The sequence below is a fragment of the Zonotrichia leucophrys genome, chromosome 3 (genome assembly GCF_028769735.1).
Source record: "Zonotrichia leucophrys gambelii isolate GWCS_2022_RI chromosome 3, RI_Zleu_2.0, whole genome shotgun sequence".
Lineage (NCBI taxonomy): Eukaryota > Metazoa > Chordata > Aves > Passeriformes > Passerellidae > Zonotrichia > Zonotrichia leucophrys.
Window position 1 is genome coordinate 27,549,580 of NC_088172.1, and position 288,358 is coordinate 27,837,937.

A 288,358-nucleotide genomic window follows, 5' to 3' on the forward strand; every position below is an offset into this window, starting at 1 on the left:
CTTTTTTGGTACATTTATAGAAGCTGAAAAACAGTGTGCAGCTATGCTTATCCTGTTCTTACATCTTAATTTTTTTAAAAGGACCTGCCAATATCTAGACTGTTTTTTTGTTTAAGTGCAGGAAACTAAAAATTTTCATTTGTAGGGTGTACCTACACTGTTCTGATTTCGCAGTTGTACATGTGAAAAAGTAAAATCAGAACAACTCATGGCATAAGGATTGCAGATCATTCTGGGCAAATAATCAGACATCCTGCATTAGAGAACTTCCTCATTTATATATATATATATATATATGTATATGTATATGTATATGTATGTATATGTATATATGTATCTTTTTTTAAACATATGTATTGTAAACCAAATCTCTACCTTCAGCCAAAACCAGCTGTGCACTGTAGTGGCTCTCTTATGAGCATTGTCACAGGACAATAGCTTTGGAAACAGAGTGTTGTGTTGTCTGTGAGTGTAAAGATAGTGAAAATATGTGAATGGAAATCATGTGATTTCCTTGGAATGCTATATCAAACCTCTTGATTGACTCTCATAAATTGCTTTGCAATTACTGCACTAATTCTTTTCCCTAGTTAGAGATGAAACAATATATTTACTCAACAAGTTTTCTAACACTTAAAAATGTGTCAGAAGAAGTCTGAGCTGCCTTCATAATAACATATGTGCTTTGAAGCATATACTGGAATTTTTTACAAGTTTTTGCAGAATTTATTATTCTCCTACAGGACAAAACTAGATTGTAAACCCATAAATATCAAATTAGGTTGCTTGCAGTTTACACCAGAGTAGCCTCATTTCAGAGATGCTCAGAAACCACAGGAGGGAGTGGATTGCATCAGCTCTCAGGCCCGTGAAGGTACTTTCCATAACTTGCCATTCATGCAGGCAGCAATTGTGAAGCAAATCCTCTTCTCAGCTTACTTTGACCCATATGGACAGTCTGGTTCTGTGGAGCCAGATTTCCTTCCTGAGCTGCTACTTGGGATGCTAATGCAGAGGAATTAAGGGGCTGCCTTAAGGCTCCTTACATGCACACAGTAAGCAAGTGCCCTGCATCCAAGCACTACTGCATTTGAATTCTTAATGGCAAGTCAGTTATTGGTGTTTATTTTTTTGTTTCCTTCATACAATATTGTAAATGTTTATGTTAGCATAAAGGCAGGATTAAAAAAATTATTTTTAATCATCTCCTACACACCAAGCAACACGCTGGCATCTGATTTGTTTCACTTCATTGATAATATTCTCAGAGCCTTTTGTGCTGAGGCATGAAAAGTTAATTACTTGCAGCACAGGGTATTTATTACATATCCTTGGGTTCTAAGTGTTACTATTTTCTGGATGGACTATTTAAATGCATTTTTGAGGTAGCAATATTTTTTGTTATTGTTATTTTAATGCATGTCACAATTATGTAAATTTTTCATTCTATCTGGACTTTACCAAAGGATTGTTTTCTCTTTTTCCTTTATGTACTGATGACACATTCTTTTAGCCACTGAGAACTGTGTGCCCATTACTACTTTTCACTATATTTTAGATATTAGATAGTGACACCAAAAGAAAGACTGTCAGATACCTTAAAAGAAGTGAGTGTAACTCAGTTCAAGCACAAATAAAGCTGATGTAAAAGGACTGAGCTTTGTGGCATCCAAAAGTCTGTACATTTCTACTGAAGTTCGTCACTGTCTGCCACTAATCCCACAAAGCTCAGTAGGGATCAGCTGCTGATAACACCAATGAAAGGGGGTCTTTGTTACAGCACTCTGGGTTTTTGTACATATTGAAGACCTTGTGAGCCTCATTCAGATTGTCTGTTACTTAGCAAACATTAACAGTGTGTATAATGCAGTGCTTCAGACAAATCTGTATTTTCTCAGGCTTTTTGGTGTTATTTCCATTTATCACAAATGTTTTATATACAATTCATGCTTATGATTTAATTCTCTATCCAAAATAAATGCGTCATAAATAAACAGTTGATTTTTTTGGTCTTCTTTTCAGTGGCAAAATAATGATTGCATGGATAAAGTTCAAAGCTAGAATGTTTTGCCTGTGGTGGATTTATTATTACCATCATAAAAGTTGTCTTCAAAGAGTTAAAGCTGGTTAGTTAGTTATCCCAATTCTCCCTGTTTAATGAAATTATTTTGTTTCCTTAAACTGTGTTTAATAAGTAATAAGGAAGACTGGAAAATTAACACACATCTTGCTGTGTTGATTTAGGTTTAGTTCATTCTGTTTTCTCTCTGAAGTCTACAAGCCTTTAAGTGCTAGCTAATCTCTTCATTTCTGACATGCACATCTTTCTACTGCCTAAGCGCCTGTGCTGTTCTTGAAGCAGCCTCAGAGATTATTTAAATCCACATGCTTTTCTTTTTCACCTGCTCACCATTTCCCACATACTTTTCTTGTGTACTTAAAAACACTATAATTGTACTCTTAGAAACTCCATTGCCATATTAGGTCTAACTTAACACGACCACATTATCCAAGGACAGTCCCTACATCCATTGTCCTGCAACTGCAGGAATACTGCTAGATCTCCCCTCGAGTTCTGAAAGTGCCTGGCAGCAATTCCATACTCAGGACTGCATTTTAAAATGGATAGCTACTAGTGTTGGGGGGTAATGGCTCAGGTTGTGCATATACAGGTAAGATGCAAGCAAAGTTAAGACTATGGTAAGTATGATGAGAGCAGACTGCAGAGTTATTTTTAGATGGCAGTGCAGGAAATAAAATGATGTGCTTAAAACCCACAAAATGCTAAATTCAAACCTATAAAGTGCAGAGTCATTGTGACTGGAGCAGCCATAATTAGCAAAGTGAGGGACCAAGGCTGGTGTAAAGGCTGGAAGGCACGTCCTGCACAGAGTGGCTGAGGACACTGGCTTTGCCTAGTTTGGAGCAAAGGCAGCTGAGGGTGAAGCTTTAAAGCTTCCTGAGGAATGGACATGGGGGGAGAGGGAGGTGCTGAGCTCTTCTCCCCAGGATGCAGTGACAGGACATATGGGAATGGTTCCAAGCTGCACCAGGGGAGGTTCAGACAAGACATCATGAGCATTTCTGAGGTTGGTCAGACACTGGAACAGGCTTCCTTAAGAGACAGTGCTCTGCACCTGTTGGTGTTTAAGAGCTGCTTGGACACCAACCTTAACAACATCTAATATTGGTCAGCCCTGGAGCTCGGGCACTTGGGGAGATAGTCACCATGGGTCCCTTCCAGCTGAAACACTCAATTCCAGTCTATCCATATAGTCACAGTGCCATGCTATACAAACTGTGTCTTCTCAGTATAACTTCTGCACTGAATCCTTCTGCCTGAGCCTCCTTAGGCAGAGGTTGGCCCAAGCTGTACAGTCTGTGTAGCGCCTTTCCCTACCACTCAGAGCAGCTATGAACAGTTCCCACAGGAGGATGCAGGCCTTTTGTAAGCCTGGAATGCCAAGTAGCTAAGTACAAGTGTCAGTAGTTTCCATAGTCCAGAACACCTCTGGACTATGATCTTCAGGCAAAATTCAAGAGCAGAACCACCACTCTGAAAAGAGTTCCTTTCTGTACTGCCTATGACATGCCATGTCCCCTACCACCAAGAAATTGTCCCTCCAAACTAATTTCTTACCATTGCTATGGATTCCAGGTCATCATATGCAGGCAAGTGAAAAATGTAGCAAGGTATAGCCCCTGAAAGATATCCAAGTTTATATAATCATAGAATAGGTTTGGGCTGGAGAAGATGTTAAAGATCATCCAGTTGTGATTCCCCTGACAGGGGACACCTCCTACTAGAGCATGTTGCTTTAAGTTCATCACTGCCAGATATTCCCATTCAAGGCAGTTGATCTTGCATATTTTTGAATAAGTGAGGACTTTACCATACAAGGATAGAAGATGCCAGGCTTGCAGGCTTACTTTTGTTTCTAAATGTATTCTTCACTTTAAAGGTCATCATATTTTATTTAGCAGACATTCATAAAGTGCTTGATCTCATATGCTACAAGCCTGACTCTGGGAAAAAAAATAGATTTATGCTCTTTTGTTTAAATTCTACTTTGTTTTGAGCCATACCTTATTACAATGGGGAAACTTTGAATCGCTATGCTTTTTTTTTTCCATGTTCAAGCCAGGTGAACTTCAGTCTTAGTTGTCTTTTTTACTGAACTTTGTCTACTGAATTTAATTTCTTAGACTTTTGTAGTATTCTAAGTAGCTTTTTGAAGACAGGCCAATTTCAAGATTCTAAATTCCAGTGGGGCAATGGAGCGCTGCTGTCTTCTGAACTGAGTTTCAGGAATTGGTCCTTTACAGCAAATTTATGAGAGGAATAAAGGTGCTTTGTGTTTGACAACAATACAGGCTTTTCTTTCTTTCTAAAAATTCTTGAATCTGAGAACATTCCTCATCTTGCCCATTTTGTGCCCATGGGAATTAATGTCTCTTCATTCCCAAACACGATCCCGTTGTCTTCCATGTAAGTGCTGTCACCTGAAGCTTTGCTGATTCTGGCACGGAATTGTAATTCTTTAATTTCTCAGAAGAGAAATCACCTTATCTCAAGCTATATATCAGGGATGTGACACAACAGAGCAGCGCATTGAATATGGTCTGGTGAGTGCAAAAGTGGCCCACAGACTTCTGGCCTTGCCTATTTTCATTGGTGATCTGGAGCTGTAGGATCAGAATAAGATCAAAAGGCCATGTCTGTGTAGTCTTTAGACACAGCTGAGCTACTGACAGGAATGATGACAGATTCAACATGACCTGAGGCTTGAGAAGCGACCCTTCAGCATGTGCTTCTTGTGAACATTGTGACTGCAGAAGAATTTACAACTGCCTGGGTTCTAGAAAGACTGAGTTTCCTCTGTAGATGTTACTCTCCTCCCCTTGTGTCAACAGGCTGGTTTATGGCCCAGTGGAGACTCAATGGCTGTGGTGGCTTGGGATGGTGACACAGGGTGAGAGAGCAGCCCAGGGGAAACACAAGCTGTGCAGATGAACGTCAGAAGAACCTCTCTGGGACTCTAGCAAGGTAACTGCAGGAGTCAGCATCCCTGAGGGCTTCCCCTCTATGTGCATTCCTGAGGTAGCCCAGGGGCCTGAGGCTTCACCTTCAGCACAGCACAGCTCGAGGCTCTGCGAGAGGGGAGGCACTGCTCGAGGGCATCCTGGAAGGTAACACTCAGCAGGGCTCACATTCATCCAGGGCACACCTCACAAATACTGTGACCCTAAGATATTAATATTGAATTTAAATTAAAACATGTGGTGTAGCTCTGCCAAATCTCAGTAAGCAAAATTCTGGTTACACTGGAAGATGTTACAGAATCAGTCCTGCCCAGTTTTACCCTTGGAGTAGCATGGTCCCCCACTGCTGGTTTAAATAATATCTTTGGGGAACTTTGAGGGAAATAGAAAAAAATGCAACACTCTACTCCATGTTTTCCATCTTGCTTTCATCTACACACTACTATTTCAATTACAGGTGAAATTGTTACTATTAGTGCTAGGCAAAATAGATCTTTTGAAATTCTCCACAAAAGTCTGAGAGCAATGCAAAGATATATGATGTAAAATGTAGTAAGGGTGGGAAAAGCATACAATCACATGTGCTTAAACCAGATTTTCAAGTAGGCACTTCCAAATGCAAAAGGACCTGAAAAAAGCATACCTTTCTCAACTAACTTTTTTAATTTGCAGAGTTTGCACTAATTTGTAGAAATAAATCTCTGGAAATAGTCCTATGAGGCCAAATAAATTTTCAAATAGGAATTATTTTCAAGTTAATTCTAAAAGAGCAGACACATGCTATTCTAAAGCTGCTACATATTGTAATTGTTATCATTAAAACATGAGTTACATCTCCAAAATCATATCAAAGACTTTAAAATAACCAGGTATTTGCTCTTCTGGGGATTTATACATTTAGAAATCACAAGAACTCTTTCTCCTAAACTGTGGCAACAAATTTTCAAAAGTGGAAGCTGTTTTGAAAGTGTTTCTTTGAACAATCAACATCAGGGATTGATACTTCACGGGAAGAATGTAAGAATTGGGATGAAACAGCAGAATCCACTAATAAGGCTCACCACAAAGTGTTTTACTAAGCTGCTATGAATTATATATACGAGAGAAATTTCCTGAGTTTACCATCCACCTGCCTGAAAATTGTCACCCAGTAATTAGCAGCTGCCAGACTACATTCATTTGCATGCCTATTTTTAAAGTTCAAAGATAAGTGATGACGCTAGTGAGATTTTCTATGGACCATCTTCTTGTTGTGTTCCCTCAAAACACCCTTCATAGAATTAACAAATATACCTCAGAATCATTGTAAGTACTGAGTATACACAAAGAAGGCCAAGAAAAAGTATTTCCTCTAACTATCTAAAGCTACCAAAGAAAGGAATTCTGTGAAAAACCATTGACATAAAATAAAGATAGAGCAAACAGAAACAATCTGTCATGGAGATGGATAGTGGTTGGCAATAATGACACAACTGCTGTGGGTTAAAAAATAAAAGCCTTACACATTTTGGGTCCTATCCTAGGCACCCTGTGCTTGAGGGATCATCATATTCTAACCAGATCATCACGTTCTTTCCCTGCTATTCTCAAAAGTCCATTAGCATGTCCTCTCATTAAACAGACATTAATTTTTCCTCTGATCCATGACATTTACCTCTGACTCTGACATGTTAAATTTCAAGGACTCAAAGTCTTTTGTGCTTTCTTTCATGTTGACCCTTATTCTTGCAATAATTCCCCCTTAAACGCACCAATCTATCACATAATCCTTCTAGAAAATCCTACTCAAAATGTCTAAAGAAACATTTGGGCAACAGTGTGTGAAGATCACAGACTGTAATACAGACCAATAATGGTCCAGTATTTCCTTATATTAACTCAATTGCCTTTCATTAGCTAATTTTAGATATCAAGATCTCCAGAGGCTGCCTTATTGTTCTGTTTCTATAGCACCTGGTCCTCAGTTTGAGTTCTCACTAGCAGTGATGCAAATAAAGATTTTGACATAGAGATAAGATTTCTAAAGGCTCAAAACCAACCATACAAATAAACAAAAACATAAGAAAATCAGTTATTTTAAAATCTGTCTTACTATTTTGAAGATGACATGTTTTTAACAACACTGACTGATGTAACCATTAATGCTGTTTTGAAGTCAGTGGTGGGAGAAATGTTTGTACAAATCAAGTATTCTGTCTAATGGAGCTGTAGTTGGTGTGTATCCAGCAGATTAGAAGCTTTTCAGCAATGTGCAGAGCATGAATATTTGGAAAATATTTTTGTTTATTTCTCTTTAGTAGAAGACCTCTAACTGAGTGACTGGGTCAAAGAGGGTACTGGCATTCTATCGAGGGAGGGAGGGTTCAAAACCAGAACAGGAGGAGCCATGGTGAGGAAGCAATCAGGAAAACCTAGAGGAAAAGCAGTAGTACCCCATTCTGCACAAGCAAGCTTTGTTCACAGCTGTCTCCTTATCAAAGCATTCCAGTTCAGTACTTATTCACAGGTTCAAAGAATGGGGTGTTGAAATTAGGTATCACTCTTAAATACCTAAAGGCGGGACTATAGGGTTAGATGAGCCTGAGCACGACATTGGGACCAGAAAGTCTAATAATACTCTTGAATATAACAATGAAGAAGTAGAGAAGCAGGAAAATAATTTATTGAGGTGTTAGAACTGTAAAAATGATGGAAGGGCTGAGAAAACAGCCTTTCAGTGAGAGACACAGGACTTGCACACACTAATAAAAGTGTTACTGCAGAGTAATGAGGTGCCATGTGTCAGCTGACTCACAGTCACCACCTGGATACTCAGTCTGGGTTTGTGGCCAATGCAAAGCAATTCAAATTAACTCTCCCCTCTTTAAAAGAGGGGAATTGTTCAGTTTGGTTTATCAACAAATAAGCTGGGAAATTATTTCATGCCTGTGTACAAGAATGCTTACAAGTAGAAAAGCCTGAGTTCTTTAGAAAGCCTAACATTTCTTTAACTACTGAAAAATTGGAATAATAGCTGTAGATGCGATTATCTGATGTCCTAAAACATAACAGGGGCAGGGAATTCTCTGAACTGTTGAGCCTTGATGTCAAGTCTAAACAACTTCTAGAAGGTCTACCCAAGCACAAGTTTTTAGCTTCATAAAGAGAAGAGCTGAGGCAAATGCACAGTCTGTCAAGCAAAAAGGCCTTGCAGCTTCATTGAGATGGCAAATTTTTGAATCTATTTAAGTTAAAGAGAGAAGATCAGATACCACTGCAATCATGTAACCTAACCTGCTGTAAAAAAGAGAATCTGTAGAACTCAAAGACTCATTGCATGATGGTACTCTCTGTCCTGTTTTCCGCTGAGAGAGAGTTAATCTCCATCTTCACAGATGGCACAATTCTGTGTTTGGAATTTAGTATGAGAATAATGTTGATATCACACCAATCTAGTTGTTGCTAAGTAGTGCTTACTCTAATCGAACTTTCCATGTTCCCGTGCTCTGCCTGCAAGCAGGTGCACGAGAAGCCAGGAAGTGCATAACTGGGACAGCTGATGTGACCAGGCCAAGGGGACATTCTTGACCACTGAATGTTATATTCAGCACATAAACTGGGGTTGGCTGGGGGCATCAACCACTGCTCAGTGATGGGACAGGTACTGGCCAGTGGCTGGTGAGCATTGTCCCATGTATCGCTTGTTCCTCTTCAGTTTTACTCCTTTCTCTCACACCTTCCCAATAAAATTACTATTATAATCATTATCATAATATTTTGTTTCCATTATTAAACTGTTCTTACCTCGTCCTACAAGTGTTTCCTTTATTTTTTGATTCTCCTTTCCACTGGGCAGAGCAGCAGTCATCAATGTCTGTGTGTACTTTGTTGTTTTGTACTGGACTGGAGTTAAACCATGACACCATCTCAGTTGCATATACTCCAATATCAAACTGTGGATGCAACCACTAGAGGCTGCATTATTATGTTGCAGATTTGCACACTATATCTGACAGAACAGCTGCTTCAGAAAGTCAAAGTCTAGGAGTATTTGCCTTTCAGATCCCAAGTTTTTCACCCCCTTCAAAATATCAAAATAAATATGCTACACTGGAAGATATGGTAGGCAGTTTAAGAATGCTAGTGTTTACTAAGTTTGGGTAACAGTGTGGTAAGTGTTGCTTTAAAGGTACCACCATCAGATAATGCAAAAATGAAAATTTAAGATCACACATTTTTAGCAAGAATTAATATTTATACTCAACTATATTTATTTATTATGTGATGTACAAATACAGACAAGAAATTTAATGCATGCAGCAGAACAATGTATACCTTTATATGCTGTAGTAATCATACCTAAGTATTAACAAGGAGAGGAGCAATGAAGTTAAAAGCAAAATAACAGTGGTGACTTTCATTGGAGAAAATAAGGAATGATTAGGATAGAAAAACTACTAAGAGTTAAAAAACTGAAAGAACATGCAGATAGACCCTGCAATTCATTCATCTGATTTACTACAACCAGTAAAATAAATATGGCTGACAAGCTTTATTATTTATGCTAAAGGATCTAGCAAGGATTGCAAAGGGCAGTAACATCTGGGCAGGCTTACAGTTATTTATTTGGACATTTTACAAATGGCAGCAAAAGAGTACCTGCTTACTCATCTGAATTCCCCGAAGAGTTTTAAAACAGAGTAATAAAGAATCACTTATAGAAAGCTAATAACTATCACCAGAGGGGAGTGAAAGAGCCACAGGAGAATTTCTGGGCCAAAATACAGACTTCTGAAGCTTTCTGCAGGAATCAGCTAGAAGTCCCAAGGGCTTTGAGGCCAAAAGAAACCCCTGCCATGGATCACATCCCTGTATTCCCAATGCAAGCAACACCATGGTCGTTCAGTGACACCTTGCCAGTGTCCCTTCTGCTGCATCAGTCACAAATGCCACAGCTCCGGCTGAGTTTCACCCCTTTTTGCCTTGAGTGATCCTTGTGGCTTTATACTGAAGAACAAAGCACCTCCTCTGACAGCAACTTTTCCTTGAGTACAGAAAAAGCTTTTTAAGAATTTAGATTGAAACGTTACTTAGCCTAAAATTATTTTTGCACGGACCTCTTGGGAACGACAACATTTCTCTTTAGCTCCCTCTAAACCAGACAACGAATTCGTAAAACAGATTAAACTGTTGAAACATAAATTACGAGCCGTGAGGGAAGAGACTGTCTCTGCACCTGCGAGCAGACCCGGAGGGGACAGTACGGAGACCTGTCCTGTGGGCTTCAACCTGTTCCCCCTGCTGCCAGGCAGGCACGGCGCCTCACCTTCCCCTGCCCTTGGGTTTTTGTTGTTAAACACTATCCGAACCACACGGCTGGATTCGTCCTGCCTGTCGCTGGGATTACCCAGCCGGCGCCTGCCACCTCCTCTCCCCTCGGGGCTGGGGGAGGACGGACTGAGGGAGGGAAAGAGGGAGGGGGCCGCCATCTTCTCAGGGCGGGCGCCGGTGGCGGGTGCGCGGCGGCAGGTCCGCTCCGGGGGCTGCCGGTCCGCTCCGGGGGCTGCCGGGCGTCCGCGGCCGCGCCCCCGCCCCGCGAGCGTGTGAGGGAGCGAGGGAGGAGGAGGAAAGCGAGAGGGAAAAAGCGAACGGGAGGGCGGGGTGTGGAGGCAGCTCCCGCGGCTGGGCGTGTGCCCGGCCCCCGGTGCTGCGTGACCGCGCGGGAGGAGCAGGAGGAGGAGTGTGGGTGCGGGGAATTTCCTTGTGTGGCGGCGGAGGAACAACACCGCTCCAGACAGCGGGGCTGCGAGGAGGGCGCTGCCGCCGCCGCCGGTTGCCGAGCGATGTGAGGGGGAGCCCCCCCTCTACGCCCTCCCCTCCCTGCCCCTGGAGCCGCCTGCTTTCCCCCTCCCTCCCCTAGCTCATCCCCGCCCCGCCATGCCGGACCAGATCTCCGTGTCGGAATTCGTGTCCGAGACCAATGAGGATTACAAGTCACCCACCGCCTCCAACTTCACCACCCGGATGGCCCAGTGCAGGAACACGGTGGCGGCCATCGAGGAGGTGAGCCCGGGCGGGGGGCGCGGGGCGCGCAGCCCTCTCTGGCCTGGCTGCAGAGAACAAGGCGCTACCGGCGCTGGCTCCTGCCGCTCCCTCTCCCGCCCGGCCCCGAGCAGCGCCCTCGGCTGCCGCTTCGAGGAAATGGAAACGGGGCTCGCCCGAGTGGAGAGGGGAAAGAAAAGGAGGGGGGAAGGGCCGGGGCGCCGCTCCCCCGGCCCGCGGGGCTCACGCTCCGCCCGCCCCTCAGCGCACGGCGGGGCAGGGTGGTCCGCCGCCCTCAGATGGGGGAGCCCGAGCCGTCCCTTCTCGTTCCTCCAGACGCTCGAGGAGCCCCGATCTGGGCGGTTCCGGCCGCTTTCCTCGCAAATGGGGGTGGGGGAACTTGAACTCTGCAGTCTCCTCCGTCAGCCCCTTCCTTCACATCGCCACCTGAACCGCCTTGGTCTCTCCAGCTGCCGTGTGGGGCTTCGGCTCTCCCTGTTTGTCCTTTCCCTGAGTGTGTGTCTGCCTGCCTCCGGGCACAGGTGGGATTTAATCCGCTTTCCGTTTCCCGCACACAGAAATTTAAACGCGCTTCCCCCGGCCATACGGTTTAAGGCAGCTTTCCCTGGGGATCCGCTCCCTCAGGGCCGTGCCCGCTCTTGGGTGTCGGGATCCCGAGCTCCCTCTTCCCTGCCTCCTCCGGGACGGCCGGGCTGCTCGTGCCTGCCGTGAGCCGCTTTTGTCTCGCCCGGAGCCGGGTGTTTTTCTGTCTTTAAAGATACTCGGAACGTGCTGTTGGACCTGATGGTGAGAGCCCACCCTCCCTGCACGGGGGATGTCTGCCAGCGCTCGGGAAAGGGAGGCTCTTTTCCCTCCTGTTTCAAATCAGAGGGAAATCTGGGACAGGTCTGAACACAGTGAGAGCACATTCCACATCCCAGTCATACATGCACAATGAAATGAGAAGCGTCTGGGTATCTTGACTCCTTTAGCAGCTTTTCTGAAGTAACTTGTAGGAAGAAGGAATCTTACTTGTGCTGCAGATTAATTTGCTCCATCTACCTGTTACATCAGTTCTTACAGTGTGTGTTTAGTTGATTTGTTTTGCAGTAAGCATATATTTTAAAAAGAGCCTCTTCAGCAAAAAGAATCTTGTCAGTTGTTGGTGTCCCTTCTTTCAAAAGAACTGCCACTAGCAATGGATTATTAACTTGTCTTAAGTGAACAAAACCCAGGTTAGGTGTTTAAACACCCTTTTCAGGATTTTCCTGTTTTGCCAGTTCCCAAAACCACTAAAGCAAGGAGCTGAATTCAAAATAATCTTGCTCCTGAGGTAATTTTCTGCCCTGCAAGCTTGCACTTAAATGCCTGTATTTAATTATGCTTTATTAACCCGATAGTCTTAAGATCAACAATTCTGTAACAAAGACAACCTCTTTCTGAATATTTATAGTAATGAATAATTTTAATTGCAAGGTAGAAGTGCTTAATAATTGACTAATACAAGATCAAAGTTGGTATAAGAATTTGTGTCAAAAGCAGTTTTGTGAGATTTAGAGATTTTTATTGCAGTTCTTAAAAAAAATTGGTTTTTTCTCTAAGTTGAATTTAGTGGATTGGTGTTTGATTTTTAATGGAATTCAATCAGAACATTCAATCTTTCTTTGTATCTGCATATTTCTGGTATTTGATGCTGTCTGCTAGGTTAATACAAAATTATCTTTTGGAATAATGATGATAAACACTGAGCCTAGTAAAGTTTGCAAGGCAGGAGGTGAGAGATTGCAGAGACTGGCAGTAGTTGTTAATAGTATTGATCTATCTAACACTTCTGGCAAAATATCAGCAGTTCCTGCCTGTTTGTGCTGCTGTCTGAAAGCATGTGTGGAAACAACTACTTACTCTTTTTCTCTGTGATTTGTCAAGAGCAGCAAATATATTTTCATAGTTTCAAAATGGTGAAATATTTTTTCAGGCTTAGACTTTGGTTTGGAAATTCTCAGATCCTTTACCATGCCGTGCCTGGTTTTTCAGGTTAAATGTGATTCTTGGATAAAGAGCTGTCTGTAAGTTGTGTAATAGAGAAGTCAGGGCTCAGCACCTTTTCCCTGGGAGGCTGGGCAAGAAGTAGTTCATCAGCTTGTTATGAACTAAAGCTTATTAAAGAATGCAACTACAAATGTTCAGGGAATACAAAGAACCTGTGCATTTCCAGTGGCACTGGTGGTGTGAAGCATTGATTTGCAGAGCACACTGCTCTCTTGCAGCAGGCAGTGCAGTTCTGGGAACTAGGAAGTCTGGCTGTGCATGATTGAGGGAATGAGTTACTTTAAAGCAGTTAATAGGTAAGGTGAAACTGGCTGACTGCTGACTTTGTGTATGCCCTGCTTTGAACAAGCGACTGTAAGAGCTGGTTTATTAAGTGAAGACACGTTTTTGCTTCCCAGGATATTGTATACACTTATTAAATTAACAAATGAAGTGGTTAATACTGATACTTAGAGATGTCTCTTTACTGCTACTCCCAGAAAATATGGTTGTGGAATGGAGCATTCACCTGCCTGCATGGAGGCAGCTCTGGCTCCCAAGTCTGGCGCTCCCTTGGGAGCAGGGGAGGCCGGGCAGAAGCACAGGAGGGGGAGGCTGCTGTGACTTGTTAGCCTGAGCTCAGCTGCCCACAAACACAGATGTGTTTTCACATCCCATTAGGATGTCTTTTGTACTTAACATTGCTGGCTACTAGTTTTGTAATTCTGTCTTTGTTAATTAGTAGGTATCTAATAGTGTCTTAAAAGTTCAGTTAATGAAGTTTTCCATGGTGGTGTGGAAGAACCTCACTAAGTGAGGAATTCAATAAGATGTTGGACAATTAAGAGTGTATAATTTATCTGTGTATCTTTGTGGGTAGCGGTATTACCTTAAATCTGAGCTTGGATTGAGTGACCTCTGTCAGTTTCACAATATGGTTGATTCTTAGTTGAAAATACTTTCAGTTTTACTGTTTTCTGTGATTACATACCCTGATTACAGACCATGGATTGTGGCTTTTGAGATCACCAGAAACACCTGCATTGCAGTTTGGGAGCTGGTGCCTCTTCAAACACTTGCAGAAAGAGCATCTGATTCTTTGCTGAATCTGTTTATTTGCTCTCAGTAGTGGAAAAGGGATTAGGGAAGGCGTGCTTGTGGAACACAAAGTGATTTCAAAGGAAAAGGAATCATGTAATTCCTTCATTGTTCTCAGATTAGGATGTTGCTTAGCAAAACGTTGGGAATATTTAGCGTCTTCTGAAACAAAATTATTAGTGAGCAGTATGTCACAGGCCGTTACAGGTTACTGTTTAATCTTTAGCAGTGTGATAGTGACTAAGATTAAATAAGTTTTAATTGATAGAGTGCAGGACATGGTCACATGACTTGGGGGAGGGGTTGCTTGAAATCAGTAAACTGGTCTGAGGACTGCAGTCTTTTTAATTGTCTGTTTCTACTAAAGGTCACAGGATCTAAAACTTTATGGTGACTATTCTTAAACTAAATTGTGATGAAACCTGCAAAGGGGTTCTAATAACTGTGATCATTTTAAAGATTTTTGGACTTTAGTTTAAAGAGTAATTGAATGACTAGAATCTAATTGTGCCACTTTTTTTTTTTTTTTAAGCATGAGTTAAGTTTTACAGTAAAGAGTGGAAGTGAAGCCCATATTTCTGTTCTGACTGTTAATTGGGATCCAGTGCTGGAGCAAGTAATTAGGGTAGGGAGCAGTTTTGCAGACTAATATGTAAGCAGAGAGAGCAGACAGTCCCCGTGCTGAGGACATTTCCATCTACGTCAGGATTGAGGTATTTAGTACAAATTAGTACAAAATTTACTCACCTACTTAACTTCACTGCATGCACAGATTTCCCTATGAAGGGAGGAGAATGGAAATGCTGAGAGGAGTTTAATAGGTTACTGGAACAATCCACATCGCAGTGGCCCTTGCCACTGGAGTAAAGGTGTCCTAAAAAGTAGAGAGGACAAACGTGGGGGCAATATGAAAAGTGTACAACCAAAAGAAACAGTATAGTGGTACCAAAGGTGGTTTTAGTTCTCTGGATAGAAATAGATTTTAATTGTTTGCAGTCTATTTACAAACCACTCTCAAGGAATTTTTGTAAAAGCTGAGGAATTAATGTTAAAGACGTAACTTGTAATTTCAGGTCTCTACTTGCCTTTGTTTTGTAGGTCCCCTTCCATGATGATTATACCTCAATAATTCTGTTATTTTACACTTCCAAAGATTTTTTTTTCAATTACCACTCCCACAAATGTGGCATGTCATTTCTGTATCAAAAGCTTTTTTCCCTCACTGTCATTTATAATGCAATTTTCTATCAGAAATGGCAACATCTTCTTGCCACCTAAGGCAATCCACAGTTTTCAGCTTGGCTTGGTGTAAGGGATCAATGTTTATTGAATTTGATTCCCTCTTGTATGGTACAATTCTGTAGCATGCTCTTCTGCATTTTGGTTCTGCAAAGCTAACAAGGGGGAGATGTAATAAAGCTTGGTAGGGTGGGAGAGTGTGAGTCTGGATACATGGGTGCATCTGTATATTTGCTTTTTGCTTGCTACATTTATAGGCCTGGATTCTGTTTTCCTGTAGTTGATGATTGTGCCTTGCATTTCAAAGTTACATGAAGAGAGTGATTCTGTATAGTTTGAGAAGCAGTAGGAAGTGTCATATATTGTAGTTCATTTTGAGAAATTTGCTGTGATTTCTTGTATATTTCTTTTTAATAAAATACATCTTTATGCCCTTTAGTAGAACAGATTTGCTTTTTAGTAGAAACAGCATGCTCTTTAGTAGAACATATTTACACACTTTTCTTGCATCATTACTAAATACATTTCCACAAATACATGTTGTTTAAAATGTTTTTTGTGTTCCTTTCTGGAATCATGATTCTCTGTCATCAGCATCCAGAGGTTTCTGGAAAAGTCATTATAACACAAAAGGCATGATGATTTCAAAAGGAGTGTGGGAATTGTTTTCTTTTTGAGAGGAATATAGAGAACAAAAATTGCAGAAATACAGGAGCTAAACTATACGGCTTCAGCTGGAGCTTTGTGCATATTTTCAGGTAGCCAGTTTCAACTTTAAACTTTTAACATCAACATGCAGTCAGTTAAAACAATGTCAAACCACAAAAAAGATTTTTGTGCACCGTACCTTAGTGCATTTGGTGATGAATCTGCTTCACATCACCAAATGCTCCCATTCCTCCTAGGAACATGAATGAAAAAATACAGATTTAGAAAGAAAGATATGTATCTTTCTGAAGTATTTTACTAATTGGGGGGTTTGTGTTTTGAGTTTTCCATAATGTTGGTGTCTTTTTCAGAACCATCTTATTTGAATCTAGTGTACTTCATGCTGATGCTAGAAGATGGTAATGTAGAAAGTGGCTACTTCTGCTTAGGTTTAAGCCACCTTCACTTCCTCTTCATGTTGTTCTCTGTTTACCATAATATGCAGCAGTTTTAGGTAAAGGTGAATAAAGGTGAAGCCTTTATTCTGGAAGGCATGGGAAAGTCACAGGACAAAAGCCTAATCCCTGCTCCAGAGTTCTTACAGTCCACATGTCAAGTGGATCTGGCTGATGAATACAGATGCAGAAATGCAAGAAAACTTGGTGTACCTGACTAGTGTAGTGTGTTAGTAGCTGAACCACTGTGAAGTGCTTTCTTTTTATTCCTATGTGTTGGAATAGTGGTTATTAAACACTTAGTTCAGCTCCTAAATCTGTGATTGTTTTATAATTTTCACCTTCCATGTGTGTGAGTACGTGCATGCATTACATCCAGCCATTCCCTGCATAAACTCCAGCACTGCCCCTTCTGAGCCTCACTCTAGACAGCCCAGATGATCTGTTTGCTCCAGTTTCCAGAAACAACCTTTAAAGCTCCATCAAAGTTAGGTCTGCCCTTGTTTAGGCTGGCTCTTCCCTCTCTTGTCTTGGGTATCAAGCTTCCCTATGCTTTCAAAGTGTTTGCAGTCTCCTTATCTTTCTTAATGCCTTGAAGCTCCTTTGCTACAGCACTTATTGGTGCTTTGTGCCGTCTCTGTGGAGGTCCCTGCCTTGGCCCAGCCCTGTCCAAGGTACTGCAGCAATGGCTGCACCTCAGGTGGGCTTCATGCTAAGGTGAAATGACTCTCATGGGTGGGCTGATGGCAAGAGCCTTCACTTGTTCTCAGCCCTTGCTGTCTCCAAATAAATCTTATTTTCTTTGTGAAGTTGCTGGAGAGGGAAGAAGTCATGTTATAGTCAGGCACCTGTCGTGGCAAGCCAAGATGTTGACTTTTATATAAGGAAACAGATGCTGGATGGGCTAATGTGAGAGTTGCTGCTTTAAAGGAAGGAATCAAGTGTGGAAACAAGTGAAGTGTTTATTGAATAGTAGGGGCTGAATTCATTATGTACTAAAAGCAAAACAAAAATTAAAAGCAAAGCACACACACACACATAGGGAAAAAATCATTCAACTGAGAGCTGGTGAGGTTGATAGAACTAAAGAGCGCATGTACTAAAGCCCGAAAAATGTTCATTAAATATTCCTGGAAAGAGGAAAATTTTGGGAAAATCTACAGACTTAGAACACCCCAGGAAGAATGTCACAATTTATCTAAGCCTGTCAGACATGTGAAGAAAAAGCCAGACATTCAGAGAAAGGTTTTGTTTTAAAGAATATGTGTAAAGATATAAGACAAATTTGCAAAAGTCAAGTTTCTTTAGGAGTGACAGGAGGCAGTAAAGAAAACAAAAATACTTTTAAGCACATGGAATTGCAAGGAGAAAAAGAAGACATAATATGCAGTTAGAATGTAGTAGTATTAAAGATAATGTAGGTATTGCCAAATCTAAACAAGTGCTATGCTGCAATTTTTGAGCTCAAAGTCTAGGAGAAGGTAGAATGGATGGCAGGAATAGAGGTGCAAGTAAGCAAGGCAATAAACAAAATTGTGAGCTTAATGCACTCAGTTTGTTGGAGCTGGTTGACTTATTTCCCAGGATCCTGAAAGAACTAAGATGGTAACTAGCAAATATTTCTGACAAATCCTCTGAAGACTAGCTTGATATCTGATGTAGCACAGAGGGTTATAAAGGCAGGGATGGAAAGAAGAGGAGAAATATTTACAATTAAAAAAAAATCGCAATGAATGCAGAAATGCAGATCATGACTGTTACATTGAGGAGAGGTGTTCTTACTCAAAGATTGGAAGTGTTCCTGGACGAGTGGCACACAAGTACTGGTTCCCCTCCTGCTTCCAGAAATGCTTGAAAAACATTCTAAACATGCATTTACAGCAATTACCACTGCTATTCAATGGGATGGTGCTTTCACGTTTGTAGCATAGTCAAATGTGCAAGTGGTTCCCAATAGGAGAAATTGTGTGTCTCCTTATTTACCCTTTTAGCAGTGCTGGAAGCTGCTAATGGGAAATCAGAATTACTGAGGATCTTTCTTGTAAAGCTGTACAAAGTGGTTATACCCAGGTTTCATATAGCATTAAAATCTCTCCTTTGGTCCATTTTAACTGAGACAATTTTTTTTTTCTTTAACCCAGCTGGAAAATGTAGTTCTAGTTATGGGACAAGCAGAAGTTTGAAGTTTGTGCTATTAACTTTTTTGCAAATTAAGGGCAGGACTTCTCTTTTTTTTGGTAGCCTCTTCCCCACAGTCTCACGTTTGTTAGCACGAAGCTTAAACTGTTCTGCATGCAAAATGCTGACTGTTTGTGTAGCTGCTCTTAGTGAGGACAGAGGCATCAGCTCAAAGAGTTTTAGTATTAGAGATGAGATTTTCTGTGATTAAGGTGACCACAAGTTTCTTTTGTTTTGACTAAATCTAGATTTCTTTTCTGAAGTTGACATCAATCTGGGGATTAAGTGGTCAAGGAAATTTGGCTGGGAAGCAACAAAAAAATGGTAACGCAAGAAAGGGAAGACTCACAAAGTAATGGGCACCTGAAATGTTTGAGAGGTAAAATGGACACCAGTCAAATGTGAAGAACAAGAAAAGGAAATTGGAATTAAAAACTAATTGAGAGATTGAGAGAGTTATTCAGAAGCAGAAGTACTGCCATGGCTTATGAGGAATTGAAGGGTCAGGAATTGCCACTTGGGGAGAAGCATTAAGGAGGGGATAAGGAAGTGCATAAGAAGTCTGAGGAAATTCAGAGAAATTGGAATTGACGGGAACTGCAGAGGAAGAGGGAGTGTGGCAGTGTTCACACAGGAAGTAGGATGAAAACACAGGCCCTAGGAGGTGGGGGCAGGGCTAATGTGAAAAGGGTCAGTGTAGCAGGGAAGCAGGCAGGAATATAGGGAAGGGGTAGTGGTGGAGGACAGGGAATAATGGTGATCTCTTAGCTATATTCTACTGTGTAGTTTAGGAATGGAAGAAGAGTTCTGTAAGTTCCTCAGAACAATGGGATGTAATTAAGAATTATGCAGACTTTATGAGATATTATAAATATCTCAATTTTATTTGGAAAGAGAAAATAATTTACCTTACAGGGGAGGATTTATTGATGGAGGAACTGAGATACAGCATTGTAACTGAATAGGCTTTTTCTTATGAGCAATGAGGCTTTGCAGGAAATTAGCTTGGGTGGTGTGATTCACTACTTTTCATCTCAAGTAGTAGGCTTTGTTTTCAACTGAGTAGGTGTTGGACAGAATTTGAAAAATGTGCTTCTTTGTGTATGTGAACTCTGCTTCACAAAAATATTTACTATGTAAGTGACATACTGTGCAGTGCAGTGTATTTCTTTGGAGTATATTCTTTAAGAGGTGGCTGTAAAAGTTAACATGAAAGAAGCAATAGTATAAATTCTAGCATCTGACATGCTAAACCAAGAAGAAATAGAGAACTGAGAGAGAAGGTTGAAACTCTGCTCCTTGTTGTCTTGGAGCAGTGTGGTGTTCAGAACCATCTGCTGTTTGTGGACCCCTCAGCTAGCCCTGATTAAAGATCAGATTATCAATGTAGTTCTAGGCTGAAATCTATAATTCTGTCTAGGCATTATGCTAAGTATGTGTGTAGATACATCAAAACAGCTGAAGTGATTAGAGCTGAACAAACTACTTCCACATTGCTGAAAGCTTTGTGCTACATTTAAAAAGCACATAGGAAGGGAAAAATGGTAGTGAAGGGATGTGGATGTTCTTACAGATTATTTTCTCATATTTTATGATTTCTCTTCATTGTTAATGAAAGATTTCTTTCCTAGAATATGCAATTTCAAGGAATTTTAGGCTGTATTCTAGGGAAGTCAACTCAGAAACAAATGCATGAAGTAATCATTTTAAGCCCCTTCAATCAACCAGGATTAGTGTTTGGCTATTGCAATAGGAGTAGAAATTTCCCTAGCATTTGCAATCACAGAGCCCCTGCTCTGTAGTCACATGCAAAACATGCAGTATGGAGTTTTGCAAAGCACATGTTTTTAATTATTTGTTTATTTTCCAGCATTGTAGGTGTATGTTACACAACAATGGAAAAAATGCCAGCAGTGTCCTCCTACACTCTGAGCTCCATGTAGACTGGATGCTGATTGTGCTGATGAGAATAGCATTGAAGAAGCAACAAAGTAGTAAATCTTTCCTAAGCTGCTTTTTGTTTGGTTTCATTCATTCTTCTGCTTAGTTCACTCTCTTCTGTTGCTTATATGGTCTGGATATAGATGATAAGCTTTTCATATCAGTATTTCCAGCCCAGTCTGTTTTAGGGATGGAGTCATGTTTGCCTCTGCCTTCCCTGTGCCCCAGGCCATATGGATGTGGCACTGATGCAAGGACACACCGTGCTTGCTTACATATAGGTTCAGGCATTTGTCTCTTTTGCTTCAATCAGTTGATTCAGTAGCTCTTTTCTATTTCATTTCAGAACAACAGAGGTTCTGATAGGCCTGGACATGCTTCTCTGATCTAAATTACTGAAATGCAGAAATTCTTTTTCTTAGGTAGTGTTTTGTCTTAGGTAACAGTTTTGTATGAATTTACCTTCCTAATCTAAATTAATGATACAGGGAAGTACCGTCTGTTCCATTCTAGAGATACCTTCCATGACATGAACTCTCTCATTATTTTGGCAAAGTCCACCCTAGGGATAAAGCTTTTATTTTTGCATCAATGTTATGTAAATGAGTATTGTTTCTCTACTGTTTGGTGCACTAATAATTGCATCACTTAAGATTCACTTACACTTTGAGGCAGCTGTCTCTAGTGACATGAATGTCTGAACTGTTAATTTTAGTTATACTTAAAGCTGCTGAAATTCCAGTAGAATTTAAGATCATTGCTCTCAGGATTGTAATAGTGTCCTGTGATCTCTGTGTTGAGCACCTGAAATGAATGGCAGTTCAGATGCATTCTTTCATTTAAGTGTATTGATACTGAGACAATGCAGAGATTTTCAAAGCTGTAGTGAATTACAGAGAAGTTGGAAATTGATTTCAGCAAATCACAGGCTGAAGTCTGAAAGCCACTATAGAACAGAAATAATTTTATAATTATTCAAGAGAAAATAAATTATATCATTTGACACTGTTTATGTATAATGAAAATATAGCATTAGTATTATAGGTAGATGCTGTTAATAAATTTCTACCCTGATAATAGAGAGATGATGTCCAATGTGCTGGTTTACCTCTGATGAACCTCATCTTGACAGCTGGTTCTGTATGTCCCTAGGAATAGTTAGTTCATTTGAGGTGATTTGTCTTGCTCTCCTGAAGTCCCCTCTAGACACCCCTGCCATTCTTTGCTGTGGGAATATGGCACCCTCAGAGTTTCAGGTGTATCATAAGCTAGATAGAGTTTGTGTGCCTTCTGTTCCCTTTCAGAGTGGACACCTTGTATGTGTCTGCCAGAGATGTTTGTGACATCAATTTATTATTTATGTCTGTTAAGAAGCTCTCAGGGGCCTGGTAAGACTGAAGTTCAGTTTTGCTGTGTTGCTGTAGACTCTTCTCTTTTCTAGGCTAGTTGCTTGTCCCTAGAATTATTGGATACCTAAAGAAGAAAAAGTCAAAGGAGTGTTGGATGTGGAGGGATAGATCAGTTTATGGCATCCAGCTGATCTGTGTACACATTGCAAACGTTCTCATTTTTAGCATAAAGCACATCGTACATAGGGGCAAACGTAACTCTTTCCTTTTTCATTGTTTTATGGGGATTGTAACAGGAGTGTCTGCCTGGTTCAAGTAGAGGTTTGGAAGACTACAAATACCAAATTAGACCACTAATATGGGAACTTTTGAGTATCTGGAAAGTGTTTTGATTTGTTAATTGCTCACATAAATAACTAAAAATTCTCTTTTCAGAAGGCTTATCACATGCAGAATAAAATGGCATTATGTTCTGCAAAGATTAATTCTTGTTGCCTCTGATGATGTCTAAAAAGATTTAATACCAGGGAAAAGAGTTCCTGAATTAAAAGATCTGCAAAAGGGAAATCCCATCAGCCAGCTCATCATGATGCTGTTGAATGATACAGTGTGAGGATCAGCCTCTTCCAACAGCTGGACTCCAACCATGAACTGCTGACAGCAGACAGAAATGCAAAAATATGAAGCTAGAAAAAAGAATCTTGCAGGGTGAGGACCAGAGAATTTTGGCATGGGTAAAGGGTTGGTAAGTCTTAGTGGTCCATTTAAGACAATCATCATTGGAACTTTAATCCTGTTGCTTATGTTACTTTATTTTACATGGTGATATATCTTAGGATGTTGAAGCATGTAATATTAAATAAATGGAGATGGATATCAAGAATTGGCTACTGCAACTGAAAAAATAAACAACAATTAAATATTAAATAAGGGAGTTTATTTTACATCCCCTCTGTTTATAAATGAGCAACTGTGAAGGTTAAGTGCATCATCTATTACATTGCTTAGGAGATCTGTATTTAAAGTCCAGTCATCTTGTCTTTGAAAGCAGATAGCTGCAGTGTTGGGGAAGGAAAGTATATTTCTCTGTGTAAAAATTGGTTAATGCAGGAGATGGATGTGTTATGGAGAAATAGTTGGCATAAGCAGCTGCCATTCTTTCTCTAAGCATGAGATTTTATTTCACAAAAATGCTTGATGTCTGTTTCCTAGTTGAGTATCTGTTGCATTTCTAACTTTTTGTAGTGAGGGAAGCCTGTGGAAATCAATACACAGATACAACACCTGTTAGTGTGAAACAGTCTCATTTAGTGACTTGTATTATTGATGTAACATTTTGTATCCCTGAACTTCTGATTTAGGATTTCTCTTCTGACAGAAGTAGTCTGTTAGAGAATTCTGGTTTTTAGGCATCCCTTCTTTGTATTAATAAATGCACTGTACAAAGTCATCATGTTCAGGTCTGGTTTTATACACAGCATAGAGCAGTGCCAAATTCTGTCATTGTTTACCTTTGCAGCAGAATTACCTTGCACTTTCACGTATTCATTTCCCAAAGCACATTAGTGTTACTTTTTTCCACCGTGCATGTCCTTAGCTCAAGAGTTTACTACATTCTTCTGCCAAATACACCAGTGCTTGTTTAAACAGATTGCCTTGGCATTGGGCCCTCAAGAACCATGAACCCAGATGCTGGAGAAATAATGCTTTTGTGGAAAGGGGCCTTTCAGAGATGATTCTGCCATAAACTCTGTCCTTGTTTTTTTGCAGGTTTGTCTCTGAACCTTCAGTCTCTTTAGCTGACAGGTCTCGCAGCAAAGAGCTCATTTATACAAATTAACTGTCATAGCTGCTGCAGTTTTTCACATAGCTACTGCTCCAAGTAAAGTAATTGCCCCAAATTCAAGTGTTTTTAAATTACTGTTGTTCTAGGATCCATTCAGAAGCTACAATGCCTTGCCCCAGATTATGCCTGTGAGGGTTTTTTTCCACCCTTTTTATCAGTCCTTCTGTGAATGTGCAAGGTGATCAGTGGAAGGAAACTGAGGAGGGTTTAGAAAAGAAACTAATACATTGAAGGAGGAAAGACATAAGAGTAGGAGAATGGAAAGAGGATTCTGGAGAGGGATAACATGATTTAGGAAGTTTTTTACCACCCTCTGTAACAGAGAAGTGGATTGAAGCCATTGGTGTTGACAGTTAATTTCTAGTAGAAAAAACAACAAGCTGAGACAGAATGTCTGTGGATATCTCTGATCTTTTGAGTCAGCAAGGATTAATTACAGCAAATATCAGATTGCCTGTAAAGATAGAGGAGAAAAGCCAAACTATTGTGGTTCCTGGATACAAGTATAAAAAATTTGCTGTTGTTAATTCTTAAACAAGAGCAGTCCAGTGAGGCACGAGAACCCTGTCTTGTTCCTCTGTCTCTGCAATAACTACCTGATTGCCTCTCTTTTCCTCAACTGACCAAGTTTCTTCCTGTGCCCTTTTGTTTTTGGGAAGGATGTTGCTGTATGTGTTCAGCCTCTGCAGCAGCCTCTGGCATTATTACTTATTCTGAAATACTGGAATGGATGAAGTGCAGGATTTATGACTGTTAAGTAGACTAATGTTTTAAAGTAAATTGCTAAAATTAAGAGTGAGATCTGATTTTGTTTGAAAGAACTAGTGTTAAGATAACTGTGTATAATAAATCAAAAATCAGTGTGTTGATATTTTTTTTGTATATTTGTCAGTTAGATGCTCAGTATAGAGAGCATGTAGGTTCCTGACTCCAGGATAATTTTTCTAATGACACAAGATTTATTTCCCAAAATTTTGTTACTGCTTTAGCATTTGTTGTTCCAAGCATTTGTTGTTGTTGTTCCAATGGACTCTTTATTTTATGAAATGGTAATCCAGCTCTACTTTCAGCAAAACCCCATCCAAATAGCTGAAAATGTGAAATAGTTACTTTTACACTTTCCAAAAGGAAACTGCTGTGGCTAAATAGGAAAGAATGTGTTAGAGATTTTGAACTGTTTTAAATGCAAAATAAAGTAAAGGTGATGGCTGACTCCTTCCTCTTCCTCCGTCCCTATTTCCCATGGTTTAGTTTTTTCCTTTCCCTTGCCTGGAATGAGAAAATTTGGCTTCTTGTTTCTCTTGAGAATAGCCTGTTGGGCTATGTAGGGTTTATGGCTGAGAGTATATCAGTCTTTTGTTTTTAAACTCATTACTGGAAACTGGGAGATTATCCTGGGGAAGGATGTGTACGTGCTTTTCCTTGCTTGCTGCCCCGAACATCTGCTGTTGGCTGCTCCTGCTAGAGGATATCAGGTTAAATGCAGTGCTGATCTGATCCAGTATGGCTGTTTTTCTATTCCTTCACAAATAATTAATTATTTTCTGGGTCACAAAGAAAAAGACACTGGTGTGAGGACACTTGCATAAGATAAAGAGCCAGACTTCTGCTGGAAGTTTGGCACAAAAGATGTTTAATGAACCACTAGAGCGTGGGGACTCTCCACTTATGCTGCTCCTGCCCTGGTTTTCCCCGTACCCTTTGGCTCTGTAAAAGGTGCCAAAATCATCTCTGGGATGTTCAGTTTCTGAGTTTCTGTCTTCCTGCCTTTTTTGCTCCCTCAGTTAAATATGCTAATAATAGAACAGTTGTTTCTTCTCTCTCCACTGAAAAGGCAAATAAAACACTCATCTTTTATGTCAGCCATCTATATTGCACAGATCTATTTAGACAATATAGATTTGGGGATTGATACCAATCTTTTTATTTTCTAAGGTTTTTTTGGGGGGAAGCAGCACAAATAAATGTTTGAAAATTGCAAATCCTGGTAGGCTTAAATCTTTCTAGGCAATGTGAAACAGACTTAAGCAGAACTACTACTACTACTATTATTATTAATTAGAATGAAGCATACAGAGTAGAATGTAGAATAACATTTCATGATGTTGCAGTAATCTCAGACTGATTTCTTCATGGTAAGATGGATTTGGTTCTAATTAGTTGACACATTTTACTGTTCCAAGTAAAAACTTTTGAAGCGGTGAAAATGGAAATTGGCCTTTGGCAAGTGAAACTGGACCTTGTTCCTACATGTGGAAAAAAGCTTTGCTACTTATCCCTGGTAGCTTGAGTCCTCTGTGCTGTGTTCCTTTGAAAATCTACATTTGATTGTGATATGCTTGTTCCTCTCCCTAGTATACTTCTGACTGAAAAGTAATTTACCTTAAAAATGGTATCATCAGATTGCCATCAGAATCACATGAAAGTAAATGAACAAAAGACATAAATACTGTATTTGGAAAAAAGCTTGCACAGACAAGGACACACAAGAAGGTCACTGCGAGTTTGTGTTTCAGTTCACGTGCATAACACCACTTCCACAATAGTGTGACTTCTCTTATGTACTGTAGAGAATTCCCACCCCCCTTAAGTCAAAGCTATATTTACTGTTTTTAACAATAGAGCAGTCTGAGTGCTCATCAGTAGAAGCTGAGCAGGGCTATGAAAACTATTTATAGGCTTCATAGTCTCAGTTGTGCTGAAACAAATGCTAAAATAAGCAATCTTACCAGTCTTACAAAAGAGGTTTTTGAGGCAAAACTAGAAGCATTGCCTGAGAGGACAAACTGATCCCACCATGTGAAATACATGGTCACTTTTCTTCTTGTTCAGGAGTTTACTGGGCATTTTTAAGTGAATAAAAAGAAATGCTAGTATATGGAACATCCAAAGCCATTTAAAAATGTCCTGCTCATGAAACTACTGGGACTGCACCAAGAAGTTGAATTAGGGTGCATTTTGGTGCATGTGTGTGCATTGGTATAGTATGTGTATATTTATGAAACAAGCAGAAGTTTAGAAATGTGAACTGTAGTGAAGCTACTGAACTGATTTCTCAGTGCTAAGATGTGGACAAAGAAAAGAACAAGGAAATATGAAGAACAACGCTAAAGACAAGGAGCTGACATTTTCCAGTTTTATCCTGAAATTGCTGCTTTGAAACACTAGATGTGAATAAACACCAATACTGTTCAATTAAACAAAGGCAAAGTCTTCCTCTCTAGTTTTTGGTCTGCAATGAAGAGTGAAATACAGTATTAAAGATGCAAAGCTTTTCAGTATTTTGTCCATTCGTTGTAGGCGCACATAGGTGCTCTTAAATGTCACACACTATGAGAAGATTGCACCAGGAAAGGGAGCAGCAAGTTTAGTTATATTGCTACAGTTGGAAACATAGTAATTGTATTTAATAAATGTATCCAGGTCCCTCTTCAAAAGGCTAGATATTTGTTTTCCTTTGTTTCCCATTTGGAAAGCTTTTCAGACTGATTTTCTTCCCCCCCAATTTCTACTAGTGGTTTGTTAAAGTTCAGGTACAGCTTTGCACTGACACAGCTGAAAAGACAGGCAGGGAATGAAGAGAGGACCCAAGAAAGCCTGACAAGTACAGTTTCAACACATTAAGGTTTTAGGTTTTGCTTGTTATGTTATCCTTGGTACTGTCATGGGGTATTTTCCCCCTTATCCTTTGTTTTTAGTTTTTATGTGGACCAGCTGTCTGAAATGGGTTGATGCTTGAGTTGTCACTGGTGTATTAGGGACATTAGCTGCCATTTCTGTTGGACTCTGTTTGTGCTGTGCCTTGTGGATTTGTTCCTCTGCTGCCTGATCCTGGTGAAAGTGGAAGTTGGTTGAGAGACATTTCAAACTAAAATGATGACTTTAGTTAAGGAAGTGGATTTGAGGTTTTTTTCCTTGCTGGGAGTTTGTGCTTTCTCACTGAGGCAGTCTTGGGACAGAGGATTTTATGAATCCATAGATCTGTCTGGATCCCTGACCACAGTAATACAATTAATCCCATGCATGTATCCTTCTGACATTTCTCTTCCTTAAGAATTATCTCCCCCAAACTAAGGTGCAGAGATTTAAATTTTCTCAGCTGTACACACAAATCTAAGACATGGCTGAAAATTGATTATGTAAGTTTTAAGTCTCTGGCTGTCAGCCTTCTCTTTGGACTGTTGCTCATATTCCTTTAAGTTGGAGACATTCCTTTCACTTGTACTCCAAGAGGGTGACAGCTCTTTGATGCAGTCATCAGTGCAATAATTTCTCTGTATTCAGCTGATTGGAGGGTGCTTTTCTGAGGTTATTTTTAGAAATCACCAAATATACAATGAGGGAATTCACTTCATGTACTCCCATCCAAACAGATGACTAATCTACCCTTGGAGATCACACTAGATACAAACTTGTTGTACTAGATGGAATTCAAATTGCTGAAGAGGAATTCAAATTGCTGAACAGATCTGGCATGGCTTTTATGGGCTTGCTCAGATTATTTTATTTTCCCCTTCCTCTGTACTTCAGAATTCCAGGTGAAAAGGCCTGTGCACTTCTCCTGCTGACATGTTTCAGATGTGAACTGTGAAGATGCTGGAGGTAAAGCCTCCAATGGATAAAGCAGTACCATGATGCTGTGAACATTAATGTTAAGGCATGGGTGGAATTGCTTGTGTTCCACGGAATGCTGTGATGATTTTGTTCATCTATTTGTGGTCTAAATAGATTCAGTTTAAGAATACTCCCAGAATCAGGGGGCTTAATATTTCTTTGTGCATTCACTGTGTTAAAATAATTGGAACGACTCCTAAGGGTTGACTTTTCTGCATAAAACAATGGTAGGTCAGATGTGCAGCTGCTGCAATTCATTGAAATGTTTTGAGTGAAAACTGGAATTAATTTAGTGGGTTTTCTTTGCTCTATCATGTATCATGCCAAACAGCTCTTGGAATAATACAATTTGTAGTGTTCAGTATTGTTTTTCAGTGGGGTCTAGAGATACCCCATGTCTGGAACATATATTATCTTCAAGTTTCACAACTTTTTTAAAAAATTAATTTGCGTAACTGTAGTTCTGCTTCTCCCTTCTGGAACAATTCTACATTTTTGAGTCTGCTCATATTTCACTTCAGTAAGCAAAATGATTACCTGCTTTTACTTCTTTCTTTGAAACAAATTGATTATAAGTGTTTGAGCATTCTGGGCAAGATTTAAACTTGAATTTTATATAGTGTTGGAGAAAGCTTAGCCTAGTGTTAAACTGTGTGAAAGATATTTGAGAGATATGCAATTTATTTTGCTCAGCATAGCAGTTAGAAAGTTCATATAGTTGAGAAAGCAATTAACTGAATTATCCAGGAAAACTGAAATTAAATTCCATTTTCAATATTCTGCCTAAGGAAGTGATATAACTCATTTCTTCAGCAACATCAGAATATACAATAGGTGAAAACTGTTTTAAGCTTCTTTAATAATTTAGCATGGAAAGATGATACTGTGTAAATTGTTTCCTGCAGAGTTTAGATGATGCTGGTCCCCAGCCAAAGATGGAGGAAGTGTTTTTTCAGGCAAGGGGACAGAATAGGTTGTATGGGTGGGGGTGGAAGCAAATAGCAAGTAATTTATTAATTATGGAAATGAAGGTAACTATGTAATAGTTGTAAGTACAGCAGGTTTCCAGGGCAGGAGTTTGCCAAAGGACAATCCACTATTATGTTTTTCTCTTTTTTTAGGCTCTGGATGTTGACCGAACTGTTCTCTATAAAATGAAGAAATCTGTCAAAGCCATAAACTTATCTGGTCTGGGTAAGTACATAATTCCTATTAGTTTATGTTGGTGAAATTTGAAGATTTAAACAGTCAGATGCCGTACTGAATCAGAAAGAGTTGTAGGGGTAACTCTGGGAAGAGAAATATGTGCATTTGAAATGGCAGTCTTGAACTAGCTGTTTGATCATGACCTCAGTAAGGATGAGGTGTTGTGGGGCAGCTAAACCTCTCCTGCTGCCCTACTGGTACCACGTGGTGAAGCTGTGCTCTCCTCTTTCCTCTGGGTGTGGGCTCCCTGCTCCTTCTGTCACGCCTGCTGCTCTGCAGATCCCTGGATGAGTTTTTAAGCTGGTATAAAGCTGCATATGCAGTGAGATCAACTTAATTGGGATTAGATGAGCACCTGAAGTGGTAGGGCCATGTGTATGTATCATCAAGAGGGGAGGGTGTGGGGGGTGGAATTACTCTTTGGCAGCAATAAGGAGCTACATTGGCTCTACTTTGTGAAACCTCAGTCTCCCTGGTGGTTTCCACTTATGCATGTTGAGAATTTCATGACAAGAGGGAGCTGATGAGCTGCAACTTTTTATTGTCATCATGTAAAAAATCAGATATTTTTCATACAATGCTGTATAATATATAAAGAGCTATTGCTGCATGCATTTTTAAATGTATGCCATTCTCTTAGAATTGTGTATGTTTATCTTCTTTGAAAAAAATAACTGAAGCTTTTGTTTTTATGGATCAGCAGCATTTTGTGAATAAGAAACAGCATTTGTTTTTGTGGATAAGAAACGGCATTTGGTTGGCTTTTGTTCTCAGTGTGCTGTTCATAGCAATTAGAGCTAACAAAACCTATATTAAAAATGTAAAATAGATAGGCCTGTCAACCTTGGAAAGCCACCAATACCTGACAGAACTTGTGGCCGTGTTGGTGCTCAGACAAGGTTAGAACAAGAACTGCTGTTGTGGTGTAATTCATCTCCAGTAATTGAAAGGAAGTTCCTTGTCCAATGTAATAAAGCTGTTATCTTTGGATTGTGGAGGGTTCAGTTGAAGATTTATCAGGAGCTGTTTCATTGATTTGGCATCCTTTCTTCTTTCTCTTGCTTGGCTGGGTTTTTTTGGCTGTTGAGTTTTTTTAACATTTTATTCTAGAGTGCTAGGCTATGCCTCACAATCAGAGTACCTGTTAGAACATTGTAGCAAATCACTAGTCTTTGCATAAAATCAGTACCTTGCCCATGTTTTAAATTTGTGTTTCCCACCCAGTCTTGGCAAGAAAGGTTTAGAGCTTTTGTCTTCCACCGGCAGAAACATCACTAACCAAGCCACTTGTCAGCCCTTGGGGTTTCTTTTAACAGAACAAACCCCATGGTCCTACACTCAGAAAAGTGACTGGATTTTTACTGTAGGTTCCCTAAATAGTTAATAATGTTATAAGAAAATAATGTTTTGTCTTTCTTTTTTAATGTGAGTTTAGAAACCGTTATTAAGGATTACATAGTGACTCTCAATTTGTACATAGCTTGGGTTCTTACTTAAAGAAAGCCTCTAAACCCTCAAAACTGGATCAAGTTTCTTTTTTTGATTTCTTACCTTTTGTTTGTAGAGAAACTTTTAAAATTTGTCAGGAAAACACCATAGGACAGGTAGAATGTTTTGGAGGGTTCCATCAGAAAAGTAGATTTTTGTGTTCTTCAGAAGCACTTTGGGGGTAGTAGCTCAGTTAATAGTACTGCTGCAATAAACTACCATCAGCATTCTGGGCAATGTCTCAGAATCCAGAAGAGCAGCCCCCAGGATGCTGGGGAATAGAAGCCTCCTGGGGATGCCATGTGGAATGGGTGCCATGCTTGTTTCCTAGGTAAAAATTCAGCATGGCTCAGCTACTGATGGCACATCTAACCATAACACTTAATGGTAGCAGCCTTTTCACCTTGCTTTCATGCAGGGCTTTCTCTTTTTGCTGCAGGAAGTGTGGCCTGAGCTCTTCTCTCACCTGGGTTCATGTAAACTAAGCTGGGTGCAGGAAGCAGCAAAAATGCAGAAAGCAGTGTGGAAATAATTCACTTTACTGGGTAGATGTGAGATCTAAAGGAGCTGTGACCTGCCACATCCTCGTTTTTGCTGTCTGTGCCAGTTCTCTGAAAGCTTGTTCAGGTGTATATATGTCACACAATAGAATTAGTTGAACATCCTTACTTTATCCTGCAGCAAAAATTTTGCCAAGTGCTCAGCCCTTGCTGTTGATGCTGAGGAAAATAAGTAACTTTCAGTGCTAGCCCTCAGTTTTAAAATTTAATAGCTATCTGCAAACTATCTGTAACAGGCTGCAAATTTAAGTGCTCAAGTTAAAAACTTGCAGAATGAATGCTGTTTGTGTAATTCCCATTCTGCATGTACATGATGTCTGTCTTTAATTCCATAGTGTTATACCACTACTGCACAGGGTTTTAGTTTCATATACTGGAAATTAGAGAAAATTTGTAGCTGCTTGAGAAACAAATACCTTGAATGGCATTCCAGACAGGATGCATGAACAGAGGTTTGTTTTTAGTCTGGAGCATGATAATTGAAGAGGTTATATAACCAATTCACTGAAATTTGGGAAAGGACATTGTATCAAAAATACTTTGGATATTAAACATGTTTATGCGTAAAAATGGGCTTGAAATGAAACTGAATCATTGCTTGTTTAAACAGATTAATCCTCTCTAAATAATCTTCAGGGTTTATGCTAGTCTCATGTAATGACCAAGACAGTCTTTGTCCTTATTAATGCATAATTGTTTTCTAGGGTGGGGAGGTTTTTCTTTTCCCTGACTTGCTTTGAAGCTTTAGAAAATGTCTACAGCTAGAATAAGAAATAGGCAATGTTAGCTTTCTCAGGTGGCAACTTGGTGTGCTTTGTCCACATGCTCAAGCATGACATGGTCACTAAATTTGAGTTCAGAAAAACTTGTTTCTGTTTTATTCCATGGGTCAAGTTGACTTTTGACAAAGGGACTTTTTATGCCTCTCTATATAGGCAAGTAACCTGGTGACCTAGGAGTAAATCACTTGGGCAGAGTAGTTAAGACTCTCAGATTTCCTTTATATTAGAAATTATTTTATGCCTAGATTTCCTCTCATGCCCTGGGCTGAATAACCCCCCAACCTGTGCAGCTCAAAGCTTTCTGAACATTGATGTTAGATGTGTGCTGCATGAATTGTCCTGGTGTAGCCCAGGACCACTGGATAATTTCTAGGGCAGAGCTTCTGGTTTTGTTGTCTCAGAAAGAAGTCTGGTTGTCATGAAGCAGAACTGCTTTCAGAACTGAACTGGCCTGTGGTAAATGCAGATTTCTAGGCTTTGTTTCAAATCCCCACTGCTGCCCTGAATTGGAGAACTAACATAGATATTGTTTTGTCCTCATCTGTAACATGCTTTATAGTCCTTTTTCCTAGGATATATGACCCAAGGATATTTGATCTACTGCCTTCTGTTGTAGAGATCCAAGACTCTGCCAGCACACTTTAGCTCCTCTGCTTCTTTTTCTGCACACAGTAAAGCATAATAGCACACAATTAAAATAAGAAAGTGTTAATAAAAGACTAAAATCTGAAAGTTCATTATAGGAGTTGGGAGTTGTTATGAGGTCTGTGCTATAGTGCAGAAATATGGGTCATTCTAGGGTGTCAGATGTTTGTCTTGTCTTGGCACATTGTCATTTGTACATGTGGATAGGTACATGCAAACTGGAATTAGTGAGATATGTTATACTTCTGGCATATCAGTGTTAAAGTGTGAATAATGGCTGGTTTTTGTATCAAGTAAACATTTTTAGCAATAACTCTGGAAAGCTTTTTTTTTAAAAAAACCCCATAAATTGTGATTTCAATAACCTTTTATCTGCTGATGATATCTTCATGTTTTGCTCTTTTTGAAGCTCATGTGGAAAATGAAGAACAGTATACACAAGCACTGGAGAAGTTTGGTGGCAACTGTGTTTGCAGGGATGACCCAGATTTGGGAACAGCGTTTTTAAAATTTTCTGTGTTTACAAAGGAATTAACTGCACTCTTCAAAAATTTGGTAAGAATTACTTAAGAAAAACATGTTGGGATTTTAAAGCCAAAAGCTGTATTTTGGTATTATAACAGCTCTTCGTATTGAAGACAATTTGTGTTTTAGCAACCACTGTTCTTACAAAATTTTCAGCTTATGAAAATATCTCATGTCCTAGGTTTTCCCTTTGCAGAAGTCAAAACTCAACACAAACGAAAGAAACCAGAAAAGAAACCACCACAACATAAAAACACAACAAACCCCCCTCTTCCAACACTTCTCACATCTAAAAGCTTCCCACAATAAAGTAGTTATAACATGCATTATAAAACACACATCTCAATTTGCTTTAAAATGTGAAACCAGCAAAACTCAATTTGATTTACTGTGTGATCACGGTGTTTTACTTTACTTTTTCCCACTTTCCATTTGTATTTGTAAAGGGAGATTTTAGTGGCCCTGGAAGAGAGCATTTTTACTTCTCAGGGAAATGAGTCAGGGAAACAAAATCAAGCAAAATGCTAAAACAACAGTAGCATCCATTGGGGACCAATCCTACAGCTGAAGCCAGTAAGTCTTAAAAGCCTCTTTGGTGAGCCAAATGGGATGGAGCCAAATGGAAGAACAGGATTTTTCATTATAAATGGTGAATTTTCAGCCTCAATTTCACATTAATCAGAGGGTGCAAAAAGGGCAGATTCTGATTACATCCCAGGAGGTAGAGCTATCCCATATCTTAAGTACCAAATTTACTTGAATTCACAGAACTCTTATACCAGGGGCTAGGAAGGGGAAATGACCCAGATTCCCAGGAGCATTTAAAAGTCTGTGTCTGCTGAAATCAATGGCATGAAGGCACATCAAATGCTTTTGTGAGTCTAGACCAAATGTCTGTAGTTTGCAGCCAGCTGGTCATAATCACTTCTTTAGGGAATGTTTCCAGCTGATAGGATTTAGGGCAGTGCCATTCACTCCTGATGCTGTCCTGTCTTTTTATCCAATCATAGTATTGATGAATACAGCCACAAATGTATTTATCTGCCATGAAATGTATTGCATATTGGTTATATTGATTTGAACTCCTTTGGATGTACAAATACTATCTGAGATGATGTATCAGAAGAGGCATCCTGATTCAGTGGGAGTCAGTTATCCCAAGTCTCTCATACAGAGGCAGGCAGCTCCTATGGAAAGGAAAATTGAATGGACCTTCTAATTGATACCTTCTGTTGACTAAAATCCCCTCTCTATCATATATTAATTGCAGTATGATGAATTCATTAGGCAAATGGATCTGGGAAATGTGATATTGAAGTGGTTTTAAAAAGCAATCTGCTAAAAGCTACACCCCCTCCCCAGAAAAATCTTTCAATGTATTACATTTCAAGAATACTTCTGAAGGCTAGAAGGTGTTGTTTTTTTACCAAAAATCTTAGCTATTTGTTCTCTTAAGACCAGAAACTACTATCTTTGCAAAATGTTTCTGACAAGTATAAATTTTCTTCCATGCTTTGGAAAGGAAAAATAACCAAAATATGTATCTATGGGATGTTAGAATGGATGTTTTTGTTACCTTTTGTTATTTACCTATAAGTGTTTTGTGTGTCTTCTCCAAGGAATATTTGTAGTTCTTTTTGCTGTGTACTGTTTTTGTTAGTAACAGTTATGTCCTTTTGCTTCAGTTTGTGTGTATAAGAAGAGGCTATGTCATAAGAGAGTAGCTAAGTCTGTAGTTTTTCCTCAGTTTGTGGTTCTTATTTTCTCTGTTTTTGAAAGGAAGAGTAATTTTGCATAGGCATGAATATAATTTCTTTTTTTTAATGTTGCAGTAGCACAGGCACCTTCTCTCTTTATCACTGTCTGGTGAAGAGCAGATCTCTGTAAAGTTCTGCTCCTTCCTGATATGCCTCATATTGTTGGGGTTTGAAGCTTTTTGTTTTTTCTTGACTAGCAAAGGAGACCTAAAGGTCCTTGAATTTGGTGTCTCAATGAGCAAATAGTTTCCTCCAGAAAGAAATGCATATGAAAAAAAGATATGAACTTCATTATTGCTTGTAAATGCCATATTTATGAAAAAGAAATCTAGAATAATGAAAAATTATAGCCTTATATAGCTTTGCCTATTAGAAGTCAATGCCACTAGAAAAAATTTTTAGTAACTGATCACTTTGAAAATCTGTTCATAAATTCAGTGTTTGAGGTCTAGTTTTCTAGAAGGTTAAGAGGGTATTGACCAGTATAAAAATTTCTGTACAGGAATTGGAAATAATTTGGGGTGTATTTTGTTAAAGTCATAGCCATATGTGCATTCTCAAAATGAGGTGATGTATCCAACTCTGAATGCTTTCAAAATAATGATATTAAAAACAGTCCTCTCCTTTGGTGTTTCCTTGTAGCACTCCACATGTTTTGGTTGTAAATATTTTAATGAAAAATGTAGCTGGGGCCATGCAACCTGCTACTGTTGAAAAAACATTCTGAAAGGTACTTTTTAAATAGACCTAGCTCTGGGGCTTCACAGGGTGCTGAATTTCCACAGAAGATTTTAACTGAAGTGGATGGGGAATGTGCAAGGAAGTGAGAGGACATGTTCAGACTGGAACAGATGCCAAAGCTATTAACACTGGCAAAGCTTTAGGGCTACTGTCAAGTTTTGCTTTGTCATATATTTTACTTTTGTTTCTAGAAGCTGATGTGTTCTGTCAGCTCTTGGCCTGCATGGCATTTAGAGCTGTAGCTCTAAAGTCCTTCTGCATACAGATTTTCCTTAGACTTGTCCTTTATAAGGCAGAGGAAAGCTGTTATAAAGTTGTTCTGCTTTAACTGAAGTTTCAGGTGTTTGTTTTCTCTAATAATTTTTAAAGTTTCCCAAAAGACTTTGAAGTTTTTATGGCCTTATGAAGGCATCAGTGTTTTAAAGTTTTTCAATAACAGCTGAAGTGTTTTTGTTTTTAATCCTAAAACCTGTATACTTACTATTCAAGTTAAAGTTTAGGTCTTGAGGTTTTTATAAGTTTCCTATGCTGCTTTTATGTGTGCACTTTCAAATAGTGTATCAAATTAAAAAAACACCCCACCCCAGCCTTTGTAGTTTTTCTTCATTTCTGAAGGGATTTATAAATACATCTTCAAGAAATGAATTTATATTTACTGTGTACAAGATCCTTGTAACCACTCATTTTAGCCATTCTACTTGTTTGCATTATTTTGATCACTTTGTGATACATGCTGTGCAATTATTTTCTCTTGCCAAAGCTCTGATATCAGCTTAAATTTTTTTTTTCAACTTCTGTTTTTTAAGAAGATTGAGCAATCAGTTTGTCTTTTTGGTCCTGAAAGATCTGAAAGTACTAGAGGCCACTTTCAGAAGGAACACACTACATTGTGTGACAAGCACAATATTGCTGTTGATGGCAACCTTGTTACTAATTCCTGATAGACTGCAGCCCCCCGCTAGAGCAGGCAGTGCTCCCAGGTTGGTAAGGTCTGTATGGTACTTGCTTGTAGTGTCAATTATTATTCCTTCTTAAGTGTAGTGCCAAGGGATAAAGGTGTGAGTCTTAATAAAATGTTAGGACAAGGAAAGGCTTGTTGCATTATGTTTGCACTTTAAATATTTTCGCCTTTAAATCCTGTTAAATTTCTACACTGAGAAGAAATAAACTCTGGTTGTGCATTTTTGTCAACACTCCTTGAAAAGGGGTTTGATCTGTGAAGATAAAGTATCTATTTAACAAATACCATTTTCTGTATTTGTTGTTATATTTACTTTTTTCCTTTATTTTTCATTTATATAAATTTAAAGCTAATGAAACAGGCTGCATTGAGAGGAGTGGATCTGATATTTCCACTCTGTGGAAGATAGCTGGAACTAAGAGATTCTATTTTCTATTAATAATCCTTGGAGTTTTAGTTACAGAAAATGGAAGAACAGCAGTGGTATTTTTCTGACCATATGCTCTTGCTTTACTTACTTTTTTTAAATGTAAGAAGAAAGAAAATTTGCTTAACTGTAAAAGGTAACAGCAAAACTGAAGGAATTATCTTTTCTGTATTATGTACTGAACTTGAAAAATTTATGCCCAGAATTTTTTTGGTTTAGACCAAGGTGTTAAAACACAATGTTTGGTGCCTGAACCTTCACAAACATATTTTTGTTTAGAAGGACTCACTGAAGTCCATGAGAAAACCCTACAGGTATACATGTTTGAGATTGGAGTATTATATATGGAGCTTAATGATTTAAGTTGTGCCCTTTCAGTGTTTCACCAGTACACTTGAGGAAAACTTAGCTAAAAGTGTGAGTTAAAAAAGAGTACTCTGTGATTTATACTTGTAGAGATACAAACCAAGATGTAATAATTCCTCCCTAGAAGCATGGGTTCAGCTCAACCTGGAATCAAATCTTGATTTTTTTGCCAAAGGGTATTGATCCAACCAGAGGAAATTCAGAGGACAGTAATAAAACATGATTAGGGCTTCAATAGGTAGGTTTATGAAGGAAGTTTAAAAGAATGTTCACAGATAACTCTGATGGTGGAGGAGGACAATAATAAATTGTGTATAAATGGAATCTCACTCTGAAAATATAAGGTGAAGTGTCCCAGAGAAAGTGATAGAAGCCTACCACTTAGGCTTTTAACCTAGGTTAGAAAATGTGCACTCTGGAGTTCTCCACTGGTAAAGAAGAAGGGCTAGAATAACCCCAAGCCTCTTCCTTCCTTTTCTTTTGCAGTTCTTCATTTTATGCTTTTCAGATTTCCCATGAAGTACTTCCTAATAGAGAAGTTCCCAGTTTGTAGTTTGCATGTTGGTGCTGATTGTGAGGAGTCCATGGTGGCAACACTTGGTATCTTGTGTGAAGGCATTTTTGTAGGCAGCTCCATGTGGGCCCTTAGTGGTGCTCATTTTCCCTGTGGTGGTGGCTGATGTCCCAGCCCAGCCACACCTGTGCTGTGGGGAAAAGGGGGTGAGGACAGGGCAAGGGCAGCACTGTGTCCTTGTGTGTGAAGGGAAGGTACAGTGCAAAGGTGAAAATTTGTGCCACCAGTCTTTGTTACACATTTTTCTGAAGTCTTGGGGGTAGATGCTAAACCTTACAGTTTAGACAAACAATGTCTCATCTGTACCATGCTCATCAGAGCATCTGTGGATGCTCTGATTTCCACTTTCTCCCTGCTGTATTGATTGGCCTTGTCCTACTAAAGCTCATGTCACTAGGAAAATGATTGGAAACTATTAAATCCAATAGCACTTACCTTAAAAAATAGAAAATAACTAATGATTTGTCAGCAGACAGTACTGCCATCACCTGCACACACACAAGCTCACTGATGGTTGAGAAGCCCACAGCCAAGTACAGGGACTGCATCTAAGGTTTAGTAATGGCAATAGAAGACATATCATACTGCTCAGCTGCCTGAATTTTAGTTTAAACTGAAAAAGTTTTAAGTTCTGCATGTTAAGAAAAGTATTTAACTTCTGAAGTATACTGAAAAGGCTTCTTTTCCTTTTTGCTTGGATTTAGCAGACAAAATCTACAGAAGTACTGTGGACACCAGTATACAAAGCTCTTATGGAAAAGAGCATTACATTAAAGTAATCAGGAGGGCTGGCAAACAGTGAATTTAAATGTTTAACCATAGGATCTTCAACCACTTGAACGTCTTTCCCCGTTACAAATGCTGGCTTGCTTGTTGCCTCTACCAGCACTTCTGGCAGCTGTGTGTTTTGTTTATATGTTCTCTACCCTGCCATTTCATCTTCTCTGAGCCCTCTCCAGCTTAGGAAGTTTTAATTTTTTACACTGTCATCTTCTTGGAAACTGTCAGAGGAAAACTGCAAGTGCCAAAGCAGCAAAGTTGGAAGTGGAAACGAGGTCAACTATTTTTTTCCTTTCTTTGTTTTTTAACCATGTGCAATGTGCTAGTGTTCCTCTGAGACAGGATGACATTAATTTCTGTGAAGCTTTCTTGCACCTTTGTATTTTCTTAAAGCATATTTTAAAACATAAAGTAGTCAAAATGTAGAGTCCATTGCATATGTTCTAGCTCCTTGTACTCTGCACACAGAGTAGGAGCTGCACTTATTAGTGCTTCTGTATGCCAAAAATGGGTCTTTATTTTTAGATAGTTCAGCTTATGCTTCTCAATAAAGAAGAGGAAAACATGTAAGATCTTTCATCTGTGTACTGCTTGCTGACTTATAAATATGAGGGAGTATGATTCATCTAACTGGGTTAATAATGACAAGTTCATGCATTATGTATGTTTACTTTTGTTACAAGTAGAATAGGAGCATAGGGAATACAATAGACTGATGGTAATGTACAGGTGATAGCACACAGAAGGAATTAATTTGAATAGGCAAACAGTCTCTAAACTTTTAAAAAGAATGTAGTTTTTCTCTTGTTTTGGGGTTTTTTGTAAGTTGCTTTGGACTCAAGGCCTCATGCTGTGAAATTCTAGCAAATATCCATAACTATTTTGGAGTCTGATTGATGTTTACTCATGAGTATGTTTGGGATAATACTTCAGATGGTTTATTTTTTTATGACTTAAAGAAAAATCAGTTGAGTCTACTGTTGGGATGCTTTATTCTTTATTCCTGTCTACTGAATTTGAAGAGTAGTTGAATAGAGGCTATGAAAGTATTGATCCTTAAGTTAGACATTTGTCTACATCATACTCATAAAATAGACTAACAAAGTAGAAAACTTTGCATGGAAAGGTATCTTGAAAGGGACCTCTTCTCTTTTCCACCTGAATAACCATTCTGGATGTGCACTTGCAGCTTCTAGAAGTCTTGGGGTATTTTATTTAGGTGTTGTGCTGTTTAAACCTTTGCACTTTCCCCCTGTGACATATAATTTTATGACCTTTGGGAATGGTTGTCCTGGTATATGCATGTGGTAGTGCTGCTGAGGACTTAGGAAGTGGATGGTTTCCAGCCCTGCCAGCTAAGCATGTGTACATGTTGCTCATTCCATTTTTACAGGACCAACCCAAATACAGAGCTGAGATATAACTTGTTGATTCTGAAGGGCTGTGGTTGGGTCCTGCAGCTTACTGGGGAGGAGAAAAAGTAGGGTGGAGGAGGGGAAATATGATTTGTGTTAAGAGTTTGAAAGACCAGATTTTCTGTATTTCTTTAGCTTTTCCATGCAGAGACAATCTGTGTAACCTTTACAACTGATGGAGGTTCACTTTGGTGGGTGAGATTTCAAGCAAATGTAGTAAGGTCGTTTCTTTGAGGAGGAGAGGTGGGGACAGTGGGGCTTTGCTGGTTTGTTTTAACAAAAACTGTTACATATCACAGAGTCTGTTCTAGTGAGGCCACCAAGTAACTACAGGGTGATAATATTTTGTATTTTACAATTCTGGGGAGACTGAAGCATCCATAATTGGAATTATTTTTTCCTTGAAATTTTAGTATTCTTGAAGGGGACTTTGATGTCCCTGACATTATTCCTGAGGAAATAAAAGCATTTGTTTTGATACAAAGCTTTTTTCTGTAATTGGAACATTTGAAATCCATCTTCATGTAGGGATTTCAGAGCTTCTTGAAAAAAAAAATCACAATTTAAAAGAACACCATAAAATATCAAAAAAGATGTAACTCATCCAAGGGCAACTTTCATTGAACTGCTGCAAAAGTTATTCTGATTTTTTTTCTCTTTGTTTTATTCAAAAGTATTTTGGGTTTTGCTCTTCAGAGCAACCAATTCTTTTGAATAGTTACAGTTTAAACTCTCTGCCTAGATAATATGGTCCATACCTTGAATGTTTTCCCTGAATCATAAAGGAGTTGATATGCAATCTTTTCCTAGCTGTCTTATTCCTACAATCTTTGTTTTTTTTACTTACTTAAATATTATTATAGAGATATTTAACAAAAATCAATATTATTTTAGCACTGTCTTAATTTGCAATAATTTTTATCTTCTTTAAGAAGTTATTTTCTCTTGAATTACTTGCATACTGAAGCCCTCATTAAAATCCTATTTCAAAGGTTGCATGAGATAAATAAGGCAGATGTATTTCTTTTTAAAAACAAATGGAAAATACTGGAATGGTGGCTGTTTTACAGCATTCTTTGTCTTTATAACTTCTGTCAGAGTAAGATGCCATGTATTGGGAGAGTAGCAAATAGATTTTATGGAATAGGTCTGAGGAAGCTAGAAAGTAAACAAGGTTAATATAAAATATGCTCATGAACTTAAAATTATCTGTGCTAAAAAATTGTATGCTTCTGTTCATAGAATTTAAATGGGGAGATAAGGCAGTGTAAAAATGATTGTTCTTATTTTGCAGACACTGTTGGGTGAGGTATTTATAATCAGCAGTAATTCTGGAGGTTTCCTGCTGGTTTGGGTTATAGTGTTTCCAGAGTCAGTTTAATTAACTTGTGTTGCTTTCATCTTTGGTTACTGGCTGTGCTAATAAACATCTCCCTAAGGCAGGGACAGGAAAATAATATGTAAGATTTCCTTGTGAAACTTTCTGAAATGTGTGTATTAAGACAGTTTACATTCTGTGTCTAAATATATTAACTGATTTGGTGTCATTTTCTTGTTACAGATTCAGAATATGAACAACATCATCACTTTTCCATTGGACAGTTTGCTGAAGGGAGACCTGAAAGGAGTGAAAGGGGTATGGCTTTCCTCCTGTTAATATATAGGATTGTTGTTGGTGCAGTAGATGCATTTAGCAAGTGTATTAATCTTATGTGTTGGAAGGTGTAGGATACTCAAGTAATATATTAGCTCAATAAACTTTGGGGGTTTTGTTTGTTTTTGGGTTTTTTAATGAATCAAGTCATCCTTTCTGTTTGTGGATTCACATACCTCATGTTCTTGAGTGTGTATACAAAACAACATTTGAGAAGCTTTAAAAGCAGGCCTGAGATGCAGGAGATAAGCAGAGAAAGAGGTGTAAGATTCAGATATTTACTTAGTTGAGTTAAGGGTAGTACTATATATTTAAGGATTTTTAGCATTCTAAACTTACCTGGAACTATTAAGAAGCACACATTAGACTGTACGAGCATAGGATTTTTTAAAGAAGCTGAAATCTATTTGTTTATGGCCCAAGGACATTTCCTATTTATAAATAACAGCAACTTAAGACTCAAATGATGATATGTTTATGATAAATTTCAGAGCCTATGGCGAGCAAACTTACTTGGCTTTTGCTTTGTTCAGTGAGCAAACAGGAAGTGACTGGCAGCTATTGTTCTAGGACATGGAAGGAAGGAGAAAAATATGTACATAGACTAAAAATGGTTTCTGTAAATTACTGGAGCATAAATAGATTATTAAATAAGATAGACATTATCTTTGTGTTGTTTGCTTACCACATTTCACTCATATTTTTCTCTGTCAGAATAAATACATTTATTACAAGACAGTGTTTCCCCACTGTCTTGAGAATATAATCAAATGCTGCTTCAGTTAATTTAATAATTGTCTCAATAATTAATTAAAATGTAAGAATTAGTTCGTAATCTGTAGTTGCAAAGATTTTCCAGTGTCTGACAGTTGTAGTTGTCTGTCCTCTTGAACTTCATCAAAATTTCAGCTCTTGCATTTTTAGACATCAGTGAAATAACTTTACAACCTGTTAAGATCATTTTATCCAAATTACCTTATTTAGAGGAAAGAAGATAAAGGAATTTGGAATGTAAGTAATTCAGAATTCTCACAGAATTAGTTATGCTGAGCCATAAGGCCTATACTGTTCCCATTAAGTCTGGAAATTTGATTTTTTTAAACTTTAGTGTGATGAATTAAGTTCTTAGCCAAGGCTATACCACAGCCTGGGGACAGGGACTTTTTTCCAGTGCAGGCAGAGATTGAATGATGAGAAAGCAGTTACTTTGATTAATTGCATAGTGTGGTCTTGGCATAACATGTTGTTATACCTTTTAAGGAGTAAAATGGAACTGTGAAAATCATAGTAAACAGCATCCTACAGATGCTTTTAAAAACATGGGTGTATTAATTCTCTTTACAAAATTAGTTTTCCTTTGTGCAAGATTGCACAACCCTTAGAAGAGAGAGGGAAGTCCCTCATTCTAGTAGGCACTGCAAGGGGCTAAGGTGTGTCTTCATTGTTAGAGCCACAGTGTTTTTCATGTAAATAGCTGGCTGTTATTTTTTCTCTTTTCTTGACAGGACCTGAAAAAACCCTTTGATAAAGCTTGGAAGGACTATGAAACAAAAGTGTATGTATTTTTTAACTTTTATTTAAGAGAGAAATGTAACTGAAATCTGTGGAGGTTATTACCTAATGCTGAGGTTGAATGTTCTCAGCAGGTGCAGCATGTATTAGAAGTGGATGTACACCTATCTGAGGCTTGTGAGTTGTGTCTCATGTTGTGGATCTAACCCTACTTAGCATAAGCCACTTGTGTGAAGTTACCAGATACACTGTTTAAACAAACAGCTATAAAATAAGTTTATAAAAACTGGAATTTATATCTAGCTAAATAAATTGAATGAGTCAACAAAGCTCGACACCTAACATCAAACACAATTTATTCTGGTTCCTAGTAAATCTGAAGCGGTTCAGTGTCCTGCATCAGAGACAGCTGTTTCCAGGGTTGGCCAGGTCAATTGTATCACTGACATCATCATCTACTTCAGAGCTGACAGTCTCTGAAGTAGAATTTTTGTAGTGAGTTTTATTCCACATTACAGTATTTCCTAGACTGACTATCAGTTTTGTGTCACATGCCCAGTGTCTTTGTTCTTCTGAAATAATGCTGCCTTGCATCAGACCATCTCTGATGATACAGGTCCAGAAGAATCATGTATGATGACACTATTTAACATAAATAACTTGCAGATCCACAGCCAACTAGACTGGCTGAAAATCAAGCTCCATTTATGTATTTTTTTTAATTGCACAAAGTTATAGTGCAGTAGATATAGACTTAGTCTGTCTGAAGTCTTCAAAAATTATTCTTGTAGCTGGTTTACCCACAAAAGCAACCAGTTAGCTAAATTTCATTATTCCTTTTGTGAATTACAATGAGAATGGTCTAGTTATTGCTTTCTAGAATCAAATTGTGAGGAAGACCTGTGTGGCTTTTGGTTTTTGAAACTGCCTAGCTATAGGTGGATTTTCATAAAAGGACATTCTGAAATACTGAGATAACCCTCTGGTCTGATACCAAATCCACAGTGTTGGCTCCAGTGTTTTATGTTCCTGACACCTGTGAGCAGTCTCATTTGGTGCCATTCCAGTTATTGACTATTGAGATAATTAAGATTTCTAATCATTGCCTATGGCAGTAGTTGATCTCTGAGGATGGGCCTTAAAGAATAATCCTATGATTTAGTCAGCTGTTGTCTAGCACTGCTTGATTGCTGGATTTGAAAGCTTGTTTACTTGTGTGTGAGTATTCATACTGACAACCCACGAAGTTTATGTGCCGAATTTCAAATAAATTTGTGCACTGCTGGGACATACACCAAGAGCAATGTTACTACTGGACCAAGACCTCTAGTGCTTTTAGGATTTCTGATCTAATATTCACTAGGATGAATGTGTTGAAGTGATGTAAGGATTTGTGCTTGATCATCAGTTTGTTCAGAGCTGGCATTTCAGAGTCAGATATACCAGAAATATTTTCAGTTGTTATTTAATTTAATTAAGTAATTGCAAAGTAAGAAATACCCTTAGAAAATGTATTTGTGTATTTGAGGATTTTCATTTGAGGTTATGGACATGTTGGAAGTGTTATTTTGTGTGCTGTGTCATTCAGGATCTGAAAACGTGATGCTGACTGTGTGTTTTCTGTCTGTGGCATTGAATCCATTGCTGCTTGTGTGATATAATGAGATTTTTTTCTTTTTCTTTCAACTGGCAATCCTTTAGAAAACCTTTTTTATGGCTTTGCTTTCAAGTAAGACTCTTGGGTTTTGATCTGAAACAGGTTTCCTTTTTCCAGTTGCAGTTACCTCTACTTTCTGCAAGATTTTTTAACAAATGAAGCAGACCTACTTGACAATGCTCTTTTCTGAGCCATTTACATGTCAGGTTATTCAACATGCAGAAGTTGAAGGTAGCACACATTTATCAGAAATTTTTTTCAGATCCATGAACCAATTTTTGGTATTTCTAAGTGGTGGGCTGGTACAATTACTGAGTGCTGCATTTTTTAAAGTGGTCAGATGAAAGCTCCACATCAATATTTTGAAGTTTTAAGCTCTTAGTCCAGTCTGTTGGACTCCTTGACTTTGATATAGACCAAAGGATCATCAGCTTGAGGCTTAGGATAGAAAGCCTGAGAATTCTGTGTCAATTCTTTCAAATAATGGCCTGCATTTTTTTTTTTTTTTTCCTTTGGTAAGCTGTTCTACAACAGTGGAAATTACTTCTCATGGCATAAAGTTGGCAGTCAGGGAGTATTGTTTTTCAGTGCAAGCTATGTTGCTTATACCAAGGAGCAGACCAGTTTTCCATGATTTTGTTGAGTTAAAGTCAGTCTTGGAACTTCCCTGAGACCCCTGCCCATAGGACTGTGGGATTTGTCAGACCTCTTGTACATCAGATCAGTTCCCAGATAAATTGAGATGTTACGACCTGTCATTATGGAGCATTTGTCTTTAAAAACTAGAGATGGAAATTTAAATGATGTGATTTTCAACTTAGGATGAGAATATTAATTTGAGCTTGAATTTGTTCAGGTCATCTTTTTTCTCATGCTAATTTTTTTTCATAGAAAAACAGTGAGGTTTCTCTGGGTTGCTATTATACATGCTGCTGAGGTTTGTTAAGAAAAGAACTCTTTTCATTCTGTGGCCATCCTGAATGGATCTAGACTTCCTTATAGCTGCGTGTTTTGATTGTCTGTAGCAGTGGGTGGATGCAGAATCACCTCAAGAAGTCTTAATTGAAATTTTTGGGGGTTTTGTTGTGGTATCTTCATGCTCTCTGCTTTAATAAAAAGGACAAAGGAACCAGGAGAGGTAACCTCAGTCTCACCTCCAGCTTGTGTTGCCAGAGCTGAGTGGTAGATGTAGGTGCTGATAGCCAGAGGTTTGCTCAGCCCTCTTCAATCTGTTACTTTAGATAACTCCTTGTTTGGTTTGTGCCTAAAACCAATTCTAGGTGTGTGCTTCGTGAGCTGTCTTTTCCAGTGATATTTCTTCTAACACGTGAATAGCTCTTTTGAAAATTCTTCCCCTCCTTGTTTTTTCCTTTCCTTTTCCATTTTGGTTAACAAACTATTCAAGGCTGCTAGGCTGCTCTTTTTCTGCACATGCCTCTGTATCATATGCTTAACATCATATTGTTCATCTGCATTTCCTAGTCACAAGTTCAGACCTGTGAAGCTACGTGCCAGATAATGAAGTGGTATTTTTGTAGTCTGTTTAGAAGTGACAGTTTTCATATTGATTGCTGCCTTTATAAGGAAAAAATTTAAGCTTATTTATCACACTATCTCATCTCTCTTCCTTGCACCTTTGTGATAACCTTTTGGGTGCAAATATACCTAAGTGTGACATATTTGAAAAGAAAGAAAGTTAATTTAAAAATAGCATCTGCTTTGCTTTATTCCCGTAACAATTTTTGAGATTCAACCTCTCTATGTAATTAGGTGTGCTTAAAAATTCCTGTATATCTAGTTCTTGTTTGGGAGAGAGATGGTTAAGATCCATTCTGATGATCTTGGATCACCATCCATCATTGTTGATTACAATTTCCTCAGGATTGCCTTAGCTGAAGTACTGGAGGGAAGCTGGAGCCCTATTTCTCTGTACCCTGGGGCTGCTCTTGGGTAAGGTAGTATGAGGAGCAAGCAACCTATAACTTCATGCAAACCTACTCCAGTCAAAAACTGGGACTATCCTGAGGTGGCATTCATGAATAATTGATATTTTCTCACCACCAATCATTAACATGACTCAGTTGGAGCCATAAAGATTTTACAATGTTTCTAAAGCCTTAAAGCAGTGCATTTCTGATGGGACCTCAGTTGCAGTTGTTGTTTCCCACACAAGAGCTGGGAGATGCTGCCGGCCGCCAGAGCAGTGCAGCAGGACTGCTCTGTGTCCTTTGGGAGAGCTGTTTCACACTGGGCTCCTCTTGTTCCACAGTTGCTTTCCCCTGTGTACTCAAACACTAATGGCAGGCGTGCCCAGGGACCATATGGGGAAGGAGTACACATGTCATAAAAACTGCTCATTCTCCCAGCAGACAGATCGCACTGAGCAAGGCGCTGAGCCAGATATCACCCACACGCCTCAGTTTGATCGGTCCTGTTGTGGTACATTCTGAGGTAAAGACTATGTGTCAATTTTACACAGGAAATAGAAGCATAAACTTACTGAAGCATATAATTCACAATATTTTTTTTTTTTTGCTGAATATGTCTGTATTCTGGATATCAACCTGATATTCTTGAAAAGAAGAATATGATAATTTTTTAAATAGAGTTGCCTTATTTTGGGGCCTGTAAATGCCTATTATCTTCAGAAGTCTTCTTTAACAAGTGTTGTGCTCATGCTACGAAATGTAAAGGTTTAATGGAGACTAATGAGCTGTATCTGGGAAGGCTGATTACCTCTCCTTCTTTGCCATTGTCCTTTTAAAAACTGGGCATGAGGTCTCTTTTGCACAATTTAGTGAAGAGAACAAGTTGTTTGAATGTGCTTATGGCATTTTAAGATCCAGGCATTAACAATACATTACTGTGAAGAAATGCAAGTGTTCATATCTAGAAATAACTATTGATTTGTTTCTGAACTATTTGAAGTCAATGGAAAAATGAACAAAGTCAAATAAAGTAATCTGTTAAGATGTCTGCACAACTATTTAAGTGATGCTATTTCCAGTTTAGTAAACTCATGTTTTGCACAATATAAAACAAGTTTATCTGAAAATTCTGCAAGCATTTCTCAATTTACTTCTTCAGAGCTCTAACTTGACACAGAAGACCATTGATATTCATAGCTCCTAGGTATTTCTGCCATGTTTCCTTTTAATGCAGGTACATAAGACAAAGTGGAGGTCACAGCTTGTAAGTAGTGTTATAGAGTGAAAGTGCTAAACAAGGTTGCTTAAATATAAAATCATAGAATAGAATAATACAATGATTTAAGTTTGAAAATACCTTTAAGATGATCAAGTTCAACCATAAATCTAAGTCCACATCTAAAGCATGTCCCTAAGTGTTACATCTACACATCTAAATACCTGCAGGGATGGCTGCTCAACCACTCCCCTGGGCAGCCTGTTCCAATGCTTGGCAACCCTTTCCAGAAGAATTTTTTTCCTAATATCCAATAAAAACTTCCCCTGGTGTAACTTGAGGCGGTTTCTTTTTGTGCTATTGCTTGTTACCTGTGAGAGGAAACTGAAATTCCACTGCTAAAACCTCCTTTCAGGTAGTTGTAAAGAGGGATAAGGTCCCCTCAAACCTCATTTTCAACAGCCTAAAGAATCCCAGCTCCCTCATCAGACTTGTGCTTCAGACCCTTCACCAGCTCTGTTGCTCTTCTCTGGACTTGCTCCAGCACCTCAGTGTCTTTGAGGGGCCCAGAACTGGACACAGCACTTCTGTGGTGAGGTGTGGACTCCCTGGTGCAGAGTGGAGGGGGATGATCACTGCCCTGGTCCTGTTAACCACACTATTACTGCTACAGGCCAGAATGCCATTGGCCTCCTTGGCCAGCTGGGCACATGCTGGCTTGTGCCCAGCTGGTTTCTGACCAGAACTCCAGGCTCTTTTCTGACAGGCAGCTTTCCAGCCACTCTGTTCCCAGCCTGTAGCGCTGCTTGGGCTTGTTGTGATCCAGGTGTGAGACCTGGCACTTGGCCTTACTGAACTTCATACCACTGGCCCTTCCCAATCGATCCAGCCTGTCCAGATCCCTCAGCAGAGTCTTCCTACCCTCCAGCAGATCCACATATCCCCCCAGCTTAGTGTCATGTGAAGGCTTACTTGGAATGCACTCAGTCCCCTTTTCCAGGTGATTCATAGAGATATTAATCAGGACTGGCCCCAAAACCAAGCCTGGGGAATATTGCTAGTGACCAGTCACCAGCTGGAGTAACTCCATTCACCATCATTCTCCAGGCCTGGCTCTCCAGGCAGTTTTTTTGCCCAGTGAAGAGTGTGCCTGTTCAAGCCATGAGCAGCCAGTTTCTCCAGGAGAATCCTGTGGGAAAGGCTTAAAGTGTCAAAGGCATTTCTGAAGTGCAGGTAACCACTGGTATTATACTGTTTCAAGTCTAAGATTTCATATTAAGTATTTTTATTTTGAAATAGATTACCTATGAATTAAATGGAAAAGTCTTTGAATTAATCTGCAGATGTTATGGGTGAAACGATGAAAATATCCTAGCACATTTCGCTCCTTCTGTCCTCTTCCCCTTTATCATTCAGAGAAGGATGTATGGAAGGGAAAACCTTTCAAGCATTTCCAAAAGGAAAAGATGACTTCTTCATTGAGGACTTTAGTGTTAGGAGAGACATACTTTACTGTGAGCATTGACAGACAGTAGGGTGAAATGAAATGGAGGCTCCTTCACCAAAAAGCTGAAGGGCCCAAGCCTGGAGAATCAGAGTGAAAAGGAGGACTAGACAAAGAAAGGATATTTGAAATGAAAATGTCTAATATTATTTTGTCAAACGAAATAGCCTTCAGAATCACTACTTTTTCCAGAGAGCTACCAATTAAAGTGTGCTCCTTCCAGGTGCTATTCTCAGTCTCTGCACCTTCTCATGTATGTACCCAGACTCAGCCTGGCTGACTGCTGTATGAACAAGGAGAGGAAGAATGACAGAGTTGCTTCCCACCCAGCCAGTTCACTACTGCTGCATGTACACAGGGTGCTCTAATTTTTTTACCCTTACTGACTGACAGAAAATAAATACAAGTTTTTGGTGCTTATTTATACCACAATCTGTATGACAAAATTGATTTATTTGAAATGAAAATTGTAATTTCTATTGAAAGATGGTTTCTTTTCAAATTGAAGTGATAAAAATAGTCTTATATTGGAAAATGAATGGGTGAGACTATTCACTTTCTATCTCTTTGACTTTACTGTTGTAATTCTTCATCCTGTATTTCAGCTTTGCTTGTCTGTTACACACATCTGACCTCACTGTATATTAGTTATGTGCAGCTGTCTTGTAAATGGACTGACATGTGCTCACATTTTAATCTTAGTCAGCAAAGTGTATATATGAGATATGTGCTGCATGAGCTCCAAGAATAGCTGCATTACAAAACATTTGCTGCTTTCTTATTGCTTCTAGGGTATTTTTTAGAGTTTTCACAATTTTCTTAATAATTTGGGTTAATTGATTGGCCTGGAAAACCTAAATACCCTGCAACATTTGGAAATCTCACAGTGTAGTCTTACAGGAGTGTCTTTGCCAAAAGGATTTGGTTAATGTCACAATAGACTGACACTTGAAGCTGAGTTGCTCCTTGCATTTGGATAGGACACTCAGCTAGCCTTCAGCACTCAGAAGATTTGTGTGAAGAAGGGCTGCGAAGGATTTCTTTGTTTCCCTAGAAACAAAGTGTTCTGTAGTGTCAGTCAGATAGGAGGTAGCCTATAATTGTGGCAAAACAACAGGGTAAATTCTGAATTACAAAGATGAAGATGTAGTTAGTTATTAAAAGTAAAATAATGAGGAAATGTAAACATGAAATGCACGAGGCATGGATCTCTGATACTTGTCACTGAGAGGTGATTTGGAGTTTTTGGTAAAGTATCTTTTTGAGTTTTTGAAAACAGGTAACCTGAAGCTCCACCAAAGGGTTTCAAGGGTATCTTTGTCTGAATTGCTTGATAGAGGTCAGTATATTTTCATCTTGGTTTAACTATTTTTTTGCCTGTGGAGTATGATTTATCCTTTAAAGAGCAGAAAGCACTCTTTCACCCAAAATCTAGCTTTCTTTAAGAGGAGTATAATGGATGCTGTGGTATTGTGCCTAATGTTTGGCAGTGTTAGCTGTCTTTTGGTTTAACTAGCATTGAGAGATACCTTATGGCTTGCTAATAAGCTCCTAAGATTTTGGACTTGGTTTCATTTTCTTATGTTTGAGTATTGTTCTCTGTAAAAAATGAAAATACTATACAATGGTAATTGGTAGTTATTAGCCTTCTCACACCTGGTCACATGTTAGTGAGTTCTCTGGCCTCAAGAACTGTCAGGTTAATTTGGAAATTGAGAGAACAAAAACATCCTGGATCTTTCCTCTGAGGTTGACTGTTTTAGAACTATCAAATATGATGTAATGTAAACTCTTCTACAGTGTGTGCTAGAAATGAGCTGCATATTGATAATTTTCTGTGAATCCTTTTTCTAGTGGTTTATCTTTCTTGTTCAGGATTGTCTGTTTAATTCTTGTATCTGGACTCCTGTTTTCTGTAGCACCTTCAAAACAGCATAACTGGTAGTAATTGGATAAGAGTGAGGACTTATTCTTCATGAAAACAGAACATTCTGGAACTGAGATTTAATTCAGGCAACTGGAGGTTTTCAGAACATTTATTTCAAAGGAGAGGATCTTCATTCCAAACATCTGCTTCTGGCGGGATGTGATGGGCTGAGGGGGAGCACGGTGCTGGCTGGATGTGCTGGCTGCTGCAATACTGCACAGGGCTGCCTCTGCTGTGCCTGCCTGTGCTGAGAGCACAGTGGGGCTTCTGGAATTGCTGCTCAAAATGCTTCCCAGTGGGAATGCTGAAGGGAAGGATTCATGGAATTAATTCTTGTTTTCCCTTGCTGCTTGAGGTGTAATAGGAGGCAGTTCCTCATTTGTGAGAAATGTAAGTACAGAAGTTTTTTGTTGTCTGGAAGTCCTTCTAGACATTTTCCCATAAGCTGTTAGGGTAATGTTAACATCAGGTTAAGAGAGTACTTGAGACATGTCACCTTTTCAGAGAGAGAGCTAAGAGACACTTGACTACCCAAGAGGAGGTAGGACAGTTGTCTGTGTTATTTGTTCCTCTGATCTCCTTCCTGTATTCCTTGTTCAAAAACAGTATAGCATTTCCTCAGGAAGCTCTTTTCAGAATTTGAGGTTCTAAATGGTACGAGTGGCAAACTAAAAGTCTTCAAAAAGTAAACACCCTCATGTATCTTCTTTCCTTAATATATATATGTATTTATGTTAGACTTATCTAGCTGGGTTGTCAAATTATGCTCCTGCATTTAGGAATAATATGGAGAATAGCTTTAACAAATGCAGAAGTGAGTTTATGGGAATAGAACAGGCATTAGTTATTCATTTATATTCTGCAGGAGAACCTGTTTTATTCAGAGCTCTTGGAAAATGTTCATGGAAACTTTTAGGGAATTAGGACAGCTGGTCTAGCAGACTTTGAAGTCGGCAACACAGCCGGCTGGTCGGCATTCCCAGTGCCAGCTGGCTCAGCAGCAAGTAGAGACAGCAACTGTGATTTTGGCTTAGGAAACCCTGTATATATAGAAGATGACTTGATGACAGGCAAGACTCAATAAATCTGGTGACATAACTGAACTTTGTTAACCAGTGTTTGCTCTGTTGGGATTAAACATCCCCCTATGTTTTCAATTAAAACTCATTATTTTTTCCTGTATTTTCTTTCTTTGGAGCAGGAACTTAGTATGTACTTCTCGTTGACTGTCTTTTGGAATATTTGACAGAACATTACTTTAACAGATGATTAATTAGATTTCAGCTACTGTATGTCATTGCTGATCTTTAGTCATTGTCAAATTTCAAGTGAAATGTCATCTGGAAGTAAGTCATATGCAAAGCTACAGTAGTTTGGCTCTGAATCCATCAGTAGACTTTGTGAATAATCTGATTTCCTGAGAGGCTTTGGATTTCTCACTTCACTAGCTGATTCTTTTTGCCTTATAGTACAAAAATAGAGAAGGAGAAAAAAGAGCATGCTAAGCTTCATGGAATGATTCGTACAGAAATAAGTGGAGCTGAAATTGCAGAAGAGATGGAGAAAGAAAGAAGGTTCTTCCAGTTACAGATGTGTGAGGTAAGATTCAGTGTGAAATTATTATTATCATTAATATTATTGTTGTGCTGTTTGTAGGAAATTTTTGAAAAATGTAATTGTTTAAGAGTAGCTGTGATATTAAAGGGAAATGCCAAGTTATTTGTTGACTCCATTTGTGAAAAAAAGATTTTTTTTATTATCCTGATGGGCAAACTGCGCAGGAAATTTAGATATTTTCTAATTTCACTAAACAGCTAAATTAATGCAAATAAAACACTAAGAGATTATAATAAATCAGTCTTTACACCACTACTTCACTGTAAGTTATTTTAAGCCCTTGCTCATTCTCTGCATTGTTCCCTGTCCTGACAGCTGTTGCGTTATTAGGAGGAGAGACTCTAGTCTAGCACACTGCTGGGTTGGTACAGGAAAAAAGTGCTAGGGATGGGATCTAATTGTCTTTCAAGTTGTTTCAGAATGTTTCTACTTCAACATCTCTGTGATTTTGCAGTATGGTAAATCTGATGTGAATATTTTTGGTTCGAATCATTTAAGGATATGTCTGGTTCTGTGGTTGGGAATTCAAGTCGCTGTGTTCTTTTTTAGTACACATTAGCCCAAAAATACACCATGGGTGTTTCTACTGCCTTTCCTGTGATGATGGTAGCTAATTTGACTCTTATGCCAGCATAGCATAACTGCAGTTGTCCTGGATATTACTTTTAGTAACTATATGCACTCATACATAAGAGAAAAGCTTCACATTCCTATACAGAATCAGACTAAAATGTTCAAAACTGATTAAGAGATTTGAGTAACAAATAAACATATGGATGTTGTCAGCTAATTGCCTATTCTATATCTTTCCTAAGAAACAACTAGGAACACATGCTTCTCTCTTGCTGTGTCACAATAAAGGAAGAGTTCACTTCAGTCAGTTGTAGTGATAATGAAGGGTGATGTTTGTGAATTTGGATTAAATTACCATAAATGTGGAACAGCTGAAGTGTATCCTGTATTTCTTCTGATTTTGAGGAAAATAAGTTTATACTCGGTTACCTCTGAATAGTTGTGAAAGAGAACTTTGACTTTGTTTTGATAGTAAGTCAGAAGGGTGAACATATTGAAGTTTTATCATAAGTACAGACTAGTTCTCTATAAATTATGAAAGTGAACTAAATACCAAATGCTTAGAGATCCATTTTAAATTAACAGACAGCTTGAGAGGTGATTATTGTAATGAAATACTACATTTGTAATGCTCATGACTACGTTTAGGCTCATCATTTGTTCACCTGAACCAGCATAAGAAGCTGCAATATTGAAAGCTGGCACTTAGATGCTGCTTTACTTGAGCTGATTTAAAACATTTAGGGTGTATGGTGAGAAGGGGAAACCCAGATGCGTTAGAGCATCATTAAGACATTCACTCCTTCGCTTGGAGGTCACTGGCTAAGTTGGGGTTAAAATTTATTGTCTTTTAATGGACAGTTAAGGACTATGATATTTGATCAATCATACTTCTGCTTGCATGGCTGACATTTTATGTTATGATATTCAGGGGAGGAGCTGCCACTTAATGTGGACTTTGATTGTGCCTTATGCAAAAGGACAGTAATTACACTTCTTTTGCACTTGACATTAGATTCATTGAAAAATCTCTTGCTAAACTGTAATTTGTTGTAATTGCCACATATAAGGATTTGATAAAGACAACTACAAAATCAACGGGCAGATTTCAAAACTTGTTAAAATAATCCCTCACTTTTATTTTAGTGTCATGGTTTGACCAGGAAGGAGTGGGAATTCTGGGAAGCTGTGGTCAAACCAATGAAGGTTTTGGGTTTCATACTGACACCTGGTGTAGCCAGTGGGGTTTGGACACACCTCCGAGAATACACAGGGGTTAAAAGCAAGGCACTGCCCTGGCACTTCCTCTTTTGGACATCGTCGGGCGAAGAGTTCAGATCTCTCTCCCCCGCCCAGCCTGTTGCTGCTGGGCGGGGGAGGGGCCAGCCATGCGGTAGGCCTGGGGCCTGGACAGAGGTGGGGGTTGAGGGGGCTTTCAAGGATGGAAGGGTGGGGGAGCCCCAAGAGACATCGAGACATCGGGCAGCCCCCCCCCTCCCCCAGGAGAGCAGCCAGCCAGGAGGAGAAGGAGGGAGACTGCCCGGCCGGAGCGGCAGCGTGTGGGCAGCGTGCGTGGGAGTCGCTCCGGGACCGACAGCAGAGACTGAAAACTTTTAACCCTTTCTTGCATGATTGGGGCCTTGCAAAAATGCTAATCCTCCTCGAAGCTGAATAAGAAGGGAGATGAGAGATGAGATGAGATAAGGACTTTGGCCCGGAGATTGTGGAGATGATTGGATGGGGAGAGATGATTTGGAGTGGCCTTTTGGCTGGACTTTTTCTTGTAGCCATGGACTCAGTTGTTCCTGTGACACAGACTGCATTTAGGGGGAGGCAGTGCCTCAAAACCAGGAGGGTTCATTCGTGAGGACCCCCCGGCCCCAGGGGGTTGGAAAAATATGGGGGAGACAGTTGTCCCAAAAGCAGAGACTGTGCCTTTTTGGAGTGAGACAAGGCATCCTTGAAAGACAACCCTAAAAGCAGCTCTGGCCATGTCTCGGTGGTGAGAGCACTGAGCATGGAAGGAACATGTCACAAGCGGCAAAAGGACTTTTTTTTCCGGGCGGTGCCGAAGTGACAAAGAAGCACACAAGGTTTCAGTGTGTTTCCAGGAGAAGCCTATGGAACGAGAAGGACTCCTTTCCTCTTCATGAACTGCAGTTTGAGTATACTAAAGTGTCGTGCCGGGCTGGGCAGTTGGTGTTTTTGAGAGAATGTATTGGATTGGGAAAGTCAGGGAGTGGGGAGGAGGAAAAGTGGTTTTTGTAAGGTTTTCAATTTTTTTTTTCTTTTCCTTATAGTCTTTCCCTATTTTTTCCTGTAGTTTTAGGTAATAAAGTGTTCTTTATGTTTAAGTTGGAGCCTGTTTTGCTTATTCCTGGTCACATCTCACAGCAGACACCAGGGTGAGGCATTTTCATGGGGGCACTGGCTCTGTGCCAGGCTCAAACCATGACATTTAGCAAACTGCTTTCCTCCTTAATGACATCTGTTTGGTAATGAATTAACAACTAGTGAGATAAATTTTTAGATGTGCTGCTAGGTATAAGAATGGGTTCCTAAATGTACTCCACAAACTCTTTCATGTTTTTTTAAACACTGGCTTTCCTTAGGAGCCCCAAAGCATATTCTAACAATTTGAACAAATCATAATGAAATGTCCTCACAGGATATCAAAAGTCAGCAGTGACAAAACTTCTTTTTGTGTGACTTAAATCATGAAGCCACTTTTTGCTGCATTTTCTTTTAGGTTTTGTAAATCTTCAACTGTAAAAACTTGTTGAAAGAGAAATGAAAATAAAGTGGAAAAAAAACCCTGTAGCAGTAAAAAATAATTTGCTTTGTAACTTACTGTTTTGCAGTACCTGCTGAAAGTCAATGAAATCAAGATTAAAAAAGGAGTGGACTTGCTTCAGAACTTGATCAAGTATTTTCATGCCCAGTGCAAGTATGTTTTATTTTCATAATCTCTACACTAACTGGAGCAACATTTTGTTTTCAAATTTTTACATCATCATAACACTTTTCTAGAATTTTTAAAATCTTAAGTTTCAGCTCTTCTTGCTGATGTCTTTTGACAGATTGCTTTTGTCAGATTAGTTATAGGTATTACTATAACTAATCTGACAAAACTATGTTCTGAAACATGTAATGAGATTGACATTGTTACATTGAATATAATTGTATGTTCCAAAGGAATACTGAACAATCATTTGCCATGTTTATAAGCTACTCTTCAAACAGGGCTTTTAGTTTGATCTATTACTTTGAGTTTTGATGGACTTCTTTGAGTGTACCTAGCAATGATCTAAATGAATTATGCGCTCAAGAGAAATAAGTTGCATAAGCAGTGGAATAAAAATATATTGAAAGAGTCACTCTTTTTCTAGTTAATTGAAGGAGGACTCAGTAGTAAAACACAGAGTTCTCATTGGAATTTTGTGCTTTTGCTATGATACTGTTACAAATCTGTCATGTAGCAATGAAGTTACAGCTATAAACTTGAAAGAGCCACTGCTAGCCTGTTGAAATCAGTTAAGTTTTCATCTTAAAACACCAGTTTGCATCTATGCATTTTTTCCCTAATACCTTTTGCTTTTAAAATCAGCTTCACTTGTAGTGTGTCATTAATCTGCTCTATTTAATAATATTTTAGCAATGTAAGTGCTGTGTTGCACTGTCACTTTCATGACTGCTTCCCGGAGTGAAAATATTTTATGTTGCAAACAGTGCAGCAATATTTAATCAAATATGCATGTAACTGTGATTTCTTATAATTTATTTTTTAAATCTCAAATTATTTTTTTAAAGAACTGGAATACTTGGCATAGACAGCATTACTCTGCCAATTCAAAATGCACGTACTACAGAAAGATGTAGCAAATTCTAGAAGCTCACTTATGGAGCATAATTAATGCTTGGGAAACAGAAAGGTTTTCCTTTAGTAAAAAGATTGTGTCAGACATAAAATTATGTGGCTTCAAGAAATCACAGTTATTTTATATGGAGCTTTTGCTGTTCTTCAAGTGAATCTTACTTGTTCTGGGACTTCACAAAGTGCAATGAGAACTTGTATTTGAGGTGAGAATGAGGAAAATTTATGTGGCAATGGATTGTGGCAGTTCTGAATCTTAATTGGGGATTTTGCATGTTAGAATAAGCTATGATGGAAATAAAGAGGTGGATGAGTCAAAGATTAATTTTAAAAAGTTTACTATTTTGAAGTTTATGGCATGGCATAATAATATGCATGTCTTACTTTGGCAACTTTTAAAGCAGAAATTTCAAAGTAAAGTTTCATAACCAGCTGGCTTTTTGCTTTTCTTTTTAAGTTTCTTTCAGGATGGGTTAAAAGCAGTTGAAAGTCTCAAACCTTCAATTGAGATGCTCTCGACAGATCTTTATACAGTGAGTAGCAACATTTCATGTTTGTGTGGTAAATTTAGTTTTCTACAGTAGAAGCATTATCATTTTGGTTCAGGTTGCCTGGCTGCTTTAATAGTCAGCATTTAATGTAGAGAGTAGATTGTTGGTAAAATCTTGTTTTAATATGGCATTCAGAAGTCTTAGTTTCAGTTCAGGACCCCACTGCGTAAAATGTTATGAGAACAGCCTTTGCTCAAAAGCGTCTATTAAGTGGAAAATAACATGTGGTTTCAAGTGGAACACAAGGAAGCAAGAGCATTGTAAGGAAATATCAAAGTCTTAACCCAGCAATATCCTAACCATTATCAAGTTTTCTGAAAATACAAGGAAAAATAAACTGATCACCTTATCTTTTCACTTTCATTCTCACTGAATATTTCTCAAAAAATGAACCAATTAAGCAGCAAATTTGAAAGACCTGCATCAAAAGTTAAAAAAATATTATTTTTAACCTGTGTTTTTCTTCATTCGAGATTAAACAAGCACAAGACGAAGAACGAAGACAATTAACACAGCTCAGAGATATTTTAAAATCAGCACTCCAAGTTGATCAGAAAGAGGTAAGCATATAAGGTGGTTTAACTTTGGAATACCTATTCTAATTACTTGTAATGTCATGTTAATATCAAAATTAGGGTATTTTAACTTTTATCAGACATTTAATTCCTTTTGTTAATTTATTTTTGTTGCTCAAACTGAGAATGAAAAAACTTGGGCAGTATCAAGAAGACCATATAGAACCTTATCTCACAATATTATTCCAAACTCTATAATGATTATGTAAAACTGAACTTCAAATCCCCAAACACCTCTGTCATCATCTGCAAAAAATGACAATCAGGTTTGGTACTCAGCTGCAAAATGCCAGTGTTCAGATGTGCAAGAGGTGGGTCAGTTTGGCAATCCAATAAGTATTTTTTGAGTTCCAGTTATGATTGCCATTAGACTTTATGAATGCTGGAGTAGTCTCAAACTCTGATCTGGATGTAAGCATCTTTTGTATAATGTAATCCTAAATACCGGGTCTACTTTTGTTTCAGATTGCTAGTGCCTCCTCTTGATATAAATAAAAGCCAGCCAGCTTCCTTTGTGTGGGTGCTGGGCCATGAGTGAGTGATGAATGAGCCACCCCCCTGCTTTTCAGATTCTCTTTCTGAGTGGGATCACAATGAAATAGTTTAGTCTGCAGAGCTCACACTTCCTTGATCTTTTCCGGTCTTGCTTTGATCCTCCCTTGAAAGCTGTGGTGCCTCCTAGCTCTTACTGGTGACAGATGATGCTTGTTGAGCAGTGTAGCCTAGTGAAAGGTGTCCTTGCCCACAGCTGGGGGCTGGAATTGGCATTTAAAGGCCACTCCCAACCCAATCCATGGGATTCTGTGACTTGCAGACAGGCATTTGGGACTGTCTCAAACACTCCTCTCTTTGTCACCTTGGGAAGTTTGTGATAATGACCATTGTATACAAAGTCCCACAAGATCAGCAGGCACTTCCTTAGATTCTGCCTGGCATTCAGAACTCACTGATTTTCCAAAAACTTCCAAATTTGAGCTTGGTAGAATGAGACACTAGGGAACCTCGTGGAAGTGGTGACTGCTTTGGGTTAGCCATTGATTGCCTGCTCCCAAGAAGGAGCTTTTACTGTTTGGGGTGTGTTAGCAGGTGTCCTCTTTTAGTTGGGTCTGTGGCTTTCTTGGTTGCTGGGAATGTCTATCAGTAATACTGATATTAAATATATATGGAAGATGTGACAAGTACACATTTTTTCACATACTCAAAAATTAATAATACCCATACATTTATTATTTCTACTGAGTTTGTGACATTTAAAAATACAAGTATAAAAAGTGCTTTATGCTGTAGTCATTATTTAGTAATTTTTCAAATTTAGATATAGATGCTTACCTGCAGAGCATGAGAATTACTATAATTATTTTTAAAGCTTTTTGCAAACATCAATTAATCAGTGGGAAGCCAAAGAGTTCCAGTGGGATGCCAGAGTGTTCTTTTATAGTTTACTGTACAACCCACTAATATTATTCTTGTTGCACTGTAATTTTCTTTACTATAACTGATTTCTTTTTCCTTCCTGAAATGCATTTACATTTTGTGACCGAAGTCTAGGAGAGTAAGTGTTACTATGTTTTAATGAAAATAGTGGCATGATTTGCATTCAGATTTCAAGAAACTGGATTTTTCCTCTGAGCTTTTTTCTGTTGGCATGAAAAGACTGGTTCTTTCTCCTTTTTGGTGTATTTTATTACCCTCCCAAAAAAAAAAAAAAAGAAAAATATTATCAAAAAATTTATCAGACTCTTCTTGGGAAAGAAAATTGTTGTAAGACAAATTGGTGATTACCTTTGTACTTTCTTTTGGAAATTAAATCCAGTTGCTTGTTTAGATGTTCTTGCAAGATTTTTAAGATATATATATTTTTAATTAAAATGGACTTAATGTATGAAATGACAGAATGTTGACAAACATTGTTCCTGTTATGTTAAAGAAATTTAACACGCACAAGCACTCTTAGTGAACCTTTTTTTTTGTTGTGCCTATAGTTTTGTTGTGTATAGTTTCTTCCTGCACACAACTTCATCAAACCTAGTTTGTATGGAAACTTTATTTTTAAATGTTATTTTGTGTACACCTTCATAATTTTTAATTTTTAAACTTTTATTTTGCAAATGTAGAAGTTCTACAAGTTTCAGAGTCAACCTTAGAGTTGTATTGCCTTAACTGTTCTTGTTCCCATGACCTTGGGTGAGGTCACGTCCTGTGACTATAGTGTTTAGATTCATTTCTGCTTCTTTGTTAGAACCTGTAATCTATTTAGACCACTGCAAAATAGGATGAATGCTGTATTTCTTGACAAAAATTACAGTAGTTTTGCTATAAGAGAGGCTGCCTGCAGGGGGTTCTGATAGATATGTCTTTTGGAGACTTTGTGGGGCTGTAATAGGGGTAGGGATGGATCTCTGGAACATCCTCCTGGCAATTATCCTGCACATGTCAGAGAGGCTCAGGCTCTGGAAAAGCTATAAGAGCTTTTTTTGGCAGCTTTGCACGCAGGAATGATCTGAACAGTCTAAAATCCCATTCCCTGGGAGCTGTGGAATGGCTAGCCAAAACTTGTTGTGTATAGGTTGAAGCACCTTGTAGGAAAAGTTCTGTTATGTTCACATAGTGGAGCTGACAAATAGGATCTCAGAATATCTCTTATCAGTAGTCACAGACCATATTTAGAGAATACTGTTTTCACATTTCTTTTGTTTTTGGCTCTGTTGTTCAGCTTGACTTAAAAGTTAGTATATCTTCATAGACTTTGGAAGAAAGAATTTCAAACCTTTCTATGGTCAGTGAAGTGATTCACTAAGAACATGCTGCAAATTTTAAATGACTCACTTATTTTTATATGCCTATCTACATTTCAAAGTTGATAAAGTGGTCAAAGTTCAGTTCCTTAGGCTTGTGTACTTCAGCCTGTTCTGATTTTGTTATGTTAAGATATACTTAAAAGGACAATACTCTGCACTAGGTGTGTATCCTCTAGCCTGCAGGATTCCATTTCCTCCCACAGGTAATGTACATTGTTTCTGCTTCTCCAATGAGGCTGCTGGGTCTGACCCTGTTATCTGTGATTTCTATCTCTGCTTTGTGTAGTATGCAAACCAGAAATAAGGGGAGATCCTTGGAGTGCCTTCTTATGGAAAAGGCATGCTGAAAGGAAGGATATTAATTGTGGTGGCGATTTGTGGGGTGGCTACTGTCTCTTAGATGCTGGATCAAAATCATGAACTTCTTGTCAAACAGCTGTGGAAAACCATCATTTGGCAATCACATTGGACAGTATTGGTCTGGACATGACCTGAACTGAGAATTTAAAATGAACAATATGTTTATCCTTAAGATCTTTTAATGAAATAGTATTAAATTTTTTAGATCCTGTTCAGAGTCATGAATGTGTGGAAGTGCACGTCAGCTGCTGCAGCTTCCTCTCCTGCTGAAATGAGGCAGGAAGCTTGTATTATTGGTTTGCCAGTTTGGCCAAACACAGCAGCTGAGCATAAACAGATGAAGGGAGGTAGCTGAAATGAGGCAGAAAATGATGCACAAAAAGTAGCAGCACAGACTAATGGGAATGGTACTATGAGCAGGTGTTGGAGGTCATCAGTAATCTTTACATAATTGAGGATGGGGAGAACTGAAATTAATTTCCTGTCAGGCCTCTAATCTTGCGAATGGAGTTCCTTTACTGGCTAATGGGAGGCAGAGATCAAGGCATTGGTAGGGCACAATAGGCAGTGTCAGATCAGATTTTCTTCAAAAGTCAGTAAATGTATGCATGCAGCAGTTCTTAGTGAGTGACAGGAATATTTTAAAAATGTTGTTCTGGCTTTATGCTGTGCAGAGTGCAAAACCAAATAATTATATGTAAACCTAGTAGAAAGTAACGATAGACTGGTTTAAATCTAAAGAGATGCTTTGTCAGGTGCAGACTGCTAAGTGGTAGTTCTTTAGGCCTTTTAAAAGCTCAGATGGTGTTGGAGCTATGTGGTATGGCTTCCTGGATCACGTGCTGAGAGGCAGGGAGGGGGCACAGGTTGCTTTTTTGAAAAGGAGCACCAAGGAGTGCTGCAGCCTGTGCAGAGCTCAGCTCATGGCTCTCAGGACCACTGAGCTCCTGCAGTGTATTCAGGATGAGCCTGAAATCCTGCAGCTTGGAGGTGAGGACTCCTAACCACTCTGAACTGAAGTGTAGGTGGGAGCTCTGTCCCTACCATCATGTTTAGAATTGCTCATAGTCATATGAGTGAGCTGCTTTGTGTTTTTTTTCCTTACTGTACTTGCATTATATGCCACATATAGCACAAGAGTAATTATGTCCATAGAGCAATGACAGTAGAAAAGAAAAAAAACAAAAGAAAATCTGAAGTAATAGTCACTGTTACTGTGTGCATTTAAAAGTCCATTCTGTCACGTTACTGCTGTTAATATGGTGTGACACATCAGATTCCTCATTTTCAGGCTCTTATTTTTTAAGAAGTTGGACTCTTACAGCAGTGGATCCTACCTCTGGGTAATTCTGAGAGCAGTGAGAAGGGTTCAATTAATCCTTGTCTCTTCCTGTCTCAGAATTGTACTTTCTTCCAGATATTTTGCTTTAAATTATTCTTTTTTGGAAATGACTTTTCAGTTTTCCTGTATGACTCCTGAGCTACGTTTCCAGGAGGACTCTTCTGCTTTTCAAATTGATGTATGCAATTATCACTTCTTCAAATTGATGTATGTAATTATTTTTTCAGTGGAAGAGTACACTAGGAATTGCAGGTAATAATAGTCTTTAGTGTTTGTATCTTGCTCTGTTTACATGAGTTGGAAAGGCCACTGCTCAATTAAGTTTTGGGTTAAAACCCCTATATATTAAGGCCAAAAGTAAATATAAATAAAGGCAAGTAAAAAGATTTTGGCAGGTGCTGATAATGGATGCTTCTCAATTTTTTTTGTGCCCTCTGAAAAAATAAATGTATCTTGTTCTATTTCCTTGAGGAGGAAAATTGTGCTTCATTTGGCCTGTTGGATTAGAGCAGGAAGGAGAAGCTGTGAAACTCATTAATGGGGAAGTAGTTTGGTTGAAAGTGTGGAATGCATCACAAATTGCTGTTGATGATTTCAGGATTCTCAGATTCGCCAGAGCACAGCGTACAGTTTACATCAGCCTCAGGGAAACAAGGAGCATGGCACTGAGCGCAGTGGCAGTCTGTACAAGAAAAGTGATGGGTAAGTATTGCTGCAGTTTGCTGGGAGAAATATTAGGTCCTAAGAGCTCAAGAAATGTAATACAAAATATGTTTAAAACTGTCACCTTTCTTTTTTCTTTTTAAACTAGAATCAGAAAAGTGTGGCAGAAAAGGAAGTGCTCAGTTAAAAATGGTTTTCTTACAATTTCCCATGGTACAGTAAGTATTTGTTTACAGTATTTTATGTACATGGTTGCTAATACAGAAAGGCAAGCTATGCTGGTCTATATTTATGATTTGGAATTAGCTAGATTCCTGATGCAGTGTTTTGAATATGAAGAAAATATTTTTTAAGGCAGCCTTTTAGAAATATATCAAGACATACACAGTATCTAAAAATACAACTGTTTTAATGTTCATGACTGTTAATGGGGGAAAAAGGGCTTTTTTTAGTGACACAGTTCTTGTAAATGTACATATTTTATCAGGCTATCTAAAAATACAAAATCTAACTTTTTTTTTTTAAGGTATGGTTGGGCATTAAGCCATTTTTTAGATATGAATTAAACAACTTTTTATATTTGCAAGATAAACTGAGAGTATGCTGAACTGCATTTTTTTCCCAGATTTGCTGCTCTATGTTATAGCTCCTTAGGATCTTAGGAGTAGCTGTTGGGGAGAATCAAGTCGAAAAACAACTTCTTCCAGAATGACAAGAAATAGAGAATTACAAATTCATCTTTATTACTGCCACCAATATTTGAACATATTAGCTATAACTATTAAACATTCATTAAAATTTTAAAACTTTATGCTTTCATGGTTTGGACTTTTTGCACTTTGCCTTCAAGTTGGTTGTGCTTTCCTGTAGCATTTTTTATATTATTTTCTCTAAACTTTTAAGAAAGTTTCTTGAGGCAAAAAATAACTCAGTGTCAGTATTTCCCATTCTTGTTCTAATAAACAGCCCTGGAACTGTTCTGTTCTTCATCCTGTTATGCCTGTTGCTATGACTACAAGTTGACCCTGGCAGCAAAAATGAATCAATCTCTCATTTGTTCATCTAAGCACAAGCTGCTGCCTTCAGAATTGATAATCAGGAGTTAAGGAGAAGTGTAAAGTCAAGCCTGCAAAGCAGAGTCCTTACTGTGGCTTTGGAATTGTGCACTTGTTTATGCCTCTTCTCATTTGGGTGTGTAGGAGTGTGTCTTTCTCAGAGGGAAGCCTGTCAGTGTGTTCTGTGCTGGTGTCTCCATGTGCTGTGATTGTGCCTGATGTTGGACATGCTGTACTGGTACCAGTAGGAATGTAGCTGGGAGAGCTCAGAGCTGGCAGAGGCTACAAAATCCACTTGTGGAGCAGGATTTGAAAACTTTCACTTGCAAGTACAGTTACTGAGTCCATCAAGATACTGTTTTCTTTTTTTATAAGCTGTCTACTGGATGGTCTGACATTTTTAGAAGCAGTATGTTCCCACTGAAATCAGTACAGCTGTAGCTGAAAATCATTCCTAAGGGAAATATTCAAATGTGAATTTAGATAGGTGCTTTTCACAGGTTTGGTCTCAATGTTTTTCTATTACAACATTAGAAAAGTCTCTTCTTGTTTCAAAATATACTCCTAAAAGGTATTTTCACATATTTGCTCACTTCTGCCTTATATATTGATGACAGTTTTATGTAAAAAATTAATTCTTGTTTCACAGACACTGAAACAGGTAGAAGTCATTTTTGTTTGTTAAAATTTTTATAGGCTGCTCTGAATGTCTTCTGAGAATTTCCAAGCTTCTCAGGGTCAATATCTCCTAGTCTCTGAAATATGATGTATTGTTCTCTCATACCAGCAGTTCATCAAAATCTCAAAAATTCAGTTGTCAGTTTTGCTTTCTTTATCAAATACAACTTTGTAAATACTTCTCCTTTAAGGTCTAAGTATTCTTCATAGCTTTCTCTTCTTTGATCATGTAGCCTCTCTTTATGGGAGACTACTTTGGCAGTCTCTGGAACAGCTGTCTTCAAGCAATTGCAGGTTCTTAAACTGGCCTGTCAAGTGCTTTCCTGATGGATGGAGAGAATATGTTTGGTTCTCTGTCAGTCACCCAGCTGTGACCCTGTGTGTGCCTGCCTGCATTGGCATATGTGCAGAAATTATTACTTTTAGACAACTAAAAGCTTCAAAGAAGTCAGCATTTGTACATTTAACATACATGGATGAAAAAACAATGATAGAAGAAGATTGAAACATGTCTGAAGTCCTTTCCAGATCAAGAAGTCCCAAGGCAAAAAGATTTCAGAAACATCAGACTCCTCAAAGCTGGATTTGTGTTTAAAGAAGTTTTGCTAGTTGTTTGCAAAAGAAAGAATATAAGAGACTCCTTATCGAAATTTTTTTTTGGTCTTTCTTTACTGCTGAAAACCTTACCCTGATGATTAAAGGCAAATATGAAGGCAAAACAATCAGAGTTCATCTTTTTATTTTGAAGTTGATCACTGATATCCAGAAGAAATGCATGATGAAATCAGCCAGCCAGTCTGTTAGTGGACATATTTGCTCATGCCTTTTGTAAAATCAGCTCTATGTCTCCTGTATTGTTTCAGAGGCCTAATTTTTTGATTCCTTCACCTCTGTTTGTTGCTAGAACAGCTTATAAGTCAGTTTTGATGGATAAAGAGTTGCCATTTTTGCAGGAAGGAACATGAGTGATGTTCAGGTCTGTGTATGGCATGAAAGGTGGCAGCACTTTTCAGGGTGTTGGCATGTTAACATGGGTGTCCAAAAACTCAGCAGTAGTCTCAAGTCTCAAGTAGCGACTCAATCAGGAAAGTAAATCTCAGAAGTTTAAACAAGTAGTGTAATATGAGTTACATTTGCTAGTCTTTTCCATGTCTAGTGTCTCCCAATCCTGCCAAGTGTCTGAATCAGTGTGGCTAAGGAGCTCCCACTGCCTTACCTCCCTTTGTCTTTAAGCTTGAGCTTCTCCCCAGGCAGCACCTGCCATGTAATGGAAGTGTGGTGGGCACAGGCCAGGGAGGCTGCTGGAGAAAAACTGTTAGTCAGCTGCAGGATGGAAGCATGAACGAGGTGCTGTCAGCCACAGGCACAGGGGTTTTAATGCCCTTTGTTGATGCTGACTTCAGGTTAGGAGTTCTTCAGATAAAAGCTCGAGAATATGTATGGATTCCAAGATCAGCATATTTGCCCAGGATACGCTGTTGGTGTTGCAGCCATTTCTTTGGGTTGCCAGAACTGAGTTCTCCTGTCCCAAGGGACAAGTCCTGTGGGCATTGCTCCTTCAGACCCCTCTAAAGCATTTTACTGCATTCATTTACAGCTTCATAAGTTAGAGAAAACTAATTAGGTCCCAAATGCACTTCAGATACAAAGTCTTGGGGCAAGGGAATTTTCTCTTAAACGTGAATTGCATTTTTACATTCTGATAGAGCCTGTGAGAAAGGTATATATGAGTTGTCCAGTGTCTATATAATTAATAATTTAGAAATATTTTTATATATTTATATATAATTTATAACTAAATAATTAAAACTGTATGCAGTTTTACTACTAAAACGAAGGCTGGAATTGGAAAAACTATTTATTAGGCAGAGAATACAATGCAACTGTCAATAAATTGTCATCTTGCTGCCTCCAAAACCTCTCTTGGGTATAATTTGTTTTACATTGCCCAGCAAGTGACCTGCACATTTATTGTTTCAAAGCTTGCACGACTTTGTTTTGTCTGCTGCTTATGCTGGGCAAAGCATGAGTGTACTATTTTTCAAGGACACCATGCTTTTTTTTTTCCCTAACAGGAAAAAAAAACCTAAAAAAACCTAATTGTTTCCTTTTTTATGTTGGTCTATGCTTTTGATTTTTTTTTAAACTGGTCTGCAGATATAATGGTACTGTTCTTTTTTGGCGAGCTGTATTGTTTTATCAGATTGTTTCAAGGGAATCTGTAATCTTTTGACTTCTTGTTCCTTGTTTTTTTGACTTAAATGTTTTCATCAATAAATTTAGATGAGATTGTGAGAATATCTACATTTCTTATGATTCATTGCAAGTTAATAACATTATGTGATAGTAGTAGCTTCATTTGGTAATAGTTTTGTTTAGATATTTAAATCTTATTTTAGCAACTTAGTCTATAAATATTGTTAGAATGCCACAATGGGTGTGGTAATGAGTTTGTGAATATTGCTTTCCTTATAATAGTTCTTTCCTAATGGTTTAATGATGATTTAATGATTGTTTAGATATTATTGTCTAGAGCAAAGGTTGACTAGTTAAATCTGCTTTCTAATTTAATTATTCTAAAAGAAGAGTGAAACTAGTTATCAATTGTAGGGAGTGAAAGCCATTCCTCAAATCAAGGTTGCAAACAAATCTTTCTAGGTCCTACCCCAGGTCTGTAGCACAGGTAGGTTAAGGGAAAGAAGAGTGCAGAAGTGCTGTTGAAAAAGTTCTTTGTGGCCTTTATGAGCCTTTCAAAATGCAGGTTCCTTGTGAGTCTTGCTCTTAGTAGAACACTGTCACTTTCTGTTCAAAAAGAAACTGAAATAGCTGAGAGGAACTTGACTAGAAAATGTATGTCATTATAAAATATGCATTATTTCACTAGATTTTTTACTAATCAGCTAGCTCAGTTTACTTTTTTATGTTTGCTGCAAGACTCCTCTGTGAAAACTTACTTTCCTTCACTAAGTTCCCTTTAGTGACTTAAAAATTTGGCATTTGTTCCCCCCTTTAAGGGGGACCCCTTAAAGGCATTAGCAGAAGTCAAAATAATTAATTATTGAAAACTAAACAGGTAATTTTTTAAAACTTAATGTCTGAGTTTTAGGGGAATAAATATAAGGATGAACCTGTCTCTTTTTTGTACCCAGTTCCTTCAGGTAAGTTTTCCTGGTTAGTTGTAATTAAAGAGATTCTACCCTTTTTCCTTTCAAAATTCTAGTGTCTATCCAGCTACCAGTAAACAAAATCATCAAATAAAAGTCGCTTATGAACCATGATGTGGAAGAAAACATGAATGAAAACCTGGGGACCTTAAAAATTTAACAGCCATTTGTCAAGTCTTTTTGGCCAGTGGGACATTATCCTGTGCTTTCAATGTGCACCTTTCAGTCAGTGTGGGTGTACTAAAATGTGTATGTTTTATCTTCAAATAGGCTAACCGACCTCCAGCAAAGCTCAATCTGTTAACCTGCCAAGTGAAAACAAACCCTGAGGAGAAAAAGTGTTTTGACCTCATATCACGTAGGTTTGTTGTTCAGGTCTTTTTATTTGCAGCTCGTAGCAGAATTTTGTATTATTTCTGTAGATATGTCAGTAATCCACTAGAACATTTTTGCCATTGTAGAATGCTTCCCTTCATAAAATGCCCTTCCTATGACAATTTGACCTTTCAGTTATTTCAGCATAATGCAACTCACTGTGCCTGTTTCTTTGGAAAACCATTTGTACTTAAAAGCTGTCTTCACTTTTTTTTTTCTATTTAAGTTTTTGCTGTCTTACAGCACAGTAACTATTTTTTGCTATGACATCACTCTTCATACTAAAAATATCCTAGCTCATCATCTTGAAAAGTTAAAACTTGTGCATAAGATCAAAAGGTGCTTGTTAAACTTTTAAAATTTTAGTCTGGTGGTTGCTATGCAACTATGAGCAAAATACTAAACACATTTTTTTGGTTTTATTATTTCATAATAGATAGAAAGGTGAGATAAAGAATCTACATGTTAAACCCACAAAAACAGACTAATTTTTGGATCAGAATGGGATGATATGAAATTGTGTAGTAGAATGTTTCCTTTGTTTTCTAACTAGGATATTTCACTGAAATATGTATCTCAAATTAGCTGGGGAGAAGAATATAAATGTATTCCTCATTTTTTCCTTTATTGAAGCATAAAATTCTTCTGCATTTGGAAATGTAAGCTGTGCTGCTTATGTGCATGGACTCGAATGCTGTGTGTAACATACAGCTGATTCATTTCTGCTCAAGCAGCTGGGCTTCCCTGTTTGCTTTTGCACTTTCTTTCTTTGTTGATGACTGTGTCATGTTTTGCCCAGTGTCAGCTTACTGCAATGTTACCACACACTTGAAAAGGCATAACTGGCCTCTCAGACTTCTCCAGATTACTTGTTCACTTTGTTTTACTGTAGAGTAAAAAAAAATTCCTTGTTCTTTACAAAATGGAAATTGCTGTATCATGGCAAGATAAAAATCTGTTAATGTAGCACTTTCCTTTCTGTTCTTTCATATATCTTCACTGTTTTAATATTTTCCATGCTTGCAGCTATCTTTTAATGCCTTTTAGCCTGAATATTTTTTAAACCTTAGAAATTTTAATCTTAGAATATATTTGCCTGTAGCTCTGTTGTTCTCATCAATTATTCTCACTCCAGCTCAGTCATTAAACTGTATCATATCTTATTCTTCATAGACTTCCAATGTATTATGCTTTTTTCTTTAGTAGTTCACTATAATAACAATACTTAGAATTAGAAAAGTAGTAGTAAATTAAAAACTATGAGCTTGTTTAATTGAAACAGATTGGGGCTCATGCTGGTTGTAGTTTGGACTTTGTGTCTGGCTGATATTTTTTGAAGTTTGTGATTATTGGGTTTTAAGAGCTCATTTGAACTCTTTAAATCTTTCTTACATACACAAATGAACTCAAATAAGGACTCTATATTTTACTCCCCTCCCTCCCTCCCAGCAGAACTCTCTATTTGTGATGATGGAGGTTATATCCAGAACATGGAACATTTCCTTTGCTCTCCTGCTGCTTATGTGATAAAAACACAGGACTGAAGAAAGCAGCTTCTGTTTAAAATGCAGGAAGCCACCTTGTGTAAACACAGATATAATCATACAGGAACTGTAGGTAGTAAGGTGAAACTTCTTAAATGGACTTTTTGTCTGTCAACATACTCCAGTGATGAGAATACAGACCTTAGGAATCAATTCATTTTAGATTTCATTGAGAGATTTCTGCAAGAAGAGTTTTTCAATAACCTTTTTTAATCAGTATGTGAATTATTTATTGTGCAGACGACAGGACATACCACTTTCAAGCAGAGGATGAACAGGAATGTCAAATGTGAGTTACTTTGTTAATTTTATTGTTGACACTGGTGATCTACTGAGACTTACTTTGAACTTCAGAAGTGCCATAACACTTAATAGCAAAATATTGCTGCCATTTTAGATGGACATCTGTGCTACAAAACAGCAAAGAGGAAGCTTTAAATAATGCATTCAAAGGAGATGATAACACAGGAGAAAATAATATTGTCCAGGAACTGACAAAAGAAATTATATCTGAAGTCCAGAGGATGACTGGAAATGATGTTTGTTGTGACTGTGGAGCACAAGGTGACTCAATTAAGCATATTTCTAATTGGTAAAAATTCTTTGTCTCATGAGAATCTTTAGGCTAATGTTTTATACTTTCACTTTTACTCATTATTTCACAAAAATTATACACTTAGTAGAATATGCTAACAATTTAATGGAACTACTTTAGTAAGATTGATTTGCTATGTGCTTATTATCAGAGGGGAGAAAAGTTGCTAAGAAGCTTGTTTTTCTCCCATGTATTTTGCTAATTGTAGCTTTTGCTTACATAAATCAAATGAACTTACATAAAATATGGGTTAATAATGTAAGATTTAGGTAAAACTGAGCAGCCATAAGTTACTTGAACATTTTTAATACACCTTTTTTCTTTTTATTTTAATAATGTTTGACTAAGTGAGACAGGGAATATGTCTAAGGCTATACCCATTTTGAAAAGAATGCTCCTGCTGACTGTGGTTTGCAGTGTTGGTTTTCTTCATCAATGAATTTCTGCTTTAACCTTCTTCAAATTATTTTTAAGATGCTGCTGTTTCTTGTGTTCTTTTATGTTGCAGGGGCACTGCAGGACTTAGGGGTTTTTGATGTAGAAGTGTAGCTGCAAACATCTGCTGGGATGCTGTGTGCACTTGACAAATTGATAGTTATTCCAGCAATAACTACTGTATGGGGCTGTGGGAAGAGTCAGGCCTGCTGTCTTACAAAGGACAGTGTAAATGGCAACTAACAAACCTTTATCAAACAAATTAATTGCTAAGCTGTCTCAATCTTCAGAAATGAGTTATTTGGCTGGAAGATGAGGGAATGATGTAGTAAATGCAAAATACCAGGAGAAAAGACTTTCAAGGGCTATGAAAGGAGAGGGATGAGCCTTGATGTCTTTGAAGTAGTTGAGTGAGAATCTTGTAGTGTGGGCTGTGTGTGCACTTCTGAATCACTTCTGCTTCACGTGGTTGAAAGTCTATATTTGAAGTACAAAAGAACCCCAACCTGTAAATGTTGTTATTTCAGTTTAAACTGCACCTGTATTCCCAGTTGAGAGTATGACACCCTTATATTGGTGGTGGGAAAATGTAGTTCCTGAAAGTTGTTTGAAGAATGACAAACTGGAGTGGTTAATGGGCTCCCTTGGATAGCAATGTCTTTCACAAAATAAAAATTCTCCTCTTCACTTCTCTCAGCATTAAAAAAGGACCTGGATTTTTTCCTGGTAGAGTAAATGTAAAAACATAAATTAACAAAAAAAATTAATTTACAAGAATCTTATTTTACAGAATTTCATTAATGTATTCTACATTTTCTAGATAAATAATTGCATGAATAAATTTTAATTCTGTGGGTGCCTTCTGTTACAGATCCTACCTGGCTTTCAACAAATTTGGGAATTTTAACTTGCATTGAATGCTCAGGAATCCATAGAGAACTTGGTGTTCATTATTCCAGAATGCAGTCACTTACATTAGATGTGCTGGGAACATCTGAACTTCTGGTAATCAAATTGCTTTTATTAACTTAAAAATAGTAGAAGTAAAATACTTCTAACACAAGTATATTTTTTGTCACTTTAGCAAGCTGTTCTCATCCTGAAGTTGTCTCTGGATAAACACAATTTAAGAAATCTTAATTTTTTAAGTTTATTGGAACCTTGTGGAACATAGTGTCCTACTGTAAACTTTTTCTTATCTTAGAACTCAAATTAGTAGAGGCTTAATATTTTTTGTATTTTCAAATCTTTTTATCCTGAGTTGCTTTTTAGAAGAACACAGCTGTTTGGCATATTAATGTGCTTCAGATTAAAAATTGGAGGACTTCACAAATACTTAACCCATTAATTATTTAGCAGTATTTTAGAAGACCACTTTTAATCCCCAAAGGAAAAAAATGTATTTAGCTTTGCTGCACAAAGAAGTTACCACTTATCAGCTGCTCCGTGACAGTTTGTATGTGTGTTCTTACCCAGCACAGAGAATTTGCATTTATTGTAAGAACTGGTGTCTTAATGGATTATTCTGCAGTTATTTGTTCATGTACTAAATCCCAGTTGAAAATTCACATCTAAAAAAAGTCCCTAATCTGTTTGTTGTTGCTGACAAAGCAGCAGGCCAAGGAACCAGAAATAAGAGGTCCCAACTGCCATTTTCCCTTGTTCTCCCCTTGTTGTGGCTGTGGCTAATAACTGAACACATTTATTAATTGAACTGTGGGATTTTGTTTTTTAACAGCTTGCAAAGAATATTGGGAATGCTGGATTTAATGAGATTATGGAATTCTGTCTTCCAGCTGATGAGGTGGTCAAACCTAATCCAAGCAGTGATATGTAAGTAAAGAACCACTACTTCTGAGAAAGGCAGGCATTTAATTTAATATTGCTAACGGGCTGTGCCATTATGGTTTGCACTGGCAGGCCATGGAAGATGTGTAGTATCTTATTTATGGTTTTATAGCTGAGGAGTAAACCTTTCTTCTGATGTTTTGCATGTCTGTTTTATTGAGTTTTATCTGGCTGTAGCTACTCTAATAGTAAGGAATATCTTACCAACTCTTTGAATCATGGTTTGTGGGAAAGAAACAAATTAACTGTGACTTGTTGGCAACCTTAAAGTCATACAAGGATAGGGATAAAAACCAAAGCAATTCATTTTGTGCTATTTGAAAACAAAATAAATATTGTAAAGAAGTGCACATTTACTTGGAAGATACAGAACAGCATTTAGAAACTACACCTAGGACCGAAGTCCGTGTGGAATGGAGACAGAACATTTAACTGAATTCCTCGAAAGCGCTGAACAGGGATGGCAGAGATACAGCAAGGACAGCTGCCTACTTGGCTGGATACTACTCATCATGAAAGAGCCAGTAAACAATGCAGAAACAAACCCAGAAGAATTGGCTCTGGATGAAGCTAATTTTACATTAGGTGTATTTTTAGCATTCTGACAAAACCAGTGTTAAACAAGGCAGTTTAGAGAATTTTGGACTACTACTATCAATAATAATGCAGAGTATTAATATTAATAATTTAAATTACTAATAATTTTACCATATGCTGAATCTATATAATAAGAACACTTCTAAAAATTTGTATTTAAAAAGATAATTTCGTTTGATACCTCAAAAATTATCAAAATTTGGGCTATTTTAATGAAAGGAGAACCTGACTACTATCAAATGCTTTATGAACAAGAGTTATCCATTGATTCAATTTTTTTTTTTTTTTTACTTGTTGCCCATTACATAGTATCTAGATGATGTGGTATGACTTTGTCAATTGTCTTCTGTGCAATGCTGTGTTCATCCCACGAGCTGCTAAGAGCTGCCTTTGGGAGGCAAGCAAACTCCTGTCTTGGAGTGATGGGAAGAGGAGTAGATGTGTTACTGGGCATCAACAGCAGAAGTGATAACTGGTGCTGAGTCAGGTGGACTAAGTTTTTATCTTGGTTTAGAAATGTTGCTAAAAGTTCCAACACATCCTCCCTGTTACAGTTGTGGTGAAGAGTTTAAAAAACATACTCCTGTGAATTCAAATTCAAGGCCTGGATAGTGGTGTGCAGAGGTATAAAATAGATTTTTTTTTTTGGTATCCCATGCCTTCCATCCCTTTCCATCCCCTCCTTGTGTAGGAGTACCAAGTCAGGTAAACATAAACCTGCAAGGCAGCATAAACCAACGTTATGAAGCATTGATGGATCTTCTGTACATAGAGCTGGATAGTCTTGATCTCAACATCATTGCAGGGTTTGGAGGGAGAAATTCATGGTCCATCTTCATATTGGATATTTGATTCATTTTCTCTAACTACATTTCATACTTGAAATATGAGACTGCATGGTTTCATGCATATTTAAAAAGAAAAATTATCATAATGAAGGATTTCAAATGACTTGCATGTATTTATGGAAATGATAATATGTATCTTCAGCTGAAAGTTATAGAAGTAAATCACATTCAATTTCAGGAATGCAAGAAAAGATTACATTACTGCCAAGTATATTGAGAGAAAATATGCAAGGAAGAAGCATGCAGACAATGCAGCTAAATTGCACGCTCTTTGTGAAGCAGTGAAATCAAGAGACATTCTTGGGTTAGTTCAAGTGTATGCTGATGGGGTGGATCTCACAGAAAAAATTCCACTGGCCAATGGTCATGTAAGTGTTGTAAATTTTATTAGACAAGTTGTTGTAAGTGCAATATGCATTCATTAATTAAAAATTATTTGAAATAATATCTGAAACACTGTTCTGAATGTAAGTAATTTTAACGATGTAATTTAACAATAAAAAAAGAAGATATTAAACAGTTTAATCTAAAATTGTTTCCAAGTACTATCTTATTTTAAATTTATTAAAACATTAAATATTAAAGCATTCAATAATCCATTAGTTTTCAACTCATTTATTTATTTATTTACTTTAAAGGAACAAAAGGGACACAGTAAGTCTTCACAGATGTTTTAATGGTAGCCTGTTTGAGTATTTTGAAATTTCATGTTTAATTTGATTTAATTAATGTCTTACTAAAATTTCTTCTTCTTCAGAAGAAGAAACAAATATCATTTTTCATTTTATTCTTAGGAGCAAGATGAAACAGCACTGCACCTTGCTGTTAGATCAGTTGATCGAACATCCCTTCATATAGTTGACTTTTTAGTGCAGAACAGGTAAGTATGGAAAGCTAAATATTGACATTGCTTTTATGTAAAGTAATATAAATGCTAAATAAATACAATTACTAAAGTACTAAAGCTGTATTTGCAAATGTAATTTTATTCTTTGAAAATCTTCTAATGAGAGTAGCTTAATAATATAGATCAGGAAACTTATGTTTAATTACCTTTCTTCTTTCTTGTACTCCAAAAGTGGCAATCTAGATAAGCAAACCTGTAAAGGTAGCACAGCCCTGCATTACTGCTGTCTAACAGACAACGTTGAGTGCCTCAAACTGCTGCTGAGAGGGAAGGCTTCTATTGAAATAGGTAAAAGGGTAATGTGTACTTCAATTTCCTATTTGTCATTGCTTCAGAAAGGAAACAGTGAAGTTGGAATAAGTGCGTTTTCTCCTCCATTGTTTTTCATAATTCTGTAAATCTTCATTATCAGAGAATCAGTATTCACTGTTTATTTCAAGTTTGAAATTGACCTATATATTACACTTAGTTTTTAAACAGGTTTAGATTTTTAATTGCTGTTGTCAAGTTATATACTGCCATTTCATGGCTATCATTCATATATATATTTATGGCATCTTTAATTGCTACTGCTTGTCATGTTCTGAGGGTTGATATGAGCTGGACCTACCTATAAAGGAAAGAGATGAGTTTTCAAGTGTGTTGCTCTGGTACTTTATTATGCAGGTTTGTCTTTAGTAATGGACATGTTATAGTGACATCTCTCATCATGCATTTCTTTTTTTGCTGTAATATAGCAAATGAAGCAGGAGAGACACCACTTGATATAGCTAAACGTTTAAAACATACTCACTGTGAAGAATTGGTGAGTATTGTGTCATTCTGTGTGTGCATTTCATGTCTGATCATTTAACAGTTTGCAGCTGAATATTCAGTGAATCTATTCCAGATGCAATAGCGATGTAGTAGAAACAGTTATGTCCTCAGAAATGGTCATATGCTTATATAAAGTTATATGCTTTTAAGAAGAAAACAATATTTTTCTTCAGATGCAAGGGAGTGGTTGAGTCGCCTTTCTTCGAGGTATTCAGAAATGATGTAGATAGGGCTATGGTTTAGTGGTGGATGTGGCAGTTCTGGGTTCATGGCTGGATATTAAAGGTCTTTTCCAACGTAAATGATTCTATGGATTGAAGTGTCTGGCATCTCCTCTAATTACTAAAGTACTTTTTATGAGTGAAGGCTTTGATGAAGGTAATTATCTTGTTGCCCAGAGAAGTTGTGGATGCCCCATCGTATTAGGGGGATCAAAGCTTCTTAATAAGTCACTCGGATTCAAGGAAACTGCCACTGCAGTTAATTTCTTTGAATTGCAATTTCTAAATCAGAGCAAATACAGTGTGGTGCTTCTTATCACAAAATGGAGAATGGATCTACAATGGTTAATGAAATGTCTGGTTACTTTTGATTTATTTGTGTTGTATTTGGTAACACAGCATAATTTCAATTTACTTCAGTGCAATTCATTTTACTTTCCAGATTGCTGAAATCAAGATTCTTCCTATTTGTGGACTTTGTTTTCTTTTAAATATGTTGTTTAAATAAGTACTGCCCGTAATATAAGTGTCAACAGTCATCTTTTTTTTCCTTAGCTTACTCAAGCACTGTCTGGAAGATTTAATTCTCATGTTCATGTAGAATATGAATGGCGGTTACTTCATGAAGATTTGGATGAAAGTGATGATGATGTGGATGAAAAGCTACAGGTTTGTATCAATATTATTTTTCTGTACACATGCATGTGTAAGTGTGATGTTCATAATTATTTCAATAACTTAGCTTTTACTATAACTTTACTTTTACTATATGAAGACACTGTGAAATAAATCTCTGTAGTAAAATGCAGTAGCTTAAATTTTTGTTTCTGGAATTATAGTTGGTCTTCTTTTTCCTCTTAAAAAATGACCATATGGTCCCAAATTATTAGCCATGTGTTATATATTCTTTTCAACCAAGTTAATAGTTGGTTTCAATATATCAGGAATATTTAGATCTGCTGATTGTGAAGCAGATCCAACATGAACTGGGAAAATTGCCTTTACAATGGAAGGCACCTCACACTATCTCCTCATGTTTGTAAAATATCTCCAGTCAATGGCTCTAACTTTAAAACAGTTTATGCATTGTTTTGTCTTCAACTGAACCTGTGCATTAAATAAGTTGCATCCATTAACAGCAGGGTAGGGTCTTAATTCTGAATCTTCACGTATAAAATAATTTTTCATTTTCATGCTTTTCAAACCTGAAATGTCTAGTGGAGTTGTGGCACTTTTAGGTCCAGAATCACAGAATGGTTGGGGTTGGAAGTCTAACCTCCCTGTTACACCAGGATCACCTGGAGCCAGTTGCCCAGGACCATATCCAGATGGCTTGAATGATGGTCATATTGCAAAACATTTCAATAGCACAGAAACTTCATTGCATTTTCAAAATTTAATTTCTGAAATCTATGAGCTGCTAGATCCAGTTCTTCTGCATGAGCATACTCTATCCTCATATTTATGTACTCCTATATATTTTATCACCCTCCAGATAGTAACAATAGTAATGATGATCATTTTGATAAAACTAATTGAAACCTTTAGAGGTCTCATGTTTTCCAAGTGCAAAAGTTTTTGGTTCTTTACAAATGCTAATCCCTTTCTGGCATGATCTAGATTTGTTTTTTGATCTGTTCTTGTCCTTCACTTTCTTCATTGTTGCCAGTTGCCTTCTGCAGTAAGTGGGGGTTTTTTGACTAATCCCTGAGCTCCATCTCATATAGGAAGATATCTGCTACTCAACAGTGTGGCTAAAATTATGAAGCTCCTATTTCACTGCCCACTCTTAGTAAGTTTATACTCCAAGGACTTTTGAAAGGAGATTAAAGACTATTAATCACAGAGTCCCAGTGTCTGTGACTACATTGTTCACACGGGTGAATACTGTTGTTGCTTAGGATCACATCAGAGTTTTGTTTTTAAATGTCAAGCTATTGGATGTATTTTGCTGGTAAGACAACTGAATAGATTTTGTAATCTATGTCAGAAGAGGTCATGTCTGAAATTTAAGTTATTTTAGTCCAGAATATTTAATATATGAGAAACTCTAACCTAAAAGAAGGTTAAGATAATTCAACTGGTTTCTGCTGTTGTTGTACACCATGGCTGCCTGGTCCTGCCTCAGCTTTTGCCTCCACTCTGGCACACATTTGTCCCTTGTACTGAATTGCTTCAGTTTGGTGAGCCAGTGAAAAGCTGAATCATAAACATGAAAAAGAACTTCTGCTAGTTTAGAAAGCAGAAGAAGGTGTGGGCTGAAACAAGTCCCAGAACTAGGACAGTGGAGAGGTAAGGGAAGGGAGAGTGTCAGCCAACGAGGAGTGAGGCTGCTAAGCCAAAGCAAGGGTAGGGACTATAATGTACATAATTCTGATAAATCTTGGAGTTATAATGCTGTGCTATAACAGATCTAAAGGCCCTACATGATGAATCCAGAAGTAATCATTGAATGTATTCAGAGGAAAATCAATTGCTTGTTAGTGATACTGTTGATGTAAATCTTTATTCTGCCTAAATGCTATTACTATAAATTGTTATTTTAATTTCATACAGACAATATGTCAGTATGGCATGTTTATCTAGCATTATTTCTGAAGGTATATTTATGCTCTCTGGGCTGTGGATTGTTAAAGTCCATTGCTGTACTAGCCATTTGAATTTGTAACTCCAGCTATTTTAATTATCACTTGATAATAGTAATGACTATGCTTGCTGTTGAAACAGGAGGAATAGTGCTAAGTGCAGAGGATTGCTGTAAATCTCAAAACCAGCTAATCAGATAGAATTCGATAATGTGTGTAGGATGAGCAATGTTCCATCCCAGCTGCCAATTGAAGTAATCTCCCAAACTTACCCAGTAATACTAGTGAGATAAAAAGAGTTTAAGAGAAGTTTTGGCTACTCATTTGTTGTAGGCTGAGCTACAGGTAGAATACTTAGATGAAATCTTGTCTGGGTCATGGGATCATGATCATCCATTTGGGATTTAGCTCTGCTGAGCTTCAGATGAGGCTTAGGACCTACAGTTATTTATTTATTTTGAAAATACTGCTGGATATTTTGATGCAGGAAAACTTTATTTGATCCAGCCTGAAAATCTATTCTGGTTATCTGTAGAAGTATAGTCTTGTGTGTATAGGGATACAGTGGTATCCTGTAGCAGTGTACTACAGAAGAAATTAAAATATATTAATAGTTTTGAAGTGCAATTCACCTTAAATCTTTTGTTGTTGTTGTTAAGGTGCACAGTTTTTTTGCCTTGAAGAGGGCAGAATGTAGGTTTTAGGTTATGTATTAAAAGCAACAGAAATGCATTTTAGACACCATTTTTTCTTTCTAGAAACGAATAACTTTCTATTAACTAATACATAAAATAAATGCAAGTAATGTGATATCAAAGAGTACTTTTTTTATTGTGTTAAAGCAACCCAGTCCCAACCGGAGAGAGGACAGGCCTGTCAGCTTCTACCAGCTTGGATCAAACCAACTTCAGCCTAATGTAGCATCCTTGGCAAGAGATGCAGCAAACATTGCTAAGGACAAGCAAAGAGGATTTATGCCAAGTATATTACAGAATGAAACATATGGAGCAATACTCAGTGGCAGCCCACCTCCCATTCAGCCTGCAGTACCTGTTACAAGTAGTGCACCTCCTCTACCTCCAAGGAATATTGGCAAAGGTACTAGAAAATATAATTGTACATTAGAAGAATACCATCATAACTTTTATAAAAAGAGAAAAAAATAGGTTTTCTCTTATTTAGCACAGGTAAGTACTGGCCTCATTTTGCATCCTTGACGTGAATCTACATAATGTCTTCTGAGTTCGATTATTGGTATACCTGCAAGGCAGTACACAGTTGTGTTTGGGAAAACAATACCCAGATAACCTCACCAGAGTTAAACCATTTATTAAAAGGATGGCTGCAGTCAATGTAGCTCATCAATTTTTTTGTTATATTCAGTCTTTTCATACTTCTGTTTCTTGAAGGCATCATTGTCAGGGTTCACTGTAAAGATAAAATTTCAATAGCATTTGTCTGCCATGAAGCTTTGTTTCAGACCTCAGAACATGGAGACTGTATGCAGAGCATGAGATTTTAACCTTGAAAATTCTTCTCTTAATAAATACGTGCTTCAGGGTTGTTGAAATAAAAGTCTAAGTGTCATGATGTGGAAAACTGGATGATTTTAGCAACCTGATAGCTGACTGAAAACACAGCTGCCAATTACTGGTTGTCCCTAGATCATTAGAACAGTGTAAAAGTATGTGTCTCATCCTGATTCAGAGGATTGTGTGCTTGCAAAATCTACCATTAAAGCTGGTGCTGTGAACTTCATTCTTATCTTCACATGTAATCTGTTTGCATCACAGTAAAGAAACATAGAGAAATCTGAATAGGTCCTCTTAGTAGAGCTCATATTCAATGTGTTTCATTGTTGTAATACCTTTATTATCCACCATCTTTCATGGAGGCTAAATTTATGTATTCAATTCAAGAAAAGTTACTATTAAACAGATGGTATTTTATGGTGCTGTATTTGGACTCCCTAAGAGGAGATATGATCAAGAAATGTTCTGGGCACACATGGGTGACTTCTGCCTTTGGGAGCACTGTGCAGAGGTCAGAATGCAGGACTCCATGCACCAGTGATTGTGCCTGAGATGGCAAACGGATCTTCTGTGTAATATGAAAAGTCAGTTATGGAATGGCTGCATTAAATGGGCAGAAAAACTGAGAACAGAAAAGTCTGATTTTGGGTTACTTGGAAAGGGTAGGATGGGATTGGGGGAACTTTAGTTATATGTAAAACTTAACCAAGGCGGGATTACTTTGACATTTCACATGAAGTCTAAGCTTAATATCTAGACAACATTTTTTCACTTGGTGGAAAGTAATATTTTCCCTGCCAAACAGGAAAATTGACTCAAGGAGCTTGCCTGGTTTGTTTAACTGTTAGATTCTCTCTCTGAATTAGTAAAAAATTGAATAGTTAAAGAGACTGTTTTATCCTTTGATATTATTTTAATCATGGCCAACCATACAGTTTGCCCTTGATTAAATGACACATTTCAAGAAGTGTCATTTTAATTTCATTCCGAACCCCAAACTTCTTGGCATCACTGTAATACAACTCATGCCATGAAGACAATGCTGCCTGCCTATGATTATTAGCTCATATTCTTTACTCTAGCAATGTATTAGCCTATTAATTTATATACTTAGTTAAAAGCTATAATAGTATCATTTACCATAGCTTCTTGTCAATTGCTGATGTTGGTAATGTTTTACTTATGGTGTATTATTGCTCTTTTGTCCTCATGGCTTTAGGCTGTTTTCCAAATCTTCTGAGCCTTTTATGCTTTTCCCTGCAACCTAGTATTTGTTCATACCTTACTCTGTTTCATCTTTTCTTAATATGATACTCATGTGCTGAGTAGGGAGAAATGGCATAATATGTGCAAAATACTTGCTTTATAAAGAAAGCCTGTAGACTGTTTTATGAAAAGGAGGCAGCTCTTCAGAATGAAGTAATTTAAGAGGCTCTGAAGAAGTACTTTGTGACTGTTTCACAACTAGTTATTATAGCTTCTTGCTTGAGTGAAATTCAGGTTTACAGTTTTATTTCTAAGTCAAAACTGATGTTTCACTTTGAGTCAGCAATGTGCTCATGCTTGTGGAAGAGTGAGGTCCTTTTCTTGCAGTATCTGAGAAAATTACAGTTATCAGTCAGGGATTAAAGAAGATAGCAAGATGTGCCTTCTGCCTTCTTACTGAGAAGGTATTGATATATTTCAAGTATTGATGCACTTTAAAGTAATGACTGGAGACAAATTTTGTTTAGGTAAAGTGTTAGAAGTTTCTGGCTGATTTTTTCTGTAATTTTTAAAACCAGACTGATTTATGCTCTGACATTCCATCAGGATGCAGTGACTATAGTTGATGAATATAGTGTTGCTGAATATAGTGGTCTATCCACACCATTTCTGAAAGCACAGGTGTGAATATTAACACTTTGTGCTTAGGGTAAGTAATAATAATAATGCAGTATTTTCCTCTCTTTTTAGTTCAGCCTTCAGTTCTTGGCAGTGGTATTCAGACAATTTCTTCATCTAATGCAATGTGGAAGACAAATTCTTTAGGAGTGGAAAGTATAAGCAGGCAGAGGTCTTCATCAGATCCACCAGCTATTCATCCCCCTGTGCCGCCATTGCGTGTAACATCTACAAGTATGTTTCCACTTTCCTCTGTTCTCCCTTCTACTGTATCTAATCACAGTTGGCTTATTTTTCCATTTCCACAACTCATACTTCCTCTTTTGGTGACTGTAGCTTTGGCCTATCGTTCCCATCCAGTAACAAACTATCTTCTCTGATGCTCCAGTGAGTACTGTACGGTGTAGTGCAGGGTCAGCAGGAAACACCATCTATTACTACAGCTAGAGGGCTCATCATTTTATTTTTATATACTTATATGTATAGTTTTTGTGCTGTATTTCTCACTAGTTGTGAAGGTGAGTGTTACATGTAGGCTTGGGGCTGTGTCTCCACATTTTGCTTGATTCTTGCAGACCACTGGAATGCAAAAGGATGTTTTAATTCATTGCCAGCTGCTGTTTTGGTGGTTTTAAGAATTCAATAGCAATTTTAATTAATTGCTAAACCTAGTCTGCTGTTAGTTGTGAATCACAACAAGATTTTAAGAAAAGATGTTCCTCTAAATAAAATTTGTCAGATATTACTCACTTGGTTATTTTTCCATAAAACACAGACTGAAGGCATTGACTGGACAAATAATATTAGCACTTTAAAAAATGTATTCTGATTTGCTGTTTTCAAGAATGTGACTGACTTCAGTAATAATTTTCTTTGCTTGCACTTTAATGCTTGAATAAATTTAAGTGCTTGTGAGGTCTCCAGCTTTGACTAGGTGAAACAAAAGGTAAACCATTTTCCAGAGGTTCTCCTTTCATTACATGTAGTAAAGCATTTTTCTTACATACGTCCTGTAACAGGGGAACCTGTAATGAGAACCCAAGAAATGAAACGGTAAATAGAAATTTAATTCCATGTTTCTGTCTAACTTTCCTATATAGATGTACTTTCTCCAGCACCACCACCTCCAGTGGCAAAGACAGCCAGCATTATAGAAGCTCTGAACCAGCAGTCGAAACAGCAGCCAGCTCCTCCACAAAACAAGCCAACCCCACCACCACTGCCTCCACAACCTCCTAGCAGAATCTCTCAGAGAAAGCCTATTTCTGGGTAACTGATGTCATTTTAATCTTTAATATACTTCATTTTTAGTAACTTAATATATCTATAACATGCAATCATCAATAAAGCATGCATACTTTTGGCAATGATGTGTTCATGTGGGAATGAACAGAAGGCAGATGCTAAGGATGTAGATGAATACTACAGTTATCAAGGAATACTACAGTAAAAATAAGACAGCCTAGTGATTTAAGGTTATCTGAATATCTCCAGAACACCTAGCTATGATGGAGATAAAAAACCATAAAAGATATTCAATTCCTTATTCTCATCTAGTAACAAATAGGAGTTAATGGGACCTAATGTCTGATTGTGCCATTTACTGTTCACGTGCTTTGTATAAGTTCTGTTCCATTGAATCTTTCCATTTGTGGCAGAAGTAGAGAGACCTGGAAAAGAAAAAAAAAAAACTTTTAAATTTGCAGAAAAATAAGTTAGGAAGCTCATATGCACTGGAAAACAGAATCATATCCAAAACATCCTTGAGAAACTGAAGGAGTAGTCAAGGGAAAAGAAGGGTGTCATTCTTAGTAATTAAGAACAATCAACTAGAGGGATGAAGCATGGAGAACAGCAGAGTGTGAGTAAGCAAAAGTCCTCAGAAGAAGGATCTGTAAGGACATTGTAAGTAAGGCAGATGACCTAGTGCTGTTGTGGGAGAGTTAAAGAATGTAGTTTTACCTTAGCCTGCAAACGATAGGAATTAATTCTCTCAACTGTCTGACCACTAGTGGTGCCTCAGCAGGACTGCTGTGTTCAGTTTGGGGCATTGCAGTAAAATGAAATACTGAGGTGGGAACCAGGGGAGATCAATAAGGTAATGAGAAGTCTGGAAAATAGGGCCTTTGAGCAAATTTTGGAAGAAATAAGGTTCCATTTCCAAATTGGGACTGAAAGATAAAAGCAGCCTTGACCCTTAAGCTCCTTTCTAGCCCTTTTTGTGCATGTACCATACCTAAAAGGTAGACACAAATTGTTGAAGCTTTCTATAATGTACAGACTAATATGGATGCATAATTTTAAGAAAAAAATAAAATAACAGTGAAAGGAACTTCAAATCTCAGAAAAAGACATGAACTGCATTAACTAAACCTGTATTATTTTTCTGCCTTACTTTTTAAAAATTGGGTGCAACTTTCAATTCACTTAATCAGAAATACAGAAGAAAAGTAGTTCTTTTAAAAGCAAAATAGCTGGGACCAAAAAAGGCCAAGACTTTTATAATTTGGAAAGTACTCTGTATTATTGCTTTACACGTTCTTGTTTGTTTCTGAAACGGACCAATTTCTCACTTTCTGCATAGGACTGAGAAGTCATCTGGCTTAACAACCAAAGGGCAGACCAGAGGACTTGGTTCTCTACAACAACCTGGTAATTGTGGTTTAGAGATTTATTTTATTATAATTAAGCTGTCATAACAATCAAAGGGAGAGTGTGGGTTTGTTGAGGTTTTCTTTAATCTGTTAATTTACCTTACACATTTAAATATAATCACTGCCAACATTCTTCTTATTTCTCTTTGTGGTTGTGTAGGCCCTGATGCCTCAAGTTCTTTAGTGTGAGCAGAGCTATGGGCCACATAAAGTCAACAATGGGACCATGTAATAAATGTAATCACAGAATGGTTGGTGTTGGGAGGGGCCTCCACAGGGTATCAGGTCTAACCCCTTCCTCAAGAAGGGTCAGCAAGAGTGGATTGCCCAGGACTGTGCCCAGAGGATGGAGACTCCACAACCTCTCTGGACAGTGTGTCCCTGTGCTGTGTCACCCTCACACTGACAAAATGTTTCCTGATGTTCAGACAGAGGCTCCTGTGTTTCAGTTTGTGTCCACTGCCTCTGCTTCTGCTTTTTAGCCAGGTGGCCACCAACACATATTGTTGTGTGGCCTGCTTGTCCCCAGGTGCAGAACTTTGTACTTCATTGCTCCAGATTCTCTCCTGGTGTCTGGACCAGGTTTCCTGAAGACCTGTCTTGCTAATAAAGGCCAAGAAGGCATTCAGTAGCTCAGCCTTTGCCATGTACTTTGTAACCAGTATCTCATCTTGGTCAACAATAGGTCCACATATTCTCTAATTTTCCTTTTGCTACCTATGGATTTATAAAAGCCCTTCTTGTTATCTTTGAATTCCTTGCCAGATTCAATTCCAGCTAGGCTTTAGCTTTCCTAACCTTACCTTGAAACCCACTCAAACAAAGGATGCATTTTGAACATTTTTGTTTGCACTGTTGTTTGCATATGTCATAAACAAGGTGTCAGATACACATTTTAGAATAGGAAAATGTGTTTCTGCCTTGAAAATCCAGAGTTTATATAGTGCCACTTTTAATTATATTGCAAATTGGTATCGCTCTTTTCATGTTAATAAACAGAGTACATTATTCAGAGTTCATTATTCATTTTGTGGTTTTTGCTGTTAAAAGTAACTACTACTTTGGGACATGACAGTAATGCAATCTCCATAAAATCTCTACAGTGAAATTTGTGCAGATTCTGTGGTGGTTGTAGTAGAATTTCTCTTACCTTGTTTGCCCTTCTACTGTATATTTTATATTCATTTGTTATTACTATGATTCTCTTTCATTTTCTCTTGACATATCCCAGAGGAATTTGCTAATGGCTATCTGCCATCTGTGGCAGGAGTCTCCTGTGAAGGATACAGCACCCTGATAATGATGGTCTTTACTAGGAAGGAAAGGTTATAACAGCATGCAGTCTGTAGTGAAGGAAAGGAGGAACAGGTTATTTGGTTCTGCCCCCATCTATTTTATCTCTCTTAGCATATCTGCACTGTTTAATGTCTTAGGTAGTTGTCTTTGGGAAAAGTGGCCTTTTTGGTAAGGAAAAGGATAGAATTCTGTTCCATTATTTAGAAAGAACCAGTAAAAACTAAATACTCATGGGATATAAAATTATTTATATACTTTTAAGAATAATTGGTTTGGTTTCAATTGGTACCATCACTCTTCCTTTTTTTGGAAGCATGCCTAATATTTACTTGCTTTGTTTACCTTAGCAGGAGAGTCATCTTCTGTATGTGACATTCCAGGAACACAGACTGGTTCTACAGCAAATACTTTGGCACAAATCCAGCCACCAGCACCAATGCCAAGGAAATCACAAATAGTAAGTACAAAATGTGGCGTTTGATTTTATTCATCTGCATTCTATCAAACACACTGTAGACATGATAGTGTGTCCTGCCATGGTAAAAGTGTGAGAGCCATGAAACATAAAAGGCCTGTATCCTGTGTTAAAGTATCTGTGTGACTGGTACTAAATAGTCACAAAAACTTTTTTTCCTTGAATTTCCTATAGGATAGTATGTGATTTTAAGTTTAAAAAAGCAAACCAAACCAGTTGGATTCTTTGTTCATGTCCAGATGTGACCAACACAATCCACAGAATTATGGTTGACTTATTGGAGATAGATAAGCTTTAGGAGTTAGTGACTTGTAGATGAGCTTGGTGAGTCACTTGTAACATGTGGCTTCATTCCCAGTCTTCAGTGAAGTAAGTGATAAGGGAATTCTTGTGCCTTTATAATGGACAGTTGTTCATGTAGGTAGGTGAAATGACTTCAAACAAGACTAACAGGAGTCAAGCTCAAAACAAAAGTAACTGTTCCTTTGTGCTGTCAATTCTCAACATTCACCTGGTGACAGGAGAGAAATCTCTTGGTAAGCATTTCCCCAGCAGAAGGTGGTTAATTCTATATTTTTCTTCTCCATCCTCCCCCAGCCTTACAGTGACTATTAGAAAAGAGATACTGGATTTAGATGGACTCTTGATCTGATTGTGTGGCCTTTTTATACTCTTACTTTTTATTTTTAATCTAGGACCATGAATGGTAACACATAGTAGTGTCAGTACCTGTAATCTTATACTGGTGTAGATAAAGGGATGTATTTCCAGATGTCAGTGGAGCTGTACATTATGTGTAGTTAACTTGGTCTTTAGTTCTTGCTTCAATTTTATGTTGCTTTCTTGTGTGATAGATGTAAAAGATCCATATCCTTGATCCTGACAGGACATCTCTGCAGGAAGCAAATCACAATATGTAGAGCCCATACATTTCTGAGGTGCTGTGTGAGACTGGGTCTGGGCAGTGTCACACATTCTGTGCAGGAGTGTGCTTCAGTAGTAAATAATGAGCAGAGAGGTAGGAGATGTGCTGTTCCAGGCTCTGTAATGGTCTTATTACTGGCTTGTAATGAAAACACCTGCTTCCTTCATTCCCTGGTGTCTCTCCCTTCAACCATTTTTCCTTAACCATGTCCACTGAAATAGCAGCTCTCCAGGACAGAGTTGGGTGTGTCTGTGTGCATAGCCTGGCCATTGGTCTTGAGCACACAGAGCCCCTGTTACCTGTTTCTCATCTGATAATGATGAGAAGCCTCAGAGGCATCACCTTGCATTAGTTGGGAGTATAAAATTTTCTGGTTTCTTGCTTCCCCCACTCTTGTTCAACTAAGTTACTGTCTGCTGTCTGTCTTGCATTAAAATAACTTCCATTTTTTAGACCACAAAAAATTAAATGGTCTAAGGAGTGTAAATTTCTTATGTTGTCATATTAACTTTGTGAAGCTACTGGACTCTGATCTTAATTTCTGTTGTGTGTGCTGGGATTCAAGGGTAAGCACTGGTTACATCCTTCCAGCACATCTGAAACAGCTCCTAACTTGACTTTCTGTATAAATTGAAGTTGTAGCTTTTTTTTCTTTTTTTTTTTTTTTTTTAATAGGACAGATTGATTTAGCTATGAAAGAATGGGCTGTGCTGGCTAGTTTTGGGGTCAGTGTCTTCAATGTTTAATATTAATTGCACATAATATGAAGAACATATCTGACTCTCCAGCTCTCTCTAGGTCTTCATTAAGGTGGATTCTGTCACTGAGCAAATCATCTAGGTGAATTTCTTCTGTCATAGGACTGAGAATGAAGGGAAAACCTGGCTCAGGAGTGTGTGCTAGTTAATATGCTTTAGCTAAATTAATCTAGCTAAAGCATCTTAGCTGAGATTTAGTCAAGGGCCCCTCAGCTAAAGAGCTTTAGCTGGATCAGTCTAGCTAAAGTTCTTTGGCTAAATTGCTCCATTTAGCCTTATACTCCTGGCTTTTTTGCTATGTCTTTACCCTGCCAGGGAATCCAGAGGCCAGCCCAAGTTTAGAAAACGAATGCAGAAATGCTCCTTGAGTAAAGAAAGGACAGGTCTAGTTGTACATGCACATTTAGCCAGTGGCTTATCTCCTACACAGTGCATTTACCCAATAGCCTGTTTATCAGGTGGAAATTCCTGATTCACCTTTTGATTTCTTTTTTTCCCTCAATGTGATGTTTAGATTTTTGAAACCATTTTGTAGATACATGGGAAATTTCCCTAGAAGATTTTATTCCTCTGGGAATGAGATCTATATTAATTCCCTTGCCTTTTAAAGAACAAGAAATACCTGTAATTTCTGCATTTTGAAGTTAGTAATTATATCACTGTTGTACTGATGTGAAGCTTTTCCCTTTTGACCTAAAAGGTGGTTGTGGTGCAGACTGTCATTTGTCTGAGAGGGAGCGTCTGGAAAAATTGCAGTGCTGCAGTGCCAGGCTGGCAGCTCCCAGGGATGAGAGAGCCTCAGGCTGTGTCTGCCCTGGGCAGGCCACAGCTTTATTTCTATTAGAATTTATACTAGACAATTTATACTAGAATGCAAATGAATGCTTCTAGAGGAACATAAAAATCATGCTGCCTCCATCCTTCCCCATCCACATTCCCTCTTTTCTCTGCGTGGTGCTCAGCTCTAGCACAATGGCACAGTAAGAGACTGTTGGGCAGTTCTGTCCTCAGCAGAGCATTTTGCTGATGGAGAAAATGAGAGTTGTAAATGAGGTCTCTTGTTCCTTTTCATCTGTCTGCTCCATGGCTGACCTAAGTAGAGACTGGGACCAGGCACTGAGGGAGCTCTCCAGTGTGGTGATGAGGCCATGTATTCCTGATGCCATGTGGAACTTGTGTCCCTAACAGACGCTGCATTAGCAGCCATCTCTGACCTAAATGGCACTCACCCCTCTGCTCTGACACTTTGGAGTAGAAAGGGGAGATTTTTGTTCCCTGTGGCTGAGAAAAGGGTGGGCTCATGGTGGAAAGCTTTACACTCTGCCTCCAGCCCTTGAGCCTCTTCACTTGTTGGGTTGTTCTGCACAGAAACGCTGTGTAGGCAGCATTATTGTTGGTCTGCAACAGAGAATGGGGAGGCTGAAAAGAAATGCAGCAGCAGACTGGCTTGCACTGGGAAAGGTGTGAGATGAAGAAAACCAGAGTGAAACAATTTTGATATCACTTTGCTCAGAACATAGCTAGGACTGAGTCCCACTGCCATACTGGAATATTGCCTCTCCTTACTAAACTCTGCCTTTGAAAGAGCTGCCAAAATACTCTGTGGCTGGCAGTCCTCAGAGCACTGCTGGGAGGCAGAGTATATTTTGGTGGGTTCTTACACTACTGAAATGGGTTTAACAAATTAAGAAGGAACATATTGGCAGGTGGCTCAGGCCTCCCTCTGATAATGCTGCTGCTGTTACAATTGCACAGATTTTGATCACTGCGTCTTCTGAACAAAATCATGCTCACTGCAGTGATGTAGAGCTCTGAGGACAGAGGGTGACTCCTCTGTAGGTTTGGGTGAGCCAAAATGGAGAATTTCTTAGGGAAACATGGCCTGTGTTATTGGCACAGTGGTTCCAAAAAGCTTTGGGTGGTGCCAGATTCAGCCTGAAGCATAAGCACCCAGCATAAAAGGTATAGCTGAACTCTAACCTATGAAAACCAGCAGTTGGAAGCAGTTCTGAAACATTCTTTAAAAAACTCCAAGTCTACTCTGTCTATTTTGTGCTGTATTATTTACCTTCAGGGTTGTTTTTTTTTCATTTCAGTCAAAAACTAAACCCAAGAGAGTAAAAGCAATTTACAACTGTGTAGCAGATAACCCAGATGAGCTGACTTTTGCAGAGGGAGATATTATTGTAGTTGATGGTGAAGAAGATCAGGAGTGGTGGGTGAGTATTTTGCATTTTTTGTCAACACACTTTGAAAGCAAGAAATTAAATCTTAGAGGTTGATACTCACTTCAGAAGATCCCCTGCTGGGTTTCCAAATAATGAGAATAGTTTCATCTCATGGAAACTGGAGATGAAATTTCAAAAGCCAAACTTCAGACAAGCTTTTAGCTTTTCTCATTCACGGAAGAAAAAAAAAGGAATCTGATTAGTAGGGCTCACAATACACTGGGGACATGGTCTTCGTGATCCAGAAAATTTTTGGCAGAGTTCCAGAAATTTAAGAGTCTGCTATTGGAGGTGCTGTCTAGTGGGTTTCTGTCCTGGTTTGGGACAAACTTGGAAGGGAACTTCCAAAGGGATATTCCCTAAAGGGCAGAATTCAGTGGCCCTTCCCCCCACCTGTTTGGGAGCTAAACCTCCTTCAAGAAAAGTGGAAAAACCTGTTTATTTAACAAGCAAAGTACTCACAGACATGAAAAAATGAGTAATATTAAACAATGGAACCTCTCATTGTTTTGAAGAGGGAAATTCAGGGTCCTTTTTGTGGGGTGTGACTCTGCTCACTCAGTCTCTCATCAGTCCCTCCTGCACTGTAAATGCAGCATCCCAGGCCCCAGTGGGCCACAGGTGTGAGCTCCCCATGTTTTTCTGGGTTTTTGGTCTGAAGCAGGGCTGAACAGTTCCAAGAAAAAGAAAAGCCACAGTCCAGGGAACTGGTCTTCCTCAGCTAGCTAAAAAGTAACTACAAGCAAAGGAGAGCTCTGTGCTGCAAACAACACGCACTGAGAGAGAGCTGAAGCTCTTATCTCTGTGTTTTGAATACAGTCTCCTTTGACATTCCACCAGTTCTTCTTCTGCCTCCCTTAGCGCTCAGATCTAGTTTTAAAGGTGCAGAACTTAATTCTGGGCTAAACAGATGGATGGGGGTACAAATACAATACAGCATCCTAAAGTCACCCCAGGACAGCATCAGAGGAGAGCTTTGTATTGTCCTCAGTCTTCAGATGACTAGGACTGAGTCTGTTTGAGCTGGGAAACCATCTCAAGTTTTTACATTGCAGAGTCTTATTGGCTCAAGCAAAATCTTGGAAAATTATTGTGCATGAAAACACTTGCCTTAATCTGTTAGCTAGTGAAGAACAGAGCTTCAGATTGCATCTAAATTGACAACAATGCTGTATAAACAGAAATAGGTTAATTTAAAACCTGAAACTGTTGAAGCTTGATTCATCCTTTTGCCTCACAGTGATGGTTAGAGGAGCAACACAACAGAGGCCAAACGTGGGCTGCCAGGCATTACAGATCGCACTGGAATTATGCAGCAGTGGTACTGCAGTAAGATGTTGTATATTCAAAGAACTGGATAAAACTTGCATTTAACAAAAACCCAATGTACAGCTGAAAAACAGGCACTCTGTAGGACTGAATTTTCCTATTGGCAGAAGAAAACTAGCACTACTGCAGAAAAGATTTGGTGGGAGGCTTATGCTACAGGGCAGGAAAGTCACTGGTATTCATTTTGGTGATACTGAAATGTCATTTTGAGATTTAACTTGAAAAATATCTGGACTCTTTCAGATTGGTCATATTGATGGAGATCCCAGTCGGAAAGGAGCTTTCCCTGTATCATTTGTGCACTTTATTGTTGACTAGATTGCTACTGATAAGTGGAGACATTTCTCATTTCCAGCAGTCACAGAAATAAGTTTTGTTGTATTTCATTTCACCTACCTATCCGCAGCCACCTTGCCAGAGCACTGCCCAAGTCCTAGGTACTGTAGCTTACTTTTTTATTGCCATTGTTCTGGTTTGGGGACTTTTAAACTTTTTTCTACGTGAAAATTTCTCATAAGCAGTTTACACTTTTAAATAAAAACAATTCTTCCTGTATTTTTCAAGGTGAACTGAAAAGCTTTAACAATCAAAATCCACGTGTCTGAATATCACAACATTATGAATGTTCTTATCGATCAATTCACTGTAATTTTAATCTCCCTTTTGTAACATGACAGTACAACAGTTCAGTGTTGCTTCCCCAGTTAAAGAAATTGTGTGTGCATCTACCAGGGCAGTGAACTTAGCTAGTTCTTGACACCATTTGAAGTGCTGGAACCAAAACATGCAAGCTGCTCTGTAGTTCTGAAATGGACTCATTTAGTAGTTTGCCATACTGGCTGTCATCAAGGATGCCAACAGTTGCAGAAGAAATTGTTTAAATTATGTGTCTTTGGCCAGGTGAAAGTGAAAAAGTACTTCAGTTTACCACAGGAGAAACTTCTTTCTTTCAGAATGGATGTAGATATTTGCTTAAAGTTATCTGAAATCTGTGTTAGTCGTTGAACTTTCTAGTTCTAATTTTGTGAGCTTTAGACTGTTTTGTTTTTCTATGCTGCATGTGTGTAGAACCTGTTTTTTGAATGTTCTTTATGTATGTTACATCCATTTTGGTCATTTAATGTGACTACTGCTGGTTAACTAAACTATGGCAATATTAATGAGTTACTACATTAACTCAAGGATTTGAAAACTGCACTTCCTGAAATGTACTTAACTATGATGATGGATTGCAGAACATTTCTTACACTTGTCTCATTATAGCATTAAGACTTTTTTTTTAAATTCTTGAATTTTCTTTAAATCATCCAGCAATGTGTTCACAGAGAGAACATATTTGGTGGAACATGTAGGTAATTATCCTTGGTCAATAAGATGCCTGACACCTCACGAGTTCACTATGTTATGTTCTGGTTTATGAAATTTGCGTGCCACTACCTTGCAAACAATGATAGTTTGCCAACTCACTCTGTATTTATATAGAATACCCACATATATGGTAGCTACACTGTTGTTAAACTTGTTTTGCTGATTTGTGAACATCAAAAAAAGCTAGGCCATGGATAGTTCCCAGGTGGTTGATGGATTTTAAAACACCAATACAGATCTGACATCATTTTGATGTTTGTGTATTGTGAAATTGTACCAGGTTTTGCTTATGCTACAGGAAACAACTGAGGCATAGGATACAGAAAATCAATGTCTAGGTCACATTGGCTTTGATCACATTATGTGAGCATTGTATCTCTAGATTTATCAAGAGAGCTTTGAATTTCTGGTAAATGGTGCTTAAATTGGCCATTTCATATTGGAAGGAATGGAAAACAGGCCACCACCACATCTGTGCTTATTTGGATGAGAACCACTTTGCAGAAATGCTGGAAGAGCAACACTGATCTCAGCCTGTATCACCCTTCCTGAATGGTACCGTTGGTTGATGCCTCGGGCGCGTGGGTACAGCCACGTCGATGTGTAACTTTCACTTCCTAGATGCTGTTGCTGCAGTATAAATGGGGAACAAACTGGAATGTTTCAAGATATTTTTATTGCAAGTTGAAGCAAATTAGTCTGTATTTTCAAAGTTCCCAGTAAAATGATAGAGTAATAGTTTAGCACTACAGTTTTATTCACTTACTGATGCGTTCAGTTTGCAACACTATTTTGTATGTTTCTATCCCTGATAGAGTCTAGAGAGTAAATGGGCATATTATTTTGCACAGATCTCCTAATGTACAGTATTTTTAACACAGAATCTTATAGTGTATGTAACAATTCGTAACATTAAAAATGATACAAATTTCCCTTGAGTTCTGCTAGAAGAGGAATAGAGTAAAATGTCACAACTTTGTTCATCGGTCACTTAAAGACCAGGAAACTTGTAGACTACAATTTAATAGCACTAACAGTGCAGACAGGTAAAATCCCAAGGACCAATAAAGAGCAGCTAAGCAAAATTTATCCCTTGATTTTCTGAGTTTCTCAAAAGGTTTTCTCCTCTGGCAGAGAAAAATGAAATTCTAGAGCCTGTAGATATCTATTTATAATATAAAATTAAGAATTTTAAGTCCAAAATGTTGGCATATTTCATACAACTTTTCAAATCTGATTCAAAAAATCTGTTAATAGACAGACTATTAGGTTGCTGTGTTAACTGTTTAAAAAGGAGCAAGTGACACTTAAAATGCAGCTTAGAATGCTATGAGATGTATAATATTCAATTCAGTTGTTTTTATTTTGTTTAGTTGCAGAGCAACTGTATATATTGTATAACCTAAAATCAACTCTTATTTTCAATGTCCTGGATGCAGTGATTTATAATTAGAGCATGATTAATAAATTTTACTCTTGTTAACCAGTCAAATGTCTGGAAAAATAAAACTACTTTTAAAATCACTTTTTCTGCTTCTCTTCTGTTCCTTTATATTGCTTATGCAATATTGTTCTTTTTAATTTACAAAAATGACAAATACAAACAAGTATCACTTGAGGAAAAAATGTATTTCTTATGAACTTTAGTTGAACAGAAAAACTGTAGATGGCACACCTGAGATTAAATTAGAGGGGTAAAGCACCAAGTAATTCCATTTTACCATTTTGCTTTTCTTCTAGTACCTGGGTTAAGCAGAATCAGTCTATATTAACAAATTATTTCTCAGACAATGAGGTAGAAGCAAGTGTCAGTTTTATTTTACATTTCTGCAATATTGACATTAACATACAAAACATGATTTAGGAAAAAGAGAAATTGTGTTAAATATAAAATTCTGTAATGTCCTGGACACTGAAGATGGACTCTTCAAGTGATGTTTGGGGAATGCCAAGTACCATGTGCAAGGGTGTGAGGGTCTCCTTTGCACAGTCAGTCTCTCCTAGGCCGGTGTGTGGCTCCAAGCTGTCCCTGGTGTCCCAAGGAGCCCGGCGCCTCCCGCACCAACGCCGCTGCCAAAGGAAATCAGGACTTCTCCGACATTAAAACCGAGTCAAAGGCTGTAGACAACACTTTGCAAATGGCTTGTGCTTGTTCCTAAAAAACCCAAACACTCACGTTAACGCCTTCTGAAGAACTTCTAAACTTCTCAAAACTCATTTAAAGCAGTGTCCTTCATTTTGCTCTGTGAGACCCACAAAACACCTGTCTGGCCTGCAATGACACGTAGGAGCTGTCTTACACGAGCTCTTTTGAACCAAGTCAGCATTGCTGGCTGTCAGCATAGCACAGCACCAACATTCACAACTTCATTTTTTGTGTTCCCCCAGCACTGCCAGCCAAGGGTTGGTGTCATCAGAGCATCCTGACAATGAATTCTCCTACTCATAAAGAGGGATCACCTCCCTTGCTTACAAATATGGTTGCATGCTCTATTACCAGAATTGTTACTCCATCACTTCCTGCTCCAGATTTTTGTTTTGTTTGGAAATAGAAGTGCAGATTGTCCATAGGTGCTGCCATAGCACTCTTTGGACTGGACAGAGCTTTCTCAGGTGAGTACACTCACTGGCAATTTTAGGGAATGTAGGCAGCAGGGCTGTTTTCCCCTCCTCAGCCAACAGAAATTTATACCTTTTTTTTAAATTAAGCAATCCTCCTTCTGCCAAAAAGCCTTCACAAGGGCCTTCGGTTTTAGAATCTCCCTTTACTGGAATCAGAATTCCAATACCTAATTTAAACACTGAAAGCATAAACTCTTACCAAACTACTGCACTGATAGACCCAGAGGCTGCATTCTTCAGAGGCTGCATCTGTTGTCTTCAAAGCCAGTAAACTTTTTCCTGCTCCCAGACCATCGTCATAGCACACCATCCTTACAATCAAATAGAGAGCATGCCTATGTAACACATCCTGAAAGCACATGGCAAATAAAAGTTACTCTGGAACAGCAAGAGATATTTCAGTTTTCCATGTTTTTATTCTTACTTACAAAAGAATACTTTAGATTTATTTAAAGGAGAAAAGTTTTCCTTGGGAATTTTTTTTTTTTTTTACTTGAGAGTTTAGTCAAGATTTTAAAAAGTGGTGGTTAAGCACAAGTTTAGCTTTAACTTTTGCTTCTACTTTAGAAGTGCATTCCCATGTGGACTATGAAGATAAACTGACAGAGTTGTTCAGCCGGGAGTAAAGTTCCTGGGGAGACTTTGGGGCACCTCCCAGTACATGAAGGGGGTCTGCAAGAGAGCAGGAAAGGGACTTCTTACAGGGGTATGTAGTGACTAAAAGGGGATTTGAATCACTTTAAACTGAAAGAGCATGTTTATAGTAAGTTACTGAATTTAAGGTAAGAAATTCTTTACGTGGGAGTGCTGAGGCACTGGAACATGTTGCTCAGAGAAGGTGTGGCTGTCCAGTCCCTGCAAGTGTTCAAGGTTAGAGGGGGCTTTGAGCAGCCTGGTGTAGTGGGAGGTGTCCCTGCCCATGGCAGGGGAGGTGGAACTAGAGGATCTTTCAGATCCCTTCCAACTCACCCCCTCCCATGATTCTATGGAGACATTCCTGGCCATAATCTGAAAGTGCACATTCACTTCCTCACTCAGCCTCTGTGACAGGTGGGACACTCTGTCCTTCTGGCATAGAGGTAATTTAAAACAACTTCTTACTTTCCCAGTATTTTCCCCCTGTCCAGTCTTGGGAAGGATATGCACAAGAAACTGTTCCCAGAAAAGAGCAAAGACAAGGCCAGCTGCTCTGGGGGGCAGTAGCCATGTGGCTTAGCCAGGCTATTGGTGACCTAAACCACAGGATGTGTCCTGACTCTTCCATGAATCTCATCTGGGAGAAATCTACTCTCCATCAGAGCTGCAGGATTTCCACCATAGTCCCAATACTTCTGATTTTGGCCATTCCAGAGAGGGATTGGTAGAAGACATTCAGTACAAGGTCTCTGCAGCTGCACCCTACACAAGCCTTTCTTCTCCAGCCATCCTGCCCTCTGATCATACTCATCTGGTCTATTCCAGTCATACCATCTCCAGGGTCTTAGGAATTCTAGACAGCTTTGTTTCAGTGTTCATGGTATCAAACAGCTGTCTCTGTCAGCTGAAGGGTCTAAGGCAATGCCCACTTTGATAGAGAAGCTGTAAAAAGGGGCAGTGAGCTTGCTGCCTGCCTTGGAATCCTGGAGGGAGAGACCTCCACCAGAGCCCTAAGGTCACCTGGCTGAAAAACATCTCCATCCTGAAGCTCCTCAGCTCATTGCTCACATTGCTGTCACCATCAGCAATATCCCACCATGCTCAGGGCAGCTGGAGCCTGCCTGGAGCTTCCTGCATCCACCCTCCCATCTCTGTAAGAAAGATGCCAGGGCTGCTCACCAAATTCCTACTAACTCTCAAGGGTTGCTTGCTTGGCACTTGCTACAGTACTAATGTGTATGTAGATTATCACTCAAAGAGGGATGATAGAATTCTTTTGAGCACAGCCTCCTTGTAAATTAATTTCTTCCCATCCTTTCAGTATCTTGGAACTCTGTGAATAGAATTTGGTGAACTAACACACTGAAGGACAAATTAAATGCCTACAGTGACACATATGCAAAAAGCCAGAATTTGAGGAACAATGCAACGCAACAAATTGTCAGTGCAAGCTAGCTTAACCACAAAAGGCTTTATCTGCTTGTGCAAGCTTGCAATTTGAAGACAGAAAAGTGATGGATGAAAGTCTTAAATTAGCTATTTGATCTTTATCAAAGCACAAAGGAATTTAAATAATAGTGTAACCTGTGTTCTCAATGAGAATTAAGAATTTAGGAGAGCAAAAGAATTCAAAGTCTGAATAACAAGTACTACCCTTCCTCCCAGGCACTAGAAACAAGTGTTTGATTTTCTGAAGGGACCAAAGGAAACTTTTTGGCTCTCTTCAGAGCATTCAACCATTAAGCAATGCCATTCTCCATGCTCATACTTGAGGCTTTCATGAACAGGCATCGCTGGGTTGTTGATGGGTCAAGGCTTCCTAAGGCCAAGTATTTCTGGCATCTGGGGCTCTGAGGGCAACCAGAAGGAAACCACATGGCTGCAACACAAAGCTACACAAAGGCAACTGGAGGGCCCTGGGGAAGAGACCGGATTTTTATTTTTAGCAAAGAAGCTACTTGAAGTGCACTAAAGGAAAAGAAACTACATGTAGGAAATGATGCAAACAAAAAGTAGGCTTGATCAATAAAGTGGAATCATGAGGTTTTAATGCTGGAGTGAACTATACTTCTTGGATTAAGAGTGCAGGATGGAACTTAAAAGAGCTGGCAACTTGGGTATTCTTAGAAAAACCCCATCCTTTGTTTTTCCCTCTTCACAGAAACACCTAGAGGAACTGCCTTGCTAACTTGGGCTGAGGAACCTACGGTCTTGGCCACCACTGTCACACTACTTTCCCCCTAGAAATAATGATGCCCAAAGAGTGTTACCAAAGACTTGCTTGCCTTTTGTGTGGTGCTCTATCTCAAAAGGAACAGCTTTTTGTCATAAATCCAGGAAAACACAGCCTGTGGAAATATGACATGAAGCAGTGCTGCTGGGAGAGCTTGTTTGTTTTGCTTTTGCTTAAAGCCAGAAATGACATTTTGGTCACACAGATCATCTACCAGAGAAATAAATGAAAGCACTGATCAACTCTCATCAGAAAGACAAGTTGGGTGAAGCACTTACATACTGATCAGATGTGGAAACTTTAATGCCATACTTGGAAACTCCCATAATAAACTCCTCTTCACCTGGAACAAAAGGTAACTTTCCATCTTGCTTTGGAGGGAAACAAACAAAATCCTTTAGTGCAGACAGAAGAACATGAACAAGGAAGATACATAACAGAAAACTTATTTATGTGTACTTGGGTCCACTGGGTCAGCACCAGCACAAACCCTGCTCAGATCCTGCTCTGTGGGACTGCCCAGGTGTCTTAAGGTTATGTGAAATACATTCAGGGAAGACTGGACATTAGGAGGCATTTCTTTACTGAAAGGGTGATCAGACACTTGAACAGGCTTCCTAGAAAGGTGGCTGATGCCCCAAACCTGTCAAGTGTTTAAGAGGCACTTAGACAATGCCCTTTACAACACATTTAACTTTTGTCAGCCCCAAAGTGGTCAGGCAGTTTGGACTGGTGGTCACCGTGGGTCCCTTCCAGCAGGAACACTCTATTCCATTCTGCTCTATTCTACTCTAAATATCACATGGTTCCAGAAAGGAATTTGTCATCTCAGGGGAGAGTTTGGCCCTGTGGTCAAATCAGGTTGGCTGAAAAATCCTGCATGGCCTATCATGCTGACCCAAGGTGATCCATGTTCCACTGGCAGCACTTGCACTGTCTGGCTGCAAAAACAATTTTAGCAAATATTCAGAAATGACAAGTTGCTGCACAATAAACAGATATTCTGTGCTTTTAAATATATATAATCAGCCACCTAATGAGAACAAGCAATTATGGCTTTCGACCCAAATATTCAGGTTCTTTGGTCACAGGTTCATGAGTGATGAAACTTGCAGAAACTTGACATCCTCATCTATGGGAAAACTTTTACAATACTAAAGAATCTGGGGAGATATTCCTTCCTGGTTACTAATCCTAATCAATCTGGAGGCAATGTAACAACTTTCAGCTGGGACTTGATCAATAAGGGCTCATGAAAAGGGCCTTGGTTCTCTGGGTGCACCTTCTCCAGTCACCTAAAATTACACAACTGTGATGGCTTTTGAGATTCATAGGTTAATAGTTAAGTATGCCACTTTCTTCAAGTAAGTCTAAAACTTACAGATTTTAATAAATAAAAAAGAGGGGGAGATATAATAAATATAAATATGCAGGGATAACTAAAAAAACCCCACACCTAAGTTTACGATGTTTTGACTTTGTTGGTATTGCCTTTTGTAACCCACTTACCTGTGCAACATCTATGTAATTTATCAAGTCCAGTGGCCCTTCAAGGCTTTTGCTCTCATTGTATTTCAATTTTTCAATGGCACCAACATATTTAACTCTGAATTCTGCACATGTATCAGAATTACTATTGCTTTGTCCTGCAACAAAGTAAAACAAAGCCATTCTGAAGACTTCCAGAACTGTAATGCTATTCTAATTGCCATTGACAGGGCTAACATAATAAATTCCCTAATTCTGCAGACTTTCATCAAACACTTATCACAGTACATTAACTCCTCTTTAATGAATTGTACTGGATTGATTTAGAACAGACCCTTGGTGAAGGCAACAATTTTGTATGCATACATGATATTGGTATAAACAGCACTGTTTATGCCAATTCAAATTTGGAGTTAACAACCTTGAATCAGAAAACATAAAAAAGCTGGTTCTACTTCTTGAGGTCTACTTGTTTCAAATTAATTGTTTGGTCCAACAGTGATACACTGGTGACTAAAAACAAGTAGAATCAAATCTTATTTCCATTATTTTGGTGCAAATGTAAACTTAGAAAAGCAGAAAACAGCAATCCAAAAAGCTGTACAAGATTTGTGCTGGTAACAGACTGGTAGCACAGCTAAGTTTTTCTTCCTCAGACACTTTACTTTGAAAACAGTGACTCAATCCTAGATGAATTGTAAATAATAGAAGCCTAGGGCTGTGCCTCCAACAGTCACAAGGCTACCTAACAGATTCACTCAGTATTACTGAAAATACCTAATACTTTTCCATTTTCTGCTGTCTTGTATAAAGACAGAAAGTTAATCCTGCTCCATCCATACCTGCTCAAGCTCTGATTACATACCTGAACTTTTTGTGGAGTCTGTATCGAGGCTGGCCACAGTACTAGACCTGGAAAGTCCCCCAAGACTGGAATCTACAGACTAAAAAAAAATCATCATCAGAAAGTTACTGAGATTGTGTTAACAATTCAGTTCTAGATGTCCTGCCTCAAGTGTTAAAAAAAAAAAAAAAAACAAAAACAAAAACCTAAAGTTTATGTTCTATTTACTTCAGCAGCACTGGAAAATGAGGAGGAAAAAACAGTACCACCTGTTTCTTTCCTGAAGTTATCTTTCTGCCTCAGTGCAGACTGGACTGATAAAAGTTCATCAGGAACCTTTGAGAAGTCCACAGATATTTTGAAAGAAGGAAGAAATGACAGAAGAAGAGAAAATGAACCTTAAGGTTATGTCCAGAGAAAAAGGAAAAATAAACCTTAGTGTTATGACCAAATTTTTCTGGTGCTGCAATTTTACCTGAAGAAATTGACAACTACATGCTTGTCACCAATACTTAACATAGCAGTGCAGGGGAAAACAAACAGCACCTTGGAAAACCCAGAATATTCAAGTGATCATTCTAAAAATGATCAGACAAAATGAACACATTATTCAAAATTAAGAATACTTTTAGAGATACTGAGAAATCAAGAAGTACTGAAGAATGAACTCATTCGTGGTACCTAGCAGCAGGCACTGTCCTTAAAGGAAAAAAATAGAACAAATGTAGTAATTTTTTCTTCAAACCTTTCTATGTGCTGTGAGAAAATCTTGTTTGTGCAACTCAGTGTGGAAGTGACTGAGTACTCATCTCAGAATACATGGGCTTTATGACTAATACGTATTTTTAACTCTCATAACACAATCTGAGGAATGGAAGTAGAAAGTTCTCTTTGTGGAACATGAAATTTTATGGAAATCACATCCTACCATCAGTGCAAGTGAACCACTGAACTGTTAATTTGGAGCAAACCCAAGTGCTCCGCAAAGAGAATAAACACCACATCCAGCTTACCTTGCTTTTAGTGCTGATTTCACTGCTTTGTGAGCTGCTGCTGCTGTGTCGCTTTTTTCCTTTTCTAAACATCTTTTCATAATTGGATCAAAGAAGATCTTCTAAGCAGAAAAAGTTAAAATTAAAGCCTGTCATATCAAGGGAAGGAGGTCCGGGCAAATACCAGTGACTGTGTTCAAAGTGGACCAAAACTGGAAATTTGCTCAGGGCTCTGTGAATGGAGGTAGGCATTTTACTCTGGTGCTTTTCATGTGTGACTGGGGAAAGTTCCTCAAGCTCTCTGCTAAAACTTCCCTATTCTTCTGAATTGCCAAAAAAGGCTACTACTTGGTTTACAGAGTATTGCAAAGGTCAGTTGCTAATGCATAGATAGAGTTAGAAACAAGGCAAAATTTAAAATTTATTCCCACCTAAACATTAGGTGATTTTTACTTGTGAGTACTACCTAAGTGCCCTATAAAGTGCACAGAACACATTCCCTGCTCCTATTACAGTGTTTCCAGTAAAACAAAACAAAACAAGCAAAATCTAACCCCCCCCCACCATCTGACTAAACACCTCCCTACAACAACAAAAAAACCACAAAAAACAAAAACCAACCCCAACCTATTTCTGAAGAACTACTGACTGGAATACTCCTAGGAGCAGCCACTACCACTTCACATATTCCTGAAAATGAAGCAAAATGCGTGGTACATTTACTGCATTAGAACTGAGCTCCTGGGAGTTCTGAGAGGATTCCAGAACCCTGTTTCCTATGTGCCTGCCCTACCAACACCTTGCTTCACTTCAACTTTGGCTGGCCAGTGTCAAGCAACAGGATGCTGGCTCCCTGTTTCTCTGAAACCCTATTTCTCAGCTTCAGAGACGAATTACTGTCATTACAAAACTTCAGAAACTTTGAGCAGGCGGAAGAAAGAGGACAATGGATGATGACAACCTACGGAAGACGGCTCACACTGCAGAAAATAATGAAAGAAGCCCAAGGCGGAGCTTGGATGTGCGACGCCGGGATGGGTCACAGTCCCCAGGCCGCCGCTGAGCAAACACTGGGTGCCTGGCGGACTAAGCAAGAGCCACTGAGGGCAAGCAGCGGTGTGGGAGCAGGGCGGTGTCCAGCACACCCCGAGCCCCGCTTCCAGCGCGGGTGTGCCGGCGGCTCCGCACAGCCCTGCGGCCGCTCCAGAGGCGCCTCTGCCGCTCCGCAGCGGCCTCCGAGGCCCTCAGCGGTTCCCGGGCGGTCCGGGTGCATCCACGGGCCCGCAGCAGCTCCCGGGCTTTCCGCGGAGCATCCCTGCCCCAGCGGGAGCAGGGGGCGGCCCGGGAAGCCGGGCAGGGCAGCACCGCATCCCGCCTTTGCTTCTCCCCCCGTTCTTCCCTCCGTCCCCGGCCGATAACCCGAAAAGGGACAGAGCGATGCGGCCGCTGCTCACCGGGCCCCGCTGGCTCCCGCTGCCGATCCCGATCCCGATCCCGTTCCCGATCCCGATGCCGCCGCCGCTGCCAATGCCGTTCCGGGTCGCGCGGGGCGGCGCAGGCGCGGCGGAAGGCGGAAGGCGGCGGGAGGAGCGCGGTGCGATGGCGGCCAAGCGCAAAGCCGAGGCGCTGATCCCGGCCGAGGAGAGCGACCAGCTGCTCATCCGGCCCCTGTGAGCGCCCGGGGCAGCCGCGGGGCGCGGGGGGCCGGGCCGGGCCGGGGCAGCGCCGCTGGGGCCGCCTCTTGCCCTGCTGAAGGGGCCGCTGCCGGCTGGCGGGGTTTGTGGTGGCGTTCCCACGAGCGTTGGTTTGGGGACAGCTTGAGGATGCTACTCCAGGCTTATTGGGCCCGATTTGTTACTTAGGTGAACTTAATTATACGTGTCAATAGTTTGAGAGTCGAGTGCTCAGTAAAAAAAAAAAAAAGGCCAAAATAATTTCCTCAAATGGGTTGTTTTTATTTCTGCCGCGTTAGGTAGGGCCTCATTTCCTTTGGGATAAATCCAGCTGCTCAGGTACTTTGGATGGCTGGGCTTAGAAGGGCCGTGCAGTTGTTATCTCTGCACAGAAAAATAACCGCGGTAAAGGCATCCAGTGTAGTTACATCTGTGCGGTGTGCGTTGTTCCAGTCCTCATGACTTTCATATCCCTTTGCAGAGGTGCTGGCCAAGAAGTAGGAAGGTCATGTATCATTCTGGAGTTTAAAGGAAGAAAAATAATGGTAATTATTGCATGGATATCTTTGTATGCTCTCTCAGTGTGCTGCTTCAGATCACTGAAATGATCTGAAATGCTGCAGGTTAAATTCAGCCTCTGCTCTGCAGTCAGACACAGTGCTGGAAAAGGCACATTGTGTAGCCTTCTGGAGCAGTATAGCACGTATGGCATTAGGCATCACAGAGGCTGTGTTGTAAAATAAAACCCTCTCCCCATATAGAATGTATGTGCTTCCAACCCAAACTGTTCTTCTTGAAATCCAATGCTAAAAGTAATGTTTAATGAAGAAAACCTTTTTTGTGTGATGCTAAAAGTTACCAGTCACTAATAACTATGTCATAGACCAAGATGGAACAGGGGGTTTTATACCTTCTGCTGGAAGCTTTAACTTTGTTTCATTTTTCAGCTTGATTGTGGAATCCATCCTGGGCTGGAAGGAATGGATGCTCTTCCTTACATTGATTTGATAGATCCAGCTGAGATTGATCTCCTCCTTATTAGTCAGTAAGTGGCACCTAAAAGCACAAATAACTTGACGTCGTGGTCTGAGCTGTTTTCACTTGTAGGTTATTAAGAGAGGCTGAAAAATAGGTGTTATTTAGATGGTAGGGAAAAATTCTAGTTTCTGGGTTTTAAAAAAAGTTTGAAGGATCTCCATTTAGAATTAAGGACTGAATATTGAGGATGCTCATCCACTTTTGACATTACAGCTCTTCTCTGAGGTCACTCTGATTTGTGACTGTTTTACAGCCTGGTCTGCTTTAACACCATTGTGAGAGCTTGTGGAGTGAGTTTTCTACACAAAGACTCCAGAAGAATATTGGTTGTGTTTTTTGCTTTGTTGGCTTTGAATTAAAAAGGTTCTTGGAGACTTATACAAGCTTTGAATGTGGTTTATATATTGCTTAGTGGCTGAGAGACAAGGAGAGCCATTTCTAAGTGATGTAACCTGTAATAAAAAGTTCTCCATAAAATTCTGAGCTTTTGTAGTATGTGTTTGTTCTACATGTATTTCAAATGTAGTTTCTTAAGATGGGTCAAACTAGAAGTGTGAACAAACAATTTAATTTTCAGAGATCATGTTTTATTCTTTAGTGTGCAACTTGCAAAATTAGGATTGTGTTTTTAGCTGTCATGTATCTTTGATGTTTAATGTCCCTGGTTCCTGTTCCTTTTCTCCCTCTAAATTTATATGGAAATTACAAAAAAGAAGGTAACTCTAATACTATACATGTAAAACCTTGGCAGTTAATGGAGAATTTCCTGTATTAGTTTTACCTTTTCTTGGTCATGTTTTTGGTCACTAGTCTGCAGAATGTAGACCAGCACCGTTAACAACAAGGTTGAAAATTCTGTTTCTGGATTTGCATGACACCATGTTAGTCCAGTGAAGTAGTGAATTATGGATGTTATATATTAGTGTTGTGTAATATGAATGTATTAATTGGATTTGTGTGTCTGTTTTAAGCTTCCATTTAGATCACTGTGGGGCTTTGCCATGGTTTTTACAGAAAACAAGTTTTAAGGGAAGGACATTTATGACTCATGCCACAAAAGCTATTTACAGATGGCTTCTTTCAGACTATGTTAAAGTCAGGTAAGCTAACCTGTGGGCTGTCTCTTCCTGAATTATTTTACCTATTATTTCCCTTTCCATAGGGAAACTTAAGGTGAAGCTACCAAAAGTAGCTGGATGAACCTGGATGTTATCTTAAGTAGCAACATTACATATAACCAGATTAGAAGTAATGAATCATTTTACTACCTCATGGATAGTTTGTAGTGAATTTTAAGCTCCTAAAGTTACAATTCACTCTTCAGGACAAGGACAGATCAAATAATAAATATACCAAGAGGCTCTGTTACTTACATGTTGGGGTATTTTTCTCTTATTTTTTTTTTTTCTTGTCTTTCATGCCTTGACGCATTATTTCCATGTGACAGCAACGGTCCTGAGTGTATCCCAGCTCAGCTGTTTAGAGCTTGGATCAGAACAGTCCTCTTTTAACTTGTTTGTTCTGGGCTGGTAGGAAGAGCATGGATCCATGGGGTTTTTGAGGACTCTTACATGCTAAGTGGCAGATCTCTGCCTGGGGCTGGGAACCTTTTGAGAAACACAGAGCAGATTTTAACTGAAAAGACTCTTCTAGCATGGCTTTTCAAAAGAACAGTACTTTAACTCTCCTTAAGGAGCTCCATTAGAGTAGCTGGCCTTGATTTCTAACATGGGAGACATGGGTGTTACTGGATGGAAATCTGTCAGTGGGGAAAAGCCAGGAAGTTTTTTCCAGCTGTTCAGGTGAGCTGATGTTTAGCCATTTCACTTGTATGCAGTAACATCTCAGCAGATGACATGCTGTACACAGAAACAGACCTGGAAGAAAGCATGGACAAGATTGAGACCATCAACTTCCATGAAGTGAAAGAGGTGGCAGGAATCAAATTCTGGTGCTACCACGCAGGCCACGTTCTGGGAGCAGCCATGTTTATGATTGAAATAGCTGGTGTGAAGGTATTTTCTCTTTCTTACAAGTTGAAATCAAGTCTGAGTACTAATGTAGTCATTAATTATTACTGTCTCTTATGCCCCACCACTGTGGCTGGAGCTGTCCAATAGACTTGGACTCAGGTCAGGGGCAGAGGACATGAATTTTCTCATTGATTAACACTGGCAAGTGATACAAATCAGGTAAGATGTGTGATTTGTATGGGAGTCTGAGACATGACTCAGATTTAGAACCACTAAACTTGTAGTTTCCCTTGCTGGGCTCATCAGAGGCAGGTGGTAGCTGAGGCAGTTTGTGGAAACTGCATTTTATTAAATCTGTGAGCAGATGTTTGTTTCTGTAATTCTGACGTCTCTGCCTGTCTCAAGTTCTTATGTGGCATTTGTCAGTGTATGTGAGTTACATTTTTATCATAACACTCCTGTGCCAAAGTACCTAAAGAAATAAGATTATTATTAATTTTAGGCACAGAGGGATTAAGTAAATCATATAATCAAAGGCAGCACTGTGCCAAAACCAGATACTTGAAACACATCTCATGAATTAGAGTTCAGTAGCATACTTCAGCAGTGAACATTCCTTCACTGTCCAAGGAAAGTTTCACGCAGCCCAGAAGAGGGAAGAGAAGGTGGTTCTGAGGCTTGCTGCCCAGGAGGAGTTTGTTCATGATTTATAATGATTGGCAAGTGCAAGAGTTTTAACTTTAAGAAAATCCTAGAAATAGAACTGAGTTTACAATGATCACAATAAAATTTAGGTCTCTTAGTGTTGCTTTTTTGGGTTTTTTTCTGATTGAGGCATGATGAAGAGGATTTCCCCCTTACTATGCATGACTCAAATAGATTGGGTTTTAATATCATTATTTTCATTAATTGCCTGTGATAGTAGGTTACTTGGCAGACCAGGTGTCTGCTGTCACTGACTGTATGTTATTTATTATTCACATTTTCATCAATGGAATTATTGTTAAATCAAAAAATGTCAGTTTTGAAACCATCAATTTTGGTGCAGAGAGTTGCATTCCACCCTGCAGTTAAGAATCCATTAAAAATAAATAACAATTAAAAATTACTTCTTGGTGTATTGGGGAAAGTGATTATTCTATTTGGAAAATTAATGAGATAACAGGCTTTATCAGTATAAAAAATATTAGAAGAACTTTTAATAAATAATTTTATTGTATTATTCGTTATATTTGCATTCTGGTATGTAAATACACTTTGATCTTTGATTTACTTCCTTGTAGGAGTTGCTGTGTTTTATGTTATGTCTATTTTTACTTCTTTGTGGTCAATGCAAGTATGCAGAAAGCTGAAAATGGTACCTTGATATCTGAAATGAAAAATAAGAGCCTAATATTTGTTTACCTGGTTTTGTTGGAATGATGTTACTGCTTGAAAAACCTTTACTATTGAAATTTAAATACTTGTAGTGCTGTTGACCTAAAATTGTAAGCACTGCTCACGTAAGAAGGGTCTTATTTAAAGTCCAGCTGACCTTTTTATCAGGAATTCATTCAAACCATCTTTGCACAGCCCTTTAAAGGCTGCTGACTGGTAGAAGCTGTAACCAGAGCAGTGCTTCTCTTTGTCTCCAACAGCTGTTATACACAGGTGATTTCTCAAGGCAGGAGGACAGACACCTGATGGCAGCTGAGATTCCCAATATTAAACCCGACATTCTTATAATTGTAAGTTTTGCAAAATGATTTCTTTCTGCTAGTGATTAATTATGGACTAGGGGTATGAATTGACTAAAGCCTAAACAGAATGACAAAGACAGTGGAGATTTAGAGGGAGGGATTTGTGTTAAATATATTTGTGTGAAATACTTGGGTGCTCAGAACCCTGACATTGCTTCCCATTGTGTTGAAAAGTCTAATTACTATTTTATAATTCTGATGAAGCTCCTTAAGACTCTAGACAGACCTTTCTGAGATGGGAGATTTATTTGATTTTGACTTGCGTTACACCAACCTAAATTTAACCAGACGTCTCTTTTAGTGGATCCTAACCTAGTTCCAGATATGTTAAGAATTTGTCCTCAGTGGTGGGGCTCTGAGTGTTATTCCATAGTTTTGTTTTGTTTTCTGAGTGAAATTATTTTATTCTGAACCCATGTTTGGAAAACAGCAGCTCAAGGGAAATTTTGTAAGTAACAGTTTTAGTTTGGAAACAAACGCTAGGAACTTATAGAATTATTTAATTTACTGTGTCCCTTCTGGCTGTTCTCTGTAACTGATAATCTAATTTCAAGTCACATCAAAATCTTGTGTAATTCCTATATTTGAAGTCTGATGTTAAACCATGGCACATGTACCATTGTAGGCCCTATCAGTGTGGTCATCAAAGCTCTGGCAGCATTTGCAGTTAGGAAAATAAGTGTGTTACATTTGAAACCTCTTAAAAGAAGCATTGAAATTAATAGCTCTAACTTCTTTAGTGCCAACAGGATCTGTTTGTCTTAATTGTTTGGAGAGATTTGGGAACAGGGAAGTTTTGGTTGTTTTCTTGGTGGGGTGGTTTTGGGAACTTGGGGGAACTTTTCCCTCTCTCTGACCTCTCCTTCCTCTCCCCAGCGTGTTAACACCGGTATGTTTGTCTGCTTTTTTTGGCTGGGTTCAGAGAAGATGAGGAATGAGTCTGTGTGTCAGCCCTTTCAGTGCTGTGTCTGTCCGTCTGCAGGAATCCACCTATGGCACGCACATCCACGAGAAGAGGGAGGAGCGGGAGGCGCGGTTCTGCAACACCGTGCACGACATCGTCAACAGAGGGGGCCGAGGCCTCATCCCCGTGTTTGCCCTGGGCCGAGCTCAGGAGCTGCTCCTCATCCTAGGTATGCACCTTCCCAGCTGCACACAAAGGGATTTAGAATGTTTTCTGCTATCATAATTCTTTGAACAACTCTTCAGCCATTTTACAGCGTGTTGTTTACCTGATAATTTAATATATAAGGCATGTTTGTTCAAATGCAAAAGGTCCAGTAAACCAACCAGCAGTTCTGCTTTGTGTGGTAGGATGGGAGATCTAGAAAGGAGATGATGGTGTGATGATATGTGCTTGGCTTTTCAATCTTTTTGAATCAGATTTCAGCAATTAGGGACAATTATTACAAACAGAAAAATAACAACAAGTTGCAACAGCAACTGTTTTACCTAAACTGTTCTGCTAAAAAAAGGGGTATGATTTCTTCTGAAGTTCTGCTATTTTTGCACTTTTAATTTACAAACCTGAATGAAAAGCTCTTTATAGGAAAAGCTTAGAAGACACTTATAACACTTCTGAAGTCCTAATAATAATGAAAAGTAAATTAGGCTTTTGAACAAAAGTGAGAACTACCCATGAACACAACAAGCTACTTCACATAAAATGTATAGCTAGTTACAAGGTACTTAAGCAAAAACAGCTTTTAAGTAAATTATTCCCAGGCCTCTCTTCTTCCTTTTAGCACATTTAATTTGTACTATGTTAGGTGATTTTTTTCACTAGTCTTTCTGCTCATTCAAAGGCTGGCAAGATCAAAAGAAAACTATCTCAAGCTTAAAATGCTTATATTTAGGGGTGTTGAATATGAAGTGATCCCTAAACTACTTGAAATCTTTCTCACTTTTCATTTCAGTTTAGCTCAGTATTAGAAGCTAGTTTGTTTTCAAAATGTCTTACTAGTCTATTCGAATGTAAACTAGAAATCCAGATCTAGGCATGGGGTAGTATTTGATGTTGTAGAATTATTTACTACTTGTCATTGATTGAAGGCTTTTTTTAATTTATAGAGAACATAACATAAAAACTGAACATTTTCAACCTTGTGTGGCCATTAGGCTGTAATTTGTTTGCCTCTCTTTGCTGTATGTAGATATATTAAACTGAGTTTCTAAAGATAAGCTTGAAAATATATCTAGGAAAGCTAGACATGCAATTGGATGCTTAATTAGGTAGAAAATGCAATTGCATCTCACATGCCTATGCAGCTGAGCCTGTAGGCTTCTGTGTTTATTTCTCTTCTTTCTGTAACTGTATGACAAAAATAAAATACTGGGTTATGGTGTAGAAAATTATGATGATGAATTCAGTTTGTGACTGGTTATCTTTCACTGGCTCTTTCCACATTACACCTGAGCTTGTTAAGGTAGCCATGGCAGTGAGCCTCTCTGAAATCTTGTGAGAAGCTTTGCCTGCAAATCAGAAATGTCAGCTAAAAGCACATTATAATGTCATTGTAAATGCACAAATACAGGCAAAAGAGTGTACCTCTATTTTTGGACTATCATGTCTCAGTTGTGCAATAAGTATCATTCAGACTAGCAGAAATGTATCCAACTGGGAGAGCACAGCTGCATTCAGATCTCTGTGTTTGGGGAAGGTCAAGGCTGCTGTCATCAATGATAAAATAAGTTGTGGTTAACGGAGGCTCTTCTCTTGTTTTTGTTCCAGTTGGGCTGTAAAGTGTAACTGTTGGTGCTGTGCATAAAGCCAGGCTTGATAATGGAGTGATTCCTTCTCACCTTGAACCCCATGGGTTTATTTCACAGGATGTTCATACAGTGAATTCTCACAAACAAATCTGTGTGCAGATGTCCCTGGCTCTTAGATGTGGAATTTGTATTTGACAGGGACATAAAGCTTTATTTTATTGTCACCAACATAGACTTATTGCAGTGTAGTCTCATGTATACTTTATAGCTTGTAGCTGAAGGTGGTGGTTGAAATTTGACCTGCTGAAAGGATTTGAAGTTCACCTTTGTTGTGCTTGTTTGCATGATTGTTTGTACTGGTTGTATATAGTTCTAGCTGGTGACTGTTTTAGAAAAGCAGATGAAAGCAAAGAGGCTGTGATGGTGATTTTCTGTACTAAAAATGAAAAAGCCCACTGGTAAATCTGTTTTACAAGAATTACTGATGCTTTTGAGAAGCACACACTTTATAAATAATCCTGTGGATGGAATTTTATGTTTTGTTGTTTGGTGGCTGGGGTTTTTTTTTTTTTTTTTTATTTTGTTTGTTTTGTGGTTTTAGATGAATACTGGCAGAATCATCCTGAACTGCATGATATCCCCATATACTATGCCTCCTCTTTGGCCAAGAAGTGTATGGCAGTTTATCAGACCTACGTCAATGCCATGAATGACAAAATCCGCAAGCAAATTAACATCAACAATCCTTTTGTTTTCAAGCATATTAGTAATCTGAAGGTAAGGCTTGAGATTCTCACAAAAAGAGTTCATATTTGCCCAATAGTTTGCATGTTTAATATCCTGATACCAGAGAATATCCTGAGTTGGAAGGTTACACAGGGATCATGGAGTCCAGCTCTGAAGTGAGTGGCCCCTCCAGGGGTTGAACCCACAGCCTTGGTGTGCTTTAGCACCAATCAGCTGAGCCAATCAATATCCTTAATATCCTAATAGATTGATTAGATGCTGGTTTATATCTGAGTTATCTGCTGTCCCAGTGCTCAGAGGGCTGTTTGAGGGAATCTTATGCCCCAGCATTTTTTCCACTTCAGATCCCTGTGCTTGCAGTGGGTATCAGTAAGAGGAATTTTCCTGCAAAGGACACTTTTCATGAGGATGGGGTATAATCTGTGAAGACAGGGCCCTTCTTGTATGTTGTATAAGGGTGCAGCTGAGTTGTGCTTTGTGTAAGTGAGCTGTGGTAACTGATATTCCCATTGTGTCTTTCTAGAGTATGGATCACTTCGATGACATTGGCCCCAGTGTTGTGATGGCTTCCCCAGGTATGATGCAGAGTGGCTTATCCAGGGAGTTGTTTGAGAGCTGGTGCACAGATAAGAGGAATGGAGTCATTATCGCAGGGTACTGCGTTGAAGGAACTCTTGCTAAGGTGAGTTGCTAATGCACCACAACCTCTTAATTACAGATAGCATTCGTGGTAGCTTTTGAAAGAATTGGTCAATAGGAAGTGTCTTTATGTGATTTACTGAGATTGTTGGTGGGTATGTATGAGTATGTAGTCAAAACTGGTTGCTTTTGGCTAATACTAATGAAAAGTACAGATGGTTTGCATATGGCCATTTCCAGTGATGTTATATAGAATAATCATTTCTAGGGGCAAGATATGAGAAGGAATAGACCTCTCCACTGCTTAATTTTTCAAGAAGTGAGCCCTAATCCTAGTTCTAGAGAAGTTGATATTAAGTCTAACACTACTTATGTGTCAGAGACCAGACTGCCTTGTGCACCTTGTGCCACTGACCATCTGTAGGGAATGAAATCCTTCCAAATTCAAGCAGGTAAGGGCAACCACAGCATCTAATTTTGCCTTTAGAGATAGAAATCACACACTTGTTACTGTTTTGATACAAGTCAGAGAGGTTTATCTGGAAGAAGCATGAGCCCCCAGAACAGCTGAGGATGCACAAGATGAAATGGTATGTTGTGCATGTGTTTTTCATGTCTGAGTGTGTGTTCTGGGAAATTTGAGAGATTTTTTTCACTGCTTCACGTTTAACATGGCTGCCACTATTATTTCATTGATTTTTGAAATGTAAAGCATTAGTTATACTGTATATATAGGAGGCTTTTTTTAATTAAGTTGCTTTTTATTTTCTAGCACATCATGTCTGAACCTGAAGAGATCACAACTATGTCAGGGCAAAAACTCCCACTGAAGATGTCTGTGGATTACATTTCTTTCTCTGCTCACACAGATTATCAACAAACCAGTGAATTTATCCGGGCCCTGAAACCTCCACATGTGGTCAGTATCCATGCTGCCCTTTTCTCCAGAGTGGGATTCATCAAAGCAGCTGACAGCCTTAAGACAGGGACTGGTGTCTAGCAGTAGCCAGCATCCCTGTGCTTTGAGTAATTGAAGGTGGAGATTTTGATAATTTTTGTCAAGTTATCTTAGCAAAGTAAAAATCAACTTGTTCTTGAGTGTGTGCATGTGGGATCTCTGGGGATGACTTTGCAGACAATGGTGTAGGCCACAATCTGTTTCAGCAGTGTTTTGGGAAGTAAGATGCAGTATGGAAGTTGGGGATGCTGGTATTGGAATAATTCACTGGAATTGGCCCTGAAATAAATAAGAAGACATCAATTTAAGATATGTGCAGACAGCAAAAGACAGAGGCAGCACTTGGAGGGAAAAGCATGAGCAAATCCAGGGAAGAAGAAGGTGTGAAGGACCAGAATGTGAAAATAGCAACTAGGATCTGAAACTAGTGGTGAAACAGTGTGCAAACACAGATAAGAAAGAAAAAAATCACAGGAGAGAATTAACTTGGCAAAGAAAATTGTGAACTCTGAAGCATCCTCTTTGAATTGCATGTTTATTATATCTACACACAGACGCAAAAATATAAAGCTAAGTGACTTCTGTTGAACTTAAATTAATACTTCCCTTTTGTGATACAACAATATATTTGTGTGTGAAAGCTTAAATAGGATCTCTGTAATGCACTCTGCTTGGTAGCATGGATTTTTCAGCTAATACTCAAGGCTGTGAAGTCCCACCCTTCAAATAATGCAGAGAATTCACAGACACAACTGTAATTGAGCTCATGTTTCCTACACTGTGACCTCATGGAATTGCATTTTTATAAAGATGAGATAGAATATGGCAATTTTTGTAATAACTTGCTTACTAAACATGTCTGGTTGCACAAATAATTTCTGCTAAGAGGAAAACTGTCTTTTTTATAGATTTTAGTTCATGGTGAGCAGAATGAAATGGCCAGATTGAAAGCAGCATTGATACGGGAGTATGAGGATAATGATGAAGTTCATATAGAAGTTCATAATCCTAGGAATACTGAAGCTGTGACATTAAACTTCAGAGGAGAAAAACTTGCCAAGGTATGAAATCAATGTTTTCTTATATGTAGAACAGTATTTTCTTCTGGAGTGAAAACTGTACATTATCTTTGTAGCCTCTGTTTTTAATTGATTTCAAATTGCATGTTGTCCAGAGTCTCAAAGCATGGGAATATTTTGAGTTTAGTTGTATTTGGGGTTTGGTTCAGGGGTTTTTATTTTGAGGTTGTTTTTTTGTTGTTTCGGGGTTTTTTTTGGTTCTTCACTCTTACAAACTTTTCTTGTGTTATGTCTCAGAAAGTTTTTAGGTTACTCCTTTTGTTTTCAGAGTTAATTTTATACTCTGATTTTTCTGAGAGAACGATATTTCATCTCCATAATTACTTGAAGCTGTGAATGCTTCAGATTGCTTTGATGCACTCTCTGTGTTTTTTCTCTCCAGGTGATGGGATCTTTAGCAGATAAGAAACCAGAGCAAGGACAGAGAATTTCTGGAATCCTTGTTAAAAGAAATTTTAACTATCACATCCTTTCTCCATGTGACCTCTCCAGTAAGTACAGACAGTTGTGTGATCAGTGGGTAATTGAAACTTACTGTGTCATTAAAACATTTATAATTCTGGGGTTTTTCCTGCAGTTTTGTGTTTCATAAGCATTAGTGAACATCTTAGTTTTATTTCTTATTTGCTATAAGTTCTGAACTGTCGTAGTGAGACGAAATGCGTTTAACTCGTTCACTCAAACTTAAAATCTTTCTTTCTCTAACAGAAAAGAAGCAAAATTCCATTTCCCTTCTGGTTACTTAAAACCTTTTCCTTTGAAAGAATATGCATAAAACATTCCAGTGAGAACCAAAAAACACTTCAATCAATAGTCCTACCATTTTCTAAAATGTCATTAGTTGTTAGTGTAAAAAGCTACAGAACACAAAAAATATTTGTGTAGTCCTCCTATGCTTTTTTATTACTCAGGGAATTGATCTGTTCTCAGAATAGAAGAGGAATTAAATCTGAGGTCAGAAGAGATTGGGGGAAAGCAGTTCTGCTGCCCTAGTTCATTGTTTGTCTCTAATAGGCAGGATAATAAAACAAGCTGGTTTCTTAACCACAAATACATTATTTATGTTATAACAGGTGTTCCACCCTGCTCTTTACAAATTATCCTTTTCAGCCCCCTTGTCTTAAATGTATCAAAGCTATTATTTATCTGTAATGACAATTCTGTTTATTAGACAGTCAATTCAGAGGGATAGTTTGTAACATGCACTCTCTCAAATGGTTTCAGGTTACACGGACTTGGCCATGAGCACGGTGACCCAGACGCAGGCCATCCCCTACACGGGCCCTTTCAATCTGCTCTCGTTCCAGCTGCAGAAACTCACCGGTGCGTGCTGGGCAGCACACGGCCAGCACTCACCCTGGCCAGCCTTTGCAGCAGCTTCCAGTCATCTTCTGAGTGGAGATGTCTTTGTGTTTTACAGCTTACATTAGACTGTGCAGCTTCTGCCAGAGGCAGTTCATGAGTGTGGCAGCTTTGGGGGGATTCTACTGCATTCATATTACAAAGTGATGAGCATATAGCAATGTAGAGCATAGCTGATTTCTGTCTCTGTCAGCCCCAAAGTGAGCGCTCTGGCCACTCTGATGGAAACTTTTATTAATTGGTCTTGTATCTCTAGCCCCAAATGAAATGGCTAATGCCATCCAGTTAATCAAAACAAGAGCCCTGCCCTCCTTTGGGACAGACAGCCTCGTCTGTGCCTCCCCAAGAGGCACAAATTGGCTTTTCCTGGATGAGAAGCCATTTAAACCTGACACTGGGATGATCCCCTGTGCCTCTCTCTGGCTTTCTTAAGGGAAAGGCAGCTCCTATGCTAGATACACACATCTTGCAGATTCCTTTCCCAGATTTAAAGCTCAGAATTTTTTTAATTCTCTAGTGTCAGAATCTAATTCATGTCACTAGTGAAGAGAGCACCTATATTCATTTGGGGTTCAGGTCTCATAACCTGAGTGCTAGCAGGCACAAGTGCTTTTCATTTAAGCTCTGTGCTTGTGTGAGCAATGGATTATCCTTTAAGGGGAAAGAGCTGGTTACTTCTGCAAATGGAGCAGAATTAACTAAATTCCTCATGTCTTTTCTTTTTTGTTGGTGTACTCACTCAGTGTACTAAGCTAGTCAAATAAAAGAATTCAAACCAAGTAAAGTGGCCAAAATTACCTAATAAAAAAACCCTAAACAATCCAGAACAATGAATATTGTCAGGTAAGAAAAGAGAGTATGGGCTTCCATTTTGTGAGCTACTCTGAGCAGCTGTGATAACAGACAGCCCCTCTTATTCTTAAACTGACTTATTTTCTTAGGCAAATCAAGTAAGTCTTGCTTCCAATATAATTTCATTATTGCTAACCATTTGTTGTCACTTCTTAGGTGATGTAGAAGAAATAGAAATCCAGCAAAAACCAGCCCTGAAGGTTTTCAAAAATATTACTGTGATCCAGGAACCAGGCATGGTAGTCCTTGAGGTGGGCATTGGTGAGGGAGAAAGAAGTATTTTGTTCTCCAGTTTCTTCAAAATAATACCATAGAGAAGCTATGCAGAATTCAATGTTTTAAGTTTTCTGTTGTATGACAAGTACAGCAAAGGCTAGAACAAAGTTCCCCTTGAGCTGTGGTTCTGTGTGCATGTGTGTTATTTGATTTATCCAGTGCCTGTTGGGGTTTTTTTTTGCTGTATCTCATGAGTATAATGGCAGATTTGGTGCCCTTTTTTCATTTGGCAGATAGTAATTGTAAATAACATCAAATGGTGTTTCTTCCTCCCCCAAAGAGTTGTGGTAATTAATTATTTTGTAAAATATGCTCAGAAACATTCAAAAGCTTGAATTTTTCATGGGAAGTTACTGGAGTACACCCAGTTAAAAGTAGTTGATTTGGTGTGGAATGTATGACAGTCATTTGAAGCTGGAATTCAGAGAAAAGCAAAAAGGAGAATGCAATTAATGTTACATTGTCTCTATGCTGCATTATTCACTCAGTCTAAATCATGAATTTTTTTTTTTTTGTCTTCTAGTGGGTGGCAAATCCTGCTAATGATATGTATGCAGACACTGTGACAACAGTGATACTGGAAGTTCAGTCAAACCCCAAAATACAGAAAGGTATAAAGTTTAGTGTATGCTTATTTAACTGAGGCATTTCTTCCTATATTTCTTTTTACATCAAGCTTAGAGGGAAATAATACCTTCCAATAGATTGCAATCTCCTTATTGTATTTCCTTGCCTTATGGAACTCACTAGGAAGTAAAATTTGCTACCTAAAACAGAATTACAGGTTGGTCTTCATTATTTGTGCCATATTCATTTGTTGAAACTTTCTCTTACATGGCAACCAATGACTGCCTGTGGAAAACATGGCCTTATTTAAAATAAGTTTGAAACCTTGTACAAAACACCTGAAGTGATTAAGTGTTGTATGGCCCAGTCCAGGCCATTTTTTGATTCTATGATTTGATATGGACAGATATTTTCACTGGATTATTTTCACTGGATTACCCCTCTTGTCTTTTATTATATATTTTAATAATTTTGTATAATAGCAGTCAGTGCTCCTTAGGGGTTTAGTCCCATACCTGACTCAACACATTTGTTAAAATCCTTTCACCTGAGTTTATAGATTCCCATAACAGTTCTTACTTTGTTTGGGGGTAAAGATTTTCCAGTCACCTTGACCTTGACCAGAGTGTAATGTTCTGATCTTGGTTGTGTTAATTTTCTCTATATAAGTCCTTCTGGCCATGTCCTCATGTTCTGCTCTATGAGACTAACCAAAAATAGAAATTTTATTTTTGAATGATACTTTGACCTCCTCTTTTTTTCCCTTTTTTATACAGATGGAAAAAAACATTTTACTGTTTTGCCAGATTTTTAAAATTTCTTATTGTAGTATCTGTCTTATCTTGTTTTTTCATAGTCCACACTTTCTCTGTACAATTTGTTAGTGACAGTATCTAGATTCTCCATCTTCCACCACCCTGAAATTAATTCTTCATATTTTTATGGGCCTTTTAGCATCAGCTCTCATGTTGTTTTATGGTGCTGATTTTGTCTGCTAATCTCAGGTGTGGCTTCTTTCAGTTGTTTTATTTTTGGTGGGTTTTTTTGTTTGTTTTGGTTTTTTTTGTTTTTTTGTTCTTATTTGGGGTAAAAACATTTGAAAGAGTTCTTGCAGTTGTGTATTTTAGGGTATATACACAGGATCAAAAGAGATCAAATTAAAATATCTTAAGTTATTGTTGCTTAGCTGACCATGTACCTGGCTCTTTAACAATCAAATACTTAAATAATTATATTCAAAAGAAAAATCACTTGTCTTACACTACTTCTTAATTTTGAAACCAGGTCTAAAAAAAGGTATTGTTTTTATTTCAACTTCTCTATGCTGAAATATATTCCAGGAATATCTGTGCTTATTACTACTGCTCACATTCAGTATCAAACAAAACAAAACTGTCCAGTTTTATTTTATTTTATTTTGTTTTATTTTGTTTTATTTTATTTTGTTTTATTTTGTTTTATTTTATTTTATTTTATTTTATTTTATTTTATTTTATTTTATTTTATTTTATGTTATTTTATTTTATTTTATTTTATGTTATTTTGTGTTATTTCATGTTATTTTATTTTATTTTATTTTATTCTCTGCATGCTCCCAGCCTCCATGATGTGGTAGTTTTGTGTAATAAGAGAAAATGGAGGGATTATAAACAACTGACAAAAGCAAATTATTTTCTCTATTAAGTAAAGGATATGTGAGATGTAATGAGTGTTAGTAATAAGCAGGAGCAGTAAAAAGTCAGATTGTGAATTGTGAAATTTTTGACTTTAAAATATGATGAGAACAGGCATATGTAATGCAAATGTATGCATTTCCTTCAGTCTCATTTTTTTAAATACATTTTTTAATAAATTGTTTAAACATACTTTTTTTTTGATTGTTTTTTAGGAAAGTCAGTTCATGAATAGTATCTATCAATTAGCCATTTTTCCCTCCCAGTAAATGTCTGTGAAAGTAATTTTTCTTTTTCTTTTCAGCTGCAGTAAATAAGATTTCCAAAAAAATAGATATGGATGTATATAGGAAGAGAATGGAGATCATGCTTCAGTAAGTTGATGTGTATTTTTCTAAAGCAAAATGAGCAATGTTAACCACATAAATAGAATAGCCTTAGTATAAAAGGGTTTAAAGATAGTTATGTAAAAATACTTCATGCAAATTTACTTCAGTCTAATTTCTGTGAAGGCCAGGAATTAAGTAAAGAAAGAGGTACAGTAAAAAGTTCTCAGCACCATTAGAATTTTGAATACAGGGCCCAGTTATGTCTTCCAGAAGCAGATTTTTAAGTTGCCTCTGAAAGTTATGCTACAAATGGTTAAAGAAGACAACTTTGGATCACATCTCTTTTAAAACTTACTCTGAGTGTATTCTTTTATTTATGTAGAAATCTTGCCTCTTTTGAAACCGAAGGAAAGCTTCCCTTTGTTTATGACGAGATTATTTTGGTAAAATTCTCACTGTTATTTGATACCCACTGTCATAATAAAGATTGATCATCTTAATTCCATCACAGTGAGTTAAATAATTGTTGCTGCAAGGTGATACTCACCTGCCCAAGTGACCCCAGGGTTAATAGAAAAACCTAAGTTTGCTGTTTGACCACACCTGACACTGCTGGGTGTTTGCTTTAGGGATATGTTTGGAGAGGACTGTGTGAGTTCCAAAGATGAGTCTGTGCTGTGCATCACAGTGGATGGAAAGACTGCCAACATTTCCCTGGACACTCGGGTATGTAAAGCAAAGCCCTTCTGTGTGTGCTGTGCTCAGCAGTCTCCTGCTGGCACCCAGTGCTGCCTACACTGCCAGCTACTCACTTGCTAAGGAAATGTAGCAAAACAGAGCATTCTTAACTGAAAAATGCTAGCCATGTTTATGCAACAAATGCAGTACATTCAGAAAAAAACCCAGTATTTTTCAGCAGCTCAGTTGTATAAAAAAAAAAATAATAAAGATTGTAGAAGAGAAACTGAATTAACCCACAATTTGGTTTTAATGCTTTTAAAGCATGGCTCTGGTCTGAATAACTGAACAGTTACAGGCTAGGAATGTTGTTAATAAATTTTTGTGTCATCTTGATCCTTTTGGAGCTGAATTGAAAGCCTGAAATACAAAAATAAATACTTTATTAATTTAATAGCTTACAGAATTGGATGTCATGCATGTTAGAAGGGTGCTTTAAGATGCTGTCACACCTAGTAATTTGAATAATTTAAAACTCTAAAGAATGGTTAAAGCCATGTCCTTCATGTTTTTAAGCATTTTAACATACTGACTTTAAACATTTTAACATATGTTTAATATGTCATTACTAATAACATATTAAACATAGCTTGTGTACTGCCTCTATTCATAGCAATAATATAATGAAAATTGATTCTATGGAGCACCTCTCACATGCTCTCCTTAAGGGGTCACAACAAATGTTTTAAGTGTTCTACAAACCCAGAAGAAAAGGTTGGCCCCTGCCAAAAATTTGTTACCTATTGAAACAAAACAAATGAATGTTAATTATCTTTAGAAAATAGTGAATTACAGATGGTGCCATCTCTTTTCAATTCTTTAACAAAAAATCCTACATTTCAGTTAGTACATAGTACAAAAAAATACAGGACTGGTGAAAGAACTCTTGAAATAAAGAAAAAAAGTAACTAGACTGGAAAAGAAGGCAACTACTTAATCAAGGAGTTTGATTTCGTTTTTGTAATACGTCATTTATGTTCAAAGATTTGAGTACTGACAGAAAGGCCAGTGGCAGTTCAGTTCCAGCAGGGTGTGTCTTTGCAGTACTTACTGTGCAGTCTGTGTTGGCAATGGCAAGCTTGTGCCATTGGGAACCAGATTTGACAAGGCAGACCTGTCTTTCTTCACGTGTGTATGTATCTTATAAAACTTTATTTGCTTTAATATAAAAAGCTGTTTAGTGTAGATCTGACTGGTGGGACACATGGATTTTTCCCCATGTTAATACATAGCTAGATAACGTTAAATCCATGTTTGCTGTTTTAAGTGCCCTTTTTCCTCCCCCCAAACCTTTATGGTTGGAAAAATCAGAAGAGTAACAAATTAATACTGAATTAAAGGAGGTGTAGTCTTAGAGTTTAGAAAGGCCACAGGACCAAGAACAGTATTACTACTCAAATGCTGTCCTTTGTTTCTGAGGTAGAGCAGTCAGGAATGTAGATCAACTTTCATGTTTGGGGTGGGCATCTTTCTCTAGGAAAATTTGTTTCAGTAAAAAATTAATTTACTTGGATTATTTTTGTGTAAATGTAATCATGTGTGTGGGAACATCTGTGTGGTGCCTGTACCTCTAGTGACTGCATGTGTTTTGCATTGTTAACATAATAACAGTGTGAGTGAATTCACAGATAAAACAAAATCTCCAGGAACTGAATCTTGTGTGATTTTATTTGATTTCAAATCCAATCTAATCCACAAAATTTAGTGCATTTTACACAGCAGTTTTGAGCATAAAACTCGCTTGAGTCTTGTTTGAACTCCTCTACATGGTGGCTGCTGCTCTTGATAATTTCATGGCTGCTTTTTGTTTCCCCTTGGGAGCATTCTGTGGGTGCTGAGAGGGAGCATGGAGTGCCCACTGTTGTAACATCCTTCTCTTTCTGTTCCCAGACAGTTGACTGTGAGCCAGGGAGTGAAGATGACGAATCCCTTCGTGAAATGGTGGAACTGGCAGCACAGAGGCTTTATGATGCCCTCAGCCCTGTATACTGACCTCTGTAGATACTTAGGATGCCTAAAATTTTCAATTTATTTGAGCTATTTTTTACAAGTAAATAGATTTTTTTTCCTTGAATAAGTCAAATGTTTTAATGCTGTGAATGTGAAAGTGCTGAGTTATTTTACATAGTGGATCAGCAACCTCATAACAACGGTATTTGTGCATATAGATGCAATTAAATCAGGCAAAGTGTGCATATGTTCTCTTATGTGCACATAATTCTTAACCTGATACAGAATTTTAAAAAATAAATGGAGTTTTGTATTTTTGAATATTAAAACTGGTTGGAGGATAAATTGTTTGTATTGAGTTTGCATATATAGTTTTGTTTCTGTTGAGCAAGTGATTGTCTGCATGCTTGTATCTACTTGAACTCAAAAGAGTCTTGAACACAACTGAAAATGGAATCCATGTTTGCATGGTGGGATTAGTTGGAGCTTTAAAACTCCACCACCTGCAAGAGAAGAGAGCACTTATGATCTGTCACAGCCTTGGTGCCCCAAGTCGGTGACCACCCCGGCCTGGGAGAAGGGACACGGAGTATCAGTCACTGCGGGACACAGCAGATTTCCAAATACAGCATGGTTGATGCTCTGAGGTAGCTGCAGTTGTTGTCAAACGATGATCTTCATAGTAGTAGTAGTGTTAGACGATTAGCAGAATTAACGACACTTTCCTCCTCAAATTGTGTCGTTAGCAGGCTAAACAGCATGAAGCCTTTTAAATGAGGTAATTGCATTTTGCTAAGAAGGAAGTCTCTCTTTGAAACAGATGAAGAGCATGAAGCTGCGCGCGTTCTGTCGGGAGCGCTCGCAGCCGGCACGGGGGTGTGTGAGGGGAGGGGCTGCGGCTGCCCCGGGCGTGCCCTCCTGGCGCCGCTGAGCCTTTTAAAGGGGCCGTAAAAGATTGAGTGGGGCTGGAACCTGAGCCCGGTTTGTAACCGGGGCCTTCCACCGGTCCGCCCCGTTTCCCGCTGCAGAGGAAGCGGCGAGGCCGCCGCTCCCGGCGGATGTCCGGCCGCGGCCATGGCGCTGGCAGAAGCGGGAGCCCGCGGGCGGCTCCTGCGCTGGCCCCGCGTCCTGCTCTTCGGAGACTCCATCACTGAGGTAATGCTCCTGCCCGCGCCTGGCCCCGCAGTTCCCGTGCGGAGCTCCCAGGCCAGCCCGGCTCCCCGCACCGGGGCCGGCGGCCCAGCAGCCTGCCGGCGTTGGTCTGGGCTGCGGTGCCCAGCGGCGGGAAGGGGACGGTCCGGCTGCCCAGCCGGGAGCGCACTCGGGGCCCCGGTTATAGTCCCGGACCCGCCGTGAGGCTGCGCCGGGGCCTGCGGCCTGGTGGCGAACGTGGGATTCGGGGCCACCTCACAGAAATTCTAGAGGCGCGAAGGTGAAGGGGTAGCTGGGATGTTGCGGTGTCAGGGGCATTTTCCATGCGGGGGCCCAGCGTGCTGCCCGTGCCGCCTGCAGGGACCTGTACCTGCCCTCCCGGCTCCTGGGGCAGCCCTGCTCCCCGTGTATCGCTCCCTGCTCCCCGTGTCTGGCTCACCCAGGCCGGACACAGCTCCTCACTGAGGTGGCTGCCCCTGGTGAACATCTCTGAGGCAGCAGCAGCTTTTTTGCGTTGATTTTGGGTCCCTGCCTTCTGCGGCATGGGTTGTGTGGTATGTCATGGAGCTGCTCTGATAAAAAACTAACCAGAGACCAGTTTTATCTTTAATGGGAGATCGGTGTCTAAGCCGACTCGCTGCAGAATTGTGGCAGAGAGGATGGTGCAGCAGTGGGAATAAGGTGAAGGAATTAGTTTTTCTGTTTCTGGAAGAGGTAGGTATTAAACTGAGCTCTATGAAGAGGGAGGATTTTTGAGAGATGCTCTTCAGAATGAAAGGCTCTTAGAAATGAAATAGAAAAATATTCCAAACACAGCAAACCCTCACTGACCAAGATGAAACTACAGTCCAACAGCAGTCAGTTTGGATTTGAAGGGACCGCAGGGTCCATCCCTCCAGAGGTACCAGCGCTGTGTGGCCTCAGAGGCCAGCGGTGTGCCTGGACAAAACCAGGAGTGTTTAACCTCAGAGGGACAGGGCAGGCAGGGAGGAGATGCACCAGCAGCAGTGCCCGAGGCCAGGCACAAAAGCTTTTCAGGTGGGAAGGTGCCAGTGCTGGGGCTGAGCTCTGGGGAACAGCTCCTTCCAGTGAGGATCTAACCATTTTCCTTGTTTTCAGTACTCCTTCCAGGAACATGGCTGGGGGGCATACCTTGCTGAGAGACTGGTCAGGTAAGAGCTTACATTTCAGACATAAGTTCTAGCTTGCAGAAAGTCATGGAGCTTTTCTAAATGAAAACCAACAGTGGTTAATACTTAATACATGTTTATTTATTGACATTTATTTATTTAGTGAAGTGGAACTACCTTCTGGGCAGCGTGCCTAGAACTGGTGAAAATATTCATTGGGTGTTTCCACTCAAAGCTTGAGTGGAAATTAAAAATCCCTTAGTGATTGTCAAGATTGTTGTCCTGGTTCCATGGTGTAACAGGAAAACAGTACATGTGCAGCCTGTGTGTGCACTTTCAAAGCATGATCCCATTGAAAACTCATGTGACATCTCATTTTTCCTGAGAGGGATGGAGGCAGATGGCCTGACAGAACAGGTCAAACCTTCCAAAGTTTTGTTTTGGTGGGCAGAGATGTTCTTTTTGATACATGTCTTTGTTTCAGAAAATGTGATGTTGTGAACCGTGGGATGTCGGGGTACAACACCAGATGGGCTAAGTTGATTCTTCCAAGATTGATCACTGAAAGTACTGGTGCTGACAGTATTGCTGCAGTTACTATTTTCTTTGGAGCTAATGACAGTGCTTTGAAAGGTAGAGTAGCTTGCTTTCTGTCTTTTTTTTTTCCTGTGACCTGTTCTCTTAAAACAGTTTTACAGTTTAGCAGAATAGGCAGAACATTTCAGAATAGGCTTTTCCTGCTACTTCTCTAGGAACTGATTACTCTCTTTCCATTTATACAGAGATTTGTTTTCTGTCATTTGTATTTAAACCATGCAGTGCCTTCCATTTCCCTCCCTATCACCAAGTTTTAATACTAGAAAAATAAATGTCAGGGTGCTCAAGACTTAGTTGCCTAAAGAAGGAGCTGGGCATCCAGTTGTTTCTTCTGTCTTTAAAGGAGACTGATGAGTTCTCAGCAGATCCTCAGGGCTGAGGAAAGGAGGGAAGGCAGCATTTGAATTCTCTTTCAGATGAGCATAGCAGGATGCAGAGTCTAATCAAAATGGTACCATCAGTGCCTGAAGGACTGACTGTATGTCCATGGGACTTTCCAGAATTTTCTCTGCACCCAAGAATATTGGAAATCCTGGGTTTTGGTTCAGGCAAGGTTTGAGGTGATTATATTTTCTGATACTAAGATACAAAGTTGTGAGAAAAGCATCTTAAAAAACCCCAGCTGTTGGGGTTTTTTTTCCCTGTGCATTATTTGCCTGTTGGAAATGCTGTGTTTAAACTCTTGGTTTGCCTGCTTTGGGTAATGAGGAGCAGAATTTTCCTACCGCAGCTCCTGAATCCGTGACTGGGGGGAGCTGCATGCTGGGTGTGAGTGTCCATGGCCATGTGAAAGTGCTGCAGTGCTGTGCAGGGATCCTGCAGGGAGCTCAGCCCCCCTGATGCCTGTGCTCACCCCTGCAGAGCTGAACCCCAAGCAGCACGTTCCTCTGGAGGAGTACGCCGCCAACCTGAAGGCCATGGTGCAGTACCTGAAGTCAGTAGACATCACTGCAGACAAGATCATTTTGATAACACCCCCACCTCTTCAGGAATCAGCTTGGGAAAAGGCATGTCTTGCCAAAGGTAAAGGAGTGATGGGGATGGGTGGAATTCCTGCATTTTACCAGTGGAGTGTGAGTGACAGATCCCAGGTTGTCAGGTGGTTTCCTTCATGTGTGTGCCAGATTGCAGTCGTGTTTATGACTTGTTGGAAAAGAGCTGCTGTTTTGCTGAACAACTTCTGGATAAGCTCATGGAGTAACTACCAAGTAATTACAAGCATCTTTTCCAAAGTGTTGATTGATGTGTTAATGCATAGAACTGACAGAAGTGGCTGCCCTCTAAGAACATGGGGTTTGTCAGCATGTCCTAGGCAGATTCCATCCTGTACCTGCAGCTTCCAGAATAATACAAATAATGGAAGAAATGTTGGCATTGTGGGCCTTAGAAAAGTTTTTACTGGGTACAGCAGATTTCACATCTGTTTGGATAAGCAGTAATATTCCAGCCAGGTTTATTTTAAGGTTAAAAAAAACAATACCAGAGAATATCATATTCTAAGGATGCTAATAAAAGTGCCTGAAAAAGAAGAAGGGGGTAGTTAAATTATTTCCCATTATGTTATTTAAGCTAATTCTAAAATTAGAGACATAATAGCACCACTTACTCATGTTACTGAACTGGTGGAAATTGCCACAATCCCATTGACTCCAGCAGTGACAGATTTTAGTTCCTGAGAGCATGTGCTTTTTCCTGTTGGGACACCTTGTCCAGTTCTTGCATATTTATAAAAAACTTCTGAGTTATGTCAGGTACAAATACATAGTACATAGATATACTGAGCTGGTACCTTCGTGGCACAGTTTTCTATGATTTAAGTGGTGTTGCATATCCTGAGTCATGTTTTCAATCAAGGTAGTAAAACTTTGAAGATGACCCTAAGTTTAAACTGCATTAAATTAGACAACATTATTGTATGATTTTGCATGAGGAGGCTTTGATGTGATGTCATGTAAGCACACCTCAAATGCTGCTTATGTGGCTCCCAGCTGTCAAGGAGCACTTGTAATGTTAACCCATTTTCCTCTAAAACTGTCCTTTTTATGGGGTAGGGATGGAGGAAACTTGAATTTACAGCATTGAATCTGCCAGCTTGTGTCTAAAAGAGAGTACTGTCTAGGGATGGAACCAAAGACAGGCTGATCTCAGACCATGGACCACAAATGAAGTGTTGTGGGCACAATAAGCAGCAATACCAGACCATCTGCCCTCCAGAATCAAGAACTTTTCTGCCTGTTTGTGGTTTTGTCAGATAGCAGAGCAAAGGAGAGATGGGAAGCAGGAGGATGGTGATGTTCACAGGAACATTCATCCAGGTATGAAAAGTAGCAAGAGGGCTGCTGCAAGGAGCAGCTGCATGTGGAGTCAGACAAAAAGCAGAAGGCAACTTGTAAATACATTTCCATTTACTTAACTCTGTTTTACCTGCCTTAGCCAGGTGTATGAAGAGTTTAAATCTAAGCACTGCTTTCACCTGAAGCTTGCCAGAAGGTGAGAGCTGTGAGCAGCAGAATTACACTGTGTGCTTGTTGCTGTTGCTTCTCTCTCAAGCTGATGCATTTCTTCAAAAGAGACATTTTCAGGTGACTCAGAACCAAAGGGTGCCCTGAAAAAAGACCACACAAGCTGCATCTTCCAGCCACTTACATTGCTGTGGATTTAGTTTGTGATTGGTTGTGGCTGCTGGTTTGACACCTGATGCAGCTGGTGTGTGCCACAGCAGACTGAGATCGTGCTCATCGGTGCGGGTGCTGGATGTTGTCCCGTTTGTGCCTGGCAGGTGACAAACTGAACCGCTGCAATGCCACCACGGGGCAGTACGCCCAGGCCTGCGTCCAGGTGGCCAAGGAGTGCGGCACGGACGTGCTCGACCTCTGGAGCCTCATGCAGAAGAACCAGGTACGGTGGAATCAGGAATACCTGAAACTGCCCCGAGTTGTGAAATGCATCACTTAGCACAGAGGAACCGCTGGTGCTGCGTTATCGCTGAAATGCTGCAAAATACATCCAAATTACACTTTAGGGAAGGAAGGAAATAATCCAGAGTGCTTCAGAGTTGGCAATGAGAAATAAAGCTGTATGTAACCTGGCCATGGTGCTCGGTTAGCACATATCCCGAGTACATCATATCTAAATGGCCTTTTCCTTGAACTGGAGCCATGGAATAGGTTGGAAGGGGCCTCTGGAGGTTTCTTGTCCAACCCACTGTGCAGTGTTGGGCTAATTTCAAGGTCAGATCTGGCTGCACAAGGGTGTTGTTGATGATTCTGACCAAATACCCAAACTCATCCATGGGAGACTGCAGACTTTTCCTGTGAGCAGATAACTCTAGTTTGGACCCTGAACATTTTCTCTGCTCTCCCTGAAGCAGTTGACTTTTGATTGCATCACTTAATCCTATGATCTTTTACTGATAAAGAGCAGCAATTTTGGCCATCAGAACATTCTCTTAACATTTTAACAAAAACAGTGAAAAATAAAACCAGTTTACCAGCTGGCTTTGAAGAATTACTAAAGGCACTTTGCAGCTAGCAAATCCACTAATACCTGGTTTTAACCTCACTTGTAGGATTTCTCCTCCTATTTGTCTGATGGCCTTCATTTATCAGCGAAAGGCAACAGCTTTGTAGCAGCTCAGCTTTGGTCACGCCTGGAAAACAAACTGTCTGCCCTTCCTTCTCTGCTTCCTTACTGGCGTGACGTGGACCACACGAACCCCGAGGCCAGTCTGCTGTGACAGCCCTGCAGGGGGAGGCGGGGCAGCCACTCCAGGCGGAGCCGGCCCATTGTGCTGCAGACTGTGTTGTGTCCTCAGGGAACGCGGCACGGGGAGGCCCCAGCAACGCTCTGCTCTGTCCCCTGCTCTTGGGCTGTGGGAGAATAAAGGTGAGACCACTTGGGTGTGTCCTGAGCTGGTTTTTCTTCATGCTGCTGTTGCCAGGATAGCTGTGGGGATGAGTAGCTCTTTCCTTGGAGGACTCAGAGGAAAATGAGTCTCAGCTGTTCTGTGGCCAAGGGCTAGAGGCTGCCCTGAGCAGTTCCTGGCCTTGCTGAGCTTTGGGGACTGCACTATGATTAATACCATCTCCTTGCTTTGAACACAGAGGAGCTTGTAGGAGGCAGTAGGCTCTTGGAGTTTGCCAAGAGCCATTAGTGTCAGTCCAAATTCATTTATTTGGATGTAATACAGCAGGAGCAGCAGTTCCCTAAGTTTTACTGTGGCTTTGATACTGATAGAGAGTAGTTTAGAGCAGGGCTTTTAAAATTTAACTTACTGTGGCACCAGCAGCAGCTACTTTATACCCAGCTCTTCTGTATAGACACAGGTTTCAGAGCAGTGCATGTTTTTGGGCAGTATAAAACTGTTGATATATGACCTTGGAGAAACTACCAGAGGTCTGCATCTCTTCTGACAAAGCTGCATCCTATGTCATCTGCCATCAAGTTAAGATGACCTTTTAAGTGAGTTGTTAAAATAATTTTACAACTCATCTGATACGTAAATACTGCAGACTATGCAGGTTTTGGCCAAGAGAACACAAACTACAACACTGCCTTTACAAACAAAAAAAAACCCCATTGTCTGCAACCTAAATGAAATTCAACAAGTATGGAAAAAAATTGTGTGGGAAATGATTGAGTAGTAAGCCAGATAGCAGCAAAAATGAGGATACATCTAATGTGCATAAAAATCAAATGGTGCATCACTGGAAATGTAACCCCTCCATAGTTCTGGGCTGTGTTAACAGTTCAGTTGACATGGAGCAGGTGTGCTTATTATGTGAGGGGTGAGAGAGTAATGAGAGGCTCTCATGCTGTCCTGCACTGTCAGTGCATTAGACTGCTTTTGCTTTATTTAATAATCAAGACAAGCTGGCCAAGACCTGTCAGCTACTATGGAACAGTGTTATAAACTGAACCATAAGTATTTTTCATGTGCCTGGGGCCAGAGCAGAAGCAAGTTTGATACATAAATATTTATGAGTATTAAACTGGACTATCCTTTCTGTAATAAATGCTTACAGTAAATACTGGCTGAACAGAGAAAGGGTTCCTAGTGGGAAGCTGTGGCTCTTCCTGCCTTAGATGTGACAAACAAACCATGCAAGTACTGCTTTCAGTTTCTGGACTACAGCTCAGGCTGGGGCATGGATTCAGTGATTTCCAAGGCCTGCTCCAAATCTCTGTTTCCATGCTCCCAAGCACCTGCCACTGCATGGTTTTCACCTGGGATGTAAAGACCTTTGTGCTGAGAACATGTGCTCACAGACTTGGTAGCTGGACAGGCATTTGAGCACACCCCCATCCCTCAGGCATTTACTGTCACCATCTGAACTGATGACAATCTGCAGGACACATGGCATTCCAGCTCCAGGGAGCAGGCAGCCCTCACAGTGCAGGTCTGCACCCTCATAGTCCAGGTCTGGCCTCTGCAGCTTCTGAGCTCAGAAAGGAGCAGTCAGAAATCCCAGCTCCTGCCTGGCTGCATGCCAGACTTTTAACCCAGGCTTTGACAACCAGAGAATGGAGATCTTTTATAAAAGGGCTGCATAGAAACAACTCTTGTTTAACTGATTTTTTTTAATATAAAAAGCTTTTATTTTATTGGGAATTAAATTAACTCCTCACATGTGTACTTTGCACTGAATCAAAAAAAGAAAACCTGAACAAAACACAAACAACCCCAAACAAAGTTCAAAACCAGCATATAAAACATAATGGCTAGTCAGATAGGAATACCATAAGGCACACATTCAAGTAACTAGTGTAACAAGTATCCTTGGGTGTGAGGAGAGGGAGCACTCACACAACTCTGCAGCACAGGTCCTGTTCCTTTCCCTCACATTTAAAAACATGGGCCCACCACAGCCCCACATCCCTGTGTCTGAGTCCCGGCTTGGAAGAGTTAAATGGTTCTGCCTTTGGCCATGTTCTGTCAGTTTAATCAACAGATTATTGTGGGAGAAAACAGCTGCAGAACGAAGGTGCTGCTGTACTACCAGGCCAGTTGCTCTGTGACTCTGCTGTGTCAGTCCCCCTGCTACTAGGCTAAAACAATGCTCGTGTGCCAGTCTGAGCTCACCTGACAGATCTCCAGGTGTACAGAAGACACCATCCAATTATCAGCTTTTTACATCATGTTTTACTACCTGTGTGAGTATCTGTATTCACAAAATCTCCTCCTTATACTTACCCTGCAAGTTTTAACAAAGGTTTATTTCTTTATTAAATTCACAATTGTTTTTAAACAAATGCCTCCCCTGCAATAGAGTATTTTTTTTCCTGTCATTCATGCAGTAGGAGCTTCCAAAGGCAACAGAGACCACAGAAAACTGAGCTCAGCAATTTGAAAATTTTAACAATAGTGTTGCCTATTTTAAAATATCTTTTGGAGAAACATTTCTGTACCAAAACTGCTGTAAACAGCATCTGCATGAATGATTTCTTCCTTTACGCTTCTTTCTCCAAGCAGACACCTGCAGCACACAAACCTCAGTGCAGAGAGGGAAGCTCCCAACAAAAGCCACCAAGACAAGACTGCAACCTAAATGAAATTCAACCTCACCACTGAGGCAGAAGAGATTCATGCTAGAGGAGCATTTCTCATGCACTGTGTACAGTGTAACAGCCTCTGGGATCCTTTGATTTACACAGAAGCTGGGCATTTTAAGTTTCTTTATTCTGAATGCTGCGAGACTCTATTTTTACCTGTTTCATTACTCTTTCTGTTCTCAAGGCATTTGCTCAGGCTTTTGGTTACATGTACCTTAAACTGCTAAATTATCTACTCTATTATGGGACATACTGCAGAGTTCATTTTGGTTTTAAAAGCCCCTTAATTTTATCTATCAGTGCTGTCAGACTACAAAATATTAAATTATAAAAAAAGGCCGATATACACAATCCAATATCCATCAGGACATTTGGTTTTGCACCACAGGTCGAAGGAAATGTTAAAGGTCAAGGAAGTAGAAAAACAAATCCAAAAAGCTTCAAAAACAAGCCAGTTCTAGTTTGGATTTTCCTTTGTAAAAGATATAATGCTCTAATAAATGTAGTTTAAGGAAGGTCATACACATGACCAGCATCTGCAGTAGGTCACTTCCTTATTCTCCCACTCCCTCACAAAAATATATATACATATATTTATATTTATAGAAATGAAATGGTTTCAGATCCTTGTTTTGCAGACGGAGTCACACCCTGAGAAGGCAGCAGGACACTAGCACTCAGTTTCTTTGCTGTCCACGCGGTTCTGGCGCTGCAGTTTGAAGGACGAGGCTTTCTCGCTCCTGATGACGGGGTGCTCTGTCAAGTCCTCGAAGGATTTGGCCGCGGAGCTGCTGTTTGGGAAGGGGTCCTTCTCGAAGGCGTCCTCGTCGATGTGCGAGTCGGTGCTGGGGTCCTCCTGGATGGTGTCCATGCGCTGGTGCTCCTGCTTGGGCGGCGCGGGCGCGGCGGGCGCGGGCGCCAGCGGCTGCAGCGGCTGGTGGCGGCTGGCGGCCGGCGCCGCGGGGAACGGCTTGATGATGCGCACGGAGGCCGAGTCCAGGCTGCTGAGCATCTCCACGTTCTGCAAGACACAAGGGGCCGCGTCACCGGCAAAGCAACCGGCACCTAGCCCAGGCTTGGGTTTCTGCAGCGTTTCTCAGTTCTGAGGAGCAGCTGCACTCCTGTGAGAACAGCCTAAAGGCTGCCATGTCCTCTGTGCCACTCCCTAAAGGCAGAAACGCTTTTCTGTCTCTGCTTCCTCCTCCTCTGTGTAAAGCACCACAGGTGACAGCCTCACTGGGAAGAGCTGATGAGTCCGCCCTTCCTTCTGGCCCCAAACTGCTTTGGCAAAGCCTAGCACTGGGTCAAACCACACAGCACAGAGCTCAGTGTAGGGAAACAGTCCAAGGTACAGCTTATTCCAGTCCTCCAACTTGGAGAGTTCATGGTTTCATGTACAAGAAATGCACTGAACATAGGGTCAAACACTGCAGTGATCAGTGTCATCATAACTCAACCCAGATTAAGTTCAAGTCCATTGATGTCTGCAACTATTTCAGCATGGTTTGGAAAATATCCAGATATCTCTAAGCATAAAAATTCCCCAAGGACCTCAGCAAATGCTAATACTGGGAAGGAGATATTTACCTGCTACCGTTTCCCAACTCTCCATCCTCACAGGTTCAAAAGACATAAAATCTGTTTATTAAACTGTTGCTGGTGCAAGGAGGCCATTGGCTATTCCTGTGCTCTCTCTCCTGCCTCTGGGATTTTCTCAATTGAATGCAGGTAAGAAGCACTAAGATAACTTTTCTCATGTCACAGCTATGGGGCACTCAAACTAAGATCACCCTCAGCCACAGTAGATGACAGAGGCACTCTGCCTCAGTAGTCTCTGACTTAAGTATGCTTCTTCCAATGGTTGCACAAGGAAGAGCTCCACAAGGCTTTTTTTCTCCTCCCCTAACAGAACAACTTTTCCTTAACTGAATATTTTAGTTCCTAATAGGAACTGGATTGTCAAAGCACAGGAAAGGATACCCAAACCTCAATGCCACAAGGTGCCCCGTGCTGGACTATAATTAAAATTTATCTTGGCACTATTTTGCTCTTCCCCTCTCCCAGCTCATTATCTGCAAGCTGAGAAGTGCTGCTGATGTGATCCTTGAGCAACTGGAAAGCTGTAGCACATCTGGCTGCTAGAAGCCACCTCCTGCAAACAGCCATTCTGCAGCAAAGACACTGCATTTTGCAGAGATTTTCGAGCCTCATGCTTCAGTGACTCCACTTGGCTGGGAGCTGGCAGCCTGTGGCTGGTGCTGCCCCAGGGGATGCTGGACACAGGTGAAGCCATGCTCTGCAGAGCAGAGTGTTCCTGCCCTCTGCTGCACCACAGGGGCTCTGCCAACAAGGCCCAGCTCTTGCAGGAAGGAAGGATCAGACCTTGCCATGCTGCAGTGCTTGGGAAGAGTGAACAGAGGCTTGTTCAGAAACCAGCTTCCCCTCTCATGGATTCACCCCTCTGCAGCATGGAGCTCTGGGGCTCTCTCTCACTACTTTTTTGGAAAATATTCTGCAGACACCCAAGGTTCAGGTTTTTCAATACACATGGGACAGCATTCTGCCAATTCAGACATAGACAGCAACTTACACTGGGGCAAAACAGGGACTTTGTGTTCTCCTCATACTGCTTGTCCAATTTCTTGTCCTATTGAAAAACACACAACAAAATAAGAAAGTTAATTTCCCTATGGCCAAGACACCTTTTTCCTGCAAGGACTCAGCATGGGGTCCCCTGCTCCCCATGGCTTCTCATTGATCCCAGGAGTGCTTGTGGGCACAGCACCCCTTTGCTCTGCCCCACACTGATGTTGGCAGCACACCACATGCCCACACTCCCTGTGGCCATGGCTCACTGACTCTACCCATCCACCCAAAATCACTTCCCACTCTGGGTTTTCTCTCAAAATGTGGGTGTCTTTTCATCACAGGGCTTTAGAAGACTTTGTTTTTAATGATAAAAATACTAAAATTATACTTGGGTGGAACTCAGAAGGCAGAGAAAGAAAATCTGCCTGGGAAAGAATGGGAAAGGCTCCAGGGAATAGTCATGGGAGCACTGGGTCTGCCAGGCCTGGCAGAGTTTAGCAATAGTTTTGCCTACTGAAGGAGCAGTAAAAGCCTTACATATGCTGGATTTCCCCCCAGGGTTTGCTAAAAACTTCCCATCACTTCTCCCACAGCCATCTGCCACTTCACATATGAAGGGTGTTCTCACAGCAAAACCCAACCGAGCAGTTATCCCAAAGACAGCTTACTCACCACACAGTGCACAAGGATGCTGAGAGGAATCCAGAACAGTAAGGAGAAGACAAGCACAGAGCCCACTATATTATCTGCTAGGAACTTCCCTGTGGAACCAAGTTCATATCTGTCAGTCACCCACCAAATACTCTTTGAACACACACATCTCTCCCCCCTTCTGCAGCCACTGCTCAGGCAACTGAAGCCTCAGAATTGCTTAGAGAAGCTCAGGCTGCCTACTTTGAGGTAGGCAAAGCTAAAATTACACAATTTTAAAAAATTGTATCCAGTACGTTAACAGTACCAGGTTTTACTCTGTTCTCTGAAGGGAAACGCTGTGAGGCTGTAACATTGAACATGGGTTGTTTTGGAACAGCCTATACTGAGCCAGCCAGTGCCCCTCTCACACAAAACACACTGCAAGTCCCTCACCACATTCTGATGTAACAGCCACATGATCTCTACCTGCCTCCACCAACAAAATATTTGGATGCCAAAGATTCAAAAACTGCCTCCATCCAAGCAGGCTAAATAGCTTTATCAGTTAGCTAAGAAACAATTTTTTGTCCCTAAAACTTGGGATTGCAAGCTGCAGCTCGGGTAATTGCACTGTGCAGGCACAGTGGTGCCATGAGCACACCCAGTTAGGGCTCAGGACCAGCTTAAGCAGGGTTTTGTCTGGTGCCAGTAACACAGTGAGACACTGGGGGTGACACCTGGGCTGAGGTGACACCTCCTTGGCTTGCACAGCTGGGATGAAGACCAAGGGGGGCCACTCAGTCACAGAGAGTGACTCAGCACAGGCACAGCTTGAGGTGTGTGACCTCTGGCTTTCTTAAATGTGTTCCTCTCCCTTTCTGTTGACATTTCAATCCCACTGAGAGGCCCACTTTATACCCTGCTGAATCTAGCTGGCCTCTAAAGAGACTGATTGTCATTTGCTTTTCTCTAATTGACCTAGTTCCTGGTATTCAGACAAGAAGCTATCATCCCTTTCACAAGCTTGGAAGATGCCTATTAAAAAATGGAGTACAAAAATGCAAAACAATCTCCCATCCTTTCAGCTTTGAAAGGTGAGATCAGTAGTCTCAAACTTCAGGCAAAAATACTCTTTGATATATCACAAGCACAGCTACCCTTGCACATGGTGAATAAATCCAGCCAGTTAACTCCCTCTGAGGCTCTAGAGGTTCATGTCATGAACTCAAAAATCCCCAAAGGATATGGTTATTTGTCTTACCAAAAGTATTGATGCTGAGTTGGTCTATGAAATCCCAAAACCGTTCAATCACATCCTGGACTTGCTTCTCGCATTTGCCCTACAAAAGTAACAAATTCATTTTCTACCACCCAAGTATTAAGTACTGCCTTCTTGGAGAGGGAGGGACAATGATAGTAATGAAATGAGAACTACAGACACAGCATGGCTTAATCTACATTCTGAATACAGAATTACACTCATGCCCAATTGCAGCAATCCATTTTTACTGCCTTTATTTTTATCAAGCCAGTTTCACTTGAATTGTGGTCTGAATCAGATCATTTTTGTTTGAAATGTACAAAATTCCCTCCAACTTTGGTCCATATTAGGGGACATAAAACTTATGTTTCAGTAGAGATTTAAACACTGGAAGCCTCAGTTCCCATTATCCAAAAAGAAGGCTGCAGCTCTCAGGAGCCCAAGGTTACAGACAAACTCACTCCCAGATTTGGCTGTGCTGGTTTAACACAGCAGAACCTTGATCTTCCAGTTCTGCCAGCAGAAGAACTGGAGTCTGCAGGTATCTGTACAGCTGAACCATGGAAAAGGCCACGGAATGCCAACAACCCACCAGTGTCCCTGCCACAGGCTCACTGCCCCTGTCAGATACTGCTGGCTGGATTTCCATGTGATTGCTCCCTGACCTGAATTATTGGAATAAAAACTGATTGAGCTAATGCGAACAATGGGAGTGCAAACCCAACTGAGCTTGGGCAGCGCTCGGTCCCCTCCTCTGTGCAGGGTGCCAGGCTGCTGAGCTGAGCAGGGTCCCTGGCTGGGCTGTGGGGAGCAGCAGAGGGGACAATGAGCAGCTCCAGAAGGTGACAGCTTCCCCTTGCATGGGTGCCTGCAGAACTCCAACACCCACAGCCTCCAACAGCCTTTAGTATTTACCCTGTGAAGAGGTACTTAAAACTCATTACCCTGCCCAAGCTTTGGCTGCTCCTCCCCAAGGAGTCAGAGGCGAGCAGGGCAGAGCTGGGCACACTTACATTTGTGTCACAGAAGCCCACGGTGCAAGGCTTGCCCTTGCGCAGGAACAGGAACTGGTCGTTGGCATCCACGTACGGCGTGCACCTGTCGTGCTCGTCCCGGCAGCACACCTTGCAGGAGTTATCTGTCTCTGAAACGGAGCAGCAAACTCATGCCTTGGGAGCACAGAGTCACCTGCAAGCCACTACCCCGTGTGTCTCCTGGTTGAGCACAGTCCTGCCCAGCTGCCCCACAGGGAAAGCAGGGCCAAGCCACCCAATTTTGGGCACTCTGACATCAAGCCTAAAACTCAATCACATGCCCTGTGCAATATATTAAGGGGTACAGTGGGACCAAGTTCTCCAAGCTGATACCCCAAAACTGCACAAATCCACAGGCCAATGAAGAGGTTCTAAGCACATCCAAAAAGATAGATTTAAATATTTCTTGGGCTCTGAGTCCTCTAGGTACCTGTCTCCTCAGCTATACTTTCCATCTCAAATGGTGGGGCTCACAGCAGTTCCTTGTGTTGCCTCTGTGAAGTTTTCATCCTTCTCCCAAGCTGCTTTCCCACATTTAGGGGATAAAATGGACAGCAAAGGAGCAAGAAAAGTCACTGGCAGAAGTGTATAGCAGGCAAATTAGCAGGGGAATTAAGTTGGGCATTCTATATTCTCAAGACACTTTAATCTCTCTGAAATCTTTCTTTAACCCCCTGCTGGAGGCCACCACTCCTCTGTCAGATGCTGGATCCAGAGGTTGGTTGGAATCTCCTTACAATCCCTTCTTGTCCATCTGTGGTAGGGCTGGAAGGCAGGAGAGTGTCCTCTCCTTTAGCTGGAGTGTCAGAGCCTAAGTCTCATCTTTATGTCTTCAACCCAACCACCAGCGGACAGAGGACATTCACATTCCCTTTTTAAACAGAGAACAGCTGACAAAACCCAACAGTTTAAACTTTTCCAGAAACCACAAACTCAGCCCACAGCGAAGCCAGCACTCTCCAAGGAGCAGGGCTGAAACACAAACTCCAGCCCCAGTCCATTGCAGTGGCACGCACCGTTGCAGGCGCACGAGCGCAGGTTCCGCTCCCTCTCGCAGAAGGGGACGCACTCGCCGTCCTTGCACTTGCCCATGTCCACGCACACGGTGTCATCCGGAGCGTTCCCCGGGGGGGGACACTCGCTGCTGTTCCCTGCAGATGGAAGTCAGCACAGTGGGAGGGCTGTGTTAGAGCAAAGGGCAGAGAACCTACGTGTGCAGAAGAAAGAAGGAAAATAATGGAAATACAGACTTATCCCAGGAAAAGCCCAATAATAGCTTGTTCTTGGCTTTCAGCTGCAGGCTGCCTGCCAGCTGCTCTGAGAGGCTGCAGAAGCTCTGGAAGCTTTCAGCAGCTCGGGGGCATTGTGGCACTGGCAACCAAGCAGTAGGTGCAGACCCTGGAGCCCCCCTCGGCAAAGCACACGCTGACTTGACTCCCTGCCTCCAAGAAAAACTATGAGGAGGAAGTAAAACAAGTGGGGAAGTGAAGAAAAGCTGCAGTAATTCCACCTTTTCTATGCAAAATTCATTCTTGTTTCCCCCCAGGGACACACTCTGTTTCGCTTTTTTTTTCCCTTTCTTTTAAGGGAAAGAAACAAATTTTTTAAAAACAACGTTTTTTTATGTTCTTCTGGGCAATAAATCACAAAGTGACTCTTGAACTACAATGAAACTCATTATAGGAGCATACTGTGATGCTTAACTGGTCTCTAAAATTGCATGTACCGGATGACTGAAGGGCACTAGACTGAAAGTGGGCAGAACAGGACACTGAGCCTGAAGCACTTGGCTAGCTGACATACAGGGGACAGAACCACATCCTACCAGTGCAGAAAGACTCTCCTTTGCAAGTGGCATTTATGGCTTCCTGGCATTTCTTTTGTGCACTTTCAAACTGGCAGCCTTTACAGCAAGGACTGTTTCGGTCACTGGGGAAAGATCAAAATGAAAGAAAAAAATATTAACCAATTTTTAAAAAATAAGTACAAGTGTGACAAAGCCAGAGAAAAAAAGATGTTTAGGAAATAAAAAGCTACTTCTTGGAGACTGACTCATTGATTCAACCTTTGTCCTCTCTGCCCCCCTCCTACAATCACCTTTCTACACACATAGTCACTCGTCATGTACTGAAGGCCAAATCACATAGAAAGTACAATATATTGAGAGACAACAGAGGGACCCTTGTATTTATTCAAGGCACTTGGATCAATCTCTGGTAACCTGCTGTGCAACTTAGGACAAGATCTTTCACCCTTTCCTTCCCCAAACATTTCTCCCCCTTGTGTTTGTCCCGAGGGTTTCCTACTTCGTATTCTGCATTGTCTTTACTTTCATTTTCTCACCTAATACATAAAGGCCCTTAGTACAAAAACACTCATTAAAATGTGTGGATTTTCTTGCTAAACAACAGGAATTGCACAAGCTCTCTAATGTTACATGGTGTAGAGCTGAACTATGAAAAAAGAAGATTGGACGCTGCATTGCAACAAGGCCATGAACATCCCAAAAAGCAACAACAGAAAGAGGAGTCACTTAGTGCAGTCACTGTGTTGTCTGCTCAAACACATTTTGCAGCATTCTGGAATTACCAGCATGTACCAGTGTAAAAAGCCTCCTTCCAACACAAACAAAACTTGTATTTGCACAGAAAGTGTGCACAGGAAATTTTTTTATGCTTTTTGATTGCCTAAGTTTGCCTAATAATAATGGTAGTAATAACAATGACAGCACAATAATAATTTGCAAGACTGTGGCTCTTGACAATTCTCAGGAAAGCAAACAGAATGCTATAAAAATTAATGTATGCACACAGAAGCCTTTCATGAAATCTTTCACTGTTGTGAGCTCACTCATTCAGCCTTAGAGCCAGGAAAGGGGCCTGTGACACTGCAGGTGGCTTTAGGAGTTTTTAGCCCAACCCAGCGTTCTCTCCTGCTTAAAGAGAAGCTGCAGCTCATTTCCCCTTACCTGCACTTGGCACCCTCTTTCAGTTTGCAGTCTGCAGAGCAGCAGGGATCAGCCAGCTGGTACAGGAGGCCAGGGTCACATTCCTCGCCCTCATCCACTCTGGAGTTCCCACACACTTTGTTGTTGCGCTCTTTGAAGCACTCCTGGGCCTTGACCTCTATGGTCCTATGGATGGATTTTTTGCTGCAGCTTGAGAACATCTAGAGAGTCACAGAGGAAAAAAGCAGCACTGAGTGTACCTTTCTGTCAACAACTGGCATCCAGGACAGCCACAGCCTGCCCATATCTCTGAGCCCTGGCATTCCAGAAGGCAGTTATTCCCTTTGTACTGCCAGTTTGATACCTTGGAAGAACTTTAGGCTGGGTCAGTAACAGACACGGCTGCACACTGCAGGGCTGCCCCACGCAGCCTGGCCCAGAGCCAGCTCCAGCTCCCCCACGGCTTCAGCCCCAGGAGGGATGTGAAGCTGCACAGGAGGCACAGCCAGAGGGGCTGGGCACAGGGCACACTGCAGGCCAAGCATCCCCTGCTCGTCTGGGTTTCATCTGTACAACAGGCACAATGCCAAGCCCACAGTGCCAGGGCAAGCTTCCACCACGGCTGTGGCACCTGCAGCCCCTCTCCAACAGCAGCCATGGAGCACCCCAAGGCTGTGTGGGACTGAAGGTGCTGGATTTGACTCTTGCTGGGACTTGCTTGTAGCAGCATATGGCCACAGCTAATTACAAACAACTAATTAAAATGGACCTTGACATGCTATGAACTCCAATGAAACCCAGATTACAAAGATGAGCTTATCTTACAGAGAACCCAACTGCATGCAAATGTTTTCTTATGGCTAATCCATTACATTCTGGTGGTTTCAAACTACAGGAATCATTAACTAAATAGATTTGCCATGCAAAGGGTCACTGACCACAGCAGAAACCTTTGTGTTGATGCAAAACTAAATAACCATACCTTGTTGTTTTCATGATCCCCACTGACAGCAATAGGATACATGACATATTTCCCACCCTGGTCTTCAGTGGGGGCACACTCTGGCAGACTGTCAGGATCATGCTCTGCTCCAAAGTTATGTCCAAGTTCATGTGTTGTAACCAGGTCAGCCTCCTTTTTTGAACATGAAAAAAACAATGTTGGAAAAAATTAGTCTGACCAGTAAAGGACAGAAGATCCCAGCTACTTCTAGGCCACCAAATACTAAAATACACCAAGATGATAGGGAATTGCCTATGAACATTTTTCTGGTTTTCTAGAGAAATTAAGGTAAATAAAATTGTGGTCCTTTTCAAAGTTCAGTTCAAGGACTAGATTTGAACACTGAATCACTGTTAAAGGCAAAATACTGTCCTAGAATACCAATTCAAACTTGTTTTCAAGGTAATGCAGATGCTTAAATATGAAAATTTGCTTCCATGTAGCTGGAAGGCATAAAAAGTTAAAACATAACCCAATCCAAACAAACACCAGCCACTCCAATTAGTCAATCTCTTGTTTAACAGATCTTGCCATTAGAATTATTTCTTCTAAATGGACGATGACATTAGGAGTGCTGAATAAAACTCCACTACTGCATGATTTCTAGGAAAGACACCTACAACTGTGGCCCAACAGGGATGGATTTCCAACACCATTGATGTGAGGCACGCCTGCCTGTGCTGAGGATCCCAAACCGGCTCTGCTCACCTCCCACGGCGCCCTCCCCAGCAGATGGTGTCACGCTCACAAGGTGACAACCACAAATTAAACTCTCACAGAAATGAAAATAACCACAAGGAGACTGGGCAGCTCTGGAGAGGAACTGTCACTGCAGCTGCTGTGTGGGCATGGGAAGGACCAAGAGCTGCCATGACCTGCCCCAGTCCTTGTCTAAGCATGGCCAATGTGGGAGCCAGAGACAGGAGAGCTGCCCAGGCATCCCTCCTGGCCTTCACTGTGTTTCATGTGGAGAAGAGTTTTAAGGAGGTTGTTTTGGTTTTGGTATTTTTAAACCAAAGTGGAAACCATGCAGCACTTTCCCTGTGAAATCAATGTGAACCATCATCCCAAACCCTAAGCCTGCCACTGGGAAGACAGAAAACTAAACCTCCTTTGTAATCTAAGGCAGAACTCCAGTCTGGAGATTGAACAAATGCAAATAGCATGGCAACAGCTATTGCTAGAGCTCTCTGTCAACATCCCTCTAACACAAAGCTTTACTGTCTTTTTTCCCTATCTTCTTGACAGTTTCTGTGCCAAGTTTTAGCCCACACATCAATTATAAATTCCTATTATTATAATCATGCTACAGAAAAGCACAGCTGAGAAGCCAGCAGAAGTCAGCAAAAGTGAAATATGCCCAACTTCAAAGATTTAATAGAGGCAGACATAAGCACTGATCTGGTGTCTTTACAAGGGAGACAACGCTCATATTTAGGCCTTTGTGCATTTACTATCTCATAAAGTATGGAAAAAATCCAGGAAGCATCAACTTACATTAAGTTTAGTACTAGAACTAATAAGCTGTGTCTACAATACTGTTCTCTGCTCTAGTTACTCAGGACACACAAAAATCAGGTGGAGGAATTTCACTGAAAGGCTCAAACTAAACCTCCTACTTTGCCTGCTTGCTCTGTTTGAGGGCTTGTTTTGTTAAGAGTTTTGTTGTTTGTTTGGGGATTTTTTTGTTAAAACAAAACACATTTCAATTCATCTTCAGACATCAAAAGCCTGTTTATATCTAGGAAACTACAGCTCCTATGAGACACTAGCCTCTATTCCTGTTTCACAGTAAGTTCAATTTTCAGTTCCATTCAGGCCTGTATCCCCTTGTCAGCTACAGCAAAAAAAGATGATTTTTGTTTTATGATCTATATCCTTGTCCTCAGAGATCTCACTCAAATGGAAAGCCAGCAGCTCTTTTCTGAGAGAGCACAGGAGTTTGTCACAATCCCATGGCACACATCACCAGCATACACATATGAGGAGGATACTCTTCTACCTTTGTGAGGATGGTCTTCCCATAGTTCTTGGTGCTGGTCAAGCCACTGTTCAGATAGATATCCTTCTTTACAATTTGACTGTAATAAGCTGAAAGAGTGAGAAATAAACAAATTAAAATTGAGAAACATTTTTCTTGAGTTTCAGGGTACTTTTGGGAAGAGAGGGATACTTGTCTGGGGAAATGAACAGCTTTACAGCTTTATTGTTCTCACAGGCTCACTAGTGAGACCCTGCCAATTTTTGGAGCTGGGAATCTTTCAAGCACAGTTCCAACAGCTCATGTATTGCAGTAAAGGCAAAACCAGCAGAAATTTCCAAGACAACAGCATCTGCCATTCCAGAACCGCTGCAGGATGTGCCCACACAAAGCAGCCCATAGAACAGGGTTTTTTCTATACAGCCTGCTCACACCAGATAGCTTAGCAACTTTGTTTAGTGACTTTTATCCTTCCCCCTTTTTCCAGCTCCAGCCAAAAAAACCAGCCATCCCTTCTGTGTAAAAAACCAGCTCCTAGAGTGTGTGCAAATAACACAACACACTCCATGACAGTTGGAGAAACGAATTAAACATGAATAACAAAATTAGCTTCCAACCCAGAACTGGGAGAGAAGAAGAAGAAGCCTTGCCTTTAGGACAAATGCCACCATGGCTGTTAGGTCTGGGAGAGCCAACATAAGCCAGTCCAAGCGTTCCCATGTCAAAATCTTGGTACGTGAAGAGATGAGCAAGGCACACATGAGCTGCTTTCTCTGCAATATCAAAGCTAAATTGCTTTAAAAAAAAAATAAAAACAAGTCAAATCCCTGTTAGCTTACAGTGCTTGTTAGAAGTCTATAGATAATAATATTTATTAATGTGCCAGACAAGTACCTCCCAGATCTGGTTAAGTCAGAAAACAGCAGCTTTTTAGCAGTCCTGCAGAGCTGCAGGAAATTAAACTCATGCCCAAGTACACTGTACACATTCATTTACATAACTTGTCTATTCATTTTCCCTTTCCACAGGGAGGACAAAGCCAAGCACAATAACTCGATGAAGGTCACAAGGCAGCCAGTCTCAGGGCCAGACACATCAGGAGTGCCTGACTCAGACCACATTAATAAGACTAATTGATGTCTGCTCTGTAATTATGCAAGGGAGCCCTTTACCAAGGGCTACAGGGCACAGCAGCTGGTTTGACTTTGTGTGACATCTACACATCAAGCAGAGGGAGCAGAGGACTTTCACCCATTACTACAGAGCAGCCACATGAATGAGCAATTTTCTGTCAAGGGCCACAATTTTTCAAGGGTTACAACCTACCTCTAGCAGCATTTTCACATCCCAGGCATCTTTCTTATCATCTGGGTAACTTCTTGCCATATTATAATGTTTTTCTCCAGGTTTTACAGGATTTGGCTCATTGTGGATAATAATCTACATGTCAAAAAGTGCAACAACAATGAACAGGAATTTTTGTCAATTTTATAGCTACAGAAAAAGTTTCAATGTAATTTTAAATATCCCAATAGATCTGTAAGGAGAGAAATTCAGACTCAGCATGATTCTAATATTAACTTTCCAGTCTCTGCTAGTTAAATAAACCAACTAAACCATAACTATATTGTAAGTAACCCTTTTACAGGATAACATCAGAAGTTTTCACTGTAAAATTCTGCTTTGAGATGCCTTTTACTTTTAGAAAAACTCAAAAAAAAAAAAAACAGTATAAATAACTCCAAATAATTTCAGAGCTCTAGCTAACCAAAATGTATGTTAAAGGACTGCCACTTTCCCAGTAATCCAGAATTAGCTCATCATGTTATCCACCCCCTCCCTGCCCAAGTAATGCTTCTTTATGCCTGCAGATCTTTTCCCAGCAAAGGGGCAGCTGGCTTGTACCATGAGTCTCCATGTCCCACACCACAGCCCTTGCAGTATTCTGAGCTGATGGACTCCTGTTTTTAATGCTGTTTTCCAGATTTCTGTGCATTTCAAGACACCATAACAAAAACTGAAGTCACAACATTCCCTGTGTCCATATACAAGCCCAGCATGATGTCTAAGGAAGTCATTAAAGCTCTTCAGGCAAGATTGTTTTCACCTGGGTTTGAGGCCCACTCAGACTTTCAAAGCCAAGCACTAGCACAGGTATATGAGATAAATGCATGAGTATGTCTGAATGAAACAAAATTTGCTCATATTCAGGTGAAAAATGCACTTTTGAATCAGGAATAAATATGGAAATTCACATCTCAAACACTGCAAGGAACTGAAAATGGGCATGTCAGATCATTAACACTGGCAAGATGCAATTTCAGAGTGCTCCTGGCTGGAATTAATAATGTAGGATTTTACTATTTTATTCTTTTTTAATGTAGGATTTTATTATTTTACTATTTTTACAAAATAATCAGAAGCACTGCTGGTTAAAGCACGCTCCTTCATGCTGGAAGGCCTCTGCAGAGTGCAGTGAATACCTGCTCTATCTGTATGCCGTACCCATTGAAGGTTCCATCGTCCCAGGAAGTGTTTCGGTAGATGTCATCTACTCTGTCTATCAGCTCAATCTGTGGGGAAGAGAAATCAGGTTACCCAAATGAGCTTTCATGGAGCAAGAGAAACGCAGAGAAACTGCTACATACTTACCTAGAAACAGTCACTTGAATTAAAATTGAATCTCGTGTAAGGTAACAAGACAAACTCCCTGGGTCCGAGTACTGTTGATTTTGGATCAGAATTATCCAATGTACTTGAAAATTTTCCATCATAAAAAAGTAGCACAAACTTTTCCATTTATCACTTTTGTTTGTGTAGTGGAATAGTAAGAACAAGACATTATGAGAAACACTTTGTTCAAACACTAATTTTCCAGATTTCTTTGAGGGGAAGGGCAGAGGAGGGAGCTGTTTTTACTGCTTTGTTTCAGCATAGTGCTTAACTAGTTTAACTGACCCCCCCAGGCTTGCTTCCCTCACCCAGCCAAAAACCTATTATTTTCCTCATTATGGTTCAAGCACAAAGTTCCAGAAAGTCTCTTGTCAGTGCTCACAATCAATACCTCCCTTTTCAAGCTGTTCTCTTAAGAAAACACCTTATGCTAAATATAAACCACCAAACTTGCTGAGAAGGAGAAGTGACATTCAGAACCACTCAGTAACAGTTTATGCTTCAGTTTTCCAATCACTGTGTTGTTAACAGTACCCATCTACCCAGGAAACACAACAGAGGTCAGCCTCAGCACATGTCAGATGCTGAGATAAGAGCACTTCTGAAAACACACCAAATGAGGGCCCCTCACCTGGAGAATGTGAAAGCATTTCTGGGAACAGAAAGGTCAAAACACCAGCAAAAGTGGAATAGAGTGATTAGCATTTCAAAGAGTAAAGCTCAGAAAGACTTTAGATGAACAACAGGCCTCCAAACCTGTTTTAATTTGTTTTGTCTTCAGTCTCTAAACCCCCATACTCTCCCCTTCTGCTGAAAGGGGAAGGCCTTGTTCTAGTTCACAAAAACCTGTCAGACAGACAAGCCCAGTGTTTCAGCTGGGTCACTCAGTAACTGGTACACATGATGGAGCCCTGCTTCCCTGAGGATGGCTGAACACCTGCCTGCTGATGAGAAGCAGTAAATTAATTCCCTTGTTTTGCTTTGCTGCTGTGAACAACTTTTGCTATTAAACTGCCTCTACCTCAACCTACAAGTTATCTCACCTTTACCTTTCTGATTCTCTCCCCATTCCATCTGGGAGGGGAGAGCAAGTGACTGCCTGAGGCTGAGCTGCCTGCTGGGGTTAACCCACACCACCAGTGTACAACCAAACAACTTGTTTACTGGGACTGCTTCTAATTTATTGTTCTGGACAGAGAATCCTCAAAGAATCTGGAAAAGAAGATCCATATGAATTGCTTTAACTTCTCATTAAACATGCTAGAACTTTAAAGATGCTCAGATCATTTGCAGTGGATTTCAAAACCCAGGAGACTCTAGAGCTCTGAATGAGAAAAGAGAAGTTCCTGGGCAGAAAACAGCATAGCTAACAGAAGTATATGACAGGAAGGAATTTGCTTTTAAGTGAAATTTGAAGACTACTGAACTACATTAGCTTCAGTGTAGAATATTTTTAAAGCACAATTTAGCACTTTCCCAGGTAAAAATCATGTGTACAAAAGCAGTATAAGCTGTATGGTGTTTGAACTACTGCGTTTTCCTGCATCTATTCCAGCAAATGTTAACAGGGTACAGTTACTCACCAAGTAGTTGATAGTGGTGCTCTCTTCCCCACGGCCCATGTACTTGAAGAAACGATGGTCTGCCACTACCAACATCTTGCACGTGTTTTTGGAGTTCTCTGCAACGGCTCTTTTCTTCCGATGGGTGCTCTCTAGAGTAAATATTTTTAAAAAACCACTCAATACTACTACCATAGCTGAGTCTACTGTCCTTATTCAAGACCTGAATTTGAGCTTGGGTGGGCTCTTGGGAGGAGAAGGGGGATGTTTAGTTTTAGTTTGGGGCTTTTTTTTTTTAATAGCTATTCTTGTACTTTGTCTCCCTAACAGTCCTCAAACTTACTGTAAGGAAAAGAATGCATGGCAGTGAAACTGAGTTATTAATCAGATTTACCTATAGAGCTTTTAAGGTCATCACCACAGCCTTAACACCTCTCCTGCTTCTCTTCCTAGTCATTACCCCAACTTCTGCTAAGACAGCAAAGAACAAAGGAAACTGAGACCAAAAACTGTCAAAACTTTATCACAGCACAAGATGGATTCCTTGAGTGACCATAGAGGCCAAACAGGTCCTGCTGCACAGGGCACATAAGTACAAAGTTGTTTAAAGAGGCATGAGTGCTGCTTCCCCCTCCATGCCCACAGTGAATTGAAAGAGCTAATTTGTTTCAAAGATGCCGCTCTCCCAAGGTATGGACACTCACCTTCATTTTGTTTCCTATCTTCCAGTCCTTTTGGCAGCAGTTCATCTTCACTCAGCTTTAAATAACCACATACTTTGGGGGACTGCAACCTTGAGAAGTCTTTGATATCTTCAGATCTGTAGACCAGCAGTCTTTCATCTTCCACATCATCTACAAATCTCCACAGTGGCTGACAGCACAAGGAGAAGTTAGAAACACAATGAACTCAAAGTCTAGATAAGTAAAAAACTTCATGTATGCACCATTGTATCTCCACAGTTTTCTGTCTACACACACAAATGCACTTCACCCACAGCAACAAATCTACTGATAAAATGACATCCACAAGAAAGCCAACAGAAGTCAACTCTCTTATGCTACACGGGAATGCAAACGTCTGAGAGCATCTTAACAAAGTAGTGGCAGCTACCTGATAAAGCCACAGGAGAGAATTTTTCTTCTCCTCAGAATCTGAGCAAGCTGAAGAGGCTTCTCAGGTTCCTCTGCACCCCTCTGTAAGAGCAGGGAGCCAGAAGGACGTCTTTAACTGCTGACCCATGCACTGACCAGAAGCACAGGAGGAGGCAGGTAACAGAGAGCCTTTAAGCACACAGCAGAATGTGGGCTCTTCAATGTTCAACAGCTACCTAAGTCACTCACAAGCATATCCATTTCTCCAAAACCAAAGAAGACCATGAAATCTGAAGGAAAGACACCAATTCCCATAGCAGATGCATAAAAATAATCTTTTTACTTTACTGACAAGTCCTAATTTTATCTGAATGTTAAAGCTAAGGCCACACACTAAATATGACACAGGCAGGGTCAGTTCTTTGGCCAGAGGCAAGCAGCACAGACTGCCTGCACCTGCAGCACAGTGCACCTGGCTCTGGGCCTCCTCTGGCCCCTAGGCAGGGCTCTTCCCACTTCAGCCAGCATCATGTAGCACACTGTGCTTTCACTTCACAGCAAAAAGCTCCCAGAATGTGAGGGTTGTGCCATGTCAGCAGCCATGTCTGCAGCACAAAACTGAAGGTTTCACACACTAAGGCAAGGTGTGAGAGCACCAGTGGTTTACACAAAGGCCCACAGCCTTTCCAAACCATGCACAACGACCCTGAAAACAAAAGCAGGAAATGGCAGAGCAGCTTTGCCCACGCTGCCTTTGGGGAACAGACTCAGGCCAGCTCCCTCTGCACATGGCAACCATCTCAGGGCTGGCAGTGGCCACAGCTGACCTGGGGACACCCCAGCAAGGCAGAGGCTGCACACACTGCCTGCCCCAGCTGCCCAGACACAGCCAGCCAGGAACAGGGGCTTGGCTGCACAGAGAGACAAGCACACCCACAACTGCTCTGCAGCACAAACACAAAAATGCTTTACATCACAAGCAAACAGATAAACAGATACTGTATGTTCTCAATGTAAAACACAACTACAGTGATTTGGACATTTTGATCACATTTTTATACTTTCACAGGACTAGATTGCTCAGGTTTACCCATAATTCTGTGTATCTTTGGGTTTGGAGACAATTACAATATCCATATAACACTCAGCCATAATTACTGTTATTCAGCCATTCAAATACTGCTTGTGTCTGGGAATATACTGCACTGAATATCTCATTATGACAGTCTCTAATTATATATTTGTTGAATATTTTTTTTTAACCAAGAGTTCAAAATAGCACAAGCAAGTAAAATGGTGAAAAACAAAGGAGTAGGGAAAAATAACCAATTTTCAGATAAAATATCAGATTTTTAATGAAGCTCTAAGAATGGGAAAACTTCCCAAGATGTAACAAAGCCAGTTTTAAAAAGCTTCACAGACATTGACTCTGTTTAGACTGCCACAGTTTGTTAAAGGCCATGATCACCACTAATTTCTGACATTATCTATTTCTGTTTCTGAAATCCCTTCCTGTTTAAAATATACCTTCTCCCTGCTGCACCTAAAACATGCAACTGTCAGAGAATGCCACTCACTAATAAAAGTCAACACTTGCAAGCCAAATTGGTTTCTTATTTATCTCCTTCCTCACCCCAAAACAAACCCTACCACCAAATCTAGTTTGAGCTACAGAAGTGTCAACATAACTAACAAGGCAGAGGAACACCCAGAGGAAAAGAAGGTGATTGTCTGGAGATAGTTTTCCATCACAGCAAAGCATACCTCGATATTGTATTCTTCTCCATCAGTATTGATTCGCACTGTAAAATCTTCATCTCCAATATGTGCCACAACCTTGGAATTATGCTCTCCTTTAACATAAACATGGAAGCATTAAATTATTTCAGCTGTTTGCATGTGCTCCTGCACAGACACTGTTTGTTGGGGGTTTCTAATTGTTTCTAAACTTCATGACAAATTACCTTCCTCAATCCCTGTACTGTTCCATTTAAAGAAAAAAACAAAATTAATCAGCACTTCCCCTGAGTCTTAACTTCCCAATAGTCACAGTCAACGAGATTCAGACTTAACAGAAAATTTTGCAGAAAGTGTTGAGATGGCTCTGGAGATTAGTAATGGGGGACACAATATTACTGCCAACAAAAGCAGCGTGCATCTAACTACTATCAGATAGCAATTTCACGGCGTCAGCCTGCATTCCAGTGGGAAAGTCTCACCACATCACAAAGGCAACAAAGAAATCAAAACAACTTAGCAGAAGCATTAGTACTGCATGAAAGTGGAGCATGGCATCTTTCTTTACAGAGAAGTAATCTACAAAGAACTATCTTTAAGTCTTTTAATTGAACAGTCTGGGCATTACAGCATCACCTCTACCTTGGCTTTGTGTTCTGGGGCAAGGAACATTCAAGTCCTACATTCCAGCTGGAATTAAAGCTACCATCAGCATTTAAAAAAAATAATAATTTGCAAGCTGCTGCTTAAGTAAATTATACCTTTGTGTCCTGCCAAACTCAACACAAGAGTCCTGTCTTAGGAGCTTGATGCAATACACCCCACCACCCACCAAACCTAAAAAATCCCCAAACACACCACAAAAACAAAACCAGAAAACCCAAGAGGATAAGAATTACGTTTATTTCTTCATCCTAACCACATTTGATAAAAATGAGGGAAATACACCATTTACTCTGCCCAAGAGACCCAAGCACAGCTGTGGTTTCTCAGCACTGACCCACAGTCTACTTCATACTGACCAACGACATGTCCGGTGAAAAAGTCTCGCCACTGAACACGATACTCCTTTTCCTTGCCTTCACCATCCACAATTAATGCTTGAAATTTTTCTGAAAAGTGTTCAGCAGTTGCAGTTAAGTACAATTTAAAGTGCCTGTAAAAGAATTTACTTACATTTATTTTTAAGCAAAGTATACACATAACAGATACATTCAATCTCCATTCTACTGAGGGTCCAAAAGAAGTTAAAAAGCATTAATTCTGATAAGCAGGCTACAAAAACATATACTGTGTAATTGATAACTGTAAATATTTTAGTCATGGATGTTTAATAAAAAAAAAAGTTAAAAATATAACCCCCCAAATCTAAAATTGTCAGTTTGTCCATGATGTGCCTTCTCCTTTTGCAGTTAAGCAAAACCAGTTACTGGTAACTATTAAAAAAAAAAGAATCAGACCAAGAAATTTCTCCATCTATTTGAAATAAAATTATCTTGAAGTTCTTACTTTCTGACATAATACAGGCAGAAGACCATTAACAGAAATCTGAACTCCCTACATTTTTTACAATATATTGTCACAAAAACTGCTAACTATCCCAAGAAGTATTCCTTTTCTAGAAGAAGCCTCGTGGGCTCTTGGTTTATGTGGGCTTTGGGTCAAAGATTTTTGGCATGCTCCTCTGCAATTATTCCGTAATCATCATTGGCAACCTCGCCCTAAAGCCAGCATGCATGAGGCAGTGCAAAACAGGGACAGTCAGACATCTGATCCCATCAACCTTTCATAACTGCCCCTCCAAACTCAAAAAAAAATGCCCTTTCAAACATTCCGAGATTCAACAATTATGCATTACTTGCATGACAGCTGAAGATGACACAGGGGAAAGCACATGAATACACAGAGGACAAGATGTCAGACAAACAAAAATGAATCTACATTTGTTAATACAAAGTGTTATTCTGACCCTGCTCCCCATTTCAGATTCAGTTTCAGCACTAAAATACCTGCAAGGCATTTTTCTGACTCTCAGAATAAAATCCCTGCAATCTTAATGCCTGCCCCCTCTACTTCTCCTTCCCCTTTCACCTGAGCTTTTATTTCCCATCTTATAACAAAAACCAAAACCAAACCAAACAAACAAAAGATGAAAATAAGTATTTTATTTAATGGGACACTTATACTCAGTAGGAAAAGGCTTAAACCTCCATGAAAATAAATACAGCAAATCTCTTGGGCAGCACACCACACACACATCCCAAACTGAAGGCTGAGATTTGCAAGAACCAGAGGACAGACAAGAAGTACTGACAACACTGCCAGATGAGGTATAAGTGAGATTCAACCCTAGCAGCGGGAGTAATCTACATGAAACTAAACCTAAAAATAAAGCAAAAGAAAACCTAAATTACTGTAACTTCAGCCACCAGAGAAATAAAACAGAACTTACTTTCCCCTTTCCTCTGAGCCTCTCTGAAGTCATATAACCATGCAGATCACTAACCTAGAAGAACTGGCCAGTCATGACAGAAAACAAGACAATTTCTGGGTTTGAAACTGCACATTACTCATCAGAAACTGGAGGAAAATATTATGCTATTTCATCACTGATGATTTAATTACCTTTGCAGGGCTGAAAAACTTAACAGCCTCTCCACATGTGTCTCAGGCTGGAGGTCCCTCTTCTTCAGTGAGTGCTGCTGGATGCTAGACAGGGAGAGGATGTCGTAGTCTGAAAGCATGGACTCAACTGTGTCTGAAAGACCAACAAGGAAAGTTTTAGTTTCAAAAGACTTTCTTTCCAAATGCACCCATAAAAAAAGAGCAAACCAGGGACTCCCATTTCAACAGCAAGACCACAGTTTGCTCTAATTTTAGGCTAACTACTGTACATTTCTGTAACGGCCTATTTTGTGTACACAAGTAGAAATCACAGAGTGAGACAAGACAGTCTGAGAGAGACAGAGTTTGCTTCACTTTGTCTACAACTTCTAAGCAACCAACTCATCATTTTTATTGCCACAGCAATGCAGAACTAAGCCCTCCCTGGCTGCCACCAGAAACTACATGGGGAGAACATCCCCATTTCTCTGGGGTGAATTACTCTCCTCACCTGCTCGTCTCCACATGAGTCTGAGGAAGAAAATAGTTTAACCTAGGAGACGTAAACCAAGTTAATTGCAGACTGGACTGTATTGGGCCTTTCTGGCCAACAGCAGCCAGAAAGCAGGTATCTGGATAGCACAATCAATCAGAACTAACTAACAAGACTACTCAGGTGAGATACCCTGGTTTCTCATTACCATCATGCAAAACTCCTTTTCCTACTCAGAACACGAAAACTTGTTCAGAGAAAGAAGACCAAGTGCCTGAATTCTTATGGGAGCAGTACACAAATTACAAATTCACATCAATATTCTACAGATCTTTTCACCATTAACAAGTGCAGGATAGCAGCAAACAGTTCTTGGCTCTTGCTGATAAAGCCTCCTGCTACTTTGTAAGGCATTTCTTCATCGAAACATCCATCCACACTGTTGCTTCTCTGGAGCACCCACCACCCAGAGAGACACCCAACAACCACCCTGGCTTCCACCAGCACTGATAGATTCAATTGCTATTTAAAGCCTTAACCACAGGTTCTTATTCCCACATTGCCATTTTCCTTCTCAGCCAGAGGTGTTCACTCTTCACTGCACTAAATGAGGACTCAGATGTGCTTTCCAAGAGACAGAAGTGCTCACCCAGACATTCTTTTTTTAAAAAATTTCTGTTTCCTTCCCCTCCATTTCCAACTACGCTTCTAAACCAGACCTGATAGCTACCAAAGAAGTTTTCTGTTAAGGAAGATGGCATTCCTTCAGAGTCCCTAGCTAGTGGGGTTACTAGCTTGCCCCACTCAGCAAAGGCACCTCGTGTGTTTTATTGGCCTTTAAAGTAAGCAGCACCAGTAATAAGCTGTTTTACCAACTATTGTGCAACAAACCAAGATTGGCAACTTAAAATCTAGATGCCCATAGCTCTTGAAATAATATGGGTTTTTTAAACCTGTCGCTCAGTACCATAATTTATCCACATCCATGCCTCCAAAGCCCAGGAAAGCTTTAAGAACGCATGCACTATGAGGGCAAGGGAAGCAGCTTGCTTGTCCTTTTGCAAGGGGGTGGGTGGGTGGGGAGAATCAGCCAGCCCTGTACAGCCACAGGTGTGCTTGTGCACACTGATGTGAGGAAGGCACAGAAGCAAGGATGACCCTCAGAGCCCTCCTGGCCCTGCACCAGACCCACCCACAAGCGAGGCACAGGCGACACGGCTCCTTTCTTGGGCAGCAGGCGCCACTGAGCAGCGGTTCCCAGGCTTCTCCCTCCCCGCGCCTTGAGCAACACAGGAAGGGCAGCGCAGTTGCAATTTCCTGATTTCTGTTTACAAGCCTCAGGTTGAGAGCACCTGCACATGATTACCATGTGTTTCGGGTTATATGCAAAGACAAGTTTCTATCACCGTGTTTTGTGTCGTTGGGATTTTCCCCACACGTGCCCCACTGCTGCACGTCAGGCAGGGCCTTCATTTTAAGTTGCCAAATGCTGCAGAGCTGATTCACTAGAGCCAAGCAGTGAGTAAATGCCTAACTTCCCCCTCCAAACAGCTCTTTTTTTGTTAAAAAGTCTGTTCTAATTAATTGCTTTTTATCTGGCATCCGCCCTCATCCAGAACCACCTAGGAAGGGGTAGGAACAGGCAAGGAAATCAATTCTGGGAAAAAAACCTCATTAAACTGCTCTAGTTCCGAATTCTTTTAATCAAACTTGAGATTCTGTCACTACACTCAGGCTAGAGCTGACCCCTCAATTAAAGAGAATGCTGATACACAGGATATCCAACATTGGTTTATGATACAGACCAAGTGTGTGGGACATGGGGCATGAAACAAGAGGCGTGGTACCACGGCCGTGCTGTTCAGGGACTTGCCAAGCACAAGCTCTGCCCGAGAGGCACAACCCCAGCTACAAAACACCACTGTCCTTTTCCACCTCTGCCTTTGAAGCACAGACCAGAACCAAGAGAAAGCCATGCCAAAAAGCAAGACGCAGTTGCCACTATGGCCAGACAAAATGTCTCAATTTCATGGCAAGAGAACTGAGAAGTCTGCTAAAAAAAAAATCAGGTTTTTTTATTTGGTAGGCAAGTCCTACTCCACCTTAATATACACAAACACCCTTCTGGAAATGTCTCACAGAGACACAGGAAGGGTAGTAAGAACAAGACCTAAGAAGTTCATGAAGATGAGTAAGATGATTCTATTGAAGTAACAAATGAAACACACGGCACTCCCAGTTCCTGTAACCCTGAAACAAGAGTGCACTTGTTCATATTTCCTCTTACCCTTCCTAAATTTGTTTGCTTTTAATTTTACTTACAACATAAGTAGAGGCTTAAGATACACTGCTCCCAGACATAATCTGTTAACTAATTATGGTATCAGACACATGTGGAACAAATATATTGGTAATACACTCAAAACAAAAGTTTCCTGTAAAATGTTCATATTGCAAAATGAATCCATGTTCATGGCTTATTGAAAATAAAAGATGAAGTGTCATTATTGTAAAGAAAACACAGAACTGTACAGAATCCAATTGTACAGCAGACTGTGGATGAGAGCCATAAAAAGCATATACTTGACTTTTTATTCAAGTTTAAAAATCTTTCTGGTATTCCTTCCTCATTATCTTCATTATGGTCCAAGAGGCATTTCCCATGGGCTTCAACAGATCTGAGCTTAGGTTTCTCAAACCATTTTTTTGTGGTTCGTTCACTTCCACACCCTCCTAGATTTCTGCATTCCTGTCATTTGAGGGAACCTCTTAATTGCATCCTGATACGGCAAGTATTTATTTATTGCCACCAGCCTTCACCTCATGGCACCTTCCTTCCCAGAGAGAAACCTCCTGAAAACATGCTGAAATCAGGTTTGTAAGACAGACAGGGAAGGAACATCAGTGACAAAGACAACATCCCAAAGCTCTCAAGAAGAAATCCACAGCAGTGATCCACCTCTGCCCTCAGCTTTGACCTCACCAACTGCTGCCTCTTTTTTTTCATTTTGTTCTGGGCTAAAAGCCTCCTGGCACTAGACTTCCAGACTTAACACAGAAAGTACCTTTTTATAAACTCTGCTCTAGCACCAAAGAGCTCAAGAATGCACGGGAGAACAGCTTAACTCCCTGAGCTGGAGGCCACTGCTTGTATTTCAAAAGAAGAAGTTTCTCTTTGAGTGCTCAGCTAGCAATTCAAATACCAATGTCAGCCTTCTCCAAGCAGCTTGGCTTTCCTAAGCACAACAGTAAATTCCCATGATCTCATGCCCCATCTATTGTCCGGAACCCAACAAGTAAATGTGGCAAGTCAGCCATTTCATAAGCATTCTTTTGCACTGCATCATTTCTGGAAAGGTTAAGCTTATCTGGAAGCATGAAGTTTTAACTCTGAAGATATAATTAGTATTTTTTAGAACTCTCTTCAAAATTATCCCATGACAGAAAGTGTTCCTACCTAAAACTCAAGATCCAAAATTTTTTAAAAAATTACTTTTGGGATTTAAAAAAGACCACTAGATAATCAGTGGGCCTTGCAGGAATAATTGCAGTTATTTCTCCAATCATCCCAAGGGAATAAAAGCAGAAATAATTTTTCAGTCAAAGGCACTGGAATGGGATGACAAGCCTACAGAAAGCAGTGCTATAACAGGCACTGCAAACACATTCAGGAAGGATTTTGCAGTGGAACTGTTAAATCAGTGTCATCTCCAAGACTGAAGAAGGGGCTCCAGGCTGTATTTCATGCAGTACTCATCAACTACATCTGGGTTCTGATCTCAAGCTGATTTCCAATCAACCTATCAAAAGCTTATGAGCAGTTGACAAGTAACAATTTTTCTGACACAGCTGAGGAGTGACTGAATAGAAGGGCTCCATATTCTTAATTGTTACTATTTAATTTTGTATGCTCTTCTTGTACATTAAAACATATTAATTAAAGCAACCAAACACAGTAATTGGAAATATAATTCAGAGTCTCAGAATTTAGACTAGGAAACACAGACTGGAGTCTTTCCAGCTTGAAGCACAAGAGCTAAAGCAGGTGTCCATCACCCTACATAAAACAGCTGCCCCTGTGTTTGCAGTAAGAGCCACTCACTGGCTGCAGCACAGCTGGATCCTTTGGCTGCAGCACCATTCAAGGGAGAGCTAATGGAGAAGGCAAATGTATTCACATTTCAACTGGGCACACAAACAGTCTGTGCCAGGCAGGAGGTGATGCAGCCCTGCATAAATGTTTGTGGGTACCCTCTCTGAACAGCTTATGCTGCTTTTAGGAGACTGTTGACAAAGAGGACACATTGAGAAGGTTCATCGTGGGAAAGCTGTTCTGTAACAACTCCTTGCACGTGCTGTTACATCTTTCTCCAGCACATCTGGTACAGAGACATTGCCAGAGACACAATACAAAGTGAACTGAAACACTTATCCCACACAAAACAGTTTAGATAAATCATGTTTACTTGTTTCCACTGAAGAGTGGTTGCTGTTTTGCTCATCAAGAACATGTAAACAGAAGAACTTTATCAGAAACCAGTTCAAAGCAAGAACCAAATACATGGCAGCGTTCAAATAAACCATAACAAGATAAAAGTTTACGCTCTGAGCACATTTCTGGACAAACCTGTTAGTAAGAATGGTCAGCCACATCAGCACTGCTGAATGTTTTAGAAGGCACGTTTTTAACTCGATCCCAGCCGCACCAAACTAGTCAAACCACGAGAGAAAACAAGGTGCCTGCACTCACTCACTCACTCAGCAGCAGCAGAGGAAGCCCCCGGGTAGGGTTAATCAGCCCTCATGCTGGGAGGGCAGGGATGCTGCTGCTCTACTGTCCACCTCTCCACAGAGCACTTCTCCTGCACTTACACTGGGCAACTACTCCCTCCCTATCACACACTCACACATGCCAGTGATGGCTATCATGGAAAAGCTAACAGCTTGCTAAATACCCTTTAGCTCATCTCAGGAAAAACTTGTTCATGTAGCAGCACCTTTATACTACTCCAACGTTTCTCCCCACAGTAAAATAAACATCTGTTTCAAGGCAGTGGGAATATTTCCTTAAGGCTGCAAATTCTGTTTGGCAGAAGCTGTATAGATAATTAAGCTGCTGTTTCTGGTGGTTTTGAATACAGCTGAATACCCACAATGGCTCCCACACATTACCCCACACACTTCCAACCTTGCAAATTATCTCCTTCACTAATCACATCTTAAATAAGGATCAGTGAGGAACAAAACTTACACTGTTGGATCTACTTGATTTAATAACAGTTTGTCCTATTAATGACAATAGACCACTTTCCAAAGGGAAAAAAAACAATATACTGCCAAACATTGACGTTATAAAAAATAAGGAAGTCTACTGAATGAACATCCTCATAATTAAAGTGAAGCAAGGGCAATACAGCCATCCCATCTTACAACAGAACAGCACCATATGACTTGATGCTCAAAAACCCCCAGCACAACCCACCCCCAAATCACATGCTCTCATACATCCTGCAGAGAGGAACTGCCCTGCCACCAGGATGCAGTGCTCTCTGGAAACAGACCATTTGTCTGGCTACCAAAAAACTACAAGCCTCACTGCTGTGCAAAGATACCACATCACAAAATCCTGCTGGGCCACAAAATAAGTTTGAGTGGAGCTGATTCTAGGTAGACACTAATTACTGTCTAGACCACACTTGTGACACCAACCCCTTCACTTCTGACTGCATTTCTTTTCCTTGTGGACACAACTATCGACTCATTCACACATGAACTTCCAAAATTTGAGGCACCTCACAGTACTGAGGGGCAGAATTTTATTATTTCAGTGAAAACCTGAAAATGTGAGAAAGGAAACCAAGGGATATCATGTTCTTGTTCAACACCTCAGTAATTATGGATCAGCAGCTGTAGGTGCCTCCCTTCATAACAGAGTCCTCTTGCCTTCCCACTTCCCAGTCCATTTGCCCACAAAGGTTAAAAATGCAAATATCAAGGAGGGAAAAAAGTACAAATAATGCACATTAGGGCAGCACAGGAAGAGAGAGATGGATATTGTGAAGAGATGCAGGCCACAAGTGACAAAGATGGGCAGTACTATCACATGTACCTACAAGAATGAAAGACATCAGGAAAACCTTAGAACCATTGAGAGGTCGCTGGACATCCCAAAAACAGGGATGCACATGAAGATCACAGAAAAGAACAACAGGATAAACCACTCTTTGTTAAAGAAACCTAGCTCCTGGGTTCACAGCAAAGCACATGCCATCATCACTCTGGCAAACAGGCAAACTCAGACTCCTACAGTTTATAAAAATGTTGGGGTGGGGGATCAACCTGTTCATAACAGAAACTAAATACAAACTTCTATCCCAAAGACAAATCTCTGCTGACTACTAAACACACAACTGCATCTGAATGTAAAGTCAGAGTGCCAGTGTCAGAGTATGGCTGGCTGGGCTTCCTCACTTGGCCCTTCCAGCCACAGAGCAGAAATCCATGCTGGGGCTTCTGCACATGCACACAAAAATTCCAGAGTGGCAGAAACATGAAACTGAGATGAGTCACTGCTGCTATCAGCAGTGCTATCTGCTGCTATCTACAGCAGCAGGGAAGCTGTCAGTTTTTACTGGGGACAAAATTAAACCACCCCAAATCTTGAAAGCAAACAGCAATTTTACTTTTTGTCTGCTTAAAGGTCAGAACAAATTGGCACTACTGAAAATCAAACCCATGCTGAGCACTGGATTAGGCTTCCATTATCAGAATTCTTGCAACAGTTAAAGGCAATTCACATTAATTAGAATTTATTGTAGCACTGACATTCTTCTTTTTGTTGACCTTCAGTAGTTTTTGCAGAAATTACACTTCAATCACATTTTCAGCTGGAAATGGAAACATTGACCTATTCATATGAACAAATGAAAACAAACCCAAGAAAAGTACTTGAAAACTTTGACTTTAAGTAACTTCATGGAAAAGATTGCTAATCCACAACACAAAAATAATAGTGGCAATTTGCATTCAATAGGGCCATGTCTACACCAAGCATTTGCTGTTTGTACAGAGACACACACTGCATCAATTCCTGCAATGATTTTGAAATAATCCAGCCACATCCTGGGCAGGGACCAGATGCTGTGGGATTGTGTGTCCTTGAATTCTCCACCATGTGATGCATGGTGAGAAACACACTCAACCTTCAGCTTTTGGGGACAAACTGCAAAACCAGCTTCATCTACAACAGTTATCTTGCTTCAAAGGATGTCCAAATGGGGTAAGAAACTGTAACAAAAAAGGCAGATCATGGTAGAGAAATTAATAATTTGACTCTCACCTAGGTATTGCCTTAGTCTCCAACAGAAGCTTCAGTCCAGCAGGATAAAATTTAATCTTGCATTAAGATTTTTGTCACTAATTATCTCACTGCACATTCTTGACACTGAGCTAAACTTCCAATCCCTAAATTCTCTGGCAGCAAGTTACATTCCTGGCCTTTGGACTTCCTGCATTTTGTCACACCAAGTGTGAAGAATTCAAAACTGACTGTAAATCCATTTATTTCTGCCCTCTGTATCACTTGGCTCCCCTGGTTTATTCATCAACACCACTACTATTTGTTTTTTTCACTCAACAAATCTAAATCCGAGTCTTCTGATGTGCATCAGGTAAGTTTGTACAGAACCATTTGTACCAGGGCATTTCTCCAGCTCATGCAGCTGTTCCAAGTTCTGCGTGGTACGTCTGCAGTGTGGAGAAAAAACTGGTGAAAATCAGGGTACCTGCCTCAGATTTTATTAGTGCAATTTGGCAGGCAGAAAAAGATCCCCAGTGAGTGATTTAAAGAATACCATCTGCCCAGCAAATGAAGAATTATCTTATTTTAGTTCCCTGCCCAGCTTGTGACAAAAGTTCTCACTCAAAAAGGGCAAGAGTTGGGTAAAACACATTTTACACCCAGAGTCTGTTGGGGGCAACCTGCACACTTGCTGCTGTTACTGTACTGTAATACAGATTCAGGCAGTTCTTTAGACAGGCTCAGTGACCTACTCACCTATTCAGCACCAAGCTGGACATTTGCACTGCTACTCTCTTCAAGTACATTAATGGCACTCTGTTACCATTCAGATATGTCTGAACTTGAGGACAAACAGCATAAATATTTTGTAGGTATAAAAGGTTATCTTCAGAGATAAATTACAACAAAGAGTAAAATCTTGAAAGAGGTGCCATTAATTTTTCTGGGGCCAAACTATAGTATCAGTCACTGTACTGAATACTGGAGTCCCACTTCTCTAGAAAGTGATCCCTGATGTCAACATTACTAAAAAGAGAACATCTTGAAGACAAACTGATGTGGACACCATTCTGCCTTCATCCCTCACCTGGAACACAACCCTCTCCACCCCCCAAAAACAATGGGACAGGTGCTTGGACAGTCACACTGTGAGCTGCTCCTCAATAATGGAGTTTACAGAGAGAAACTACACCCTTTACTGAAAATAAACCAAAACCAAGCAAATAAAGACCCCAAACCACTCAAAAAAAAAAAAAAAAAAAAAAAAGAGCAAGGAAAAAAACAAACAAAAAAAGAGATTAGCTTCCAGACAGCTCACATTCCATGAATGTGCTCACAGGAATGGGGAAGGGATTGGAAAGCTGAGGTCAGGTTGTGGCAGTCCCATTTTAGATCAGTTTAGACTCCTGGAGCACCACACCCTAAGATTACTTCAGCCAAAAAAAGCTGGAAAATGACCCACATCATTTTATCACTTATTCTATTCTTTGTCAAATTCTTTTTTTCGCTGTATAATTTTTTTCCTCCTTGAAAAACTGAACTCAGAGTAATAAGCAAGAAGTTCTCAAGAGAAATCACAAAATGTTAATTCATGAAACTTCCTTACAGATACTTCTCATCAGAAATCTGATTTCAGTTCCCAAAAATTAAGCTGTGGAAAAACAAAGCTTTCAAATGAATAATATTGAAATTATTAGAAGGAAAAGATGATACTTAGAAAACCAAGCTGTAAGATGAGGACAACAGAACTCCAACCAAAGATGAACACAAAACCACAATAAAACAGGCAAAGGTATTTTTAAAAGCAGCTTGAAAAAGGCAGAAAGCTAATACTTGAAATGTTTTTTTATTTTATGAGAAGAAACCACACAGCTAAATAACCAAAAGGGCTTGTAAAACAAGTAAGCTGCAAATACTGCCCTAAGAATGGATGCAAAACTAAAGGCCAGTACCAATAACTGACCTTAGTATTCACTGCAGTGGAGATTAAAAAGTTCCCCAAAAGGACCTTTTTGTCATGATAGGATATATGTAAAGACCTGTGTTCGAGACTCAGGAAAAGAGGCTTTACAACAAGTCAAGAAAATGACCAATAAATCAACAGGATATGAATGTATTACCCCAAGAAGTATAGCTAATGTAGCACACATGGATTTCTCAAGTTCCCTCACAAAACACTTTTGTAAATTTAGTTTACTGGACAACAAAACGAAACGTGATGAAATTCAAGGTGCGAATGTGTGAAATAACACAGGAGGAAAAGAATTCCTCACTGTTTTTACAGAACAAAGTGTATCAGTACAATTATCACCACTCAAAGCAAAACAAAAAAAAAAAAACCTCCAAAAAGAAAAAAAAAACCTCCCACAAAAACCTCAAAAAACCAAAAGAAAAATCACAAAGAATAGAGAGCTTGGAGTGACTATTAAAGACCAAAAACTATTCAGAAAGGAAAAAAAAAATAAAAAACATTATTATAAATTTATGCTGCCTTTGTATTACAAATGGTGTCCTGCAGCCCTGACCATACATCTCAAATAAATATCCAACACAAAATATATAGACAAAAGTAACCAATAAAGCCATGCTTCTTTCCTCATACTAAGAATTATTATGTAGACTAATATTTTATCACCTAAACAACAAACAGTAGTACAAATGAGAAAAATTGCATAAATATGTAAGTCACTACAGATGTGAGGAAAATGAATAATTCTTCTAATATTTAGAAGAAATGAGGTTTTCCCCCATGCAGTATTTCATAAAATCGAAGAGCTCATAGTCCTGGCACAGTGGTACGTGGGCCAAGGAGATAAAAGCCATCAGATAAAGACTGCACAAACTCATAGCAGACAGGTCCTTTAGAAGGCAGGAAGATCTGACAGCCCAAGATGCAACAGCTGTTCAGGACCTCCCTGATGCTGAAAGGACACTCTGTGTTTGTTTTATTTCTATTACACTTCCTGGAGCATCTCCCACTGAGCCCCATCCTTCCCAGGTTCCTGCAGCCACAAACTGCTGAGGTGTGCACAGAAGCCCAAATCCACCTCAGGGGCAGGAGAGGAGGGCAGAGGCGCAGACACCTGTCAGGAAAGGCGCTGAGAGATCCAAGCCAAGAAAGGAGCCTTGCTTGGGGCAGTCCCTGCTGGCCTCAGGGACTGGAGACAGGACAGCTATCTCTGTGGGAATGTACAGCTGATTAATCACTGCAACAGCGTTTCGAGACTGTCTTTAGACAGTTCGGTTGTTCATTTGAATGTCAGCATCACCCCATGTGAATCCCGCCCTGCGTAGCAATGGGCTGAAGGAAAGCAACAGAACTTATCACAAAATCATTTTTGTACCTTTGATTTTCAAAACAGGGGTTTTCATGTGGGGGCCAGACAAAGCTTTTAAAGGAAACAAAAATTTTGCTGCTCAGTAACTATCATACAGAGGAGAGGAGAATGGAGCAAAATCAAGGATCCAAGAACTATGTAAGACACGGGTCTTGAGGGCAAGACACAGCCACTGCCTCATGCAAGAGTCCATCTGCCACTGCAGTGATAAGCTTCTGCTTATCAAACAACTTGTTCAGTGCAAAGCAGAAGCTTAGATGCAAAACTGTTTACAGAAGTTAAATAAGGCAGTGGTTCTCCTCTGTGTCAAGCTTTTCTAGAGGTCACTTTCAGCTCCAATAGCTTCGGGCTCTCTGGTGACTCTCCAAACAGAACTATGAAGGGATGCCATTTATATGATTTTGCCCTGTGCAGCCTCCCTCACTGGAGATATTCCAGAACTGCCTGGGTGCAATCCTGCGGAATGCGATCCAGGATGACCCTGCAGGAGCATGGACACCGGACCGGATCACCCACCGCGGTCCCGTCCTACCCGACCTACTCTGTGATCAGCCCGCCTTAACAGAACGCAAACTCCTGGGAGGAAAACTCTTCAGCAGAGCTCGCGTGTGAACAATGGTGTCTCCCTGCAGGGAGCAGTGGCCCCAAACGCTGCCCATCAGCGATGCCCTCAGCACAAGGGCTGCCCTGCCCTGCCCCACACAGCGCCCATCGCCAACCCCCGGCAGGCGGGGGTGCCGTGCCTGCCTCCCCCCAGTGCCGCAGTGGTCTCTCCCTCCTCCTCCTCCCCTCCGGGGTTGCCGTGGTCGCGCCCTGTCCTCACCGAAGCGCTGCGGGCGCTGCGGGTGCCCCAGCGCCTCCAGCCCGCCCGGCCCCCACAGCAGCACCAGGGCCGGGACCAGCCACAGTCGAAGCCTCATGGTCCGGGCGCGGCCTCCTCGGGCACTGCGCGCCCGCTCGTTCGCATCCGCTCGGAGCAACCTCGCCCTCCGCCCGCCGTGCCGGGCCCGCCGCCCTCCTGGGCCCGCACCCGGAAGCGCGGCAGCTGCGCGCGGGGCATTGTGGGGCGGGCGGGGGCGCCATCTTGGGGGGCGGTGCCCGCTCGGCTGTGAGGGCACGGCGAGGAGGCGGCGGTGGTGCCCTCACGGAGGCACGGCGTGGGGCCGCGGGTGAGGGATCGCAGCGGGGCGTGTGGGTCAGCCTCGCTGCTCCTGCAGGGTCATACTAGACCACGTGGCACAGGATTGCATTCACACGGTTCTTGAGAGTACTCAGGGAGGGAGATAATACAGCCTCTGGACAATCTGCTCCAGTGCTTGGTTACACGCACAATAAAGTTCTTCCTCATGTTCAGATGGAACTTCCTAAGCATCCGATCCTGCCTGTTGTATCTTGTCCTATTGCTTGGCACCACCAAGAGGAGTCTGGCTCCATTCTCTTGACACCCTCCCTTGAGATACTGAAATACATTGATGAGGTCCCCTCTCAGTCATCTCTTGTGGCTCAACAGGCCCAGCTCTCTCAGCTTTTCCTCGTAAGAAAGATGCTCCAGTCCTTTCATCATCTTTGTAGCCTCTGCTGGACCCTGTCCAGGAGCTCCATGCCTGTCTTGCACTGGGGAGCCAGAACTGGACCCAGCACTCCAGGGTCCCTCAGCAGTCTACTCAGCAGGGCTGGGTAGAGGGGCAGGATTGAAATAAGGGTTTACTCCCAACAGGATCACCCCCTCGTACCTGCTGGCAATGCTGTTCTTCCTGCTGAGAGCTCTCACCTTCTTGGGACAGCATCACCAGAGCCCCCTCACGGCCTCCCCAGGGCAGGAACTGCCCCCTGGGAAGGGAGAAGGCTCTGGGTCCTGCAGCCCCTCTCTGGGGACAGCGTGCGGACCTGCCTGGGCAGGACCCTGGTGCTCTCAGACCTTGCAGGCTCAGTGATACCACTCAGAGCTGCATTTGCTGCTCCTCCCCAGCCCACATGAGTGACTGTGCTCAGGGGCTTCACAAGGTTTTGCGCGGTTTCCTTAGTACAACTGAGGATTGTGGCACTTGGTACAAATAATAAGTGATGGGTCCATGACTCAGCTGTTCCCAAAGAGGACACCTTATTGAGATAAAAGCACAGAAAATGTGTTACAGCTGTGCTGGAATGCTCTGGTTAATGTTCTCCTGAATTAGGTGATCTCTTACCTTTTTGTAGATGCCTCCAGCAAAGATGATTGCAAGTGATGTACTCAGCAAAAATGGAGAAAAAGTGTCCCCATTGCCCATCCTGCTTCAGCTGTGCTGCTCATTAATTAACCTGAAATATTTGAAAAGCATTGATAAAATTACTCATTTTTCAATTTTTCATAGCACTGTAAAGGCAGATACATCACTTAAAATAAGAGTGTGTCTCTCAGTTCTTGTCCCCAAACATGAAAGAATTGTAAGAGGTGACACTTCTGGGGAAACTTCTGCTGGGTCTGCTTTGAACAAGTTTGCATCCAGTGACTCCTGAAATCAGAGGTTGTGTCTTGCTTAGCAGCCCTCACTGTATCTCCTCCATCCATTTGTTCAGTTCATTTGATGCTCAGGGAGTGCCAGCTGAACATGAGAAGGAATTTCTTTACTGTCTGAGTGACAGCACTGGAAGAGATTGTCCAGGGAAGCTGTCCAGTCTCCCTCACTGGGGATGTTCCAGAACCACCAGGATACAATCCTGTGCCATGTGCTCTGGAATGGCCCTGCTAAAGCAGGGAGGTTGGACCAGATGCTCCACTGTGACCCCTTCCAACTTTATCCTTTCTGTGATTTCTGTGGCCTACTGCTTGTAAACTTGTAGCATCCATATCATCCTGTGGCAGGAGTTCCACAATGTCACTGTGTGCATGAACAGCCACTTTTCTTGCTTTCAGCTTGACATTTTGTGACACCATGTGATGACCTGACCCTGCTTCTTGCTTGGGGAAGGACAGTACATTGAGTTTGCCTTCTCTGTGCCAGTCACCACTTCAGAGCCTCCATGAAGTCCCCTTGCAGTCTGGTAAGGCTCCTCTTGCAGGCAAATCCAAGTGAATTCTCCTTTCCAAGGAGGTGTATGCTGCTATTCTATGAACTTCACCATTTCTGTTATTCCTGTTTGTGGTGGTGGGACTGGAACTCCATTTGGTGTTCATGACAGAGGCATCTAGTAGATTTATAAAGTGGCATAATAATATTCCCTGCCTTGTTTTCAGTATTGCTTCTGAATATTTCTAGTATTCAATGTGCTGTTGATCTCCACTGAGCTGGCATTGTCCTTCAAATAACCTTCAGCTTCCCAGCTCTCACTCCTGACATGTAGTGGTCAGTTCAGAGAGCATTATTCCACATTGATGTAGGACTGTTTTGTCCCCATGTGCATGGATTTACATCAGCTGTTGTTTTCCTGCCAGGCACTGAGGTCTCTGTTCAGCTGCCCACGGGGAGGTGTCCAGTGCTATTCCAGATGCCACAGAGGGTCTGAGTGAGGCTTTGGAAGAGTCTGGGGGTCCCTGCTGAGTCCTGTGCTGGAGCACATCTGTCCCCATACAGTGGATCATCAGTGGGTGTCTAAGAGCCCTGAACAGAGGAAGGTCTTTCTGCAGCTCTCAGCCACACCTTTTCTCTCCTTTCAGGAATAACATGATATCTTCAGCAATCTTTGTCTTGTCCCTCCTTATCTTACTTGGATTATTTATGAGAAATTGCAGAGATGTGAAGGTGCATTAGTGACATCTTTCATTGTGAAAACTGACCATATACTTAGTCTTTTAACTGCATTTCAGTCCATGCTGGGATCTTCTCTCTTGTCCTCTGGTTGTTTAGTCTCCTTAAGAACCTTTAGCAAGAAAGTCTTGAAAGTCTTTCAGAAATCTCAGCAAACTGTATCTCTGCAATCCTTCTCATCCATGTGCTTGCTGACACATTCAATCTGAGTTTACAAAGCAAGGCTTCTCTTGGCAAGAACAATGTTGACAAAACCCTTGTTGATCTTTCCCTGGTAAATCACATCTCCCCATATATGCACTAATTAGAGTTGTACTAGTCTGCATGGAATAGGTGTCACTTTTAATGTCACAATTTTAAAAAATAATGTGACATTTGATACAATCTACTTCTTAGATGCCAAGAAAGTTTTAAGCAAGAATTGATACCACAGTTAGAATTGGACTGCACTGTACAAAATATTGCAGCCTTGAGTTTCCTGGGTGAACAGTGTCTCTTGAGAATTTTTCTCAAAGTTGTTTGTTTTGTGTCATGAACTTCTTTTTAGGGTTCAACATCTCCATTTGAAACAGATCAGGGGTAAGGTTAATGATGAAGTGCTCCAGCAGAGGAACACACACTCAGGACGTTCTTTTGGGTTTTCCACCATGGCTTTATCATCTCTCAGTACTGGTTTTGCAGCCAGTTTGGTTGGTGAGTCTCAGCTTCTGGCACCTGGTACACTAAGATTATTGAAATAATCTTAGATTATTTCAGATCTTCTTGAAAATTATTTATTGTTTGGTTTTATGCATTTTATGACTCTTTGCTTCTATGTCATTCATGAACTCTACCATAACCCTCTGAGTTACAGGTTTGATTGGGTTTTTCTCCAAATGAAATGTCTTATTTAGGTTAGCCTTCCTTTGTGTCTGATTAATCCATGTTTGTGCTTAATCTAAACATCTTTCTGGCTTTTGTGTTTTGGTTTTTGGGTTTGTGGGTTTTTTGGGGTTTTTTTGATATAGTACAGACATTCTGAAGTATGTAATAAATAATTTTTCTCTTGATTCTAGTGACTTTCTGTAATTTTTGACCTCCACTGAGTACAGAATTAAAGTTTCAGGCAGATGATAATTTCACCGGCTTTCTAAGATGTCTTTTCACATTAATAACATCTAAACTAGTGCTCATCATTGTAAGTATTTGGTGAAGGTTACATATAACATTTATAAGCATCAATTTTCATTTGCCATCTTATCTGATATGATTTAATATGGCAGGATCTTTCGGCAAGTTTTAGAATAAACTTTAGATTGAACTTTTTGGAATGCATTGTTCTATCTGTGAACTATTTATCCCAATTTCCAGATCCCATATTGGACTTCAGAGGTATCAGTACAGATCCATTTTTTTATCAATGGATAGACTATGCTATCTCTCACTATTTTGTAATTTGTGGAGGAAGATAAAGAAAGCCAGATAAAAAGTTTCTTTTTCTATTATTACTTGAATGTTCCCACTGAGTAGTTTTTTTTTCTTTCATTTACTTCTTATCTCACAAGGACACTTTAATAATAAAAGTTGAATGCCTGTAAATATTTTAGGGTTATAGAACTGTGCTTTGGGTTTTCACAGAGCCCATCACAATGGAGTTGTTAAAGTGTTTAGACTATTGCTATTTCATAATACCATAACAGTATATAGTAATTATGAAAATTGTCACTGATTTAGCAATATGGTTTATTCCACATTAATTACAATAATTGATTTGGCATCTGTAGGTTAGTTTAATGGCATGTCTGAGTGTGGGGTTTTTTAAAATCTTAATTTGTTTATATAAATATATCATCTTGTGTCCAGCACAAGACCACTTTTGGAGTGTGCTGATACTCAGTATTAATAGAAATGCATTCTTTCCTCCCCACAGTAAGGAATTTGAGCCATTTTATTCATATGAGTATGGACTAAACAAGGATATGCTATATAGATAGGATGTTATTAGAAATTAATGGGAAACAGCACGTAATGTGTTGGTGAGGAATAGCACAAATGTAACACACTGAATAAAAAGAAAAGAAACAAAAGAATTTTATATATGTAGGCAGTGAATGTGTTTCCCTGTGTCAATAGTAAAAGCTGGAGATGTGGAGTGACACATCTGGGTAACTGACCCTGTTGACAAGAAGGGTTCCTTTAAGAACAACTATTAGGTAAAAGAGGTAAGCCCACTACTCAGAATGATTCATAAAATATACAGTTTCGTAGTTTGTTTGGAAAGGAAGATGGATTCTGTGGCATGCCCTGGAGCAAGATGGTGGATTACCTTTGTTTTGTGAATGTTTGAAGAGTAAATGATCCCCTGAGGAAAAAGTCCTGATCTTGGTTCTGAGCTAAAGAGATAAGCAGAGCTCCTCCCCATGCATGTGGGAGATGTAGGCTTCTTAAAGCTGCATATTTTCCCATGGGAATTATTGAAACCTGTATCACGTGTGGCTTTTGAATCTATGTTGGGCAAAGTCCTGGGAAGTGCAGTGACTTATAAGAGGTGTTCATACTTTGGGAGAAGGATGGAATGAACATATTCATAAATCTCTTCCACTTCCATGTTCATCTGCAGAAAGAAAACAAACAAACAAAACTTTAAAAGCACCTGGGAGTTTCTTAAAGTGAAATAACCTCCAAAACATGGGGAAAAAACCCCAACAACAAAACATCATCCATGTTTGTGTTGCACAAGGAGGGTTTTTTGCTTGTTTCATACCATAGAACAGGGGACCTAACAGCAAGAACAGGTCTGCAAGAGTTAACAGGCAGAAGACTGGTACACTTCAGCCTGATTGCTGAGGTTGTCTTCCTCTTGCTGATAAATGAGATCTGGACTCCCATGGCACACCAGTTCTGAAATTTCTGTAATTCCGTACCTCTTTTTCCTCCACTCTTCTCTTCCATGTCTGTCTTTCACCAAGTCATTTGACTTAGTCTCCTCTTTTATCTCCATAGATGTTTTTCTTTCCCATACAGTGTTTCATTACTTTGAAGGCCTCACCCCTACTTAGCTCTGTTTGGCCTTTTGTCACTTTCAAAATATGTAAACTAGCACTCCACATAAGTGATCCAGGAGTTTCCAACATTTCAACATTAGTGATCCAATGATTTCCCAACATTTCCCCTACTTACTCAGAAAGACAGAAATTTGGCTACAACTCTGGAAATATACATATTCCAAGATTTTCTGACTTCGAGGAACTTCTATGGTCTCCTGTGGTCTTCCAGGACTACACAAATACGCTGCAACTGGACTGACTTACCTGCTGTGCTAGTTTTGAAATCTGCTATTCCTGCATCACAAAGGAGAGCAGAGACTAACATGAGAGAGCTTTTTAAAGGCAGAAGCAATCTGAATTTGTTCTTCATTATTGTGAGCATATGTTCTCTATAATTATAATAAGACATAATGCTTTTCTTCCCTGAAGCATATAAAAGTTAATCTTCTTAGGGAGGGAATATACTCTTGTGAAGTTACTTCCTGCTTCAGCCTTTTCAAAATCCACGAAGAAATTACTTGGGCCCTACCTTCTGATTCAAAGTGGTCCCTATTTCTTTTATCTGCCAGGAGATGGTGCTGCCAGTCTTCCATCTCTTCCTTTCCAGTTTTTAGGAAAGGTGGCACATGTTTATGCATAAATTATGAAGATATTTCTGCCATCTGACTGGTACACTTTTGTCCTAATAAGGATCTTAAGAGAAACAGAAAACACCTTTCCATATTTAAAGCTTACTACTATCTTACAACTGGACATAGATATTTAAGATTCACCAGATGTCCTTGGCAAAACTATCCAGAGTTTTTTAGTGTTCCACAGCAAGATGATGAATATAAACCATTTAACTTTATGATTTCCTGGGTAGTTTCACACATGCCTTTCTCACCTTTACAGACATCTGTGGATACATTCTGGCAAGATGGTTCATACTTTCACAGGCATCCCAGCCCTGTTGAGAGAACAAGAACTGTGACACTGCTTTAAATGGAAGCAGGATGCAGTTTTAAAACTCATCCTAAATCACTATTTGTAATTTAGACAGTTCTGTTAGCATCAATGTTAACAGGTCATGTGGCTTCAGGTTCCACTGAGCACACTTCACAAAATTTGGCCTGAAAAGACCTTGCAATGTATAATGGAGAGACACATTCTCTTCTGTTTGATCACATTTACAAATATGTGTGAATGCCACAGAGCAGTGTACTTCCTTTTAAGCTTGAAGGATCAACTTTTTTGCTTTGTTTATTTGGTATCAGATTTTCTTTTCATCAGTGCAATTGCTTGGTAATACTCATGGCTACAGTCAAAAAAGAAAAGAAAAGAAAACAAAACAAAGCACAAAAAAACCCCCAAAAAATAAAAAAAGAGAACTGGACCTAATGTCAATTTCCCAGGTTTTGTTGTGTTCTGGTTCTAAAATACATCTGGATGATTTAACATCTATCCTGGTGATTGCTCTTACCCACCCAACAGCCGGCACAGACACTGGTGGAAGTTAACACCTTTGGCATCAATTGCTGCTCCTCAGAGGACATCAGATATTTTTATTGATTCTCTTTTCTCTCCTAGGAAAAAGCTTCTTTGATGTGAAATTTAATAGAAGAAAAGAGAGTCTAAGCACAAGGAAAATGTGTTTCTTCTGGGCAGCATTTTTGATCAGACATTAGGACCAGACATTATTCCAGGAGTATTGTTAATATAAAGGCAGCAAATGTGGACCTTGTGGAAAGTAATGAAATGTGGGCCAGTCTCCAGCTGTACTATTTTGGTGTATGAGATGCAGATGGAGCTGACTGCCAGTATGGTCCAGCAGCCTAAGCAAAACCTGTCAGCTGGACAACTGGACACCTACCATAGTAAAAAAACCAAACCAAAACATCCCAAAACATTTAACTGATTAAATTGTTATATGTTTGGGTTTGGAAGGATCAGCTGGTGTTCTACTTTATGCAGTCTGCTTTGCTTCTGCATTTGTGTGTGAGTATATTTACTATGTCTTTAGATACATATGAAGAGTTCCTGTTTAGGTTTAGAATAGTAGTAAAGAGATAAATGGAACTCTTTTGGGCAAACTGAAATCAGTATTTGGTGGCTTCACAAGTGAGATTTATTCTCATGCATAGGAGTTGAAGGGTATTCCTGGGTTTTTTTCTCTTGCAAGCTAGGCCAACAATATGGGATTTAAGTGTAAGTGGAGACTTCAACATGCTGTGGAAAATTCATGTATTGAATTCTGTACCATCTGTATTACAAAGAAACAGAAAAAGAGTGGGCTAGAAAAAGACTGTGCTGGAATGGATTTGTGCCTTCTAGGATTTTTTTGGCAATGCTTCAAATATGGAGAAATTCATGGAATACATGGAATGTAGTGTTAGTTTTTGCTTGCTATTCCTAATTAGAGCTGTAGTAGACCACACTTGTGAATGAGGCATCATCAAGAGTTGCTTGAAAAGAGATAAATGCCTCAGCCAACCAAATAACACCTTGCATTTTCCCTGGGTTCCACAGTGAGAACTGCAGTCCTGAGCCTCTTGCAGAAGTAGATGCTCTTGAAAAAATTGCTGTGATGGGATATTACAGCAATTCTCCTTCTGTAAAATGAGAAAGTGTGCCTTGTCTTAATGGTCCTCCGGGAACTGTCTGAAAGCCTCAACAGAGGGGAAAGATCAGGACAAGAGGATCTCGTGTAGTGACCTGGGGACTTTGCAGCAGAAGGACAGGGCAGAGTTACCCTAAATTGCATCACTGACTGAATGAACCCATTCACCTCAGAACTGGAGGAATGCAGACTGTTTTTTGCTGAGCTGCTACAGTCCTTAGTGTCTACAAGCTATCAACAAGTTCAGAGGTTTCACTCTCCTTACTTATTTTTGACCCTGTCAACTCACTGATATCCGAGCAATGTACGTGTGAAGCATTGCTGCTCCAGGCTAGCAAGTACTTCACACTCTGAATAGGTGTAAGTGCCTGCACTGAGCAGGCAATCTGGATCCAAGTCCTCACAATTCTTTCTCAGACAAAACAGTTTTCCTGAGTATGTGAGTGAGACCAAGAGAATTTATTTTTAAATCATTTCTTTACAAAGAAAAGTTCACCAAATGTCTTGGGTCTATGAACACTGTCAAAATCTTCATATGACCAGAATTCACACATACCACCTGTTTCCAGCAAGAAAAGGAAATCTCTATGAGCACCCTGCATCTGGGACAGCCGTTCACCACTGCAAAATGCGCCTGCACATGTGTTGGACTTGCAGACAGCCTACTGATATCAGGCTCAGGAGCACCACTGGTGTACTTCATCCAACAGTCAGGGCCCAGGTGACCCAGACTGGCCATCCTCATCATGGAACTCTGGTGAAGGAGCTGCAATTGAACTGCTTAAGACCTGTGTGTGATTCAAGTCACCTGCTCATCAGCTGAAATTTCAACATTTTTTTTAATATGTCTTCCTATTTATATGCCTTTGATGTCTCATTTTCATGGTGCCTCATTTCTCTCCTCTCCAGGGCTTTTAGTTCCGTGTGCTTGAAATGTGACTCATAGAATTGCCACTCCCCAGCCCTGCCCAATTACACTGCTCTGGGATGTGCTCACCAGCCAGATCTGATACAGGGCACAGCAGGAAGACAAGAGAGAAGGGCACTTGCAAGAGACACTTCTGCTTCAGGACACTGCTGCTAGAAGGCATGTTCCCTTCTACACCTGTGCTGGCTCTTTATCCTTCTCCTGGCCTACCTGCAGTGGTTTGGTTGGAAGTATATTCTGTGCAGTGGTGGTAGAGAGCCTTGAGAGACCTGCCCTCAGCAAATATGCTGGCTGTGTTATTCATTGAGCTGTAGCTTAGATTGCCCTGGCAACACAGCTCTGCCAGCATAAGGCAGCTGGGAGCACTTTGGTGATTCTGTAATCACAAATGTCAGACTAGCTCAGGAGTCTCCAAACAGTTTGGACCACTGGAGTGCAGTCAACTCTGAAAACTTATTGCACCCTATTATTAAAATTCTGCCTAAAACCGTGTTTTATATGATTCTGTAGAGTCCATACCAGTGGCTTATGGGGCACAGTGAGGAAACCACTGGCCAAAATACTTCAGCTGTAACTAACTTAAGGTACTATTAAAGAGACTCTAAGTCTCCTCACCTTTCTGTGTGTGAATCAGATTTCAGTGCTAGAGCATAGACAGTGATATATATTAGATATACAATGCAAGAGCCAAGTGTTCTAGGTATTATACACCTGCTGACTTAAAGCACCAATTTAAAAGGACTGGGAAATAATCTGAAAACAAGCACAGTGCTAGACTTGTTTTAAAGTTATTATCTTAGGTATTTTTTTAATGAAAAGTGACACCAAGCTTGTGTTTCTCACATGTGAGAAAAGTGTTATTGGTGAAGAACTGGTAGGCAGAAGTTTCCAAGTCCCTAAAGCAAAAAGCACAAGCACAGAGTTTATTGCAAATCTAGGACACAAACTCATACTTGCTTATTACTCTTTAGATATTTTTGTTCTCAAAAGAATACTGATTTATATATAACCAGGGATGTTAATATGGCTCTTTGTAAAATTTTTTTTGCACTTGGGGAAAAAGATAATAAAGGGAGTGTTTGAGAAAATGTCTGTCGTGAGCAAATGCCTGTTAGTTAAGATAGTAGGTAAACAGCACGGTAATTAAAGGATGCAAACACTTTTGAAGTTGCTAAGGAAATGTGTGACAAGTATCATCAAGAATGTGGTTCATAGGATAAAGTTCATATCTCTAAGACGCACAGGGAAAACCTAATTCTGATCCTATGCTAGTTGGGTACCAGGCTTCAGCTGTATCAAACTTACTCTGCTGTCAGATGTCCACACTGGGCAGCTTTTCTTGTTTTATCTGGGATGCTGAGAAAAGATGACCCATGGGATTAGGGCAAAGAAGGAGCCTGAAACACGTGATAAAAAGGGCCATGAAAGATGAGGAGGTCCAAAAGGTGACCAAGAAAAAGTTTAAGAGGAAAAAAAAACCCCAAACTCTGTAGTGCTATCAGAGCTTTTGCTCTTGATCTTGTATCCTTGATAACGATTACCTTTCATTTCCATTTGTGCCATTTGGATTCACCTATTCACACTTATATTAAAGTACTGTTTTACTGCAGTTATGAAGGCATTAAATGTATGCAGAATAGTGTTTGTTGATTTGGTTTGTGTTCATGTAAATTAAATACACAGGTGAATCTTGGTGGTACACTTAAGTTTTATGTTGGGGCAATGGTTGGATTTGTAACAGTGTATCTCTTGTGTTTCAATATGTTAGGTTAAAAAACAAAGGGTGGAAAGGCATTAAATAGTTAGGTGCTTGAGATTCAAGCTGTACAGTATGTCTGGATTCGGATTGTCTGGAAGACTCCTCAAGAAGCTGATTAGGTAAGACTGAACAAGTGACACCGTGGTTAGGATCCATTTGGCCTCACCTAGTTCCTTTTTCATGTGAGTGGCATCCCAGAAGTTTGACAATGCTGGACTCTTGTAACAGTGGTCATCCTGCTTAGGTGCCTTTGCCAGGATTACAGACTGGATTAGGTGCCTTTGCCAGGATTACAGGCTGGATTAGGTGCCTTTGCCAGGTTACAGACTGGATTAGGTGCCTTTGCCAGGATTACAGGCTGGATTAGGTGCCTTTGCCAGGTTACAGACTGGACTAGGTGCCTTTGCCAGGTTACAGACTGATCAGATGTCTGTGCCAGAGCCTTGCTAGAGGAGTCATTTCCCAGTAAGAATCTTTAAAACAAGCAGACTATCCACTGCAAATTAAACCATCCTTTTTGTCAAAAGTCAGTTCTTCTGTGTGTTTTGATGAAAACATTGCTAGAGCCAGTGTAAACAAGGATGCATTGCTGCTGGTTTTGAGGCAATTGTACTGAAATTAATGAAAACATCATTTTCAGGGCCTTTTATGACACTAAAGTTATTAGAACAAAATTAAACCAGTTGAATTTTAGTATGCTGCTGTTGGACAGGTTTTCTCACTTACCACAGCTGATACAAATCCATGTCTTTTTCCCCTGAAAATACAGATTATTGGCTTTCTGAGTATCTAAGAAATAGTCTAAAGCATAATTCACCAAGCCCCAATCTTCAGAATGCAATGGTAGTTCCCCAAGAATAAACCCACCACTCATTATACAAATACATTTGTACTTAATGACTCTGCAATAAGGGGTCTAAAATAAAAAAAGACAGTATAAAAATAAAAGAAATTAAGAACTTGAGAGAAAAAAACCCCTGCAACACTGTTGTTTATGTAAGATTAAATAAGTATAGTGGCTAGTTTTAACACAGGGTAACTTTTACGTATTTGTTAGTGGGTTACTGAGAACAACTGACTGCATGAATGCATTTAATGCTATGCAGAGTATTGGGATGATTTAGCATTATGTGTGCTTGAAAGACACGCCCTGAGGAACCTGTAACTTTGACGTTGGAGTTGCTCTGAGAGGAGATATGAACCATGGAATTTCCATAGGTCCCTTCCAGCCTTAATGGTTTTATGACTCTAAAGCATTATTGAAACTAAGCTGCTTTTATTAAAATATTTGCCTTGTTAGTAGCTGACAGCATTGTGTAATGATAAGAGCAATGGAGGCATGATGTTAAGCTATAAAAAGTCATAATCAGTAAAGTATGGAGCCATAAACAAACAGCTGCACTTTATAAACGTGTGTGTGTAATTTATGCAATGTAGAAAAGCAGTTTAAGTGTGAGATTTTTTGCAAGATCCTTAAATGTATATTACTTATCTTGCTCCTATTAATCAAAGATACTGCATATATGGTAATAAGTAAATCTGAGCAGTTTTTTTATTTTGTATGAGTTGATTGCTTTTATAATGCTGTTTTACTGTGCAAGTTTCTAGTATTTCCTATCATAACTTAAACCATATTCAAATGAACTATTTTAAAAGTTTAATTAATAAGGAATCTGGCTATTCTTACCTGTATACAAAAACACCCAGAAAAGAGGAGTTTATCTCTAAGGATTTAGACTTTTATTTATGTTTTTTCCAGACAACATGACCACATAAATGTGGTTTCCAAACAGTTTCAATCAAGACACCATAGTTAAAGTAATGTATTTAGTACAAAATTTTAACAACATTTTTATGTCCCCATTTGAGTCCAGAAATCCAAGTAATGCAAAGGCAGGAGTGGCTCACAGGACTGCAAACTCACAGCTAATGATGTGTGGTTACTGGCGTGAGGTCAGCCTAGGTCCTTAGCAACCAAAAGTTGTTAGCATCTGATTATAACTCATTTCCAGCATCAAATGAGTCAGTTGTCTGCAAGCAGACATGGTCAAATTGTCAATTCTCATAAATATAAAAAAATATATATAAATACATGTAAATATGTATATATAAGTGTCGAGAGAAGGGGACCAGGACACCAGCTGGTTCATCACAGGTCCAGTTTATTGAAGAAAGCATCAAACACTTATACAGCAAATAATAAGCTTATGAATATTCTGTAATCCAAGCAATCTATTGGTTAAACTATACCATGAACTCTTCCTCATTCCTTAGGAGTTACATCTCTCTTTTCTCATGTCTCTTTCACTGTTTGTCATCATACTACAGCTAGGCCCAAGGACACGCTATCTAGCAGGTGCAGGACTTGGAATTAGACACGACTTTGTACTTTTCCAGTCTCTAGTCAGCTAGATTCCCAACATATAAGTACTTATAAATAAAATATATATTTCAGTATACACACACTAGCACAACTGAAACTATTTGGTGCATTACTCATTGCTTTTCCACCTTTTAATTCTCCTGAATATGGTGTATTTTTTAGGTTATAATTTTAGAGACAGGATTCCAAATCCACTTCTCTGTTGAAAGAAATAGGAGTTTTGCTCTAGATTGTTTCATTGTAATGAGTTAAACTTCTTTAGTGAACTAATTTTCTGTGGTTAATTATCAGCTCATCTTGTTTCTTGCATTAATCCCATATTCTCCTGTTTCCTTGATAACAGGCGTCACTACCAGGACATTTCATTCTGGAACAGTACAGAAACAGCCTCCCACACAATAAAGCAGAGGAGGACTGTAAACAAGGTTTGCCTTTTGATGCTTGAATTTGTTCTTACCCTTAAACCCAACTTGTGAAGGTAGAAAGAAATTGGATGATGCAGAACACCTGAAATTGCAGTAAAACAGGTTTGCTGACCATGCCTGCGTTCTGCTGGGGTGTCATATGGATTGACACTTCTGCTAAGGATACCAAGCTTCTTTCCTAGGTGGAGGTCTTAATTTTTGTCTTTTATTTACAACTCTTCTTTTTGTGCAGTTTGATACTCAGGAGCTTTCATTGCTGGAAGATATTACTCCTAAAGAGACTTTGATCATGCAGCCTAATGAGTGAGAATCTGGTGTCACTCACTTTGAGCCAACCACAAACATTACAAGACCAGACCCAGACAGAATACAGTGCAAAATAGACAAATAAATCTGCCTTGAGTCTGATAAGAAGAGATGTTAAACTCCTTGTACCTGTGATTTTGGTTATGTTGCCACATCATCCATCCTAATTTGCATTGCCATGGGGAGGAGGAGTGCTCCTGGCCTCTCCTCCCATGCATTTCCCTTCCTGAGGGTCAGCATGTGGGCAGGGGAGGGAGAAGGGAAAGGTGTCCATCCCTGCGTGTGGTTTGGCATTCAGGCTGTCTGATGCCAGCCTAAGAGGGGCACTAGGCACAAGCAGTGATGAGACACAGAAGATTTCAAAGGCAGGATGGATTTGTGTTGGGCTAAATTGACTGCATAACTGTGACCTCAGAGGGATCCTCCAGAGCATATAGACAATGTAGCAACTGCTTGTCAGCACAGGAGATATGGCCCAGGAGGACAGGCTGCCACTGGAACTTTGTACCCCTTTAGCAACTCCCCTTTAATGAAAATCTTCTCCAGACATCACTGGCAGGGAGTATGAATCAGCACAGCCTTTGGATTACTGTTATTTGTAAGGGTCAGACTGATACATTTTATCCCACAACACTGTTTATAAGCAATATGTAGAGTTTTTAAAGTAAAGATCTTTGAAATTAGGCAAGTAAACAAATTACTAATAGCAAACAGGAGTTTGGGAGTGGGTGGGTGCAAATGGATATGAAAGCTGAGTGACAAGGAAGAAAACCAAACACAAATACATCAAACTGCATCTATCAGTTGCTTTTGTTTCAGTGGAGCAGGTCTCTGAGGCAGTTTCCCTGAACAGCAGCAATCTCTTTATTCCAATTGGAAAAGGAAAACATCAGAAAGCTTCAGAAGTCAAGGGAAAAAACAAGCAGGAACAGACAGGAAATATGCTGTTAAATATAAGATGTTTTAACTTTTGGTCATTCCTTCCACAAAGGTCTCTCAGGAGTCAGACATTCCTCATTTCTAAATGTTAAAATTTCTTCATTAGCACAATATTTTTCTTATTAACCAATTATATTTTTATAATACACATGTATTTCTTTCTATTTCTTGAGAGGTTGAAGATTTTTTCTCATTGTTTTAGAAATTGGGATTGCTTTGCACAGGAAAATACTTTAGAAGAAGAATGCAGGGCATGGAAAACTATTGACATCCCTGTATCTTGTCCATGCCTCTGGCCCCACGGGTGGCAGGGTGGAGAGTGCTCCTTTTGGCTACATGAGTAGGAAAGACCAGATTACCAGGGCCAAAGGAGTACAGGACTTGTCTAATCTTGTACATACAAGTCTGAAATAGACATCTGCTTCAGAAGGCCCCATAAAATATGTAGTCAATAAACCAAAGCTAAAAGATGGGTTTTTAACATCCTCTAACCCAAAATACCTAAAAAACCAGACTGAAAGCCACAACTATTAAAAAAATAAGGTACAAGAAGAGGTCAAGAGACTGGGCATTGCAGAGGCTCTTGATTTCTGCAGTAATAGAAAGTATGTGACGTACAGTTCTAGCAAGAAGCACTCTACTCCACTTTCTCTTACTGAGGAGAAAATCAACCCCCTTCCACAGTTCTTCCAAAGTGGTTCTGAGAGGAAAGCTCCTCCTGCATCTCAGCTGGCTAGATGAGCATCCATCTAGTAATTGCAAATCAGAGTTGTGAAGGATCTCAAGGATAAACATCCTCTTTCAGACAGTACAGGGGTTTTATGTAGTTTGCATCAAAACAGCAAAGTGTTTCATTGGTCTGTGTATTCTGCTTTTTAAAGTTATCTTGTACACCCTCACTTCTCCCCCCAGATGCAGGTGTTTGTAAGGGCATTCTTGTAATCCATTATCATCTTAATGCTACAGTCAGCAATGTCCTTGCCCTTTGTGTTTGGTTCTGTTTGTAGGTATGATGTGAATAATGGAGAACAATTACAGATGGGATGCACCAAGTGGGAATAAGATTCCATGTATAAACTGTGCAGCATGAGGTTATGTTAATAAAATGTATTTCAAAGATTTAACCCTTGATAATAATCTAAATGCTGATTCTAAAATTCTTCATATTGCAGATAAGATCTGGCACTACAAGACCTTGGGCTGCCTCACTCAGGGAGAACAGGTAGCCTGTTCAGCCAGCAAGAAACACCAATTGATGGGAGAGGAAGAAAAAAACAAAGAAGAAAAAGTCTCTTTTTGGATCATGATAACCAGGTCATGGCTGATTTATAAACAGCTGCAAAAAAAGCCATCTTAAGGCCAATCTAACCAACTGCAGACTTTGGCTCAGCAAGCTCATGTCATATGGATACAAGGTATGATAATAGAGCAGTAGTCAGCACAGTGCTGCACTTCCAAAGTCTTGTAGATGAGTTGTATGGGGTAACATTAAAACTGGGCAATAGAGTATATTATTCCTGCAACTCCTTTTTTGAGCTCTTCTTCCAAGCCTTGCTTCTATTCACACATCAACTGCACCAAGCAGATGTCTCATGCAGCTGAGGAAGCAGTGCTGGATTCCAGACAGAGCAGATTGCAAATCAGGTTTAAGGGTTTCATCTAAAACACCAACATAATGATATAGGACTCTATGGCATTCAATTATCAGTGCTTGCAAGGTGATGGAATCAAGAATAACAGGATTTGTTTCACTGGGAGATGTACTTTCCATATTTTTTTATCCTTGTTGTCAGTCATGTGATTGCATGACTAGCTGAGGAATCAGACAACTCCAATGGAAAAGATAAATTAGGTCATCTGGTCCATCCTTGCTGCCAGGACATGACTGTTCCCTGCAGTGGATCACTTCCCACACAGTTATCTTTCCAACAGGCTTTTTGAGGATGGAAATGCAATTCAGAGTCCCATTGGGCTATGGCTTCCAGAGCTTTTGAGGACTTTTTATTTTGCCAAGAATGCTTAATGAGAGAATCAGATCTAACAACTTTAAATTCATTTCAAAGGGAAAAAAAATCAAAATCTCAGAATTTCATTCTCAATAAAAATTTTTAATAGAAAATTTATGCAATATTTAGGATAATTTGGGACACTGTCTTTATTAGACAGGAAATAGTTTCTGTGACTCAATTCTACCAATTAAACAACAGGATTCCTGCTAAAAAGATCAAGCAACCAATTCAGTAAGTAGTTTAGGAAGCACTCAGTACTTGTGATACTCTGAGCAGACCATCATCAGGAGACCCAGCACTACTGCTAGCTGACTGTAGGCATTCCGGGTTGCCTTGATAAATTACTCCAAGTGTTTGGATCTCCATCCTTCAGCAGATCATCTCAATGGGCAAACAACACTCAGTCTGTACAGAGCAGGACTGGTTATTAAGGGGGAAAAAATAAACACAAATGGAAAAACAGTGCTAGAACTTACACATAGGGAAACGGCAGACTACTTCCCTTAGGGCAGCTTCAGCATGACTTCCATGCTGCCTGCAAATAGAAACATTCCCCATCTTTTACCACTACCTCACTGTGCTCATTGAGTAAATCCATTATTTCAATTAGTAAGCGGCAGTCCAAGTATTTCCCTAAGGATGATGTCCTTTCCCAAAGGACCCATGTGCTTCTTTTTTACCCAGAGATGTGACCACGTAGTTTGGCTTAAGGCTTGATTCACTTTCTGAAGTTAGGCAGGGATTCTCTAAACTCTACTCAGCCTCGCTGGATCACTTTGGCTACCAAATTCCCATCCTTCTTTGCCTTCTCACAGTTATCTACATTTCTTGATGTTTTTAGACCATCATCCTTCACCAGAGAATTTTGTTTGAATTTTACCCTGCAGCAACATTCTCTCCAGAGGATTCAAAAGCATTTAAGGAACTTCAGCACAAACTGCAGTTCAGAAACAAGCTCATCATGACAAAATGAGAAATGTCTTCTCTAGATCTTTGAAAAGAACACAGCCACTGCAACCTCAAGTACAAGTGCATGTAGTTGTTTTTTTCCTCACCCAAGAAATAAGATTTTCTTGATAAAAGATGCCTTTTTTTCCTTCTCCAGCAGAGGAACAGAGGAAAAGTGCTCTCAGGTGCTCCAGAGTTCAGGAATAAAACAGGCTACTCTCTTCAGTTGCCTTATTAAATCTTGAAATTAATCCACATAGCTTTTCCTTTTGTCCCCAGCAAAACTACAAAGACACTGCAGGGTTATTCCATCCCTGCTATAAACCCTGAATTGATTGTCAAATTCTTACTATTCTACTTGTCTTTTAAAGTACATGAGAACACTGTATTTCACTCCTTTACATAAATAATGCTTGACCTTGTCTTAACTTAAATGGGCTTTATCCCACAATTTTAGGTAGTCACTGCAGTTACCAAAGGTTGTCCAACATTCATTACTCATGAAAGGGTCAGCATGGCAGGTGGGAGTTCCCAGGGTTTGGATGTTCTCCACAGCAGTGTTGAGAAGCTTTACTGTAGTCACAACAATGATTAAATCCACGGTGACATGACAATTTTCCTTGGCTTTTTTTGCAGTAACAGGTTTCTAGATTCCACTTGATGAGGAAAGATGTGGTTACTAACAGAAGAACACACTAAATTATAGACCTTTTGTGGGTGTAGCAATTTCCTACTGTTAGAGAAAAACAAAACATTCCAGTATTACAAATCCACTGAAGAGTCAACTTGTTTTCTTTCTGTTACTCTTCTTACTGCACCATTTAATCCTAGTGATTTATTAATTAGTAGGAAGGTCTGCCTGGTTTTCTCAGCAAGTGAAATTTAGAAAGTCAAGGAATACAATATGAGGTTCCAGGATGCTGATATTGATCTCATGTTTGTACCTGGATGGAAAAATAAAAGTTACATCTGGAAAGCTTGGGCACCTTTAAAAAATTAAAGCACCCTTGATAAGAATGATTCGCCCTTCCTCCTCCAGTTCCAATTGGAATATTTGCAATTGACCCATCAACCAAGCCAGACAGATAAGCAACATTTCCTTTTTATCTTTTAAGACAGCAAACTAACAAGTGAGCCATTTTTATAAAGAGCAGCCATTTGGAAAAAGAAAGTATGTTTATTTCTTTCAAATGTCAATGTCCATGCTGTTAAAGATCATTCTATTCAGCAACAAAAACAATTCCTTTTTCCTCGGTTGTTTTTTCCTTTTGCAATAGATTCTTTGCAGATGCACTCCAAAGCAAATTGCCTCCTTTACCAGCCAAATTATCACTGAAAAAATACAAATGTAACTATTGGAGACCATTGATGAACTGAATCCTCGTTAAAATCAGCAAAACCTTGAGCAAAAGGATGTGCAGCATTAGGATCCACCTCTGAAAACCAGTTACTGTTACAGATGTATTGAAGTTCTGCACAATGTACTATCCCTGCATACCACAAAATGCTCCTGGAGCACTCTGTAAATCTAAGATTCCTCTCCATGCAGAGCTGCTGACAGCAACATGCTTACAAGGTTTAGCTAACAGGCAGCCCTGTTAGCTAAACAAAAACAAGTGGGTAGAAACTAGCTAAGAGAAAGCTTTGATTTGGATTTCCAGCTATCAGCAGATGAACATACAGATATGAGTTTGGTAAGTTCTGTACAGAGTGGGATGTGATATCTAGGGGGTCTCCTCCTGACTTAAGTACATAAACCACAGCATAAGTTGTCCCACTTTGAAACAGACGTCTTCAATTGGTTAGACTGGCAAACTTAAGGCTGTATCCTTCACAGAAACCATTTATATTATTTCTCAAAATTTAGATTTTTTTATTATTTATCAAAGCTGCTGGTTTTGAGCCATATTCCAACACTCACTAGAGGTGACCATGCACACTTGGTACAGAACAGCACGTGACCACCTCGTTGCTTGCAGCATGGAGCAGCACATGCAGAGATATTAAACATCTTCTGAGCTTTGACCACACACCAGACTTGCATGCATGACATCCCTCACTTTTAAGTGAAACAGTATCCTAAGTCCTTTCCACTCTGGAGGCAATAACAAGAGACAGCAACGTTTGCATTCAATACTGACAGATGGGCTCTGGCTTTCCAATTCTCCTGCCTTACAACACTTTCACTAGTGATCATCTTGCTGTATCTTCTCCCCTCTGGGATCCTACACACCTGGCACCTGGGTGCAGACCACTCCCTCGAGGATTTGCAATGTGCAAGAGATGAGAGCAATTTGTGCCTTGAGCATCTCTCCCCCACCATCCCGTGTGCCCAGCCCTCGCCCCAGAGCCTTGGGACAGGGTAGAAAGGAGGAGCAATGCAAGACAGCTGGAGTAAAGCAGAGTAGGAGAGTAACCAGAACATCAGAAACATGTTTGTAGGGATGGGAGTTTCACACCAAAGTAGCTTTGAACTTGGCTGCTAAATAATTCAAGCGGGTCTAGCAAAAGCTCCAGTTTTATTTCCCACTGAGCATTACTGAAACTGTCCCAGATGGTATAACACTTGAGGGGAGGGACAAAATGGAATATCAAAAATTGGGTCAGTTAAATCTGCTCTAGCTGCAGGTCCACTGTACACAAAATTCTTTGGTGATTCTCTGGTACTCCTTGAGAAGTTCCTCTTGTTCCTCCCACTGATCAAAGTGTCAACCATCTCTCAAACCACAAACCTTAACAGCAATAAGCTGGCATGAGTTTCCAGTTGACACATTCCTTACTGAGCACTAATATTTATTTGAAGCATTTTGGAGTAGCTACATATTAACAAATATCTATACTTTGAAGTGTCCAAATAAAAATATATTTTATGTGGATGCTTATCCTATGTTTGCATAAAACCCTACTGAAGACCCAGTGTATGAAAATTGAAAATTACATTCTCAAGGTCGTGTAATTAAACTGATTAATTCTAACATTAAAGGTGAATTAAGTTATTAGTAAGTTCACCAATTACTGAAACCTTTTAAATCATAGCAGGATCTTGTTCAGACCATCCAGTCTTATCAATTTAGCTCTATAAATTAAGTCACCTATACATTAAAACCAATGAAATTTCACTAACAAAGAACAAAGGCAGGTTTTGTGTCAGCCTGGATTTTTCAGAAGGGATGGGAGTGGCAAAACCTTGGCCCTGCCATTTTATAATAGCCCAAATATTCTGCTGCCTCCTGGTTCACATTGGCATAATTTGTTCTATGAATAGAAACACAAGTATTTTTTAAACTTCAGTGGGCTGATTCACGCATTCTGCACCACAGAGGTTTCAGTATCACTTAACACATGCACAAAATCTCTTTGGAAGCCTTGAGTTATGTGAAGAATGCTATAATGTACAGTGTTGTTATTGCTGTTACTGCTGAAACCAAACTCTATCACTCCCTGGCTGTCACACACCAGATTTCCCTGGGAATGCAATTTAAGTAATTCATAGCACAGAAACAAACATCTCTTCTCCCTCTCATTTTCCTCCTTTTTACAGGACTGTAATGACCCTCTTTTATTGTTTCCAACAGATTGGAAATACCCAGCATCTGCTCAGCAGCAACAACATGAGCAGCTATATGTGATTTGAAGCCAAGGCTTATATGTGATTGAAGCCAGTCTTCTCCCTCCAAACAGATTTCCCAAACTGTCCTTTTGCTTCCAAAGCAGAGGGTTTTTACAATGACAATGACCACAACAAGAATGAGGACTTAACTAAGCAAAGAGGTTGGACAACAAATAATATAGTTTGCAATAAAAAAGCTCATGAACCACTTCTAATGGCATTTACAGAATCTCTGCTCAGAAATTCTTACACAATATCAATGCACACATCCTATACTACAGACAAACTGCCTTTAAACTGGTCTGCATACACAGAAATACAAGTTTTAAAATACTTGATGACACAGTTTCAGGCTACACTTTATTATCAGGTGTCCTCATGGCCATGTGGCAGAAGACAACAAAGCATTCCTCTAGAAGCTGGAGTCTTTGCAGTGCAGCGGAAAACATTGTGGCAGTAACCCAAAGCTGGTACTGACATTTCACCCTTCCCACTCTGGCATTTCACACAGCTGAACGCTGGCCAAGCTGTCATTGCTGCAGCTTTCAGCAGCCGTGTCACCCAGCCACACTCACACCAAACAGGGCACTCAGCTCTTGGGACACAAGTCTGGCATTTCAGCTGTACCACAGCAATCTCAAGTCTGTATGCTTCCAGTCATGTCTGGAATAGATCACAAAGTCTGCCCTTTACCTACATATGATCATTTATTGCCCAGGTTTACCTGGGAGGGAAAGATTCAGCAAAGTCATTTAGGGAATTACAATCCATCCCTTGTATTTGTGGTTTCATCCCATTCCCCTACATGTTTCATTCCCTCTCTCCTCCAAAACAAAGCAAATACTTGGCCAAATTTTGGAAGTAACAATGAGAGAGGCTGCTATATTCATTATTATTTAAAATTTAAAGCTGATGCTGTAGTGTCAAGACTTTTTTTTCATGTAAAACACAGATGCAAGCAACAAGAGAGAGTCTAGCATTTGCCCAGCTTGATAAAAATCAGAAAGCACATTTAATAAATTAAGCTAGAATGCAGACACAAGGCCCAGCTGCTGTTCCTGTAAGGACAACTGACAATTCTCTCAACAAGGTGCAAAAGAAAGGAAACAAGAGAACAGTGTTAGCTGACAATGCAGTGCAAGCCAAGACAGCAGCCAGAAGACAGCAAAGAAAGCAAACCTTGAGCAAAGAAAGCAAAAAATGAGCAGATAAAGCTGACTGCTACGTGTAGTACCCAAATAGCCTTACTAGAGAATGGCAGCACTTAGGAGCTAAAACCTTTATGAAACAAATAAAGGATCATAAGAAATGTGTGGGGGAGGGGAAATTATGAAACTGAAACACCAATTAAGAAGCATATGAGTTTACTATGTAGAGTCCTGCCACACAATACTTTGACAGCAATTCAAAGTGACTGCATGAAGAAAATTGAATTTATACAATTTTTTAGAGCAATGCATGTCAATTGAAGCACAGAATCTGAACAGTTTTATTGTAGAAACACTCATTGTGCACACTCAATGAATAAAAACATGGAAGGTGGAAGATATACCACCAGAAGCCTTCAAGGAGTAGTAATATATATCCTTTTTTGCAATGTGATTTCTTGTCCAGCCACAACACTAACAAGAGTTAAATATTTTCAAAAACCCACCAACATGGGAAAGTAAGAGGTAGAGATTCAGGAAAAAAATTCTTAAGGGATCCAGGGGGAAAAGAAAAAAGGAGAGCATCATATTGTTACAAAAAGCCCCAAAAATGAGGGAAAACAGTAACACTAAATGTAGTCTAAGAACAAGAGAAAGCAGATCATGATGTAGCAGCACACAAACTAACATTCTAGAGCACAACAAAGTCTCTGCATTACTAAAAATGTAGCTGGAACACTGTAATGAGATCCATCAGGAAAAACACAAGGGAACACAGCAGAGAACTCCAATAGATTACAAAAAAAAATGCATTATTTAGATGAGAATATTTGCAAGCCATGAAAGAGTATCAAGAAATTGGCTATCTTTTCTTAGTTCATTACTAAGGTGAATCCATTTCCTCTAGTAAATTTAGTTCTTAAGAAGTCCACATGTCAGATTAACTATGAAAAGTTATCCAGGGTATTTTTTTAAAACAAGTTTCTTTAAAAGCAGACTTTTAAGAAGTATGCAATAAATTTGAGAAAGACATTTCCAGCACAAGATACTTACTTTTTAAGTTCAGCCCTTAAGTTATTATATGGAATTGTTACAAGTCAACAGTAGGTGGTTTATAAAATGTAATTTTATTTAATGTTACTTTGCTGTTACAGAGGGCATAACATTTTCACAAGGCTTTTTTGGGACTACAATCAATGATTAGCAACACACAATAGTGGTCCAAACTCTCTAACAATCACTGGACAAACTTGACACCTTCTCACATGTGCACAAACCTGCATGGAAAAGTACTAAATTTTATACTTGGACATGTGAACTTCAATTGGTTTTCCCATTCCAGTGTATTAAGAAATGACATGCACTTTAGTCTGCCAAAAAGCACTGCCTGTACTCCAGCAGTAACATGCTGCTTCTAATACATAGTAAAGTGAATACCAGAACTACAAAGGCAGGAGTGTAAGTGAACTTTTATTGGGAAGGGATATCAACTGAAACAGCAGCAACTGAAGATTAAGAGAAGCCCCTGGTTTTGAACACACAAGCTTCTGTATTACATGATACGGGAAGCAACTCAATTTGTAGTTTTCCAAACTTTAAATGCTCAACTTGATCTGGCCCAAAACTTCCATATTCCTACTGAAACAGATACACAGTAGCATGTGAAAGTCAATTATGGAAAGGAAACCCTGCAGAATAAGAAGGGAATGTGGAGAATTAAATGCTATGTGGAACACTCTTTAGTTGCAATTAACTACATTTTCATATCTTACTGTAATACAAAACACAGTCAACTGGCAGGAACTGGTTCAGATTTGTTTTTAAATACCAGGTACACTTTAGTCCGCTACATAAGTGTTTGGAAGTTACTCATGTTTATATGAAATGAAGCTATTAATACTTTTCTACAGCAGTAACCGCACACCAGGAAGGCCAGGACAAACACAAATCAAGGAATGGAGTTTTCCCAAAGCTGCAGTGTGAAAAGACTATAAATTGATTTCCATACACATGGATGGGTTTTCTTTGCTATAGGAAATCCAAGTGGAGCTATAAGGAATGGAGACGTGTAAAAAGGTTTTTTGAGAAGGAAAGGGAGAATGACGCCCCACGTGCAGTTTAGTTTTCTGCACCTTCTGCAGCATCACATTCTTCTCCTGCACTGTCTGATGTCCATAACTAGAAAGAAAAGAAGAACAGTGTCAGCTTTCAGAAGTGCAGCTTGAATTCCAAAAAGAGACAATTACTGAGTGTGAGGAAGAGATAATGAATTAGACTCTGCCCACAGAGTACCAGAGCACTGCACAGCCCCGGCTGCCAGCACCTGCTGGGGCAGAGCTAACTGAACAGAGCCCCCCATGCACAAGGAGCTTTTCCCTCAGGCACAGCACTCATGTTCTCAATGGCTCCAGCTCTTGTGCCTAACACTGAGCTGTGCCATGGATCCAGGCCATTCAACAGCCTCAACAGTAGCTCCAAGGGCAACTTCCATTTCAAACACAGCAGGCTGAATCCTGCAAGTGTAGATTGCCACTGGTTATCGAAACTAAGCACTTCACTCTGCTAACAACAGACACTTCTACTGAAGGACTAATGCAAAATAATAAATGTTGTCATAATTTTAAACACAGTAATTATTCAGAGAGGATATTCCCTGAAAAACTGCCATAGTTGCATATTTTAATACAATTTAGTTGTTCCACAAAGCAGTTTCTTAAATGGTTCATCGTTCTAATAACATACTCAAACAAACTGATTTTATTCTTAGTACATTGAAATTTCAGAGCTTTTGAATGAAAATCAGGACAACAAGTAAAGCAAGCTACACTGGATGCACACCAGGAGAAACCTTCTTTTGAGGTAGTCATCAAAAAATTTTGAGTAAATAGGTCACAGACGACATTTTTTACTTCCTTGTCCTATCTTAATATATTAGGTTGGGCTAAATGCCCCTTCTCCCCTCTACCATAAAGGCCATCACACCAGGAAGAATGTGAGCTATCCAGGCTGCTATTCCAGATTACACAGCATGGAGTCGGACATCAACTTACACAACGTTCAAACTAAGTTATGAAAAGGTATCATAGGCAAACAGCCCAAGTCAGTGCTGTGCTGTGTGTGAGAGGAAAGTAAAGATTATTTTCCATAACAAATTCAGTCTAAGCAAACACTTGAAGAACCAGATAATACAAAAAATAGCAACTTACTGTTAGGTTGTCTCTAAGCAACTGCATGATGAGAGTACTGTCTTTGTATGAGTCTTCGTTCAGTGTATCAAGTTCTGCAATTGCCTCATCAAACGCCTGGAATAGTTAAATCATCTTTAGCCTTTCTATTAACTGATCATTAAACAGAAGCTAAACCTATCAGAAAAGGTAGCTTAAAAAAAAAGCAACATCAGATGTTAAATGACCTGCTCTACTTGAAACAAAATCACACTAAGGACATAATAAAAGCTTCCCATGCTGCTGAAAATTTAAGTCACATTATAAATACAGCCTGCTTGTACCCCTTCAATCCCACTAACAATATGAGCTAGGAAACCAGAAACTTTAAAATTCATACAGTTTTAAGTATAAACTCTCTTCTACTTTCCCTGCAGGCAAAGTGGGAAAAAAAAAAAGTTCCTTACCGTCTTCGCCAGTGTGCAGGCAAGCTCAGGATTGTTGAGAATCTCATAATAAAATACAGAGAAGTTAAGAGCTAGACCCAAGCGAATTGGATGTGTTGGCTGCATCTCCTTCTTGCTGATATCAAATGCCTCCTGATAAGCTCCCTGTGAGTTTTCTATTGTTTCTGTAAAAGAATGACAAAGTGGTTTTGTGTTTGCTTGAATTTTTTTATAGATATTCCTACCTAGATCACTCCATTTGTAGGAGACTGTATACAAGCCTGTTCTTAGGAAAACAGTGCACTTACTTTAATCAAAGTAACGATCGTACACCCATGTTAAGTACAGCTGCCACACTGACAAAGCACAAGGAGCAAATTGAGCTACTACAGAGCAAAGGTATTCAAGAGAATAAACACACTAAATACACAGAACTTAGTAAACACAAGCATCCAAGACTGCTTCAGTCTTCAGTGGCCTTTGATACTTTGGGGGTGGGGAGGGAGAAATATTTGTTCATTACTTTTTCTACAGAACTCGTACTTCATTCCTTTCTCAGGATGGACATGTTCATGTGAGTTACGTGTGCAGAGTAATGAAGGCCCTTGAGGAAGTTTGGAAGGCATGTTCAGCATTTTCCTGAAGAAGAGAAGGTTTGCCTCCAAAATGTGTGTGTAGACAGGTCAAGATTAAAAGCCTCAATGTTGTGCCCAGAATAACTGGGACAAACACCACAGAGAAAAGAGGTTATCAGGTCAGAGAGTACTTCAGGAGTACTACCTATAATCTATTCCAGATACACTTCTAATAGACAACCAAAGGGCCAATAGCTGCCCTAAACATGCTGCAGAATGGAGAAAAAGAAAGGTCATTGCCAGAGCTCAAAATACTCTGTGAGGGAGCTAGCTAGTACTGGTACTGCTCCAGAAAATGCTGGTAAAAGAACTTGATAAGTAAAATATAATGAGTATTGAAAAGAGTAAAGACACAGTATTTACACAGTAATGAGTGCTGAAGGACTATCCATATGTTGAGAACAGGTGAAAGAAGGCAAAAGGCTAGCAAAAATCCAGGAGATAAATTAGCTGGTAAGTACATAAAATATATTTGAAGCTGAGAAAATAAACAGAAGTTTTGAGGTGGAAATCAGAAAACCTTAAAGTCTTGAAGTCTGTAAGAAGTTAAGCAGAAAAGTCTGCATGGTGATACAGAAACTGTAATTTCAGAGCTAAACCCCAGCAGGATCTGCTAACAAGGCTGTATCAACCAACCTCTCCTGCACTGTATCCCCTATCAGCACGTGTGACATTTAACTGCAGTCATTTTAGCAAACAGGAGCTGGTATTTCTATGCTTGGACAAGCCCAGATTTGTAGCTGTTGCTTGAGACAAAGTATAAATCAGATGATCCTTGGGAAAGCCAAAGGCAAGTTTTCTCTGCTACCCATGGATTTGCTGCTGACACTTGAATCAAATTAAGGGTTAAGAATTTCTGAATGCAACACATTAATGCAAAGACTTTTACTCCATATTTTCATCTTTCAGTGTGAATGCTCCTACAATAGAGGCAGACTAACAAAGCCCTTACTGAAGGGACAACCAGCCCCAGCCTCTCATGCACTGCCATTGGCTTCAGGCGGCCAACAAGGACAGATCCTGCCACACCCAACCCCAGGGAACACCACAACATCCAGGGGTTCCAGCAATCCCTCTCCTTGGTGTCACAGCATTACTGCACAACTAATTTTGGTCCGTTATGTAGAGACAGATCACTAGCTTATGCCATACCAAAAGATTTTAACATCACAACACTATCTGAGCATCTTGCAAGACAGTTTTAATAATTAATTCAATACATCTGCTCAAAACAGAGTTAAAATCTTCCCCAGAAGAGGTTCCCGAGGTACTTACAACTACCCATGCACCTGTTCTAATTCCTAGGAAAGGTCTACAGTCTCAAGATGCCCAGTACCAAGTGGCAGTTTCCAGGCCTTTCCTGCTGAATCCAAAAGGACAAACTAAAATTCCCATGAAAATCAATCATTTTAGAGTACAGCTCTAGCAAGAGTACTTGCTAGAGTATCAACCTAGTAATTTTGTGGGTTCTTTATAAACATAGGTGACTACAATGAAGTCTGCTTCACAGTGAAATCGTTAAAATTTGAAGACCAACACGACTCTACCATGGAGCACAAAATGTTACAGGGATTTGTTTACTCTCCCGAGCCAACTTTATTTTAGTAAAGAACTACAAACAAGCAACATTAAATATATTATCATACCTTCACCTACATTGTTTTCCAGATTTGAGTAAGCATTATGGAACAACTCTTCAGGAATTTAGGGTAGATGACACAACATCAGCTAAAATTCCCTGGCATACTTAAGGTCTAGTCAGATTTTGCTCTCAGTCTGTATGAAAACCGGAGATTTCTGACTGAAACACAGCTAACTCACGTGAATTTGGAGTCTGTGTATTTCATCTCCTGGCCCCTCACCCACGGAGCAGGGCTGGCAAAGACCCAAGGTACTTACGTTTTCTGTCATCACCACAGGCAACCTCAGCAAGGTATCGGAAGTAGTCTCCCTTCATCTTCAGGTAGAATACCTTGCTCTCTGGGTTAGTTGCATTGGCTATTAAGTATTTGTCCAAGAGCTCCTGAAACAACAACAGAACACACATTGACACACTGCAAACACCACTGCAACTAAGCTCAATCTACTTCTCTCCCAGATTCGAGTCCATCCAGTTTGGATGGACTCAAACATTTGCTACAAGGCTAAATGGAGTTCTAGGGCACATTCAGAACTAGAATAGATGCACACTTATTCCAACAAACTGAGTTGGCACACAACCTTAAAGATGAACAGCCAACTGGCCTATCAGACCGCAAGTAACAAGGGAAGGTTTATTGATGTAGTTTCAGGACTAAGTTTAGTTTCAGGATATACACTTCTCATTTCAAAAACGTTGAAATGAGTAAGCTTTTACTGGAAAAGCAAAACACAAAGTTTCAAAGCTACTTTTTTTTTTTCATCAATTCTGTTTATTAGACTTGTGATAAGGAATTTCCAGCCCACCTACCACATGGAGTCAAGGATTCAAACCTATTCAGTCAGCAGCCAACCTCACCAAACTGCACTAGCTCTTCACAAGGCTCTAAAGGAACACCTGCCTGCAGCACAGCAGGGAGGCATCCTCATATCCACCTTGCTATTCCCAGAATGGAAAGAGCTATACAGCGCTCTCCAGCACACCCTGAGCTGCATCAAACATCACTCCCCTTGTCCACAGCTCCCCTACCTGATACCAGAAGGACAAGGAAAGGTTTGCAAGCCTCCAGCAAGAGAAGGTAAGTCTCTCTCCAAGGCTGCAAGTCTTCCTAAGACAGGAGTGAAGAAAGGAGAGAAGAGGTACAGGACTCTCCCCTAGAGAACAGGGTAGCTCAGAGAACTGACAAGCAGCAGAGCAGCTTCTGGCTGACCTTGCCCCTGAACTCCAGAGATTTTACCCAACTCATTACTACAACCACCCATGCTCTCCAGAGTTGACAAAAGATGCAAGTGAGTTCAGATACACTCAAGGAAACCCTGCAGTACTCAGAGAAACTTCACAGTAGGAATGTAAGTGATAAAGATCTGCATTTACTTGTTTGGAAAGTAAACAGGTCAAAAAAGGAGCAGAAAGTTTCCACAAAGCTTGCACTGCTAGTTAAGATTTTTGTTACATGTATTTTTGTTACATGTTAGGACCATGTATCCAAATACATGAAGCAGCTACAAAGGAAATATTCAAGGAACTGTTAGCTTTGTGCACAAAAATCCTTTGCAGTTTAACTGACTACTAGAGCACTATAATCAAAACAAGCTAATTTTAGACACACTCCCTGTGCACACCACCATGCCATTATTACTTCCTTTAATGATCAATAGAAGCAGAGCAGTCCTGTTCAAAGTGTTTACTCAATCCAAGTCCATTTGATGTTTTGGCAACTATTTTAAACTGACACTTGTAGTAGGGCACTTCCAATTGGGTTAAAAAAGCATTTTTGCAGCCAAACTGTATGTGTCCCATGGATGCAACATTGCAGTGCCCAGACTGGCTGCCTCAGAGATCCCCACCAAGGCAGTAAGGCAAGAACAGAGTCATAGCTGCCCTTGATACCACTCTAGGGAAGGCAGCAGAAGGTAAGATGACACCAAGCCTGACACACCCTTGCACCTACCAAATCAAAGACAGATGCTTTTAAGAGTTTCTGTAAGGCTATAAAACCACTGCCAAAGCCTCGACACTGGCTATTTGGCAAAGGCATAAGTGAGGAATCTGTGTAACAGTTTAACACAGCCAAGTATGCAGGGGCTTGAGCAAACATATAGAACAGTGCAGCTCACTGGTGTTATGGAAAAAGCAGCAAAACCTTAGGTCTGTTTCAAAACAAGAGTTAAAATGTAGTAGGCAGCTGAGTAATACAACATTGTATTAATACTGTTATTGTGCATGAATCATTCCATACTAGAATGAGTTATTCCCACTTGACAAATTTCTGCAAAGAAAAGAACTTCACATTTTGGTTCAATGTTTTCCTAGTGCTTTTCTCCTGTGACAATGTCCACGTCAGCCATAGAAGTGCAACACTACACAAATCAGTTTCAGTCTCTGAGACAACAATGTGGTCACATCAAGTCTAACATTTGAGCTTGATTTTCCAAGAAACTGCCCAGAATGATGAAATGTGACACATAGTACACCTGTGGTTTAGAAAGGTTCCTTAAATCCACGATGTTTGAAGAGTAACCACCAGCCTCCAAAAGCCATCCTATGGTTGGGACTGCATTGAGTAGCAGAGATGTGACCTATCCATGTGCTCAGAGGAGCTGTGCCACAGTCTAAGGAGCACTGACCAGACAAGCAGTGAAGATACTATATAGCATTTTAAATAAGGAATTTTGCAAAACTGTATCTTTGTTTCATCTTTCAAATACTGAAATACAACTTTCAAGATGTTACAACTACATCAACAAGGAACAATCGGGCACTTTTCTTTTATGCTTTCCAAAACACAGAAATTTCCTGTATACTTAGCACACAAAAAGTATTACCCATTTTATTACAAAATTTTGTCTTTTTGTAGAAGAGGCAGCTCTAGCTCTAGAGCTGACCTGGCTTGGTTATGGCTGAAAAATACTTATCCCCTGGAATCTAGTGCACACTAAAGAATGCTTACAGGAAAGCTTTAGTGTGGCCAATTTAAGCCAAATCTGAAAGCTACACTCCCTAGGGCATCAGTGCCCACTTGTTCCTCCCCCCAGATGGGGTAGGCCCATTTTTTCTGGGAATATGAAAGGATTTTGCTGTGCCAGCCCTCCACAAGCAAGCAGCACTGTGGCCTGTGTGCCAGTGCATCCCTAAAATGCTGCCTTCGTTAGGCACATCTGATAACCAGTGGCTCTGTCCAAACTTCAGAGAAACTTAGAGAAAAAAGTGATGCAGAGAATGAGCTGCAGTTTGTCAGACAGCAAAGAGTGGGTTATTTCCTAGGCACTTCTCAGGCAGAGAAGCTCAGTAGCCCAGCAGCTCTCACTCCCAGTTCATCTTGAGGGCCTCCTAATCCTTCCATAACACAAGTGGGGAACAGACCTGTGCCTTTTCCTTCAGCTGGGGTGGAACATTCTCCTTCTGGACTTTATACATACTCAGTTTTGTTTTTTTAATAGCCTTAAATGGAACAAGATCTCATTTCTGAATCACGTAGGATAGAATCCAAACAGACTTTGAGTGAAGCTGATTATTTTTCAGGTCAGATGTTAATCTTTCAAATCAATAATTTATTTGCTGTACTTCATGAGCCTTTCATCTCAGGATTATCATAACTTCTTGAAAGGCATCTTACCCTCCCTCTCAGAGACAAAATGTTGGTGGAGTAGTGAGAGCACACAGCACAGTAAGCCAAGTTATTTGCTTTACACTGCTGTGAGTCAGTAATAGCATGGAAAACTCACAATTTCCTGCATCTCTTCTCTCATCTTTCCTCACCTGGACATTTTTACCTTTCCAGCAGAGAGAAATTAGCCAAGAATCCTTATTTTCAACATCAGCTGATATTAAGTAAAATGGCTAGAGGCAGGCAAAGCAATGAAGCAGACCACAGAAAGCATCAAAATTTTTGTGATTTTACCTAGGCAGAGACAAGCACTGCCAGAGGCATGATTCTGGGATGAAGTAAGGCAATACAACAGACTACCATCCATGCTCACACACAGTCAATGTGCCCATCCCTTTCATGTATTAAAATACAGCTGCCACCATCACTTAAGAATTGCAGCTCTTCCCATCACCTTCTAAAGCAAGCCTTGAGAAACCAGCAATGATGTGCTCTGCACCACAAAACACGCCTCAGAAGCTGCAGGAAAGCCACACAACGCCCAGGCTGCTGATCTGCCCTGATGGGGGGGCCTCTCAGAAGCAGGAGCAGTATAAAGATGCAGGAATCAAAGCTCTATCCTCAGAGCAGACCCTTTGTGTCCCACTGCAGCTGCATCACAATGGGTTTGCAGTGTGACAGGCTGTGGTTGGTAGCTGCTGCCTCCCCCACAGTGCCATATTTCGTTCAAGTGGCGTGCTGGTCCTCCTAGAGCGTGACAAGATTTCCCACTCCTCTTCTCCTAAGTGCTGCTCATCCATCTCAGTTTATTTCCACCTTCACAGCGTGCAAATACTCTTGTCATCCTAACAGCATCATATTCTCACATATGATATTCTTTTCCCCTCCCATGAAAGGAAGGTTTATTTATCTGCTATAGAGATGCCAGCAACAAAGGGCTGACGCTCCCTGGAACAGGTCTGCAGCTGCCTGAAGAACCACGGGGAGCAGGCTGGGAGCCTGGCAGCTGGATACTTCTTCCCCTAAAAGCTGTGGCTTTTTTCTTTTTCTCTCCATTGGCAAACATATTCCTCTACATGCAAATGAAACTTACATTTCAATTGCCTTTTTGGAGCCTTCTCCACTCTACTCTTGCTCTTTCCCAACTAGGTAAGTATCCTCTCAGTCTCTTTTCCCTTCTGTTTAAGTAGGCTCAAGGGTTGAGCACGTGGTACTCACTGACCACTGCAATTCACCTGAGCCAGAAATACTAAGTCTATCTGCTCTCACCACTTCCCCATTTTTTCAGCTTTATGAAAAGCAAGCTCTGAAGGAATGTCAGGCATACCTTTACCTGAAGGTATGTCTGACACAGACAAAGCAGCTCCCTGAAGACAGAGCTCCTTAATAATTATTTGTGGTGTGTGCATCCAGCCAACCTCTCCTTACAACACACTGGCCCACGTCCCCTGTAACTCATGCTCCAGTCCCACTCCACACATGCTTCCTGTTTTCTCTTTTCAGGGCAACACCTCCTTGAAAAAGCTGACATCATAACACAAGTCCCACTTTCTCCCCACCTAAGCCTATTTTAAAGGGCAAGACTGATTGAGACATTAGATTCAGCCACAGTGTACACTAAATACTTTCTATACAGTTTAAATACAGGGTAGGGTCAAGTGGCAGAAAAATACCACTGCTATCTGGTCTGTGCTGTTCTCTCTTCCCACATATCCAGCAATAAAAAATCTCAACAGCAAAGATGAATTTGGCAAAAACCCATCTTGAATACCCAACTGACCTTTTAGCTTCCTTCAGCAGTTGTGCCACTTAGACTTCATTAAGAGTAGCAAGTATATGAGTGCAAGTCTCCACATATTCTTCACACTTAGCCATTCAATACCAGAGGATAAAGGTGAACCAGGTCAGCTCCAGAGATTGTCTACTCATCACAACTAGTTTGAGACCAATTTTCAAAGGACATTAAAGACAGCATGTGCTTAGGTACAGACAGAAGTTCTCAATGTGGTAAACTCAAGTAAACCAAAACATTTACAATGCCACCATCACTCAGATGTCAACACCTATGACCTGTTTGGGTCACAACACCAGCACCAAGTTATTTAATGTTATGCTATTAAAAGACAGATATACATGGTCATTTGCATTCCTCACTGAGTAGTTTAATTTTGTTCCACTAAAAGGAAAAAAGTCTATGTAAAAGTAACCATCAGAAACAGCAACGCTCTCAAAAAGTTTGTCCCATAAGTTAAGCTGCTGCATGGTATTTAGCAAGGAGGAGTGTGTTGATGCTCTAAGTGGCTGGCACAAAACTTTCTGAATGAAGTCTATGTTGGATAAAGTTTGATTTTTCAAGTCATTCTGTTTCAGCAATACTCTTGAGCCTTAAGCCCACGTATCTTACTTCAAGATGTTTAAAATACCTTATTTCAGCACCATCTCCATCTTCTGGGAATGTAATTTTAAAGGCTATTTTTAAAAGTGAACATCCTAACAGTTTGTGTGAAGTAACAGGCATTACAGGTTTTAGTAATTTAAAACAATGTCCTTCACCTGGCTTGAACTCCTATGACACAAAAAGCATCTAGAAAAACACCCAAACCTTATAGTAGTAATTTTTTGACAGAAGAACAAACTAGTAAATATCAATACTTATAAAATCAAAGAAATTATATTCCTCCTCACTGCATAATGAAAAAGTTTAATTATATGGAAAAAAAGAAAGAAGAAAAAGAAAAAAGAAACCAAGTTGAACTTCTGCTCAGCAGCTCTTAGCTGTCCAAGTGTTGTCAGACCTGCCAGCAGAGGAGGTGCTGCCATTCCACAGGGTACCAATTTTTCACAGGTTTTACAGGAACTAGACTGAGTTCCATTGCTGTTTCCTAGATGTTTCTTTGTTTTCTGAACTGACACTGAATGTTCTCTATTTTGAGCTCTAAGTGCTTTTGGGTTGTTTTGTTTATTAAGGAGCACAGCCTCCAGGAGCACAGATGTTACCTGGTAACAGCAACTAACTGATTACTTCATGTTGTACCATACACTAATTGGCCAAACCCCACAGAACCAAAAAGTCACATGCAAGTGAAGAAACTGTTTCAAAATAAACCTATTTTGAGACAAGGTTCCTAAAAATAATACACAAGGCACAGAGTGCATGTCAACACTTCTAGCAAGTTACCTCACCACCCTGAAACATGGATCCAACATCCGAGTCCCATCTAGATGAGCAGCCTGCATCTCACAGGAACACCAGGAGTGAATGAGGCTGCATGAATTCAGGGCTGCAGTATGCAAAATATTTGAAAACATTATTCAGTCCCAAGTATTTTTGATGGTCCATTCAGATCCAATATGAAACAAAAAGATCTAGAAGCAGCCTAGACAGAAATGGTTTCCACCCCAATTGCAGTCAAAAAGCAAAGCTAACATTGGTGAGGCAGCTCAGACCAACGTAATCACCTAATATAACTTAAATGTGAATTTAAACACATCAAATATTCCAAAGTCTCTGACAGCACAGATGATTGGTGTGGGCTCAGACCTTTCAATAAGGCTTCTACTCACAAATGACTGCCTGTTTGAATCGTCTAGCAGAGCAGTATTTAAGACTTCTTGACTATTTTAAGTAAAATCAGTCATTCCAAAGTCCACAGTATGACTCACTGAAACCTAGGTGTTTTTTAACGTTCAGCAGTTGTTTTCTTGACAGGAAAGGGAGAGTCCCGTGCTGCAACAGAAAGATCACTTTACTTTCAACACTGTAATTCAGCAGAACTGAGTTCTTCATCCTTCAGGATTCAAGCTCTATGCATCAACTCCTTTTGGGAGAACATTAAGTGATTTTCATACAGACCTCTCCAGACTAACAGTGTTTCAGTTTATGTATTGAGGAAAATATGTGTGTACCTTTCCAGTAATGGCATGGCCTTAAGATGACCCGACAAAGCACTACTGAAAGCAGAGACAAATGTACCTGACATGAAAACAGAGAGGGTGACCTAATTCATCTTTTCCATTTGGTTCCATGTCTTTGTCTATATAGTTTTAAGAACTGGCAGCCAATACCTAGGATTGGCCCTGAATGAAGTATCTGGAATCTCACTTAACAAATGCGCTGAAAGCCTGAGCTGCAGCACGTCTGCCCACACTATTCCCACCTGGGGTTGAGATTAATTTAATCTAGAATTTACACTCACTGCTTATACTTCTCCTCAAGTTAGAAAGTTCTGTGGTCCCCAGAGAACTATGGAAGCCAGGAACTAGAAATGTATGGAAATACAAGTTCTCCTTTTTACAGATTTTTCAGACAAGATGAACAATACAGTGAAAGTCAGATTTAAGTTTTTATGGAAGACCCTAAAGTTTTCTAGTTTTCCTCCATCTAATGTAGAAATGAGTATTAAAAAAGAAGTCATTCCTCTTTTCAAAAATTATAAATTTTTGATGAATTAATGGCCATACAACACAGCCAAAAGCTTTCAGGAAAAATTCTTTCGTATCTGACATATTTATCTCAAATTGATTCTAACATTCTTCCACGACTGCGTTTTACATATTTCTAATTCCTCAAAATACTTCCAAGTGCTCTTCCCTTCTTAGCAAACACACATTTTAGACACCAGATCCTTCCCTTCAGAATCCTGGCCATCTAAAAGCTTCTTTCAGCATCCATGCACAACATTGTATAGTATCACGGAATCAAACAAAAAAGTCTAATTTTTCATTTAAAAACACTTTCTGCTCTGCAGCTACAGAAGCCTAAAGGTAAGATTCAATGACTGGCCAAGGTATAGCTAGACTAACAGCACTCAAGAGGAACAACAGCTCATGAGAGTTATGTGGTCTTAAGGTACATTGCCCTTACACAAAGCACTAATTTTGACTTGCTTTAGTTCTCATCTCTCTTTGGGAGCTCTTGATCAGAACCTTGGGATCACTGAAACTCAAAATGGCAACACAACAGATGCACTTTCTTCCCACTGCATAGTGTAGCTTGGAAGAGCCTTTTGCATCATCCAACTTTATCCTGAAGGAAACCCAGCAATGTATTATTTTTCTCAATCCATTGGGACTGTGATTGGGAGCGTGCCAGTAATTTGTTATTCCCCAAATGAGACAACCTACAACAACTTCCTGAAGAAGTTTTGTCCAGGAATGATGTGGCTGTCAGATAGGTAAGAGTATATATAGTGTATTTAGAAAAGCTATTACTAAAGCAAATGCAAATTCTTCTGTGTTCAGAGCTGAACACTACCCATATATCAGGCTACTTCAGTGAATGGATCACATAAATTAAGGGAGAGAATAAAGAACAATAGAGCAAATAATAAATCCTTATCAATAATAGAAATGCTAAATCAAACCCTTGATTACTTAAATTTAGAGACAGGTACAAGCAAAATCATAGCTAATTCATGACTTCCAGGTCTTAGATCTTGACACCTGATGTTTCGGTGGGTGCACAGACTACAAGATGTGAAACTCAGCACTCAAATTGTTTTGGTGCCTCTCCTAAGTGCCCAGCTCACACAGACTGGGCACTGTTACATATTCAGATATACAGGATGGATTAGCAAATGGCAAGCTTACAAATCCTCAGTATGCACAGCTCAAGTGTTCTCATGTTGGTTCCAGCTTCCTGGGATGCAGAAAGGATGAGGAGGAACTTATATATCCCTCCAATAAACTTGGTGGAGCTATACTGAGCATCACAATGCAGTGCTCAAGAACAGCTATTACTTACCTTATTTTTGTGACAGAATTGGCTTCAAGTTTATTGGCAGTAAGAAAGCACCTGGCCCCTCAGTCTCAAAGGCCAAGAGCATAAAGCTAAATATGAAAACATTGATTAATGAAGCATGCAGCTTCACCTACCAAAGGATACCCATGCACTTTTACCAGCCCTTCCTCTGCTGTTTTCTTTGCTACCTTCCTCTGAAAATCAGGCATCCTCCCACTACTGAAACCAGAATACCAAGTTGCAATGCCTGTACAGAAACTGTACAATCTACTCCTTTAAAACTGTACTAAACGACCCCAAATGGTATGTCAAAGAAATCAAGTGTAATAACCTTCAAACTCAAGTGTGTTCTTTCCCCATCAAGCTCTCTCTCTCTCACATCCAGGCTTCTGTGTTTTTCCTCAGAAAGGCCTCTCATCACATTAGCATCCAAGGTAGTAGAAGTGCCTGTGAGACAACTGTCTAGCAGGTAAGCCTGACAGTGATTTACAAAATCTGTTAAAAGCTTCACTGCATTAGCAGAAAAACACAATTTTTGGTTTTGTTGTCCAGTTTCACCTAGTGAGCACATCCTACTTTCTCAAGGCCACCAAAGCCATAAATGTGCTCCAAGAAATGCAGTAATTCTAGACAGCATTCAGATGTAAGGGAGGGGGCAGCAAGCAATGACTGCATGGGATGGAGGCTGCAGCTCCAACAGAATTCCTTGAACTATTCTCAGCTGGACTCTGTTCAAGAACCTCAGTGCACTCTAGGCTTTGTTTCTGCAAGAATCAGTCCCTTTTCAGAAATCATTAAGTTTCCTTTGCACAAGAGTGAGGATTCCAGCAGCAGATTCTATTGAAAGATGACAGAGAAGGTAAGAGAAGGTAAAACTATGAATTGAAATCCACAATTCTTACCACAAATGTGTTGATGGTTGCTAGAGGTTGTACTAAGAACACAAATCATCTCTCTCTCCACAAATTACTTTTCACAAAAAAAGATTATTTATTCCAAACTACTCATTCAATTCACATTCACTCCACAATTCTGGACTTACCAAGAAGTAACATTCCCAACCTAACTTTTATGAAGTAGCCTTTCCCTTTAGACAGTCACTTAAGAATAGTAGTTCCTTTAACTTAAAAGAGGTTAAAAGTGTACATGCAACACTGTCCCAACCACAACTAGGACAACTAACTCAAGTCCAAATCTAATATTAAGTGATTAGCATGCCTGACCTTCAAAATAAAACTGTACACGGTTTCCTGTATCAAAAGACTACACGTAATACCCTTTTATTTGTGGGTTTCACCTCTATACCACATACATTTCTGTGCAAACTTTCTCTCTTCCCTGACAACAGCAACACAGAGACAAAGAATTCACAAGATATGAAATTTTGGCAATTGTTTAGACAGCATCATGAAGCTGATACCTACTGAATATGACAAATTTCTACATGTGCAAAAAACCCCACAAAGATTTCATTTTTCTGTAGGCCAAAAGTAACAGTAGGGAAGAAATAGGACTATGGTCAAAGTTATTCATCATCAGACATCAGATATTTTAGCTGATATGAGGAATCTATTTGCTGCTGCAATAAAATGCCAACTTCACTTTCAATGGATCTCTGAACTTGTGCTGTTGAAACAAACTGCTCTAAACATCACCCTCTAGCATGGGGATTTTTGTTCTACTCATTTTAAGTAACTAACTTTAGAACTAGATCTATAAAATGGGTAATAATCAGAAGTGGACAGATTTTTTTACTCATTTTCATTCGCTTTTATTGTTTCTTAAGCATGTGAAGCAGCAGCAGCAACAACATTGCAACCTCGGGGAGGAGGGAGGGAGGGAGGAAGGAAAGGGGAGCCGGCAAGAGCAACACACCAATACGCGCTTACAACAATTACCAGTAAAATCTCAGAAGATCAAAGCATCCACCAGCCTCAAGACAGTAAAAATACAGACAATACACACCTATAGCTCAAAACTCCTTCATTGCAGGCACTGCCACAGGGTGGCAAAAAGAGCCAAGAGCACAAGTAATGCCACTGCTCCCTCATTTCTCAGAGTTCACAATGCCATCACTCATTTCTAGAGAAACAAGCCAACACGGGCCTGACACAATACAATGTAAAAATGTTTACAGAAGACACTGAAAACTGATGTTGAGAAACAACTTAAAAGCCTCAGGTATGTAACTTTTCTACACAAAATTTTCTAAGAATATTTAAAAAACACTTTAACACTTCAGCTAGAGACAGAAGAAGCAACAATCAAGACATAGTTGTTTTCAAGCCCTAATGACTCTGCATATTCATCAAAATTTGAACTGTGGGCACATAGTTACCAAATCTTATCTCTATTACTCCACGAAGAGCTCCAACACATCAGGACCTAGAAACTGAACACAAACAAACAGGCACAAACCCCCTCAAGCTGCAAGTGGAGAGTGCTCCCAGGCAAGGGCTGCTGTTTTCCTGCCTTCACATTACTGCTCTCTACAGAACAAAGGGGCCTGAACGCAACACAAGTTATAGCCGTGCAAAATGACCAAGGCTCTCAGAAAACCCACCAGTTTAATCTACTTTCCCAGAAAGGTTCCAATTCTAAAGTTAACTTTTAAAAAAAACCTATTTTCACTGAACAGTGAAGTGTGCATAAAATTAAGCTGATCTTATACTGTGTGTTCCATCTTCAAAGTTCTCTACACCATTTCACTAATTATAGGAAAGTTGCTGCTGCATCCACCCCTTGTACATTATCTAGTACCTGTCTTGAAATCACTCAGGTCAGGAGAAAGCAACATGGACTTTGTGCTCAGAATATATGAATCAACATAGTGTAACTTTATCTTGAAAAAAATTAAGTTGCTAACCTGTTTCTTTAGTCAAGGAGAAGAAAGTTTCAAGAACAGTTCTAACTATGAGTCATAAGGGATGATTCAACATTAACTCTCTACATTACCAAAGACTTAGTCAATCAATACAGGGAGTTCAGCAAAACCTCCTAGTGTACCTTTCAAATAAAACATTTATGCAAGTTGTTTGACAGCCATACCATTTCTCTATTAAAGAGCTACTCTCATCTGAAAGACCAGTCATAAAATTAACATCTAAAAAGCATTCAGATCATGCCTACTTGCAAGATAGGCAGTTAAAGAATGATAGTTAAATACTCAGTAAAAGCTTTATTTTTATGTATATATCTATATACAGATATCTCAACGTAATTCTGAATGTTTGTATTCTAGTGGTGATTAAATTTAAGTACTTTATCAAACCATGACCTGAAACAATGCCTACTTAACTGGCTTGGGGCATTTTTTTTCAGGAAAAAGTAATTACAGATTCCATGTTCCTGCCATTTTAATTAAAAAAAATAGCAGCATTTTTAATGCTAGCACAACTACTTATATATGGAAGACTTAGAAATATGCCACACCAGTAGTTAAAAAAAACCCTTTTGAAAAAACTGTTAGTAGTATGACTAACAGCAGTCACACTCCACCCAACACACCCACCCCTGCTAAATCCAAATACTCCAGATGACAAGCAACCTTTCCATACTACTTGCCAGCAGTTGTTACAGTTTAGCTGCCTTCCTGGAATTAAAAAAGCATCTCTGAGATTCAGCTGAAGAGATGTGAAAAAGCCACAAGCTGTTACCATAGTACTAGTACAGAAGCAATTATCATTCAAAGGAGGAGCCAAACCCATGGTGTGGCTCAGCTTTAGGAAAGCCATCCTTTGTACCGCCTGCTCCTCCCCAATTCCAGCCTCTCACATGCTGACTCACGGATCATAGGAGTGGTACATGGAGAGGAAAGGGAGGCAATCAGAAGAGAACAGAACTGCACATGGCCCTCAAAGGTAGAATAAAAAAAGGAAGGCCTGCAGTAGACAGCCAACACCTCCTCCTACCAAAGGAAGGCACATCTTTGCAGCAGGTCAGGACGGGACAGGAAAAGCATGCTCAGCTGCGGCTTTTGCTCTTCACTACTTCCTGCAGCCTCGCGGGCCAGAAGGGGAGAGCTGCCAACAGGCCACTGCTGAGAACAGAGAATGACTGGAGTGCAGTGAAAAAATCATCCAGCACAGGAAGAGCTTGCTCTCCCTACACTGCAGGTCTGTGCTAGCTCGGCTACCAGAATCCCTGCTGGCTACCATCACACGGGGCGCAATAACTTCAGCAGGGACACCGTGTGAAGGGGCCCACTGCCTCTCCCTATGGAAACACGAGCTCCTTGCCAAAATGGTACAACCAGTATGAGATCTTATGCATCACCTTCTCCAAGGCACTAGATTTGGTAAAAGGACAAAGGGAGATTAACAAGTCTGAAGAGTGAGCTTTACATGGAGGTCCTAAGAAATTAGTTCTGAAGTGGGGCACTGAGTAGAGAAAGAAGAGTGACACAAATGCTGGCACTCATCACACAGGGTTCTAGTGAAACTTTAGTCACAGGAAGCAGGAATCCTACAGAAGTCCCATCATTTTCACCAAGGGGAAAGTTGCACAATTTCAGTACACCTGTAACTGGAGAAACAATTTTGCTCTTGTGAAAGGCATGGGCTCTTAAATGTGCTAAGGAATTAAATGATTCATAAAGCTAATAAACATGAAAATTATTTTCAAGACAACTCACTTTGATTTAGAAAGAAAGAACAAACCTAGGTGGCAGCATACAAGGAAGCATACAGGTATTTTCAGCACAATCCAAAGAAGCATTCCCTTATACATGAGTCAGAACACTTAATCAAGAAGAAAAATCAGTTACTTCCAGACTAGTCACCTTTAAATTCACATCTCCTAAGCAAATCTGGAATAAATTTACCTCAAAATTGTCTATTTCCTTATAGACTTGCTTCCTCCTGGTCTCACATTAGCAATACTAGACACCAAAAAAAAAAAGTAACTACGAGGAGCAAATCAACCACTGAAGATGATCTGCCACGAAATTACTACTGCATTATGCACATGCAGTTTCCTGCAGATACAATTCCCTGGTCATGGAGAATTGGGTCCAGCAGTCTCCACACTGCTGACACACATCTCTTGAGCTTTCCACTACAGAATTCCATCTGGAATTCTGCTGCTTCCACAGAAATGTACTTCTGTGCCTGATGCATGCTTAGGGTATCATTCCAATCTTTACACCTTAGCTTCACATTGCTCCATCATTACTGCAAACTCATCTCAAAGAAACCCTGAGAAGTCAGCTAGCATTTAACAAGGAATTTCTACAGGTCACTTTCCCCCTTCAATACAGATGTCCAAGTTTGTAAAGCCAAATTTATAACATTCCTCAAAATGTCTCTTGAAGACCCTTTCAGAGTACTGTTCTTCGTGAGGAAGTAAACAAAATGCACACATTGTTTCAATGTTTGTAGCAAGTTATTATCTGATCTCAATAAAGGGGTTTGCACATTTCCAGCTTATCTTAGTAATAGGTTTACTAACCACAGCAGAGGCTAAATTCTCTGTATCTCTGCAACTACGTGGTTAAATACTACATATGGATCACTCCACCCAAAAATGTACCTCACAGACACCCAAAACTGAGTATCTCAAATACCTCTAGACATACAGGGCCAACAGCACAGTGCAGCTGATCCTCCTCATCACGGTGACCCATGTAAGGGCTGCAGAAGTTATGGTACTGACCTCACCTACCCCAGCACAAAACTGCATGATATAACCCAACCGAGTTCCCAATGCTTCCCCCCAGTACAGCAGCACACTTAAATACTGCATTTCTTTACCTTTAACAAAATATAAGAAAAAACAAAGCCCCCACTTACCAGCACCGTGGTGCAGATGGACCTGAGCTCAGACTCCACCTTCTCCCGATAGTCCTTGATAAGCTGCATCTTCTTGTCACTGGTGTCTGTCTTCTGCTCGATGCTGGAGATGACCCTCCAGGCCGAGCGCCGCCCCCCCACCACGTTCTTGTAGGCCACGGAGAGCAGGTTGCGCTCCTCGTTGGACAGCTCGGCCCCTTGCTCCGTCACTGCCTTCATGCAGGTGGCCATGTCATCGTAGCGCTCGGCCTGCTCAGCCAGCTTGGCTTTCTGGATCAACTCGGTCTTATCCATGGTGGCTGGCAGTGGGACAAGAGCAGTGCAGTAGCAGAAGAAGCTGGAGATGTCACACTATCAACACGAGAACGCACCTCAAAACCTGACAGAAAGAAGACAGCAACTATGATGCCAAGATAAACACCACCGAACACGACCCTACAGCACCCACTGCAACCCAGCAAAAAACGAGAATTACTGTGAGCCTTGCCTTCCCTTCCCCATCTCCAGGTGCTCCTCCTGGAGAGGCGGACTGCAACACCCTGCCCTTCCACGCAAGGCTACGGGGACTCGTCCCAAGGGTCCACCCCTCGGGAAACCACGACCTAGAAACCCAGGCGGAGAAGTCACACTCGGACGGCAGCCAGCCGCCCAAGCAGTGGAAATAGCTGCTTTTCCATTAGAAAAAAGTCATCACCCCACTTCTCCTTCGTACCCTACGTGAGCATATTAATATGCCTTCTAACAGGGACTGTGGAATGATTCCTGGTTACCACCCTGCCTAGGGCCCTCGCCCAAAATCCCTGCCCCGGTGTGCTAGCAGCCCTGCGGGCGAGCGCCGAAGGCAGGCGGGCATGAATGCCGGGACTGGCGGGAAAAATACATAATAAAAGCAGCAAGGCGAGCTCGGCGCCGGCGAACGCAGCAGGGGTTAACCCCTCCAGGACCCGCCTCCCTGGGGGCGAGCGAGGCCGGGGCCGCGAGGCCGGGGAGGGGGCCCCGGGCGCTTCTCCTCCCCGCGGCGGGGCGCGGCGGACCCGGCCTCCCGTCTGCCTCGGCGGCCGTCGATCCGGACCTCGGCGCGGCGGGGGCCCCGGGCTGCCGGCGGGGAGCGCGGCGGCTCCCGGCACACGGCAGCGGGTGCGGTCTCGTGCTCAGCGGCCGCGTCTCGTGGGACGGCAAGGGGCGCGGGGGAGGTCGGTGGAGTCCCCGTGGCGACGGGGCGGGAAGAGGAAGCGGCGGCGGGTGCGAAATGGCGGCGCTGGATGCACCTCCCGCTCCCCGGGGCCGCCGAGCTCTCCACGCCGCGATCACAAAATGGAGGACGCGGCGGGAGGAGGCAGCGGAGCGGGGCCCATCCCGCCGCCGGCCGCGGCCCCGCGCTCACCTGGGTCCGCCGGGCTGTGGGGCCGGGCCGCACCCGGTCGGTGCCGCGCTCGGGGCTGTGGCGGAGAGAAAGAGCCGCTCCCGTCTCGGCCGAGCCAGCGCTGAAGGGCGTTGGCGCGCGCACCGACCCGCTGCGCGGCCCGCGCCCACGCGGCCAATAGCGGCTCGGCCTGCGCGCCCGGCCCCGCCCCCCCGCGCACTGCCGGCCAATCGGGGAGGAGCGCGCCGCCGCGGGGGCGAGCGCGGGCAGGGCGCGAGCTCGACTGGGCCCGTGGGCTGCGGCTGGGGCCACGGGGTTTCCTCCAATGAGATCCAGGGTGGGGTGACGTCACTGTCGCCATGGTGACGCCGCTACAACCCCCCCCTTTCCCCCCCCGCCCTTGCCCCTTCCTCCCCGCCCGGCGCCCGGGACCGGGAAGGGGACCGGGGATGGAGGGGATGGCGGGAGCGGGGCCCGGGGCTCCCTGTGGAAGGGCCCGGCCGAGGCGGTGCCCGTGGCGGCAGCGGGGCGGGAGCGGGGGGGGCGAGGCGGTGCCCGGGCCCGCAGCACGGCGGCTGTTGTTCCGCCCGCGGGCGGCCGCGCCCTCGGGCCGCTGCTCCCCGCAGCGCCGGCGGGCGGGAGCTCCCGCAGGAGCGGGCGGCGAGCCCGGCCCTGCCCGGGCGGACCTGCGGCGGCTCGGGCGCGGCACGGCTGGGAGCGGCCGGGCGAAGTCCGGGCGCTGCCGCCGCCCGGTGCCGGCGCCGGCCGGGTCTGGTACAGGCACTGCGGGGCTTCGCGTTCCCGAGTACGTGTGCCCGGGGCCCCACGCGGGCACAGGCAGCATTTCCCATAAGCAGCGATCAATATATTTGCTTGTTTCCATCCTTTTCATTTCACCTTAATTCTTTAGAGGTCAGAACATGCTATGACGTGCAATAGTAGCGAGTTCCCCCCCCGTGGCTGGATAAAGGATAAAGGTGAGGCACCTATGGCCATAGGTAGGTGCAAAACCTTGGCTGAGTAGATGCATGGCTTGTGAGCACTCACGCTGCCCGAGCCTCAGAGGATGTGGTAAGGACACGGTGGGTTTGTGTTGTTGGTCTTGCTGTACAAAATCAGGTCAAGTGCATCTGGTGAATCAGGGCTCAGGCGAGGTCAGGCTCTCCAATGTCTGTGCAGTACCATGTCTGTGCGTCAAGTGATGAGATTTCTCACCTTTGTTTTCAGCATCACCAAATATAGTCATACTGAGGAACTTCAACATCCACATGGGATGATGAATTCTCTGAATCAATCTCAGGATGTTACTGTCTCAACTCATAAAGCTCTTGGTCTCTGTTTGGACTAGAACTGGGATTGTGTTTGTGGAAATTTGAGCCATACTGTGAACAAGACATATTTTTCTTTGTCATTTGAGTTTGGGAAACATTGCTTTATTAGAAAAAAAAATAGAACAATAGATAACAACCTTTTCAAATTTAATGAAACTCAGAAACTGCTCTGGGTCTCCCCCAGAAGTTACCTCTTAGTAACTTGCTACAGTTTTAGGATGCCCATTTATTCTTCCTTGTTGGTAGGATATGTTCTCTTTTCATTAGTCCCTATTAATTATCTTCATTTACATGAAGACCAAAATTGACCAATTGTGTAACAAAACCTTTTTTAATAACACCATGTCACTATCAACTAACCATTCCACCTATAAGGCATGGGTGAATGTTTTATTTGAGGAAGAGCAGCTGACTTAATTGAGGCTACTTCCTTTGCTGATTCACCTCAGAAATGGGGAAGATATTAAGAATTGCCCTCCTAACATTTAGTTCCCATTTCTCTCCCTCCTATTGAGAGACTACATTGAGAAATACAGACCCAAGTTAAGAGTTGGGAAGAGCTGAGCAGAGCAGTTTGTGTGTGCAGAGCAATGTGATGGATGTAGACTGAACTCCATGCATGATGCAGAGTCTGATGTATGTGTGCAGAGCAGCTGTCTGGCTTCAAACCCCCTCTGTGCTCCTTGCTTTTCAGGCTTGGGTCTTGTGGGCTAACATGCCCTAAGATTGCTCAGCAATATCAATTTAATCACATAGCCATAAGCTTATTTCCCCAGAAGAATCCTGTTGCTGAGTAGGAATGTTGTCTTTTGGAGAGCTTTTTAGAGAAGGAGCTTGAAGAATTTCTTGTGTTTAGTTGAGGAAAATAAATGTTAAGAGGAGATTTGATGTTGTCTCAAAGGAAGAGTAAATGGCATGGATATAGAATTGTTGTTTAAATGGAAGACAAATGTGTGTAAAATGGTCAGTAATGAATTTAGACTGTAACTTGGAAGGTTTGGAATTTTCAGTGCAATGAGGCCACGAGACAGTTTCCCTGTGCTGAGGGCAGGAAGCCCATCCACTCAGAAAGAAGAGCCTGATGAGTTTATAAAGTGCTTATGTGATGTAGTTGCCTGGGATAGCAGGAGAGGAAGCTCCAGAAGCTTTCCAAATCTGTGTTTCTTTTATTGCTTATTACATATTCTTATACATGCTTAGTCCATGTGTAATTTAATGTACACTTTACTGCATAACATTATCCTTTATTGAATTAAAAAAACTAATTTCCTGTAGAGCATTTCAGGAGTGCTATAATCTTACTGACCATTAAGGACTTTACCCTTGTCACCACTATGAAAGGGTTGGCATCATTTTGTCTTGTGTGCAGGAAATTAAAAATATCAACACTCTGGTTACCTATACGAAGAAATTTAAGCCTTAATTTCCCAAGTGGTAAATACCATATCAAAGACCTTCATTTCCAGGGTGGCAAATGATTTATGCTACTTTGCAGGTAGAGAAAGTCCACCTCCCACTGACTTCAGATGCACCTACTCACATTCAGCATCTTAGCAGCTCACACCACAAATTACTCAATTGGAGTGTGGGAGAAAAATAAGGAATATATATAGTGCAAATTCCTCAGACTTACATGTGAACTTTACAACAGAGTTAGAAAACAGTTTTCTAGAGCCTCTGTTATTTGCTATGAGACTTTTCTTGCTTTTTCTCAGCAGAACCAGCCCCCTCCATCAAACGCTTTCCATCTCTACAGCAAAGGAGGTTGAGATGGTACAGGCAGGAGCTGCCTTCCACTGTCTGTACAACAGGTACACAGCAGGTCAAAGTGGCATCTCACCAAGCAAACATACAGCACTGTGAATGAAGCTAAACACACGAGAACTCCCCAAAGCAGACTTCTGTCATGGGTGTTACCCAGACTACCACTGAACAACAGTGTGAGTGAGCTCTTTGGATATGCAGCATGCTCCTGAACTATCCACAATAGTCCTGTCATGGGTAGCAGTAGAAAAACTTGCTCATTTTGTGTCCTGCCTTGAGTAGGATGGAGATTCTTTACAACTAGTCTTGTGTCTGTTCACCTAATGGCCAGAGAACATATTTTATGTTTATTAAGGCCCTGTGTTCTGGTGGTTAAGGACTTTTCTCTTTTGCTCCACACTCTTCCTATAATCTTTTTCTTATTATCAGCCCCCTAATTTACACTGCTATCCCGTCTTATCCCCTTCTGATTCCTTCCTTCTGCTCAGCTCCTGCCTGTACACTTGTTCTCCTGCTTCATTCTTTCTGTATCTGTACCCTCTGCCCTTCCTTTGTTGTTCCAACTTTTACTAAAACTTCTGGGCAGAGAAGAAGACTTGCTTAGGAGGCCTAGACATTTAGCAGTCTTATATGAGAGCTGGAGTCTTAAGGAAATTCTGCGGGCAAATTTTAAGATGTCAGCTGAGAGTATTAAAATTGAGTTTTCTCTTTATGATTTCCATGTTTGGTTAATTTTTCATGAAACCAGTGTAAGACTTAGATTCCATCTGGCCAACTTCTTGAAGAGTTTCAAGGTGCTACTCTGATGGTTGCAGGTGTTGGAATTCTTTGATAACCAAATTGTAATAAAGTGTGTCATCCTGGACACAACTGGAGTTCCCTCTGATTTTCTCTTTGAAAAACAGCTAAACCATTCTAGCTAAAACATGAAAGACATTCTAAGTGTGTTCATATAGACTGATGTGTATTTAAGCCTTTGGAGAGGAACTAAACCAGTGGTCATGACTCTTCTAGATAAAACTTAAATTTACCTAAATTCATTTATCTTGCACTTGGTTGGGGGACTCAGGAATGAAAGGATAAGGTCTCTTGTAACCTTTGTATTTTTTTCTCATTTCTTAAAGGTGCTAGAGGGTGGCACGAGTGCTCTTACATTAAAAATAGAAAGTCACCCATGTAAGAGGCTAAAGCATCATCAAGTCCAGTTAAGTGACAAATAAATGTGAGTCTGTGGGATCAAGCTCTTTAAGCAGTATCCTGATTCCATATTCTGTCTGTACTCTGCTGTGAGGAGGCCACAGGACTTCTCAAATTTTTGAAAATACTTTCATGGCTTGCTCACAGCTAATTGCTAATTGCTCCAGAGGACAAGCCTCTAAAGATGCTGATGAATGTGTAGCTGCTGCTGGGTGCTGTTTTATGCAAATAGTTTTCTTCTGCTGGGAGAAGAGGGATCAAGGAATACTCAGGTTAGGAAGGTGACTGTCAGCGTGGCAGGATGGTACCGAGCCTCAGTTCTGCTGCTGAGTGCCATTTGCCTGGCTTAAGTGGATTCAGGATAAGTGTATCTCTGTGCTGGGACTAGTTTGGTCATTGCTTGTAAAGGATGGTATTGATTAATATTGATATCTGCTGCCAGGTAAATGCTGCTGTAGTCTGATGTGCTGAGGCAGCTACTGATCATGGTTGATAGGAGTGTCTCAGCCTTTGTCTGACACTCTTCCCTCCTACCATTTCAGTAATTGATGTTAGATTCCATGCCTGGTTTTGGGAGGTGCAGTATACATAACCTTATTGAACATGACAGGGTTTCTCTGTATCCTTTCCATCTGTGGCATGTGGTACTGGAGAGTGCAATAATGCTCTGGGGGGCAGACTCAAGCCTGTGTTACCTGGGTGAGCCATCTCCCTACCTCAGTTTTCTTTTCCTCCTGATGGGCCTGTGAGGGAGGGAAGGAGGATGCTGGCTAAACAGAACTATTCTCTTTTTTGTGCTGGTGGCATTAAAATGCAGGTTTGTCTGTTTTGGTCCTGAGCAGGTCCAGTGAATCTCTTGTGAAGTAGATCCAAAGCCCTGGGACCTCACTGTGCTGCAGCTGTCAAGAGACACATGTGGTGGAGTCCCATATGGGATTCCCCTCCAGGAATTCCCTGCACTGGTCCTGCTGCACATAAAGCTTTTGCAGATTTCTGTGGGCTTCTCTTTTACTTTCACAGGCTCTATCTTACAAGGGGGAGGACAGTAGCCAGCTAGAGTTCATGGTATCCCTCAATGTTGAGGGGTGTCCTTTTTTATGGAAATGAAACAAATAGCCTTTTAATGGCTTTTGTTCAGTTACATGCAACTTACTCTGCTAAAGGTTGATAAAAGGTCCCCTTTTGCATGAACAAGCATGACTGGAAAAAGTCACTCAGATTGTCAAGTAAATTTTATCCTCCTATCTGGAGGCAACAGGAGGGCCCCTAGAATTAAGACAAATGTAGCTCATGTCCTTTTAATGGTGATTTGATTATTCTTTCATTACAAGTAACTAGTTCCCTTTTCTAATTATATGTCTTGCTTTTATCTAAGAAAAATTACCCACTTTATGGGAGTGGACCATTAAAATTGCTCATCAATTAACAGTTTATTGTAGTGTTATGAGATTGCTGGTTTCAGAAAATGTCTGTATTGCAATAGATTTGTATAGATTTTTAGTTCCTCTGCCCTTTTGCCAATGGTCATCCTTGACGAATGAGAAAGCAGGTAGTGAGGGTGGGTGTGCAAGGCAAAAATTATATGGAGAGGTCAGAGAGCACAAACACTGCACACGTTTAGTGTGCCTTTTGGGGAGTGAGAAGTATTGGAAGGGAAAGGGGCACTAGGGAATAAGACCAAAATGCATAAAGATACACTGGTACTTGGAAAAGCTCCAGGTTTCCTAAAGATTCCGTGAATTCAGGGAGAGCTCCATCTGTGTTTGACCTCTGCACTTCTGTTTTTTCTCTCTTCTTCTCTTTCCTCTGCAATTGCCCTAAGAGCATGTTATTCATATGGGAGAAGGGGCAGCAGTCAGCCAAGGGACACAGAGGGGACAGGAGAGGGGGCATTGGAGTTGTAGTTGGGAGCATGATTTGAGAAAGCCTTGGTCCTGGCAGGCAGGTCACTGCAGGCCACTCCTGTTTGTTTTGTGACAGGCTAGGGATGCCAGCAAGCAAAGCTGGTGCAGAGAGGTAACAACTCTCACTGTATCAATTAACAGTTTGAAAAATAAACAAGCATTTGATCTGAAAGTACTAGTGTAGTTTTTCTGTATAATCTAAATGTACTTTTTTGTTCTGTGTCATTTAATATTAAGACTGGATGTCTAAAGGTCAAGTGTTCATCTCTACAGGTAAACTGACTGGTAAAGGAATTGTGAAAAGTTTTACCTGTAAACTATAAGTAAACTGGGTTAATATCTACATGGAAACTCCATTCTATAAAGAAAGCCACTTTTATTCTGAAATACAGTGCATGCTAGGGGAGCAATAACAGCAAACTATGATTATCGGACTAATCCGAGTGTAGAGCAGCCATAAGACTAAAGTAGGAAAAGGGAGAAGACAAAAAAGAGAGATAGAAAGAAGGCAGTCAAGTGGTTAAGTAGAGATACCTATGGGAAGATGTAGTATAACTATCCTTTCTCATCAATTTGTTTGAAGATGAGATATTTTGGTTTTGAAGAATTCATGCTCTTCCATCAGCTCAATGTGGCAATAGGATGTGTATGTATGAATTTGAATTTTTCCATATTATTTCTAATTACAAGGTTGTTGGTTATGAGTTTAATTAGGACTCAGCACTGTCTTTCATGTACAAAAATCAGAAGTCTGAGGACTATGAAAAATGCACATTAAATGTCTCACTATGATTATATATCTGGTACACTATTAATAGTGATGTATATGTAGAATGAAATGATTCTTCAGTAGAAGAAGGGTGTAGCATATGCATATATATACATATTTTAGGCTGAAATGCTCTTTGACAAGCCAAGAGCAGGGCACTATTAATACATCTTTAGTAAGTGAATTAATTTTGGCAGTTAACATCCTGCATCTGTGCTTTACTGAAATATTTTATCACTGTTGTACTTGACTGCCATCATTATAGGCAAGCTGTTTAATGATGGCCTGTAGTAATGCAAATTATATCACTTAATTACTTCATTAATGTTGTAGGAAGTTTCAGGTACACAGGGTGAGTGTCCATGGAGTTACAAGCAAGGAAAAAAGCTTCAGATGAGGGAAAGAAGTGGCTAAGTGTGGGATTGCCTCCTGCATTGGTGGGTTGATCTTACCAGTGGGAGGTTTTGCCTTTTGGAAAAACCAAATGAGAGATGCAATCTCCCTTCCCCTATTTTCATGTTGTACTGCTTATGAGAGAGCAGAGATTTCTGTTGAGGTGAAAAGCTGTGCTTGCAACATGGAGAGCATAGTAAGATGCTGATGTTGGCAGATAAAGCCAGTTCTGCAGCAGGAGATACACTTCAGAACAGGGAGATTCAGATGTGGTCCTGATCCATGGATGAGTACATGAGGAGTTTGGTCTGAAGGTGCTGGATGTTCACAGTGTTAGACATCAGTGCTGGGAGGAGTTTTCACATCTAATTGCCATGTGTTTGAACACCAGAGACTTCAGGTAGAACACACAGAACAGCTGTAAGTAAATGCCAGTATTTATTTCATTCTCCTTCTTTATTGTATTCCTCAAATTGTTGTTGTTTGTGTAATCTTCAGTAAAGTGTATTTGAATGTTCAGATGTTATGTAGTTAGCATTGCTCCCCTTCTTCAGAGCAGGCATTTCTATGAATTTGCCTTATTTCCTTTTTAAATACAATGTTTCTATACATCTTTCCCTGAGCTTAAAAATAGCATTAAAAGCTATGCATGGGTCATTAAAATAATAAGATAATTAAGGCGAAAGTTTTGGAAATATAACATAAAATGTTATATTAAATTTATCAAATATTTCATAGAGGTTTTTTTCTATTGTCACAGATTACCACCTTTGTTAGCTATTTCATTCAAATGTTTTCCAGGAGGGATGGTATCTTACTTTCCGGGGCGTGATTTTGGAGGAGTACTGGTTGACCAGCTTGCTTTATTGTACCCATGGTACTGTCATCACACCTAGGTAGGAAACAAACGTCCTGCTCTGTCAAACTCTTCAGGAATTCCTACCCTGAAGAAGAAAGTTGCAAAACTTTTGTCATGAAAAAAAAAAACAACCATGCAGTATGAATGAAAGTACCTCCATGCCATGGGCAGGGACATCTTTCACTAGACCTGGTTGCTTAAAGCCCCATCCAACTTGTTCCTCAGCACTTCCATAGATGGGGCATCCACAGCTTCTCTTCACAACACATACCAATGCTTCAATACCCTCATCATAAAAAATGTCTTCCTTATGTCTGATCTAAGCTCTCAGTTTAAAACTGTTGTCCTGTTACTCAGACCCTGGTAAAAAGTCCTTCTCCATCTATCTTGTAAGTCCCCTGTATGTACTGAAAGGCTGAAATAAGGTTTCTGTTACAGATAAAGAGAAGTGTGGATCCTGGAAATGTCAGATCTGTTTTCCAAGACATTGTTAGGATGCTCCACAGAAAGATAGACTTGGATTTTCTCTCCAGTAGATCTAGTTCTAAGTTACTGCAGTTTTGAGCACAGTAGCCCCAGCATCTCTGTGTAGCATGTAGAAAATATTTCCAGGGAATGATTCTTCCCATCTTACTGAGATTCTGAAAGTGTCTGTTTCCAGATCCTTAAGCAACTACATAAAATTAAATAGGCTGAACATAAGCCAAAGCCTACAAATATGAGAACAATTTGATGAATAATGGCTGAAGATTACCCCTAATGGGTCAATACAAATATTACATACTAATTATGAGCAGGTTATTGTTCACTCAGAAAGCACATAAATGATCATCAGGCATGTAGGAAGGGCTCAATTTCATACTGTATAAAATGGCATTTGTTGGAAGACTGAATTTTCTACATTTTTCCCCTTTTGTGTCATATATTTTCATTCAAAGTCATATTTTTTTCAGGTGGAGAGGAATATTCCTTATTTCTGCTGCAATTGTTTTATTGTTACTCTTGGCACACAGCCATTCAATTTGTTTGAAGGAACAGTAGTTGCAGGGCGTGATAAGTAGAGCGATTGTCATCAAGAGTCATTTAGTGTTTGCTTTCACAGAGCACAAGCTCCTTTTGATTCACTTTAAAAGGATAAGGCCTAATTTTTGTCTGGTGTAAATCAGAGAAAAATGCTGCCTGTTTTGAATATGTGTCTTTTGTATTTAATTAATTCCTTGAAGATTTTTTATTGTAGGATTTGTACCATCTCATTTAGTCTGTCCTTACTTTTGAAATTCTTCAGTTATGCCTCTGTGGACTCTTTATTTTCTCATGTATCTCTGTGATGGGAGACTTGGTACTGGACACTACTTGCAAGGTGAGACTATTGATTTAAACTGTGGTTTAGTGCTTTCAGGACTTTTCTCAGTACAATTCTTCCTGATATTCTGTCAGCTTTATAAAATGACACTGGACATGGTGCAAATGTTCTTATTTTGCTGACCACATCAATACTTAAATCATTTTGTCCTAGACTATACTTGATAAGGTGGCATTTCTTCTGTTTCATGTTGTCCATTCAACCAGTGTTTGTTAGGTCTGTATGAAGGTTTTCCACAGCCTTGTCTCAGAGTTCTGTTTTGACTGTCAGATAAAATTTTGTCACTTTTCCAGACCATTAGTCAAGACATTGAGCAGTAGCCTACATGTTTAGGCACCATGCAGTTTATCTTTAGCCTGAGTGAAAAGTAAAACCTGTATTCTCACCTTTTTGCTTGTATCAGTGACCATAGCACAACTTGATGCACCTGAGAAGGTAGCCAAACAAAACTTGTCCCCATAGACTTTAGCATTGTTTGAAGCTTGAAGTTTGAACCAGTTTGGATAAAAAAAAAATATACTGTGAAGCAGCTGTGGTGGCATCAGAGTCTCAGAGTGGTTCCAAGGAAGCTGTGGGAGTAGTAGGAGTGGAGCCCACAGATGAGTGTTTCCTACAGCCTCAGAGCCAAGCACTTGTTAGCTGGGGTCAAAGCACCCTAGGCTGCCCTGGCTGGCAGCTGAGCCTGTGGCTGGCAGTGAAGGTGGGCAGAGGAAATGGGGGTGTGTGGCTAAGGCTGTGCACCGCAGACTCCACTGCACTGGGATCCATGGAGGCACTCTACGTTTTCTCCCCTTCCTTCCATCAGTCTTTGAGTCGTTACTGCAGAGATGTATTTCTGTGCATAGCTTGGAAGTCAACATGCAGGAGGGAGTGTGGAAGCCCACAATCCCTGGAAACTTTGCTTTCTTTGCTATGTTAGATTCCCAAAGCTTCAACATAGGAATACTTAGTTCCTGGCATCTTTTACATTCCCAAATGATTGCCTGGCTCCAGCTCAGCCATGGGCTTAGCATTTTTCTCATGTTGCTGAATTATTGATGGTGCTTCATTGCAAAAGAGCTCCTTAATGCCCATGTTGCAGCGCAGGAGCCTGATGTGAGACATTCCCTTCTGTAGTTCATCTCATCCCTCAGACTCACATGGGCAACTTGCACAGGGAATGGGTTGGGGTGAGGAGGAGAGAATATATGAGCAGATGGGGAAAAATGGGATCAAATATCAAAACATCAGGACAGGAGGCCCAGCTGAGAAAATGGGAACAAAAAGATGTGTTTCATTAGTTGGGAGGAGATGGCTATGTCTAGTCCAATTTGGCAAGGAAGATCCACATTAGTTTTCCACATTTTGCTAAGACAGCTTTGGGAGGGAGTTGTTCCTGCAGACCTGTCTCCCCTCTCAGGTTTGCCTTTAATTATGAGCAGCAGAAGTATGCTGGGTGAAGGCAGTACAGGGGATGTTGGAAGGCTCTGTGCTTGTTCACTGAAGCATGAGAACAAATTCTGTGCACATTTCAAGGCAGAAGCATGTCTGGTTGCCTACATCTGCCTCAGATTCTGCAGTCCTACCTTACAATTCACTCATGCTGCCTGTGCAAGTTCAGCCTAAACCTAAATGCTAGCCCCTTTGTATCTGCCTCTTTCCCTCCACCAAAACAACCTCAGAACCTCTTGAGCCTGAATTTGTCTTTGTTCAACAAAAAAATCCCCAGTTCTTTAGAATATCCCAGCAAGATCCCCATAAGACTTTTAGTCCTAGCACAATAACTTTTTTACTGGTGAAAATAACTCACCTCTTGGCATCAAACTTTGTTTTTTCAGCCCGGCATCACATTAGCAAGGGATGATTGTGCTTATGTAGAAATATAAGGTGTTCCTAGTTGGCTGCTAAATTACAGGCTTCTAAGTTTTTAGCAGAAATTCTGGTGTTAATCCCCAAATACATGACTTTATTCTCCATGATCCTCAGTTTAGTCTGTCTCTTTTACTCTTATCCTACCTGTGCAATACTCTGATCTTCCTCTGCATTGACCCAGCCTTTGAATCTTGTGATATTCTCTTGTTTCTTTAGCATATTTTAATTTTCTTGTGCCAAGGTTGTTAATGAAAGTATTAAATAAGATCAGTTCCAAGGTCCCAAGCTTGAAGAAGCTCTAATTGGATGTGCAGGGTACATTTTGTAGATAAACAAAGGACACAGCAGAGATCTTCATGGGAGCAAATCAGCCTAATTCTGATGTCTTCTTAGAGTTATTCTGCTTATTCAGAGGATGCTGCTTCATTTCAGTCTTTTGTCCTGCACACAGATAGCAAAACAGCCTCCTGTCCTATGGCCTGGATAGCTTTATAAGGACTATGAAATACAATTTGGATGAATCATGATTGAATGGACAGCACTGATGTTGAGGTGGAAGTAGGACAGAAATACTCTTGCAGCAACTTTGTAAGGGAAGAACAAGCAAGAGAGTATTGTGTAGGTGTGGGAAAAGGCAGAGGATACACAAGCCAAAAGCCCTGAGCAGGCAGAAGAGGAGCCTCACAGAAATGCTGTACATTCTTGGGGCCATCAAGTCAGAAATGCATTGTGCTCCTGGCATGGCTCAAACAGCCACTTGTGAACTACAGATAAGTCTTTATATAAACCACCAGTCAAGTATATGGCATATCTTCTTGTGTATGGAATACTATTGTCATGATTCATGTGTACCTTTACCTTATTTTATGTGCAGAATTAATTGCACTTTCTGTGGAAAGGCAATACATTTTCAGTGGGGTTTTTTAAATTAAATAGTGGGGAGCACATAGAGTAAACACTAAGCAAAACTACATTACTAAGCATCTGAAAAGCAATTAAGAGTATTAAAACCATGAGCTTCAGAAAAATTATCTGTCCCTCTAGGGCCCCCCAAAGCTGTTGTGCTATAGGGTATCAGCCCTTTTCCCACACTCTTCTGTCTCCTCTTTATCACACTGATGATCTAGGGATGTGCAAAGGAGAAAACCAAGAAATTACTTTCCAATTTATAGACATTAACCCGGTGCAGTTGTCCTTTAGCCTCTTCCTCAGGTTTAGGTCTTCTTTCTCACAGACTCTGTCCAGACCTAACCAAATCTGAAACTACAAGGATTTCATCTTTCCAAATTCTTCCTTGTCCCCTGAGCCTAAAGGCAGTTGTCTAAAGGCAGTGCTTTTCTGGTAACTCAAGGAATAATTTATTAAACATGGCATGGATTCCTAGATAGCCAGGGAAACAGCAGCGGGTAGAAGGCTGTTAACTGGGAGAGGCTTCAGAGGTTGTGTGTGTCTCCATTAGGAGGGTTGGTGGCTGCTTTTGGTATGGGGTAGCCAAGTGCATGAGAGACAGATTAGTAAGTGGGCATGTGTAGGGCTGCCCTCAGTTTGAAGGATCTCATTTTCAAACTTGTTGCAAGCAGGCAAAACTGGATTTTTTAAAATGAGGATAAGGAGAAGGAAAAATACATCGTATTCTTCCAGAACACCAGGCCTAGGCACAAGCACACTCCCTCCCAGTCTGGGCACCACCAGAGACCTGTGTCAATGAACAATCTTCATGCTAAGGACAGCACTACTTTTGGTATAAGTTAATTTAGTTCCAGCAGGTCAGTGTAAAGTACACTGCAAAACTACAGGAAAGCTGCAGAGAATTCCCTATAGCAACACTCAGAATTGCTTTCCTTTAGCAAGTGTCTGAATAGCCTGACCTCAGCAATTTCCCTCATAATAATGATTTATGCTGGCTCAAAACTGAGGGCACCAATTAAACTGTAAGCCAGCAACACATCTCTAGAAGTTTTCTTCCTCTGTTTACAGTAAGCACGTTTAGAATAGAAAAACTTTACTTCCAACTGTTGTGGTTTTCCTTTAGCTGTGAATTTTTTTTTGACTGATGTAATAATGCCCTATCACCTGGTCAGTCAGCTCAGTGGAGGAGAAGGCAACACACTTCATCAACAATCTGGACAAGGGGATTGAGTGCATCCTCAGACAGTTCAAAGATGACAGCCAGTTGGGTGGGAGTGTGAATCTGCTGGAGGGCAGGAAGAGAGGATCTAGAGGGATCTAGACAGGCTGAGGCCAGTGGAATGAGGGTCAACAAGATGAAGTGCTGGCTCCTGCCTGCACTTGGGTCCCAACAACTCTCTGCATTGCTACAGGCTGGAGGCAGAGTGGCTGGAAACCTTCTCTAGTGACAAGGACCTTGGCGTGTTGGTTGGGAGCAGCTGAACATGGGGCCAGAGTGTGCCCAGGTGGCCAAGAACACCAATGACATCCTGTATCAGGAACAGTGCAATGGGACACCTTCCACTAGACCAGATTAATCAAAGCCCTTTCCAGCCTGGCCTTGAACACCTTCAAGGATGAGGTGTCCACAGTTTCTCTGAACAACCTGTTCCAGTGCCCCATCCTTTGGAATGGTACGTTCCCTGTCTACAACACAGAGAGATGTTCAGCTGGGGCTCAGAACCAGAGCACAGTCAGGTCTTGGTAACGCTGTACTGTAGTAGGCCCTGGTACCATCCTTGAAGTCCTGCTCTATTTATTTATTTTTGGCACAGTCAGGGTCCTAACTATCCCTCTCTATCACTCATCTGCTTTTTTCTCTGCACTAAGCAGTTGCTAGGGATTTGGCCAAGAGACAGGCTTCTCAAGAGGCCATCAGTTCCAGACTTCACTATGGGATTGTGGTGGTAAATCAGCTTGCCACCAGCACTTTGCTCTTTGCCAAAATGCAAAAAGGCAAGTAATGGCTGCAGCAAAAACCAGGAATCTGGATGAAGAAGCAGGAACAGCCCTGCTGTGAAGAGCTGCTTGTGAGAAAACCACTCAGAAGGTATGGGACTCTAGAAATATGATAAGAACAATATGAATACAACACATTGTTTACATTCTTTCACAGTCAGGGCTGGGTCTGGAGGAGAACTAACCAGATCACGAGCCTCCTGCAAAGCCACCAACTTGAGGCACAGGGATAAATGTTAGTGAATGTTAACCTGCAGGAGAACAGGGAGTGTGCCTCGTGGAGCATCTTGCTCTTTCCATTGAAGGATTAGGAATCTATTCCTACAAGGAAAGGGAACAAATACCCTCTGTTCAACTCTATTCCCTTTCAGGGATGGGGAGAGGAAAGGTTTCCTTCCCCTGGTGAAAAAGTCAGGACCAGCAGTAGATTTGGTCCCTGAACTCAGGACATCACATTGTCTATCTCCCTGGGTGAATTTTACCATTCATGTTTCCCCAAATCTGGACAGACACTTCCTAGCACACTTCCAGAAGGATGTGACACATGTTAAGGTACACTAAAGACAGTGTGTCTTGTTTGTGCAGTAATTAGCTCATCCCCATTTTGATTGCAAGCTTTCACTGCCAAATATTTGGGAGAAGATTAGGTCCTATGCTATTGCAGGTATACATCTGCCAGGATGGATCTGCTGTGAATGATGTTTGCTTTCTTCAAGCATTTGTCCTTTGAAGCATTGTCCAAAGCAGACGCTTCCTTTGTAATGCCTGGCAAAAAATGACTTGAGAAACCATCCCAACCTGCTTTAAGCCAACTTCTGAGCTGAAAGGTGGAATATGGCCACAACAGTGCATCCCATTGTCAGAGAAAATAAAGATGGAATTGTTGCTTTTTTCCTACTTAAAGAAAGTGAAGTGAAACAGGCACCTCACAGTTTTTGGTGTCAACCTAATTGAACAGAGAAATTAGGGCCATAAAGTAATCTGGACTTTATACTGAAATCTGATCTCTGTCAAAACATTTCAAGGATATGCATCATGCCTGTAAAAGGCATTATAATTATGGCAACAGAATCTGCACTCTAATTTGTGTTGCCCTTGTCGTAAAGTACCCTGACAATTCTCCTTCTGTTGTCATTCTGCATCCTGAGAGATGCTGAGCCCCCATTAAAGCTTGAAGTCTGGTAGTGGAAGAGTGCCTGCCTCACCCAGGTGTGTCAGTGAGTTGTTAAGAGGATGTAAACAATTTAAAGGCAATAACCTGGAGTCCTGTGTCTTTTCAAGCAATGCCTGGGCAACAGGCAGTGATGCCCTGCCTGCAGTACCTTTGTGAAGCTCCTATCACTTTGTCATCCTGCCTGTACTTGATGTATCAGGGGCAGTACCCCGTAAGTGTGAGGTTACTGCTGTATTGAGTCCTGCCCATGCCTCCAATATCAGCCCTTTCCAGAGGTACAGAAGCTGGAGAAGACACTGGGATCTTTCTAAGGAAGAAGGATTTGGAGTGCAATGCAGCATTTCACTTGTGCAGCCAGGAAAGCTTTGCTCATCCTTAGTAGCTGCAGATGCAGGAGGGAGGCTGTTGGACACAGCCCCTGCTCCCATCATCTTGCACTACCTGGATGTCACTTACATGCTAGCAAAACCTTCTGGCCACTCTATTTCTCTCATAGAGTTTTTCAGGCTTTGTCTGATTCATGAATTAGATCTAATCCCTGCTAATCCCTAATCTAACCTAATCTAATCAAGCACTGCTTAAGAGTTTGTTAAAACTGAGCATTAACATCTAAGTAATATTCCAACACTCCATACAATTTCATTTCTTTTGCACTTAATGCAATTTCTTGCTTTTGTTTAATGCCACTTCCTTGCCTGTTTTGGTTCTTTTGGTGTATGCCTACACAATACTTAAATTTATAACGCATCATTTTAGCTGAAATCATTAGGAAACCTGAAGCACTCATTGAGCCTTAGGACTGAAACACTTCTCAGCTCAGTTTAGAAGTTCAGCTTTCACCACAGATCTAAGGTTCCTAAATGTTACAACCACCTCAGTTATTAAAAAAGGAGATAATATTAACAGATTTCTTGCAGTTTAGAGTATTCATTCGCTGTCAATTTACTCAAAAGCATCATTAAAGGCTGTGGGTCTGGACACTTAGGTGCACTGGCTGATGCCTGGTGACAAAGCCAAGCCAAGCCTAGCCGAGCCAAGCTACAAGAAAAGCACATTTCACCCTCCAGATCATTTTAGCAGGTCCTTTCCTAGGGCATAAGTTGTTGTTTACAACAAAGGAAATACTACAACTAAACCACGGTCCCCAGGGGGCACTTCCCTGTCTCTGTTAACCGGAGGAAACAAGACACACCTTCCATGTGACCTGAGAAACTGCTTTCTATCGTGCCATATGGACCTGAGGTAGGCAAGGACGCCAAAACCATCCCTAGGCTGCTGTCTCATAAAACTCTGCAGCAGTTAATGCATGTCAGCTCTGGCAGATGTAAAATGCATTGCAATGCTTTTGAAGATTGCACCAGAACCCTTGTCTAATCGAAAGGTCATGTATTGCTGTGATGTGTCTTGAAATAAGAAAAGTAATCCTTCTTCTTAATGAGTTGAGAGCAGCACTGCATGCTGATATGGATACACTTCCCTGTTTATATTGTGGATTGTTTCCCACCACTTGCAAACTGGAGCTCTGCTTCGTGGAAATGCTGCACTCAAAACGAGCACTTAAAATTCTTTGGCTCTTGCTGGCAGCTGGGGCTGATATCATCTTGTGAGGGGTTCTCAGAAGTCTGCAGGAGCTGTTTTCAATGGGACAGCAGGTCTCTCTCTTCCTCTGGATTATAAATTGTGTCTTTAGGTTGATCTTCATATTCAGAGTTGTGTTACTGGAAAAGTCAATATTTTATCAGGTAGCTGTCTGCATCTCAATGTTGAGGAGAGTTCCTGTCCTCAGAAGTACTGAGCACTCATGATTCCCAGGCTTCTGGCAGCTCAGTTCTGTTTCAATTTTTATATATAACTATGTATCCTGCATTTGTTATGCAAACCATGAAATATTTCTAAGACAGGCCTTTTGTTAATAATAGGTCAAGTTAAGTTGCAGTGCTTTTTACAACATATATTTTATTAAGAACTTTTGATAAATGCTAAACAATGGGAAGGAAGGGAATATCTTCCATACCTTCCATGATCATCACCACACCATCAGGCTTGTGAGTATACTACAGGGAAATTCTCCCTTGACTTCAGGAGGCTGCAGGATCCCACTGCTTGCAGCACGGCTCTGAGCAAGATCCTCAGGCCAAGCCAGGCACAGAACTCTTACCTAAAGAAAACATTAAAAATGTACGAATTAAAACACTCCTGCAGAATGATGCCCAGCTCTAATCAGCAGAGGAGAGCAAAAGAGCAAGAAAAACTGGGAAAACTCTGAGAAGGATTCTCCAAAGGTGGTGGTTTAAAATCTGCCCTTATATAACTTGTTGAAGTCACCAAATATGAACCCAGGCCAGCAAACTCATTCAATTTTTTATTCTATAAATAGTTTCCTCTCTCCAGTGGCATGAGTCTAAGTGGTTTGGCAGTTTGCAGAGAAAAACCTGAGCAGTGTGCCAGTTTGCTGGGAGGGAGGAGCAGAGGGATGGTGAAACACCCTTCGACTCATTCTCACTGCAACCAACTGAAGCTTTGGACTTAGTTCATGTGTGGGATTCAACCTTCAACATGTCCAGTTATTTGGAAAACATAGGAATGCCCAGACCTCAGGGTAGGCACTTCCCCAGCACCCTGCCTGCCTGCCTGCTGCAGCACTGGAGCCTCTGCTGCTCCCTGCTGTGCTCCAGCACCCTGACAGGAGCGTCCTGGGCTTTTATGCACATCAATTTCTGCATAGCTCTTAATGTGGGGGGAAAGTACCCAAAATGTTTGGGTTTGTTCGGTTTGGGGTGGTTTTTTGGTTTGAGGTTTTTCAAAATTATTATCCCTTACAATTTGCTTTTCCAGCCTGGTTCTGTGTTGCTAACTGGAAATGCAGACTTAAAGGAGGCAGTACTGGAAATAAAGAAACCAGGCAGGAAAGAGAAAACAATGGCTTGGATAAAAATCATTCCCCTGGACAGAACTGGATAACCAGGCTGAGAGGGATGAAGGGGGATCCCCGAGCTCCAGCTCCTGTCTTTGGGAGGCTGCTTTGGCAAGGCTGGGGAGAGGGGGGCAAGACAAACTGCGAGCCAAGGAGCCCTGCAGGAAGGGAGGGGCTGCAGGGGTGTGTCAGCTGGAGACTGAGGGAGCTGGCTGCCAGCTCCCAGCCCCAGAGGATGAGCAAATGCAACTTGCTTGGCCTGTGAACAGAGAGCATGCATGTGGGTAAGGGAATGTGCTGGGAGACCTGTGTGTGTGCCTGAGGCATTATACCTTGGCCACTGTCACTTCAGTTTTGTTGGGGATGAATAAAAGGTTTCTGGGGGAACTTGCAGATTCATAGCATTTGGCTGGTGAAAAGCAAACCTTTTTCTGAGAGAGCTGAAGTAGGTGTAGTTGGTCACAGTGTGAGCCTTGGCAGCCTCCCCAGGAAAGGCACAAGTCCCTTTGCCCTCTGAGCATCCTGGCTGAGACCCCAGGAAGGAGGACAGTGTCTGTGGCACAGTAATTATGACAGGACAAAACTCTCATTTGTTGCTTACTGTTGATAATCTTCAGTTCAAAAGTAACACAAACACATCAGAGTCATTCCTGTCTCTGCTGTGGATCCTCCACTTGAAGGAGGCCTCAGAGGGAGGACCCTGGAGGGCAGCTCAAGCTGCAGACCTGCTTTGTGTCACTGACACAACTGTGTGTGCAAAACAAGTACATCCGGAGCTCTGGGCCCCAACCTGAGCCCAAAGCCCCTCTGTGCACACTCTGTGTTCTCCTGTGCAACTGAGAGCTGCTTGCAGGGCTGATGCTCCTTCCCACCACCATCCCAGGTGCAGCTGGCCCTTTCCTTTCAGGAATGTAACCCCCTCAAACAAGAAAGGGAGGAATAACCTGTCCAGGAGGCACCTAAGAGGATCAAATCAGGAGAAACGAACCTCTCAAGATTCTCCTGTGCTTTTGACCTACTATCTTACCTCTCCTTAATAGTACTTCTACTTCAGGGCAGGGCTTCATCATGGTCATTTGGTGCTCAGGTCTCCATCCCTGCTGTGGGCAGCCTGTACAATGCCTGTGGAAGTAGGATTCCTTGGCATCCCAGCTGCCCTAGGTTTTGCCCTGCTGCCCCTTGCCTGCCAAGGATGTTCTGTGTGCCCCAAATAATGTATGAGGCTGTGCAGGGAGAAAGATCTCCAAAGACAGCATCTTGAAATGCCAGACTACACTTCTTGGCCAGGCATTTCCACTTGACACAAAAAGTGGGAACCAGGTTCTTAAATGCCTTAAATGAGGTGCTTTCAATTCATAAAACTTTCTGAGATTCTTCACCATTTGCCTTTTCACGTTTTTGTTCATTGTGCAGAAAGGAACATTTAATTTTTAAGCAGACAAGGAGTATGTATGTTGTTAAGTAAAAAATGTATTAAATATTTCATCAAGGGAAGTGTTTTAATAGGCACTTAGGGTTTCATGTGTTGTTTACTTTTGATAGCTTAGAGGAAAACTGTTTCTTGAGGGAAATTGTGATCTTCTTTTGCCAAGACAAAATGTCTCTCAGCCCAAGTTATTACATTTACTTGGCCATGACCCTGATCAGACAGGTAGTGATGCTAGTTCATAAATTGATGTTTATATCAGCAGCCTGATGAAAGACTAGAGCCCACAGGCTTTAAATATTGAGCATGGCACAAAATTTCAGAAGTTGTCCTGTTAATATCATGGTCATTTTCATATGCAACTAATTAAAAGTCGTTATATGGTCTGCATGTGGAATGACACTTGGAACAAACAAAGGCAATGATGAACTTCACAAGCATTTGGGGTTAGATCCTCATTGGAGTAATCTGTGTTTCATACCTTCACCTCATTATGCCTATTTGATGGATTTCTATGGCAGTTAATGGTGGGCTGTGTTTAGACATTTGCATATGACTTCATGTTATGCTATTTCCATACAGAGCACAGTACATGGGAATACAGTCTGCTCTTTGGAGTCTGATAAAGTGCCAGGGAGCTTGTAGGTGTGATGCAATGTACCTGTGATCAGGGATGGCTGAATCAGGGATTGAAAATGAGCTGTCAGGGAAGATGTCACGAAAGCAGGCTCAGCCTACAGTGCCAGCTCATCTAACCTTTGGCTGCAGGGGGAAAAGGGAGGAACACATTCTCCCTTGGTTTAGTATCTAAAATGACTCCATTAGCACCTGCAAAAATGAGAAATAAAAAGCAGTCTGTTTCTGGCATTCCTTTTCCTCCATAAATCAAATGGTGTTTTGGGAGGATTGCAATCCTACAGATTATGTGGTTTGACATAATTTTGTTGCAAGTTGTGAAGTGAGAAGTGCAGAAAGGAAATTTCTGTTTTCTTTACCAAAAATTGTTGTCCTCCTTCCTGGCTGTGCAGAGAGAATAATTCAGACACAATGAGTTTGTTTCCCTCCTCAAGGAAGCAGCACAAATCAATAATTCTACCCAGGTCAGGACTCATCTGCATGGGAAGTCAGACTGCTGTAATTATAACTGTATTGCTGCAGTTATGCCATATAATCTCTTGTGTATCCTCTTATTAAAGAGTGACTTTTTTTCAGCTTAGTTTAAACTACCTCTTCTGATGTTAAGAAACATCAACTGTGTTGAAAATGGCCATGGTTCATATTGGAAGGGAAATACTCACATGGGGAATTAAGCTGCCAGCATGATTAATTAAATTCACACCTTCTTTATGGTGGTGCAATTCCCCTTTTCTGTGGTTAATGTCAGGTTCAAGTCAGTGTTAATACTTCTTCCAGCCTTTGTAAACTTCTGTGAGCCTGCTTTTTTTAAACTTTAGAGCCTGCTGCTAATGAGCTGCCTAAGCAGAAAAGCTGATTTCTGACATTTTAACAGGGAGGGGCTTTCTGCTGCTATAGCCAGGGCTGGGCAAGGCCAGAAGTCAGTAATGTAACCTGTCCATGAGACCTTAAACCAGTGGAGAGTGTTCCATAAACATTATTCTTCCCACTTTTACATCCTTATTTATTTGCACTTGGTTAAAAAAAATCAGATTTTTTTTTAAATCAGCCCTACTGATGGTGATGGCAGAAATTGGAAAGGGTTGGAGTGAGACCGGTTTTGCCCAGAGAGCACAGAGCATTTCTCCAGAGTTGTCTTTGTCTGGTTCCCAGCCCTGTGTTCACTGCATCAAGCAGTGGTTTTTGTAGAAAAGAATGAGTGAATTCTGTAACTCTTCCCCCATGAGATTGGTTAGTTTTATCATCTCCATATGCACAGAAACTTGCTCAAGTCTCTGCATGAAGGTTCAGCTTGAGCTGGTAATAAGGACTGACTTTTAGCCCTGGGGACATTTCTCCTGGTTGTTTGTCATGAGCTGCTACACCTCAGAAACCAGAATGATCCCCCTTCCATTTCTCAATCAGACTGGGAAAAAGATGCAATATTGTCAAATCTGATAGTCAGCAGTTTCGGTGCCAGAAGGGCTGTTCCTAAGCAAATTCTCCTTGGCTTGGCAGTGTGCCGTGCACTGTGCCATTGGTGGTGACCGGCCCTGGGGACAGAGTCCACTGCTGGCTGGTGGCAGTGCTTGGATATCAAGTAAGTTGATGCCTTTTTATTCTGTTTAAAGGCAAACTGAAATCAAATGGGTATTCCTTATGTGATTATTAAATATACATGTTCCTGGTTTTATTCCATGAAGAAAATTAAACCCTGTGGTTTTGCTTTAGTGTATGCAAACCTTTGAAAACCTAGATTACAAAGAGGTGCAAAATGTCTCTTAGAGCTACTGAAAACACTGTGAATAAAGATGGACCAACAAACAGCTTCTGCCTCACAACTTGATTATATGAAGATTCCACAGCTAAAATGTGAGGTCAGAAATCTGCCTCCTGCATTGCCGGGTTCTGGTATTAAAATCATTGATAAGTTGATGCCCATCACTGCTAAGAAGAGCTGTATTTTTTACTTGTAATTATTTTTTAAGGAAAGTGTGTTAAATTATCCTGTCACTAAGTCTATTTTGACCAGTGCCTTACTATGTGTTAACAAAATGTTAAAATCTGAATCCTGCTTTTTCCAAAAGAAAGTGCGCCAAAATCCCTTCTGCTTGCTTTGGTGAAGGACACACATGGTACTTGTGCAGGGATGATCCCAGCTCAGAAACAGTGGATCTCAGCTCACTGGGGGTCTGACGTACAAAGTCAGGGTAGGATCAGGCTTGGGTTTTGTCTCTCTCCTGAAACAGCTTCTTTCGCCTGAAGCTGTCAAAGGTGAGACAAGCTGAAGTGTATTCCTTGCATCACTCCCAAAATACAGCTCCACATTTCTATGTGATGCCTACAGTGTCATTTCCCATACAAGAGGACACTATTCCAGCTTCCAGACCAGAATGGTTACAGTGATCAGACTTACTCCACTTTCTCAGCCTCTAGCAAGCTTAATAGTCCATGACTCTGCAAAGAGAGCCCAAAGGTCTTGCTGCGTGAGCTGATCTGTAAACTCAATGATGAATATTTTTGGTGCAATATGGGCTCTTTCTTTATCTGCCATTTTTCAGGGACTAGCTCAACATTGTGCAACCAGCTCTACCAGTCCCTAGGAGAATGTCCCTTTGTGTTCCAAACTCAGGGGAGCTTCTTTGCCCCTGTGTTCACTGGTAACAGGACACAGCAGGGAGGGGGGAGATGCACACCTGAAGCGTGGATATGCTGCATTCTTCCTGGAGAGAGGGAAGAGCATCCCAGCTGATGGAAGTTGATCACCTGTGCGTGTCGCTGCATGGAGGGATGATGTACAGGCAGGTACAATAACGAGTCTTTCTCTACAGTTTGTGTCTGTTCCTTTTCTCTGGCTTGGTAGATCTGTTTCCTCAATACTTTGAATTAATTTTCCTGACCTGATGCACTTGGCATGCAGAGGTGATACTGCTGCTCTGAGTCACTCCCGTGGGATGAGGTAATGCTCCCCTGGCTTCCCCACACTGGGCGGTGGCTGCTCTCCCCCAAGGGAGTGGAGATCCAGAGACAGGGCAGCTAGGCATGGGGGCTGTGCCTGCTCCCAGACCTCACTCCTGCAGGAGCCTACTACATTCTCCTATTCTCCTTTAAATTGGTTAACCCCCTTTATTCAGGCTTTCCTTATGCTTTCTTCTCTGTACATCCTGCAGACAAATGCCACAGCCCAGCTCTGCTGGTTAATGGGGGCTGGATTAGTAAGTAAAGATTTTTTTCTTGCACTGCATGTGAACATCTGCCCCATACAACAGATCTCCCTGCTCTCCCTCAGGGTTTAGGCTTCCACCACGCACTAGGTGCAAGTCTTGGCCTGTGGCACCTGCAGGTACCAGGTCAAACGGAATGTCCCTTTTCTCTTGGGGGCCAGCCCATGCTGTGTCTGTTTCCTGTGAGCACTTGCCTCCTTCTGCTTATGGCTGCATCCCTCTGTATCACTCTGGATTGCTCTGCATCGTTCTGCATCCCTCTGTGTCCCCCTACATATCTGGCAAGGTGTCAGGCTGGTGAGCAGGCTCCCATGCTGCCTGCTCCTCCCCGTGGGAAGCAGTCAAATCTGAGGGAGCAAGGCTTGCTGGAGGCTGTGTCCACTCTGTTTGCTCAGAGGCCATTCACACCATGTGCCCCAAGATGTATTTTTTAATTATGTTGCTCCTGGCTCAGGTGCCATTTACCGGGAAGAGGCAGGTTTTCCTCCAGTGCAGCTAGTGCTGGCACAGAGAGGATGCATCTGGGGACACACCCAGGTGGTCTGACAGTCCACCAAAGCATTGATTTTCATTTGTTTTTTAATTGTACATTCTATATCATATAATATCATATATTTTAAAACATATCTTTATATTTTATATTACTCCCAGCCCTCCTCCTCTCTTGCTCTCTTGCTGGGAGCAATCCTCCCTGTCAGGATGGAGCCCTAGCTACAGGAATGTGGGACAGGGTGTTGTTGTCCAGGGACCACAGTGCACATTGGGGTCCTTGTGGCAAATCAGTTCTTATCTGCTCTCCCAAAGCTGACAAAAGCAGGCATAAAGCCATAACAGGAGCACAAACTTGACATTACCAGGTCCTATTAATTCTATATAAAAACAATTATATGTAGGTGTCACATCTAGATTTCATACATACCAGGGCTTTATCTCTCATACAGCTCCCTCAGCACTGATGGCTACAGGAGATGGTGTTCATGCAGTTCTCTGATATGAAGGTAAGCCAAAAGAGGGATGTCACTTTTGGCACCTCAGGGGACCGAAGGAGTTTTCCACTATAATAGAACGGTTTAGGTTGGAAAAGACCTTGAAATCAGATGTTAACTCAGCACTGCCAAGTCCACCACTAAACTATGTCCCCAAGTGTCACATCTATACCTCTTTTAAATCCCTTCCAGGATGGTGACTCAGCCACTTCCCTGAACAGTCTGTTCCAATGCTTGATCACCTTTTCAATGAAGAAATTTTTACTAATGTCCAATCTAAACCTCCTCTGGCACAATGTGAGGCCATTTCCCCTTTGAAAGTTTCCTATCACTGTGAACAGTAATTATCTTTGTGATTAGTGCCAACATTGCATCCCTCATGTTCAGCTGCTGTTTGCCATCACTGCTTTCAAAAGAGATCAATATGACACCAATCTGCGAGGAGGCATGTTGCCATAGACCTAAATCTTCCAGCACATAAACAACCCAGGAGTTTTCTGAAGTGAGTACATCTTTCAATGAAGTAGGGATGTGTCCTGGGCTCATGGAAGATGCAGTGATTGAGGGCATGAGTGATCTACAAAATACCTGCACCCTTCTCACACTATTCAGAAATCACTGCTAGATTTTATCAAATGGCTAAAGAAGCTCAGGCAACACTCAGTAGCCTTTAAACCTCTGATTTAGGTGGAGGAATGTGCTAGAAAGGCTTTGATATTCTACATCTAGCTGTATAATAAAAACACCCACATCCAGCGGTACTTGCGTGTCTGAAGCCTTCAGATTTCTTATGCGTGCTGTGACATTTCCCCTCCATTTAATGGCCTTAATCCTATGCTGAGATTGCCTTGGCTTGTTGCTGATGCTCTCCTGCCCAGCCTTTTGCTGTAGTTGAGCAAATGAATACTTTGTGGTGTACAGAACTTGCCATTTGGGTATTATTTTTGCTATGTGGTTTTTTTTCTTATACTCCAGCACCACTTCTCTCTCCCTCTCTTTTGTATGTTTCTTTCTGTGTAGTGTGAGCCCATCTGCATTTAGCTGAACGAGTGGGAACTGTGGGCACGCAACAGTACATGATCCCTTCTATTACATAATTAAATTGCCATAATGTATATGACTTAGAAATATGTCTGAACAAGTTGCTATGAATCATGCATTTTTCAGCCTGAAACTGCCCTATTTAGCTTTTGTTAATCATTTCACTGCTCCTACGTTTCAAAATAAAGCTTCCCTTTTCTTCAACTCCAAAGGCAAAAGGATGGGAAGAGTGAAACGCATTTCCATCTCAGTTATTGTAGTGCAATATGAACATAAGGTAAATTACAGCACGTGCAGTTGAGATCAGAATCTGGCACAGAGTCTCTGTGCCCCATGATAAGAAGCTTCTGCCATCCTGACCTACTGAACTATCAGTAACAGCAAGCAAGTAGATGGGTAATTGTTGTAGTTCAATACCTCACATAAATTTTGGGCACAGATTTGCAGGTCAAGTTTTTAAAAAATTAAAGTTTAAAAAATTGTTTTCTTTCCCTAACAGTTGCTACTTGATCAAAATAAAAAAAAAACAAAAACACCAAAACAAAAACCAAGAACAAAGTGTTCTGTCTTTAGTAGGATCCTGCTTTAAGCAAGATTCATCTTGTCTTTATCAGAAGCTCTGTCTGATCAGAGAGGGGATCCTGCCAAAAACATGGGAGAGATTTGGCTAGAGCTAAATGTAAGAAGTCGGTGATAGAAGGGAAAAAGTTCAACGTCTGCTTATTTACTCTGTGTCAGACTTTGTCTTCACTGGAATTCCTTTCTCTTTCCCGTGCAGCTCAGAGCAGAGCTTGGCTGGAGTGCTGAGCGTTTGCAGTCTGTAGAGCAGACAGGGAGTGAATCAGTGTGTCTGGGGAGCCTGAGTGTGAGTCAAAAGTGACACATACTCGATTAAAGACATGCACTGGCTTCAGAGAGCCCTGCCGCAGCTCTGGCACTGTCTGGGGAGGCAGTGGGGCTGATGGGCTCCTGTGCTTGTCCCTGGGGAGCTGCCCTGGCCTGGCCATTCCCGGGCAGGGACTCTGTCTGGAGGCTGGCACCAGCCCGTGGGGTCCCACTGGTGCCCCCCACACAAAGCAGTACCCACAGGCAACCCGTGTTTCAGACTGCAGTCTGCTTTACTCTGGGCTTGGGTGACTCACATTCCTTCCCTTCTGCCTTATCTCTTATTTCAGTTGTGTCAACGGCAGCCCAGCAGCTGCAAGCAGGGACATCTCATTACCATGCAGAATTTTATAGTGAATGAGTAATGGAAGCTCTGCAATGTGTTCTGGAGCCAGGCTGGCAGAATCTCTGCTGCAGCGAAGGCTCTGGCTGCCGCGCACAGGGGCCCTGCCCTGCCTGGGGAAGGCGGTGAGCGCTCATGGGCTGGGGGAATTGTGTTCTGCCTTCTGCAGGGCGCACTCATGGCACTGCCAGCACGGGTCCGGCCTCTTTTTCCACACTCTGGCACGGAGGCTGCATGGAATGAATAGCCTGTGCCATGCTGTGGCTCTTCGGAAGGGGAGGGGGGCCTTTGTCATGCAGATTAGAGCCCTTGAATTCATACAGGCAGAGACTTTCTCGGCGCACTCTAGGATTTTTCTGCAGCTTTTCTTCTTTCATTAGAATATTCACCAATGTTATCCCTATTCCTTGTTAGTATAGGTGTCTAGAATGAGCTTACATTTAATTCAGAGACTGTGTTAACTGCACGATGGTTCTATTTATAAAGATTTATAGAGAGCAAGATTAGAACAATACAGGTGGGGTGGCGAAGAATGGTACCCTTTGCTCTCGGTGGCTATGATGTTTTCCTCTTGCACTGCATAGGAATCCCAGGGTTTCCCAAGGCACTTGTTAATGTTAAGTACTCCTGACCTTCAGACTGTCTTTACTGGGTAATAAAACTAGAAATATAGTGGTATAGTGAACTCAACCTGTCCCTTTTGCACCTGTGTGTTAAATGTTACTGTGATAAGGCAGGATTGTACCCACCCTGAGATAGCGAACAAAAGGAAATCCCTGCTGGAAGCTGCTCAGGGTTGGTGGCACAAGCAGGAGGACAACCTGGAGTTCTGCTCTTCTTCCCAGTTCCATGTTCAGCCCATGTGCTAGCTCTGTTCCTCACTCTCCTGCTGCAATATTGACAGCTTAAACATTTACTCCATATAACAGCATCCTTTGGAAATTGTAACACAATAAAGATATTGCAGGATGGTCTGAGTGGTTTGTGCAGCATTTTCAAGCTGTTTGAAAAACACAAGTTCTTGATGTAATTTCAATGTACACAAAACCACACCAAACACTATAATAAAATAATGCCACGGATATTATATGATGTTCATGTAGCTCAGCAAAGCCCAGGACACCCTGCTTGAACATAAGAATCTGTTACACAGTTGTCATTGTGGGTGTAAAAACAAAGAAAATTACTAAAACTAAAGAAAATTACTGATGCTTATTCTTGGAAAATATTATTGAACTATTTTTATTAATATTTTCTGATAATTTCTCCAATGGAAATGATGTAAATGCCTGTCAAGGAGTGCTCCAGATCTCCTGGTTCATGAACTTAAAAAACAAAAGCTGCTTTGCTTTGATTCCCAATGCAGACTTTTCACCCTGACAGGCCAGATAGCAGCATTCTGGATTTTGCTTGAATGCCTTTTTCTTAGAAAATCCACTAATTTCCATCTCATACTAATCACCTTGAATTACACCTCAGTTTAGAGCAAGAAGTACTGATCAAAGAAATCATGTTTTGCTTCTTACAGAGATGAAGAACCACTCAGCAATGTCACAGGTTCTTTATTGTGATGCAAAACGCTATGTAACTCTCTGTAGAGGAGGACACTTCTGGATTTATCAAGATCCTTACAGTTTCTGAGCAGTTCAGGAGGGGAATAAATGAAGAGAAACTTCAGAAACTAAGACCTGTAATTTTTTTCTCCTATATATTTTTCAGGTTTTAGAGCATTTAATTGTGTACTGAAAAAGGATTGTAACGCAATGTGCCAGTAAGGGCATTAAAAAATTGATGGCATCTCTTTAAATACTGCGTTCTGAAGTCAGATAGTTACTCTCAAATGGAGCACATGACTTCAGTAGTCTGTAAGCAGCCAAGGATCCCTAGATTAGAAAACTGGTTCACATCATTGTCAGCTGCAAATCTCTTCTCAGAAAACTGAAGTGAAAATTATTCTCATTCAGAAGGCATTTGTAACCAACATTTTATTCCAGTTAAATGTTTCTTTAATTATTTCAAAGCATATTTTTCTATTTTTATCACGACTAATCAGCCAAAACAAATCAATTTTTGTGTTAAACTGAAGAACTTCTCACTGAATTGAATTAGTTTTTAGCCAGACTCTCATTTCTAACTCCAATACAGCTAGAACACCTGCCTTGTAGTAGATAATAGATTCTTTTGCTTAATATGCACAGGTGTCCTGAAATACAAGAGAATGATTTGGAGGGACTTATCTATGTTCAAGTAACAGCTCTTTTGCTGCGTGTTTGTGCTGGTTTTTTTTTTTTTTTTAATAATGGAAAGAAAAGTAAGCCAAGGGAACATTATTATATATTAAAGGTGGGGAGTCTAATCCAAATGTCATGAAATGCAGAGCTTTTTCCTCTGCATTTTGGTGAGCTTTGGACCAAATGCCAGGCTTGCAAAATGCAGCATTTTGTGATGGCAGTCTCAGCCCCACTGCCTGATTCGGGGCTGGATCAGCAGCTCAAACTGTACCTTTCCCTGGGTGGGGCCCATGGTCCTGTCCGCCTTTCCAGCTGTAGCTGGGAGCTGCTGGCTTGGGCTGGAGACCCCTGGTGGGAGTGGGCATCTTCCCCTGGTGGGACAGGAGCCTGCAGTGTGATGGTGCAGAGGCTGAGGCAGCCTGCTGGCCCTCTGGGGATGCCACCACAAGGACATGGGCATCCTTGGCAGGAATCATCATACAGCAGGTCTGAGAATGAAAAAAGGGACAGTCATGCCACTTCACCTGGTCTCGAGGCATGTTCTCTCACACAGATTTTTAATAATGTAATTTGCTTACGTGTAATTGGCTTGCTAACATCCACAAACAGGAGTTCTGTGCTGCTGAAAGACAGCCCTGGTGACTGAAGTAATTGCTTCTGCTTCAGGGGTGATCAGCAAACCCTTCCCCGTGCAGTGCTGGCAGCCTGCCTCCTCTCTGGGCAGCAGCATCACTCAAGTCTCTCAGGTGTGAGACTGACTTACTTGGAAAGAGTCTGGGGCTCCTCAGAGTCTCATCTCTCCCCAGCTTTGTTGCACAGGTGGTGCTCTGGAAAGATTGTTAACATTGACTGAAGGTGCTGGGATTGCTCTGCAGGCTGTGAGGCATGTCTACACCATGCTGGGATGTTGAGGTCCTTGCTATGCACTCTGTTGTCCTTTCTAAGGTAAAGTTTATTGCCTAGAAAAGGAAATTTATTAAGCCAAATGCTGATCAAGGCTTCCACTCCCCAGATGTGAGGATTTCTCCTATGACACTCTCAGTCCATGATGGGTTGCCTCCCACAGGCTGCACACTTAAAAGCAAGCATTAGATGCACAGCTTTCACCCAGCTCTGAAGAGCACAACCTAAAAAAGACCTTTGAATAGTTGTGAACCAGCACAGGAATGCCAGGTGTGGGTATGACTGGGTCCTGCCTCTATTCAGACACAAGCACTTCTGGAGAAATGCATCCATGAGCAGAGATCGACAACCTGCAGGCTGCAGCTCTGGGAGTCTCTTGAGGGTGAATGATGGAGTAAATCCCCAGAGGGACCCTTACATGTGGTCTGACCTCTCAACAGAACTCATAAAACATTAATGAATTCTCTGTGCTGCCTTTCTGAAGGGCCATGATTCCTCTACAGCAGCACAAAGCCCATCCCTCTGCATCTTGCCCTCTTGGTTCCGATGCTCCAGCTGGGGCAGTGGGCTCATGGCTCTCTTTAGCATTTCAGTCATTTTATCTGCTCAATGAGCATGTGATGTCTGCCTCTCCTTTCTCCTCCAAGCCCATGAAATATGTGTGAGGATGGAGAGCTGGCCTGAGAGGCTGGACAGCCGGTCTGTCAGCAGGGAGCCTCCAAAACCCACCCTGGAGGAGGTGGCCCTGCCCCACCATGGCCAAGGACACGTGTGAGCCTGCACAGTGATGCTCAAAGGCTGCATTCCCTTGGAGCTTGTGTTTCAGGACAACTAAGGTAATGCAAGCTGTGATTAAACCTTGTGTTCAACACTGCAAAATAATGTCCTTGTACAAAACCAAAAGCAAAGACAACCTTTATTGAAACTCTCTAGTTGTAATTATCTTTGGAAGAGCAGAAAGGGAAAAAAAATCATATTGTTCTTTCCATTAGTGGATGTCCTGCGTTGAAGGACGTTATCACAATAGAGATTTGGCAATGGAGGTGAGCTGAAGCTGAAGGAGCAGATGCTCAGGTGGTGTAAAATGGCTTTAGTTTAGTGGAAGTGAGTGGATTTTCATTGCTTACCCTTTACGACCTGATTCATAAGCCCTGACACCTTGTCTCCTGTTTCTGACTGCTAAAATTACTTTTTCTCTTAAATAACACTTTTAGGGTGCTGTAAAAGAACTTTCACAAAATTTAACAAAGAGAAAATTAAAACCTTGTCAATTAACAGATTTAATGCTCTGGCTTATTCTTATTTAGTCCTTGGGCAGTTTGCTTTGAGAAAATGTTATGACAAAATCTGGGGCAGAGGATTTTAAATAAAAATTCAGCTGGATCACATAACCAGACATTTCTTACATGAAAAAAACTCCACCAGTTTTGTTCTTCAAAGTAATTATGTGATACAAACTCTTCACATTTGCCAATATCTCAGAGTCAGCCCTGAGATAAAGGCTTGCCTAATGTGTTGGGTTTTTTCCCAGACCACATCTGTCCCAGCCCATCAGATCCCTGAGGTGCTTCCTGGCCCCTTCCCTGCCTGCTTCAGCTGTGCTTGGTGGCTGAGAGGAGAGGAGGTGGGAGCTCTCCAAGGCTGGCACTGCTGTGCCTTGCTCATTGCTGGTCCCTTGCCCCATGGCCATGACATCTTCTGCCTTGGTTTTCTCATCCTGGGGTTTGAGTTCCTGTAGGTTACTCCCTTCTGCCTTGTGTTGGGTTGATGTTACATGTTTTTAACTCAGTATCTCAGGTGAGGCTGGACTGGCTGTGAGCCCTCAGCACTGTGGGTTGGTGGGTGGAAGATCCCATAGCACAGATCTCACACTCTGTGTTTGCACCCCAACACAGCTCTGCTGTCAGCTTGCTTGTATCACCACCTTGCCCCAGATGATCCTCACCTTCAGTGAAAATTGGCTGAGTATGATGCCAGGCCATCGCTTCAAAATGTGCACTTTGCAAAAACGTAAGAGGAGATTAATAGATTTCATAGCCCATTTTTTCCAAGAATCTAATAAACAAAGCTAGATGTGATGGTCTCAGCATACCTCACACAGCTGGAGAGAATGAAATGACACAAAATAATATTTCCACTGGTGCAGAAATCCACTCTTGCACCAGATGACTCCCAGAGGTCCCTTCCAGCCTCCACCCCTCTGTGAACCTGTGGTGGGAATCTGGTGCCATTGGGAGTAGGGATGCAATCACAGGTACCATGTGCTCCCAGAGGGCTTGGCCTTCCATCAGGTGAATGGTGTGGCTGTGCTGAGGAGGGCACAGCCTCTGCAGCACAACTCTCACACAGACGTTTATTTCCCCTTCCCCTCCCCCTGGCTGGAGATGTGTGGGACAGCTTTGCCCTCCCAGCATACAGATGCTGTCGTTGAATTACCATGACATCCTTATGGAGGAGAAAGAGGAGCAAGTCTTGCTCCTGCCACACCTGCCCAGGTGGATTTGCTGCTGGAAAGTCCTGGGAGCTGATGCAGAGTGAAACTGTCAGCAGCCCTCATAAAAATTCTGTACAGCAAAGATGAAAAAGGAATTAAACCCATCAGTGGATGAAATGGTAGGGCTGGAGTAAACTGAATTTGAACACTGTCAGATTTGGTTCAATTGTATTTTTAATTGAAGACTAAGTAAATAAATAAATAAATAACATGATTTCGTGCAATTTCTGGCCAATAGTAAAAAAAATCTTGGTTCTTTGCCACGGGAAACCATCTGTCTTACACCTAGCAGGGGTTTGCACCTAAGTGACAGTTTTTTTCTTTTTTTTTTTTGCTCTTGTTCTGCTTGTAGTACGAGCTATTCCTTCCCCTGGATTTCCTCTCTCTCTGCCTCCTGTGAGGCTGAACCAGTCACATATGTCAGGTTTCAGCAGGCAGCAGGCTGTCTGCCCAGGTACCAAACTTCATGAAAATTCTGGTTTTTCCCATCCAAGCAAACCAGTTACCATCCTCTGTATGTGCAGGGAAGGCATGATGGTGTCTCAGGCCAAGAGCTGTCTCATCAGTGACAGACCCCTGGCAAAGGGCTGTCAGGGACAGTGGTGTGTTTGTGAGTGCCCTGCCCTGCCTGGATCCTGAGGATTTATGTGCTTGCTGTCATCTTTATGAATGTCCTGCTCATTTCTATTTCCTGCCTCAGTATACTGTCCTTGTCACACAAATGAGACAAGCTATTAGTACCACAACTGAACTGTAAATGGCACATACATATATATATATACACATACACATACACATACATATACATATACATAAATATATGTGTGTGTGTATGTGTGTGTGTGTGAGTGTGTACAATTAGAACCACCATAACCCTCTAAAATCTTTTCCTGTTTTTTCTCTTCTCCAGGCCTTAATTAAAGGGTTTCTTCCTCAGAAATTTAAGAGGTGAGATTCAAAATTTGTAGTATTGTGTTGGCAGATTTTAGCATGCCAGGTTTGCATTATTATTATTCATCTTCCTTTGTTTTTTAAGATAGAAGACCAAGAGTTGCTTTAATAAAGGAGATGTCCCTGACACCATGATAGCCTTTACCACAAGAGACACAGTCCGGCCATAATCTTGTCCAGTTGTAATCCAGTCCAGCCACAGCAAAACTCAGCCAGCTGCCTCATAAAATTGCAGTTGAGAGGTCAGAAAGACCCACACGAAATAAATTTAGGACACAAGAAGAGCGAGGTAGAGGAGGAGAATGAAATTAAGTAATAAAATTTTGCAAAGTTCAAGAACTTTTCTGTCATTCTGTCACCACAGGCCCCCAGCTGGGTAATAATTAGCATTGACTCCCTGCTTCTCAGAGGGCTGACCAATCACTTTATTACACTATACTTATTCAGAAACCCGCACTCTTACAGACAGCCATGGTACAGTTTGACCCAGCTGGTCCTTCCGTCCAGACACCATCACCACTGGCCAATCAAGAAGCCACCCTCTGGTAAACAAATCTCCATAGCACATTCCACATGCTCACAACAACAGGTGCAGCAAGTGAGGATAAGAATTGTTTCTCATTCTTTGCTCTGATCTTCCCACAGCCTTCCCCAGGACAATGCCTGGGAAAGTTGTGTTGCTCTCTGTGGCCAGAGAGCTGCTGCCACAGTTTTCTGCTTTCTACCTGGCCTTCAGGTGGGGCAAGGATGCTGAGGTACCAGCAGGAGGGACCTCTGGAGAGCAGTGTCCAAGCTCTGCTCAGTCAGGGTCATCCACAGCAGGTCACAGAGGACTGTGTCCAGTTGGGTTCTGAGTATCCCCAAGGATGGAGATTTCACAATCTGTTCCTGTGTTCAACCACCCTTGCAGTAAGAGGAGTATTTCTATTATGTTAAACCTATTTTCCTGTGTTTCATTCAGACCAGAGCCTAATGCCTCTGGTCCTGTCCCTGGGTGCCATGGAGAAGAGCCAGGCTGGGTGCTCTTTGCTCCATCCCCACAGGTAGTTAAACACATTCATAGAGTCTTGCTGAGCCCTCTCTTCCTCAGGCTGACCAGTCCCACAGCTCAGCTTCTGCTCATGTGCTGAATGTTCCAGTCCCTTCATCACGATTGTGGCCCTCACTGGATTTGCTGCAGTGTCAACATCCTCCTTGTACTGGGAGATTCCCAGCTTCCAGGTTCTGTAACAGCAGTATAGGTTTTGCCTGCAATTCCTCTATGTGCTGTCAAGGAATAAAAAAGCCATTTCTCAGCAGAGTAATTTTTCAAAGGAATTAGTTCATTGCCATGGCTGTTTTAGGCTTAAAATTAACTTTGGCATGGGAGTGAGTTGAAAGGTGTCTGTGCAATAGCTGCACTGGGAGACACAGCTTCACACAGGCGCTTCATGGGTTTGTTGATTGTACATCTGCACACAAATAACCAAAGCACTAATAATGTGTGCAAAGGAATGGAGGCCATTTGCAAACCTGTAGAATTTTGATGGAGCACAGGATGAGGAATATTTTTTCTCTGGCCATGTGCTTCATCAGACAAGTCCATTTTGCCAGTGGTTAAGTAAATACATTTCCTCTTTGAGTTTGCTTATGTTCCCAAGATGTTCCTGCTGCAGGAAAAGTCACCCAGCTCATACAATGTGATTTTTGCTTTCTGTGCATCTGACTGACAGTTCTTCCATGCATTTCAGTTTGGCCAAACACACATTCCCTGAATGCCACACAGTTAATGTCTGTCTCCAGAAGTATTTATGATGCTGTTCTAATGCATGCATTAGCAAATAGTTAGTTAGTAGAAACATTAGTTAAAAGTGAACAAAGTCCTTAATGTGTCATCTAAGCACCAAAAAAATGTAAATGGGATATGATCCAAGGAATATATACCTGTCACAGCTGTAAGAGCTCCCTTTTATTGCAAAACAAAGCATCAGTGACTGTTGTGATTCTCAACTGAGACCTACCAGAGCAGTCCCAGAGCTCTCTCACATCTGTGCTGTCTGTGAACAGCACCACAGCTCTTGCACCTGGCTCACCAGCCTGGCCAAAGTCAGTCTTGCCAGTGGCCAATTGTGACAACACAGATATAGTGATGTCCAGATTTATTCCAATTTTTTTTCCAGTACAAAAGGTAGATATGCCTGTATCCAGTAAGACTATTAAGATTTAAAGATTAGCCTTGAGGCATTTATGAACATACATGTAAAAACAAGAAGGTTTATTTCTGAAAAAAATCACTGTTACAATATAAAAGAGTGGCACTGTAACATAGTCATCTCCAAAAGAAAATAGATAGTGTTTCGCCATTGTCAGGGTTGGGAAGGAGAAAAGGATTTCATTATACGACCTTCTTATATGATTATATGGATCAGTAATCCACTGTTTTTGTGGACAAAGGTGTCTCTTCTGTGGAAATATGTAAATGTTTCCTTTTCCACTTTTGTAATAGAAAGAAGTATTGAACTGACTTGAGTTTTCCTCTTCTTTAAAACAAGGATATGGTTACTCCATATCAATTAAAAACTTGATCTTTTCTAAATATATTTTGGATATTAAATGCCTAGTATAAAAATATTGGCTTCAGATTTGTATATTCACCTAGCACCCAGTACAGAGTGATGCAGGTGTGCTGTAGGGAGCCTGAGGTGCCACACCACAGAAATAATGATTCCTCATCAGAGTGCTAATGTTGCTTTGCACTGTTTAAATAAACTGCATTGAATTAACAGCTTCTTGGTAGAGCCACTTATTTTAGGGTTGTTTTTTCTTCTATTGCAATTACATCACTGTAGTTGAAATGACTAAACTCTTTGAGACACAGGCCAGGCTTCAGAGATGTTGCAAATTCAAGTGACATTTGATGGATGCTTTGATAAGTCAAATGATCAGAAGTTACTGCTATGAATAAAACAATAATATTTTTTCATATTTTTCTTAGTATAGTATCTAAACAAAGGTTCAGGATTATGTCTTGGGGACTAAATTCTTATGGAAGGAACCAGTGAAGTTCCTTCCTTGTTTTTCACTCTGCCACACTTCTACTGAGCTGGTTGGGGAACCTAACAATGTCCTTGTGTTATTTTGAACTTTCCAGCTCCCATTGACACCACTTTATATAGCACAAAGCAATTTGTTTTCATTACAAAGGACATTAAGGTGATGTAGCTGAAATTGTTCTGTGCCCTAAATCTATATAATTTGTTGCTCTTGAGCTATTCAGCTCAGCTTCCATTAGCACAGGCTGACAGCAACAAACCATTTCATCTTCCAGGCCTGTCACATCAGGGTTTTTTTACAGCACTGTTATAACTTCATTTCAGAAACTGACTGTGACAAAGAAGGGGCTGCATTAGACACAGTGTCAATACCAATCTGATTTGCTTCTCAGAAACTTCATTAGCTAAAAATAAATTAGAAAGTGACATGTGTGCAGCATTGGCAGTTCAAAATACTGAGAAATGAAGCACTGTGACAAAGCAGTGCATGCCCCAGCAGCAGCACCCTTGGCCATTACCAATTCCTTAGTGGTGCCATGACCATTGCTGGTTCCATTCCCCAGCTGCCAGGAGAGCATTTGTTTGCAGACTGGTGTTCTCTAGAGTTGCATTAATGGACAAAAGTTTTAGAGAGGTACCAAGATCCTGCTGGTTTTCATAATATCCAATAGATAACAAATCTCTTTGATGAAGAATACAGTTTTTTAGCTGTGTATTTGTCACTTCTTTATCCACGTAATGCTTTATAAATATTGTGTATTGACAATTCCTAATCAGAATGCCAATATGGTGCTCAGAAAGAAACCTTGCAAAACTCTATTATGTCTTTGCTGTTATAAATCAAACACATAATCTCCTCAAAGAATGAAATATTCTCTTTGGCAAGTCTTATCTTCCATAATTACATTTCTACTCTTGTCCCTCAGCAGTTTTTTACTTTTTTGTCTAATACTCCAATTCCCTGTCCTTCAGTTGCTGAGAGGTGCTAGCCTTCTATTTTTGAATTTGTTGCTACAGCAGCCCTCTCCCAGGCTTCACAACCTGCTCAGGAAGACAAGGTTTATCCAATATACAGCACCAGCAAAGTGAACATCCTGTCTTTCCTTGTCCCCTGTCCTCCTACCTATGGCCTTTTCTTCTAGATACTTAGTTTTCTTTATAAATTTCCTCCATTTTATAATATTGGATTTTGATGCCACAGAAGGCATAAAATAGGGCAGGACCTAACTGATGTCTTCCTTACTTTGTTCACTGACATTTAAAGGGCATTTCAGCTGTGCCCATGTAGAGGCACAGTGCTGGCACGAGCACCCACGGGACAGGGGAGTATCCTTGGGGACACTCACCCACAGCAGACCAGACCCTGCTCACACTGCTTTTACTGTCAGCACAGCCAATTCAAATCAATATTTCTCAAACTTGTTGAGAGTACCCCTTGTTTTGCCTCCTTCACCTAGCCAGCACTCCTCTGAGCTCAGCTTGCCCCCAAATTAGCAGCCAAATTTGACATGTTTCTGTTCAGAGCTGCACTAAGCTGATCAATTAAAAATTAATAACCTTACTTAATACATAGCTTGCATTCACACACTGCAGATGCTCTGAAATCATGTCTAACACCTGCTCACCCATTCTCAGATGAGGCAGCAGTAGTTTGGAATAAGAAATTTCTCTCATTTCTGTGTGAAGTGTCTGTACTGACAACTACCTTAATCTTCTAGCAGATGCTCAGCACACCCACAGTGAGGATGAAATGTTTGAACCTGCAGAAAGCAAAGGCTGCCTGTATTTTTTCCCAGACTCTGGGAGGTCCAGAGGTTCACTGCCTTTCCCATGCAGAGATTTGTGTTGTGCACCCAGCAGAGGAACCCTGGCAAGTGGAAGGGTTGGCTGAGAGTCAGCCTAGTAGCTGTGTCATGTAGCTCCCTTTTGCACCAACCTGGGTATCATGACATACAGGAGCCTAGAAAAAGGTCTTGCACAGCAGCCCTCAGTAAAGATTTTACTGGTTATCCCTAAGTGCACAGAGGCTGGCATGGGGCAGTTTGGCCAAAAGTGAGAAGAAATACAGAGAAGAAAGCTGCAAAGTTCTTTACAAGTTCAGGTTCAAATACAAAAAAAAGACCTATTTTTCCCCAGTGTATAAGGAACAAATCTCATCTTGTTATTATCTTCACAATTAATAATCTATACTGTTCTTTCTTGTATTTTTTTGTTAGCTTAATCCTCCACTTCATTAGGCACCATACAGACATTATATACTCCCAACTGTTTTGTTGGTAGATCCCCATCAGCCAGAAAACATTAGGACCAAATCTACACTGCTGGGAGCAGATGGTTGGATGGTCAGCAGATTGTCTCTGCCCATGCTCAGAAAGACAGTAAAGATTGTGCAAGCCATAGGCTGCTACAGACCAAAAGATGTGAAGAAAAACACGAATATCATAATTTTTCACGGAACATAGAAATTCTTTTTCAAGAAGCACCTACTCTTTCTGTAACCTGGCTTAGCACACTCTGGTGTCATTTAGTCCTTGTGAGCTTGACTTACATTTCTACTGGGTTTCACTGCTGCATTCTCACACCTCTGATGGGACTGCAGAATGATATTTAGAACTGTGAGGAAGTTAATGCCTGTAAAAAATAAGGTGACTGATAGTGGATGCTTAGAAATGTGCACAAAAGTGTGAAAGCTGTAGGAGAACTTCCCCAGGAGGCTTTGCCAAGGAACTCCTAAGTCAAGTGTGATACCTTTGTGATTAATAATACTTGATATATTCTGTCTCCCATGAGCTATTTCCATTCACTGTTTGAGCACATGGAGTTGTGACATCCACCAGTGTCATGTCTCAGTGAGCTCTCCAGTTTAATAATGCACTGTGCGCACCTCTTGTTTTTGAATCTGCCCCTAGAAAATTTTAGGTGAGGTTTCCTAACTTATTATTAATATTACTAATAGTAGCAATATGAGAAGTTAAAACATTATTTCCTGTTAATCTGCCCTATGTGCCTTGAGGTTTTACAAACCCTAACATATTCCTCATGGTCCTCTCTCCTTAGGTTGAAGATTTCTTATCTCTGTCAGGTTCTTCCCTTGCTTCACATCTTTGTGCTTTTTCGGCTGCTACTCTGTTGCTTTGGGAAGAGATGCCAATGCTTACTCTAGAGATTTATGGTAAGATGCAGGCAATGCAATCCTTGCAAAATTTATTTGTTTTGGGTTTTTTTCTCTCAAATAGTTTTCTATAATTTCCTAATAGTAGTATTAAAATTAGCCTTTTCAAACTGATCCTGCGCTTTGAGTAGACAGTTTAACAAATCTCTCTGAAATCTCTTTCCTGAGTGATAGCAAGCCAGCTGGAGCCCATCACTGTGTGCCTGGAGTTAAAGCTGTCTTTCCAGTATGCATTATTCCACATTTATCAATATCACATTTCATCTGGCTTTTTATCATCCAGCCATTTTCTGCAAGGTTGTACTACAACTCTATACAGTCAGCTTTCAGTTTTACTGCTTTGAATCAGTTCATATCATCATCAATCTTTGTTCCTAACTCTTTCAAATAATTTATGAAGATGTTGTCATATGATCCATATGGTTCACATGATATAAACTCTGGAAGAGATTCCTGTGGGATTCTCTGATAATAGCTCTTGACTAAAAACACTGCCTGCCTATTCCTAACATTTTTTCCTGTCTTTTGATGGTGATTTGCTCAAGCAAGGCCCTTCCTCCCTTCTCAGGAGGCTTAGGAGGAGACAAGATTGCAGAGTTAGAGAGCATGAGATAAAATGCACCTTTTCTGCTGTGCACAGAAGAACCCAGCTGGGTCAGCTACAGGGGTGTTGCTCGTGCCTTGCACTGGCCATGTCCCTGCAGCAGAAGATCCCTATGGGATGAGAGAGCAAAGTGTATGAAAGACTTGGGATTTAACTATTTGAACAAAAAGGGTTGACCATGAGGTGTTTGGGCTCTTCTACCTCCATCCTTGAAAACCTGAGAGAAGATTTGAATGTGCATTAAACTCCTGCAGGCTGGTTCCTGGATATGTGTTTGACCTACGAAGGGCCAAATGCCTGGAAATTGCTGGGACCCTGCTGTCCCCATGCTGGCAGTGCTGCACAGTATATATCTTTTGTGATGAGAAGGGGAACATTTCATCAGGATAGGTTGGAGGTGTTGCTGGTTTATGAGTCTGCTGTGGAGAGCTTGGAAGAGCTGCCAGAAGAGCAAAGGAAAGAGGCAGTGCCACCTGCGCCCCTGCCCTGCTGCCATGAGCCAGTGATGATGTGGGGCAACACCAACTCACGGTCCCAGCAGCACCTAAACCACCAAGGCTCCTGATTTTTGTTCTTTGTGGCTGCTTGGGCCTGAGTGAAGAGCATGCATGCACCCAGGACCACTCTCATCCCCAAAGCCTGAGTGTTGGTACAACCCCCTGGGACATTCTAGGGGTAGTAGAAAGAAGAGCAAGTTTACACTCTGTTTTCCTTTGAAGCCAAAACTGAAGACGTTGAGTCCTTTAATTTTGTCTTGGTGTGTCTACTTTTCTTTACACAGGCTGACACACACTGTGGTGCCTTTATGCCCTCTTGAGAATGTGGAGAAGCTGTCTCATGCAAAGACTTCTTGCTAATAAATGTAATGCTTCACCTTCAGTGAAATACCAAATAGTTCAGAGGTCTTTGAATAGGTAATTCTGTTATCTGCTGGTGGTAATGAATCATACTTGCTTATGAAATCCTATTTGTCTGTACTTTGAGCTCCACCCAGGATCCCACTCTGATATAACAAATTTTATAATGAGCACAGAAAAAAAGGAATCATTGCTTAGAAAAAGGGTGTTTTTTTCTGTAGAAATAATAATATAATTTTAAATAATGTAATAATGCAATAAATAACTAGTGTTGCATCCAGAGATAATCTGTAGAACTTTTGCTCCTGTGGTGAGTATTGGGTTTTCTGAGGTACCCTGAGGCTGTTGTGCAACAGGCAACATAATTCCTCTGCTCTGGGTGATCTGGTGGCCTTGAATCCTTGCTGGAGTCAAGGTCTGTCTGCTCCAGAGCTCACCTGAGCCTGAAGCCAAGCACAGCCAAAGCTACAGGAGATGCTTCAGAAATCAGAGTCACTATCACTTTCCTTCTGTAGAGTTGGTCAAAGGAGTTTAAGGTTACAACCTCTTAACCAGAATGTCTCACAAGAAGCTCATCAGAAAGAGAAGGATTTCACTTTTAATTATACACTGTGGTGAAGTGGGAGCTTGAGGGGATGTGTTTGGGTGATACCCAGTCCCCATTTGGAAAATTCTGCCTGCAATCTTAAGGAATACAAAGCTCATTAAAAGAAAACAGAAAAATGTGAAGCATAAATGCTGGGCTCAAGAGAGCTGTGCAGGCATTTCAGATCCACACCCCACTGTTCAGTGGGTCTGGTGTTTACAAATGCAAACAGAGAGGGTGCTCCCTGAGGTGAAGCTGGTTTCCAGTGTGCAGACCAGCTCCCATGGGCACACTGGATTTTAGAGGCCATCAAACATCACTGCTGGGCTACAGCTCCCTGCACCCACAGTATTTAACCCTCTTTCTTCTTGTCCACAAGATCCTGGGTCCCTCCTCATTCCTCATCTCTGCCATCTGTAATGCTTAAGACTCCTAGAAAGCAGCACCTCCCACGTCTCTAACTTGAGCCTGAATTTGCATCCATGGAGCCCTTCATGCCCCTGGCCCCACCATTGCAGAGCCTCCCTCCATCACTCAGCCAAGACAAGATCCAGCTTCCCTCTCACTGCCCTGGGCTGTGCAGAGCAAAGGAGGCAGCTTGGCTGCTGCCAGCAGTAATCTGTGCCACTCTGCCAGCCCAGTGCTGGGCACATTGCCACTGGCCAAGAGCCCACCTGGGCTCCTCATGGGCTGCCCGGCTGCTCCTGGGGAGGCCATGCAGCTCCCCTGCCCCTCAGCAGCTGCAGCAACAGGGCACTCCCCTCACACACCACATGGTGCACAGATTTTGTCTGACTTTCTCTCTCTGGGTGCTGCCTGATCACCACCCCAGAGAGGGCTGGGCAAGGCCAGGAGTTTGTATTGGATACTGATAATCCTTCTGTCAGGGGTAGGGGAAAAAAATCAATTTTTAAGAGTTCCTGTGGATATATTACCTTGAAGGGGGGGATGCTAAGAAATTAAAGTAATTTCATCATCTAATGCTGACAAATCCAAAAGCTTTCCAGTAGAAAATAGCCCTGCTGAGACAGTATAAACTTATGCTTCTCCCCACTCTTGGCTTGTTGTAAATAAGAGTTCCAAAAAATGAGGGGGGTTTTTTTTCTGATGCTTTTAATGTACCTTACTAATTCTGCAGCAGGTATCAACCCATGATACCTGGATTTTAGAAGGAGAATGCATTGAAGGATAGATGCTATTTAATGAACAAAGCATCTTGCTTTCAGGTAAATATCTGCAGTAATATAAGAGGAAGGAACTGATCCATGAGCAGACCTGTCTCTGCTTGCTGAAGCCTTTCCTCAGACAATTGGAGCTTCTTAGCATGGAGGATTTGGAAGCTGCTTTAGAAATGGTGCTTGGCTGATATCAAGTCAGTATTTACATCTCTGAGACCAGGGACCTCAGTGCAAGTGCTGACAGACAGACAGACAGCACCCATGGGCTCTGACTCGCACTTTAGATGTGCTCTGCTGTCAGGCAAGAGCAGAGATCTTTGACCAGGCCAAAAAAAAGAAATGCAGGGAAACAAAAAGCTTTCATTTGAGTGTTGAAACAGAGTCAGTAAGAAAGCCAAACCTGTTGTTCAAACCAAACCCTCCAAAAGATAACTTAATAAAAAAAATTTTTATCAAACATGTCTTATAGCAAAAAAAAAAAAAAAATTGGATTTGTTATCTGAGTTTGCTTAAAGCAAACCAAATCTCCTGCTGTAGGATGGTTCCTGTTCCTTGGCATTCAGTACATTATTCCAGGGAGGTAGCTTTGCCTGACGACAGTGTTTCAGTGTTCAGGTAGCAAGATGCCAAGCATACATAATGCTTTGAAGCTGCAGAAGCAGGGCTGTGCAGAAATGTGCTCTGCAGAGCCCTGCTGCACAGGCTGAGAGGTATTTGGTTGCAAATGGTGGCAAACATGCAGGGGTGATTGCAGTGACCTTCATTCACCTCTGGGCACACAGGTAACCGTGAAGGTTTGTGTCAGTGAGTGGTGAACTCTTTGTCCCTGCTGGGAGCACCACAGACACTGTGCCTTGGGGCAGCCTTGGGAAAGGAGCTGGGCATGAGCCCTCCCTGGCATCGTGTGCCTCCTTCATGAGCTGGTTCAAGCAGATGATGTGAATTGCCAACTCAAAATTTTCACCTGTCTTTTCTTAGGGCAAGGCAGCTACTCCCTCTCTAAGACAAGCAGTCAGTTAATGCAGGCTTTTAAGTGCAGCCCTAGCTTTTAATATCCTGTCTTGGAAACTACCTTGGGAATATGTAAAAGGTCCCAAATATTTATTTCTTTATGACAAGGTGTTTTTTATTTTAAAGAGCAAGGAGGCCTTTGTGCATGAAAAATTTGCTCATCAACTACCTATACCAGCCAGTTTTGAGGGAGTTATGTTCTGTGTAAAGCCACAGGACAAGTGGGCGTGGATTATCCTACAGCTGCCTTGTTTTTGTGAAAGCAAGTGGTATTAACCCATGGTCAACACTGTTGAATATGCTGGCAGTGATTTTACACCAAGTGCTGCTTTGCATCTCCCTCTGACTTAGTCATAACCGACTGCTGGGCTTCTATTTTATATGGCTCACTGATTATGTAGGAAAGCAGTTTTGGTGTTCCTCCACAGCTTCTGATGAATATCTCACACTACTGGATCTCTGGCTATTGCCTGCACTGAAGAAGTACCTGAGCAGTTCTGCTTCATAAGCTCTAATAGTTCAAATAGGATGCTATGGATTTGATTTTAACCAGAACAAGGTCCACAAGAAAATAGAGCTGGAAGAAATCTTGGCATGCTTTATGGTCCACCTTCCTCCTCCAAAACAGAACTGTCTCTGCCTGACAAAATGCTGGCAATTATTTCAAGACAAAAGATCATTTGGGACCAGTTGATTACTCAATAAGGTAATCAGATCTGGTCTGGATATGCCATCATCCACATGTATTTTGTGAGTACAGCTGAAGCACTTGTGTGTCACTGTACTATAGCACAGACATTGTCACGAAGTGAGCTTTTAAGTCCTTACTAGAGCATCACTGCTCTAGTCAGAGCTATTGTCCTGTGGGTGAGAAGGGTGGAGGCATTCTGCAAGTGCTGCTTGATGCCCAGTGTGGCTGGTTTGGTGACTGGTGAGATGCTGCTCTCCTCCTCCTCCCTCTTCCTAAGGCACAGGGGTCACTTTGCTGTTGTATTTAGAGAAAGGTGTCCTATGGAGGTTAAGATATTCCAGACAGCATTTTAGAACTCTTTATGCAAACATTATTTCCTCGGCCAGTGCTGTTGACATGTGAATATAAATGTCCCACGGGTGTCTCTGAATGTTGTCACTGAAATGCTGATGCTCAGACATGGTGTGACCCTCACATCCAGGAGGTGCCAGCAGCATCTGCTCTAATGGCAGCAGAACCATGAGTTTACACTATTAGGCAGGGTCTGTGTCAAATGGAGCCTGGAAACAAGATCAATTTTCAGCTCTGCTGTGTCTATCTCACCTTGGCTCCCATTTACATTCTGTTCTTGTCCCTTCCCTTGTAAGATGAGAGTAATAATGCAAGTCAGCCATTAAAGGCTGGTGCCAGGGGTAAGCAAATGAAATATATCAAACATCAAATGTAAAGCCACAAGAAAAAACTCTGACAAAGGCTGTGAATTTATCACTGCACTGCATTGCTCAGATAACACTGGTAAAAGTGGTGTTTGGTTCTCAGACATATTCTCATGTAAGTTAGATTCCCCATATTGCATATGGATTTATTTTCCATTTATCTGCTTGTCTGGGTTGTGGCCCATCAATGTTCAGCTGAGTAGCACAAGAGCACTCTGCAGATAACCTTCCTACACCAGAGATCAACCTGTTTTCAAAGGGAATGCAGACTGAAATCTAAGACAAAACACATGATTGATATTCCATGGTTTGAAGAGTCAAACTAATGCCTTATGATTCATCCATGATTTATAAGTAAGTGCTTGTGCTGATACAAGGATGGGATCACAGGATGAGTCACGTGTGATTTAACGTGTCAGCAAAGTTGGGGCGTGTGTCGCTCAGTAGAGCTTCCTGCCGAGCCCCTGGGTTCACTGCCTCAGCTGTGTCCCCAGGCAGGCTCCCCAGACTCCTGAGGAAGAGCCAAGAGGGGCCACAAGGGCTCCCTTCTGCCATGCAACCTGTCCTTTCTAAAGTCTAGGTGGGCCTGATGCAAAGGGTAGAGTCACAGTGTCATGTTTTCCAGGGGTTTGTTGTCGCAATTTCTCTTTTTCAACAAACAATTGCTATGGCAACCTTACTGCTGCTCAAGTCTTCTCACTTCCTATTTATTCTAAAACACAGCTACAAACTGTGACTGCTTCAAACACTTACGTATTAAAGCCATTAAAGTCTTCAGATGAGAAAGAGTGGGCAGGGGAATGTGATCAGCCCAGAGAATAATATGACCCTTCAAGACCTCATCTCTATGCAGATTTTGTATCTGAAGTTTAGTCAGGAAATTGAAGTTTTCATTGGTTTCATTGTGGTTTCTGATCAAATAGGGAAGGCTTTTCAGTGAGCTGAGACCTGATGGTGCAGCTCAGGGAGGAACAATGCTGAGCATTTGGCTTTCCTCTTGGATGCTATGGTGTGTCCAGGGCTGGGGGAGATGGATCTGCTAAAATGAAAATTTTATCAGAAGGCAGTTTTGTAAACTTTTTCAAGACTCAAGATGTTCATTTGTCATCTGAGGGGATGTGTAAGAGGAAGGCAAAGAGACAAAAAAAATATCCCAAACAACCCAAAAATCCAGGACAAAGCATGACCTCATCTCCCATTCCCAGCAGGTTTTGCCACCACACACACCCACTCCCTGGCACCTGCAGGTCCACCCAACTACTGAGCTCTAATGAGACACTTTCACCCTCCCTTTATCTTTTAAAGACTTACAGTGCTTGCTAAGATTCTTGCTTTTTGTTTTCTGCAGCCTGTTTTTGTAAGACCAATATATTTGGAAATTTGAAGGAAAGATTCACCACCAGGATCTTCTGCTAAAGGTCCTTGGAGCTCTTGAATGGGCTCTGTTTTAGGGTGCCTGTTCCCATCAGGATGTGCAGAATTGTGTCTGCTTGCTTCCTAAATCCCTGGGATTAATTTTCTACATGAAATAACAGTTTCTTATTGCAGAGAGAGTAACTACAGTGTTGCTGAGAGAAAGGTTTGTGTCTGGTTTGTGCTCAGAGTGCTCCTGCCCTACTTCATTGCCTGGTACAATCGCAGTGAAGGCACTGAGAAGGGACAGCTCAGACCAGCTTCTGAGCTGATATTGACTGAAAACTCATCCCTTCCAGTATGGGCTGCCTACAAATGTCTAGATCTATTTCTGGGCCTGCTACACAGTATGAATTTGGGGAAAGTAACTTGACTTGTCTGTGCCTGACTGTGCAAGTGTGCAAAGTGAGGATAAGAGGAATTACTTGTTGGGGTTTATAAGATTTGGTGTAATCATGCTTTCATATCTGATTAACAGGATAGAGTTCAAGCATTTATTGTTTTCTTTGGCTCAGGTGTCTCCTTGTAAAGAGTCCCAGTGGTCATGCTCTAAAAGTGTTTGTCTGTGAGGTTTGGTACAAACCCTTAGAAGGAAACCAGAAGCCATGGAAGGAAAATGCAGACAACTGCCTGGGGAGGGAAGAGGCTTTCCTGTAGAGGTGAGTCAGTTCCAGAGGAGAAGGGAGGCTGTGTCCAAAAATAACAGCGCAGAAAACAGGCACACACCACTACCCTGACATCCTCCACTTGAGGAGGATGTTGGGTTTCATCTGTAACTTTTTTCGCTTTGTTAAGCAAGCAGGTTTCGCATCTGCGCTGAATGCTATCAGATTTGTGTCTATATTCTTGGAGTCCATGTTAACCTGGCCTTTGGAAAATACTCTGGCCACATTCTTCTCTTGCTCCAGAGGCACTTCAAAGTGACCCCAAAGAGGAATTTATGTCCAATTTATATTCAGTTTCCTTATATATTTCAAAGGCTGGGGTTGATTTACATGCATTAGTGTTCAAACTCTTGTAGCTCTAACTAATCACTCTCTTGTGTTCAGGCTGATTGTACCAAGCTCAGGATATTCTGCACTGTTACTCTGTGGATAATGCTGGTAACAAGCTTCTGTTCTTCAGTGTTCTGCAGTGGCACTGCTGCTGAAGAGCTTCTTCATCCTCTGTGACTCTGTAAGTAGTTCTGGCCATAACAGAAATATCCTGAATACTTAACCCCATGCATGTTTAAAGCAAAATCTAAATTATCTGGTGTGATTTTTAACTAGAGGAAAAAAGATCACTTTATAATACAAATTCTTTTTGTAGAACAGGATAACAAGATCTTCACATTCAAAAGTTGGCAGGTAAATTACCTTGCATGAAATGAAGTCTAGTAATACCCATGGCTGCCACTTATATGGGAGTCTGGAAGCAGAAGTGAGACAGAAATTATCTCCCCTGCAGAGAACAGGCCCTGGCATTTTCCATACTTTTGTCTGTCTCAGGAAGGGAGTCAGGAAGGAAGAAGATCTTCAGACAAGAAAAAGTAGTGCCTGTCTCATCTGCAAGATGCCTAAGCCCCCCATGCATCTTCTGGCCTGCAGGGAGCTGGCTGGCCAGCCTCCCCCAGCCTCCCCCAGGGCTCAGGGTACATGCCAGCCTCCCCAGCCTCCCCAGGGCCCAGGGTACATGCCAGCCTCCCCCAGGGCCCAGGGTACATGCCAGCCTCCCCCAGGGCCCAGGAGGATCTCCCAGGGTATAAGGTATAACAGCAGTGTGGCACAGCTCATGCAAATGGCAGGGTACATGAGCCAGGGCCATGACATTTTGGGCCAGACTTGAGCCTGGTGTGTCCCATGTGCTATGGTGAAGGAAGGCATGAGGGGCAGGAAGAGCTTCTGTTTCAGCTGGCTATAAGTAATTAGACTCAGGAGAGAACAGAACCTACTCCAGGTATTCTCAGCATTCCTCCTGGTCCTGGCTCGTGTCAGAGTGATACAGCAGGAGCATCACTGTACCATTCAGCAGCTCTCTGGTCATTTCTTTTCAGTTACAGGCCAGATTTTCTACATCAGGACCAAATTTAAAGCAATTGCATCTGCTTTTGTACTTAAAAAAATGGTTGAAAGAAGTCCTTTTTCTCCTTTACCATACAGTGCTGGTTAGTTCTGTTTGTAGGAACATGGCACTGACGCCTCATTTATCAAACCACAGAAGTCTGTTCAGCCCAGCCTGCTGCTTTTACACTGTGCAGCTGCTTATGGGCAGCTATTTCTCACTAATGCCTCAGCACAAGGATTGCCCAGACTATAGCAAATGCCCTCTCAGAGAAAGACTCTATCAGATGATGCTGCCATCACAGTAGACGTAAATATGCTTCATAAGACATCCAAATTTTAGCAGCAGTCAAGGAATATATGCACTAAATATTTCCAAGCATTTGTTGAGTGAAAATCTGAGTGTTTTGAGCTTTGCTGCAGATTATTCTATTAGCACCCCATTTTAATAACATATTTATCAACTGAGCACAGCTAATGACTAATGACTTCAATGGGAACAAGTGTTAGTTTTGACAAAACTAAGAGTTTAATGTTTAAACACAAGCTCTACCTGACTGAAAAGATAAGTGCAACTCTCTCCCCAGGACCTCTTTGTGGACTGCATTATCTGTAGGCTTGTTTTCTTGACACCAATTTAATTTTTATTATGCTTATCTTCTCTATGCTTTAAGAGGGCTGGCAAGAAGCTTTTCTCATTTAAAGACAGAAAAAAACCCCAAACTAGTGTGTTGTTACTGACTTAGTTAGATGCACAGGTCTTTAATACACATCTCCAGACTTTTATCAGCTAATAATAACAGTAGATGAAAAGGCAGTACACCTAGAGAAAAAAAAAGCAGATTGTTCATGGAAATAAACTGTGTCAATGTGGTTCCACATTAATGAACAAAGAGGTGGATTTGTAGGAACTGGAAGATGCAGGGCAATGGCACCAAAACACAGCCACTCACTCCAGTGCATCTGCTCTGAACCCAGTTGGTGCTGCACGCCTCAAGGTGTGGCTCCTCAGGGCAGCCCAGTGGCTGTGGAGCTGTGTTTAAATGCCAAAGCAGCTGCAGAAGAGGCTCACTTTTGTTGGCACAGATGAACTCTGCATGGAAAGGGCTGTGAACACCCCACGGGCAGAGCAGACCCTGACGGTGGCTGCAAGGGGGCATGTGAGATGCAGAGGATGGGCAGGGATCTCGCTGCCACTCACCATCCCCTCCCACCCTCTCACAGTCAAATTCAATCCCATCTTCATACTCATAGGTGTTTTTTATTGCCCAGGGAGTCTTTTCAGTCCCTGTCTGCTCTAACAGGCCAGAATCACTATTTCATTTTCAGTCTGAAGCCATTCCTGAGTACAGCAGCCCGTGTGCTCTGGCAGGACAACTGGTGGCACCAGCTGTGCCATCCCCAAGCTGAATCATCATCCTTATCCCTAATGTTTGCTGCACTAATGGAGATCACTACCATCCCCAATTATCCCCAATTTACCAGGCTAAATTAAACCTATTTTCTTTGCACTGGCCAAACTTTCCCTCCCAGTCATCCCCAGAGCCTGGTCTACTTTGGATTGCCTTACGACAGTCTGTCCCTACACTGCAGGCCTGGCTTTTTACAAATGTCATTGTCTCCCTTCTTCCTTTCGTGCCAAGATAATTCCTTTATATATTAAATAAAGTTGGCTCTTAAACAGTAAAATCAAAGAAGCTCCATCACTTGAACTGGGAAGTTTTGTAGTCAGAGCAGGGATGGAGTCAGCCCTCATGCTGTGAATCCAAATAACCTCATTGATTTCAGTAGGTTTATACTGATTTAAACCTGCGACATTTCATCAAATCTACACCTTGCAGTTTTAAGGACAAACCTAAATTGGGATCTTCATGTAAAAATTATCTGGATGTCTACTTTAATATCCACCCACAAGCTCTCAGGACCTGGATGTAGGCCAGAGTGCACAGGTAAGCAAACAGGGAATTCAACAGATCAGTCACAGATCTTTCTGTGGCAAAAATCAAGGTAATCTGCTGAGGCAAGGGACACCATACACAGCTCTGGGCTTTTACTGTGAGGTTAAAGCCAGCTGTTCACAAGTGATGGAAGTGAAATGAGGAAAATTAAAAAGAACCTGTCTATAAAGTGGCAGTAAAAACTAGCCTAAGACATTGCCCAAGAAGCCAGTTTGAAAGCCTGTATTGGGAAGTTTGGGCTGTTATTCTGGTGACAGTAAATTGGGAGGAGCTGTTGACTCCCTCAAAGGCAGACAACCCCGGCAGAGAGACCTTGCAGAATTAGAGGGCTGGATAGTGACCAACCATGTGAAGTTTCACAGACACAAGAGCCAGACTCTGCACCTGGGATGGGGCAGCCCTGGCTGTACAGACAGACTGGGGAATGCGATGCTGGAGAGCAGTGCCATGGAAAGGGATTTGGGGTCCTGGTCAGCAGAAAGTTGAACACGAGCCAGCAGTGCCCTGGCAGCCAGGAGGGCCATCCCTGTCCTCGGGCCATCAGGGCCAGCATGGCCAGCTGGGCATGGGAGGGGATTGTCCTGCTCTGCTCTGCTCTGCTCTGGGGCAGCCTCACCTCCTGTGCTGGGGCAGCTCTGGGTGCCACAAGGTAAGAAGGGCATGAAACTATTGCAGTGTCCAAAGGAGGGAACAAAGATGGTGAAGGGCCCTGAGGGGAAGCCTGTGGGGAGTGACTGAGGTCACTTGGTCTGTCCAGCCTGGAGGAGGCTGAGGGCAGAGCTCACTGCAGTTACAGCTTCCTTGGGAGGGGGAGAGGAGGGGCAGGCACTGATCTCTGCTCTGTGGTGACAGGGACAGGGCTTGAGGGAATAGGCTGAAATTGTCAGGGAAAGTTTAGGTTGGATATTAGAAAATGGTTCTTCACCCAGAGGGTGGTTGGGCACTGGATCAGGCTCCCCAGGGAAGTGGTCACAGCACCAGCCTGACAGAGCTCAAGAAGCACTTGGACAACGCTCGCATGCACGTGGCTTAATTCTGGGGGCTGTCCTGTGCAGGGCCAGGAGTTGGACTCAGTGATCCTTATGGGTCTCTTCCAATGCAGGATATTCTAAGCCTGTTATTCTGTGAAGAGCTTTGCAGTTTAAAATCCCTGTAAAATAAGATAAAAGAAAAAGAAAACAAACAAACAAAAAAAAACACCCAACCAAAGCCACCCACCAACTAAACAAAACCTCCCAAAAAACCCCAACCAACCAAGAAAAACAAGCAAACAAACAAGCAAGCAAAACAAACATAAAAGCCCAAAACCCCAAACAAACAAACAACCCACAATAAAACAGCTGTTCCATTATCAAAAAATGTTTAAGGTACAGAGTGGGAAGGTCAAGCAAAGACCCTGCTGTGCTGCTTCTCCTAAGAAACCAGTTAAGCAGACTGTAAAATCACTTATAGCCTGGGCTCACCTTCCATAGTTCAGTAATTGACTTCCTAACATGAGCAAATGTGGGATTTTCCAGGCGTGTCACAACAGCACAACCCTTTCCCAGGAATACCTGGCAAATAAGTCTGAAAAGGGGTGAGGCCACATTATGAGACAAAAATTCTGGGTAAGGATGGTTTGCAGAGTCAACATCACCACTTGGATATGCCTGCCTTAAAACCTCACTCGTGCACTGACAGCTGTGTTCTGTCGGGGATTCCTGGGGATTATCAGCTTTGATACCCTGAAAAATAAATGCAGCTGAAAGGGAAGCACACCCACAATGACCAAGAGACCATGATGCAAACCTCTCTCATATGAGACAACCGAGAATCACAGCAAGGTTGGTTTTGGTGGGGAACACAAGACAACCCTTGGGGATTTAATGTCCTCCAGGAGGTGGCTGCTCTGCTTGCTTTGCACTGTGCTCATGTTGCCAGCCCTTGCCTGGGGCATGGGAGTGTGTGCACCTCTGTGATGGAGCTGATGGGGCAGAGCAGGCTGGGCTCTGCTCTGATGTGGCCCATTGCCCATCTCAGTCGTGGTGAACACCTTCCTTTGACTTTCACAGTCCAGCTGCATCGTGGTGTTGCTGGCAGAAGACAGAACAGGCCTTCGATATTGAAAAAGAAAGAAGGTGCTGTGAAACTGTGTCTCAAGGGCCATTAGACAAATTTATCTAAACTTGCCATTTTGGATATTGCTGGGTGATTTATTGATGCCTTTAACCCAGACAGCTCTCCCAGATTTCTAGTGAGCATTGGAGAGCCTTCCTACCCTCCAGCAGATCCATATTCCCACCCAAATCGGTGTCTCCTGTGAAGTGACTGAAGGTGCCCTTGATCCCCTCATGCAGGTCATTGATAAAGATATTAAAGAGAACTGGCCTCAACACAAGCCTGGATCACCACTTGCAACCAGCCACCAACTGGAGTAACTGCATCCATCACCCATCCATCACCACCCTCTGGGCCTGGCCATCCAGCCACTGTTTTACCAGGGAAAAGCACATCAGTCTAAGCCAGGAGCAACCAGTTTCTCCAAGAAAATACTGTGGGAAACAATGTCCAAGGCTTTAATAAAGTCCAGGTAAACCACATCCACAGCGTTTCCCTCATCCATTAAGGTCTCTCTGAAGTTTCTTAAAGAGGATTTAATTTTCTTTCCCTACAGAAGTTGTAATTTTGAGTAGGTTTTCTTCCTGCTTGTCAGGAGAGCACAAGCCACCAACTAGCTCAGACAGAGAATAGTGGCTGAAACCATCACTTCAAATTGCACATTTGAAAAAGGGTTTTTTGGAAACATGTAATCCTGATATTGTGAAACCATAAGATGCACAGGGTTCTGCATATGTGGGATTGGTCACACTGGAAACTTAGCAGATGTGTTATTATGAGCCTGGTGTATTAGCTGGAGAGAGTGGGAGAAGAACTAAATACTTCCAGTGATATCTCAAAAGCAGAGAAAGAATAAAGGCACAGTGCCATGGCATGAGCAATTCTCATATTAGACTTGGTTGAACTACTTATTATAAAATGTATTCGTTATGCATTCACTTCCCTTCTGGCCAGCATATAGCCCATGAATCAGCTCTAATTTTTCCTAATTTTATTCAGCAACCCTTGTTTAGCAGATTGAATGAAAGACAAATTTTTAGCCTCCTGGCTTTCCAGAGTGTTTGTCTCAATTACATCTGATACAAGGCCATTCCCCAGCACAGCAGCATATTTACCTGCAATTTAGCATCTGTCCCCAGTATTTTTACAGCTAGAGCAAGAAGATGAACCCTTAATAAGCAGAAAATGTTATTCTGCTAAAATCAGGGAAACACCGGGGCTTGCAAATGTGACATTAATACCTAGCAATTGTTTGAAACAGCTCTGAGCAGTTTTTCTCAAAATCCCTTAAACCCTCTCTACATTAAAAGTACTCTATGGGAGTAGTGTACATGAAATGCATAGATTATTCATGCTGGTTATTTACTTGCAAAGCCTTGACAGCAGCCAGAAAGGGAACTGGAAATGCTCTGCATCTCTCCAAGCCAAGAATGTGGATTTTCTTGCTGTTCATCCCCAATTGTCTCCCTTTATCTCATGACTCAGCTGCCTGATGCAAGGGTTTGCAATTACAGCTCGGCTGATTAGCTTCCTGAATTGCGTGCTGTGGTTTCTAGACTTCACATGCAATTTTGACACATATATGGATTTCATAAATTCACTTTCAAGAAGCACTTTGTTGTCCTATTTTCTGAGTTTTCCTCCTGATAAACCCTAATGACCTGAATATTTAAGCCACCTGGAAGAGAAGACACAAGAGCCAGCAACAGGGCAGGCCAAAACTCAGTTCTCCTCTTAAAAAACCACTGAGTTGTTTGTTCAGCCCAGGTGAAAACTTCGGAGGAGGAAAGATGCCTCAAGCAAATGCCTACGAGTGTGAGATACCATTGATGCAGCCCCTGGGTTTCCATCAGCCGGGCTCAGAGCTTGCAAGCAGGCTCTGCCTCCTGTCAGGGGGTCAGTGCTCTGCAGAAAAAGCTGTAACTGAAGAGCAGAGCAAAGCTCCTCCTGTTTGTGCCTGCAACCAAAACAATCTCTCCCGGACCAGTCGGCTCAGCTGGAGGAAAAGCCCCAGGGGTGACACAGTCTCTGCTTCCTGTTTTTCTCTTTGCACAGTAAATGGGTTTCTAAGGTCTCCAGAGACATGACTGAACCTCAGACATGAGCATCCTTGAACTTTTGGCAAGTTCGGATTAAGTTTTGGACGCAAAAATTTCAGCTCAGATGTATTTTTAATATTATTCACCCTCCTTGCACCACACAAGGCCTGCAGGAGTGCTGCTGTCCCCATGAGCCAACATGCCCTGCTCAAAGGCACGGTGAATCCCAGCCTGGGAGCAATGGGCAGGTTTTTTTTGCCATCCTGTGCTGTATGAATTCCAAAAGTGTGCCTGTGTAAGGGAAGGTCTGTTGTTGGCAAAGCCTGGTTACACTCTGGAGGTTAGCTGGGGAAAGAGCAGCTCTTTTGTTCTTCCCCTTCCCAGCCATGGGTGAAATATCCATAATAAATTTTAGCATTCAAAAAAAGTAATTTCCCCTAAAAGTCTTGGTTTTATTAGATTTCCATTAGTCTTCCCTTTGTTCTTATGTTTGATTTAGGGGACACAATCTTTATGAATGTAATGTCAAAATAAGAGGTCTGGTCTGAGACATAAAATGGAACAAAACCACTAGGTTTATTTACTGCTGTCCCAAAAAGTAGTGCAAGTCAGTGGAACCAGACTGTTTGGCCTCATACCATAAATTTTCAGCCACAATTCATATGATTTTCAGTTAGCCTTTTGCTCCAAGTGGTCATTAAATGCTGATTGTTAAAACATGAACTATGAATTAAGATAATTATAATTATCTTTGGAGCCTCGTAGAAAAAGGCCAACTTGATAAAGCCATTCTTCAAGCTCCTTAGCCTGGAAAGAAGCATTTGTCCTCTTCAAAAGCAAGGTCTGGATAACCATTTTAAATTTATGCTATTTTATTTTATTAGTAGTTTTGTGGTCTGAGATGATGAGGTTGATGCCAGGTGTGTGTCCTCACTTGTCCCAGTGTCTGCCATTGGTGCAGGCATGAACATCAACCCTACAAAGGACAGTGTGGGCCACTGGCCTGCCTGGGGTTTTGTCCAGCCCAGCTAATGTCCTTCTGTTTATAATTTTGGCCACAGATCCCCTGAAAATGTTCAATGTGATGATGCCAAATGGTGCTTGGCAAGGCTATGTGTCAAATCCAGCTTTCTAGCCAGGAGAGCTGGTGTCAGATGATGCCTGCTTGAAGTTTCTTCACACTCTTCCAATTGCAGCCTTAAAGTGTGCAGGTGAGGTTTGGGCATCCCCTTGCCCCGTATGCACAGTGCCACACAGTCCTTCAGTAAGCTACAGCTACAGGCTTGTCAAAAGTATGTGCAAGTTCCTGGGTGCAATCTCAGTGATATTTGTGTTTTCATGTGTTGTGATGTCTTCCCACTGAGTTCAGGGAGAAATTATTTCTGAGACAAGGGAAAGCAAGGAGCTGGAGCCTCCTTCTGCAGCTTCCCAGGATAAGTGAGGCTTTCTACCCATTAAAACACCAACATTTCCTCCTGGGCAAGGAGAAAGCAGAGATTGTGTGTGGAAGGGGTTATGTTTTTCTCATGCTTTGTGCTCTTTGTCATGTTTCTTTGGGTATTCTGGATAGTTATCCCACAGGAACAAGGATTTCATCCTCCCAGTGTTACCTGGAAGCTAACAGCACTGGAAGAAGGGAATCTGCCTCCTGATTAAAGGCATTAGGAATGTAGATAATGGCTTTTAGCTTTCTGGCTCCCAAGCACTCTCTGTCTCTGTGGGGGTTCCATAAATCACTGTCCCCAGAGCTGGTCTCCAGCTGCTCCAGATGTGCACAGTGCTTCTGAAAGCCATCATGCACAGAATGAGTCTGTCTCACTCATGGGAGAGACAAGGTTGTGGCTTCTCACTGGATGTGCCTCCAGCTAAATGCCACATCCATGGGCTGGGAGAGCCTCTCCTAAAGCCCACACCAGCCAATGCTTTTCTGGGCTCAGGAAATGCTGGTGGACATGAAGGACAAAGACACTGGTAGGCATGAAGTCAGCTACTGCCAGCAAAGGCCATCTTGCCAGGGAAGAGCAGTGGGGTGACACGGAGCATGTGGCTGCTTTGGTGCTCCCAAAAAGCTCCACAGAAGACATAGTGCTAATTAGATTTTCAGAATTAACTAATTGTATTTCTTCTGTTTGTTGCCCACCTTGAACTCTCACCAGCAAAAGTGGAGGGAGACCTAGGCCTGCTCCTCTTTCCTGCCTCATTAAAGGTCTTCTGCTGGAAGTGCTCCTGCCCACTTCTGAGGGCAGGGAACCAGTCCACATCCTCCAGCCTTCAGGTCATCTCCTCCCACATATTCTTTAACCACTTCCTGACCTGTGCCACCCTGAACAAGGTCTTGCCTCTCCTGGGTGTCACTGCTGCTCCAGCACAGCTGTGCTGTCCCAGTTTGGCAGCCTGGATCACGAGCAGTTCTGCACTCAGTGCAGTGTGGGTTGTGTTGAATTGCCTTGTGTTGCTTTTGTTATGTAGTGGCATATTGATCCAGCAAAACACCTTCCTGGACCCCTTGGCAGGAAAGTCTTTGAGAAGTCAGCATAAACTAAAAATCCCTCCAGGAGAATTCAGTGAGGCAGCTCAAAAATCTTCCATCATTATGTTGGAATAATGATGGAAACACATCACACCATGATATGTTTCTTCATGAGTATGATGCTGGCACTGCCCTTCTGCAGACTCTTGGTACAAACTTATTTGAGTAACCCTGCTCTGCTCTGAGGAAGATGGGGAAAAGTTGGGCAGGTTTTGATGTTCTGACCTTTGGTACTGACCTTTGTAGCAAATGGTGTTGGGAAGTGCTCAGAACAAGTCTCCCGTGGTGCTAATGGCTGCGCAGCGTGGGTTTGGTGCTGGAGGTGTGAAGGGAGGGCAAGGAGAAGAGCAGCAGGAGCACAGAAGGGGAGGCTGATGGCATGCCATGTCTATTTGCTGCCATCTCTTATGGCAAGCAGCAGTCTCTCAGAATGACACGTATCTCAAGAATTGGTAGGATGGAGAAAATGGGCTCACTGTCTGGCAGCACTGGTGCATAGGTGATGGTAGGTAGATACAGGCTGTACTGTGTCCATAACAACCTTATTGCCTTTCTTAGGTGAAATTTCCCCAGTGCCTGTAATGGTTCTGTGTCGAAGGAAGGGGACCAGGACACCAGCTGGTTCATCACAGGTCCAGTTTATTGAAGAAAGCATCAAACACTTATACAGCAAATAATAAGCTTATGAATATTCTGTAATCCAAGCAATCTATTGGTTAAACTATACCATGAACTCTTCCTCATTCCCTAGGGGTTACATCTCTCTTTTCTCATGTCTCTTTCACTATTTGTTATCATACTATAGCTAGGCCCAAGGACACGCTATCTAGCAGGTGCAGGACTTGGAATTAGACACGGCTTTGTACTTTTCCAGTCTCTAGTCAGCTAAACTCCCAACAGTTCAGGATTTGAGGGTAGCGTTTCAGCAGCTGTGATGTTGTGTTAGAGCAGACACAATGTCTGAAAGCTCCCAAGACCACACTTGCTCTTGCTCATGCCTATTTCATTGAAAAAAGCACTTTCAGGAAAAACACTTTTGAAATAATATGTTCCAGGCATCACAACATGTAAAGGAAGTGACACAGCAGGCTGCGCAATAAATAGGAAAGCAGATAAATCCAGAGCCAGATTTTTTCAATAGTCTAAAAGAGTGAAAAGCATACACTAATCAAAGCAGCAGTGTCTCATTTTGTCTTGTGCAGTCTGCTATGCAGTGCCTGGACAGGTAAAAGCAGTCAGGTATAAACATTTCAGAGCACTGCTACAGTTTGGGCTGGCATGGCCCTCCAGGCCTTTTGGAATAGCCCTAACTCCTCCGGGGGTTACTGATCCACAGGGCTGCTGGGGTCCTGTTGCAGATGCAGCTTTGAGGATGCACACAAGCACACCAAAAATAAACAGCTCACTGAGGAACAAACACTGGGGCTAGGGCAGGTGCATGTGTAATGGAGTTGGGCACCTATATTCGATTTTTTAAGGAAGGGCACAGTGCTGCAGGTGGCATGGGACGCCCTGACAGTCTTATTTCAACTGCTGTGATTCCTAATTTTTATTTTATTTCTTTGCCTCTAAATGCTCCCTGCTACTCTGCATTGATCATAATTTTTTACCTTGCAGAGGCAATACAAGGGCTGATTAGCCCAAACATACCATTTGTTTGGAAATTAAGGAATGTTTCTTCATATAGAAGCTAGATACCAATAGCTCTAGTAATTGGAAGAAGGTATCAATTTCTTTAAACAAATAAAAATACATAGGATATTATTTCTTTGACTATTGATGTAGCTCATAATTCTAAAGGGATTAAATTATGGATGGCTCAGAATGCCATCCCAAGTCCTTCTCAGCAGGACTGCTCTGGATCTGTTCACTGCCCAGCCTGGATTGATGCCAGGGGTTACCCTGACCCAGGTGCAGCACCTTGCACTTTGTCATGTTAAACCTCATGAGATTCCCATGGGCCCAATTCTTGAGCTTGTCCAGGTCCCTCTGGATGGCATCCCATCCCTCAGGTGTGTCAACAGCAACACTCAGCTCTGTGCCATCTGGAAACTTGCTGAGTGTGTACTCAACCCCTTTGTTTATGTCATTAATGCAGATACCAAATAACCCTGGTCCCAATATGGGCACTGGTCACTGATGTCCATCAGGACTGTGAGCTGTTGACCACAATCCCCTGGATGTGTCTGCCAACCACTTTCCTATCTACCCACCAGTCTATCCACTGAATCCATCTGTCTCCATCCAGAGAGGGGTGTTTTGGAGGACCTTGTCAAAGGCTTTTGATCCATGTAAAATCCAGGCTGGTGGTGTGTTACTGCTACTGCAGCTGCACAGCTGTGTGGGTATGAACCTACCACCACCCTACACAATGCACCAGGAGTGCACAGATTTACAAAGGGCTGGAAATAGAAATGAAAATTGGGATCTGCTCCTTCCACAGTGCCTGCTCTTCCTATAGCCATTGACAGGATGGACTCACATCCATTATCTAGACATTAATAACACAGTCCTGACAAAATAAGTAATTGAAAATGGGGGTTTACCTCTCCCCACTCCACTACTGTTATAAGTGTGACAAGCATCCCATTCCCATGGATTTTTTCCCATCTGCTAGCACCCATTTCAGGAGACACCCAGGGCATGGACCTATGTGCTCATCCCATAAGGGTGGCTGCAGGGAGATTGAGGAATCAAATCTTGAACCCTCTTGAGTGGAGAAAGAAATACCCATTTCACACTCTTATTTAAACATTAAATCACCAAATGCATCCTCTCTCAGTTCTTTCGTCTCTTTGGGTGATTTTCAGAGGAGATGCTAAGCTGTAAACAACTTTTTTTCAGCATCATCACACTCCATAAATGGTTATTGTGGCTTCACAGTGGCAGGTTTTATTGTGTGATTAGGCTGACAATGTGCTAATGCTCTGCCCTAGACCTTCCACATCCTTAGACAGAATTTACACATTGAGAAAAAAAGAAAACAACCACAATCTGAGAAAGCACTTTCTGTACTGGAAATTTTGACCCATTTCCATGCCTCATTTTGCAAGGTCAGTCTCTGAACATTGCAGACTTGTTCAGCTGCCGCTCCAGCATCTCCTGAGCCATTTATTAGACTCTGGAAGTCATTTGTTTCACCCCATACCTGCAGCCCCAGGTGATGAAAGCAAAGGAGGGCTGTCACTGGAGCAAGGCGAATGTGAAATGCAGCCCCCCCATCACAAGACACATAATGTGAAGCCAGAACAGTGGCTTTGCATCCCTCACCACTGGCAGTGGTTCAAAGGCAGAGGTACGTGGGGGTCTCACTGTGAACTGGTCCAAGCCTGTGTTCCACTTTGCATCCACAAGTTTCTCCAGATGTTGCAGAAGCTGAGGGTTCCACCACCCAGCTAATACATAAAATACAGATGTAATTTATGGAAGCATAGTGATCCCCTTTTGATATGTTATCCTCGTGTTTGAGTGCACTGAGGGAAGTGTGTCCATGCTTGGAGGATCGCTGCTATTCAGTGCACTGATGTGGTTAATAAGTGCAGCTCCTCAAGCAGACAAGCCCAGATTGTCCCTCTCTGGCTGGGCAAGGCTTGACCATCCCTGGGAGAAATGCTGGCTGTGAAAGAGCTGTTTATACCTACCTTGTCTCAGCAAAAGATGAGATTTGGGTAGGAGGAGGACCAAGATGAAACAACTAATAGTAGCACTTCTTGAAACAGTGAGAAAGAGACTTTTTCTCTCATCTTTTGCCCTACTAAGGTTTCTTAGCAAAACTCTCTGCTCCCTTGCAGTTTCTCTCATGGGCAAACTTTCTGCATCGTCTCCCTGCTTTTTCTGCTGTGGTTATCATCTTCTGGGCGGTTTTATGGTTGCAGGTTTGGGGGAAAGGGTATCCAATGACCACAGACTCCAGCAAGCCTCAGGGCAGCAGAGACCCTTCCCCTTAATCCACACCAGGTGAGGACCAGCATAATTTACCATTGAGAAGACTGATATAAACATTTGTATCCCCAGTAGCCTGCAGCTGCTGGTATGGGAAGCATCTCATTTCCAGCTGATGATAGCCTTGTTAGGCTGCTTTTTTAGCAATGCTAATTGACAGTTTCCTGCTTCTGATTTCCCTTTTGCAATTTCCAAGGGGAAGGGAAAAGCAGGAAAAGTACCAGGGAGACCCATAAAATTATTCAGATCTGGAAATCACAGAGATGTGTGCACAGGGATGTGGCTGATGCTGGGTAGGGACTGAGTGGGTGTGAATGTGTTTGAGTCAGGTAGAAAAGGGCTGGGGTGACCTATGGGGGTTTAGTGCAGAGGAAAGTGGAAGTTATCTTTGCCATCATTAAAATGATAAAGCTGCACCTCCTCTCTTGAAGAACATCTTGCAGTCTGGGGTGGTTGCTCAAACCCTGGATGCTAAAATGAAATTTCTGATTAACTGAATTGGGAAACTCTCATGATATTGCCAACCAGCCCTCAATACAGGACTTTCCCCCAGCTTCCCCCACTGTGGACATGGACCTGTCCATGGCTGAGAAAGAATGCAGCACATCTTCCTCCAGTGCTGTACCCAGCCAAGGGGATCAGTGCCTGTGCAGGTAAAAGGGGAATCCAGATGAAGGTTGATGCTACATCTTATGAGCAGTTGGTTTTGACTTATCCATGACTTAATCATAACACTAGGATGGGAGCAATTCTAATAGGAGACAACTTATTGACTCATATTGCTGCTTCCTTATACACCTTGGACAACCATATTTCAGTTTATTTTTATATTTACTCACACATATGCACTCAAGGGATTCATATCACTGCACCATCCCGGCTTTTGGAATGGAGATACCACCTCAACAACCAGGGACAAGGGTAGGCTGTGGCTGTGCAGGGTGCTCCCCCACACCCCCACCTCAGGGACAGAGTGTTCTCCATGTACCTGCCTTCTGCACCAGCACAGAGGGCAAAACCTCCCCACTGCCCTCACACTGGTGTGCCAAAAAGGACACATCTGTGGCACTGACAGCAGCCAAGAACGTTGTGAAGGTTTTTCTATGCCTAAAAATGAAAGAAGTCTCTGAGGTGGAAGGGAGGAGCTGAGTCCTTCCAAGGAGAAGCCAGCACAAAACAACAGCTCAGAGCTGGATAAAAATCCCAAGCCTTCCTCACCTAAAGCCAGATGTGGGCTTCCTTACATGTGAAGTGAAAAAAGGCAAATACACTGTTGCAAAGAAGCTAGAAAAAGAGAAAGGCATAACATTTTAGCTTGACAACCCTTTCTACTACTGTGAAAATATATAGAAAATTTTGTTAAATGCAAGAAATGTTTATTCAAAATGTTATTGGTTAGTAAACCCACTTAATATGTGAGACGTGGCCATTTTATATGTGCAGTCCCTATTTTCAGGTGTTTTTTCCCCAAAAGATGTGTGGGTGCCTATGTGCACAGCAATGGCTCTGCAGGTGTTAATGACCATCCTGGGGAGGGGAAGGTTCCATGAAATTGCAGATGTCACTAAGGTAACAGTGGGTCCAAGCCAGCAGAAGAGCACCCAAATGCCTTTAGCTATTAAAAGCCGTAGAAAGAACCTAAGGAAAGCATTAATTTACCTGGCCTGAGCAGAGATAAATCAGGTTTTTCTGATTACAAAAGCAGAGCAAGGGCTGGAGGGCTCCTGCCTGCAGACCTGAGACTGAGTGGCCTGGAGGAAGCAGAGCACTAGGGCTCCTTGCAGTGCTCAGAGGGATGAAAGGAAAATGCCTGTTTTCAGGTTGGAAGAGCAGATCCAATTCACATGGGCTGCTCAGCTGTCCCAGCAGCCTCCTTCCATCCAGAGGGGAGGCAGAAGGTGCCTGTGTGGGGCAGTGCAGGCTGCGTGCCTGGTGAGGGACCATGCCCAGGCAGGGCAGGAACAAATAACACTGCCTACTGCAGCCAGGAAACCACTGGAGCCTGGGGAACTCCAAACCACCCCAAAGAGACACTGATTGCACTGTCCACCTGCTGGCTTCTTCCTCCTCCTCCTCCTCGTCCTCCTCTGCTCTGTCATTTAAGATTCTGGTCTCTGTCTCCATTGTTACTGGTCAGGAAGGTTTGGCTAACATCAGCTATGTGTAAAAAAGTACCAAAAAAGGAATTCCAATATTTGGCTGGAAAAGGAGAACTTATCCACTGGGGCTGGGGCACTCTGCAACTTCCCAGTGATGGAGACCTTAGGGGTTGCATGAGTCCAGGATGGAGGACTTAAAACCACCTAGCTGCAGACTGAGTTTGTTTGTGTCTTTTACCATTTCTCTCTCTGAATCCTGCAAAACTGCCCTGCAGGTAACTAGGAAACTAATGCACCAGAGATTATAAAGTGCTGTGTTGAAAACATTCCAAAATTAGCTTTCCTGCAGTCCAGATGGTGCATAGAGAATGCTTAATGGCATGGTATAAAGACTTTATTGGCACTTGTGAGGGCTGATCTGAGCAGCTGACTTGGTGCCTCTTCCCTCCGTGTGTAATGCATCTGTTGGAGCCCATGCCAAACCCACCTCCCACCACTTTGTATCTCGTGCAGGCCTGTGTGTGCATACAATTCCTAAACGACAGGAGATAATATTGGAAGAAAATCTCAGCAAGGTACACTTTACACTTGTCATCTTGAATATTAAGTTAACTCTCTGTCTCCCTCCCTTGTGCTGACTTCTGCTCTTTAAGTGTTTTGACCTCCTGCAAGTCCAGGTCCAACGCTGGGGTAAAGCAGTGGGGTGCTTGTGCTGTGGGGTCTGGTTCTTGCTGTTCTTCCCAATTCCCAAGGGATTTTCAGACTGAAGCTCTGAGACTGATGAGCCCTAGGGTGGGCTGCCAAGCTTGGAACAGAATCCCTGGCTGGAACAAGGGCTCAAGCTCCACCAGGTCCTTCTACATCTACACAAATCTTCTTCCCATCCAACAGAATAACCAAAGCTCCTTACAACAAAATAGCTTCTTCCAAGGATTATTGCAATATTTGCATACCACCAATATTGACATCTCTCTGTTTTTAACATTAGTATACCCCATGTTTTCTCATTTTATTTTCCAAATAACATCACAGATGACCAAGACAAGGCACAGCAGTGGGGCTGTATTTCTCTTCACAGAGAAAAGCAAGGCACAACCTCCCAAGGATTTTCTGGGATTCACATTCTCTGAACCTCAGAGAAAGAAAAAACAATTCTTATCTCATTTACTGCTCCTGTGTTTTGGAACAAGGGGAATGAATTGTGGAAGATTGTTTACCTGAAGGGAATTGGAAATTGGATTCTGGTGTGAGTGTTCTGATTCACTGACCAGTTGAGTCCAGGTGTGTGTATTGGGCTGTTGGCTGACAGTCACAAGCTGCTGGGCAGTGGAGTTGAGTGCTTGTGCAGGTTCGGTTTAGATTCAGTGTAATATAGAATAATATAATAAAGTAATTAATGAGCCTTCTGATAAGATGGAGTCAGATGCATCATTTATCCCCTTCATCAGGGTTGCCCTGCTTTTTCTATACAGCAGTCCTGGGGAGGCAGTGCTGTGGCTCAGCATGTGCTAAGAGTAGGGTGCCAGCAGGTTTAGCTCTGCCCTGGCCAGCAGCTGGCACACAGAATCCTGGACTTCTACAGCTCTGTGAGCACTTCCATGAGAGACACATTGGTGAATAATGAGATGTGACTGCCTGTGAAATGGTTTGCAACACTGCTGCAAGGAATATTTCTGGGATGGAGTCTACATGAGGCCACTGAAGAATAAAATAGCTGACCCTCTCTTAGCTGTACTCATCAGCATCAAGGTTGAAGCAACTCATGTGGAACATCTTCTTGAAGGAGAAGAAAGAGAGCGGCAAGCAGCCTGGCACAGAGCAGTGTGGCTTCTTACATGTGGGCATTGTGCTTGGGAACTGCGAGTGAGCACGGAGGTGTGTAAAGGTGGGAATGTTGGACCTCAGCCCTTTCCAGTGGGTAAGGAGCTGGATTTCTGCATCTCTGCTGGAAGGAGAAGCTCAGAACTGAGCTGGACTCACAAGTGCTTTGGGGCCATGTGGTTGTGCCTGCAGCCTCATTTCACCACAACACAGAGCCCAGCTGCTGCAGATTTATGTCACTGGCAACAGAGGGAATATCACCAGTTATGTGATGCCCACAAAGTGTTATCTATTTTCTTTATGTTTGCTGTGGTTTTTTTTCAGCGTGCCCCGTAATGCTGACATTTATGGAGAGATGAAATAAAATCTATTTGATCAAATAGCTCCTCAAGGTCATATATAAAACATGGACTCAGCTAGATTTAATTGGGAGGGGACAACCAGCCCTGCACTGCTCAGCCTCCTTGGGGTTTCCATGCAAAAGGCAGATGCCCTGACAAAGTTTCCAGTCCTGCTCAGCCACAAGTGTGGATATTTCCATGTGGACATGACCCCCTCATGCTGCAGAGGCTGTTTGTCCCTCCCCTGTGCATAAGGACAGACAGGGAGGCTCAGGGAGCCATATCAAAAAGTACAGCTTTGTTTTCAGTCCTGTTACAGGGTATCCATGGAAACGAGGATGACTTTCCAATCCTTTTCTGGGGAAGGCACAGCATTCACTGCAATACAGTCTCTTCAACTAAAATTTTGCAAAACAGCTCCCCAGGGTGACTGTTTTTTATCCAAAAAGCCTGCAGTACAGCTGGTTGGAGGGAGCTAGCCCCTTTTAACCCTCCCACAAAACTGGCATTTCTCAGCAGGTCTGGGGATCCTGCTTTCCAGCTGGATTTCATGGGAGAGGAGAGCAGCCAGCATCTCCTGCTGACACCAAACCCCTTCCCAAGGTGCCTGGGGGTGGAGGGAGGTGGTGGTGACGAGGTGGGCAGGGTGAGTGGAGGCCCTGGGGGAAGGCAGACAAATTCCTCCCCTGGCTTCAGGCGCAGGGCTGGTTTGGGGACATCAGGGCTAAAGATGGGTGGCATGTGTGAATATGTGATGCCAGGAATCTGACAGGGAAATCTTGTTCTGCTTAGAGATGGAAAATCTCTGGAAGTTTTAAAGGCATGAGGAGGAAAATATTTTTTAAAAACCCCACCAAATTTAGGAAATTCAAATAATTTCAGTAGTTATGCTGCTTATAAGAATTATTGGGTTTTTAATTCTTTATGGGTGAAAATATGATTTATGCAGTTAGCTCAACAGAGGAGCTGATGGATACATTTACAAAGCTGAGTTTCAGTTTTTATTTTCAAACTGTGAGTGACATGACCACTATATGCTAGGCACTTACTTGTACATGTGTTGCCTACTAATATATTTCTAACTTAAAGAAAAGAAAATGCTGAAAAATTAAAAGGAGCCATCTAGCTGTTTTTTAAGTAAGAAGGAAGGCTGTATCCTACCACAAGATATCAACAAATTTAAGAGAATACAGCAAAAGCTTGAAAAATTAACATTTGCTCTCTCTCTCCATAGTGTCTGTGAGGCAGCTGACACAACAGCAGCCAAAACCATCATTAAATTAGGTATTGAAGCTGAGAGTCTGTAAGCATTTTAATTGCTTGATACCATGCAGGTTTGAAATAAAAGACCTTCATTTGAAATATTTTAGTTATCGAAAGCATTTTGAAGAGCTGAGAATGGCAGCAGTCGTGTCGTGTTAAACATTTCTTTAACCTTCACTGTTCACTCTGAGCAAAATTAATTTACAAGAATGTTTCTTCTACATTTCTTCTCCAAGTATACAGTTTTCCATATAAGAAAAAGATATTAATTAAACAGGCTTTTTTTTTTTCTCTCAAGCCTTGCATTTTTCCCAGTCTCCTATATCTCAGTTGGCTCTTGATCCTCCCACATTAAGAGTCCCTAGACTGGATTTTCCTGTTGATCAAGGGAATGGGGTCTTGTAACCAGACATGTCATAGCTCACATTTGTCACTTTGCTCCCATTAGTAAGAAAAGGGATTTGTGCATCCAAACTTGCAGAGATTTGGCCCCACTGTTGTTCTGTGCCTGTGTGCCATTACTGAATAAAGGAGAAGGATTTGTTTTGGATTATTTGCTTTCCTAACAATTTGTTGCTCTGGTTTCCTATGGAAATCTGTAACTCCACCTGCACTCTCCCAGTGCAGCTGCCACACCTGGTGACCACTTCTCCAGTACTGGGGCTCTGGTGGGGACACAGTGGGGACACAGGACAGACAGGGGATGTTCCTGGGCATGTCATGGCCCTGTGGGCTGGGGCCTGGTGGCCCTGACCTCTCCTTGTGAGAGAAGGATGGGTTGGAAAAGCCATCAGGCTTTGTGACCCCAAGGCAGGATGAGAGGCGCTGGGTCTGCGTGCCTGAGCCTCTGCCACCCCCTTTCAGCACTGCTGCCAGAGCAAAGGGATTATATTGCAATCCCTCCCATTGGGAATCTGCTTTTCTGTGAGGAAACACGCTCATTAGCCAGGCAAAAATAAAGATGCTTAAAAAGAGGTCATGCTCTCGGGCTCCTGTGAAATCACATCTGATAGCAAGACTCTCCATGGCTCTTTTTTCTCTGAGGCACTGCTTAATTAAACTTGAGCCCCACTGCTCCCCAGCCAGGCTCCAAAACAAAAGCCAGGTGGCTGGGTGGGCACTCCCCTGCTGCAGCTTTGTGCCAGCCCCACTGCCAGCTCCAGCAGCACAGCTGGGACTCCTGGTGCTCACTGGGATCTGTCCCTTCCCTGCCCCTCGGTCACAGCACAGGGAGACACAGGAGGGGGACAGTCCCCATTTCTGGGGCTCTTCTTCAGCAGGGACGTCCCCAGTACACAACATTACACCACAAACCCAGTGTAAAGTTTTGCCCTACCCTTAAGAAGATTATTTTCCCTCTCTGCAGGTCATTTTGGTGGACCTGGTGGTTCAGAACAGCAAAGCAAAGCAAGGAATAGGAGACAGCACCAAAACCGCTAAAATCCCCCCTTCTCTCCAAAGCAGACTATCTTCTGCAGCTTTCTTTGTCACAAAACTCCCTTCCTTGCATCTGATGTGGGATTCAGCAGCCAGACAGCAGTACAAAAAGGCTAGACTTGATGTTTGTTTGGTGGCTGCACAGAGCCCATAGAAATGTGTCTGAGCGTTTTTTTCCTTCCTATTCAAAGCTTTACCTCCTGCTGAGTCACCAGAGGCTGGCTGAGGGAGTGTTTCATGCATAATTATTTGGAAAAGCAATCTGACATGCTAACTCCTGTCCCAAAATGTGCAATTTGTAATATACAGAAGGGCAAAACGCAACATAAATGCTTTAGAAGGTTCCTTGCCTCATTTAATTCTCTCATGGCAGATTTAACCAAGAGGCCAGGAAAATACAGGACCCAACAGACACTTTCAGAGCACAGCCCTTGGTGCTTTCTAAACACCTAAGATGCCCTGTGCAGTGACTGGGAGGAGGCAGCTGCTTCAGTCCTTCTCTCAGCAGCAAACACCAGGAGGTGTGGAATGACAGCCACAGGATCAGAGGTGCTCTGTCTCCCTCAAAAACCCAGCAGGTAAATGCAGAAGCTGCCCTCCTCTCTCCTGAGGAGCTGCAGGAAGGCAGAGTGTGAGTGGAAGATGTGCAGGTTCACTCACATTTCCCTTTGTCTGGGGTATCTCTAGGGCACAAAGCAAATGTTCCTTTGGCCAGGAGATTTGTCCCTGCCAGGGCAACATGGCAGGACAGCATTGCTCAGCAAACCCTCCTTGGACAGACACTTGCTACTGTGGTGGTTCCAGTGCTCTAATGAGGGCTAATTCAGCAGGAAACAATTGGTGTTTTGCTTTTGAAAGGCAGCAAGGAAATAAAGGCAGGCAGTAACACAGAAATATAAAGATTAACTAGAAGGTCAGCCTTTTAGATGGCCTTAGCCAGCCATATCAACCATTCTCTGTTGCCTCTTCTCCCCACACAGGGATCCAGCTCATATGGTACAGCATCATTTGGGCTGTGTGTCCTCACACACTTTACCTTCTCTAGTGGGAATGTGGTCAGAGTGATAAAAGACCTGATGCAAATTTTTCTGTTCCTGCCTCCCCTGATTTATACAACTTATGAAGACACCCCCCCATCCTGAGCCCAGATGTGCCTTTCCCTCCCTTCCACCCAGGGAAAGTCTGCTTGTCTATAAAATAAAGTGTAGGACTGGGGTCAGACTGAAAACCAAGAAGGAGGAAGGGGAAAGGAAAGGGGAAGCTGCAGCTCTGGTGCAGCATGGGCTGGGAAGGTGATGGCCCAGAGCACCATGGATTTTGGTGCAGTTTATGATTGTTTTGCACGTCAGGGACATTGCTGATGAATGTGGAGCTGCAAATGAAGAGTTGCTTCCAGGACAAGAGAATTCGCTAATAAAAATGCCCATTTTTCTAAAACAGCTGGAAGCCTTAAATTTCCTGGAGAGAGAACGTGTTGATAGAATGATGGGATCTCTCCCCATCCCCCATGGTTTGTTTGCAGAGTGCCACGCCAAGGGAGCAGCTCCCTCCTGGATGCAGAGGTGGGAAGGGCTGTGAGTCACCATTTGCCTTTCACACAGAAAGCTGGTTGTCAACAGCTTCACATTTAAAAGAAGAAAAGAAAGCAAAAGTCCACTTGTGACAAAGGCTGGTGGCCAGTGGGTTGTGGTGGAGGATGGATGTGGAAGAACAGAGATGTGCAGGCAGAAGTTTTGACAGCATTTGATGAGGAGTGGATGGATAGAACACACATCATCATTTCTGAAAACATGAGGGAGACTTTTTCCCAAGCCTCCAAAGGCATTACAGTCCCTGCACATCAGCTCCTTACATTACTTGCTGCAGTGCAACACATGGCTGAAGTGCCTCCAGACACCCCTCGTGTGCTTCACGCATGAGCAAACCTGCAGAGGCTCTCCCCAGGGCCCAATTTGGGCAATTCCTGCCATTCCTGTGGAGGAATTCTGTGCAGGACAACCCTGCTCCAGACAGGAGAGTCCTGCACATCCCAGCAAACAAAACCTTGGTGGGGTTTTCTTCCCTCATCGCCACACAGAGTTTACATTGCTTGTAAGGCAGGCTGGTTAAAGAACCCTTTTATGTCTTTCACTCAGCATTTTCATAAATAGCTTCACATGGCCATTTGGCAGCTTGGTGCTGCTCTACATCCAGTGGGAAACAGCTCAGTCCACCTGGCAGGGTCCTCCTGCAGCCCATCATCCATGGGAGGAGGTTGAAGCCCCTGCCCTCATGCTGCAAGCAGGGACCTGCACCAGCCAGCACTGCTCTGGGGCTTTTGGGGTGCCCATGGTCTGGCTTGCCAGCCTGCCCAGTACTGGAAGGCATTGCTGTGTCAAGCTGTGCTCCCAGCTCTGAGATCCTCAAAAACTCACCTTACCCAAATGAAAGGGCAGCTCAACCTGCCACCAGCTGCTGGCTGCCAACTGGCAAGGCCTACTGGGACAAAAAGCTGTAGCCTAAAGCCACTTCAGAGAAATTATGGTGTCTCTGGTTATTTACTTTAATAACAATAAAGAAGGGTGAGAGTCGGTGCTGCACCAGCAGCAGCACAAGTTTTGCCAGTGCTTGTCTGTCAGAGCCCAACTGGATGGTAGCAGCACAATGCAGAGTGAAATGCCCAAATCCTTTGGGCTCCCTGAGCCACGGGAAGCAAAGTGAACCCCTGCAAGTGCAGAACAGTACCCGTGCTGTGATGAGCAGCTGTGAATGAGGACAGAGCTTTGAGCAAGCTCAGCTATGAGCACAGCTGGGTGTGCAGCTGCAGCACCAGGACTGACAGACACAGCTCTCCAGGCTGGAGCTAAGGGCTGGGAGAGGCCTCTCAGGAACAGCAGGGCACTGACAGGAGGGGAGGGCATCACCAGTGCACTGAGGTGGATGCCAGAGCGGGGATTTCCCTCAGAGTGTGAAAAACCACTCCCCATCCATATCACCTTTGCAGCCTTAGTAACCAAGGAGCAGCAGCAATCCTGTTCTTGTGATGAAGAGTTCAAGGACAAGCTCCAGGTTGGCTCCTGCCAGTGCTTCCCAGCAAACTACGTTCTGTAGTTTGAGGGGCATAGGAGTTTTGTTTGATAGAAAATATAGCATTCACATTCTCTGAAAAATCCTTTCTCCCAGGACTGTTCTCCTGGGAAGCTGAGAAGCCTCAGAGAAAAGGAAAACAATTCTTATCTCATTTGCTTCTCCTGTGTTGTGCTCACATGTGAAATGTGTTTAGAGATTGTTTACCCACAGGTGATTGTTTCATTGGATTCTGCTGTGAGTTGTTTGACAATTGGCCAATAAGGGCTAAGCTGTGTCAAGACTCTGGAAAGAGTCACGAGTTTTCCCTATTAGCTTTTTAGCATTGAGTAAGTATCCTTTCTGCATTCTTTAGTATAGTTTAGTATAATATTCTTTAATAAAATGTAGTATTATAAAGTAATAAATTAGCCTTCTGAGAACATGGAGTCCGATCCTTCATTCCTCCCTGTCACAAGGTCCCTGCAAATACAATAAGGAAACATAGTAGATCAGTTGTCATCTTCAGGAATGAGCAGAAAGATAGAGTCAAGGCATTCTTTTTCTGTTTTCTCTTCTTTTATGTTTGACATCCTGTATGCTTGTATCAGAAGAAGTGCAGCCAGCAAGGCCAGGGCAATGATTGTCCCCCTGCACTCAGCACTGGTGAGGCTGCACCTTGGGTGCTGTTTCCAGTTCTGTGCCCCTCACTTCAGAAAGGACACTGGGGTGCTGGAGTCCAGAAGGGAGCTACAGAGCTGGTGCAGGGTCCAGAAAAGATCTCTTATGAGGAGCAGCTGAGGGAACTGGGGTTGTTTAGCCTAGAGAAAAGAAGGATCAAGGGAGACCTTATTACTCCCTACAGCTCCCTGAAAGGAGGCTGTGGCCAGGTGGAGGTCAGTCTCTGCTCACAAGTAGCGAGAGACAGGGTGAGAGAAAATGGCCTTAAGTTGTGCCAGAGGTTTAGTTTGGATATTAGGAAAACTTTCTTCACTGAAAGAGTTGCAAAGCATTGGAACAGACTGTCCAGGGCAGCAGTGGTGTCACCATCCCTGAAAGTGTTGAAAAAGTGTATGGATGTGGCACTTGAGGACACTTTAATTGTAAACATGGTGATGGTGCTGGGTTAATGGTTAGACTTGGACATCTCTTTCAATCTGAACATTTCTATGATTCTGTGATTTTGGTTTATGTTTCTCTTGCTGCAGAGGTGGTGTGCAGGTGCATGTGCTGATACTCATATGACAGGCAGCTGTGGCACTGGGCTGCCTGAATCCCCTACCTGCATTCTGTGCATCACTCTCAGTCTGTCTGCATCATTTTTGCTACCATGAGCTTTGTTTCAACTTTCCCTTCACTCATTCAAGGAGCTTTAGCCCCTTGGACTTTTGAAGGTGACTAGACTATTCTGTTAATCTTGAAAAATCAGAGACCGCTTCCACTGAACAGAGACCACTTCCAGTCAAAGAGAGCCAGGTATCAGAGGGGTTCCTATCAGGGAGGAGCCACATTCAGCTTCCCCCAGGACCCCAGGTGGCTGCCTGGGGGCTGCTGGCTGACCTGCACTGCTCAGGAGTGTCTTTAGCTCTTGCTCTGCACAGCCCATGTAGCTGGGCACAGGAGAGGGTTGTGCAGGAGTGGGCAGGCTCATAGTGCTCCCCAAAAGTCTCCAACAGAGCCATGCCAGCTCATGCCATTTGTGAGTCATCTGGGAGTCACTGATCTGAAGGGATGGCCCAAGGTGCTCCTCTCCCAAGCACTAATCGTGGGGTCCATGCTGAGTCAGAGGCAACATTCAAGGATCAGGATTCACGCCTGGCACCCAGCTGTACCTGCTGAAGGCAGCAGGCAGGCTGCTGCTCCTGCCCTGGGGACCAAGAGGCTGGTGACATGCAAGTAAGGGAATGACAGAGATGCACCTGAATTGATGCCAGGGGGCTAGCTCGTGTTGTGTGAGGGAAAGTTGTCTCAGTACACAAACAAAAACATCCTCCCTGTCAGATAAAACAGGCCTGAGTTCAGATCACAGAGATGCTGCTCTGCTTTATTCAATTGGTCAAACAATTAACTTAATTTTTAATTTTCAAGACCACACAGGTCCCATAAGAATTTAAATATTGACAATGAGCTAATACCATACATGAGGTTTAAATATAACCTCCTGCTATCTGTTAAGAAAAATCAAGGAAATAAATAAATAGAGAATGCATGTGTTAGTGAAGAAATTTTTAGAAGATTTAAAACCAAAATGGTCTGTGAGCAAAATTAACCTGGAGTGTCTCATTCTGGACTGAGGAACTTCTAAAGAAAACAAATGCTTTGTTCTGTACAAAGTAAGCTCAGTTAGAGACAGGACCAGAGCAATTCTTGCTGTACAGCTCTCAGCCCTGTGCCTGTGCTGTGAGCATCCCTTTGGTTAACCAAGCATCGGCTGGGTGGGATCTGCTACCCAGCACTGCCAACACTCTGTGGTCAGTGGGATGTTTCCCATACTTGTTATTTCCTAAATCTCCAGCAGCAGGCTGGTCTGAGGGGGTCATAGCCCAGGGTCCCCAGAGCTGCCACTCCTGAGCTCCAGAGGAAAGGCCAGCACACCAAAGCACCCCAACCTGCAGGAATAAGTCCTTACAGCTAGACCCAGTTTTCCTGAGTTTTAACCCACATCCAGTGTTCCCAGAATCTGCTGTTTTTCTTCCCTGGTGGTGGTGCTGCTCCTAGACAGCCAGCTCCTGTCATGTCAGATCACACCTCCCCTGCAGATTTCTGGCCAGCCGCGAGTCCCCACAGTGATTTTTCCAGCTGCATTTTTCTGCAGAGACACCGAGTAGCTGCTTCATGCTGAGCATGTGAGCTCCTATCTGCACTCCCAACAGTTTAGTTGGTCACTTGGGGACAAGAAATAGTTTTAATGATGTTGCTCTTGTTTTTAAAATGCACTTGTCTTTCTGCAGATTTCTTCTTCTGCCACAGCGCTGCCATGAGCAGGAGTTTGTTGTGAGCATCCCAACACATCTCTCAGCCAGCTCCTTCCCTGGCAGCACTCGATTTGCTGAAGGTGAGGAACTCATGGACACATATTAGGAACACATGGGAAACAGCCAGAGGGGCAGTGGGTGGTTGTTTTCTACATCCCCCCAAATCAGTGCTCACCTCTGTGTTTACAGGCAGAAAACAAGGATTTGGGCTTTTAATGTATTTCAGGGTAGAGTTTCAAAGCTGAAAGCAGTTTCCTAAACTCACTGTCTGGAGTGCGGTTATGGTTGGAGGCTGCTAGAAACCTTGGGAGCTTGCTCAGCATTCCCACCAGCTCCAAGTGGCAAATGGAATATCATGTCTTGGCAGTAGGGAAGAACCAGTGTGGAAGATCTGGTGTGGGCTTGAGGGATGCGTCACATGGGCCTTGCCTGGTGTGGATTTTTGGTGTTAGATTTGGGGACTGGCACTGACTACTTTCTGTTGGCATGGAAAGCCTTTAAGCAAATCAAGAATCGTATTTTATATTGCATGATGCTGAGAAGAAAATCTGTCTCAAAATGACATCCCCACCTCAAATTTTTACAGTGGGGTCTGCAGAGGCAAGAAATTCAGAAGGTTTTCTGAATTCTCCCAGGAGCCTCTAGTATGGATTAGAGCCCTTTATTCCTTTCAACAAGGAGGAGGCACTGACCCTGCTGCAGCTTTGCAGAAATGCTTGAGCTCTAGACATGAAAAGTGTTATTTTGCCTCTGTTTTGACTTTTTATTGTATTCACTTGCAGTACTCCTGTAATTATTTTGCTTTGTTTGTTTTGTTTTCAAACAAAGAAACATCTCTTCAACCTAAATTTAGTGCCCCTGTGTTTGTGAGCAATTTGCAATTGGCAAACAATAAATCTTTCTGTGTGTGTGTGGGGATAAGGACCCTGGTGGTACAGTGGGTGATGTGTTTTTCTCCCAAATAAGCAACATGTAGGAAAATACAGTCGAACCTGTGCATTCCTGCCTGTTTCTTTCCTGATGCAAACATGGGTATTGATGATAAGGCTATTGTTAGAAGCTGTCTCTGCACTGATTCACAGATTTCACCAATGTTCTCCCCAGCTGGCTCCATGCAGTTGGCTTCCCCATGGCCCTCTGCATTCTGTACCCTGCACCCCCTCTCACCTTCTGAGAAGGCATTTGCACACTTTGCTGGCTGCTACAGTGATATTTAAATCAGGAAATGAAAGCATTGCATATCAACAGCCTCCTCTTAAATGATACTCAAACCCTCCTTAATCTAATTTCTGCCACCCCCACAATCCCTGTTTAACTGCAATTTTTTAATTGATCTACACCAGTGCTCAAGTTTTCTCCCTTGCCTTGTCTGCTACAGGTTGGATCCACCTCTGTCTCTTGCTCTTCCCTTCCCTCTGCCCTTTCTGAGGATGTTCCTGGCAGAATATCAGAGTCTTATTATGAAAGAGAGTGGTTATTATCCAGTGCAGTAGCCTGGAAAGGACTGGAATTTACATTTTAGCATGGAGGAAGGAGATTTGCTGCCATCTGCACCTGGTGAGAGAAAGAGCTCCACAGCTGGAGGCAGCTGCCAAACTTCTGCCAAGCCCCCTGCCTGTGAAATAAAGCAGGCTGCTCAGCTCCGCACCCAGCACAAGTGTTAAGTCTACAAATACATTATCAGGCAAAGTGCTTTTAATCATGGAATATATTTGGATTGCGTACAGCTGGATCTAGGCATGACAGGAAATAGCCATACACATGCAGAAAGAGGGGTTTTTTCCCATTTCCATAGTCTAAGCAGTGAGATTCTCTGGGTTATTTTCCTGGTATTCATGTGAGTACCAAACACAATTCATATCTGTCACACGTGCACTGCAGAGCAAAATGAATCTCCTGGAAATTTAACATCAGATACAATTAACCTCTTGTCAACCCATTGCTTGGGGCTGCTAGAAAAAAAAGGGAAAATTAGGAAAATAAATTTGCAATGCCCTTTCCTTATTGCATGGGCTAATGCTCTGTATTAGGTACAGAGCTTTCCAAGAGCAAAGTCCTGGACTGGGGGGGATATGGCAGATAGGGGTTGGTGCAGTAGGTGGTGACATCATGGGTAAATGATGCCATCATACTGACCCAGATAATCTATCTAGGTAGTTAAATAGGCACAGAATTGGGGTTTTTTGTGATGAATGCTTTTGGGTTGCAGCTAAAGCTGCTCCAGATGAGGGCTGTGCAGAGGCTGCAGGTCAGTGTTGGGGCAGCTGCTGGACTTCCCCACAGGGCTCTGCCATAAGCAGGTCCTCCAGCCCTGGGGGCTCCCTCAGTGCGACCTGTGGGGTACTTCTGCCTTCCCAGCAGAGGGGAGATGGTTTCCAGTTTGAATTCAGGGGTGGGTGTGGCACTGTGTCCTATCCCAGCTCTGCAAAGCCTTCATCCCC

The 288,358-nt window shown here is 41.3% G+C and overlaps 6 protein-coding genes and 2 long non-coding RNA genes across 17 annotated transcripts; 4 read left to right on the top strand and 4 right to left on the bottom strand.

Annotated features, from left to right (window-relative positions):
* Window positions 1–10,694: 10,694 nt before the first annotated feature.
* Window positions 10,695–96,079, top strand: ASAP2 (ArfGAP with SH3 domain, ankyrin repeat and PH domain 2). Of its 4 annotated transcripts, none has more exons than XM_064707688.1 (28): window positions 10,695–11,085; window positions 29,582–29,654; window positions 33,551–33,696; window positions 42,249–42,323; window positions 43,847–43,896; window positions 53,555–53,684; window positions 57,137–57,222; window positions 58,607–58,682; window positions 59,174–59,260; window positions 64,374–64,477; window positions 64,587–64,656; window positions 69,606–69,693; window positions 71,495–71,543; window positions 71,652–71,818; window positions 73,156–73,289; window positions 74,023–74,117; window positions 75,756–75,945; window positions 76,372–76,457; window positions 76,657–76,772; window positions 77,222–77,289; window positions 78,077–78,190; window positions 80,949–81,204; window positions 83,595–83,756; window positions 84,623–84,791; window positions 86,107–86,174; window positions 87,820–87,929; window positions 91,727–91,849; window positions 93,431–96,079. In XM_064707688.1, the coding sequence occupies exons 1-28, from the start codon at window positions 10,960–10,962 to the stop codon at window positions 93,503–93,505; spliced, it is 3,093 nt and encodes a 1,030-aa protein (XP_064563758.1). In that variant the 5' UTR covers window positions 10,695–10,959; the 3' UTR covers window positions 93,506–96,079. The 4 variants fall into 4 exon arrangements, with proteins under 4 accessions (XP_064563758.1, XP_064563759.1, XP_064563761.1 ...); XM_064707689.1 differs by having other exon boundaries at window positions 87,823–87,929; XM_064707690.1 differs by lacking the exon at window positions 10,695–11,085 and adding an exon at window positions 11,334–11,871.
* Window positions 96,080–96,351: 272 nt separating this feature from the next.
* On the bottom strand, window positions 96,352–105,048 carry ITGB1BP1 (integrin subunit beta 1 binding protein 1). 6 transcript variants are annotated; one of them, XM_064707695.1, is made up of 7 exons: window positions 104,825–105,048; window positions 103,392–103,492; window positions 102,400–102,478; window positions 101,556–101,692; window positions 100,325–100,413; window positions 97,377–97,488; window positions 96,352–96,710 (listed from the first exon to the last, which is right to left on the bottom strand). In XM_064707695.1, the coding sequence occupies exons 2-7, from the start codon at window positions 103,461–103,463 to the stop codon at window positions 96,639–96,641; spliced, it is 561 nt and encodes a 186-aa protein (XP_064563765.1). In that variant the 5' UTR covers window positions 103,464–103,492; window positions 104,825–105,048; the 3' UTR covers window positions 96,352–96,638. The 6 variants fall into 6 exon arrangements, with proteins under 6 accessions (XP_064563765.1, XP_064563766.1, XP_064563764.1 ...); XM_064707696.1 differs by having other exon boundaries at window positions 100,325–100,389; window positions 104,825–105,047; XM_064707694.1 differs by having other exon boundaries at window positions 97,377–97,526; window positions 100,325–100,417; window positions 103,392–103,489; window positions 104,825–105,044.
* CPSF3 (cleavage and polyadenylation specific factor 3) lies at window positions 104,721–124,020 on the top strand. Its single transcript, XM_064707692.1, has 18 exons — window positions 104,721–105,040; window positions 105,525–105,588; window positions 105,991–106,088; window positions 107,053–107,181; window positions 107,919–108,096; window positions 109,692–109,781; window positions 110,776–110,926; window positions 113,107–113,282; window positions 113,776–113,934; window positions 114,664–114,810; window positions 115,758–115,910; window positions 116,311–116,419; window positions 117,153–117,251; window positions 118,299–118,393; window positions 118,942–119,029; window positions 120,963–121,032; window positions 121,617–121,713; window positions 123,616–124,020. The coding sequence occupies exons 1-18, from the start codon at window positions 104,808–104,810 to the stop codon at window positions 123,715–123,717; spliced, it is 2,238 nt and encodes a 745-aa protein (XP_064563762.1). The 5' UTR covers window positions 104,721–104,807; the 3' UTR covers window positions 123,718–124,020.
* LOC135445353 (uncharacterized) lies at window positions 105,356–107,943 on the bottom strand. Its single transcript, XR_010439514.1, has 3 exons — window positions 107,455–107,943; window positions 105,954–106,099; window positions 105,356–105,561 (listed from the first exon to the last, which is right to left on the bottom strand). It is a non-coding gene; the product is annotated as an uncharacterized LOC135445353 (long non-coding RNA).
* A 561-nt stretch (window positions 124,021–124,581) lies between the features above and the next one.
* Window positions 124,582–130,464, top strand: IAH1 (isoamyl acetate hydrolyzing esterase 1 (putative)). Its single transcript, XM_064707701.1, has 6 exons — window positions 124,582–124,830; window positions 125,947–125,999; window positions 126,442–126,590; window positions 127,416–127,577; window positions 129,334–129,452; window positions 130,123–130,464. The coding sequence occupies exons 1-6, from the start codon at window positions 124,750–124,752 to the stop codon at window positions 130,288–130,290; spliced, it is 732 nt and encodes a 243-aa protein (XP_064563771.1). The 5' UTR covers window positions 124,582–124,749; the 3' UTR covers window positions 130,291–130,464.
* Window positions 130,465–132,129: 1,665 nt separating this feature from the next.
* ADAM17 (ADAM metallopeptidase domain 17) lies at window positions 132,130–166,390 on the bottom strand. Its single transcript, XM_064707699.1, has 19 exons — window positions 166,179–166,390; window positions 154,246–154,378; window positions 152,643–152,776; window positions 151,648–151,736; window positions 149,494–149,662; window positions 148,811–148,941; window positions 147,038–147,127; window positions 145,881–145,994; window positions 145,205–145,349; window positions 144,576–144,664; window positions 142,553–142,705; window positions 141,592–141,791; window positions 140,449–140,552; window positions 139,640–139,774; window positions 138,603–138,733; window positions 137,590–137,668; window positions 136,368–136,456; window positions 135,697–135,753; window positions 132,130–134,127 (listed from the first exon to the last, which is right to left on the bottom strand). Exons 1-19 carry the CDS (start codon window positions 166,273–166,275, stop codon window positions 133,777–133,779), a joined length of 2,490 nt encoding a protein of 829 aa, XP_064563769.1. The 5' UTR covers window positions 166,276–166,390; the 3' UTR covers window positions 132,130–133,776.
* Window positions 166,391–190,268: 23,878 nt separating this feature from the next.
* Window positions 190,269–211,735, bottom strand: YWHAQ (tyrosine 3-monooxygenase/tryptophan 5-monooxygenase activation protein theta). Of its 2 annotated transcripts, none has more exons than XM_064707702.1 (6): window positions 211,565–211,735; window positions 210,181–210,559; window positions 195,305–195,428; window positions 192,792–192,955; window positions 192,367–192,462; window positions 190,269–191,338 (listed from the first exon to the last, which is right to left on the bottom strand). In XM_064707702.1, exons 2-6 carry the CDS (start codon window positions 210,472–210,474, stop codon window positions 191,279–191,281), a joined length of 738 nt encoding a protein of 245 aa, XP_064563772.1. In that variant the 5' UTR covers window positions 210,475–210,559; window positions 211,565–211,735; the 3' UTR covers window positions 190,269–191,278. The 2 variants fall into 2 exon arrangements, with proteins under 2 accessions (XP_064563772.1, XP_064563773.1); XM_064707703.1 differs by lacking the exon at window positions 211,565–211,735 and adding an exon at window positions 210,656–210,800 and having other exon boundaries at window positions 210,181–210,580.
* Window positions 211,736–284,723: 72,988 nt separating this feature from the next.
* Window positions 284,724–287,430, top strand: LOC135446372 (uncharacterized). Its single transcript, XR_010439762.1, has 3 exons — window positions 284,724–284,838; window positions 285,894–285,997; window positions 287,296–287,430. It is a non-coding gene; the product is annotated as an uncharacterized LOC135446372 (long non-coding RNA).
* Window positions 287,431–288,358: the final 928 nt, after the last annotated feature.

Bases quoted from the DNA above. Each gene is read 5' to 3' on its own strand.
- ASAP2 (XM_064707688.1), top strand. From the start codon at position 10,960: ATGCCGGACCAGATCTCCGTGTCGGAATTCGTGTCCGAGACCAATGAG. The intron at 42,324-43,846 runs GTATGGCTTTCC...TTTTCTTGACAG, and splicing joins ACCTGAAAGGAGTGAAAGGG to GACCTGAAAAAACCCTTTGA. The intron at 64,478-64,586 runs GTAAGTATTGCT...TTTTTAAACTAG, and splicing joins CTGTACAAGAAAAGTGATGG to AATCAGAAAAGTGTGGCAGA.
- ITGB1BP1 (XM_064707694.1), bottom strand. From the start codon at position 103,463: ATGTTTAGAAAAGGAAAAAAGCGACACAGCAGCAGCAGCTCACAAAGC. The intron at 101,693-102,399 runs GTATGTAATCAG...ACTTTGTTGCAG, and splicing joins AGACTCCACAAAAAGTTCAG to GACAAAGCAATAGTAATTCT. The intron at 97,527-100,324 runs GTAAGTGCTTCA...ATGTGCTTTCAG, and splicing joins TTTCCACATCTGATCAGTAT to GATGTGTTACATAGGCATGC.
- CPSF3 (XM_064707692.1), top strand. From the start codon at position 104,808: ATGCGGCCGCTGCTCACCGGGCCCCGCTGGCTCCCGCTGCCGATCCCG. The intron at 105,589-105,990 runs GTAATTATTGCA...TTCATTTTTCAG, and splicing joins TTAAAGGAAGAAAAATAATG to CTTGATTGTGGAATCCATCC. The intron at 117,252-118,298 runs GTGCGTGCTGGG...GTCACTTCTTAG, and splicing joins CCAGCTGCAGAAACTCACCG to GTGATGTAGAAGAAATAGAA.
- IAH1 (XM_064707701.1), top strand. From the start codon at position 124,750: ATGGCGCTGGCAGAAGCGGGAGCCCGCGGGCGGCTCCTGCGCTGGCCC. The intron at 124,831-125,946 runs GTAATGCTCCTG...CCTTGTTTTCAG, and splicing joins TCGGAGACTCCATCACTGAG to TACTCCTTCCAGGAACATGG. The intron at 127,578-129,333 runs GTAAAGGAGTGA...TGTGCCTGGCAG, and splicing joins AAAGGCATGTCTTGCCAAAG to GTGACAAACTGAACCGCTGC.
- ADAM17 (XM_064707699.1), bottom strand. From the start codon at position 166,275: ATGAGGCTTCGACTGTGGCTGGTCCCGGCCCTGGTGCTGCTGTGGGGG. The intron at 149,663-151,647 runs GTATGCTTTGCT...TTGTGCTGTCAG, and splicing joins GAGAAGAATACAATATCGAG to CCACTGTGGAGATTTGTAGA. The intron at 139,775-140,448 runs GTAGGATGTGGT...TTCCATCTGCAG, and splicing joins AGGAGAGTCTTTCTGCACTG to GGAACAGCAGCGAGTGTCCC.
- YWHAQ (XM_064707702.1), bottom strand. From the start codon at position 210,474: ATGGATAAGACCGAGTTGATCCAGAAAGCCAAGCTGGCTGAGCAGGCC. The intron at 192,956-195,304 runs GTAAGTACCTTG...ATTCTTTTACAG, and splicing joins CTGTGGTGATGACAGAAAAC to AAACAATAGAAAACTCACAG. The intron at 192,463-192,791 runs GTAAGGAACTTT...TAACTATTCCAG, and splicing joins CCTGCACACTGGCGAAGACG to GCGTTTGATGAGGCAATTGC.